Below are 265,050 nucleotides of genomic sequence, written 5' to 3' on the forward strand. Positions count from 1 at the left end.
GCTACCATTTAAAACAGAAGCTAATGGGGATGTTTTTAATTTACAGCATGTCTGTATTAACCACAAAGTTCTGATATGTTGGTCTCACTGAAAGTTCTCACTGATTTACTGAGCTTTTGTTAGATTTTCAGTGTGTGTACATCCACATTTAATACATCATTTGGGAACACACATTTCTATGTGTTGATGGTGCAGAAAAATCCAAGAAATACTTGATTTAATCATGTCTTAAGGACAAAAGAGCAGATTGTACAGTGGACGATTTATTGACTTGTGATGGGTTAGTGATTACATTTATTACATAAAGATCTGTGTTAAAGAACCAAAAAGATGGACAAGATTTCTGTTTAAAATTTGCTTTAGGAGATGTGTAGGATTAAACCCTTACTTGCAATGGATGGTCATTTATAAACAGCTGTCATACACACCTTGTTCAATTATTCTGCATATAGTGAGAACAAGAAACCAGAAAGGAAATAAAATACATTCAAAGACATCAACTTCAACATACTGTACATTGCATAGGGACAAATTCATTATCTGTTGCACAATGGCTCAAGGAGAGAAATGGAAAAAGTTAAGTGCAATGTTGCCACCTAGTGGCTGAATCTCCACATAACAGCATCCAAGCAGGACCTCTTCTTTTTCTTTTCCTTTGAATCCCTTTCAAAAGGAAAACTCCTAAAACAGGCTACATTCTCTCATTCGGCACACGAAGGCTTCTGTCAAATATATAACAAATGAATATTTGTTTATGTTTGTTGACCTGCAGGTGTAGTGCAATCAGGTTAGCAGATCAACAGATGGCTCTATTTAGATGGCAGTCTTTGCCATGGCTTTTAATAAAAACTCCACATTTTCTAAGGCACTTAACTGTAATTTACTGTAAAAGCACAGCATAAAAACATCCAATTTATATACCGGCAAGCTTCACAGTTTATTGCATTTTAACAGAATACTAAACCACAAAATGACCATGTGTGTATTAAATACTCTCTGCATTTTGCCTTGAATTTTTCTCGCATACCTCCATGGAGAACGGAGAATCCAAAAAGGCAAAGATTCTTCATAAATTGATGTCATTGGAGAACCATGTTAAAAACAGCAAAACTATATAAAGACATCTGTCAAAAACTCTCACAAAACTTGTGCAGTATAATCCAGTTCTCATTTATGCTGTTATTTATTTAGCACGTCCCAAACACATGCGCACACGTTACCATATAAAACACTTCTGCCTATGAGCTCTGCTTGAGACTGTTTGTTCATGCTTTAAGTCATAATTTTTTAGCAAACTTGCATGTGTTTTTGGAAGTACCGAGCATATGACTGGATAAATTAGGCTTTGATTATACTGCATGAGTTGCGTGAAAGATTGTAAATAGATGTTTTGATATAGTTTTGCTGTTGTTAAAAGCAGACCCCACTTAGTTTCTTTCCTCAGTTTTTGGTTTGGACATCGTTTTCTTTGTGGGATAAGCATACAAAGGTCAGATTGCAGGTAAATTATTCCTTCAAGTCCGGTTTTACTTTTTGCATCAGATTTTTTTTTTGCTGCGGGAAAAAAAACAGGTGGTTTTGCTATCTAAAGTGACAACTTTATCTTCCAATTAATCTAATGAATTGAATAGTTGAGATTTGTTTCATAATTTGCTTTCTAATGAAATGGTTTCCCTAAGTCATCTCACAACAAGCATCATGTCATTCCCACTTAATAATCTCTTTATCTCTCATTTTTTGGCTTTAATTGTTCAACTTAAACAGTAAAATGTGCAATAGTCAGGTGTCACACCTGTTACCCTGTTCTCATTTCAACATTAGTTTTCTTTTTGCAGTTTAGTTTAGGACAAAGTGACTCACAAACACTACCTGCTCACAGAGCTCACACATGTCAAGCTCACGTGGTCCACACACACGTCTCAGTGTCTCACTGAGTTCATCCTCTATAGTTATGTGTCAAGCTTCAATGCCGGAGTTTGCATATTCAGCCTGTGCTCACATTCTGATCACTCAGTAATAACACTCCTCCTTGTGTCTTCCTAAACTGATCTTTCTGTTCCTTCTGTTGGTTCTGAAGGTCCAGGGTCCCTCCTCTCCCCCTTGTCAGCTACTTTTGTGTGTCTATACAGCTAGGTCATCCTGGCGAGCCCGGCTGCTGCTCCCACTGGTCTTGCTAAGGCGGCGTTTATCCTTCATGTAGCCGGCATGCAGCAGAGGCGATGGGGCGCAGCTGTTAGGCAGCTCTGTGGGCACCTGGTCGTATCTCATCCTCAGGAAGTCTTCCTCCTCTTCCAGGTTGTCACAGCTGTGATGCCGCTCAGTGGCCAAGTTGACTGAGTTCTGCTGCAGCGCCATCCTGTTGTTGAAGGGATGAGAGGCCATAGAGGTCATGGCGTTCATGGAGCTTGGGGCTGCCAGGCACTGGCTGAAGTCAGGAGGCGGGGTGCAGGAGTCAGAGGGTCGAGGTGGGCTGTTGGGCTCCAGATCCGTGGACAAGGACACTGTCACAGCTTTGTGGTTGCTCTTCTGCATCATCTTGTGGCGATAACACTTTCTGGCGCTCTTCCAGCTAAGGTGGTAGAGCTCCAAAACCGAAAGGAGCAGAGACACACCGGCCACCACCAGCATGAAGATGATGAAGACGTTCTTCTCGGTGGGTCGGGACATGTAGCAGTTGACGGGGTTGGGGCAGGGCCAGGCCTTGCACAGGTACAATGCCCTGAGGAACACCCCATAGATCATGTACTGCACCACAATAAACGTCACCTCCATGACTGTGCGGATCATGATGCTCAGGATGTAAGTCTGCAGCAGTGCTCCTTTCAGGCGAACACGGCCAGTCCCATCAGACGCCGTCATTCTTCCACTCTCTTTCTGCTGGAGGTACTCTTTCTCCCCTTCCAGGTCTCCTCCACCTTCCCCTCTCTCCTCCCTCTCCTCCTGCTCCTTCTTCCGCAGCTTCTCCTCCCTTCGAACAATGTGCATGGCATGGCCCATGTAAATGAGGGACGGCGTTGAGACGAAAACAATCTGCAGCACCCAGTAGCGGATGTGGGCGATGGGGAAGGCGCTGTCATAACACACATTGGTGCAACCGGGCTGCTGAGTGTCGCACAGAAAATCGCTCTGCTCGTCACCCCAGGAGGACTCAGCTGCTGTGCCCAGCACCAGGATACGAAAGATGAAGAGGACGGTAAGCCAGACCTTCCCAACCGAGGTGGAGTGTTCCTGGACCTCTTCTAGGAAATTTCCCAGGAGACTCCAATCCCCCATCACTGCTCACAGGTTGAACACACACCTGAGACAAGAAGAGTGGAGAGGGAGTGGAGGAAGGACGACAGGAGGGTGTACTAGAGGTGAAAAGGTGAAGTCACTGAGGGGAAGAATGAACAGAGCAAAGGGGAGAGGAGAAAGGAGAAATACAGACAATCAGTCATAGATAGTTGCAATTCATTGGACCCAGAGGGGAAAAAGCTTTAATATATATTTACATATTTTTTTTTACATAATTTAAGTATCTTTTGGGGATTGCATATATACTTCAAAAATCAAAAAAGTTAGATTTGGTTAGAGGTGTTCCCTATGAGAAGCGCCTAGAATATAAACCAAATTCTAGAAGGTCTTTTCTATCTGTACAGACATTTTTTTTGGTTTTTTATTTCTCACTTGTATCGGCCATTTAAACATCCGTTTTTCCACATGAATAAAACCCTAAGAAGTGAATTGGATTAAACTCACTTTAAAAAGGTAGTGTGCTTACATACCACAAGACAGTGTTCAATGTACATCTGCTTTTGTTTAAATGAAGGTTAGCCCTGGACTTAAATCTGCTGCATGTATGTTGTTTGAAATAAAGGCCTCAGTGTCAGTGTCACAGAGGACAAATATGAATTGCTCGGTCTCAGGAGGTTATCCCTGCAGATGAAATGACCTGGGCATGTGTGTGGCATCATGTGCATAAAAATAGCTTCTCCGCCTGTGAATTGCTTGAGGACTGGACACTGTGGCATGAGAACAACCACTTTCCCATGAGAGAGGGAGAGGAAGTTCGGGAGTCATATAAAAGTAAATAACGAGGTTGTTTTAAGAAAAATTATTCAATATTATGCTATGTGTGTTTACATTCCTCACGTCACATACAGCTCCAAATTATGCATGACAGACAGCCAGAGTGGGTAACAGGCCACCACAGGGCAAGTCAAAGCTAGGAGACTTTGTCCTTTTAGTGCTGTGACCTGGCCTGAGCTGCACGGTCTCTGTGTTGCCTGTGGGCCGTGACCAGCAGACTTTACCCACGGCAACATAACAGCATGTCTACCATCCTCTCTGCAATAATGAAAACCTCCTACACATTGCTCCAACAATCTAGATCTATCTGAGAGCATCAGTCAGATCTCCCAAGCTATCCACTGTGTGTGCTTTCACCTGCAGCATTAGTGAGAGTTTGGGCAAGACCCAAACATGGCAGCGACAGGCTGGCGAGACTCAGCCGAGAATTACCCTATAAGGCAGCTCACCAGACAGCTTTATGGTTGCAATAACTGACCCCCATCATTGAGAGGTTAAGAAAACCCATCAAACTCCATCGAGGGGCGACCTTCGACATCTAAATGCACTATGTACCTTTGCCTGCTGGCAGCGTTTACTATGCAATTAGAGATCAGAGACAGATGAGCTATAACATACAGTAAGAAAGTAACAGTTTGACAGGTTTTTCCAACATGCCACACATGTAAAGTCACTGCCCTACTTGGCAAGCTCATAGAAAACACAGTATACCTTCCTCATAAAGCTGTGTAATAAGTCAAACTGTTATTTTAACAGTGAGCCAGGTAGGATTTAAAGTCTAATCACTACAATCACAGAGTGTGAAAAAAGCCAAACAGGGAAATAATATTCTCTTACCACCTCTCATCTCCCTCCAAGTGTAATCCATGAGCAGTTGCTTCCATAATAAGTTACTCCCAGTGTGTAGTGGAAGGCTTTGACTTGCCTGGCTGACACTGACACTAGTTATGTGTGAGAGAGAGATGGTCTAAGTGACCCTCAGCTTGTCTATCCCCCTCCCTCAGTGCCTCCATGAAGTATATATATGGCAATAAAATGGAAAATCAGAGCGTTGTGTTCCTCATCTGTGAAGCATGGAGAGGCGGGAAGCAACACACCCCAATGAGAACATGTGGGAGAGGAAATGTTTGACCTGTATCCACGCACAAGGATACGCCAATCCACTACACAGGAAAGTTTGGTGTGACACTTGCTTTCCAGCATGCACCTAATACCCACTAACGTCAGACCGGTCGCATTTGGAGACCAGTTGGATCATGACTTAGTGGGTCCTCATCCTACTCAGGGAACTGGCTCCAAGCCCTCCTCGGATGAAGCTGATGATCTTTACTGGAAGTAAATCACAAACAGGCAGAGCGCTGGAGGAGGAAGGGAGTGAGAGTCAAGCGAGCACAATAGCAGGAGGTACACGTTACTGAGCAGCCGTGTTCTTATCAGCCCACACTGACAACAGACTTTCCTCACCTGTGCGGACCCTGCCAACAATACATCTCCCCCCGGACTAATACACAGCAAACCTTTTGTGATAGTCTGTCATAATTTTAAATCATGACATGCTTCTAAATGATCTGAAATAAATACAGAATACGGCCATTGTTCACTGTTCACTGGTGTGGAACAATGATATTCAGATCCTTTAGGACTTTTACTTGTAGCAACATATTTTTTATTTGTGTTGCTATATTCAAAAATGTCAAAAATTCAAGTTAAAGTATGACTGTATTCAGGCCGACCCATGTAAAGTCCAGTGCATTTTTTCTCGCTATGGTTTGTGTAGAAAAAAGAAAAAAAAAAGAAGAAAAAAGTCACACCAGTTTCAGGAGAGGGTTTTTATCATGAAACAGGCTACATTTTAGTAAAGCAACAATAAATACAATTTTTTTTCTCTTGTTTTAATAAGTATAATTTTTTATGTTCTTATTATGGTACGGTGAATATTTTTGCTAAAAATAAAGTTAAGTGTGTGAGAATGCAGTGTTCACAAAAGTAGTCCAGATGAGGTTTATTGGAGTGAATTGGAATTGTTTTTGTAGGTATTTAGATAGATAGACATCCAGATAGATAGACTGATAGAAAGATTGATAGATCGATAGATAATAAATATATATATAATATATAAAATAATAACAATAATGATAAAATATTATCCCAAGCAGAACATGACTGCAAATTTGTTATTTGTTATATTGGGCTTTTGACATATAATTGACTTGACTTCACTTGAATGTCTGCCCCAAATTTCATGGTCCATTCATCAAATTTAGAGGATTAAAAGTACAAAGTAAAACAAGATGTTTAAATACACTACTCAAGTTAATTTACTTACTTGCCACTGTATTTATGTGGTTTGTCAGTTTAGGTAGTTTAGAAAAATTATATGCACATCACATAGGTGCAATGCCATCAAAAAACAGCACACATGAGGAAAAAGGTAACACCTGCACACTGACTCCAAGCCAAGTTTAATGAGAGCAACGTTCTGATCCTACTTGGACCTTTCGTCAGGTCCAAAAAAATAAAAAAATTAAAAATTGACCCGACAAATACCTTAGAAGGATCAAAACGTTGTCTTCATAAAATTTGTTCGGAAGGAAGCCAGTGCGCAGGCGATAACTTTTTCCTCGTGTGCAGCTGTCAATTTAGGAACATTTTTAACACAATGCATAAAATACATGCAAAAGTGTTCATATGTACTTGTGGGAATGGCAGCTTTAGACAAAAGACAAAGTGGACTTTAGATCAGCTGGGGAAAGGCAGCAGTTTCAGTCTCTATCTCCTTCCCTTTACTGCCTCTTCCTGTTCTAAGAGGAAGCAATCTCAAACAATATGATTTCCGAAGGACAAAAGGAACAAGGTATTAAAGGGAGTGGGAGGCAGGGGTTACAGCTGAGCTATTCAAGCAAACGTCTCTGCTGTAAAAGCAGCTTCTGCTGTTGGCTGTCGATCATACCTGTGCTCCTGTTGGCCCTCTGGTAATAACCGTCTGGCATTTACTGGGACACATTGTGCCCTTTGCTGAGCGGTCTGGTTTGCCTGTAGACCATCATGGCTGTCATATTTGTTTATAATCTCTGTGGCAAAGTAATGGACAATCTGGTTATAAGGTGTTCCAAATGGTGGACTGCGCAAATGGGGTATTATGCACCTCTGAGTTATTTCTCTTTGACGTTATATCTGAGTCTCTCTGTTAGTGTGAGTGTGTGAGTGTGTGTGTGTGTGTGTGTGTGTGTGTGTGTGTGTGTGTGTGTGTGTGTGTGTGTGTGCGTGTCCTGCACAGAGGAGGAGTGTTGGTGAGACTTCCATGGAAACAAAGTGTTAAGTGTTGAAGAGATATTATGATAAACTGAAAGGGAAAGTAGACTGTATGAACTGCAGCCAATAACCACAGTCATTTCAACACTACAAGGTCAACTTAAAGTTAAAGGAATACCTCTAACAAAATGTTTATTTGTATCATTTGTATCTGTGTTACCTTCACTTCAGGAAAAATTTTTTTTTTTCCTTTTTCTTCTTGCACGCCTCCACAGTGAACTAAAAATACAACACAGAAATTTTTTTTGATGAATTGGAGTCGAAGGGGGCCGGGTTTAACAACAGCAAATCTAGGTTAAACAAATTCCGACTTACAAACTGTCACACAAGTCATGCATCATAATCAAGCCTCATTTATCTAGTTGGATGCTCAGTTCTTTGCAAACACATCTTTTCACTAAAACCTTCAGCACAAATAGTCAGGCTAGTGTGTTTGAACTCTACTCATGCATCCCTGACACAAAGATCCAATTTGTCAAATACTGCTACTTTGTCAGTGGACTTTATGCCTAAATGTGACACACTAGGTACGCCTCTGCGTCTGTAGTTGACACTCGGAGACAGCATGTCCATTTATGCTTGTGATATACATTGTGTCTTTTCAAAATACACTTCTGTACTCGCAGGATGTGCATAGTTTCTACTTGATAGATGCATACAGTCTTTTTCAAACCACCGACCGAGTTAAAGCGCCTTGGATTACACTGCATGAGTTGTGTGAGAGTTCTAAACAGATGTTTTGATTTAGTGTTGCATGTTGTTAAACATGGACCCCAATAACTCCAGTTCATTAAGAATTTCCTCAGTTTTTCGAGTTTTCATTCAGTGTGAAGGCATGAGAGAAAACCAAAAAGAAATTCATAAATTCAAGGTAACAGAGTGTAAGTAACCGACATACAAATAATTACTCCTTTAAACTGGACTAACTGAATGTGGTTGTATTAAAATTTTCAGTGCATGCACTGACACTGAGTCGGTCTGGACAGCAGCCAGGCAGCTCAGAGGTAAAGAGAGAAATAAACAGCTACTAAACTGCATCACTGTGAAGTGACAGCTGCTGCTGTGACTCGCTGCAGAGCAACAGGAATAAACACTGTGTTTTCTCTTCCCTGCAACTCAACAATAAATCCTCTGGTGTGTTGGACCAGCCTCAGCGTCGGCTTAGAAGGCAGTGACTCGAAGTCGGGACTGCGGTAATGCCTCGAGTTTCAGAAACCCAACGATGGAGTTTAATAAGATCATTAAATTCTATTTTTATTGTTGACACGTGGAGTAATGCTGTCAGATTTATGTCTCTCACAGAATCATTGAGCATAATTATCAATTCAATCACAAGGATGCAGAGATAGACTTTTGGTCCTTAGTTTTAAAGTCGCAGAATAGAAAAACTGATTTTCAGACCAAATAAAAAGCTGATGATGATTAAATTTCTTTTTTCTAGTTGAGTTGATGAGTTTAAACACTAGCTGGTTCCCCTCAGCCTGCACTGTATCCACCAGATGGGAACAACAGGGGGCAGGGTTGATTTAAACATTCCTTCAGTGATCTGCACCTTTCAGCACTAAGCCCTGTTTGACAGGCTGAATCCTCATCGAGGACAGGGATACACCGCCTGCTCTGCGCTGTCCCCATAAACACAAAGATAATTAGATGGTGGGCTATACATTTATACATTTTCTTGTCCTGTTTTCCTTTAATGGGTCATGTTTAGACTAATGGAGGAAAAATCATCTTAGTACAATAATGTTATTATGTGTGTCCCAGACAATTTACTGGAGACAGAGTAAATGTTTTCAGCAATCTCACAAATGATCTCAACACACTGGCTTAAAACCACATCGCTTGACAAACTAATTCATTATTTTCATAAGAAAGTTAAACATAGTAAGTAAAGTCCTTTATTTCCAAGAAAACATATTTGACATATTCTAGAGGGACACACTGGTCATGCAGGCTCACACTGGAGGGGCCAGAAGTTAGACTCTAATAAAACTTGTGGAGAGCCAAATTTGCTCAGCTGGCCTCGGGAGATTCTGCTGTAGGATATCTTTGTAACTGCATGGTCTACCATTTGTTCCGGACCAGAAAAAAATGTCATAAATTTGGACTTAATGGCTGCATTATCTCTGCTGTGATTGCAACAATAAATGCATAGTCTTGAGAACTGTATGAAATGCTGTCTATTTTAGACCAACTTTTTATAAACTTCTTTTATAGTATATATATATATATATATATATAACCCCTCTCTCTATATATATAGATTTTCATCATATACTGTAAACTTGTACATTAGATTATTTTATAATGTGCCTTTAAGCCACTGTAATGTGCATTTTTGTATATGATATTTTCTCAGTATTTATATTGTTGACATAGGGTGCCAAACCCAATGAGTGACATAATTCTAATTTGTGGCCTACCACACAATATTGGTTTATCAAGCAAATTTATTTTACATATTTTCCATACACCTTATGATTGCATGACTATGATACAGTCATTCACCATGGAGAAACTGCCAAGGCTGAACTAATGTCTTTTCATAAACTGACAGTAAACAAGCAAACAAACGTATAGCTAGCAGCAGATATCTCCTGCTTGTCAGCATACATGGCCAAAGCAAAAAACATAAAGTCGACAAAGCTCAGTTTCAGTTGTTAAAAATAACCAATATGGTTATTAAAAATATGTTTTTCTTTGGGGGTTGGGAGTGGGGTTGAATTATCTAATCTGGCTCCCCATTTAAAAAAGTTTGGACATCCTTGCCTTAGGTATTTCATATATTCCATACTGAATGTATAATCTTGGAAGAAATAATTTTAGGTATTATGAACCCTTTAAATAAAATGAACTGCAAATTTCCCTAAAGCAAGAATCAGTCATTTCCCTTACTAAATAAAAAATATACTAAAATATAAAAAATATACTAATACTAAAAAAATATTGCTAGAAGTTTTGTATGACAATTATAGTTGGTTTTTTTTTGGTGCTCAATTTCTCATTTAATATCTGACTTGGTAATCTGAATATATATAAATGTTTTTGCTCTTAGTTTTCTCCTGTTAAAGAGACGCTCTGAGTCACAAAGGGAAGATGTACACAGCATCACAGCTCATATTAATTGACCCCAAACAAAAAGCCCCTGCCAGTAGCTCTGTAACTAAACTATCTTTGCTGGTAGCAGTTCACTTTGCAGTGTTGTGACAGCTCAGCAATGTTTCAGTGAAACAGCCACAGCGGAACACGGGGAAAATGTCAGACCAACCACACAACTGCACTGTGCCAACACATTTATACACACAGGTTGCATCAGTCTCAGCTGACATCAACAGACCTGCACACAGGATGCCAAACATACCCAGGCTGCAGTTATTCAGCTCACTGATTGTTATTTTTACTCTCTGGGTGATTGAGGGTGTTTCATGAGGTTATTTAGGGTATAATGGAGTGAAAAATGGAAATGAAGTAGGCGTATTTATTTCCACTACTCGCACGTAGGTGTCAAAGCTTAAAAGGCAGGCATTATAAATGAAGGATGGCTTTAAAACTGGACCTTTAACTCGTGTGGTCAATCCCAGCATGCACTGCAGCTGTTTAGCTACAGGACTGCAGCAGTGGAGTGCGCATTTCTCCCAAGTGTGTTGGGATTACGATCAAACATGAGCGTGTTTAAGTTTAGCGGTGTTGGCTTGTGGTGAAGGGGTGAGTTAGTGTGACCTACAAAGTGGATCTGATGCGGGATGAGGGGGAGAGTTTCCCACTTATGTGAGTCACCTGTTGCCACTGCTTTATCGCCAGCATGGATCCAGGCTGCCATATATCAGTCACACCAGCAGAAGCCTGCGGGCCGATGCGCTGCCTGCTACCTTACATGGCTGTCTGGCTCTTCATCTGCCCACTATTGTACACAGACCCACAGCCCTGTTATGATCTATTGTTTAGCTGCATATGGCATTACACTGGAACCCTCAGCCAGACAGCTGCAAGGTGTTTCATGGAGGAAAATTCTCACTAACACTCACGAGTGATATTTCTGGATCACTATTTCTAAAGCGGGTGACAGATTAAATGTGTGGCTTATTTTTATATATTTTTATTTTATTATTTATCTTTATTGTTAGTGATGTAAATTCATCCTAGGCATGAATAGTGAGCTTGTAAATCTTTAACATTTTATATGGCACGTCTTTACACAAATCTCACCTGTGGTTTAGCTTGTTATATTTTATTATGCTGATTTAAAGTATTTTTTATGACTGCGCTGGGAGCTGGGATTCTCTAAAATGTCACGGTGTTGGTAAATTTTCCGTGTGGATGTGACTGACACAGACTCGAAAAACTTCTAAAATCTTACGCTTTTTCTAATCTAGAATTATATACATATATATATGTCTCATCTGTTTCCTCAGAAGGCTGAGGGTGGAAAGTAAGTAGGTAAAGCACTGTACTTAAATTCAGTTCTGAGTAATTTGTGCTTAAGTGTTTTTAATTTTTTTGCTACTTTTACTTTTACATCAAATATTATATAAACAAGAGACATATAATTAACATTAAGATATCCTTTTTTTTTTTTTTTTTTTAAAGAGACGCCAGTAAAATTAATTGGAATCTGCACCAAAGTAGAAGGTAGAAATCCTCTCAAGACACCCCGTCTTGGTGACACAGTGGTCTTCTAAGCTATATATGTACATATATATATACACACCACAATTATTGGCTGTAGTAGTTACTGATTATAATTCAGATTGAGATTTAAAAAACCTAAAGATACATTGTTACATAAGCACAGTAAATTACATTACCCAGTAGAATAATATGGATAGGATCAGCTCCACCACTGCCAGCTACAACACTCAAATGCATTTTACATGTGTAATAGGAAATAATAATCCAATGGTGGCTGTACATAATATATAAAAATGTAACACAGACTACAGCCATATTGCATAGTAAGGAATTTTGTTTTTATACTTGAAGATGCCTATTATTGTGGATACCTCCTCTTCTAAGTTGTCAGTATTTTGGATGCAAGACTTTGACACCGACACTCTTCATAGATTATTTTTAGATAAGTTAAATGTTCTCGTATTTCCTTCCGTTATCTTTCAGTGTAAAGCACTGAGTGTAATGAAATGTGCTATATTAACAAAAAATGCCATTGCCATCTCTATATTGATACTTTTACTTAAATAAATTCTCCCACCACTTGTGAGACATTGGTTTATAGAATTTAAAATTAAAAAGATTAATGGTTAATGCATTTTTGCTAACACATTTTGTCAATTCAGATTAATGAGCAGCTATATCAACAGCTTCTTCCCTTGAGACACTACGACAACTCTTCTAAGTGTTCGTACAGTACATTGCTGGTGGCTCTATGTTTTTAAGATCTCCAGTGCTTCACTTTGTTTAATATATTTGTCTCTTATGAGTGTTATGAACAGAGAGGAGGGAGAGAGAGACTGGTCAAGATGAAAGGAGTGAGAGCGAGCAGCTGTACCTGCCAGGAAGGACGGGGACTCTAACACACGCCAGGCTTCCCATTACATCGTCCAAACTCCTCAAGATATCATCTCTTTCTCACACTTCATCGCTAAGACTCTGTTGCTGTAGTTTTGTAGTAGGATGCTCACAGTGTTTACCTAAACGTCTGCATCCTTCTAGTCTTTCACTTGCATAATAGTTGTTTGAGGGCTTACCTGCTCTTCCGCTGTAGGACAGGATGTCTGGAAGGTCTCTGATCAAGTTGCAGCTCTTTGTCTGTCCCTTGATGAGACAAGTCTTGCTTGAACTCGTGGAAAAATGGCAGGTGATGATGCAGAGATGACCACAGTCTCAGTGCGATGGTGGGACTCCCTACTGTGAACATCAACAGGAGCTGTTTTTGAAGGACGGCATCTGAGCTCAGTGTCGTCCCAACATCACACTGTTAGTCCACACAGGGGGCACAAGAAGAAAAAGCAGGGGCATCACAAGAGTGTTTCCCCCCACGGCCCTCCCATCTGTCTCTCCTCCTCCATCTCCTCCTCTTCCTCCCCCAGCTCCCCCCTTTCTTCTTACATCCCTGGTGCTCTATTTTTTGCTGGGAAGCATTCTTCGGCTTCGGAGGGGAAGTGGAATTGTTTTCTGGGATCAATGGCAATTCCGCTCAGAGTAAACTTCCAGAGGGCTCTTATTTACTGTGTGGTCCTGCAGGTCTACAGCCCTGTTGTCTGTGCTGTCTTCATTTCCATGTTGCAACAGTGAAATTCCTATAATTTAGAAAAAAAGTTTATAAAACATTAAGTTATATCATCTATATCCATATTTTGATTTATTTATTTTAAAAAGGGAATGGAATAAAACTATTAAAAATTGTGATTTTTAGCTTTATTTTTGAGACCAACTAATCACAGAAACAGTCATGAAGTAAAGGCTTTCATGGAAATACTGTACCTGCTTTGTTCATCTGTTCATCTCTCTGGCCTCATGCACGAGGTCTGAAACCACACACTGAAGTCTGAGATGCAAACAAAGACTCATAGATGAAACTCAAAGAGCTCATCTTCCTCCTCTTTCCTTCCTTCCTCTTCTTTTTCTTGTCTGCCAAGTGAGGTGCAAGTTTTAACCCAGGACAATCTCTCTGCTCTGCAGCCAGCCTGCAGATACATACTGCATTATATAATGGGAAACTTTTAGGTTTGATTTCTCCTTGCTGGAGGGCCAACGTGCATTCAAATGGCTGTAATTATGTGTTAAGGGCATGTGGAACATATGAGACCAGAAGCTCATTAACTTAGCTTAGCACTGAAACTGCAAACAGTCACAATTTGGAATCCAAATAACACAGTTTCCCTAATTTTGAAGAAGTAGTATTTTTGAGCCATAAACAAGCTGTTTTTGTGTCCAAAGCTACCCTAAGCGTCACCGTCAACCTAATCGTCAGAAAAATAGTTGTTAATGTATGTACATTACATTATATATTACGGTGTGACATGTAAGACATGTTACAAACTAATCAGTTACTGTGAACGACTGTCTGATAAATGATTTGAGGATCTCCTCTACATACAGTGTATACGTGATACATAACTTTGAGTAACGACCCCAACACTGATCCCCAGTGGAAAACCAGTTACAGGTCACTAAAAAGCACCCACGTTTGGTGTCTAAAGGCCATGTAACACCAAGCTGACATCAGAGAACAAGCAGCGATGAAAGCCCCCTGCTGTGTCACCTAACGTTGCCGTCTCTTGGCCAAAAAGTTGCAAGGGAACACACCAAACGGACAGCCAAGAACGTACGTTCTCCACCTGCGTAAGAGGAGATAACGACATACCAGCAGACGGCAGTTGTCTGTAAGAGTCATTCAAAATTCTTACAGGAAAGGAAACTGGAACACCACCATGATGCTAGTTAGCGAGTTATCATGTTAAAAACACAACCCAATATTGAAAGAACAGAACATAATTTACTGTACGCCAATGACCAACTCTGGTGATAGAGAAATATACAAAGGGTAAGAAATTCTGGAAAAGGTTAATGACCAACAACACCACCATAGGGTTTTCACACCAGGAAATATTAAATATGATAGTACCAAAATTACTAAGGTTTATGACAAAACTTTCTTTAAAAATATTAAAAAATACTGCATTAAGGAAGGGGGGAACTTAACAGTGGTGGTCCACAGTTAAACAACATCTGGAAAGGTTGGAAGTGGTACTGGGGCAGCTGCAGCAGGGAGGTCTAAAAGCGAAACCTGCCAAGTGTGCCTTCTTCCAACAAAAAGTGCATTACTTGGGGCATGTGATTTTTGATAGAAGTGTATCCACTGCAAGGTAGAGGTGGTAGCCATTACCGTCTCGGAACTGCGACCATTTCTCGGTTTTGTCAATTACTACCACTGGTTCAGGGAGGGTTTCGCCAAGTTGGCTGCCCCTCTGCACAAGCTGGTTGTGGAGCTTGGGGGGAACCAAGTCAAAGAAGAGGTCAAAGCACGGTGTAACTGGACACTGGACTGAGGAGGGTCACCGGAGCTTTGAAGCGCTTAAGCTCACCACAGCACCAGTGCTAGCCTATACCAACTTTCCCTCCCTTTCATTTTTGATGCAAGCCAACCTGTGCTGTCGCAGGAGCAGGGTGGTAGGGTGCAATCTATTGCTTATGTCAGTAGAGGCCTGAGGCTCACTGAGCCCAATAAGACCGATTAAAGCTCCATGGAGTTGGAGTTTTTGGCACTTAAGTGGGCCATGACTGCTAGGAGTACTTGCAGGGAGAACCTGCTTGGCCAAAAGTGTGCCATCTACACGGACAACAATCCACTCAGCCACCTTTCATACACTAAGTTTGGGGCAACTAAACAATGCTGGGCAGCCAAGCTTGCCTCTTTTGACTTTGAGATCAAGTACCATTCAGGGAAGAGCAATATAAACGCTGATTCTTTATCCCCCCAGCATACAGCTGGAGCACCGGACACTGAAGCTATGCTCCCTGGCACATCACTCCCAAAACCCTTACAGTAAGCCTTGCAGGTGCAAGAGGTTGAAGCAACCCATGACGCCATCATAGGCCTGCCTCAGCAGACCCCTTCTGACCTAAGCACTCTCCAGCAAGCCGAGCCTGTCATTCATGAGATTTTGATGTTCTGGCAGCAGAAGCATCGTCCCAACCCGGAGGAATGCAAGTGGCTGTCTCAGCCGGCATTGGCATTGCTCCGTCAGTAGGAGCGCTTGGTGGAAAAGAGTGGGGTTCTATATCGCCAGGTCATTTGCCCTGACGGTGCTGAGTCAGTGTTTCAGTTGCTTCTACTCACTGCTTTAAGGGAAGATGTGCTCACTGAGGGCCACAAGAACCTTGGAGCTATTTAGGCAGCGGTGTTATGGCCTCTGATGGGAAGCACTGGTATCAGGCCTGTGACAGGTGCCAGGTTGTTAAGGGCAACCATCCCATTACTCGTAGCTTCATGGGGTATCTGCTGGCTTTGCAGCCAAATGAGATCCTTTCCATGGACTACAAATAAATACACATTGGCTGTTCCCACCTGTGACCAACGAGCCGCCACTGAGGCTCGGGTATTACTGACAGAATGGTTCTCAAAGTTCGGTGTCTCAGCCTGCATACTTCAAACCAGGGCCGAAACTTTGAGAGATCCCTAAACCAGCAGCTGTGCGCCTTAATGGGGTTGAGAAATCTTGCACCATGCGGCACCATCCAGCTGGTAACGGCCAGTGTGAAGGGTTTAACCGAACCCTTCACAACTTGCTGCGCACCCTGCCTGTTTCTCAGAAGCGGGACTGGAGGTCCTGCTTGCCACAACTCCTGCACTCATACAACACCACTCCCCATCAGGCAACTGGTGGCGACTCGATCCGCAGTCTGAGCAACTACAACAAGTGAACATGTAGTAAAACACAGCCTTAGATAATCTTTTTTTTCAGTAAAACAATGCAGCTACTGCTACATTACCTGCGGGAAGGAGAAAGCAAGGGGACCAGGAATTACAGCAACCTGGAAGTGGGCCTCTGAGCGAAAGAGAGAGTGGGGATTACACCGCACCCTTATATAGACTGCCCTCAAGTGGTGATAGGCTAACAAGCTAAGAGACACACAAGGCAGCACACTCACATGTGAGCAGAGGTTAAGGCATCTCAATCTGCTACACAACAACACAAACCATCAAGAAATGTTTGTTTAAAGCTCAATGATTAAAGAGAAAGAATCCTACATATAACAAGTTTGTTTCGACATGTTTCCCTTTTAAGTTTAGCTGTTTGTTTACATTCCTCCTTTCCGCTTCACTTCATCTTCAATATGCTTAATCAGCAAAAAAAAACTGATGAGTGTCGATGAGGGCTAACTGTGTGGGACAAATTGCAGCGACGAGGGCCACAGATGCTCGCCCTTGACCCAGCGTAGGCGGATAGTCAACCATTGGCTTGGTGTGTCACAGCCTTAAAAAGCTAAAGAATGGTTTTGTTGTTTGTCAGTCACAAACATTGGTCTGTAGCTTTGCAGCTTTGTTTGGAACGACCATGTTGGCTTGTCAATAGTGGCATCAGATCAAAAAATCTTGCCATTCCAGAGGGCATGGACCAATTTCATCGTTTGAGTTGAAGGCTCTTTAGGATTTCATTACCTTGGGACAGAGCCATGTGTTTCATCCTGTTCCAGTCGTTATGCTAAGCTAAGATAATCAGCTTCTGGCCATAAATTCATCAGCATAAATGAGAAAGTGCTAGTGGATGGGTGTTGTTCAACTCAGAAGGATAATAAGTGTATTTCCCCACATGAACACCAAAACTATTCATCTAAGGATGATTTTGTGTCAGAGAACAGTAAACGTTTTACTTTAGTGAAATCAAAGATAGCCCTCATTGATCTTTACTCAATTTTCTTCTCCTTGCCGATGTCATGGCCTAATGTGTGATCTGAAAGGCTAAATTCTCCTCTCCAACAAGTGCGCCTTTGACCATGGAGCAGAGAAAATGTTTACGCATGTATAAATAGCATGAAAGACCAAACCAATCAGTAACTCATGACAAACCTTGCCTGAGCTGTGACTCTGCCACCTCATCTCCTCTGTATCACTCCAAAAACATTAATCTGGTTATCTTCTAGTGTTTCTTACTCTGACAAGACAAGGCCTCTTTATAAAGAGTGTGTCAGGGTGCTTCCTCAACATCGGCAAATGCTAAAAAAACTTTTTTTTCCTCAAGCATCCTAAAAAGGTTACCACTCATCGGTAAGAATTTCCTGTGATTTTCAAGTTTCCTTAAACAAAAGCCCATGCAGCACCTAACATCCCCTCAGGCTTCAGTCAGCGACACTGTTTAATGGAGTGTTTGAAAGGATGGAAAAGCTGTTGCTAATTCCTAATTACGTAGCCTTCCTCAGTTTAAAGTCTACTCTGACGTTTCCATTGTGCTGCTCATCAGGGTGGATTTAGAAGTGGAACATCATTCACAGAGAATAACAGCGTGAAGTGATTCGTAACAAAAAAAGTGATGTTCCACAACTTCACGTAATCTCATCACTTAAAGCTTTTCAGTGGTGCCAGGATGAGGTCTGAATGTGTGTGCGTGTGTATGTTATGGGGAGATCAAGAGCAAGAGCAGTGAAGTGTTTATGTGTGCAACTGTGTGTGTGTGTGTGTGACTGTAGTGTATGTGTACTTGAGTGATGGAAAAAGCCCACACTGCCAGTATGCATTAGCGTAACCCACCCCACACGCCCACCAGCCTGACCCCTGCCTGCTATTTGGCTCATGACTGACACAAACCCATTTCAGCCCTGCCTCGCCCGCGTCCAAAGGAAGACAGGCTTGATGAACACGTGCTCCTGAATGGCCATCACGACTAATGCACACCCTCCAACTCATCTCTGTAATCCACTGGTGGCTGCTAATATGAAAATAAAACATAGCATGAAACTCCAGAGTGGGAAGAGGAACTCAAGGTTGTTTAAGCTGAGGCAAACATACTAACTGGTACTTGTCAACAAAAACTATGCTTAAGTAGGTGACAGAATTTATCCGCCCTTCTGGCATGTCGTTGAGGCAGACTTCCTGTCAATGAGATACGTTTACTGTACTTTGTGTTGATGGTCGATACAACCTGGTCTCTCTTCCACATCATCAAATAACAATGCTTTGTAAAGCCCACTCAGGGTCTGATACTGATGTGCATAGCGCCCTTAGCATCTAACTACTGTTATGGTCTTGTTTGTCTACGTAGGTCATAGGGAGGCATCAGTAATAAATTGAGACCATTTCATAACCAGTTAATAACTCTTTTGTAGCTGCTTCAAATGCATTTCATGTATATATCCATAACGCATGAATAATTGATTCAACAATTAATAAATCCATTTGCTACCATTCATAAATCCTTTATGAAGAATGAAAAATAATAATGAACTGGGAGACTGCTTTCTACTTTCTCTCAGGTCAGGGCAGGACAAGTGACTGTATTGGTTTTCATTTGGTCTCAGTGTGAAAGAACATATAACACCATCACTCCTCACTCTCATGTCATCATCATATTTTAAAGTTCAAACCAGGATAATAATAAAGCAGTGTTGCTCCGTTGACAAGCTGACCTAGAGAAGAGTGCGTGTGGTGACAAAATAATTATTGGCGCTGTTTGCTCATTATAGGATGGCAAAGCTCTGAGGCAACAGGTGAGGGAGCTCATGATCATTCTTTGTGTATTTTAGACTTCAGTCACTTAAGACTCTGTTCCCAACACTGTCTACAGTTTTAGATTGGAGCTATTCTTAACAGCTGACCTTTAACCCTGCCCCTGACTGAAATGCTGTTTCCAAATGGGAGCATTGAAGATGAAGAGCTCGTGAAGGCAGATATGGGTCACACATGCATTATTATGTGTGTCAAGGAAGGCCCCCATAAGCTACAGTACTGGTCATACCAGACTGAGTAGCAGGCTATATTTTAGTTACTGATATAGACCTTTTCCACAGAAGACATTTGGACATGTGTATATAATAAAATTGATGATGGCTGCATTCTTTTTATGCCTCCACGCCAGTGATAGCTGTGGCCGAGGGCAATATGTTTTTTCAGTTGTCCGTCCCTCTCATTCTCATGAATACGATATCTCAAAAACGCCTTGAGCGAAACTCCTCAAATTTGGCACTGACCTCCACTTGGATACGAAGATGAACTGATAAGATTTTGACGGTCAAAGGTCAAAGTCACCGTAACCTTGCGTCAGTCTTATTCTGGAAAACGTGTTATAACAAGAACACCTTGAGGGAATTTCTTCAAATTTGGCAGAAATGTCCACTTGGACTCAACAATTAACTGAGTGGAATTTTATGGTCAAAGGTCTAGGTCACAGTGACCTTGTGTCCATCTCATTTTATGAATGCAATATCTCAAGGCTTTGTGGGGGTTTTTTAAATTTGGCATGACTGTCCACATGGACTGAATGAACTGATTTAAATGTTGTGGTCAAAGGTCATGGTGACCTTGCATTCATGGAATTCTTGTGAAAGCAATAATGTAATAATAACAATAAACAATACTATGATGATATTATATCCAAAAGGTCAAAGGTCAACTTTACTGTGACATTCTAATTAAAAAAAACTATTTTAAAGGTTGGCAGTGCTGTTGTACTGAATATTACAGGTGCGCCTAATCAAGAGACCACTGAGTGTACATCGAGGCTAAGTACATCAAGGCTTATCACGGTGATATGCGTCGCCAGCGATGGCTGAATTCCATTTAGCTGCTTTAGTGTCAGAGCCCTGGTATTGTGCATGCTCTCTCACTTTCTTCCAGTATTGTTCACTGTAGTTAAAAGCTCCTATCAACATTTTTATTCAAAAAGTTTTTATAAGATTACTGTGTTTCTTTTTGCAGAGTCAGTAACTGATGGTTTAACAAAATGAAAGCAAACAATTCCTTGTCAGTTCCTCCTCCGCCCTACTAAGAACAAGGTTATCAAGATATGGAGAGAGTCGGAGGAAACATGGACTCTTAGCACCATACCCCCCCACATGTCACCACTGCAGAGTTACAGCATCCCAGCGTGCAGCCGCAGAGAAGGAGCGGCCTAAACAAATGCAGGAAGAGGGATATTGACAAGACTCACCCAAGACAACCAACTAACTCAGACATGAGGACAGACGGGCGCTGTGTGAGTGCGCGCATGCGTGTGTGTGAACAGATTGACTTTGTCCAGCGTATATGCTTTACGTGTATGATTAAAGACAGACAAGGGTTGTATGTATGTTTATGCGGCTACCATACATCCCTGAAAACAAACAGTGAATGAAAGGACGGTATTGTTCTTTATAGGTCCAGCAGACATGCGACACACAGTCACCAGCCAAGGCCAACGAAAAGGCTATTCAGGCTTCCAATACAGCCGCCTCCTCCCTGCTGAACCTTTGACTCAAATTATTCTAAATCAAACAAATAAAAGTCAGGGGCGATTTTACAGCCGATTTGACAAATTAAATAAAATAGTGAATGGTCGTTTTGTATTTTATGACTTCCTGTTGGTCCTGGTCATTGTGAAAGTGACTCTGCTTCAGTAGAGGAAACAACATTAATGTATAAATCATTTTTCTCATCCACTGAACGTGTGTGAGAAACTCTTGGGTGGATGGTTGACCGTGTGTGCCGGCACTCCTATCCGTTGATAACATTGTGTTGGGCGGCTGGCTGACTTTGGGGACCTGGAGGCATGAAATCATCCTGTGTCGGGCCATGTGTTCCCCTGATACAGACAATGAGGGTGTAACCCTCCTCTGAAATCTACCTCCAGCCCTTCAGACAGCTCTTCCTGTCCTGAGCGATATGTACACCCACAGTGTTCCCTCTTACACTAAATTTCTCATTAACCTTAGTCAGCCTTCGTGGAGTTTTATCAGAAAATCTAATTTCTTTTATCCTCCTTTTGTTTTGTTTCCTCACAGGTTTATAAGTCCATTTACACACCTGACTGCTTCCCAGGGCCAGTGTACTGAGCACCAGTGAGTAATTAAGTTTAAAGCACTTTGAAAACCTGCTCGAAATCTTGAAGCTGTTCTAATTAATATTCCTTTATAAAAACAACTTTTTTAGTGTGTAAAGGGTTGCTTGTAGTGGCAAACTGAGTGAGTTCCTCTCAGTGCTGTCAAAAATATTAGCCGGGACTGATTCTTTTAACGGTCTCAGTTCCTTTGATTCAAACTGTTTGAGTTTTCTGCCTGCCTCACAAGTTTCCACATTACATCTACACCTTATGAACACACTGAAGCCAGCAGAACGACCATCTGAGGGGCACGTGACTGCACCATTGGTCTTGCCTAATGGAAGTCTTGACCCGAGTCTGTTTTAATTGCTTCTTGCTCGTTTATTCGGTGCCATTGCTTCAACAACATGAGAAGAAGGGTCAGGAGTGAAATTTGGAACTAGTCTAAATCAGTGTTAATCCATAAAAGCAAAATGCAACATTTACAAAAAACTATTTTCTGTTGTGGCAGATTTATCTCAAACATTAAAAGGCATTTAACAAACAACATACTATGTAAATTTTTGTAGAAAAAGACAACACTTCAGTCACCTTACAAACCAGTACAATACCCTGTTTAATTAATTTTGCACTGAACTGAACTATAATGGTTAATAGCCCAGGATTGCATCTGCATCTGGCATAAACCCCTAAAAAAGGCAGGTGAAGTCAAGGATTATGCTCTTTGTTTGTTTGTGTCAGAGACAACATGATATCATGGCAGGCTGTGGCAAGCTCACCGCTCTAATGCTATATGTGGAATGTAATGTTTTAAAATGTTTGGTTTTTTTTAAAGTAAAAAACACATGAAATCAGATTTCCATGCAGTCTAACAAACATCACCTACAAAAAAACTCACCATATTTAACTGTAACTCTATTTCTAGTCTTGATATATATATTTTTTATATCCTTATTATCATTATTTGATCTTATCAAACTAATTACATTCTAACTTAATTGATTTTTATTTTGTTATTTATTCCATATCTTTTCTAAATATCACTCATATACTTTTCTTCATCTTTGTAAAGCACTTTGAATTACCTCCGTGTTTGAAATGTGCCATATAAATAAAACTGCCTACCTCACCTTTTAGTAGATGTCCATCGATCAACCAATTGACCTTTTCCACCGCAGACATTTTGGCACGCTTCAGCAGGAAGAGCACAAGTGTTACTGATAACATTAAAAAAACAACTGCATTACATTGAGGCAAACTTCTTCCTGGCCTATTGTATATGTTGGCTCTCTGGCCTCAATTATACTGGCCCACTTATAGAAGCTGAGTCAGCATAAACAAAATTTGTCTCACCTGAGTTTTTCCTGCAATGACAAGTTTAAATGTCTAAAATGAAAAAGGCTCATCCTCCCTCTCATTAACCCTTTCTGTGCCACAACAATCAATGTTAAACTGGGTAAAAAAAAGCATCTTTGGAAAATAAGCAAATAACGCAAAAACAATGTCTTTGCCAAAACTACCCTCATAATAATATATGTCCTTAAGGCTTAACTGCTAACACTTCACAAGTCTCTGACATGACTAATTTACCAACAAGTAACTAGAAACTGAAAACTGGCAATGAGGCTCTAAAAACACCAAACTATTTATGTAGCAGTTAACTGAATCACTTTTGCTCTGCACACAAGCGGTACATTTTACTTGATGTGGTACTCACACAACCACAGACAGATAAGCCTGCCTTCTGTGGAACAGGGGATTTCATCAGCCCGCTGGGGCTGCCGTTGCTATGGTGATTAATTGCCTAAAATAAGAGCCCTTTCTACTGTGGCCAGCAAGGCATTAGCAAAACCTTGCCAATTGAAATAAAATATGAAAATCCAAAACAAATAAAGCAGGAACATATTGCTAATAAAAATGTGCTGAAGAAAACCAGAACAAAAACACTGACAGCATATACACACACATTCAAAAATAAATGGAAAAATGCTGCGTATCCAAACAACACGAGAGGTCCTCCAGGCCTCTAGACGGAGCCGTAAGTGGAGCCGTTCTTTTATAATACTGTAAAAGACTAGGGTCAAATGTAAACAAAGGAATACATACCTTTTTATGTTGCCTTACGTCACTTTTCTTCCCACCGCAAAAACACTCTCCCCTGTCTGGTCTTTCTCTTGCTGTTGGGTAGAAAGATCAAGTCAAGTTTTTCTATATTTTCGTGTGTTTTTATGCCTCTGTGCCGGCAATAGCCAATCTGAAGGTATTACATTTGTGAATTGTAAATACAGCTGTCCATTCATCTGTCCTTCCATCCATTCATACCAGTCTTGTGAATGTGATAATCATGAGCACCTTGGGAAAGTTGTCAAAATTTGCAACATCCACGCAAACTCAACAATGACCTGATTAAATTCTAGTGTTCAAAGGCCAAAGTCGCTGTGACCTCTTATAGCATTTGCCATGTTTTCACAGAAATTGATGTAAAAATTGTAACTTGTGAATTGAGGTATACCATCCGAGGCCACAATTCCCGTTTCTAGTTTTTTTCTTCTATTAATTTAACAGGGAGAAATAAGTCAAATTCAAGAGCCTGGAGGGTATACAGCTGAAGTTGTTTGGCATTCGAAGAAAGGGCATGGGTCACAATGCAATGGGAAACATTAAGGAAATAACTTAGTTGATGAGTCAAGCTGTGGGAAAGTGGGAACGATAAATAACACAAAGAAACATAACACAATGCTGATGCACAGGAGTCCAAGAGAGGTGGCCCTTAAACTTCCTGTCTGTCTCCAAACATCAGCTCCTCAGCACTCACCCTAAACGTCACTCTTTCTCATCCAGCCTCTCCAGGCAGCACTTACATCCTCCCTCCTTAACGCCTCCTGTCTGCCCTCCACCCAGCCCTTCTCCATTGTGTGCACGTCGATTCTCCTCTCCGTCCCATGGTGCCCGGTGTTACACAGAGAGGAAGCTGGCCTTCCACTTCCTTCTTCACTGGTGAGAACAATCCATGTCTGGTCTCTCACCCCGTCTCTCTCTCTTAAACAGACTGCACGACACAGGCTCCGGTCCTGTAAAATAGCAGCTTTCTAGTGTTATAATGTGTTAAACAAGCATGTTTGAACAGCTGTTGTTGGCCCTTATTTATTCTGTACAGCTTCCACTGGGCATACACATATTAATGAAAAAACTAATAAAAAGCACTTTTATGAAAGAGTCAAAGAGAATTAAGTTGCTTTACAACATATAAAGCAGATCGGAAATGTTAAACTATCGTAACAGAGGCTCAAAATTACTGTAATTTGAGAAGAATTAACATTCACCAGTCACAATCACAAGAACGAATAGGTTAAATTTATAACTTCAGTAAACAAGTATTTAAATTTTTATTGAATTTTTTGAAACATCTTCAAATTTACCAAAACCCACTGCCTTAGAGAGAAGCTATTTCTCAGTCTACCCAGCTCAGCCCACAGCTGATGTCAGTATTTTTTTTTTTCAGCAGTCGGCCAAGTGTTTACGAACACAAACGATGTGTGTGCTTGATGAACTTGATCCGAACGTGGATTCCACCAAACGTGATTTGCTGTAAGGAGAAAATGTGAGAAGTGATGCGTAATCACGGATGCAGGAGCCAGGAAATTAGTTAAACTAAACTAAACTAAACTAAACTAAACTAAACTAAACTAAACTAAACTAAACTAAACTAAACTAAACTAAACTAAACTAAATGCTTATTGCAAATGTCACAATGGTCAAATTATCGTACATTACAGCAATTTTGGAATTATTAATTGTACATCGTACAGAGGGCAAAATTATCGTACAAATATGATAATTATCATACATCTAGAAACAGTGACACACTGGCAATAAGAGTTTAATGAAATACAGAATTAAAGCATGACAATCTTCAAAATAAAAGTAGTTAGGAATGACATGCTGATAGGAAAATTACCTAAAATAAGGTTAAATTATACAATCAAAGTGTGGGAATTGTTGCAACTATTGCATGTTCTCAAGCAAATTTTTCCAAATTTAGTATTTTGGTCAGTCACGCCTAGTTTTCAGCCTCGACTGCAACTTGGGAACAGTTGGCAATGTAGTCAGGTACTAGTCCATGCACTGGTTAGTTAGCGATAAAATTTGAAAATTAATTATAAAATGAAAAGTCAGTGTACAGCATGAAAAACTGGTGCTATTTGAGCAGTTTCTAAGGCTTTATTCCCGAAGAGGCCCCCAAAACTAATCTTAAATGTGAACTCTCTTTACTTTTGTGTGGTCACAGGTAAGTATTTGAAGACACTCTCAGTACAGGTGTTTGAAAGAACATCCAAGTCCCAAATGTCCTCCAATAGTGAGCCAGGCACTGTGACATTTTAAGTGAAAGGAGCACTATTATAAATGTTGGGACTGTAAAAAAAAAGCATGTGTGAAGAACACACTCAACTCTTTTCTTCCTCTTCTCTGAGTGTTATGCACTGTCGCTAAAGCCTCATAACTGATACACAAGGAAACTCTTCTTCACAATAATATTTCCTTTGTCTCACCAGAAATAGATCTGCTTCTTGTTTGGAGATATCTAAACTCTAAACTCTTTCTCCTCTCTAAGATGTTGTTCGCAAAACTAATTCTTGCCTGGTTAGCCACTGTCAGCAATACCAGCTGATAACAATGCTTCATGCAGTATTTGCACATACAAACACATCAGCAACATGTCCACAGAGAGTAGCTAAACAGTGTTGTACATACAACTGTTATCAAGGGACACAAATTAGACAGAAGTGCAGCTTTCAATATTTGTAAATGCACAGAGCAGTCAATTTGGATTTTGAGGTTAGGGTTGGCGAGCTCCTTTGACTTTCCGAGTTGGAAATCAACTTTAGGAGGCATTCCAGTTGAAATTTCTGACTGAGAACTCAGACATCCCAATGCAAATAAAATGCACCATTTGTATCCCCATACTTCCAGCGGCCTTGCTTGGACAATATAAACAACAATAAAGTTTTGTAACTACATCTTGCACTATTGTGTTGCATTGACAAAAATCTATCCTCACATGATACATGTAAACATCTGGCAAAATACTCAAAACTGCTGTACAATTGGTGTCACCAGGACCACGTTTTGCTATGATGACTATGCTGACAATGCTATTACAAAATTTGGCACATTAATGTACCCATTTCCTCATAATAATGGGTAAACAGGTACCAACAAGGTACTGTTTAAACTCTACTGGGTTTTTGTGATCATTTAAAGTTACTGTTTGGTGACCACATTTGATGGGGTATCAAATCTTGTATTAAGGCTTTTAGACTAAATAACCATGCACCAAATCAGAACAAATGCCACAAGTGTTTGAAATCCAAACACCAGAATCACACATCCAAATGTATGCACAAGACAATAGCAGTCCCCTTTTAACAACCGAGTCCCCTCACAGACGGGGTTGGTGTGCGCTGGTGTTGCAACAGGACATGGAAGGGGAAATCTTAAGCACAAATGCAGGTAGGGAGTCCAAACAGACCAATCTTCTCACCATTTAAATAACTGCTCTCTTTGGTAATCTTATCAACAATCAATCTGTATTCAACTCTCCAACAAACTGTCGTACAATAGCCAGTGAAAAATATTTACGGAGGAACAAACTTTAGATTACGAACACCGCATTTTCTCTGTAATGACGCATTTTACTTTCTTAGCTCTAAAACATTTTATGTGTGTGTTTTTGTGCAGCAGTTCCTGTAGTAAAGCGTGTTTAACAGGCCTGGTTATGCACATCCAAGCTCCTAACGACCCTGTCCCCTGAGACTATCGTCTGCGTGAGCGGTTTTGCACAGGACGGACAGTGAGCTGGTCCAAATTCAACAAATCTGACCTCCTGAACACAATGGTCAAACCTAAGTCCAGCTAGGCAGCAATAACTCTGCCCTCAAAAACACAATGCCGTGGCCTGGGATCAAATATGGCACATGGTGAAGGGCCTGTGTGTGCATGCATTCATATGTCTGTGCGTAAATGTGAGTACAAATAAGTATTTAAACTCATTTCCGCATTTATCAATCTTTTCCCCAGTTTCCGTTGACTAATACTGAAGCGAGCGGCCATAGTGTCGCTGTTGTTTATTCAGGGAATTTTTGATGCCTTTGTCAACAGTTTCAAACTTTCTCACCGTAGCAGGAAACAAACGACTGCTCGGTTCTCAGAGGAAATGAGAAATTGCCGGAGGAGAATTTTCACACTTGTGAAAGTGAGAAAGGTTCGTGCAAAAGTTATCGTCAAACAAAGAAAGCTGTCTGGTTAATTGCCGGACATCTAATAGCTCAATTCAAAACAAAAGAAGGTGCTCTAAACAGATGACGCATGAAAAAAAAGCCCCACAAAGAGGAAAACATGAAGGCTTTGTCACTGAGGCAGTAGGTCACTCAAACACAAAGAGAAACGATGGCACACACATGGGCACAAATATCTATGGTCTCATGCTTGCACACTGAACAAACAAGTGTTTAGAAACAAGTGGATCTCTGTCTTTAAGCGTAAGCCTTACGCCATTGAGGTCTTAGTGTTGTGCTATGTCATGGGACTCAGAGCTGCCCCCAGGTCACGTTGTATCTGTGAAGGGCATCGCTGATACCATCTCTTTAAACCCGCTGTGAATGCCTCCTTTCTGTGTATGATACTATGTATGAAACTGACAATTAAAATAGTGACAGAAAAGAGCCAGACACATAAAATGTAAGATTTTTCCTCGAACCGCCGCATTCACGTCAATTTTAAACACTATATTTGCATAAAATCACTGATATTTTTTTTGCACAGTTACCACTTTTCAGATTATAATTCTTTAATACTGTTCGTGTCCAGTGAAAACCATGCAACCCCAAATTTGGTGATTTTGACTTTGTATGTTTCTGATAAACTGAAGGATGAATTGTTCCTTCATAGCTTGAGAAAATCTTCCAGTTCTTAAAGATATACCTCACCAACAAAATGGTCATTTGTATATCAGTTGCTCACCCTGTGTGATGCTGCATTCAGGAAGAAAACATGTTTTTCTTGCATGCCTCAGCAGTGAATGAAGAATTCATAAACTGCAAACACTTTTGATGAGTTGAAGCCAAAGGGGTCCATGTTTAACAACACCAAAACTAAATCAGAACATCCATTTACAAACTCATGCGATATAACCCAAGACTCATTTATCCAGTCGTATGCTCAGTACTGCCCAAACATATTCATTTTCACTAAAACATTACAATATAAAACACCTCTGCAATATGAGTGCTGCAGATGTACAAAGGATACCTTTGTTGGTGAAGTATTCCTTTAAGCTAAAAAAATATTTAAAAATCACTTTGGATCAGCTGAAAAATGCATCATTACAGTGCTGAAAAGGGCTGTTTTTTCCTGACACCATGAAAATTTTACTCTTTATGAATACATGGCTATCACAGGACAGCAATGCTACAGATACTCAGTGATCTTAAAGAATATGATGCAATGTTGTTGATTAAACAACTCAACAGTATACAAATGAGTCAAAATACACATTAATGTATTTTCTGAAGAAAAAGTAATTCTACTTTTGAAATTAAGCTTATAATACTTGAACACTTTTAGGCTGATGAAGATTCTCAGTCATTGTATTTCTCAGTGCTATATCATTGGACTTGCTTGCGTTTATCTCATACAAGAGGCTTCTGAGAGGCGAAACATCTTCAAGAAACTCAAGCAAGTCTATTTGCCTATGATACAGTAATAAAAAATCAAACATGTTTACTCAAGCAAGGTTTTGAATGCATGACTTGTAGCGTATTTTTACAGTGAGATTTTAGTAAAGAATAAAACTATTTTGTGACCTGCTTTTAAGATTTGCAGAACTAATGCTACAGACATGACAGTAAAGTAAGAAGGAGGACAAAGGTATTTGAAGTTTTGGTCTTTCGATGGGTTTGTTAGCAAAACGAAAATATGTAGAGTCTTATTCTTTAAGGAAAGTACCACATCTGCAACTGCACAATCTGTACTTTTTTGAGGATGTGCTGTGAGCTCAAAATGCTGAGGTCATAAGATACAGCAGTCTTCCTGCATGACACACTTTAAACTTGATTTGAATAATCTATTGAAGCTGATAGGGGGCATCCTTTACTCACCAGAGGACTTATAACCAGCAGATTTGAGCCTGGCTATTGATGCAAAGGAGGCTTAGATATTGCAAGCAATTATTTTGAGCTGACTCAAAATGAGAGTTAATATTGGTTGATTGTAAGCATCAGCTGAAAAGAAGAAGTCAGAGTGATTCCTCGCCTTTCATTTAAGTTATTTAAGTTTGCATTTACCCTCATCCTCAGAGCAGAGCTGAGAGAAAGAGCTCACAGTTCACACTATCAGCTGCAACTGAATGAATGCCAGCACAGCAGTGCAATATATCAAAACTTCTCTCTTAAAAGGCACTGTATGAATGAAGATTGCACGTTTGCTTACAAGGACGTAGGTTTTGTTTCAACACTGGGAGGGACAAACGCATCCCCATCCAAACTCATCAAATACAACAACTTTATCAGTGTGCCTTCACATTTAAATATGATGTGCTAGGTACCCCCCTGCTTCAGTTTTGGACTCTCAAAGATGGCGTGTCAATTTCAGCTTGCTACATGCATTGTGTCTTTGCAAACAGGAAAAATACAGTTTCTGCTCGTTAGATGCATAGATTCTTTTTCACAATAAACTTTTTTGTTCTGGGGTTTTTGTCCCTACATTTAAAGAACAAAAGCACATGGTTAGGTTTAGAAAAAACAACATGGCTTGGCTTAAAATAAGTACGGTTGTTTATAACATTATGCAACATGACATGCGTAACTAGGGTAGCATGTCACACATACTAGCACACTACATTGTTATTAAAATAACTCGTTGACTTTTGGGTTCACACTGTAAACCTAAGTCCGGAGTTTGTTTGACCAATCCACTTCGACTCCCGCCCACCTTATATGGACTTTTTTGGTCTTTATTCTACACCACCGCCAGCTGGTGTGTTTTATACCACTGCAAAGGATGCCTTTAAGCGGTATATTTGACAAGTTAGGTTGTTGCCCAGTGCATGAAAAACTTATTATTATTATTATACTGCCACATGGTGCCTCTGTGCATCAGTGTCGGACACCGAGATCATTGACAAAGTAGGATGGCAGCATTTGACAATTTGGGAGTAAAAAAGGCCAGGTGAATGCATGAGGCAGTGGGTTTAGGGGTCCTAATTTACTGCATTTTAATGAAGTTGTATGCACCAATTTGCACCTTCTACGCATCAATTTCTGTTAGAAATTTTCACCAAAATAAAAAGTCCTCTTCTATGTTTATGTTTTTATTAAGTGGGAGCGACAAATGCACACGTTCTAAATATTAAGGGGGCATGTGTCTCCTGCATCCCCCCTGAAATCTACACATCTGTGCTTGCTAGTTTGGAATGGCCAGTTTGCCCTGTGCTGCAGTCCATATTGTTGATAACTCCCTGAGAGGGGTGCAGATGAAGGGAAACAGACCAACCACATGCTGCAACAAGGACATGATCTCTTGTTGTGGCCTGACCAGAAGCACCACTGCTATGAGAGAACTGCCTTGTGCCTTCACTATAGATCAAAAGTATCCATCAGAAGAGGACATCAATAAGAGCTTATAGTGTTTACGAGTTGGAAAAAGAAAAAAAGAGTCAGGAAAAGGGTATCTATTCACTGTGAGAGGTTACCAGGAGGCCAAAACAAACCATGTGCCAGAATCACATATTGCATACTGTTTGATGAAATACGTGTCTTATATCGCATCACGTCGATAAGGTCGTTACAACAGTAAGATTTCAGTTACTTCCTGTCTTTCAAAGGCCCTGCAAGCAGGAAGCGCGTGGCACCATCGCGTAGGCAGATCGCCGTACGATATGTTTGTTAGCGTGTTAGCATTCTGATTAACGGCCAGTTGGTGCCCTGCTACGGAGGTCTAATCTGGCCTCACGCCTCACTGCACGTGCTCAATAGAGTCCGCACCCTGCATCATGACATCATGTCTTTGTGTAAAATCCCGGTGCCATTCACGGGCCCACCGTGGGGCTTAGCATGCAAGCGTCCACTATACCAACACACAGCTCTTTAAAGGGAGTCCCCTGGTCCCCCAGCTCACTGGATACACCCTGATGCCTCCACAGAGCTCTGAACATGGCTTCTATCCCCTGACCCAACCGGGCTAAGCCCATGTGCCATCCAGGGCCCGGAGGAGAGCGAGTATTTGGGCTTTTTGTTGGGGACATTTTTTATAAGAGAAGACGCTCCTGGATGTATAGAGTCTAGTTCTAGCTATGTAACATACACACTGATGTTCCTGGATGTCATTAAGAGAGAAACAAATGATTTGGGGACATTTAACAAACTAGTGCCTCTCATTTTTTTTTTTGTTTTGCTCTAAGATTACATCATTCATTTGTGAAAAGCTGTGGGATCAGTGAAGCTCAGTGTGGAGGCCAAATCTGCCACTAACCAACACATCAGACACGAAGAGGTCGGCTTTCTATAGTTCAGCAGCCCAGTGATGTCACCTAGGAGAGAGAAGACGATTGGTCGACAGACAGTGAGGGTTGGCTGTAATAATATGGGCAGAGTGGAGATATTTCCATAAAAGGAGTGATGACTTATATTTATTAATGATTCTTGATTTTGACCTCTGATATAACTACATGTGGCCTGTAGAATGAGGTCATAAGAAATTGATAAAACAATTTGAATAATTAAAATATACTGTATTTCTTCCTTTGTCTGTTTTATTTTTCAATTGAAATGTGTCACTGTTTCTTGATAATTTATCCATTTAAAGTAGACATTAATAAATCCAACATATGTATTAAAACTGATTGAGTGTAGTGGGTCATGCTGCCTTAAAAAGCAGCATTTAATGTATGCAAGTTCACAAGTTATCCATTCAAACAAATCAAATATTCTACATAAAGAGCATAAAATACATAAAATTATTATTGATTTGTAATAAAATTTCAAATCTAAATGTTTAATATAAGTGTTGTATATATATGAGTTTTTAAAGTATCAGTAGAATGAATGCAAACCAGACTTCAAAGAAAACTGCATTGTTCAAACTTCATTGGGTCCTGGGAATATGAAACAATTGTGGAACCTGGAAATTAGATTGTGCAAGGGGAAATGAGTTGTGTGACCGTAAACAAACTGTCTGTTTCAGACTGCCATGTAATTGTTTTGTTCCTTCCTTTTAATTTGGTGCATCGGCGGTTTACCGGGAGAACAAGTTTTCAACAGTTTGGATAACAGGCAAACAAAAGCTTTATCCAAATAAACTTTTCCAGCGTCTGAGTGAGGTTTATAATGAAAGTATTAAACACTGGCACAAAGAAATCAAATCTGCGTAAGGTTCTGCATTTCAACACAATGTGCAGTCATCTAACGTATGTAACAATAACATCCTGCTCCCCATTTGCAGATAAACTTGTATAAAACATATAGACATTTAGGAAAACTTGTCTATTGTCAATAAAGCCGTATTTTTCATGTTAAAACAACCTGTAATAAAATTAATGTGGCACCTGCAAACCGTCAGTTCTCAAACACCTTTTAAGTTTTTTTCAGAGATGATCAGTTTGTTTTCACTGATGCTGGTTCATGCACATGTTAGATACTACAAGAGCAGTGAGCTCGAATTTGTATCATTATTCTATTTTGGCTGGGGGAAATACCTTAATCAGAGAAATATTTTATAGGGCAAACTGTATTATAAGTATCAGATGAAAAAATATGAATGTTTAATTTCTGTCATCTTTTAAGTTTGGTACAATTTACAGCTTACACGTGTATTTCGATAATGCTTTTTCTAAACACATTTTTTCATAGGCTATTATTAAGCCAAATAGTTTTAACAGCAGACATAAGAACAAATATTTATAATTATAATAATTAAAATTTTAAAAAATAATGAAGTCATGAGGTAAACATAAAACAGCTTAACAGCAACCTAATTAGAGCCTTTTATCGTACTGAAATACCTTATAAAAATAAGAATGTTATGGTTTGAATATATATATATATATATACATATATATATACATATACATATATATATATATATATATATATATATATATATATATATATATATATATATATATATATATATATTTATTCTTGTTGATTTTGATCATATTACAATTATTCTAATTAGCTGAATCCATTGTAAACCCCACCCCCAAAACTGACCGTTCCATAAAACAATTGAGTTGCATATAGAATAATTTACACACATAATACTACATATATATATATATATATATATATATATATATATATATATATATATATATATATATATATACACTGGTATATACTTATAGTAAAATATATTTGTCAGGTCAAAAATGCCAGGGCAACCCATTAAAAAACAAGATCTGCAGAATCCAAGTAGTCATGTTTGTCATTATCTCTTTGATTCCTAATATTATTAATAAGGAGAGGCTTATGAGGTCGGTATTGCATTTGTGCAAACCTGGAGGTGATTTTTAATGAGAAGTCAATATATTCGGTTAGCCATCTTTAGGCTACGCAGCAGCTCTTCCTCTGTTCAAACATGTGTGGATGATTCAGAGATCAAAGACTGCTGCTGAATGTTTTTCTTCTTTGAGCCGGGAAAGTTTGACTAACCTGCATAATAGAGATATTTCAGCGAGTGCATTCGCTCAATGGGTCACATTCTTCACATACCAGCTAAGTGACAGATATAATGATACGGGCACACACACACACACAGAGCTGAACTCCGTAATCAACTATGGTAAATCTCACGCATGATGACACTATAGATGGTCACCTGAGACTTTACTGAGAGCCTATCGAGATGCAAAAAACTGTTCTGCTTAGAAAGCACAGCTACAAAAAAGCGTATGTTTATGTCAGCAAAAGATAACTATGTTAAATGACAAAATAAGCACACACTAACAAAATGGGTAAATGTAATTTTCATATTATTATTATTTTTAACAGGGACAAATATAAGGTTCTATATAACCATTAAACAAAAGCTTAGCCCTAAATCATAAATGACACTGAATTTTAGTTTCACAGTTAAGAACAGGTTTTGGTTTTTTTGACTCTTGAAGTTTGCAGATTCTAAATTAATCAAAAGGAAAACAGAATATGTGAGGGGTTTTGGAAAAATTTTGAGTGAGTCCAATTTTTTTTGTACTACATCAGGAATGAAAATTTTGCATGGAATTGTTCAATAAAAAAAAAATCCGCTTTAAAGATAAAAAAAAAAGGTTATTGTTGTTTAATTTTGATGTGCTGATTCTGTCTCAAAAGCCACAAAAAGGTAATAAGATGGACTTTATTCAACTTTATTCAAATTTACACTGATCTCTGCAATATTAGATCAGTACATGTTTTTGTCTGGGATTTGTGAATTTCGTTGCAATTTATTTTAATTTAACTTATTTGTTTTTCTTTATTTTTGGACTCCTTTAGTATCATTGTGGCATGTATGCCATTCTGGATTTGGCTCATATATTTGTGATGCATTGTAAAGCCCATACAGAATGGGAGAAATATAATAAATTAAAATAAATGACAAAGAATTGACCACCACCTTCTCTAAAAACAATTAGAAAAAAATCTATACGACTCAATATTAGAGTGTTTATCCTATTTAAACTCACCGCTGAAATAACCTCCTGCTGCCTGCACTGAATTGCTGTTTGAACAACAATGTCCAGTGTTAATGCGCGAGGGCAAAAACTCTCCTTCGTCCCTGCCTGAGCTGATAGTTTGTCACTGATCTGCCTCTCTAATGCTGGGCATGGCAGTGCAGCTGGAGGCACATCAGCTGCTGCTCTTGTTTCATCAACTGTATCTCTGCTTCTGCATACATATGTGTGAGGAAATTGCATGCATGGAGCCGGCCCGCTCTGCTGCCGTGGACCCAGTGCCCTGGCCGTACAGTGTCCATGTTGGTGTGGGAGCCTGAGGCCTGCTCCCATACATCCCTGCTCTGGCTCTGTTGATCCTATTGTCTCCTGCGTCACCACACGTCGCCCGGCAAATAAAGGCCGTCTGGCTCCAAGCTTAAATATTGCAGCAAACTAAAAACCAACCATCAGAGCCGATTCATTCACATCTGCTCAGTGGGGCGACAAGGACGGGGCTTTAGGTGGGAAAGAGGGCAGAAAAAAGTTCACTTTTCCCTGCCGGGTGCCAAGAGAACGGGACAGGACTCAACTTCGCCGGAGCCGCAGCTGTGGCAAGTTGCCCATTTGATTACATTTAACCTATATCGTACCTTACAGAAGAGGGAACTATTTGTTACTTATTGATTTCGCTTTACTATTTTTTTATTTTATCAGGAGTTGTGTTGAATTTTTTGTTGAAGAGCTAGAGCGAATTACTTTTTGGTTTGCACCTCTGTTAATGTTCGCGTTTACACTGAGAACAAACTGTCTTCTAAACAGCACGATCAATACCTTGCTAAAATTTTAATTTAAAATACAACTTAGTATGTCGACTGTTGTTTATCTAACAATAATTCATGGAAACAGAATGGACTCGAACGCCACTTTTCCGAAGTTTCAAATTCCTCCTAATTTCTACTAGAATCACGTGTGATGACTGAAATTACGGAATAGAAACGTTTTTTGACAAGTTTGAGTTTTCTTACCTTTGTCACTCTCTATTCCCCTCCCCCTGTCTGTCCTGCCTACCCCACCCTCCCTGTTTGTCTGCACCCTCTGTGTCCCTGCCTACCCCACCCTTCATTCTGCAGTGCTACGGACCGATCATGGGTGACTGGAGCTTTCTGGGTAATATTTTAGAGGAAGTTAACGAGCACTCTACGGTGATCGGCCGGGTGTGGCTCACGGTGCTCTTCATCTTCCGCATCCTCATCCTGGGCACGGCAGCGGAGTTCGTGTGGGGCGATGAGCAGTCCGACTACGTGTGCAACACCCAGCAGCCCGGATGTGAGAACGTGTGCTACGACGAGGCCTTCCCCATCTCCCACATACGACTTTGGGTGCTGCAGATCATCTTTGTGTCCACGCCGTCTCTGGTGTACGTGGGTCACGCTGTGCACCATGTCCACATGGAGGAGAAACGCAAGGAGCGCGAGGAGGCAGAACTTAGCCGGCAGCAGGAGCTGAGCGAGGAGCGACTCCCTCTGGCGCCTGACCAGGGAAGCGTCCGCACCACTAAGGAGACCAGCACAAAGGGAAGCAAGAAGTTCAGGCTGGAGGGCACCCTGCTGAGGACCTACATCTGCCACATCATCTTCAAGACGCTCTTCGAGGTTGGCTTCGTGGTGGGCCAGTACTTCCTGTATGGCTTCCGCATCCTGCCGCTGTACAAATGCAGCCGCTGGCCCTGCCCCAACACGGTGGACTGCTTTGTGTCTCGCCCAACGGAGAAGACCGTCTTTATCATCTTCATGTTGGCCGTGGCCTGTGTCTCACTCTTCCTCAACTTCGTGGAGATCAGCCACCTGGGCCTGAAGAAGATTCGCTTTGTCTTTCGCAAGCCGGCCCCGGCCCCAGCACAAGGCGAGGGCTCGGCCCCCCTGCCGCTACAAGGGAAGAGCCTGCCCCCCCTGGCTGTGCCCTCTCTGCAGAGAGCGAAAGGTTACAGGCTGCTAGAGGAGGAGAAAGCTCCCGTTACTCACCTCTACCCGCTGGCTGAGGTGGGCATGGAGGCTGGCAGAGGCGCCCCACCCTTCCCGGGGCTGGAGGAGAAGGCGGAGGAGGTGCTGCCCATGGAGGACATCTCTAAAGTGTATGACGAGACTCTGCCCTCCTACGCCCAGACCACTGAGACAGCGGGGGTGACATTACACGAGGAGGCGCCTGAGGAGGTGCAGCCGGCTGAGGTGGATGTGGAGGTAGAGGAGGCGGTGAACGGGGAGGGGGTAACTCCGGCAGAGGCAGGGATGGAGGCGGCGGATACGATAGAAGACACCAGACCGCTGAGCCGACTGAGCAAAGCCAGCAGCAGGGCCAGGTCAGACGATCTCACTGTATGAACCTGTGAGAGCGAGCACATGTACACCTGCACACACCAACAAAAGAGAGAGAGAGAGCACACACACACCTAACTCAAGACAACGCACACTCTTGAACAGGCAGGTCAAAAAACAAAGGATGGAAAATCAACAGGGATAGATTAAAACCTTTAGACACGGGCAACAATTCTACAAAAAAAAAATCTGCGTGTTTGTGATAAAAAATGAAATATAAAAAGTAGAGGTAAAGAGGGGAGAAGTAGGTTTTTTATTAAGCGTGTTCTTATATTTAAAAAATGTGGACACATGCAGGGGGGAAATGTTTTTACTTGATGAAAATCCATGTTCAATTTTTAGAAACATCTTTTTCTATTGAAAGAGTTTTAATCATTTACAATGGAGGATTAGACATTTTTACAAGGGGTTTGAGTAGATAGGGGGGAAGAGAGTTATAATATACTTGTGTGTCTGCAAATCAGTAATTTCGCTGTAGTTAGGCACTGACTTTCATTCCCATTCAGACAGCGACACGCTGCACATGCAGTATGTGGCCGCTGCACACGGCGCGTGTGAGAGGGCTCTCGCATGTACACACATCACACGACTAAGTGCCGGTACATTTACAGGTACACAGCTCTTTGAGAAGACGAAGAAAAGTCCATTTTCAGGTTGAGGAAGAGCGTACCTTGTTTTTTCTTTCTTTTTTTTTCTTTTTTTTTTTGCACATTCAGAGGTTTAGACTCTGTGCAAGGCCTTTAACCCTCATAACACCTCATCTATGCATCCATTTACACAGGATTCTTTCAAGTGAAGAGAGATGTGCATGAATTTCAGAGCATTTCTCTCCTTTTCATGTTTATATACCAGGTAGCACAGCCAGAGCTGAGTTAGTGAGGAAAAACAAAAAAAAAAAACAACAAAAAAACAGACCACATGTTGAATGTCTTTTTCAATGTGATTCTCTTCATTTTAGATTTGCTCATGTTTTGTAGCCTTTACTGTGATATCAGTTGTCCACGGCAGAGAGCAGGGCTCATTTTGCCCCTATCAGAGAATGAACTATAGTAGCGACCTCAGGCCAAATCCTCTCTTTTCGTGCTGTACAAACAGGCGTCCGGGCGATAAAGATCATGCACCATCAGCACAAAGTATTGTTGGAGGCGAGACAATAAAAGAAACGGCGCTCATCAATGAAAACAAGCATCCTTGACCTGGCTGTGAAAAAATCTTTCGACTTTGACATTACGTGACCAAAAGCAAGTTCATACCCCCGCAAGAAAACAACAATACTCGGGACAAGCTTTTAAATACAAAGAAACAAACAACTAGGGGGCAATTCCCGCTGTACATAATGCCCTATCTCATGTCTGATAATGTACATAATGTACAGAGCGGCTGTATTTCACTGTCTGGAATCACACAAGTTATAAATGTGATAATAATATTGATTGTCGACAATAATACTGATCTCAAAATCCCGAGAAGATTCCCCCCAGACAAAAGGAAAATTTTTTTTAAAAATATATATATACATATATATATATTGGTCCAGCCTTTTTCTTCTAGATATAACTGATAAATATAACATCAATATGAGTTTTTGAACATTTTCTCATACTTCTTAAATTCAGGTCCCATAAAATAGCCCTACTCTTGTCTCAGCCCTAATTGAGGATTTTAAAATGCTATTTTTCCTCTCACACTGCAATAATCTTTATTTTTCGGAAATAATCCCTTCTTGAGATAACGTAAGATCCAAAAGAAAACTTGTTTGGCTTATAAATAAGCCTGCACAATTTCAGAAATGTGTCTCAGTGATCAAATTCAAGACTAAACTCTGCGTATTTTATCTGTTCTCAGAGTTGAGGAACCTCTGAGAAGCCTACAAGAACAGCAAAAGAACTCCTGCTGATTTATTCTTTGCGCCTTTTTTCTCCTACAGTGGTTCTGGGAGAAACAGTTCACAATTAATTCATCTCCAAATAAGAAGCTGATTTATTATTTTGAGTAGCAAAATGTTCCTCTGCGGTATCGTCAAGCATCTGAGTAAAGATTAATTTCTTTGCAAATCGTTACCAAGTATTATAAGACAAAGCATGTTAAGCCTTAAAATATACCTTAGGGTTTATCACAAATCCTCCTCTCACATTCTCTGGCTTTGTTTACTCAAACAGCTGCCACTGTATGATTTCCTGTGCCTTATCTGTAAATGTAAATTCTCAAATGTTGTAAGATTGTAGCAAGTGCTTATATTGCTCTGGGACCTATGTGAATTCGATGTTTTATTTGCTTTTTTTTTTATCTGACTTTTTGTATGCAACCCCTCAGCACATACATGAATTCAAACACACATCACACATGAACCCACACAACCACATACATGAAAACATGTCTCTATTATGCAGCACAGATGGCTTAATGACATGATAATTCATCTATCTTAAGAAGACATTAGGGCATAAAGTTGCATGTTTGGACACACTCACACACTCCAGGCTTATATGCTGATACATGTGCCTTTGGGTGCACAGACACCTCACAGTGTAGGTTTTGGGGGTATGATCAAACGGCTCAAGAGAAACTCAGAGAGAAGGCAGCTGTGACCCCTTTGTGACCCCCAGCCATCCCTTCGCCTCCCATAATCCAATGCTGTGGAATCTGAATCCAAAAAGAGCCTTCAAAGAATCACCAAATTGCTTAAAGATTTAACAGTGTTACAATTAAAACACGATGCTGGTCCTTCTTGTGTACTTCGATATGACTGGTAATGTATGATTTTTTGTATTTTAAGACTGTTGCATTGCCTGTATGTTTGTAAGAAGACATGATTAATCTTTGGAAAGAACAAAAAAAAAAATCCTTTTTACTAACTTGTAGTCTTCTTTGCTGATAGATGTGTGGCAGTATCTTCTTTTGGAATGTGAACCAACGCAATAAAAAGTCACACGTGGTCAAGAAGTGTTGTGTCAGTGTTTCTCTGCAAAGTACGCACACACAAGCACACACGCACACACGCACACACGCACGTGCACATGCACGCACGCACGCACACACACACAGAAGAAGTAAAATTGTAGATTTGGCCTTTGTTAAAACTTTACATTAGAATCAAAATCAAATAATTTAGGTTCACAATGCAGTATGTTCAGTTATCTGACCTATAGATATGTTTTATATTAAACATTAAAATAATACAATTGTTAAAGGGGATACACATAGTCAAGTAGTAGGAAGAAAACATCTATTTAGACGTGCATATACATACATGTGACATACTTGATGTAATGCAGGTTTTTTGGTTGTTTACAGATACATGCAACACCAGGTATTAATCCAAATCTGAATAATGGAGTTTTTCTTGAGTTTTTCAGTCTTATGCTCCTTTATACTTCTACAACAGACTAAAAATACTCTGTTACAGGAAAAAGTCTGGCATTTAAATTTTAACTAAATTAAAAAAAGAAAAGTACTGCCATTAAAATGTACTTTAAGTACCAAAAGCAAAAGCACTCATTATGCAGAATAAGTCATTATGAATAATGTATGTTGTTAATACAGGGTTATGATAAACGATGCATTTCCGTCTTTCTTAATTTAATGTTGCAGGGGGTAAATGTGAAGTTAATTTTAACTACTTTTTTATACTTTTGGTTACATTGTGATTCCTATATTCCTTATGTTGACTTATCATTACAGTGAATCATAATTTATTTATTGATTATATTTGGATTAATTTAAATCTGCAAAGTGACAAGTAACCAAAGCCATTAGATAAATGTAATGGAGTGAAAAAATGCTAAAATAAACAGGTGTAAAAGCAGAACGTAAAAAAAAGAAAAGGGGGGAGAAAGAAGGGGGATGACAAGCAGGAAAGGGCCACAGGTTGGAATCGAACTGCAAGGACTACATGGGGCACACACTCCACCAGTTACGCTAGAGGTTGCCCCTGAAATTTAATGTTGAAATATGCAAATGACACACAGATGAAGGCTGATTACTTTTATAACGCTAAGACTTTTTACAATGACAATTAGCAGGCTTTGCAGAAGCTCGCAGACAATTAAAAACAAAACCCTCTGTTAGTGTAAAATAAATGATAAATTAACAGACAAGCTGGCTAATTCGAATCTGAGGGGAGTAAATTTACAATTTGCCTAATCTGCATGTCTTTGGACTGTGGGAGGAAACCAATGTGAGCACAGGGAGACAATGCAAACTCCACCTTGAAACTATTACAGTCATAATGCATGCTCCAGCTATAAGTCTGTACTATAAGTCGGGTTTACTTGTTTGACAAAGGATAAGATACAGAGGAGAGTGTGTATTAAAATAGTCCTATGATTGAGCCTTGAGGATTGATGAAAGGTTGGGATGATTACCACTGAATCACCACTAAGGGGCAGTATTGTAAAAGGTATTTTTAGTCCCAAATCCAGCCTTTCTCTCTCTTCCATCACAGTCTGGTTTAAACAAGGTAAAAAAAAGTCAGGTAAAAAAGGTAAAAAAAAGACAAAAACTCAGCTTATATGTATTCAAAAGTTGGATCGGTTTGGTATTATTTCACAACTAGTCATGTGAAAATTGATTCAACATTCCTAAATATTTCTACACTCATTTTCCACATGATGCACCATCTTGATCTTGGTACGTCCTTTTGTGGTTTCACATGATAGTTACACAAGCGCTCTGCATGTTGTTCCTTCATTTGTTCTGTATTTTGAAACTGCATTACTTGATTTTTGGCCACTACTGGGCACTGCCAAACAAGCTGACATGCAGCTCTGATATTTGACCAGTTTTGCCTTTTCACTATTTCAGTTTCATCTCAACAAATCTCTTGAGTAAATGGAACTTCGAAGAGGGCCAACATACCAGTGACTTGTAAGTTAACAAAAAATAGCCAAAACTCACAGCATTAAACACAGCTGGAGTGCCATGTATGGTCAGTTATGCGAGAAGCCTTTCAAGAGCTTTCAATAGTTTCCGAACACTACTACAATAACTGTACTGAATGGCATGTTTGAATAAGGACCTAATAATAATATCTTGTTATTCTTGTACATTTCCTACAAAGTGCTCTGAGCTTAAGCATGTTTTAAAGGATTATTTCGGTGCGCGCCGGGTAGAAATTGAAGGCAACTCAGATGAGCATGTTTATATTTCATTTTAACTTCCATGATATCTCCACAGGTAGACTGGATTTGGAAAGGAGAAAAACATGCCCTTGCTCATCATCATTAGTGGCTCAAAAACGTAATCACAGAGCTTTAAATGCAGTGAAGCGGTTCTCTAAAGAGAAGCACTTGAACCACCCTGAGATCCATGATCCTAGCATACAAACTCATTCTGCAACGACAGAAAGACAAACAAAAATATTTATGCAACACTAGTGGGAAACAGTTTGTTCACTGACCGTTTTACTGCTGAATGTGATTGTGTGAAAGCCCCATTCGTGGCAAATGAAGCAGAAACTCACAAACTCACAAACATGATAACATACAGGTATGGGTCAGATTACTTTGAAACATAGTCAGTTACTGAATTAAAATTTCATGACCATTTTTTTGTAATTAGTAACACAATTGATCACATTACAAACTAAATTAACATAACCTGAATAGTTTTGGGTTCGTTTTCGATAACTTTGAAATAAAGCATTAAAAATATTGCTATTTATTTTTTGTAATCTGATTATGTCATCCCAATTACATGTAATCCATGACTACCCAACCCTAAAGAGTGAAACAGGTTTTGGAGGGCTACCATGATATCAAACAGTCTTTATTGATATCGCAGCACATGGCTTATCTGAAAGAGATGCTATGATTTTCCACAACAAAAGACAATCAAGACTTTTGGGAAACAGGGAATGCCCGCTGAGTCTAGTAAACACACCTTATGGAAACCACTCTGCAATTATGTGCCGTCATTACGTCTGCTGTGTGTGGGCCTGTTGTGATGTGGCTCTTGAGAAAATTGAATCTGTTTGGGTTGTGTCTGACTAAGAGACCACCCCTTAAACTAAACCAACCAAACTCCCAGACAACCCTGAGAAACCCAAAAAATAGTAGCCACTAGCTGGTAAAGTTTTGTTGCATTTCCTGCCCTCAACCAGTCACGGGGAACACCATAAAACAAGCCTGAGAGAAAGCTGCCATTGTCTATAATGAAAACGCTGCCTGCTGTTTCTCATTTTCATTTTACATGAGCTGACATCTCAAATTCAATAGCAAACGATCCATTTTGCTTTTTTAAGGTGTACTCTGTCTGCCGAAATGAGGTTGCAAGGTCTGTTTCATATTAAATTTCAGAATAATACTTGTTGACATAACTATAGCCTGGGAACCAGACAAGACCAGACGTTTGCATTATGCATCCACTAATCAGAAGATCAGCGATTCAATCCCTTTCTCATCCAGTCTCAAGAAACATCATGAAACCAAAATTATTTTGGGTGTTTGCTGTGGTTGCTGTGTCAACGGTGTGTGATGTCAATCGTTAACCAATGAGCAGGTAAACCCTTGATGGTAGCCTCACCACTGTATGAATGTGTGTGTGAGTGAGTGAAGATGGCTTGTAGTGTAAAACCGCTTTGTGTGGTCGGGAGACCAGAGAGGGGCTATAAAAGTGCAAGTCCATTTTACCATATTTGCTGGCTGATGCATCTGGTTTCTGCCCTTCATACAGGATTTGCAGACAACCTCGACTTGTGTTACTATTAAAATCAATTCACATAATAATCTCGATTCTCGTTTTTAACGATTCAGAATCGATTCAAAAACCCTAATCGTCGATTATAGACGATATTTACTAATTCGAGTCTATTCTTAACCCTGTATTTTTTTATTATTTGGAAAAGTCTTAATAATTTGGAGACCGTTTGTCGGGTCGTTTTACCTTTTTCGCCGGTGAAAGCTGCCGGCTGCGCCGTTCAGAGGGATGTGTCCGATGCATTGTAGCTCTTCTCTCTCTCGTTGAATCCTCAGTATCCAGCCCTGGAATACAAGTGTTTTACAGGACCTTGTTCAATAAATACATAATGATAGATCCGATATAGGGTTTCTTCCGCCCATAGTTTATCCATATTTCGATGATAAAAGTACATTAGCATCGATGCTAAACGCCATATTGGTTTCCCATGGTTCCTTTGCAGAGGTCAGAGGTTTGTTTCGGTCTTGTCCACCAATCGGAAGACGAGCCGACGCTTTGTATCCGCTTACGTATCCCATACGTCATCTCGAGCAAACTGCACTGTGATTGGTCTAATCCTACTGTTTCTATCGCTCTGTGTTATTGGTAGCGCCTCCTGCATTAGAATAAACTCTGGTAGCCCCTATAATAACAATAATGAGACAAGGGTAAACCAGGAGACAGTCTAACAAGCAGCAGGGCCTCATATGGGTGTAAACTCTGTGTTCACTGCAGGCAGAGCAGGCAGGAGAATCAGGCCCCTCTCTGAAGTGTCAGGAGTGTGATGTGGCCCCTTGCATCATCACAGATAGGAGCTCCTTTGCAGAATGGCACAGACAATGGGATACACAAACAACTGCAAAAAAACCATGGGACTCTTTTTTGGAAAAGTGTGTCCATTTTTTGAACTATACTATACTATAATTACAATGTTTTTTTTTCACTTTCTGATTCCCAACACTTGGGAGAAAGGTTTTCTACAACAAAAAAACTTGTACATAATAAAACCTCCATAATTTCACGCATACTTTGCTTTCATATCATAATATGCCACTGGCAAAACAGACTGGTGTATATCCTGAAATTACACCTCCAATATTTTTAAATCAAATCGAATCGAATCATGAGGTACTGAAAGATTCACACTCCTATTAAGTACTATTTTCAAATTCTGATGAGAAAAAATGGCAACATTTGTTCGCAGACATATTAAGGCTACACTGTTAAAGCTCATCTCTGCATGCTGTAGTGTGTTTACATTTGTCTGTCGCTCAGTGTTACATATTTTATTTCTCTGACTGGTTGTACGGCTTTCCAATTGCGTGCAGAAGGCTTTTGCTTTATGGTTGTTGATAGCGCCCATTGAAAACTGAAAATGAATTGAGAGGTTCCCGACTAATTCACTTTAGCAAGTTGGTTTGCTGATTCTGTAGCCTGAACAATTGTCCGCCTCTATCTCATACTAATCATTTGTCAGTGGATTTTTTTGTGCATTTTCAAACACAAAAAAGAAAACATGCAGTGTGAACTAAGGACTCTCAAGCTCAGGAGGTCAAATGGGTAGAGTAGTAAAATATAGCTAAATTTCTGCAATATGTTGTCTTCAACAAAATGTCTGAGAAAAGGTTCACAAAATGCAACATCAAAGACAGTCACCAGACCACCAGAGTCATCACAACACTCACTTCCTGTATTGCACCCTTTTGTGTGGGAGGCCTGGCCAGGTTTAATCTTGACACACTTGACAAGTGTCACTTGCAGTAATTTCAGTTTCATTTATTCTCATATACATACACAGTATACAGTTCATTCCTTTTTTGTTGCCTTAGTAAAATTAAATTAAAGCTGTATTTTAGAGTTAAGGAACCTAGAAGGTGACAAACAGCAGATGCAGATACTCACTGTCGGTAAGTGGAGTCACTATTTTTATCAGACTGGATCTGGTTTGACAGGATGTGACTTCTTTTACATGTTTGCTTAATTCTGAGCTTTTGCCGCATTTTGTGTTTGTACTTTCATTTTATTAGTCTGTGATTCATTGTTATTGCTGCCTATTTTGGCCAGGAGACATGGGAGAATTTTGAACCTTGTTTTTGGAATTGACCAAATTAGAAGCCTACGTAAACGTGGTGTGTATAATTCAACTGTCTGTGTTTCAAGGTCGAATGGAGAATTTTTGTAAATATTTGGGCTTCAACGGGACCTTTTCTCTGATATGTTGCATATTGTGGATTTTCTCACCAGCAGGTAAAATTAATTTACAACACTGTTAATCTGACAATTTGTATGAAATAGTTTGACGGTTTGGGAAATATGTTCATTCACTCTCTTCCTGAGAGTTAGATGAGAATATCAATACCACTCTCATATCTTTACAGTAAATGTGAGTCTGAATATGAACAGCTAAATGATGTTCTTGCATTTTAGTTTTTGTACAGATTAAAGAAACAAGATATAAGGTGTTAAGGGGGTTTAAGAAGTGCTTGTAGGTGGATTTCATTCACCTTTAGCCTGAGGCCATAGATGAGTCAACAGACCGCAACCAAATCTGCCAGGGATCTGCTTACCCCATACGACAAGAAAAAAATGTCTCTATTAGGATCCCACGTTCTTTAATTGAAATGCCTTTTGTCCCTGTCACACTTTTTAAATTTTTTATCAGAAGCATCCAGAAGGTCGAATCAACCCTTATGAGGGCCCTACATGGGCCCCACTTTGGGGAACCCTTGTGTACATAACTTACATATGATGCAAAAACATAAAAAAGCTTGACTTCACTGAAAGTATCCGTTTCCACTCAATGCAATTACTGACATTTATCAGAATGTTATTTAGTGACATACTGATTTTAAATTTACCTCCCCATGCAAGTCCTGTCTGAAGTGAAATGTTATTATTGGTAAAGTGTTACAATGATACCTTTCCCATCAACAACTGATGGGAACATTAATGAATCTTAACTGTATGCGCAGATAGGAAGTGAAATATACTCAGAATGCATTAGCTTTGTCCAGCAATCATTCTGCTATGGTACAGTAACACCACTAAGACAAATCACACCATAACACTAGAATTGGCAGCAATATTAAAGGCACTTTGTAGATTATTTGTGGTAATGATTACATTTGCTCATGATAATGTTGGATGTGTGGCTGCTGGTAAGGGCATAGAAAATTATTTTTCAGTGCCTGCTGAAACAGAGACAGACAACCGCATTCACACCTATGATTCGAGAGTCACCAGATGAAAGGCTGACTATAACAACAGTGCGAACCATAGTACCATCGTGCCACCAACGAATCAGCATATTTCCCTTTATTCCCTGAATCAACTAACGTTAACTATTTTATTGATATGATATGACCATACAGCATCCCATTAATAAAAGCTGAGAATTACTATCAGCTTCACTTGTCCAAGCCGCATCGCCTTATAACTAAATATAGGTTAATCAACCAACTGAAACCCACAAAGACCTCCACAAACTTAATGCATTACAGTAGAACAATTATCAGGACTGCGGACAGAAACACAGACAGAGCAAAATGATTTCATCTGACGCTGAGATCCACTGCCAAAAGGCCAGTATTAGAGGAGTTGGGAGTAAGAACAGGCTGGACAGAGACACAAACTCAGCGCTGCAGCATGTGTGTATTTGTAGGTGTGTGAGAGAGAGAGGGGAGGAGATGATGAACTAATTCACTAATGTTTCTGTTAGTTATTCAGGATGTTGCATGGTCACTTTTTGACATTTGATATTTTTCTAGTATAAGCTCACCCAAACCCGCCACATCACTACCGCTAATGATAAGCAGATAGATACATCTATAGCCTCTTGAGATACCCGCTGGTCAAAGGCACATATTTGGGATGCTAAAATCTTAATTAATAGAACTATTTACATTTCAAATGTTTTGGCGGTTGCTCCATTATAGGAAGAAAAAATACTCAATATCCTAAATATACAATGCTTTTTCTCTCTCCGTATATGGGATGTGCCGGATGTGGCCCACAGACCGCCAGTTGACAATCTGTGCTTTACGACATCACAAATTTGAGACTTACTTCTTTGGTTTCTGGCTTTGAGAGATGTTCATAAATATTGATTGAACTTTCCTCGAATATCACATCCAACCACCATCCAACCATGCTGTTAAAATGGCATTAAATTTGGTGAACAGCACATTACAACTTGGACTCAATCACAGCTTAATAGCACACTACTATGATAAGACTTAGTCCTACTATAATGTATGCCTTGCTACAGACAGAGCAGCAGTTTCCCCTCTTTCCAGTCTTTAGAATTGGTGCTACATGACCAGAGAAAACAGTGAAAAGAACATGGCACTGGCTTTTGATTAAAAGGTAGAAAACCTACAACCAGAATGCATCAGACCAATAAATGCTTTGGCTGGTGGGTGATGTAATGCAGCCTCATCTGTTCAGCACAATAGCAGCTGGCCGGATCTCATATTACAGTCAAACGGTAAGCTAAAATGTGTTTCTGAAATCATAGAAATATGCAACTAAGTGACAGAATCTCAGTTTATATTTGATCAGTGATGCTTGGTTTTGCCATTTGAGCTCTGTTTCCAGGACGCTGTTTTTATTGTGCAGGAAGCAATACAGTGCCCGCTGTCTGTTCACAAATCTTGCCATTAAGGGGCATTAAAAAAGTGTCTGAAAACATTTTGAAAGACAGAGAAAGAGGAGCAGGTGTGTCTCTTGTTCAGCTGAATACTCTTAGTGTCCATGGTGACACCAGCATAGGTGGTGGGCAGTACAAAAATACAAAAGTACAGCCTGTAGTTTGAGCAACAGCCCCAAGAGCCAGCGAAACGCCACCAAATGACGTAGTTTCACTGAGTTTCACTGTGGGAGGATGAGGAATAATTAGGCACTGTTTATATGAAGGGAATCTACTATACACATCTGCACATAAAGCCACACTGCTCTGATACAAAGCTAGTTGAAAATCAGTGAAGTATCCCTTCAGTATTGAGCATGCAGCTATAAGAGTGGTATCAATCCTCTTATCTAACTCTGGGAAAGAAAGCATATATCCAATATATATGCAAACTTTTATTTTAACTCCAGTGTAATAACAACATGCTTACATTTAAAATTAAATCTATTGTCTCAAATTAATGTTTCCCTCACAGAAGGAAAAACTATCTCAAGGGTGGTTGGCAGCAGAGTGATCCTGCACTGCAAGAACGAGACAAAAAGCACGCTCAGTCAGCTGACATGGAAAATGGACAAGGATATCTTATTCACTTTCAACCCAAGTTTACCCCTATATGAGAGTTCAAAAGCTCACAACCTGACAATAAATATGTCTCTGTTGGAGAGTAAACAGTACGCGCTGGTCATAGACAGAGCCCATCTGTCTCATACAGGAAACTACACCTGTGAGATCAATACAAAAGAACTACTCGAAGAACAGAAGTGGGAGCTGATAATTACAGGTGAGCTAATCTGTCCTCACAGGTGTGTTTTCTCAAACATAATTCTGTAGGACAAACAGCTTCTCAAGCATAGAGCTTGGATATGTTTACTAAAACTACATCATGGCACAAAATGTTAGTTCTTGGCTATTTTGACAAGCCAGAGGACATGCAAGCACCACCAAACTTCCTTTATGAAACTAAAATCTCACTTCCACAAATATCACACTGCCTTCACAGGAAGTTGAGCTAAAATCAACCTCATATTAACCTTGTAGTGCATTTAATAATAATATTTTCCCCCCAGAGCCGGTGGAAAATGGAAATTCTGACAAGCTAATGATCGCCATGGCAGCTACTGTTCCTTGTGCGTGTTGCCTGATCTTTATAATTACTTTGGTCATTCTGCTAAAAGTCCACAAACGTGCACAGTAAGTTGCATTTAGCATGTGATTGTACACTCAAGATTATTACTATTGGCATTATACTGCTAGAATATAATTAAAATGTCACTCTCTTTCAGGGCTCATTCACAGACTGCAGAAATGGTAAATATAAAAGTAAGCACCTTGTCATTTGAGAAGTTACAACTTTTATACAATCTGTAGATTTAGAAGTACCAGAGCTTCACATTGAGTGAAGTTAAGACAACTCATATTACAGAGGGTTTTGCTGAGATACTGAGATCAAACTGAGCTGTAGTATTTTTAAGTCAAGTCGTCAATTTTTTATTTTTGTTCTATTCCTCTATTTTTTTTTTTTTTAATAGCAGGAGCGAGAAGAAGACATATATGAAAACTGCTTGGAAACTAATCAACGACGTGGCTATAATCAGCGTCAGCATTACAAACCCAGGACTCACTGATATGAAGCACAGTCCAAAAATCCAAAAGGGAAGTGAGCACCTGTGTTTGAAAGAGTTCATTTCAATGGAAAAACCATCTTTTCCGGAATACAAAAACATTTTTTTAACATCCTCTGTCTGAATTATTCTCACTCTGAATAACTTCTTTAATCTTTTTTAAATTTATAGTTTAACATACAATTTTTAAAAGCTTTCTCAATGAATGTACTGTGTATGATGAGGGGGGGGCAGCAAAACAAGCTGAACACTTGACATATTATCACCTTGAGAGGTTATAATAAAATGTGTTTGCTGACAGTTGCCTATTTATGTATTTATACATTTTTTCCTCCTAATATCTGACTTTTTAGCTGCTAAATGCTACACTTTGGCCCAATTCGATTTCTTTTTTCTTTTTTTTTAAACTCTACCCCTCATTTTTGAATGCAACCTTGCTCATTTGAACAGAGTTATAAGGGGTAGTGCTTAAAACACATCAGTGTGCTGGCGTTTACATATACACAGATGCTATAAGTGTTGCAGGACATTGCAAATATGCCATCTTCTGCAGTGGACAGAAGACAGAAAAATAAAATAATTGGTAAAAAGAGACTAAAAGGCTCTGTATAGCTGGTAACTGAAATAGACTGATAATTCTCTATAGGAATTTCTATATGAGCTACCTCTTTCACATCACACAATTATCTCATCCATGTGTGTGTGTGTGTGTGTGTGTGTGTGTGTGTGTGTGTGTGTGTGTATTGCTTAGTGCAGCTTTTAGTTGTTGTAAAGGTCTTTGTTGACAGATGATGATTATGTTACAGAGGAGTTACAACTGGACAATCACACTAGCAGTATCTTCTTAAAAGATACTGCATGGGTTAACAGAACTTGAAGCTGCTGCATTCATCATTCATGGTAACACATTTGTCATAGATGCCCAAGATTGTGGACTTAGTATAACCCTAGCCCACATAAGGATGTTTAGTCATTTCCTGTGTACTTTACCTTAAAATAAATTGCAGTGATGCAGTCGGCGATGATGGGGTTGGCAGTATGTTTGTCATCCTGAGACTTAGTTAAAATTTGATTATAGGCCAACCGGTTTTGAGTATAATCGTCAATGAAATTGCATTTTTATGTTCAAAACCAATGAGCATTTGAAATGAAATTCAACTATGAATTACCAAACAATAAACTGCAGCTGTGAGTAAAAGAACAAATAAATGATAAGGAGGCAACAAAGAATGAAAGAACTGAGGATCAGCAAAGGTTCAACAGTTCAAGAGTATAATATATATATATTAATATCTGGTAATAGTGGTTAACCTCATATTCAATAAAGGTATGGAATCTTTTTTCTTTCTTCTTTGTATTTTTTGTTTGTTCGTATTTTTGTTTGCTCATGCTTGTTTTGTAAATATGGAGTTATCTGGTTTTGGAGATGTACCCACATGGAGTTATATGGGTTCATCTCCAAAACAGTGAGTCCTGCACTTAACAAAATACAGTTTAAAAGCATGTTTTTTTTCCACTCCTAAATAAACTTTTCTTTCCAACACCACATTTCCAGGCTTTCTTTTAAAGATATAACAGGTAGTTTTTGTGTCATCATTTTCTTCAGTTAAACAGAGGAAAAACTGAGTATAGTAATAATATTCCGTGAACACCTCAAAACCTATAATAACACTGTCAAACAGGCAAGAATTTCTCACTTTCAAAAATTAATCAACGGCCATAAAACCAACCCAAAATTCCTCTTCTCCACAATCGACCTTTTAACAAACGCAAAATCTAATAGACCCTCCAAGATACCAAGTGACGCCCTTTGTGAGGATTTTGCAGACCACTTCAGAAGTAAAATCAATGACATCAGATCGAGTCTTTTACCGCATCAGATTTTAAGTGTTCACTCACCCGAATCATTGATTTTACCGAGGAAACACTGGAGAGTTTTGCCCTGGTAGATGCGAGGACACTTGGTCGAAGCTTTTCCCAAGTAAAGCCCACAACCTGCCTCTTAGACCCAATTCCCACTCCATTTTTTAAAACGTTTCATGCATTCTTTGAGGAACAATTGATATACATGGTGAATTGCTCTCTTCAGACGGGTGTCTTCCCCACCTCCTTTAAAACGGCGGTGGTGAAACCCCTTCTGAAGAAGAGCAATTTAGATCCCAACATTTTTAATAATTATCGGCCTGTATCGAACTTACCATTCTTAAGTAAAATCTTGGAAAAACTTGTGTTTAACCAAGTAAATGACTTTTTAACCACAAATAACATTTTAGAGAGGTGTCAGTCTGGTTTTAGGATGAATCACAGTACCGAGACGGCCCTTGTAAAGATTTTAAATGACATCAGGCTCAACTTAGATAACCATAAAATCACTGTCTTGGTACTACTGGATCTAACCGCCGCCTTCGATACAGTAGACCATCACATTTTATTAAATAGACTGAGGAACCTGGTCGGCCTCTCTGGTACTGTTCTGAACTGGTTTCACTCCTACCTCACAGATCGACACTTCTTTGTAAGTATGGATACATGTTCCTCAGGAATCCATGAGATAAAAGTGTGGGTTCCCCAAGGGTCAATTTTAGGCCCAACTCTTTTTAATCTGTACATGCCTTCCCCTTGGGGACGCCATCAGGAGTCACGGCATCAGCTTTCATAGTTATGCTGACGATACTCAACTGTACATCGCTGTGTCTCCTGATGACACAGGGCCTATTGATGCCTTTTTTAACTGCATTTCCAGACATAAATTCATGGATGGCAGCAAATTTCCTACAGCTCAACCAGGACAAAACAGAGGTTTTAGTCATCGGTCCTGAAGGCCAGAAAGAGAGACTTTTACCAAAGTTACAGGCTTTTAGAACATCACAATCTGTAACAAATCTGGGTGTGATTTTTGACTCTGAGCTTACTTTTATCCCACACATCAAAAACACAACAGGCCAGCACGGAGGTACTGATGCATGCTTTTATCTCTTGTCGTCTAGATTATTGTAATGCCCTGCTCTCTGGTCTTCCCAAAAAGAGCATTTCCAATTTACATAACTATTGCAGAACTCGGCCGCACGAGTGCTGGCGAGCGACCAGAGGGCGGGAGCATATTACACGGTTTTGAAATCGCTTCATTGGCTCCCGGTGCGTTTCAGGATTGATTTTAAGGTTCTTTTACTTGTTTTTAAGTGTCTCAAAGGTCTTGGGCCTTCTTACCTAACTGAGCTGCTTTTACCTTATCAACCCTCACGGACCCTGAGGTCCTCCGGCACTGGCCTTTTAACCATACCACAAGTTAGCTCTAAAAGAAATGGGGAGGCGGCTTTCAGTTACTATGGCCCCCGTCTGTGGAACAGCCTCCCGGAGAACCTCAGGATCACAGACAGTGTTGAGGTTTTTAAAAAGAGGCTCAAGACCCATCTTTTCAATCAGGCTTTTAACTAACTAACTAACTATTTATTTATTTATTCTACTTTTTTATTTTATCTTATCCCACTGTTTTAGTCTCCCATTTATTTATCTATCTAATTATTAGCGGTTATAACCTTTAAACTATTTTACTGTGCACTTGTATTCTTTGTCTTATTTTACTGTTTTAGTCCCTTACGTTCTTAGCTTTTATGTTCTTTACCTTATTTTATTGTGTTAGTTTTTAGCTCCAGTGTTTCCTCATCGGGGCCTACCGGACTGGGAGTGGTCTCTGGTCCACCATTGGGGGTGCTGTACCGTGGACTGTTTCGGCCCGGGTGGCTAGAGGGCTCGGCATCTTGGTGCGGGCACTCCTGTCCGCCCGGATTGGGATGGTCTCTGTGGCGGCGCCCCGGCGGTGCTGGACCGTGACCTCTCTCAGTGAGGTTGGCCCCCAAAGGTAGCTTCTCCCTCACCTCAGGTCTCAGTGCCTAGCCATGTCTCTCTAGCCATGTCTCTTTAGTAACAATTGGTGTGTGTTGGTGTATGTGTGCGTGTGTGTGGGTGGTAAGGGTGGATGTTCAAGTGCCTCATGTAATATGTGTGGGAATATCTACATGATTGTGTGTGTGTTGTTGCGTACGTTTAGGTGGGGGTGGGAGGGTCAGTATGTCTGTATTTTTCTTGATTTTCATTGATGTTTTTAATTTCTGTTATTGTTTTTAATCTCTGTGAGGCACTTTGTGTTACTCTTTGTATGAAAAGTGCCATACAAATAAAGATTTGATTTGATTTGATTTGATTTGAGGTAGTTGTTTTTGGTACCAAGGAGGAACGTCTTAAAATCAGCATGCAGCTCCAGTCACTTCAGTTAAAAACCTCAGACCAGGCCAGGAATCTGGGTGTTGTCATGGATTCAGACCTGAATTTTAAAAAAACAGATACAAACAATTACAAAGCCAGCTTACTATCACCTTAAGAATATTTCTAGGATTAAAGGTCTGATGTCGCAGCAGGACCTTGAAAAACTTGTCCATGCATTTATCTTTAGTCGAGTTGACTACTGTAACAGTATCTTCTCTGGTCTGCCTAAAAAGTCGATCAGACCATTGCAGCTGATCCAGAACGCTGCTGCTCGAGTCCTTACTAAGACCAAGAGAGTGGACCACATCACTCCAGTTCTGAGGTCTCTACACTGGCTCCCTGTCTCTCAGAGAATAGACTTTAAAATTCTCTTGCTAGCATATAAAGCACTGAATGGTTTAGGCCCAAAGTACATCAAAGACCTTCTAGTCCAGTATGAACCATCAAGACCACTCAGGTCATCTGGTGCAGGTCTGCTCTGTGTTCCAAAAGTCAGAACTAAACATGGAGAATCAGCATTCAGTTTCTATGCTCCGTATATCTGGAACAAACTACCAGAAAAGAGTCTGAGTTCTTTTAAGTCAAGGTTAAAGACTCACCTGTTCACTGCTGCCTTTCACTAAAAGGCTTTTTACTTTTTTAATTTAATATTTTACTTCGTGTTTTTATATTTTTGGGTTTTATCTGTTGTTTTCCTACTTGCTGTTTTTAATCACCTTTTACATACTTCTTTTATAATGTTTTAAATGTGTTTCCTTTCCCCCTGTTGTTGTATTTCAATGTTCTGTGTGAAGCACCTTGAATTGCCTTGGTGCTGAAATGTGCTATACAAATAAAGTTGCCTTGCCTTGCCTTTTTGACATCTAGCAGAGTTTTTACACCCACATGGACACATCCACACATGCCAGATCAAGAGTTGTACAAGTCACATCCTGATGTTTCATGTTTCCTGCTAATTCACAGTTATTACTCTGCCTAACAATACACATGGTATTTTTGTTTTCGGTGTTGAGAAAGCTGCTTCTTCAGTCCACCCAACTAAGTCATGAGTCTTGTCTGTTTGTCTTTGCTCTGGCTCTGTATTTTGTTCAACTGATAAAAAGTATGATATAACACAGCAAAAAACATTCCTGAATACCTGAATCAGTGTGCAATACTGGTTCAGGTACTGATACTGATACTGATTACGTATTAGGGATGAAATGAGTAGAGTGTATACAGTGAGTGGGGAAATATATGAGGCATTTGTAATGTTTATGCTTTAATGAGTACAAGGGCAAGGTAAATGGCAAAGATAATTAAATAGCAAACAATAAAAACAACATAAGATATCAGTGTGAGAACTAGTACACTGAACTATGCCTCTTAAAAAAAATCCAAACAATTTGGCACAGAAAAGCAAACAAAAACAACGTGCACACTACAAAAATACAGCACACAATGTAAATCAAAGATGTAATGCTTGAAAATAAAAAAAAAAAGAAAGAAAACGGGCTGCCTCTCTGAAAGAAAAAAAAAACACACACTGACTGCGTCCATGTGTTTCCAGTTTTTGAAAATATTGTGTAGAGTAGCCTCAGCCTGCAGACTGTCTTGCTCAGCAGAATTTCTTTAACTGTGCACACATATTGGATATCATTAATTGCACATTTACAAACTACAATTATGTGATGGTGACTTTAACCGTTCATGTGAGATGAAATAAGTACTCTAATGATTTAGCACTGCACTCTTTTAACACTGACAATGCAGCAGAATCAGAGACATAAGTTGTGTTCAGAATAATAAATAAGATGTTATTTATACTAACTAGCTTGCTCAACAGCAACAGCAACAGCAACAACGGCACAATGTGTCAGTGTTCCCGCATACCTGTTTTTTTAGGACACAATGGCTGCACCCTGAGATAAACAGAGTTTAACTTTCAGAAGGCTTCAGTGCTCACTGCATGTCATGTGAAAGAAACAACCAATCATACCCAACAGATATCTTTCTCTTTTTCTGTTAATATCAGTCTGTGTTAAGAATGGACAAGATGTCGATTATTTTAGTGCAGGGCTACCAGAGCTATGAACCTGTCACACAGACAATATTTTAAACCTAATATACACTCAAAAAACAGCAGCTGGAGGAAGATCACCTCTGCACTCTGGACTCCTAGTAAGTGGGCAATGACACGGTGCTGGTTATGGTCACTCGGCAAACTCAGCAGCCTCTGTGCTTTTTAAAGTTTGCAGAGAGTAGGCGCAATAGTCGCACTAACCCCACCTTTTCTGGGCAACTGTCAACATAGCATGACTATTAGATCAAAACTTTCTGCTCAACTGCTCCACAATGCATTGACTCTCTGCAGACTTTGCATGAGAGCAATGGCTCGCAGCAGCAGATATTTTAAGCCATGCTAAAATCTGTTAATATGTCATTTCATTAAGTTTTTTTTTTTCCAGTTGATAAAGTAACCCTTTAGATTCCCAATTTGTGGCCAGTTTATCAAAGTAACATCTCTTTGGAAAGTTCCTGCAACATTTTCAGAGATGTGAGCACTGCTGGCTGGGTTAGATAGGTAGATAGTCAGTCATATTATATGTGAGTAAACTCCAGTGTACTTAGCAGGCAGCATGCAGTACATATACATATTGTGTATGTAGAAGGCAGTACATTAGTATGCAATTCCAATCACAGCCATCATCTTTTCATATCACACATTCTTCTTCCTTGACGTACTTGTAGCTGGTGCCTACATTATCCACAATGCAACCCAACTATCGACATTTTGGTTGGAGACATGGATGTGTTATGCTAGAAGCGGCTGATGTAACCCCAAGCCACTGACGTCAAACAGAGAAGGGAAGCTGTCTACAGACATCTGGTAATCTCATTTCTTTCTGACTCCACACCAACAGATTTTTTTTCCATTTTCAAGTTTTCAAGGGACACTGACTTCAAGCAATAAACAAGACTTCACTGAGCTCCTTTAGTAGCCACAAAAACTTTTATAAAACTGTATTGACATACAGTATGAACTAACACTCCTCAATACCTGAAAACAAGGTTTTCTGTGTAAAATCAGTGGAGCTACCTTTATAAAATATTACATTATTGTCAAAATTGTACCCAATTAAATGAGGGTTTTTTTGCACATTTTAGTGCACAATACATATTGTGTCCTTATACACTTCCTTCCTTATAGAGTTTGGCCTAATTTGGCATGCCATTAAATGTTTCTTTACTTCGTTTTTTACAATATAAAGCATTTTGATTTGCTTTTAGTTATGAAATTTGTAAGTAAATTGTCCTTTGATTAGGTGAACACCCAAATGTACAATGTTAGCAGAAATAAGCATGTATTGCGTTTTTTGGTTCATTCATCAAAATAAATATTTTCTATGTTTATATGGACGACATGGAGATTGGAAGAATTTGAAAGGATTTGGAAACCTGTGATTTCATATTTAGAAAGGGCGGATGGTTAAGATGCACTGTCTATACATAGCTTCTATCAGACGTGAGTAGCACTACATCAGGTTTGGGGTTGAGAGGGAGGCTTTATGTTATATGGTACTTGTAGTGCTTTTTTATGTTTGTTTTGTTTTATTTTTCTATAACTGGATTTCAAAATGAGGCAATATGTTCATTATATTGAAACATGTATTTATGCTGTATGGACGCTTCACAATAAAGATATTTGAAACGAAAAAAAAAAAATAAAAAAAAATATATGAATAACATGGAAAATCAGCTATGTGACACCATTTTAATGCATGGTTGTAATATTGCTACAGTGGTTGTGTGTGTCTCAGAGAAAGATAAAGATAAGGCACATTTAAGTTAAAATTTTAAAGATTCACTAATGAGTTTTTCACCATAAGTAGCATTATGGCGGAGTGAGATTTTTTTCAGAAAAATTGTCAAAGAGAATAATGTGTCTTCAGTTGTGAGTATAAAAGTAACAAGTCAAACAAAGGAGTGTGATTTGACTCCTGGGAGATTTAGGTTAGCTTCTTGGTTTAAGGCTTGTGCTTACAGTCTTGCCATGTTGTCTTGATTAAAGAAGATTATTCTAGGAGGATTACTAATCTACTTATAACCCTTACCCAAGGATGACAAGAGGGCACTAAACATAAAGATTGAATAGAACATAATAGATTGAAATAAAAATACACATCTTTAGATAAGTGTAACTAAGGCTAAGAAGTATGACTGACTAAATATGACTCAAACTTGTCCGTTTTTAATCACAGAACTACATCATTTGAACTATATAATTTGATATCTTACAAATAAGCGACCAATGAATAAGCACCCCTACTGATAAGGTTAGGTTAGATTTAAGATAAGAGTCATGGTTGGGCGTTATCATGTTACGTAGGCTACGTAATGTTAAATTCAGTAATGTTAAGGCACCCAACCATGATTGTTTTCCTAAACCTAACTTACCTTATGTAATGTCATCTTCTTAAACCGCATCTATGTAACTGTACTTTTCTTCACTTACGTTTTTTGTAACTTTACTTTTATAAACCTAACCTTCATAACTTTATGTTAACTACATAACATGACGACACCTTACCATGACTGTTTCCCTAAACCTAACCAAACATGACTGTCAGAAACCTACCATAAGTAACTTTATGATGACTGCCTTACATTACGTCCAGTCATTTAAGGAAACAAAAGTTATGTTGGTTAGGTTTAGGAAAAGAAATGTGGTGACCTTTAAACAACAAAAAAACAGCAGTTCACTTGGTCTCACATGAGGCACAAACACTGATGTCCCGGAGGAAATTAGTGCATTTGTTTGACCTATCCACCACCTTGCTTGCCAGGACTTTTGCTTGTTATATCATCATGACTGTGGATAATAAACACATTCTGAAGGATTACTTTTCGCAGGTATACATACAAACAAGGATCAAAACTTATTACCTATCAAAAATTAACATTTATAGCTTTGCGTGAAATGTCACAACAGCCATTTGGTCCAACCATTAAGCATCTCAAGTGGTCTCATTTAGGTCTCAAGTTTAAATAGTGCAGTGAAATGTCCCTTTATATGCTCCATGGATCCACACATGGTGTAGACATTAATGGTCCCAGGATGATGCATCCCAATCACGTTAGAGGTCCCCAAACCTTTTTTTCAATGCTATTAGCAGATGTTTCTATTTTTGGCCATTGTTAACCCCATGGTTTTTAGGGTTGCAATTACGACCAGTCAAACACTGTATACATTGTGTTCACTGGCAATTCGAAATGTTAGTATTATAATAAGCCAAAGTAAGTTGGTGAATATACTAAGTATTACATCAACAAAACAAAAACATTTTAAGTGTTTAGCAAAGAACAACACGGCAGACCTAACAGCAGGGTGTGGTGCATTTTGAAGATGGACATGCAACTTTTTGCACTACAAAACAATCTGAAACTTCACTTTTGACCTTGAACGTGACACAAAATTGTTGACTTTGAGTTCAGTCTGTCTTCAGCGTGTTTCCCAAAACTGAGTAACACTGATGTCAGGAAAAGATAAAAGCCAGCTTAGCAGACATTTGTTATTATAAAAAATAACAACCAAAACAAAGAGAGCACATGGAAGGTAAGTGGTAACGGACGAACACTGTAGTATTGTTAATGTTAGAATACAGAAACTAATGGTAGTAGAATATTCCATTAAATGCTTTACGGTGTCAGAGGTTCAGCATCTTAAAGTATTGATAGTTTATGTTTGGTTAATTGTTCCTTCATAGTGTTGGTCAAGAGATGCAATAAATAAAATCACATGGGGACAAAGTAACACATGTTCTCCTGTAGCTGCTCAAAAGTATTTTCTCACATACATGATATCAATTCAATAATATAAAGGGGGGAGGGAAACTTGTTTGAAATAACGATTTCCATCAAACTGTCCCTTTCAGTAAAGTAAACAAATAAAACACATCCACTCCTTAAGGAGCACTGAAAGAAAGAAGACAGCAAAGAAAAAAGGAGAAATGTGTTGCAGAATATGTTTCTTAAACTGTCTGCTTTTGCCTATTTGGGTGTGTTCTCTTTACCTGCTCTCGAATTTCTCATGAATCATTTCTTAGCCGGTGTTTCCAGTGTGCATTACATACAAACTTCATAATCTTTTGTTATTATCAGCTGCTAATGCTGCTGGTGGAAAAACATATCAGCAACAGACCTGCGGTATTGTGACCATTAGGAGCAGTTAATCCCACATCCTGGACGGATGACATTAAATTTATGTCAGTTAAGCAGACTTCTCCTTCAGTTGTAATTTTCTTGTTGCTTCCATTTTTACTGAAAGCTCTAAACACTCTAAAAACACTCTGCAATATGCATTATTGATTCTCAGTTGAAAGGTTTGTAGACGAAAGAACCACATATAATTGTGCAGCAGACATAACGGCTCTCATGAAACTTAACTTCAGTGAAACAGAGTCTCCTACATGGGAATCCATGGAAACTAATAACAAATATCTGGCGCCTGATTACACCTGTTCACTAACCAGCTGAGTCCGGATGTCACATGTGAGCGATGAAGCTTGTACACTGGCTGCAGTTCAGTTGTCTGCCATCTTCTCTCTTACATGGATGTCACAGAGGCAGATCCTTAAGGCAGACAATTCAAAACATTTGATTAAAATCAAGCGCTTAATTTCAGGGTATCTGCTGACAAAACATTTAAAGACACTTAAAACATTTAAAGACATTAAAATGGAAAAAAACAGCTGTAACTGTAAGAAAAAAAGAGCTGTTACACTCCATGTTAAGTCATTATGAAAAAACATGAATAAGATGACATAAGATTAGCTGTTATTGTCTCTCTAAGGAGAAATGTGCCTTTGTCTCTGGTACTAAAAAGAGCAAGAATTCATTTTAACAAATACATATAACACACTCTACCTCCTCCTGTGTCCCCTAGAGGCTCTACTTCGATTGCAGCTCTTTCAGGTGTGCTGTTAGTTGTTGGGACCCTCTGCCTCTCCCCATGCATGTCATTTTCATTCCTGGATAATAAACCAGGCATTAAAACCCAACAGTGAATTCTCACAGAATCTATTATGTTGATATACTGTATATGAGTGAGTGGAGTGCTGCTGTACTCTGTACCATAGCATAATATAATAAATATAGACCACCGTACCATTGAAGTCTCCCGGCTTTATAAAGGTACCACGCCGCAACGACACCAAAGACCAGTGCGAAAAGCAAAATAACAAAAAAGACCCAACAAGCAACACAGTTTCCTGTAGGGAGACAGAAAAACACAGTAACACGAAATACTGATATACTCTGCCAGTTTCTTAGGTACCGCAGTCCTGCAATGAATCCCACCTTCAAGCTTAACCTGTTCTGGGTTTCAGCAAACTGGTGGAAGAAATACCCGACCTGAAGTTACAACAGCTCAGTCGCTGGGCAGGTTACTTTCTGACTGATGATGGATCGCACATCCAGTTTTGAATGTAGTGCGCAAGTTGGTTGTACTTAAAGAATGATAATGTACTTATACATTGTGACACATTCTTTAAATGCTTACAAATATTTTAGTATTCATTACGAAGCAAAATTGGAAATAAACAGATCTTCAACAATTACTCCTTTCTGTTTTCCTTCCACCAACACAGGACACACCACATTTTGTTATCCATAGTTAATTCTGCTGCTCCACCGTCTGCCGTTTGTTGTGCTAAAATGTACAAGTGTTGACTGGACTTTACACTGCGTGTATTTTCTCTATTTCATCACATTTCCTCCAGTGTACCTTTTGTACATATGTTTTGTTCTTTCTCTTCTATTTTTCATTTTATATTGCTTTCATATGTTTATGTTATATCTTATTCTATTTACAGTTATTATTTTTATTCTTCCTATAGGTTAATTGTTTTGATACAAAAAAACTCAAAATTCCTTGTATGTGTATATGTACTTGGCAATAACAAACAACTCTGATTCTGATTTAGTTTCATAATGCGCTCTTCATTTAGTTGCGGTGTCGTTTTTTGACAAGTTTTCTTGTCCTTGCAGGTTCTGAGTAAAAAAAGCAACTGATACATGCAATGACCATGACCAGGACTCAGAACACTCAAACAAAACATGCTTTTACAAGTATTACTCATAGACTTGAGTCATTTTCCATGAAGCATAGAGAGTTGGCAGTTACGTGCACTTTGGATTGTGATGACAGCAGGCTGAAACAGCCGTGTCTTTCAATTTCAGGGCGGACATCACAGAATTCTGCAACCAAATGGTGCCCATTATTTCCCCTCTGTGGGCGTGTTGCCCTGACTGCCGGACATGGCTGGAATACCTCAGAGGGAGGCGCCCAGGAGGGATGAAATTAAAAATTAAAATCATGCTGCAGTACAATTCCATACCCGGATGTCCGAGCCTCTCCACTGAAGCCCCTGGCTTTCACATGCTACAGAAATTCATTTGGCTATTTCTCTTCTTTTTTTTTTTTTAAATTAAGGGACACAAAAAAACAGATCAAACAATATCCACATCACACCCAAATACAAAACAGAAAAAGATGCAAAAAACTGCCACATTTGACAAAATCCACAACTAAATTAAACCTGGCCTTACCTGAATTCACATGCACATAGAGGTGACCATGACTTTTTCCATAAGGGTTTGATGCACTGCACTGGTAGAGGCCGTTCAGGTCGGAGGTAATGCCAAGAAACTGTAGTGTTGGACCTTTTACTCTGACAGCAGACTGAGGTATCGACTGGCTGATTCTGAAAACAAACAAGGCTCAACATGAAAGGGACCACTAAAAAAGACAACCTGTAGAGAGTTGTGCCAAAAGATGTTTTTGGAGTTTTGGTTTGTTAATTTTCTGACTCAGACCTTGTTGTGTTGCTTCACTAAGACACAATGCACAGCATTTTAAAATCTGCCTACCAGCACCTCTAACGCTTTACACTTAGCAGGTTGTATCTTGTTTGTTTAATCTGAACAATAACTGAAGAGTAAAAATGACATTTTGCTATTTTATGAGGTTATGAGCTGGCCTATTTCTTGGCTGGGAGCAGCACCAGGCTGATAGTTTCTCCCAGTTTCCAGTCTTTAACAGTGTTTTCTCTGATAATTTTACAGGTCTGGTGGACTTCCAGGCCAAAGGGATTCCCCAAAAATCAAACATCTTTCTTCTGCAAAAAGATCCACGTCAGTGTTTCCCTAACATTCATGCAGTGGCACACCCCTCTGAGTTTACGAACAAGGCAAGAGCCTATGGTTCGTTCACGTTTGTAATAACAGCAGGACGGTCGAGTGTCTGGTAACTAAACTGAAAAAGTCATTTGAACAAGAGCAGAAAACATTGTCGGTAGACTACCAGCTACAAATAGGCACTGTAATGAGCAACACCCCGACATACTGACGGACTCGGTGCGTTTGTGTTTTTAGCTGAGCTAGACCAGAGGGCTGCACCACGAGGCAAGATTAGTGGGTTAATGAGGTATGTTGAGTCAAAAGCCCCTTTTACACTGCCTCTTCAGGAATATTACGCCATTATGCTGCCTCGGCACTCTGTGTATAATGTATGATCACAGAATAGAGGGGGCAGAGATGTAAACCTAAAACCCCCTGTGGGAGGTACTTACAGCACCAGTGTGGTGTCTGTATAAACAGGACAGCTGGTAGGACAGGACCATGGGCGGCATGGGTGCATGTTATGCGTGCCATCTATTCTGAGATATTTAGTACTTAGTAGCTAACTCAAAGGAGGAGAACAACAGCCGTTAACGACTGACTTGTGCAAACTCCAATAAGCATAATTATTCAGCATGATAAGTGTTCTCTAGTAATTCTCAGCTTTGCAAACAAATCAGACCACAGACCTCAGTTCCCCCTGAAGAATATTCAGTCACACATCTCTCTGCTGCAGCTTTCTGCTTTCACGGATCAGAAAGCTTACAGGACAATAAGATGTGTCTAAATGTTTGAATATATAATAAAGTATTTAGCCCATACTTCCTGTTTTGGTTTATGTACATTGTTTGTATTAGCAATGACCATACTGTAAATCAATAAAAACTCATAAATGCAGGAGTAATTCGTTTTTTAATTGGTAACATATGGTGCCTGTTAGATTAGACTGTGAGCTCTCCTGTTTTGGAAATGCAAGGCAAGGCAGCTTTATTTGTATAGCACATTTCATACACAGGGCAATTAAAAGTGCTTTACAGAGTAATAAAATATAAAAAAAACATAATAAAAGATAAAGATTCACAATAAAAGCGACAATTATTTTGGAAAAGGCTTTGGTTGAAAAGCAGCAAACTGAAAATTTAAATGCAGAGAAATTACACTTTAAGTTTGGTTTGCTGACTAGTTTTCTGTGATCAGTGTCAGTAAACGTGAATAAATCACCTATTCTCAATAGTGCCATATTTTGTACAGCTTTGTTATTTGGTGACCAAAATACGATGGAGAAGTAAAAAATTCTGACATTTTTTTGCTGTTAAATGCAACCTCGAAATGTTAGTGTGTAAGTTTGTCGAGGCTGTGGTTACTTCCTCTTTCTACTTCCTGTGGCTGATTAGGAGGTTCTCAAATTTAAATGAACACTGTGCTCTGAAGTTGTTGGTTTAAAAAATCCACTTTTGATGCAATTGAAAAGATTTTTTTCAAGAATTTAGAGAAATTCATAAGCCATTTTTACAAAGGCTTTTCATCTGAGAAACATCAGAGCAATAATAAATGATGGTTCACTGCACGTACATGCAAAATCCAAATTCAAAATTGAATTCAAAAGACACTTTTCAAATTATTCTAATTAATTTGGCTAACAGCACAACTCTTTCACCACTGTGCAAAACCAATGCATGAAGGTAAAACATGAACATAATATTGTTGAATTAATAATGTTTCAACTGAGATTACTGTACCTCGTCCATGTGAAGTTTGCATGTGGGTTGGCGTCTGCCACACATTCGAATAAATCCTCAGATTTCTTACTAATGTTCACTTCCATCGGGGGGACTGCAAGAAATGGAAAGAGAGAACGTGATGTGTTATTGCTGAGAAAATACTAATTTGAGTTTATCAAAACACGAAACACTAATTTTTAGATCCAATCTGCACTGGTAGAGTGTTATCCTGCTTTCACAGAAAGCTGATTTAAGGACTTTTCAATTTGTTTAAACGTCATTTACAACTAAAAAAAAATGTAAAAACATCTTATTTGTTACTTGTGATTAGGCTTGGGCAGTATCACGGTATCATGAAACAGGGTATTTAGAAATCCTGATGGTATGATTTTCGGTATAAAAAAATGCAGGTGCTTCTTAGTCAGTTAGTCATTGTCTATAACCGCGTATCCTCGTAAGAGTCGTGGGTGAGCTGGAGCCAATCCCAGCTGCGGAAGGCGGGGTGCACCCTGCCGCCAGACTATCGCAGGGCCACACATGTAGAGATACAACCATACACACTCACAGTGGTAATTTAGAGTCACCAATCGTGAGCTGCATGTCTTTGGACTATGGGAGGACCCGGAGGGAACCCACGCAGACACGAGGGGAACATGCAAACTCCGCACAGACCGAAGCGGTTCACGGACCGAACCCCGTTCCAACCGGGTTTTGCTGTGAGGCAACAGCGCTAACCACAACGCCACCGTGCAGCCCTTACAGATGCTTCTCTTTCTATTACATTCATTGTATGTAGTGCACACCGCACACCACTAGAGGGGAATCTCTGCTCCATACTGATGAAACAGGCAGCAGAGGAAATGAGCTCTGTAAACAGAAACGGAAAAATGTTACATTTTCACATCCAACTCTGTGAACTGAGGAACTGTTTCAGCCAGACCAGAGTTGATGAATCTTGAAACAGTGGACTAACTAACTAACTAGATGACTAACAAAACTAACCAAGATGGTTTTGGTAGATTTTAATTTTATTTAATTTTTATTTCATTAAATTTTATTGTGCAACTAACAAACAAACTAACAGAAGTCTTACTTTAGTAAGAGAGATACAGTTCAAGCCAAAATGTGTTCTTTGGTTTTTCTCTGTTAATAATAATCTCAAGTTAATTAGTTAATGAGTTAACTTTTATGTCTACTATGCGTCCTTTGTGTTACTGTGCCTTAGACCCTGGTAAAATTTCAGGACAGTATGAAGATATGGAAAACAGATACTGCCAAGGCAAATTCGCGATCTTATTGAGTAATGATACATCCACCACTGACTGATGCAGGGGTAGTGTAGGGTACCTGCACATGTACACACTCACAGCATATATATATATATATATATATATATATATATATATATATATATATATATATATATATATATATATATATATATTTGCTAGACTTCTGTTGTATGACTCACAGAGAGTAAATCCAGGATCCAGGTCAAGGTGACACATCAGAAAGCAATGTTTCAATGACTTGATAATACACCGGTGAAACTATCCAAACAACCTGCAGACAGTGTGTCTCTGGCAGCTTTGAGACAGTATAATGGAAACAGAAGGAACAAAAGCAGACTTCAGAGCATACTGAAGGTGGGTGGGGAAATTCCATCAGCAGCAGATCTCAGTCACTGTAGACTGACTGTATGACAAAAGAGGCTCCTTTTGTGCTAAACAAGGCAGCATCTTTCTACGTTTGCAATGAAAACTGTTGTTGCCTAGTACTGCTAGAAAGCTGTTAGTGCACATTCATTTTGTCATATCATCTCTGTTATTGTTTTCCTTTTTTATTCTTTTCCTTCAGCAACCACACCACACACACCACGTTGAAAAACATGTTGCATACATGTTATTTTTATCCTTGTTCTGTCACTGTCTTTCTTACTTGTCTGAATTGTTATTCTTGCTCTTATGTAACAAATTAGCTTAAACTCAAGGGCGCCAACAGATACCATAAAGTACCAACATGTCCAGAAACAACACTGGGCCTTTTCTTCTTTTTCCAGAGATCAACTGATTCCTAACTGGTGACTTCCCACTTGATAATGAGGCCGGTCACTCGATATCATGTAAGTCAAGTTCCATTCAATTATGTAATGACTCAGCTCAGCTGATGAAGCTCATGTGATGCACTTAAAAGACTAATGGACTTCTGAGCATACTGAGGATTGTGGGGCATCTATGGGCAGATATTATACATAATATTCAAAACAATGTTTTCCAGGGTTCCCACATGAAAGACAATATATATATATATATATATATATTAGATTCAACCTCTTTTAAAACATAACTTCCGGTAGCTGGCATAAACGTAGGAGGAGATAGAACATTGGGAGAAATTAGAAAAAACATATGAGATGGTAGATAAAACGGTGTCATACATCAGCGCATATTAGAGCTACGTTACGTCATCGGCTACAGAAAATAAATTTGCTGTTATGTTACATTGCGTGGATGATTATCCATGGAAGATTGCTGTTACAATTTCATTAAAAATAACCTTAGCTTCCTGAGTTCCTTAGCTGTGTTTGAAAACGTTTTGGGTGTGGACCAGCTAAATGATTTCAAAGCAACTCCAAACAGCAATTAGTGGTTCCCTCCGAGTGAGCTCTGGTGTCTACAGTTCCCAGCAGTCTGAGTCACATCTGAAATCTAACCAACAGAAAAAATGCAGCTGACTAATTTGATAATTTTAACACATTATCAGCCATTATACAGTCTGTGCATGTACATGCTTGATAAGGCCATTTAAAAACAGCAGGGAGAGTCAGAATCAAATTTAACATCACTTTAACAAACTAAGTATGTGTCACTTTTCCATTATAAAAACACACTTCAGCAGAAGTGATAACTACAAGGCACTATAGTGACTTTTTCAAACGAGCCGTTGCTTGCTTTTCTAAAAGCAGATGTGTTGTAAATGTGAGCAGCTGTGCAAACATTATTACAAGTCGAGAGGTTAGAACAGCAAGAAAACCACTACTACAGCTGTTTAGTAGTCTTAAGAGTAGCCAACAAATAAATAAATAAAAACAGTTCACATTGTGAGCACCAATGGATCTTTTTGTCAAAGAAAAATCTGTTATTTGTTATCTGTTACACCCCCACACTGTAGGAAGCACTACAACAGGTCATTTTTTTCAGCAGCAAGACACAAAACATACTGTAACACTGTCGCTGTCTCTGTCTCCAAACCCATTATTTTCAACATTTTGCACTATTTCCCCCTTTGGTTTTATATATTGTATTTATCCATAATCATGATCAATATTCACTTATGTACATATTAATATATTTTATATTTATAATGTGTAACATTCCTGTGAAATTCCCTACAGTGCAATATTCTACCACTTGCTGTCTAATAATATTAATAGGCTATATTTCTACATATTTACAGTGAATGCACCACACACCATGTATATACTTCAGTTATCCTGTCAAATTATGAACATACAGTATCTGTATAAGAAAATGTGTGTATGTACTGTAATTTATTTTATTTTTTCCAATTTGTATTTTGTTTTTTGAAGGATTTTGCACTCAAATGACTTGTTTTGCATTTTTCTCTGCTTGAGAGAACTCTGCTTCCTGTCACACAGCAGGTGCCAGGTGCACAAGCCCTGTAGCTCTCTGTTTATGTCCTGACGTGCACCTTACTCTGGCCCTACTCTCCTGTCAGCCTTGTTGCACTAACACATATAAACTTTTATCATTGTAATTATTAAATGGAGTCCTATTAAAGTTAACCCACTGCACAGGTTTGAACATCTCCAACCAACACAACTTAGAACACCTTTGGGGTGTTTATGCAAACAACGTCTTTCAAAACCACTGTTTTGACAATCCAACTCCCCAACAAAATGTTGGCATTTTACTGCAAACCACAGATGCATTACATCTGTAAACATTATTATGTAGCCAAACTTTGTTCCAACAAAGCTGTCGTCTATAGAAAAATTATCATGTCTTGGCTAAAACTACTCAGTTTTGGTGGCAAAATCCCAGACAAAAACACAGCAATGTCTTATGGCACTATCCCAGCAGGAAAATGCAGTGATGTCTCAGTGGTAAACAACAGCTTTTCATTGCAAAAACAGCAACGGATTGCTAAAAGAAACCTACATTAAGTTGCTAACAAGCTGCTGGAAACACAGGGATGACTTGCTAAAACATGACCACTTTTGTTGTTTGTTGGCCCCAGGCAAGTGTTTCGCCTTGGGGTAAAACAATCAAACACCTCCATCTCCTCCATATAACTATGTCTGCTCATATATTACATCACTGCAGGGACACTTATATGATATATATTAAATGTATAAATGCAACTTTGTGGTTTTCAGAAATGTACAATGACAACATTTTCTTCTGACGCGGGCCTGGTTTTCAAATAATTAATGAAATCAATTCAATAATTGAGAAATTCTTAAGTCAACAAGAGTAAAATGAACTACAATGATCAACTACATGTGAAACTGGAAAGTGTTTGGATACCCACACAAGACCTGTATGGTGATGCTGAGGGTTTCTTCTTTCGAGCTGGCTGCACTGGTGACGACACACTGGACCGAACGGCTGTTGATTTCTCTGGTGGGTACTCCAAACAGCGAGCTGACGGTGGTAGTGGTATCATTGTCATGCATGTAGGAGTTGAATGTTGGCTTCACGTTTTCTGCCAGGGTACCAGTGAGCCACCTCACCGTTGCGGGAGGCTTGGAACCAGCAGCCGTGCAGGTAGCGAGGACAACCTCATTGTCACCCAAAGTAGGATGATGGCCCTTCAGGCTTGTGACAGGAGGCACTAAAAGAGTATAAATACAAGAAATAGTCAACATGCAAGCAAGAAGGTAAATGTAATTGTTATCCTCTCATTCATTTTTGATACAACATATCATACCGAGCAAGTTTAGAGGTATCTCTGTCATGCGATTACCAATGGGAAACAAGGTGAAGATGCACGTGTAGATGCCTTCGTCCATCAACGTAGCGTTAGATAACTGCATAGATGCATGTTTTTCGTTAAAATTCCCAACAAATTTAAATCTTTCATCGCGTCCGTTGACAAACTGTGGTCCAGTTTTGTCCAAGACTATGAAGAAATTCTCATTCTGAGGATTTCCTTTGGTCATCCTCTGCCACGAAATCTGGGTGAGGTGCTCTGTGGAGTCGATGAGTTTGCAGGGTAAGACTGTAGTCTCTCCTTGCACCACGGTTATGTTCCCTCCGATTACTTGGAGACCTAAGGTGCATAAAATTTCATCAGGTAATCAGATCCAAAGTCAGAGGGCACAAGCATAAAGACATTGATGGATGGAAGCAGTCACACTTGGCCTCAGCTGAGAATCTGACCTGTCTTAGCTGTACAACCACAGCATCTTTTTCTGTCAGTCTCAACCTCTTGTCCAAACTTTCTTTTAATCGCTGAAATACTATGCTTTTAAAAAAAACAATCCCCAAAATGGATTCAATCCAAAAGGTTGGCTTGGCGTGAAGTGTAGACAACGAAATTGAAGCTTTTGCAAAATCATGATGGTGTTGAAACTTAGGCTTTGTTTAGGCGTAGTCTTGGCATTTTAAGCAAACATTAGTAAAACAATTTGTTACATGAATTGTGTAGTTGCACTCTTGATCTAAAGATGAAAAACTGAAATGACCGTCAGCATAATAACCCCCTGAAGAAGCCTATTTCAGTTAAAAAAAAAAAAAAAAAAAGCCCTGATTGGCCCTGAATACCGTGCTTTAAGATTCGGATTTGGACATCCCTAATTTTTTTAAATTAGAGATAGGCCTACGTCATTATTTTTAAGAGATTCTTATTATTTTGAGATGCTAACTTATTATTTTGAGAATTAATTTTTTTATTATTTTTAGATGCTGATGCATTATTTAAGAAGTTCTTTTTTTTATTATTTTGAGATACTGAGTCATTATTTAAGAAGTTCTTTTTATTATTTTGAGATTCTGAGTCATTATTTAAGAAGTTCTTTTTATTATTTTGAGATACTGAGTCATTATTTAAGAAGTTCTTTTTATTATTTTGAGATGCTCTTTTATTTTATTTTTTTCTGAAAATGTCCTATTATAATGACTTAGAGGAACTGTTTGGTCTCTTTTTGTTTGTTCGTTTTTCATTTCCCTCATATTGGCAGAAATGGAGAAATGGGCTTCCATCCCCTCAGTGGTTGGGTCAAAAAAGATAGTGCTGAGTTCTGGCGTCTTATAAACTCATGCAGGTGTTTCACCAAGATAAGTTTGCTATGCAACTCAGATGCTTTTCAAACATTTCGTTTTGCGGGGCAACTTTCAGAGTTAGGGATCATTTGTATTCTGCTAGCCATAGTAAGGAAAACAAAGAGAAGCGTGAGGCTGGATCTTTGTATGAACACGTGCCTTCAGGAAGCAAGATCACTCATTCATACTAATCCACAAATTACACAGCCCAACTGTATCCTACTCTGCTTCGCGTTTTTTATCATATATCTTCAGTAATTTGTGCAGCTCATTTACGTTTTGGTGTCTGACTCTGTGTGGCCTTTGTTCCAGCCATGAACCAGGCGTTAGCACCTGACAAATCATCGGCTATTGTCACGTAAAGGATGAAAAGTAGACTCATTTCTTCCATATCTGCCCCAGCACAGACGCAAATAACTCAACTACATTTAAACTAGGGCAACATTGCTGTGTCTGCGACGAGGACGCGAAAAAAAATCGTATTTATTAGCAACTTTGCAAACCATTTCTGTCTTCACCTGTCTGATTTGTGTTCATCACTTGCATCGTAAAGTGATCCCAACACCATTTTCTGCGTAATACCTCGAGATAAGTGTATCATAAGCTAAATATAGCCGAGATGTTAAAAAACTAACAGCGAGGGGCAAGGAAAAGGCTATATAGCCGACATACCTCCTACAACAGTGCTCGAGATCAATATCGACATCAATAAAAGCATGATGCAGCTCCTGGAAAGACACGGTGTCCATCGTTTACAGCAAAAATAAGATAAACGGTGTCCCTCCATCCATAGGTGCGAGCTAAACGCAGTTACCCTCGCCAACTGTGTCTCACAGACTCCGCCCATGGTGCGTCAGAGAGATGACGGTTGTTATAACCAAAACAACCTATAAAACTATCAAAATATATCTATATTTATATTTCTATATATATTTCTTATGGAAGAGTTTGACTTCTTGCTCAGCGCGCATTTGATAATTGACATGCATTCACTCCGGACCCAGTGATCATTATTGTATAAATAATAAAAATTATTTTCTCCCCAATACCTTCATGTAAAAATTAAAATAAAAAAAAAACAACCACTAAATTTTGTCATGTTAATTCACTCAATATTAATGAGTAAATCATTTATTTTTCACAAACATTTTTATAAAAAGTTTTTTTTTCAGTAGTGTCCATGCAGGACACACCTCATTGTTTGGAATTTTAGTGCTTTTTCTATTTTATATTTTGAGATAAAATTGAAGTATCTCAGTCACACTACACGAAATGTATTGAAGGAAACCCTACATGTTTTGTATCAAAAACTTATGAAAATATAAATTAGAAAAAGTAGTTAAATCATATTTGAGGTGTGTGGAGTGTTATGATATATTTTTAAAGGGAGCGTTCACCCCGCCCCCAACTATAAAAACAAAGTTTTCCTCGCCAAAAGGACACATTTTAAAACTCGACAGCAATGTCCCTTTTCAGAAACCTTGACACGGTTACACAAGATAATACACATCCAGTCTCTCCAATACAATACCCTAAAAGGTATTTCTTTATTCAGTTATCTCCTCTGTACTATGTCATCGTAATAATAGAATATTAAGTTTGTGTGATTATGAGCTATTTACATCAGCTTGTGTTCATTATGTATCTTGTATTACTGTGTTCAATAAAGAGCATTTTAAAAAAGTGGGGGAAAGGACCCTTGAAAGTGATAAAAAAAAAAAAGAGAAAAAACTTTAAAAAACAAAAACAAAATGTTACTGCGTACTTGAAGATTTCATTTTCAAATATTTTCTTTGTAGAAGGGAAGCGGAAACCAAGGTCTAAATTTATGTTATGCTAAATAGTTTGGGTGGCAACAAAAAGTCCCTAAAAATAATCTTCAGTGGCAGTTTCAACCCAGCTGTCAGAAAGCAGAAAGCAGAAAGCATAGGCATTTAATGCAATCAAAAGACACAAAAAAATATACAAATTTGCTAATGTGGCTTGAATCATGAATATCAATACAATATTAAGACTATTCTTCTCTGATAGTAATGTGTATGGCCCACAGTTAAATCCAAATTTTGTGTTTTTAGTTAAACACCTAAATGAAAATGCACAAACTCCATTTCGTCCACAAGATAATGACCAGTGCTGTTCGCAAAACTGAATGTCTCCTTTTATATTATTAATAATAGTCAAAAATGCCATCAGAATGAATGAATGAAATATCGGCTTTCCTTGAGATAAAGTGGCTCATCCCTCCTTCAACAAAGCTTAGCTGTTGCTGACGGTTTACTGCAAGCGTGTTCACACCCATAGGCGTAATTTATGGGGGGATGGGTGGGTTGCAACCCACCCAATAATTTAAACCAGCCACCACAAAAAAGGGAGGGATCCAAAACTATACCACACCCGTGACACAGCAAACCAAAAAGTGAAAAAGGAACCACCACCAAGGGAACCGCTGTGCTCTAGGCCCTCAGCACCTGTCAAAGGAAAGAACACCATTAAAAACATGAAATCAAGGCAACTCTCACACACACCATAACCAAAATGTCAGCCACCCCAAACTCAAAAGAAACTACTCCAAATCACAAATTATCAAGATAAAAGCAAAAAGGTTTCTAAACCATAAAGCAAATATAACCCAGAGACCCAATCAACAATAATTCAAAGAAAGAACTGACAAATGGAAAAGGAATAAACTCAGGTAATCAATTAGATGTCTGCCACTCTAAATTAATTAAAATCAGGCTCTAGAGGGGACGGCTCTATGTCAAAGGGAGGGTCCAGACGCCCTCCCCTGGCGCACGTTGGCATCTTTTTTGTTGGTCCAGGCTGCACGGCCACAGCTTTGGGCCGCAGTTAATGGGGACAGATTAAGGTGCCAGATATGAGCCGAATCAGAGCGCCAAATTAAAACAATTGGAGTCCCAAGAGAGCCAAACCAAGGGGAGTAGGTACATAGAGGGGAAGAGCCAAACCAAGGGGAGTAGATACACAGAGGGGAAGAGCCAAACCCAGGGCAGTAAATGCACGGAGGGCAAGAGCGCAGCCCCGGCCTCCACCAGCGATGGCCACAGAAAGCGCACACACAGGCCCGAGGGAGACAGCCCGGCTCCCGGTAACACCACACTGCTTTGTTCTGAAACCCAATCTTCTACCCCGCTACCACACACAGCTGCCAGCTCCGGGAAGGAGGAAAGAGGAAGCGAAAAGCCCGACTGGGTCTATTTATAGGGGATTGCTTGCCAGTTGTTTGCCACACTGCCCCTCACGGTGGGGAGCGTAGCGCTGTCCTGCCACAATATCATAATTATTTAAAATGAATATTAGGTATTATAAACACGACAATGTGGTAGATTTTCTCAATGGCAGTAAAAGAAAAAAAAAAGTGACTGGTCTGCGTCATTTGACTCGTGGTCAAATGTTGAATGAATGAAAGTTAGTCCTGCTCTCTGCTGTGCTGTGTCTCTGAGCTGTTATTTAATACAGCCTGCTGCTGCTGCTGCTGCTGCTGCTGCTGCTGCTGCGGGGCAGATGATGATGCTGCTGCTGCGGGGCAGATGATGCTGCTGCTGCTGCTGCTGCTGCGGGGCAGATGATGCTGCTGCTGCTGCTGCGGGGCAGATTATGATGCTGCTGCTGCTGCTGCGGGGCAGATGATGCTGCTGCTGCTGCTGCGGGGCAGATGATGCTGCTGCTGCTGCGGGGCAGATGATGCTGCTGCGGGGCAGATGATGCTGCTGCTGCTGCTGCGGGGCAGATGGGGCAGATGCTGCTGCGGGGCAGATGCTGCTGCTGCTGCTGCTGCTGCTGCTGCTGCTGCTGCTGCTGCTGCTGCTGCTGCGGGGCAGATGCTGCTGCTGGTGCTGCTGCTGCTGTGGGGCAGATGCTGCTCGGACCGGACGGTGTTTACGGCGGCTCGCTCAACTTCGTCGGTCGCTTTGACAAGAAAGTTTAAATAAAAAAGTCTCCAGACAGTCGTATAGCACTCATATAGTGGTCTGGAAATCTCACGATCTACTGTGTTTGAGGCAAGCCGACGGCGGCGTGTTCTTCATAATTCGTCCGGGTTCGGAGTGCGGGGTGCGGACCCAATTGGATGTTACACCTGCATAACACGCCTGGGTGTGTGTGTGTACGTGTGTGTGTGAGTGTAGCCTATACTACATGCTGAAAAGAGGGTCACAAGAAGAAAGATCAGAGTCCAACATGGCCGTGTTTCTGCTAAAAACCTGCTGGACCGAACCAAAACCAGCCCAGTGTTTGTCCGCACACAAACACACACAGTGATCCACACGTTATAGCCTAAACACACACACGTGTAAACACACACACGTGTAAACACACGCACACAGGAAAAAAAAATATAAACAAAAAAGACAAAACAATGCCTGTGTCACTCAACCCCCCCAATGTTCAACTCAAAGTTACGCCCTTGTTCACCCCCCATCTGAGAACGGAGCAATCCAGCCAAATTATTTCACAAGAAAAAGTCACTCGTGCAAAAATTTGATGCAATACTGTCTGGGCCCAAAAATTACTGCACTCTGTGGTAATTCCTCTGACCTCTGATGTTAAATACAGAAATACACTCCAAAAGCAGAAACTCGCAGCTGGACCACTGAAACAGACAGGTGCAGCAAGATAAATAGCTGCTGAACAAAGAGCGACTTTGAATGCCAATGTTGCGGAAGAAGTGCCAAAGAACACAGAGAACACAGTTTCCCGTCTTGAAACAGTTTCTCATTGTTCACATGTGAGCCACAGATTGTCTAGAAAGAAAATCAATGAAAACAATGAAAGGTGTGTTCATGGACGACAGTTGAGGACGACGAAAACGGATTGAACTTTAATCAGTCCTTCGATCTCTTTCTCAATTTTCTTTTTTGCTGTATTTCTACGATAAACATATCCCTCTTTTAAAACATATCTCACTTTCACTTTCACGCCAATTAAAGGATTTCTAAGGGCCATGAAGCGGAGTGATACATGCAGAGTCCCAGTTATATCAGCACTCATGTAATGTCTCTGGACCAATCAAATTGCTTGGTCAGAACTAACTGTTCCATTTATATTTTTGCTTATTGTGGCGAGAGACGGGGGTGAGAGTATAAGAGTTTTTGTCAACAACGCCACCTGGGGAGCTTTGTCCCAGGAATTAGTTTTAAACCAATTTCACCTTTAAGGCACACACACAAGGACAAATCAGCGGGGGGAGCTAAATTAAAGCTGAGGCTTACCGGGGTGCGTGGGCTACAGACTGATGCGGAGAATCCCCCAACCAAAAATATAAACACCCAAACACACGTGACAGTCACACACAGCACACACTTGGTGAGGAAACCCAGAACCCAGGGGAGCACAGCACACAAGAAGGGGGGGTCACCACCACCACCACCACCACCACCGGACCTCAGCAACTAAAGAGGAAAACAAAAGAAAATTAGTGGGGTCGCAACAAAATTCAACTAACAGAAATATCCAAAACTTCTATACAAATCAGAAACTAAACAATACAAACTACCAACCACAAATGAAAGAAATAAAGACAAATACTGAAAGAAGAACCCTCTGCCCAACCAAAATATCAAAACCAAAGAAATTAGATAACAAATTAGGCAAACAGGCAGAGAAACTAAATAAGTAACTAATGAGAACAAAAACAAAAGAAATAAATGTGGGGAGGGATCTAACCCCACTATTCAATCACTACATTAAAATTGGTGAATTAATGGTGATTAAAACCTTGGTGCAGAAGCAAAGATAAACAGGAAACGCAAAAACAGAAAGCATTGCACCAAAAGCAGCATCTAAAACAAGGACAAAGCAGCAGCGATAAAACAAAGCAAAGCAAAGCTGCAAACAAATCAGCGGTAAGACAAGCAGCAGCGGCCCCCTGCAGCTGTGGCGATGTGTCGCTTTAAACCCCCGCACCCGATCAGCTGATGCCGACGTCACTTGCGCACTGCTGAGCAGCTGACGCTCACACACTCTTGGGCGGCTGGGATCTGATCATACACTCTTGGGCGGCTGGGATCGGTTAGCAGGGTCGGCTGGGTATGATGCACCAGAGGAAGAGGGAGAGAATCGCGCAGCTATTGGCGTTCACCTACAATCATGCAAGTGTTAGCCGCGGTCATGAGCAGCAGTTTACAGGGAGGGAGAGAAACTCACCGCAGCAGGCCATCCAGGTGACACACACACACACACACACACAGGAGTCTCTGGAAGCCCCAAGTCAGCCGCTCTGCATGACAAACAAACATTAGCTCCCGGCCACATGAGCCGAAAGCAGGTGAGCAGACAAACCGCGTTACCTGTGCAAGCGCAAAGGTCCGACCCGGATGTGACGTCACCGTCAGGAGCAGCGAGAGAGGGGTCGGCCCCTTTTATAGGAGGGTGCGCCTCTGGTGGTTGGCTGTGGTGTTGCTAATTAGGCAGGCTCACCCACAGGTCTCTATACTGCCACATTTTGGTTTTTTTTCAAAAAAGTTTAATAATTTGAAAGCCCAAGTGTAAACACACACACACGTGTAAACACACACACAGGAAAAAAAAAATGTAAACAAAAAAGACAAAACAATGCCTGTGTCACTCAACCCCCCCAATGTTCAACTCAAAGTTACGCCCTTGTTCACCCCCCATGTGAGAACAGAGCAATCTAGCCAAATTATTTCACAAGAAAAAGTCACTTGTGCAAAAATTTGATGCAATACTGTCTGGGCCCAAAAATTACTGCACTTTTCTTTGACTTTACATGGTTAAACATTTACATAATAACCACACAAGTGATGTTTCTCACAAGGGAGGGACTAAAGGAATGCATGACCTCAGTGTTTTTAAATCAGAAAATCAGAAAAGATTTATTGCCGGGTATAGTTAACACAATACGAGGAATTTGTTCTGGTGGGTTGGTGCAACATAAATATAGAAAAAAAAAGAAAACAATAAAATAGAAGATACAAATATAAAATATAAAATATAAAATATAAAAGGTACGAGTCTAGTATTGATATTTACAAAATGTAGGGGTTTTTTAAGCATTATGTTGCAATGCATGACCTCAGTGTTTTAAAATGTAGGGGTTTTTTAAGCATTATGTTGCAATGCATCCATTTCTCTGGGTGTTTGTTGTGATTTGTGGCCTTTGTTATATTTTTTTTCTATGAAGTTTTGTTTCTTTTTTTTAAAAAATGTATTTATTTTTTGTATTTATATATACAAAAAAAATATTATTAAGATACTTCAAAAACATTTGCCCACATAAACATATACAAATAGAACTGGGCTTGTGATTTGTTATTTGCATGCTGAGGGAAGCTGACTCCACCTTTATTTTCTTAAACTTTGACGCAACAAGCTTCTCTCACAGCTTTTACATCGTCCCCAGCTTTAAACGCCTGCGGATACACAACAACTTCATCTGGCACACCTACACAGGCAGCTTAATAATGAAGACCCACCAACAGCTGCACTACCTGAGGAGGCTCGAGTGGGCTGGCTTGGGTACCACAGTCCTCACATCCTTTTAAAGGAGCGTAGTGAAGAGCATGCTCATGTCATGTCTCACTGTGTGGTTTGGAGACCGCTCTGCAGCAGACAGGAAGGCTCTGCAGCCAGTAGTGAAAGTTTCCCAACAACTGGGGGCATTTACATCGGCAGACGCAAGAACAAGGCTTCCAGTATTGTGAGCTCTATCCACTCTGCTCATGAACTGTTGACCCCCTTCCCCTCAGGAAAAAGGCTGCATGACCTCAGGGCAAAAACAAACAGGATGAGAAACTGACTCTTCTGACTCATAGACTCTGCCACACACAACAGACTCAATAATGAGCAAAACTACTTGAATATTTCTACTTAGATTTATTAATGGTCATTTGCAAACCATGTTTAATCTTAGACTGTTGTTTTATTTCATTGTTATTATTTTGTTGCTCCTGCTGGTTTTAGATTCTTGTGTCCTATGTTATTGTTGCTTTACCAGGACGGATGTTAGTCTTAGTTTAGTTCCCTCTTTTGAAAGACAATAAACCTCCTTGAATCTTGATGAATCACGATGTAAATAAATTCCAACAAGTTTACACTAATTTAGCATTGGCCTGATTTAAAACAGTACATGGCTTGTTAAACTTTTTTCAACCCATGAAATGCCGATTTTTGTGTTGAGAAACGTCAGTAACAACCACGCTGATGTAGTTCGTCTCAGTAAACTCATACATTTGTTTCTAGCTTAAAAAACACATTTGAGTGTGCTGCACCTCTCACCTCAAGCATTGTTCAAATTTTCCTCTTTTCAGTGACAGCCATAAACATTTAATAGACAAATCATAAACGCATACCCATCTCAAACATATAAGGACTGGTCACAATTTTAATGAATTATGGCTTTACAAGTGAATATATATACAATGAACATGTATATAAGCTAAATATGATAATCAGAAACAGAAACGCAGGTTTGACCTTTACTGCTTATGTTCTTAAGAACAGCTCCATCAAGATAATTTCTGTCTGTTTCCTTTCAACAACAGCTAAATGCTACCTCTCCATGTTTAGCTTTGACATGCTATCAATTTTGGGGTTTTTGTCATTTTATTTTTTAGACATCATCCCTGGATTCCAATACCCATACTACCATACTATTTAGTATGCCAGGAAAAGATTTAGTATGTCCCAATAGGAAGTCTGGCTGCATTTTGCAGCATGCCAACCACATGCTTCTCTGGCTATTCTTACCCACAATCCTCTGCGCAGCTGCAGCTACCTCACATCTTGACAGCTGGTTGACAGCTGACAGAAACCACAATGATGAATGACAGTGCAATCAAGTGAATGATGACCAGTCACATGGTAATAATAGCAATATATATTGTTTAAGTGAAAAAAAAAATCATAACAGATAACCACCAGCAAAATAAATGAAAATAACAATGATAGAGAAATGCATATGTAGGCTGATAAAATGAATATGTAATGTTAGAATCCACAATGTATGCAGTTATAACTTAAAAGTTATATGTTGTTTTATAACTATAGCAGAGCACTCTGGGTTAACCTCTGTCTCTGTTAAGTTTGGCGAATGGTGATTTGTTTTATCTCCATGGTAAAAGTTATGAGAAAGCGGGTCAAGGTTCAGGGTGCAGTATTATGAAGAAGTAGTATGTCCGGATTGTGTGCATGCTGCATGCAACTGTACATACTTTGCAAGGGCAGCCATAGTATCTACAATCCCCTGTGCAGCGAATGTTACGTCACATACGCTACGGTGTGATGTGTGAATAGAAACAAAGTTGAGAGAGCACAAACATTTGACAGCTCACTGACAGATGACAGTTGTTTTGACAAAATGACAGACACCACAATGACAGATGACAGTGCATTCAAGTGTAAGTACTAATAATTTTTTGCGATTTGTGTGTACAATTAATATCTTAATATACTACTGCTGCATAAAGCTAAAAGGATAAATGAGTAAAAAAAATGTCAACCAATATTTGACCAAATGTTACCTTAAAATGGCTTAGTATGTCCCAATTGTATGCATACTTCATGCAACAGTATGTACTTTGTAAGGACAGCTGCAGTACGTACTAAAAGTAAAAAGAAAAATAATGCGATTCGGAACGCAACGCATTTGTCGTCTCTCATTTATGTTTTGTCTGACATGTCTCTTGTATTTTATTCAGCTTTATAATGAACCTCTTGAATCATCGGTGCCCTCTGCATGTCATTCACCTTGTATTCTGCACAGCTGTGTGGCTGAGGTGGAGACACCTGTAGGGACTGAAAATGGAAATAAAGTCACTATAAATCATAGAAACACAAGAGAAGACAGGCTGGAAAGAAAAGGAGACTTGCTGAGAAATGCTTTTTGAGACAAGAGAAAAGAATATTTTGAGCAATGATTGTCATCCTTCTGACCTCTCTTCCCAGCTGAGCATGAAACAGGACATAACTTAGGGTCCTGCTGTCCTCGTCCTGGTTTGGGGTCTTGGTCCAGATCTTTCTGCAGAGAATTGTGGCCAATAATAAGAGCTTACAGCAGTTTCCAGTCAGATTTGATCTCAACACTCCTCTGCATATTTTGCTCATTTGTTATTATAATGACTCACACAAAAAATACACAAACAGCACAAACACTGCAACCTATGTTGTTATTAGTTAGTCTCAAAATTTGCTCTCCAGGGTCACAGCCTGGTTTAAGGGCCACTTAAGCACCTAAATGGCATATTTTGACACCCAGGGGAGTAACACCAGGCTGTTCCAGTTGTGTCAGACACATTAGAGATGGAAATGACACTTCGATTGGTACTTATATAATTATAAGTATAATTAGGTCAAGGATCTGATCCTACACAGTTATGAATACCACAGTGTAAAAATGCTCCATTTTAAGTTAAAATCCTGTATTATCTTACAAATTACATAAGTATTAGCAGCTACAGGTACACATCAAGTTTTACAAGTTAAAAAAAAAGTTGTTCTGCTGAAAATCTGTGTGTGTTATGTGCAGTATTAGCAGGGCAAATTAATACTTTCATTATTGATTGTATCTGCCAATTATTTTCCTGCGTAACAGATCATTCATTCGGGCTACAATCAGAATCAGAAACTGTAATACACATCTATCAAGATTTCCTTATTGACTAATCTTTCAATGTCTTGGTTTGTCCATCTCAGTCACTGCCACATAAAACATGAAAAAGCAGAAAATCCTGTCAAATGACAAGTTGGAACTAACAAAGTTTAACATTTTGACTTTTTTGCTAATGAATAACTTTAGTGGCACCCAGTGGTGAGGTTGCAGAGCTGCTTTTCTCCTGTGTGCAGTGTATGTAGGAGATCTATGCTGTACAATACCAAATGTGAAAATGCAAATGGCCTTATCTAGAGCTGGAGTTTGACCATTTTGGGCTAGTGTAGAAATAAAATGGTGGACTTTGTGCAACATGACCTACTCTGTATGTAACTATCAATTTACTAATTTCCGCTCTAATTATCAGTTCATTCTGATGCATCATAATACAATTTGACACTGGAGCTAATTTTAAGTACTTTAAATACAGTTACATTATTTACTCAGTTGATTCCCAACTGCCACCTGCACTTTTCTGTCTGTTTTCTATCAGAAGTCCTAACCAACTGCACTGACCTTCAGTTTAACAAACTCTTGGCTTTCTACAGTCTGTGCTGATATGACTAAAATGTTCCTGTTTTGGCAGTCAAGGATGCAGCCTTTCTGAGTACAGACTCATGTACTCAGATAAACAGATGAAGGAAGGCCACTTTGAAATAAACTAATTTGCCAAATAATGATCCCTCAAGAGCAACACTGTCTAAACACTTCTGATTCAAACATAAGATTTTTTTGAACACTCAGGAAACTCGAACCTCTTTAGTATCAAATGGACAATTTCTTTCTCATCTCAACAGCGCATGTTTTTGTTCATAGCACATCTACTTGTTTTTTAATGAGAAAAAAAAATCATTTTTAATGAGCTAAATCTGTTTTTCTTAAAAGAAAGAAATGTCCCTTGTTCAAACGAGATATTTTAGTTTTCAGTTATAAGATAAAACGAGACAAAGTGACATGTTTTAACAACAAAAGTTGGACATGGAATAAGCTGACATGTAATGATAAAATGTGTCATTATAACAATATATATCTTATTAAAAATAGAAAATTAGAAATAAGATATACTTTTGATCATGGGGGCAACAACTGGCCTTTTTCACAGCAGACATTTTGACTTGTCAAGCAGGAAAAGCACAGGTGGAATTAATAATATTAATGATGGCTGCGTTCCAGTTGGGTGAACCAGTTCCAGAGCTCCGGGGTGTTGTGCATGCTCAGCGACTGACATCGCTTTAGGGGATCTTAATAAAATAGAGTCATCATTGATGCTATTTATACTTTTCCTGCTTTGTCGGTTCAAAATGTGTGCTGTGAAATGGGTTGCTATACTTCATCGACAACATTAAAATTGTCCATCATGCAATGAAAAACGTTTTTACTGACAAAAAGGATGAACAAAATTATTAAATGGATTAAGTCAATGTGAAAACACAGAAATGTAACAATGCAACTTTTGTCACACAACGACAGCAAATGGGGGAAGGGTGGTGGCAAAGCGAAGATAAGAAAAAAGGCTTATTCATTTGTTTGAACTGTTTCAAAACCAAGCACATTTAAGAAATAATGCTTTTGATGACAACAGACTACATTTTTTCATACAATACTCAGTTAAAACTATTACTCACCTGTAGAAGCAGACAGCTGAAGTGAAGACACACAGAAGCAATCCAATTACAGCTGGAAGTATGTATAGAAAAAGCCACGATGGACTGGTTTCTGCACAGAATCAGATGTATATACATTTGAGTAGTCTGCAGTTTGAGTTTTGAGATGTACAGTCCCTGTTGTGCTGCACATATCTTCATTACCTTCATGTTTCTCAGACACTGTTAAATTCCATTCAGTGGTCCAGAGGCCTTTTATAGTGTATAAACAACATCTGTAGAGTCCTGCATCTTCATGCTGAACATTAGAAATATTCAGCGTAGAAGGTAAGTTTACGTCTATTACAGTGAGAGGGGTAAAATTTGAAAAAGTCAGATTCGATGTGAGTGAATAAGTAAAAAGCGATGTGCCTTTGGTCCAGTTGATTTGTGTAACATTTGCCTTGGATGTGTTGCAGGTGAGGGTGACGGACTCTCCTCTGGGCACAGACATAATCCTGCTGTCAAATCGCAGAATATCTGGAAGAATCTCTGACATTAAAGGAAACAATCGATTAATATAAATATATCTGCATTTTTTTAAAAAAGAAAAGTACAACTCACAACAAACACAAATCTCTACTGTACCTGCAAAGACTTGACATATAATCAATAGTTGAATTGAGAACAGAGCTGCTTGGTTTAGGCTAAACATGATTTCCATCAGATAAAGACAGATGGGAAGTTCACCATGGGTTTTGAAATGTTCTTGTGAAGGAGGTGTCAACCAAAGGAAGTGGGTTGCTGCTGTTTGGCTGCTCTAAACTGAGGTGTGTTTCACATCTTTAGTGGAAAGTTAAATCAAGTGAGTCCAACATACAAATATATTCAATAAAATAGAATTCATCCTTGGTCCTTCTTGAAAATAAACTGTAAAAAGGTATTTAATTGGTTATCATTAAATGCATGTAACAAACGTGTTCAGCTGCAAGAAAACCACCACTGCCTAGTGTTGAGCCCACTTAAGCCACATAATGTGACCTTCCTGCTGAGTGCACTCTCAGAGCATACTGAATACATTGTAATTCTTATAAGATGCATAATAACCAGGCCCTGCAGCTTGGGATCAATATGCATTTCCCCAGATAAGTCAGCAGCTTCTACTTTTGCAGGATTTGATCTTAAGACACTTTGACAAAGAACCACTTTTGCTTTCTCACATTTATAAAAAATCCAATCACATGCTCTGCATGAATCTTGTCTATAAGTAAAACAGCAGAGCAACACACTTGCAAATTTTCTCCATTGGAATAATTAAAAATAACACTGTAGGCCACTTGACTGTAGTCTTTGAAATGTCCTTTATTTTTGACTGAAATGAGCCCCTGGAATTCCCTCTCAGAACACTGGAGGGCACAGACTCCCTGAAGCCTGCAATAACAGCAGACGGCAGGAGCTTTACTTTCTAAGCGAGTGCAGGACAGACATGGACATTTCAAGTACAGTGCATTAATATCAAAACTATAATATACACAAGAACATATCAAAATGTACAGAGTAGCAAAAATACAGAAATAAAAACAAAATCCCTTAAAGTGGCACACTGGTTTTAATGTGTTGTAAGAAAAGCAAAAGGCGTCAGTGACCCAGCTACCCTCCCTCTGATGGTTCGTCCAAGTCTCTCATCATCTCATTAGAGACCATAGATTGAATTGAGCCTTTCAATGTACTGACTCCTGTGCTTATTTGTCCAACTGCCTCTGCCACCCTGCCGTTGACGGAGGACCACCTGAAGACAGAAAGTGAAAATTAAAGTTTAACACCGTTTCAGAGAAAGAAATGATAAGAAATGTTTGTACAGTTCCTCTCACCTCTTCCTCTGACTGAAGATGAAACTGCTCCTGAACTTGGCTCTGGTCTGGTGTCCTGGCCTTGAGTCTTCTGCAGAGATAAAACCGTGACCAATAATGACACCCCACTTCACACATGCAGCACTTTTTAGGTGTTTCAGGTACTTTAAATAAGTGTAAGAGACTGAGTTCTCACATCTGACAGTGGAGAATAAATATATTTTTAAAAACCTGAAGTCATGAAAGATTCACCGTAATTATTAAAATGACAATACGTTACAGTTCATTCACAAGCTGTTGTGAAAGGAGTACTTAGAGTCTTTACTTAAGTACAAGTAACACCACAACGTCTAAATACTCCACTGCACTACTCCACTACTCCACTGGAAATACACAAGTAAAACTACAGAAGTATTATCATCAAATGCACATAAAGTGTCAAAAGTAACGGCTGGCCTCAAACCCAATGGACAAACAAATGTTGCCATTGTACACAGGTACATTGATTTCCATGCCTAAACCTAATCACGCATTACCCACAGTGTTGTTGAAATGCAAAGAAATATGACTTTGTTATAGTTAGGAAAAGATTGTGTTTGGCCTTAAAATACCAAGTTTTTAGAGGTGCAAAACCACCTTGGAAAGTACTGACTTGATAAAAAAAACAACCACTTTTGTGACATAGTCCCGGCTGGAAACACAGCAATGTGTCGTTATAACCACAATTGCTTTTTGTTGCACTATCCCAGCAGCAAAAACAGCAATATTTAGTAAAAACAACCACTTTTCATGGGACATTCCTCATTGGAAATGCAGTGATTTCTCAGTAAAAAACAATAACTTTTCATGGCACTATCCTTGATAGAAGCACAGTGATTTCTCTGTAAATACAACCACTTTCATGATTCTATCTCTGGTAGAAATGCAGTGATAGCTTGGCAAAAACAAATGCTTTTCATGGCACTATCCTTGTAAGAAACACAGTAATTTCTCTGTTTAAAAAATAAAATCAAACAAACAAAAAAACACCTTTTGTGGCACAATCCCGAGTGGAAAAACAGCAAAGGACTGCTCAAAAACATTATTGGTGGGAAAAAAAGGAAACACAGCTGACTCACTAAAAAAAAACCAACCACTTTAGTTGGTCTCGAACACTGGTCTGTAGTGGCATGCTGTGCAAGCCTGACAAATGTCTCTTTCTTAAAAAATAGCCACAGCAAGTGACATATAAGTATACACAAGACAGGGCAAGGCTGCTTTCTAGAAAGTCAGTGTGCTTTACATGTAAATAAAGGCATCAAATCAGCAAGTAAATGCCATGCAATGTTGAAAAAATGAAAATAATAAAAACAACATATATTTATACATGCCCATAATACTTCCACACACACACACTGACAATTTATATAGTAGGCCAAAGAAAACAGGAATGTTTTGTGTCGAGCTTTACATGGGCAGACTAGCTTATATAAGTTTAGTTCCTGATTTCTCTCTAGGTGCAACCAAAAAACCACTGAGTGAAGACAGCGTATTGATAGTGGTAAACTCAGGGTATGCAGATCAGTAATATACTCAGAAGCTGAACCACACAGTGCCTGAATTCTGTTTGAGTTGAAGTCTTGTTATTGAATGATTTGATAATTCACTGCAAAGAGCATTGCAATAATCTAATCTGTTAAGAGTAAATACAATATGACATATTATATTGCACAAAACACAAAGAGATATATAACATACTGTGCTCTCAAATAGAATAGCACAGTATGTTATTCTGTCAGTCACACTGCAACACAAAGATCCACAGAAATATTGTAATGTTCCTAAGTCTTTTTTTTTTACTGTAGTGATAAGAATTATAGGGTTACATTTACTAACATTTATGCGTACTTATGATTTGTTGGAAAAACATATAGTTAAGCAATATTTTGTTGAATCCCATTGCCTCAAGTGTCAGTTCTTTAAATATATGCTGTTTTCAATTTTCATTCGCATTTCAATTCGACCTCTGGCTCACCATATAGAGTGTGCATGTGCCCCATATAGGCTAAGGACTTAAGTTCGACTTCAACTTCTGTTGCCCCAAATACAAAGGACATGAGCTTAGTGTCCTCAATGACAGCTGACTGCATTTGCATGTCTTCCCCTTGACCACTTCCGCACATCTTTACACCTTCCACTGTGCACAAAAATACATCAACGGAAGGTGCCATGCAAAGGAAATGTCAAATTCAGTAAAACAATCGTGGCTGTTTGTATAAGTTTATGCCACCAAATTACACATTTTAAGTCTGCATGATCCTTTTAGATTTTATTTTAATCCATGCAGAGTTTCAAGGGCCCCTTTTCTTGTTTTTAATGTTATTTTTAATTTAAAAAAAAAAACAACCTAACTTCAAGGTCCATTTAATAACTGTTCTCAAGCTGGACTGCTTAAAGTAGAGCTGTATAAAGGCTACTGGCTCAACCTTGTGGGAAAAGTGTTAACTGCTGTATCCAGGGTCAGGAGGGGACTAATGCAATGAGCACTACAAAGAAAATCCCATTTCTCTTTGCTTTAACTTAAATACGGGACTTTAAAACCAACCTAACGGCATGAGGAGTGGTGGAGTCACAAATTATAATGTGATTGTAATTTAGGTGAACTGGCACTTTAAATGAGAATAGACACCATATCTGAGACACTTTATACTCAGATAAACCTTAGTTCCCAACGGACAGCTGCTCTACACCAGATTAAACTAATTTGTACTTAGAAATCTGTAAGCTTAAAACTATTACTCACCCGTTGAGGCAGACAGCTGAAGTGAAGACACACAGAAGCAATCCAATTACACCCATGAGTATGTATAGAAAAAGCCACAATGGACTGGTTTCTGCACAAAATCAGATGTATATACATTTGAGTAGTCTGCAGTTTGAGTTTTGAAATGTACAGTTCCTGTTGTGCTGCACATACCTTCATGTTTCTCAGACACTGTTAAATTCCATTCAGTGGTCCAGAGGCCTTTTATAGTGTATAAACAACATCTGTAGAGTCCTGCATCTTCATGCTGAACATTAGAAATATTCAGCGTAGAAGGTAAGTTTACGTCTATTACAGTGAGAGGGGTAAAATTTGAAAAAGTCAGAATCGATGTGAATGAATAAGAAAAAAGCGATGTGCCTTTGGTCCAGTTGATTTGTGTAACATTTGCCTTGGATGTGTTGCAGGTGAGGGTGACGGACTCTCCTCTGGGCACAGACATAATCCTGCTGTCAAATCGCAGAATATCTGGAAGAATTTCTGACAAAACAACAACAATCAATATTAAGTGAAATTTGCAATTACATCTGGAGAAAAAAACATGCAGTGCAAACACAAATCTCAGTTGTACCTGCAAACACTTGGCACATCACTAAAAGCTGAATGGAGAGCAGAGCTGCTCGGTCTCGGGTGAACATGTTGACCAACAGACAGAAAACGACAGACTGAAACTTCAACACCGGCTCAGCAATGTATTTGTGGAGGAGGTGCTGAGAAAAGGAAGTGGTTAGTTTTGCTTGTTAGTTGGTTGGTTTGGCTGCTGGAAACTGGGTTGTTTCTTATCCTTCACAAAACACGAAATTAGGTCACGTGGGGATCATTGAACTTGGAAGACTGAGAAGTGAAACTTGCACCTTGATAATAAATTGTAAAATATCATACATTAGTAATCATCTCCCGTTTAATTTTTCTCAGTGATTTTAAAAACTGAAATATAAATGTACATACATGTGCAATGTTCAGCTGCAAGACAACCACTTCTGCATAAAATGCAGAACACACTTTAGCAACAGAGTGACTCTACAATCACATATATAATTAACTGAGTTGACAAAGTTGAGAAATTAATGTTGCTTAAGAAACCATAATAACCTAGTGTTAGTAATGAGACTTTCATGTTGCTCAGTATTGCACATGCTCAACATCATGGGTGTGAAAACCACAAATTTTAACCATCAATCGAATTCCACACACAGACTCTAATGTTGACTAAAATGTTGACATTTCACAATAGGAAACACACATAACAGTGAATGATGGCTTCCATTCAGGTGCCTCCATTACAGGGTTCTGCTATTGCACATGTTGGCTCACTGTTGCGCTGTCATCACTTACAGTGGTGAATTCAAACATTTTGACTGATTTGAACCGACTGTGTGGATAGGAACAGACTTTATTCAACTGACAGCTCCCTGACTCTCTGCGTTTCACCTATGATTGTCAACTGAAAACACTGTGTGGGTGACCATGGCCTTTAAAATCATAATAATCAACCTTTTTCACTCCTGCATAAGAAAAAGAAGCACCCTATGTGATCACAATATTGCAAATGCCATATGAAAAATAGCTCAGTGGTAAAACCAGCCATCTTTAGGCAAATATTTGTGCCTTTATGCAATAATAAATTACAGTATTGAAACTACTGTATCTTGCTTAAAGGTCCGGTGTGTGGGACTCAGAGGTTTATATTGAAATGGGATTTAAAATTAAAGTAAAGTAAATTTACTTACCTGAAAATAAGAATGGTGTTTTTGTTACCCTAGAATGAGACGTTTATATCTGCATAGGGAGCAGGTGTTGGTCTGTGGAGTCTGCTATGTTGCACTGGCATGTTTTTACAGTATCCCAGAACAGACCAAAAAAAAGCAAACTTTGGCTGTAGATAAGGTCATTTGTATTTTCATATTGGCCACCATAGTTAACAGCCCCTCCCAAACGAGCTGAACGGCATTGAGAAAAACATTGAAGATGAACTGCTTTGGTCTTTTTTTTTAATAGGATTACATTACTGGGTCCATTTGTTTTGGAGAGGACATGACCTCTGAAGACAATTCAACCCCTGGCAAAAAAACAAACAAAAAAAACCCCAAAAAAAACCCAAACTCCTGAACGTCTGGATCTGAAATTATCAGAGGAAAAAAGGTGAGCATATATTAGCAGGTGCTAGGCAAGCTGCCTGACCACATCAAGCCAGCAGTGTTTCTCCAACAGCGTTGTTGGAGAAACACTGATTTGTAAAGTAATATTTCTTTATTTAGTGATTGTCAATTCTAATCTGAAGGTTAAATGACGTGCAGGAGTGTGTTGAAGACATGGGACATGGGAGGAGCAAAAGTTCAAGAGCTCAAAAGCTGAGCTTTTTTTTTTATCTTATTTTCATTTCTGGTTGTAATCACATGTGGTTTTGGTTTTATGTATGGTTTTTGCTCTGCAAGATAAACGAAGTATTAACATAACATCAAATAATCTCAAGAGAAATAGTGATGAACAAAGTCAAACACATCAAAATCCATTTTACAGGACACACAAAGCATGGCTGGGGTGGCAAAGACTGAACAATTGGAGGAAGGCAGTATTTAATGCCCCTAATTAGGCTGAAGGGTGTTGTTTTTAGGCAGGAGCACTTGATCTGTTTTCCCCTTCTCAGATGAAGCCTTGTGATCCTTGGATGGGGACCCTTGACCATGTCTATAAAGGTTTTAATCACTTGGTCCATTTGTTTTAGAGAGGAAGAGACCTCCGTGGATAATTTGGCTCCAGATAAAAACCTATTGAGCAATGAACACTGGGGGAATTCTAACCAGGAGAAGTTTCAGCTGGTTGCAATTTGCAGCTGTAACCCCCATGAATTTAGGGTTACTAAACATATATCTCAGTTAGAGGTGTAATCCCACACCAGAACAGAAGGTGGCGCAACTATCCGGTGTCTCTATGTCTGAGCACGTTTTCAGTGTCTCTTCCTTTTCTGGTGCAGACGTCGTCCTGAAAGGCTGCTCCTAACGACCTTAAGATCTTCCGGAACTGATTTTTGTGTGTGAGCGTGAGCGTGAGGAGCGCATTTGTCTTGTTGGTCCTCGCGTTGAGCTCCGATTGGTTTATTCTGGACTAGGATTGGATCATTCAGAAATCTGAATCCTGTCGGGTTCAGTGGCGAGCCAACCCCAAGAGACCATAGACTGCGGACGGACAGGAAACCACGGTGTGGCCAGCTGTGGGTCCGCCCTCAGAGGACATCAGGACCATCAACTCATTTCATTCGTTCAGGAACCAGATAAGAACTAACACATTAAAACTACCCGGGTAGTGTTAGAACAGTGTGCACACAACAACAAGTTAAAGGAAAATTGCATCTCCTGTCACTTTAAGGAGAACTTTGTCAGAGGGAAACAAACTTGGACCTTTCATTTATTAAAGGACAAATTCACCAAGAAAGGACACTTTTATTTGAACTTTATTTATTTTGTTTTTTGGGTTTTTGGCAGTTGAAAGAACTCTATTCTGTATGCTTCTATATTTTATTTTATTTTTTCCAATTACTTGCAGTATTATATGATTGTGCTGAGGTAATAAATGTTGTCACTGTTAACTTCACGTCTACTTCCCTCGTGAGTCAGCAAAATAATTCCAGGTATCCATTCCTGAACCTAGGTGAATGCTAGCGCTCTTGATCGTAGTCTTTATCAGTTCGGTAAGGCTAGGGGCGCTACATAATTCTTGGCGAGCCAGCCAGGAGCTTGGTTTAAATCCTTGGTAACGTGAAGGTTGAACAGTCTGACATCTTTATTGCACTCTGTGACCACTGATATAATCCAAACATGGATACGGTTACATCTGAGAATGTTAAAGTGCCTAATTCTCTTCTAGTAAGTGGCATAGGTAACGGTGAAGCAGATGCTGAAGTCCTTGAGCATTTGAAACAGTATGGTAAAATACAAAGAGTAATTGAGGTTTCTAGCACTGAGGCTCAGTTCAAAGACACAGCCATAGTGGAATATGAATCAGGTGAAGCTATTGAGTATATTCAGGATAGCTTACCTTGCGACAGGCCTACCAGTAACCCAGATGTTACTCACCACATTCAGCTTCTGTCTGGACTGTACACTGCTGACAGAGGTTCTACCTTAACTCAGACCTACTTAAGTGAACTGAAGGATGTTGCTAGATTAAGTGGGGCTGATTTTGAGGAGGTGTTGCTAAACGAACTAGCTAGAATTCAAGCATCTACCCAACATAAGCGAACCGAACCAGACACATCAAAAAGTCAGGTATCTCAGCATGGCAGTTCCCCACCCGCAGTTGACTCAGCAGTTAATGCAAGACCCTTGAAAATAGCTACCGACTCAACCCACTCCCATGAACATGGCTCACTTCTACTTGATGCAGGTGCAGAAGCATCATCTTTGCAAAAGAAACAAATCCTACACTTACCCTCTGAACATCTCACCACTCCAGAAGTGCAGAAAGTTGTGGTTGAGCATGTAATTAAGAATAACGACCTGCCCTCTCACTATCATGGACATACCAGACTCAGACCCTTCTCAGGAAAAATCCCATGTCCACCTTCAGAGTCTGATTATGACACGTGGCGAAACAATGTTGAGTTCTACCTTGCAGACCCTGCCATGTCTGACAAACATACAACTAGGAAAATGGTTGAGGGCCTTCTCCCACCTGCTGCCACCATGGTTAAGAATCTTGGGCCCAACTCTTCCCCCCATGAATATCTTGTTCTTCTTGACTCCGCGTATGGTACCATTGAAGATGGGGATGAGCTTTTTGCAAAATTCCTCAACATGAACCAAGACTCTGGTGAAAAGCCTTCTGGCTACTTGCAACGCTTGCAGACAACCCTGAGTAAAGTTGTTAAACGAGGCGGCCTAGTTGCTCATGATTCAGATCGCCAGCTACTGAAGCAATTCTGCAGAGGCTGCTGGAACAATGGATTAATTACCAGTCTCCAGTTTGAGCAGAAGAAAAATGATCCACCCCCCTTTTCTGAGCTACTACTCTTGGTACGTTCTGAGGAGGACAGGCAAGCTGCTAAATCCTGCCGAATGAAACAACACTTTGGGATCACCAAGACAAAAGCCCAATCAAATTCACTCTCAGTGGAAGAATATGGCCCCAACTTGGACACAGCAATACCTGCCTCCTATGACACACAAAAGCTAGAAAAGCAAATGGCACAGCTACAAGCCCAAATAGCTTCCCTTAAGGCCTCCTTAAGTTCAAACCAGGTGTCTGCTAAATCAAGCAAGAAAACAAACGCTAAACCCAAAAATCCCACTGTAGAGGAAACCTCGTTCCCCACAGAGCCGAAACTCTCAAAGAAACCCCGCCCATGGTACTGTTTCAAGTGTGGGGAGGATGGTCACATTGCGCCTTCCTGCAGCAACGAGGCAAACCCTGAGCTAGTTGAAAGGAAGCGCAAAGAGTTGAAACAAAAACAAGCAGCCTGGGAGGAAAGTTTAAACTGAAAGCAGTTCCTGCTGAGGGACTACCAGGAACTGAAATTGAAAATGAGGGTCCCAAATCAAGCACTAAGAAAAAAGCAAAAGCTAAGACAAAAGCATCAATTCAAAACCACAATGCAGAACACCAAATTCAGCTACCTAAAAAACTTGTGGGACAGACATGTACAGCTAATGTGGGTGTGTCAGGAGTCAACACTACATGTCTCCTTGACTCTGGGTCCCAAGTGACCACAGTAACTCACTCTTTCTACAAAAGCCATCTGTCAGAGCATCCCATACAACCACTTGATACCCTGGAGGTTGAAGGTGCCAATGGTCAGAATGTTCCATACTTAGGCTATGTCCCCATCAATCTCACGTTTCCAAAAGAATTTGTCGAAGCTGAGCCTGAAGTTTCCACCTTAGCCTTAGTAGTTCCAGACCGGCGCGGTAATTGTAACTTACCTGTGCTAATTGGGACAAATGCACTCGATCCCTTGTATGAGGAGTACTGTACTGACAAAAACCCAGACGAGCTGTCCTCTGTGTACGGCTACAGGCAGATCATCCGTGTACTCAAACTCAGGAACACAATGAATTCTACAGGAAAAGTAGGTTTGGCGACTCTCAAAGGCAAAGTGCAGCAAATAATACCTGCCCAAGAGAGAGTCTGCCTTGAAAGCTACGTCAGAGCTGACACCAGCAGCGAATGTGCAATCGTTGAACAGCCTGAATCCTCTGCCTTACCTGGTGGAGTATTTGTGGAGTGCTGCCTTGTCACCCTGCCCAAGCAGCGTCCTCACAAATTATCTGTGTGGGTGAGAAATGAAAATGACCATGATGTCACACTTCCCTCAAATTGTGTCATTGCTGAGCTCCATACTCCTGATGAGATCTATGACCACTCACTAGGTCCAAACCAAAACGCTGACACAGTGAAATGTTGTTCTGCCACCCCTCAACCAGTCCATGAACCTGCCATGTCTCATCTCAAATTTGACTTTGGCAATTCCCCTCTCCCAAATGAGTGGAAGGACAGAATGAGGCAAAGTTTAAATGAGTATGGTGATGTATTCGCCCAAAATGATCTAGATTTTGGATATGCAACTAAAGTAAAGCATCACATCAATCTAAAAGACGAAACTCCATTCAAACAAAGGTCCCGACCAATCCACCCAAACGACTATGAGGCTGTGAGAAAACATCTGCAAACACTCCTTGATGCTGGAGTAATTCGGGAGTCAGAATCCCCTTACGCCTCACCAATTGTGGTGGTTCGTAAAAAGAACGGAGAGGTCCGTCTTTGTATAGACTACCGCAAATTAAATGCACTGACAATCCGAGACGCCTATGCACTCCCCAACCTTGAAGAGGCTTTCTCAGCTCTTGCTGGATCCAGATGGTTCTCTGTCATGGATCTAAAATCTGGGTATTACCAGATTGAGATGGAGGAGTGTGACAAGCCTAAAACTGCCTTCGTATGCCCCTTGGGGTTTTACGAGTTCAACCGAATGCCCCAGGGCATTACAAATGCCCCCAGTACTTTCCAACGATTGATGGAGAGAGTCATGGGCAGCATCAATTTAAAGGAAGTACTGGTGTTCTTAGATGACATCATCGTGTTTTCACACTCACTTGAAGAACACGAAACCAGGCTTAAGCATGTCCTCCAGCAACTGAGAGAACATGGCCTGAAACTTTCCCCAAAAAAATGCCACTTCTTCCAAAGCTCAGTGCGGTATTTGGGCCACATTGTCTCAAGCAATGGTGTAGAGACCGATCCTGACAAGGTCAGTGCTCTCCGCACTTGGCCCAGACCCCAAACCCTTAGCGAGCTCAAGTCTTTCTTAGGCTTTGCAGGGTATTACCGCCGCTTTGTCAGGGACTATTCAAAAATAGTCAGGCCCCTGAATGATCTCACCGGCGGCTACCCCCCTTACCGGAAAGACCAAAAAACGTCTAGGCTCGGAGGGTACTTCAACCCCAAAGAACCCTTTAATGAACGGTGGACACATGAATGTCAAAAAGCCTTTGACACAATCATAGAAAACCTTACCTCTGCACCTGTCCTTGGTTTTGCTGACCCAAAATTACCGTACGTCCTCCACACCGATGCAAGCACCTCGGGTCTAGGGGCTGCCCTGTACCAGGAACAAGACGGTGAAATGCGTGTTATTGCCTATGCTAGCAGAGGGCTTTCGCCCAGTGAAAAGCGATATCCAGCCCACAAGCTAGAGTTCCTGGCCTTGAAGTGGTCCATTGTAGATAAGTTTCAGGACTATCTTTATGGAAACACATTCACTGTCATAACGGATAACAATCCATTGACATATGTTCTGAAGTCAGCTAAACTTGACGCCGCCAGTTATCGGTGGCTGGCTGCTCTCTCCACCTTCGACTTTGACATCAAGTACCGTGCTGGTAAAAGCAACCAAGATGCAGATGGTCTGTCCCGACGGCCTCATGACACTCTGGCCGACAACCAAGCTTCTCTTGAGGAGAGAGAGCGAATTAAACAGTTCACTTCGCATCATCTCTCTTCATTCCCTAACCAACACGACTTACCAGCTGACGCAATTACTGCCTTGTGTCAACGCCATTTGTTAGATGACAATCACCCACCTTCCATCACCATAGTGGAATCCCTTGCTGTTCATCCTGAGGCAGTACCAGACACCTATGGAGATGAAGGAGTCCTAGGGTTCCCCACCATACCAACCTGCAGTCCAGCAGAACTCCAACAACATCAGAGGTCTGACCCCGTCATTGGACAGGTTGTCAAGGTCTTGGAGGCTGGAGGTGAAGTCAAACCCAGCCTTTCTTCTGACTCTGATGAACTCAGGCTGATGTTCAAAGAGTGGAAAAGATTGGAGATGAAGGATGGCATCCTCTACAGAACTCGTGGGTCAGGAGAAGATGTAACCTACCAGTTCGTTGCCCCCACGTCTCTCAGACCCACCATTCTCACGTGCCTCCATGAAGATATGGGGCATATGGGTTTGGAAAGAACACTAGACTTGGTCAGAGCAAGGTTTTACTGGCCAAAAATGGCTGGGGATGTGGAGAAAAAGGTCAAGTCATGCGGACGTTGTGTCAGAAGGAAAACACAGCCAGAAAAATCAGCACCCCTCATGAATGTCCAAACGACTCGTCCCATGGAACTGGTGTGCATGGATTACTTATCCCTAGAGCCGGATAGTCACAATACCAAAGACATCTTGGTGATAACCGATCACTTTACCAAGTACGCTGTTGCCATACCAACAAAAGATCAGAAGGCTATGACAGTTGCAAAGACTCTTTGGGAACAGTTCTTGGTGCATTACGGGTTTCCAGAACGGTTGCTAAGTGATCAGGGCAGGGATTTTGAGTCTCAACTCATCAAAGAACTCTGCGCCCTAGCAGGTATCACTAAGGTGCGCACAAGTCCCTATCACCCAAGAGGAAACCCTGTAGAGCGGTTTAACCGGACACTTTTAGGCATGTTGGGAACCTTAAAAGACAAAGAAAAAGGTCACTGGCGAGACTATGTAAAACCGTTAACCCATGCCTATAATTGCACTAAGAACGACGTCACTGGGTTCAGCCCATATGAACTGATGTTCGGGCGCCAGCCTCGGTTGCCAGTGGACATTGCGTTCTGCCTACCTGTAAAAGATGGCTCTCTTAAATCTCACAGTCAGTATGTAAAGAACCTGAAAGCACGCCTAGAGGAGAGTTATCAGATTGCCACCAGAAATTCGCAAAAGGTTGCTGATCGGAACAAACGCCGTTTTGACAAAACAGTAAGAGAGTCAACACTAGAACAAGGTGACCAAGTTTTAGTGAGGAACCTGCGTCTGCGGAACAAACATAAACTTGCGGATAAGTGGGAGTCAACTGTGTACAAAGTTCTGGGAAGGATGGGAGATCTACCTGTGTATAAAGTACAACCTACCAGTGGAGACGGACCCACCCGAACTCTACATAGAGATCTCCTACTCCCTTGTGGTGACCTGTCCGAGGCAGAGGAAACTGAACCTGCCAGACCCAAGGTCCGCAGGCCAAGAACCAGACAAAGTCACCCACAACTCTCCGAGGAACACTCAGAGTCTGAGGACGATTCACCTATCTATCCTATCCAATCATCTGTTATTCCTGAGGGAAGATTCATCCAAGTGTGTGAAATTCCAAGGAGACACCAAACCACCGTAAATCAAGCAGCAACAGAGAATAGATGCTTACCATCCATGTCAACAAATCCTTCAGGCTCCTATCCTCAGGATGAGCCTAGTGATGGCAGCCTTCCTGCTGAACCTGTAGGAACACCTCCTGAGATGGTTGAGGCTGCGGAGCCGGAAGTCATGGGTGAGCAGCCCACTACTGGCAAAGACATCACTCAAAAGGATATGACAAATGAGAATGAAATGGATAAGTCAAATGAAAATCAACCGGACATGACAGATGAAATTCCAGCTCTTGCTGATGAAAGGAGCGATGAATCTACTGGTGATCTGGAGAACCCTGCAGATAGGGAAACAAATCACTCCACACGGAGGTCAGAAAGGTCACGACAACCCCCTGACCGCTTTCACTTCATTCAGTTGGGGAAACCCTTAATGTCCTTTGCTCAGAATCTCTTACAAAGCTTTAACCAAGCTCTTGACACAATTTGTAACCATGATGATTCCCTTATGAACTATATAACAGCATGAAGGGGCTCATGCAGAGTCAAGAGGGGAGGGTGTAACCCCCATGAATTTAGGGTTACTAAACATATATCTCAGTTAGAGGTGTAATCCCACACCAGAACAGAAGGTGGCGCAACTATCCGGTGTCTCTATGTCTGAGCACGTTTTCAGTGTCTCTTCCTTTTCTGGTGCAGACGTCGTCCTGAAAGGCTGCTCCTAACGACCTTAAGATCTTCCGGAACTGATTTTTGTGTGTGAACGTGAACGTGAGGAGCCGCATTTGTCTTGTTGGTCCTCTCGTTGTGAGCTCCGATTGGTTTTATTCTGGACTAGGATTGGATCATTCAGAAATCTGAATCCTGTCGGGTTCAGTGGCGAGCCAACCCCAAGAGACCATAGACTGCGGACAGGAAAACCACGGTGTGGCCAGCTGTGGGTCCGCCCTCAGGGACATCAGGACCATCAACTCATTTCATTCGTTCAGGAACCAGATAAGAACTCCAACACATTAAAAACTACCGGGTAGTGTTAGAACAGTGTGCACACAACAACAAGTTAAAGGAAAATTGCATCTCCTGTCACTTTAAGGAGAACTTTGTCAGAGGGAAACAAACTTGGACCTTTCATTTATTAAAGGACAAATTCACCAAGAAAGGACACTTTTATTTGAACTTTATTTATTTTGTTTTTTGGGTTTTTGGCAGTTGAAAGAACTCTATTCTGTATGCTTCTATATTTTATTTTATTTTTTCCAATTACTTGCAGTATTATATGATTGTGCTGAGGTAATAAATGTTGTCACTGTTAACTTCACGTCTACTTCCCTCGTGAGTCAGCAAAATAATTCCAGGTATCCATTCCTGAACCTAGGTGAATGCTAGCGCTCTTGATCGTAGTCTTTATCAGTTCGGTAAGGCTAGGGGCGCTACACAGCCATCACCATTTGATGCCACTAAATTATGCTTCTTTAAATATAGTATTTATACAGAATAAAACTGACAATTATGTATTTTTGTTATATAATTTTGGGCTCCTCTATGATAATGGAGTGCCCACGGGACAACATCTTTTGTAAGCCAACATGGAAGTTAGCCCTGGTTCCCTGATTGAAACAGCCTATGGGATTTCTCCATTTGATTTTGGATCATTGAAGAAAATAAGCTCTGTGGCAAACAAACATTTACAATACTTACATGTTCTGATTAGCAAGATAATGATCACAAATGAACACCATATTGAGATTTTTTTAAGCCTAAATGCAATCGCGGAGGTAAAAAAAAACCAAAAAAAACAGTAGGCTATAAACTTACTATGTTTCAGTCACATGGCTGCAAGCTCCATGTCATCGATGTACATTTAAGGCTCAATTGGGAAAAATGTCTGATATTAAGTGGCTCTGCTGAAATATAAAACACAGTGAGATCTTTTTATTAAGGGGCTATGTAACCACATGCCACGCATCCTAATCAAGACTATTTACACAAAACCTTCTGGCAATGCACCCGGTGCTGCAGCTAGTAAAGAGATGGTACCCAAGAATAAGACAAATTGAGACGATGATGACGAGCATCATGTAAGTATTATATCATTCAGTACAGTCTTTGTTGTAGCTTCTTTGTCTGTATGACCTGTATGACCTTACTGTGGAACATGACACTGAGGAGGTGTACTCCGCTCCACTTCACCTTGAAGGCAACAAAGAGAAAAGGTTGCAGGAAAATTCATAACAGTACTGCTATATTAGATAGTACGACATATCTTATTCAAGCACAGTTTTAGTCTAACCACAACAAATCGCTTAATTCAGTTGAAATGTCTGTAAGCCCGCAGATGCCATTAGAATTTGAGACGAGCCATTTGGGAACATATCTAGATGATGTCGATGCAGTATGTTGGTGGATGACAAACAGTACCCATGCCTATGCATATATCCACCACCCACACACACAAACACACAGGCACCACCAATAAACAAGATGACTCTCATTTCCTTTATCTGAGCCCACACACACACACACACACACACACACACACACACACACACACACACACACACACTCAACTGTCAGAAAAGAACAGGAAGAGGAAAGTCACACTTTTAAAGGTGTCAGAGGCAGACAGGTGAGGCTTGATTAAAAATGCCCTTCAGATTTAATCAGTTCAGTCTGTGATCTCTAACATGTCACAAGCGTGTCACTCTGCTCTCTTGCTTTTATCAGCTTTGGCCCTCTGTTTGGATTTTCACTTTGATTGCCAGGAATTGCTACATATATAGCATAATAAAGACCGAGCTGTGCGTTTCCCAGGCTTTTCAAAGCAGAGTTGATTATGTATGGGGAGCGGGAAGCAGTGGTGGAGGGGAATTAAGAGTAAAAAGCTGAGAAAAGCAGCTGCTTTAAAGCAAATGCTGAGGAAGTTATTTAGTTGTACTGAGCACCAGCAGGGGCTGCTGTTATCGCCGGTTTCCTGCTTCCTACTCATCCTCACATCAGCAAAGCAGTAGGTCAGTATATGTATGAAAATTGTGTGTGTGTGTGTGTGTGTGTGTGTGTGTGTGTGTGTGTGTGTGTGTGTGTGTGTGTGTGTGTGTGTGTGTGTATCTGTCTGTCTGTCTGTCTGCGGGGAACAAAAAGTTGTGTCATTTTTTTTCTCCTTTTCCCTAAAATGCTCAGTTGTTCCCCATATTCTTGTTTTCTTCCACAGTGAAAACCCAGTAACGCTCTGAAAGCATAGCAAATTTGCTTGATTTCTTTCAAAAATTGGAAAGCAGGCAATGATAACTTAAGTAGAAATTACCAAAAAAAAAACAATTAATAAAAATACAAGAAAATTACCTGAAAATTAGCAAAAGCAATCAAAAACAAAAAAAGCAAACAAATAACAACAAAAAACATTTGGAATGGTTTTTTTTTCTAAATTAACAGAAAGACCTTTAAAAGTGCTTAAAAATTGAATAATTCTGTAGAATAATTTTAAACATTGCAAAATATTCCAAAAGATGTCTGAATGCAGCGCAAGAAAAATGGTGTCGATCTAGGTTTTAAAGGGTTAAAGCAGAGATACTCAATTTGCTTTACCCAAGAGCCACTTTCGCAAAAATAACAAGAGGCAAGGGGCCAATTAATAGATAAACACTTCTAATATTTATCAGATAAAAGGAATAAATAAGGCAAATCCTATCACAACAGCCCTGTTTAGTTAAGGTGTGTGCAGGCGTATTTTTAGGGACCTCTGTTGGATGTTTTGAAAAACAAGCAATATTTTAATTCTTTTTTTATGCATTATGCATTCTAGTGCCCTGGTTACATTTAAAGTTCTTTTTTTTTTTTTTTTTAAATGTGAGTCAATTAATTTTTATTGTGAACTGGAAAATGGTCGGCGGGCCACACAGCACCCGGTTGAGGGCAAGATTTGGCCTCCAGGCAGTAAGTTGAGTATAACTACATAAAAAGGATTCATTTTTTTAAAGGTCAGTTTTTGAAGCTGGGTTGTATGGGATACAAATCAAAAGCTAACAGAGTATAAATGCAAAAATACACAACATACAATACACAATATACATATTTTTGCATTCATACTCTGATAGCTATTTGATTTGCTTAATTGTTTACAGAGTTTCACAGTGGTCTGCAGTTGTCACCAGTTGTCTCCTTCTGCCTGAGCCTGCTCCGCCTCCAGCTGGGGTTCATCTGTCCAATTACAACATAGGTTAGATAGAGATGCTGCACTGCTTTCTTGTTTTTGCCCTGATTAAGGCCCGGCATTGGCTTTTTATCCTGTTTCTTCATGAACTAGCCTTTACAATGAAGCTTTTTATCATGAGAAAAGTGCTTTGGTTTAGTCTGTTTTTCTACTATCTCTTTTTTATAACCAAACCCTGACCCCCACCCACAGCAGTACATTGTTTGGCTTCTGTGTCGGACTCCAGTCTGCTTCTCCAAACCGGGGCATATTGATATCATTTACTGCATGTACCACACCCCACTTCAAAAAAAAACTGAACTATCAATAGAAGTATTTTTCTGGCACCTGAAATTACATTGTAAATCTCAGGATGCATTACAAAGTGTTACCATACAAACTTCTTAAATGTCGCAGGTCTGCTCTATCTCTCTCTTTTAATGCAGCGTTGATGGAACAGAATTTGATTATAGGCTGAAGATCTATTTAAAGGGCACAGGTTGACAAAAGGTCTGCAGAGGGCCAGGACTGCCTGAAGTTAAAAAAACAAGAAATCTTCTTCAATTTCTTTGATGGCTGAGAGACGCCTTTGTGTGTGTGTGTGTGTGTGTGTGTGTGTGTGTGTGTGTGTGTGTGTGTGTGTGTGTGTGTGTGTGTGTGTAAAAAGGGGTATCAGCGCTTTTCCATGATGCACATCTGACACCTATGCTGTCTTGCATCAACTGTGCTAGTCTCGCACATCCCACTCTGCACGCCTTGGTCACATTCACATGTTTGTTGTTACGATATGTGTCTGTGTGTGTGTGCTTGCACAAAAGGGTTTTCTTTTGTCCAAATGCCAGGTTAATGAATGAGGTCTTCAGTAATGGCAGTCGGCAGGCGCCCTTGGCCACAATCACTGGGGACTGAGTGAGAAGCAGCCAGGCTAACAAGCAAGAAAGGAGCACATTGCTTTTTAACAACAACATGTGAATCCCTTCAGCATCATCTCATTTATTTCCATTAGCATAGAAAAAAAGCCTTTCAAAAGCGTCTGTCTTAGCACAACCATGATTAGCACTGATTAGCTGCCTTGATTGCATTCGTTATCCTCGCTTCCTGCTCTTCCGTATTTGCAACTGGGAAATCATGAGGGTAGAGCAATATTGTGCAGCACTACAGAATGAAACAAGAGTCCTTAAGCATGGTTATATTATCAGATTCTGCAGGGCTCTCCCACACACAAATGCACCTACTACAGGAAGCCTCAACTCTCATGCTGTCAAACACATATACGGTATGTTTCTGTCTCACACAGAATCAAGTATACATTCCTTGTTAAGACCAAGAGCCCTTGAGGTGCACATACGTATGCACACACACACATACACATACACACACACGCACACAGTTGCACACACGCTGCCTTTGAATCACACTTCATCTGCAGGCCTCAGAGAAAGAGATGAATAGAAAAAAACATGATTAAAGAAACTCCAGGAGCAAAAAAGAAACTAATTGAATGTGTATGCTGCACGCATTTGTGTGTGTGCATGCCTGCAAGAGTGTGTGTGTGTGATTCTGTGTGACCGTGGCTAGTCTCTGACCCTTTCAGGCGTTGATGGATGTTTGTGAATATTTGAGATGCCTCTTGGAAAGCCCCTGGCAGAACACAGAGAGACATCAGAAGAGCTAATACCTCTGTTCTCCATCCTGAATACTGTATGATTTGCTCACATGTACTACGTGCACAGTGCATGAATTTAAATCAGTAGTAGCAGAGATCGGTTTTTGCTCTGACGGCTCAGAGAGGGAATGTGCATTGTTTGTCGGACGTGGCAGCAAGAAGAGAGATTAAACAGTTTGTCCGATTAAGTATTCATCTTCTCCCAGCTGCTTGCAGAACATGGTGAAGGCAAATCTGCTGTAAATGTGTGTCCTTTTCAGAGTCAGTGTTTAATATTTCACACATATCTCTATGTGCACCAGTGTGTGTGTGTGCGTATGTGCATATGATGGGCAAAGAATAATATAGGAGGAAAGCTCAGCAGATGGCAAAAACTGAAAGAGCGGATGACAGGATGGACTGTGCGCTTTTGCATAACATATCAATCAACGTGCTCTTACAAACATTTTGTGTGAATTTTATAATTACTCTTTTGGTCATTTTTTATAGAAGGTGGACCTGAACAGGAAAAAAAATGTATTTGAGCATGCGTCAGGTAGGTAGGAACAGATAAACCTACTGTTAATTTCAATCGATCAATTACTCTTTCATGATGTAAAAAACCTTACTGTGGTGCTATTTTCAACGGTGCCTTGCATACCTTGTTTATTTCTTCTTACAAATACGCTTAAATAGACACGTACAAAGCGCGTGTGGTTAAGTTAAGGAGACATTGTGGTTTTCATTAAATGTCAATGAAACCAGTTTCTCACTCTGCAAGTCACTGTTGACTCTGTCTAAATGTAACCAAGATGGCAATCTGTGTGCCACTGCACTATACATTGTTGAACTCATGGATGATAACTTAAAAGAAAAAAAAAACAAATCAAGATCAGTCTTGATGCAGCAAAGCCAGAGGTATCTTCTTTTCCCTTGTCTGTCTTTCTTGTAAAAATGCAGTCCTTACTTTGCCTACATTGCAACTTGAATGCTGACAGTTTGGTCAGATGCTGTCAATAAAGATCGCCATGTCAAGCCGCCATCTAGCTACAGTAGCCCAGAATGGACAAACCAATTACTGGCTCTAGAAAAGGCCATTCGCAATGTCAAATTTTGCAAAAAGAGGATAATAAAAGCATAGATGTTTAAATTTGAAACTGCTTCGTTTGGTGTTTTATGGGTTGGTCAAATCTGCTGGTTGCTGTCTGTAATCCTCAACACAATATACTGGAAAGTAACGTGGAAACAAAATAAACTCTACAAAGAAGATAATTCATGATTGCAAAGTGATTTTGCCCAAGACTTATTGCTGCGCCAGTACATCCCCTAAAACTACTAAAACATTGACATTGATTAACAGTGCTGAGAATAACTTTTCTAACGAATTTAGGTCGCTCCAAGTGGACAGCAACTAGGGGCTACACCCTAATGCCATATTACAAAATACAGGTGAGCAAAAAAAAAAAAAACTGACATGTGATAAGTACATTTTTAAAAGTGTTTCTTATTTTTTTTTAATCATTAGCTTTACTTTCATCAGTCGGGTTCTGGAATATGATTTAAAAAAAAACAGGTGTGCGCACAACTCTGATAACATCTTTGATAATGTAAAAAAGGTGCATGGTTGAGGCCAAGACAAGATAAGACTTCAATTATTTATTTTGGGCAAAAGTGGACACAAATGTTTTTCAGCTAAGATGCCATCATCAGCATTGATGCTGATGATGGTGCCCAGAATAAATAAGTTAAGTCTTAGGAGTGCCGCTGTCCTATGTCTTAAGACAAGACAAGACAAGACAAGACAAGACAAGACAAGACAAGACAAGACAAGACAAGACAAGATAAGACAAGATAAGATAAGATAGAACTGTATTTATCCCAAAGGAAATTCTTGTGCCAGATTGCTCCAGAAATATGGTAGCAAAAAAAAATACAACAGAGCATCAAATAAGTGAAAATAAAATAAAATTAAATACAAAGTGTCTGAAATTAAATAAAGTACAAATTGTCTGAAATAAAATCAAAAGTGTATAGTAATAATAATGTTTAAAAGTAAATATTAAATGTTTAAAAGTAAAAGTAAAAAAAAAATGCAGATGGAGTTTAAAATTGTACGATACTATTGCACAAAATATACTTCAGTTTTCCTTCCTGCAGAAGGTGCAGGAGTTATACAGTTTGAAGGCCGCAGGTCTTTTGTCATATATGACGTCAACTCGGCAGCTCATGTAGTTTTTCTGATTGTTCCCACACCACATGAATAAAGGGACAGATTTGGGTGTGCTATGCTAGAGGCAGCTAATGTAGCCTCAAGATGCTACTCTCAAGCAGAGATAAGAGGCGGGCTACAGCGCATTTCTTTCTAACTCCATTTACAGACAAACTGTAGTCTCATCTAATGCTGACTCAAATGACATCACCTGGAGCTATTTATCAGACTTGACACAGCTCTCTCTGGAGACACAAGAGACTTGACACAACACTTATGCAGTAGTACTCCTTGAGACCTGTAAACAGACTTTGATGTCTAACATCTGCAGAGTTTTAATAAAGTATTATTATTTTGTGCCTGGGTAATATTTAACCTGGAAACTATGGGCCATCGGTTAGGTAATCTCACCAGCTGACTAAATGAAGTGACTCACTGTCGAATTGTTGCTTCACAGTTGACGTTTTGTTTTGCAACTCTCAATGGGACGCAGAAACATAACTAGATAAATACAAAAGATTCCTCACACAACTTCCTGCTTGCCAGCAAAACAGGAAGGCAAACAAAGGGCAAAAGATAAATGAAACGATATGGGAAAACAGACAAAATAGCTGACAACAATTGCATGCATGCAGCCATCTTAAGAACAGAGAAATTAATTCAGCGTGCTTTTCACTGCTTGTTATTCAAAATCAATGCAGGTAGAATAAAAAAATACACACTCTCATATACACACAACCTCATACAAAAAGCCCCAGGGTGTCAAATAATCACAGCATCTATTTAAACAGGTAGATTCCCTCAGAGGGGATGAAGTTATATATAATTAATGGCTTGCAGTGGAGAAAAAAATTCATTCATCTTCTCCTTTCTATTCAAAATTCAGTGTGCCGAGTGGCTCAATGCCTCTCACTGCCCTATTTAATCACTCTTAAATTACTCCTCGCTGGAGCATGCAAACAATGGTGGTTTGTATTTCTGAAATACTTAATATTCTACCTACTTGTACTCACAAGAACATTTGAACATTAATCTTTCAGTGGGGTGGGGGGGCTTCTACACAGGACCTCTATGGGTGCAGGATCTGACTGAAGGACACAGTTAAGAGACGTGAGCATGTAGATCAATGATGTAACGGCTTATATACGGTTGCAATACCATATTAAAGACATATTTAGAGACACATAGTGCCTTCAAAGAAAACGTAAAAGCAAACTTGATCCTCTTGACCATTTATATGATTTACATTTTCTCTCACTTTACATGATGCCATCCAATTGCATTTATTTTGGACAGAATAACAGTGCCGCAGCAGAAATATTACATTCAGGCTATGATTTACTTCTTGAGTTTTGTTTTGATGCGTCAGCAATACAAATACTTTCCACTTTGTAAACTCAATTAAACACTCCCATTGAAGATTATTTTCGTTTGTGCTGCAAGTCATGACAACTCTGCTATTATCATCTCATATCTCATATCATTAACATCATCATCAAGCCATTTTTTGTCTTGAAATTAAATCTGATCCTATCTTTCAAGGATTTTAATGCATTGTCCGTGTGGTTGAAGGGATTTCAAAATGTCTAATAACCACTTAAAATGTACTAAATATTATTTAAAAAAAAAAAACCCTTAAAAAGTTTCACAATTAAAAATGTCATAAAACATACATGACTCAGTCTGATTTCTGATCAAATGACACAGACAGTCTTTTCACAAAAACTTCAGGAGAGATTTAATCCCCCATCCTTGAGACAATACAGCATTTTGTCTCTCAGAGGACTCCATGATCTCTGCTGAGTCTCTCTCAGAACAAACAGATCTTCTCAGTTTGCCATTGTAAGTTAATGGGAGAGAACCACCTAAAAGAACCAATAGAACATCTTAAAGAACACCAGAACAGCCTTCAGTGTGCAGGAGACGTTGTTGCCAATACAAAAAGCAACGCAATTGCGAGTTGGAGCCCCATCTGAGGTATGCCACACGGAAGTGAATGTGTGAGTCAAATTTCAAACCTTACGTCTGTTGTGCGTATTTCCCAACTTCAACTGTGGACCAACGAGGAAGAAGCACAGACCAGTAAATACCTGAGAGCCCTGGGGGTCGAGCTAGCTAAGTTAGCTAGCAGGACAGATAGGTGTTTTTTTCCTGTTACTGAAAAAGAAAAAAATGTGCTAAAGGAAGAGCGTGCACAGCGTGAGAGGTCGGAAGCGCCGACAGCTCCCCACGTGTCAAGTAAAACGTAAAACGTCATCATTAAATCCCATATATCAGCTAAATCCCAAAGTGGGTATAAACCACAGCATACTGGGCGAAAACAAACTTGAGCAACTGTGTAGTGGATGAATACTTGGATTCATATTAAACTCTCAGGTAAACGGATTTGCTGAGTTTGAGATTATACTACAGCACGCCGCATTGATCGCCTGGAAAATCGCCAGTCAAAACAAATTTGAGACTCCTAAACGCACCAGAGAGAAGAAAATGACTTGCCAATGAGAAGTTTTATGGTTAAAATCTTTGAAGAAAAGCCTAATGCTTAAGCAGGAGGAATTTAAAAAAGGGCGCACCGTGGCGGGCCAATTAAGGGCAACGCAAAACACCCCCGGGCTGTAGTATTTAGGCTGCATCTCTACCAGAAGAAAACTGCAGATTGTGAAACTGTCCAGAGGGGACACATGGGGGACATGTCTGTGCAGCTTCGCACAAGGAGGACTTACTTTTGGTCGTTAAGAGAACATTTACATCGGCTGAACATTAAACTTAAACATCCGTGATGGATGGAGGAAAAGTGATGAACTCCCGATACCCAAAGGAGGCCAGAGAAAGAGTTTTAAAGAAAATACGCATTCATTAACTAATAATGTGGTTTCAAGGCTGGAGGCGAGATATGGTAAAGAGTATATCCTATTAGATCGGATAACGTTACAAGGTACGGCTCCGTTAAAGTAGGAATGGATGGTATATGTATCTTGGTCAGTATATCCACTAATTTAAAATTCCTTTAAAATAATGTGGAAAAAAATAACTTGCAATAACATAATTTTATGAGGAATGAACTGTATTCATAACTATGGCAATTGAGCATATAATTATAATAATTTTATTTGTTATTATTATTGTTTTTTAATCCAGGCTAGTTAGTTTCTCTTCCCCTTTCTTCTTTTTATCTCAATTATCATACTTTAAACTTTCATTAAATGTTTAAACATTTGTTGGACCAGTTACATTTTTTTTAATTAGAAATCAACTTAAAAATGTGTGTTCATAAATATGGTAATCATATACTTAATTGCCATAACTGTATGGTACCAAGTATTTAACCAAGTTTATGTAAGGATGTGTATTGGGTTTGGAGTTGTTATGCCCTCTGGTGACCAAACTTCAGTGAATGCACCTTAAACTAACTGGCGAAACCAACCTGACCACTTGAGACTTCAATAACTTCAAATAAACTTTAACAATCACCTGATGAATTGATGACTGCTGTTTTCTTTAAAAAAATAAAATAAAATAATAATAATAATAATAATAATACTAGACGACTGGAATCATGTCCATGATCAGAAATTATTTTCATGAAACATCAGGGTGGATAATTATGTGGTAATGATGGGTCTATTCACACTCAGCAGCAATCACGACCATTTAGAAGTAAAAGGTGATTTTTGAAAACAAGATTTTAAGGAGATTATGAATGCGCTCTCTCTCTCTCTCCCCCTTTCCCTCTCTCTCTCCACGGTTCCTCCGCCTCCTCCACTCTTGTGTAAACGTCCTCGAAGGACTTCAGACGTTTTCATTGGCTGCAGTGGAGAAAGAGGAGGAGGAGAGACTGACGGACAGACACGAATTCCTCAGCGCTCCTCAAATTTCTTGAAACCACGGACCTCCTGCTCGCCTCCGTCCCGACAAACATCCAGACCAGCTCCCCTCTTCCCCAGACATAGCACATACCCGAGCAGCCGAGCAGCTTTTTTAACATAATGGTAACGTATTGAAAGTAACGTTTTCCTCAAGTTTCCTGCAGAGAAAACTGGCGTGGAAACGGACGCAGATGTTTAACTCTTACTTTTTCTTTTCTCGTGTCCAGATGTTGCGAAGTGTCGCTGTGCTCCTTCTGCTGGCTGTGGCTGTCTCTAACGCGGAGGTAAGTTTTGCGGAAACGGCTTTATTTTTTCCACTCTTTAACTATGATTTTTCTTTGTTGTGTTACCAAATGATGCCTTTCATCTGTATTCAGCGTTTTTTCTTCGCACGAACCTGTCCGTGTGTAGTGACACTAACAGAGCAGCTTTGTTCAGACGAGCTAGAAAACATCTGGAAAAAGGTCTGAGTCAGTGTGTTATCCGACACAGCAATGCTATGTTAAAAATCAGGCGTTCACAGCTGACTGTGCTGTGCTATAGCTTGTTATAGTATAATCTTCTTAAGGAGAACCAATTATGCCATTATTGTTGGCACTCATGCGCAATTATGAGCTCCATTGTGGAGACTATCAGGCTCGCAGTTTAACTAAATTGCCACTGGGGCCGTTTCTTTCAATAGGGACATCATTCTTAATCCTGAAAATGAGTGTGCTTGTATTGCGGTTTGATAGGCATGTGTATTAGTTTTGGCCATAACCTGAAACAAGCATTTTGCATCCTGCTGGACCACACACACACACACACACACACACACATTGCTCCTAATCTCAGTTTCTTTTTGGAGTTCTGAAGTTAACAGCAAAGTGACAGGAGAGTAACAGACAGCTGTGAAAAGAAAACAAGGCAGGACTCATGTTTGTGGATACCCCGCAATCCAGCCCAGCTCGCCCTGTGGTTTGATGGCCTCATCATCAATATTGTAGGATGCGTCTGTGCAAAATGCTCCACCGACTGGCAGCTGCTCTAATGGCATACAAACAGTGTGTTTGGGTGGTCACTCACAGAGCATGTGTGTTTGTCTGTGTACTCTCTGGGGTGGTGAGCGTGCTCGAAGGTTGTGAGGTTTGTCACCTTATGGGTCTCGCACTGCAGCGCTAAGTAGTCCAACCTCTGAGTAAACACAGAGATAATGTGCTGGCCTAAAAGCACAGAGGGGCGACCACTTCGATTCAGACACACCAAACTGTCATCAAAGAATTAGTTGCAATAAAGGGCACCTGTTGCGTTGCCTCATGTCACCTGTGTCTTGGCTAAAAAGTTTCACCTGATCACATCGCAAAAACTACAGCCAACGGCCAACTAGCATATGTGCTCTGCACCTGCATGAGAGGAAATAACTCGCCATCATAGCAAAACTAGAAGACCAACAGGACTGATTCAAGATGTGAGTCAGCCAGTTAGCACATTAACAACACAAAAGCCCTTTTTACACAGAAGTTGCACTATACTGAGTCCCTTCTTTGTAACTCATTTGCATTTTTACACAGAACCAAACAATGGCAGCACCAAGCTATTTTAGTGTATGATTTTAGATAGCGTGCTGGCACCATTGAACCTTACAAACAGAACGGCAAGATATTTCCGCCTTGAACAGGCCGTGTAAAAGTAGCTAACCTGATGTTGAAAGACAAAAGGATATTAACAGTGAGGTAGCAGACAATAACACAAACAATTACAAATCATTTCTGCTGAAGAGCTCAATGGTTACAAACAATCTTACCTAATAAAGCAAGTTTGGTTTAATCTTGTGACTTGAGCTGTTTGTTTGCTTTCCTCACTTACATTTCTCTTCTTGTTAACTGATCTGAACTGCCAGTCAGAGTGATTTCATTCACCAACAAGCTCCACCGTCTCTAACACTGCATTCAACAAGCTTAATTAGTCCAAAAAAAGATGTCCACAGCCAACTAGAGCTAAAACTAGGGCGACATATCTCACCGATGGCCCGACGTTGACCTATGGCCACAGCGTGGAGTGTCAGGACTTTAATAGTCTGTGAGAATAAGCATGTTTCCCAAAGTGGCAAACTATTCTGTCAAAAAAATAGAAACACACCAGGTGGTTGTTGTTGGTCTTAACCTCAACGGACACAGCTGTTGAACACCTGGCTTTGTGTTGACTCCTCTGTTGACCTGCACAACAATTGCGTGCTAAGGAAACAAACAGGCGGAATAGCTGTAATTAGAGGATGGATTTTTCTAACAGCTCCGCCAAATGTGAAACACAACATAAACCAATTGTCTGCTGCCCTAGTCTATCTTTACAGCGTCACGCAGATGGCCATTAGTGTCTCTAGAGCCATCACTCATAGTCTGACATGTAGGCCCCTCCCCACTGACCTTCTAATGCTTTCTCTACCTTTGCTTGCTGGCTAGAAAATGTGCCATTGTGTGCGCCTTTATTGGATTCATGGTCATGATCTGTGAGGTATGGCATAGCTAAGACAGAGCACACAGTGGAGTCTGCTGAGAGTACCCACCAAGTTAATGGGGAGGCATTAGAAAGGCATCTATTCTCCAAAAGGTAATTACCCTGATAATATATGGCCTGTTGACTGGCCGTGGGAAGGGCCTGAACTGGCATTCCAGTGTGCCGTCTATAGGAGGTCAACAAGTCAGAGCAAAGCTGGATCTGATGAGGCTGCGGGGTGTGTATTTAGGTTATGTACAGTTGAGGGGATGTGTGTTAGATTTACAGCATAAAAGAGCTGGAGGATCTTATGAAAACAGCATTCGTTGTGTGTGAACTGATGTGTTTATTTCCTGGTGTGAGTGTAGGGTATTAAAATCTGGAAGCTAACTCCTGATTTATTATGAAGGAGAATGCCCGTGTGCTTCCTGAGGTGAGAAATTGCAGCGTTTGATGACAAGCCGCCCAGAGATGTATGGGCGGCCAGCCGAGGTCATGACTCTATGTGGGGAAAACCTGCATGCGTGTGTGTGTGCAGGCAAGATACTCATCTTGTGAATAAAATGTTGATGTTTTACTCAAACACACCGGGAGCTTGATATGCAAAGGAGGTTGAGATACAGGCGTAGCGAAAGTCATAAGAGTTTGCAGCCCCGGGGGACATGTGTGCACACACTTGCATATAAACAGAGAGGGAGAGGAGTGTTTATATTTCTGTTTTTATGGCATGCAGTGTTATTATTTTATCCCCCGTCATCCTGTGACAGGGGGGAATGACACAGTGGTTAATTTAGTTATCTGCAGCAGCTCTGGATCTGAAAAACATAGATGTCAAGAGGATGTCAGCCCAACAAGGCAGTCTGAAACGCCCTTATCTCCTCTGCAGTCCAGGAGTTGAGAGGATAAAGACGACAGGTTGAGGAGGAGAAGCTGGTTGCTGAGGCCTGTGGATGTGCAGCCGGCTCTGATTGAGCCTCTCGCACCTCGCCATGTTGCCATGTTGATGCCTGTTCTCCCTCATTCAAGGTGGGCTAAAAATATCTGCCCAGGTGGAGGGAACATGAGCATGAGGGGACGCTGTGTCCTCTGTCTGTATCAGCCTGCTCTAATTACTGTAGCCCAACATCCAGTCATGGATCCTGCGCAGAGATTGTTGAGGGCGGAAAGACAGAGTGATGTAAAACAGAGAAGAGATGGAGCCACAGTCATGCAATTATAGCAGGGGAGATTGGGGGTGAGGTAAGACTTGTGTAGTGAGACAGAAAGAAAGAGGGGGGTGTACTGTGTTTCATGTCCCTGCAGTGTGTTCTCTTCACTCTTGGCTTGGCTTTAAAGGAGTCCTCATTTGGCTTACCAGCTGTACTGGTGTCTTATCATTACCGGCACTCTGCACTCAAAGGCGCTACACACATAAATTAACACACGCACAAATGACAAAGAGCAGCATGAAAAGTCCTCCCAAGGGGTTTGTGAGTAAGAGATAATGAATATGTAACATGCTAACTTACTCATTCACTGTAAAAGTCAAACGCACGTGACACTCCGTTCAGTGTGTAGGATTTAGGGGGATATATCGGCAGATTGGAATATGATATAAGTATGTTTTCTTCAGAGTATAATCGCCTGAAAATAAGAATCGTTGGTATTTCACATTACCTTAGAGTGAGCTGTTTATATCAATATTTGGAGCACGCCCTTGTCCACAGAGTCCCCCTTGATGCACCACCTTGGCTCCAGATAGGGACATTCTCGTTTTTGTGTCAGCCGCCGTTGTTTGCAGACCCTCTGCTATAAGCCAAACAACATCGGAAAAGCACAGTTTTAATGTGAAATGGCTTTATTCAGTGTTTTTACCGGTTTAAATAACCAAGTCTGTTTGTTTTGGAGATAGAGAAACCTCTGGATAATTCGGCTCCCGGTAAAAAGCTCCTGAACGTCTGGATCTTAAGTTATCAGAGAAAAAAGATGAGCACACATTAGCAGGTCCTGGTCTAACAGCCCATTTGGGATAAGCCAAACAGTGCTGGAGAAAAACTGATTTTTAATGGGGAAACTGCTTTATTCAGTGTTTTTACTAGTTTTGATCACTGTTGTTTGTTTTGGAGAGTAGGAGACTTCTTTTTGAGCTCTCCATTTATAGCGGTTTTATCAAAAAAAAGAAAACAACAGGACGAATCATAATTCGTATGATTAATGTTAAATACTTAAATCAAGTAGACGAAGACAGTATCTAAAAAGAAAAGACAGAAAATAAATTTTAAAAAGCCATTGTAATATTACTAACATTAACCCATCCTACCCTCTCCCTCCAAAAAAACCCCAAACAAACAAAAAAACGTAAGGTAACATTTGCATTACTTTTCAAACACCTTCACTGCTGTCTTTTAGAGAGGTACAGTGAGACCTGGAGGGTAGGTCGATTGGTACATATGCTGTTGCACTGGGTTCCATGTGCTGGAGAGGACAGTAGATCTCTGCGGATAATTGAGCTCCCAGTAAAAACTTTCTGAACAATAAACAATGAAGGAATTCTAACTGGGAGAGGTTTCAGCTGGTTGCAATCTACAATCCTCACTGCCATGTTCCACTAAATTCTACACACTGCTCCTTTAAACCGTAGTCTGATTCAATAAATTTTCAACCAACCCCATCATACCGCCCATTTGCTTTCACCAGAGGTCGTCCTGTATCCAGCAGCCTGTGAAGAGGACGTACCTTGAGATCAGGCCCTGCATCTGAAATGCAGTTTTCTTGGTGGAAACGGGTCACTGTGGGATGAGTGATTAGCTGGCGGGCATTGTTCTCTCCAAATGTCACTGTTAAATTTTTCTATCAGTAACCAGTAACATTTGACAACTGCTGCAGCTTAAATGTGGCTCAGTTACACAGTTTTACTTTTAAGGTGGTTTATTTAACAAGTTTAACTTACTTGGTATGTGCCGGGAACTGAGATGTGTGCTTTAATACAGCAGACATGCTAGAAAAATATACGTTTTCTCACCATTTGTGTACTAATGTCAGATACAGAAGAGAGTTTTATATCGACAAAGCAACAAGGCTGCACCTCATAAAATGTTTCAGTTTGTGAGCAATTTAAAGGAACATCTCTTTCCCCAAATAACCATTTGTATATCATGTACCCATGCCGTGTTATATTAAATTAGTGAAGAGAACTTTATTTCTTCACATGCCTCCAATGAATGAAGAATCTAAAAATTTCAGATTAATTAAAGTCATGGGGCCCTGTTTAACTACAGCAAAATCATATCAAAACATCACTCTACAAACTGTCACACAACTCATGCAGTGTTATCAAAATCTTCTTTATCTGGTGGTAAGCTCACTACTTCCAAAACAGACAGCTCTTTATGACTCCATTGAACCCAGTAATTTTAGCTCACTGAGCATGCAAGCCGCTGATCCACTGCCTCAACTGGTGGCTTTTTTGTGTTATTGAGTAACTTTGGTGTATCTAAATTACCCCCCTAAAAACACCAAAGTCACACAATAACACAAACTAATTGAGGCGGTGCTAGACCAGCATTTAACTTGCTCAGCAAGGTGAAATTACTGTTTTTGTCAGTGAAGTCTGGCTTTGAAGAGAGCAGCAATAATCTTCGCTTTTAATTGAGCTCCCTGTTATAAAAGACTGTCTGTTTGGGAAGTATTGAGCATACCATCAGATATTTGAGAATTAGATTATGCTGCATGAGTTGTGTGGGAGTTTGTAGATGCATGTTTTGATATATATATGTTATATGTAACATATATATGATATATGTTTTTGTTGTTTTTAAATGCTTTTGGCTTCGTCTTTCAGTTTATTAAGAATTCTCTCAATTTTTGGGTTCTTCATTCACTGGTGGCATGCATGTTCTTCATGCATTCAATGCAACAAGAGGTGATTGATTGAAACAAATGGCCATTTAATAAAGTTGGTTAACATTTCAGTAGGCGATTGAGTCTATTTTGATTATTTTCATTAACATTTGCTTGTTCAGCCTCCAAATTGTGAAGAATTTGTACTTTTCTTTGTCCTGTTTGGTAGTGATGGAAGAAGTAATTTTCTTCTTTCAACCTTTACTTACAGTACTATAATTACTTCAGTAAAATTCACTACACCACACTGTGAAAACACCCCATTACAAGTGAAAGTCTTTTCTATATATTCAGAACAATAAATGTCCCCTGTAAGGTCAACAGAGGTCAGACTCATGTTAAACACAGGTCCTCTGGGAAATATAAATCCATTCAACACATTGAGTTAACAATCTCCATGGAGGTCTATTCATGACCTTTGGCCACAGTACATGCAATACAATAATCTTTAACTCAAAGGTCCACTCACTGTCTTTTTTAAGCTTTCAACCGCACCTCACAGTCTTTATTTAGTGAATAGATCTGGCTCAAATGTCAGTAATAGAGCTGTGATTATTTTGTTACATATTTTATTGTTTAAAAATGCATTTTCAGGAGCCCAAGGTGGCATCTTCAGTCCAAAACCCAAATATACTAAGTTTGCTGTTATGCATAACAAAGAAAATCAGAAAACCCTCGTGCTTCGGAAGCTGCTTTTAGGAAATGTTTGGTTTTGTTGAAAAACAATAGTTGCTGATTAACATGCTGTCATTTGACTAATTGTTTAATTTACTTAGAATTTTAACTCCTAATTGAATCCCAACTTATTTATAATTTTTCTATCTTGTGTTTATTTTTCAAGGTTGAGGCACACAAGGCTTCTCATCGCTTTTATATGAGCTATGAGGAAAAATAAGACACAAACATGCCTAATTAGAGCTCATGAGACCTGGTCCGTGTCCCAGATTAAGTTGTATCATCATGGTCCCGCTGACCCTCGGACATGATAAAGTTGAGGTCTCTGGCTACACACACTAAACACGTCCTGCAGTCTGTAAATGAGCCTTTTCCTTCTACAAACATGTTCCAGCCTTTAGCCCCAATAGTGGCCTCAAAGAGGGAGCAAAGAAGAGGGCAGGGAATCTACTCATTCCCTCGGTCTGAGCCGGCCCTCCCTCCCTGTCTCCCTCCCTGTCTCCCTCCCTTCCTCCCGCCTTTCCTGGCCGTGGAAAAATGCCCAGAACAGAGCAGGGGTGGGAGAGAGGGAAGGGAAAGGTGGCACAGTGGATAGAGAGAAAAGAGAGCAAAAGGATTTGGGGGAAATTAGGTGAAATGATTGGGCCAAAAATAAGAAAAAGACAGACATCTAGGTTGAAAGAGATCTGTGCTTTGTAGAGCAAAGGATGACAAGAGAGAAATGAAGTGGAGTGGATAAAGGCGGAATATGGGATTGACATGGGTAAGGTGGTGGAGACAGGGGACACTTTTGTCCCGGCAGTGTGACAACAGGGTGTGCAGGGGAGGGGGTGGTGCTGCGTTCATAGCATTTTATGTTCTCCGCTGACGTTTTAACTGCTAGCAGATGTGGCTCTGCCCAGACCGTGACTTATTTCCTGCCTTTCTTTAGTCTCTCTCTCACTTTCTCCTTTTCTCTCTTTTCCTCTCTTTCTTTGTTTTCTCACATATTTCTTATTTTCAGTTCTCCTCCTGGTTTCTTTCGGGGTGTAGTTGTTACATCTCAGCTCTCGAACATCGGGCCCTGTGGGTGTAAAATAAGAGGCTGCAGACTGGGGTGACATCATCCTGTCCGTTGGTGCATTCCTTTCACACTGAATAAGAAACAGGGAGGAGAATAACAGGCCGATCCGTGTAAACTGGTCCTTACCAAGAGTCTCTTTGTTTCCGCAGGTTTTAATCTCAGACCTGTCCCCTCCCTCCACTGGAGAGTGTTTGAGACCACCCGTAGAGCTTTTACAAAGAGCTCATATCTTTATTACACACTCAAATTAGTCTTACTTTGGCCTCATTATTCCAAGGACACATCTCGGCAGTTCCACTATCGGCTCATTGTCGTTTAAATCCATAAAATACTAAGCAGGCATCTCAGCTCAAGAGAAGCACGTCAGTAGATTTGGGGGGTTGAGTGAGAATTTCCGTATGTCTGATCTCAAGAGGCAGAAGAAATGAGGCTGAACCTGATTTGACATGTACGAAGATACAGTTGAATGGATCCAAAAGGGAGAAAATGATTTGAGAACGGAGAACACTTTAATTATTGAGGGCAAATGCTATAGCTCTCTGTAATGCTTCAAAACCGGAGCTGATCAGAGTGTGTCATGTTTCTCCCCCTGCGCGATGGATTTAGCCACAAGCTTGTTTAAATTCCTTAAAGGAGGAAACTGGTTCATAGTTAGCGTATGGTGTAAGAGAAAACATGGTTCTTATTCTTCTTTGGCTGTGCTCCACTTCTGTTCTGCTAAGGCCTGGTTACAGGGACGGAGAAGTAAGAGGGAGGTCTTCACGGGCAGACGGAGACGAGCTGCTCGGTTTGAACCCTCCCTGTCCTTGCCTTCGCTCCTGGCATGAGCCCACGTCTCATGAAGCTGACGAGTGTTGGACAATCTCGAGCTGGAGAGACAACACAGGGGGAGAGCGGGAAATATGGGGTGGGGTGGGGGGGGCACCTCTTTCTGACCTAGATACTAAGGAGATTTTGGCTCAAGACGAACTCTGTCGGACCCCAGCTGAGGCCAAACAAAGCTCAGGAATGTGCTCCCCCTACCTCCTGATTCTGTCTCCTGTCCACAGCCTTCACCTTACTTCGTCTTTTTCCACCTCCATTCTTTCACCTCCCTGTAATTGAAAACATGCTTGTAAAACAGCAGGTTGAATTCTGAGGCTGTGAGGGAGAAGTCGCCTTGCTGTGCGTGCATTTGTCTGTCCATCTGTCAGTCTGAAACTCTGTTTTGGTCGTGAAGTACACGATATAGAGAACGGAGTCAGTGTAGGTAAGAAACAAACAATATAGGTGTTCGTCACATTAACCTCTGCCTCTCCATCCCTCCCTTCCATTTTTGGATATTTTTAGGAGAATCGGGATCTTTAGCATTACATGGTTGGTAGCAATGGATTCCTTAGTGCGTCTAGTTTCATATGATACCTGTATCTTAACTCAAACTTTAAAAGCCCACTACAAACTCTGAAAGAACGTCATGTCAGCAGAGGACGCCGACATCCTAGTGGAGCAACCCAGTCACCACAAAATATGATGGTATCATTACTATCTGCAAATTAATACCTTACATTTGTACATTATTTTGTAGCAGATACATAGAAAGTTTACATTTCTCAACAATGCTGTGGTGAAAGTGTAGTTAGGCTGGCACTAAAGGCACTAAAACCACTTGGTTATGGCTAGGAAGACCATGTTTTGGCTTAAAACACTAACATTTGGTGGCTCAAAAGTCCCTTGGAAATGTTGCAATGTGTTAGTGAAAAACACCCAAGTTTTGCGGCTCAAAGGCTGCTGGGAATAGCTGGGATATGGCGCCAAAACCACCCAGATCTGTTGCACAAATAACAGCAGAAATGGCTCACTAAACATTTTTTGGTCTTGAACAGTGGTCTACATCTTGGCAGCTGTCTCGTTAAGCTGACGTGCCATCCACTAGAGCTGTATGATATCATGACATGTATCGTCTGATGAAAAAAAATTCTATCGTTGCCAAGGGGGCACTCACAAAATGCACGAAACCAAAACATACAAACATGGAGGAGCTGGAAAGCGATACTAAAGGTGGGGAAGAGATGAGTCAGGTCCTTCAAAATAAAAGCACCATGTGTTCCACTTTGATTTATTTAATTAAGACAATTGCTTTATTTAACTTTATTGTAATAGTACTTTATTTAACTTTATACTTAACGTTATTTATCATTATAAAAGTATTTTATTAAGCTTTATTATAACAGTAGTTTATGTAACTTAATTTAATTGCAGTAGCTACTTAATTTGTAACTATTTCATTTAATAATTTAGTATTTTAGTAGTTTACAGTAGTTTAGAGATTTCAAACTATTGAGATATTAAGTTGTGTATCGTGATACAGCCTAAAAATATTGTGATATTATTTTAAAACCATTTCGCCCAGCCCTACCATCCACCATGCCCACCACCTCCTGATGACAATGTCAACTTAAATATTACATCACTTAAGAAGCATTATTATGATACATATGGCACATGCAAATGTAGCATGTTTGTGATTTGTAGAAATTTAAAATGCAAATGATTTCTTCGAGCAACTGGGCTGAGTAGAGTGGATGAGGTTCACTTTGCCAGACAGTGGGTTTATACATTTACATATGATGAACAAATTACATAAAACTTAAAAAAATAATTTGTTAAAAACTACAACTTACTACAACTAACTCACTATTTGGTTTTTGTCATCTCCTGTGTACGGTCAGGGCACAAGCTTGCTGCTGTCTGGAGCTTCATGTGCGCTACGTGAGAGTGGCTTCTCTTCACTCTTGGCAAGAAAGTGAATAAGTGTATCTTCTAAATTCAAATTATTATTATTGTTAAATTATTCCTTTCATGCCTTCATATTTACATAATATCCCAATAGCTGTAAATACAACTATTTCAAATTAAGTATTCCGTATAATAATTCAGTTTTAAGCATCAAGTTTATATCTTTCTGATTTAAAACTCCTCCCAAAAAACATCTCTAAATTGAGACAGATTGATGCCTCCAGGAATACCTAACGCCTGCCTTGACTTCACTGCCTCATCTACTCATGTCAGCATCATTGTTTTAACTCCCTAATGCGTTCTGAAATACACTTTCTTTGATGAATATCTGTGAGTTTTAGAGGGGTACGTTTTCACATCAACATCCGAGCAGTTTTTAAATCTTGTAATCATTATTTTATTTTGGCAGTATTTTTCCAGTTGCATAAAATTAAAACACGATTAACTGCTTCCATTCAGATCGTTGTTTATTCAGATTTGTCACAGTTACAAATCTGAGGGAGAAGCAGCTCTGAGAATAAAAACTGAGAGGATTTTTTTTTTTTTTTTTTACTAGACTTGAGATCTTTACTTGTGACCAGAATGAGTAGAAACTGCATCACTCGTCCATATTATTGCATCCTTCTGGGACAATTTTATTTTAATATTTCAAGCTGTCAAGTAGCATTATATTTTATTCATAAAAACACTCACCAGACTCGCTGTACCTCAGGGGAAGAGAAAAATGTTTTGTCAAATGCTTGTATCTTTTACACTGAGGTGCCAGCTTACCAGATACATCCAGCAAATCTAATGCAGCAAATCTTATCTTTATGAAGTTGTTGGTGAAATTGTGTCGTAGGGAAGCTGATGAAATTCAAACTGAACCACCTTTCACCTTTTCGTACAATTCAACAGCACCGGAAAGTACAACCTCCTCAATGAGCATAGTGCTGAATCAACATCTCTCTCAAGAAAGGCTCAATATGAAAAAGATTTACTGCTGGGGTGCATTTAGTCGTTTGCCCCAATAAACCGATGGCACTGATTAAAATGATCTTGATAGCAGCAGAAATTGTTGTATAATTCATAAACAGGAAGGTTAAATGCAATATTTATCGCATTTCTTTGTTAATGTCCATTATGCTGTTTGTCACTGGAGGCATATCCATGGCAGGGTGTTTACAATCCGTAAATCAATGTTTTCCATGCTAATGAGGGGCAGGGTGCATTGTGGGAATGGATTCACGGTGGCTCTAAAGTGACACCCACTAGAGAGAGGCATTGATTGGCCTGCAAGATCAATGGAGCATCACCCAGACACACACACACACACACACACACACACACACACACACACACACACGTATGCACAAAACATGCTGTTAAGATTGGCTCCATTACACATACAGCTGTGTGCATGCAGGAAGCGATGCAGACAGATGCTCTAATGTGTTTTTCAAGTGTTAGTTGCAGATTTAGAGATGCTGCTGTTGTGCTGCCTGCATTCTTATCAGAAGCGGGAAATGAAATTTAATTTTTTAACTGAAGTGAGAATGCATTGCCCTTTAACTCCAGTCTGCCTCAGCATGGATCCATTCAACACGTGGCAGGAGGGAAATTGACTTCAGAGCATGCACAAACCCCCGTCTCTCCTCTTGCGTCTTCACCATCTACCTTTTTCTTAATAGTCAGACTCTGCACGTCCTCCTCATCTTCTTCTCCTTCTTCCCCTCTCGGCTCACTTATTTTCCTCCTCTGACTTCCACCTCGCTCTGCAGAGCCAGTCTCGGATCACTGACACGTCTCTTGCAGCCGTAAAAGGGCATGGCACTGAGAGTAAGATGACAGGCCAGAGAGAGTTACAGCAGAGGAGAAATAAAAGTACACTAGACTTGAATTGAGACACCTCACGTGGAGCTGTGAAGATTAAATTATGTACTGAGGGTTTTGAGAAATATCACTTAAATCTTTTAATCTCCTTTAAATAATTTCAACCTCCCGACAAAAGGATCGAAACCGAAAAGAAATGGAAGAGAAAGGGGCAGCAGTCGAGGAAAATGAGCTGTGAAATGTCTATATATGCAATCAGTTTTATGCTTGAGGCTGCTTCCTGTATGAAAGCCTCTGTTTAATCTGTTATGATTCACTAGTCACTTATCAGAGCTCCGGCGATTGGTTTTAAATGGGAAAGAAGGAAAATGTGGCATCGTTTGTTGGCAGCAATGAAAAATTGATGTCATTTAAGTAGGACACCCACAGCGGGTGTGTTTGTTTTTTGTTTGTGCTGAGTTTGTACATTTTTTTCTAATGTCTGCTGTGATGGTGATTGGGTTAATGAGTTTGTTTACATGCGCTCGAGCATCCAAGTCATGGTGGGGTTTGTGAAGAATCCTGCTATTTGTTTGTGCATGTAAACATCATCATCATTAACTTTCTCGAAGCTGAATAACTCCATATATTGGTTTTTGAGACACCTGAAAATTCTAGCTGAAAAAAACTAGGATACTGTGGTTTTTAAACACCTCATCCAGAGTGCTCTCAGCTCTCAGCTCCCATTTCTGAAACTGCTAATCTTAAAAGGAAGACCCTGACATTTTGGTAAATGCTTTTTCGTTCTCTGTTGCCAAGAGTTAGATGTGAAGATTGATTCCACTCATGGCTGCACACTAAATATGAAACTACTACCAGTGGCTGGTTAGCTTATCTCAGCATAGCATTGCATAAAGACTAGAAACAAGGGAGAAACAGCGGGTCTGGGTGTGTACAAAGGTGAGAAAATCTGCCTACCAGCATATCCATAACTCATCAATTAACACTTTAGGTCACCAGGCAGCCAGCAGATTCTAGGAAGTCACTCCTCACGCCAAGAAATAGTAAACATATGCTGCGTTTGGGACAACTCCAAAGTCGAGATATTCCGACCTCCTACTAGAAAACGTACAATGGAATTCCACTCCAATTCGGAGTTCCTACTTGTGAACTCAAATCCGTGTACCCCAACTTCAGCGGTCTGATGTCACCCAATAATAGCAGCATCCATAGAGGTAGTGAATATACACAATATATACAGAGCAACACAGTATACTGAAGTACTAAAATACATTAGGCTACTTATTAGCACATAGACTAGTGAATACTAGTGATACATTTCCAAGTATAAAAATGTCATAAAATAAAATGTATAACAGTGTGTTACCTCATGCATAGTTTTTCCTCTGTTTCACTCATATGTTCAAGGAGGCGGCCTCGTTGACGGTGCAGTTGTCTATGGACTAGCCACAGAAACACCAGTTTGTCACTGTCTGTCTTGTTTTTTATTTTTGTTTGGTGTTGTGCACCTGGAACACTTGGAAGTTGAAAATTTCAACGGGGAAATTCTGACCCCTGTCAAAAAAACTCAAGTTTAAGGAATACTTCACCCCCGAAATGACAGTTTGCATCAGTTACCTACCTGTTGTTATTAGAATTTGTGAAGAAAACTGTTTTTTCTTGCATGCCTCTAAATTGATCCAAAAAACAGAGAAAATTCTAAATGAACTGGAATCATAGTTGGCCATGTTTAACACCAGCAAAACTACTGTATATGAAAACGGGCGCCCCATGTGCAGAGATTGTGTCCTCTCTGCAGCAGCCGCAGGTTCAAGTCTGGCCCTTTGCTGCATGTTGTCCCCTCCCCCTTTCACACTGTCTGTCCTATTTAATAAAGGCACAAAAAGCCCTTACAAAATACCGTTAACAAAAAATATATATAAATATCAAAACATCCATTGACAAACTCATGCAATATAATCCAGGTCCTCAAGTTCCTTTGAGGTTGCCATTTGCTCAAATCCAGGATAATAATGTACATGTAACTGCACTCGATGATGCATGTCTGCACTCTCCTGTGCATGGCAACAATGAAAGCTCCGTGATTTATGACCACATAAAGCAGTCTCCATTCGCTGGCTTGCTGAAGGTTGGTTGTGTGACATTACAGTCGCTGTGTCCATTGTTTTTGTACAGTCTGTGTCAATCACGAATTCTGAACAACACGCTCTGCTGTGATCTCATTACGGGGCTTGGTTCCATTTGCCTCTTTTGATTGACACCTCTGTGATCTTGCCACAACAGGAGCCTGTACATGCTCTCACCATAGCAACAATCCACTTGAATCAGCTGAAAAAAAAGAGCCCAGTGCCTCTGTATTCATCAGCTAAATGTCAGGGATCCTCTGCTGGTTTCTACTCGGAGAGTGAGATGGACAAACAGAACTCTGCGTTTAGATTCATCTAAGCAGCCCATCCATTATTCATGTTCTCATCGGAGGTTTCTACAGGTTTCAACAGGCTTCCAGCCCATCTGTGTCTAACAAACTGAATTGTCCAACATGCTCAAAGCCACAGGGATTGCTTTGAAGATTTTCCATGACCTCAGCTTTGGAGTGTGTGCGTGTCTTTAAAGTATGCATAGAATTGAACCAAAACCTTACAATCCCTCTCCTCTCACCACTTCGGGGGTTAAAGCTCCTCCACTGCGATGCTCGCATGTGACTGTCTCCCCCATCTTGTTTTATTCTCTCATTAGTGAGCTTATGAAAAAAGTTCGGTCACAAGAATCCGGCTTCAGTTTAACCTACATACCAGACCTTGGACTCACAAACACGCGCAGCAGCTTGGAAGCCAGGTCACGTGCACTCAAACACAGAGGGCCAACTTTCTGTCTCGCTCTTAGCAGGAAACAGCGGCTTAAGGAGGAGAAGGAGGAGGAGGGGAGTCTAGAAAAAAAGGGAGGAGAAAAGATTTCACAGTGCATGGGAATGGGCCCAAAGGAAAACACAGCTCAGACTCCAGATGTGGAAACACCCTGTATACACACACACACACACACACACACACACACACACACACACACACACACACACACACACACAGATTCAGGGATACTGTAGGGAAAGGGGGAGGTAATGAGGGTCATAAAGCTGCTCTCGGAGCTCCGCTTGGCGTCTTGTGATTGGTTGGTTTGTGGATCCAGTGAACTCATTTTTTGGCAAGTCCTCGGGCGACGTTTTTCAACAAACAAACAAGAAAAAAGTGTCAACAAGAGAAAATGAGACTAAATGTGGTAGAGAATAAAAGTTAACTGACATCGAAACACTGAAAGCATGATTTTTGAGAGAGGATTTGGGGTTTGTTTGTAGTCCTGCAGGGCCTTATCCTGCTTTCCTGTTTGGTTTTCATTCTGTCTTAAGTCTTTGTTTCTTACACCACTCACTCACACACACACACACACACACACACACACACACACACACACACAGATAATACCATTGTCAATGCCCCAGCTGTTTTAATTTGCAGCATTGCCTTGTGTAATTTACACCAAGGACATCAGCTTTTCTAAGTGGAGTACGGTCAGTCTGGCCGTCGTTGACATGGCAACTACTGGCAAACATAAGTGGATCTCCAGAGAACTCAATAAAAGGACAGACACTAGAAACATTAACAGGGATGAGGCAGGAGGCATAATAATATAAATATGTCATTTTAACAGCAGAACCATTTAGAGTTTTAAAATCTGTATCTTATGATATCTTGCTAAAGAATGTAGAGACTTTGCACAAGGATAAAATGTGTTTCTAGTGAGTCACCACAAAGTTATGGTTACTTGAATTCATCATGTCGATGATGTAGCGCCACCTAGAGGGGGAATGCCATCAAACTTTGCAGGATGACTCAGAGTTCATATGTGCATAAGTCTTTCAGATCTGGCTGAAATTAACTGATGTGCCCTTAGAGCAGTTTATGTTAAATCGGCCCCACCTAAAGTTAAATTTCGGGTCATTTTGAAACAAAAGTTTTTTGTATCCATTTTAGAGAGCCATCATATGATTGAGGATCACACAATAGAAGTGCATGCACTATTACTTTTTATGATATATAGTGTTACTTTTTTCCCCCTCTTTTATGATGATTTTCTGTGACATACTAACAAAAATGAGAAGAGCTGTCAATGATATAGCCACATGCAGAGCCGCAGCTCACTGTAATAGAAGCATTAGTAATAAAAATGGCATTTTTTTAAAGTTTATATACATTATGATTACATAACAATTCTTTTCGTTTGAGAATACCAAATTCAGTGAAAATAAAATAAAGTTTGTAGGAGTGGCAGAAGAATTGTCATGCAAAAAAACACAACTAAACAGAGGAAATATATTTAGGCAAAACATCTATGGATAGGTATTTGCTGGCTAGAGGAATTCGGGGGACAAATGTATAAAAAAAACACACGTATATATTCCACAGTTTAGGAGTTATAGGAGAACAGTATAAATGGCAACAAAAAGTAGGTTAACCATTTTTCTTTTCAGGTAAGATAAGATACTTTATTGTCCCTGCACTGAGGGAGAGAGTTTGCTTGGACAACAATGCTACACCCCACTACAATGAACTTGAAGTAGTGCCAGAGCTGCAATTATTATTTTTTTCTATTGATTAGTCAGTTGAACGAAAATGAATTGCCAACTGCTGTGTTAACTGATTATCCTTTAAAATCTCTTTTTAAGCAGAAATGTCAAACATTTGCTGGTTATTGCTTCATAATGTGAGAATTTGTGGCTTTCTTTCTCATTTATGATTGTAAATGGACCAAAAAGCCTATTTGTAGACGTCCCCTTCAGCTTTAGGAAAATGTGATGAGCATCTGCCATTTTTTAATTGTATATTTTATGGACTACACAATCAATGGATGAAATGTGAAAATAATTGTCAGATTGATAATGAAAAATAATAACTAGTTAAAGCCCTGAGCAATACAAACACAAAAAGGACAGCACAGTGGTACACCATTGACACATAGTACATATTATTAAAATAAAAATGTAGGAATATAAAGTATTGCACAAGCTATGAGAAAAGAAATGAATACAAAGGCACTGTATAAATGAGAAGGAAGTCATAAAAACCATAACACATAATCTATAAAACAAAGTGCAATAGTGTCTCCCCGCTTACCAAATGCATTAGAAATGAGTAGCCTGCTTTCTTGTAGAGCAGTGTTATAGATATTGGTAAAAAGGAAAGCTTGAAGCGGTTGCTTTTACATTTACTGGCTTTTTTAACATCTACCTGAGGGGAACAGTTCATATTCATTATACAGAATGTTTTTTTTTCCTTTGCCTAACTTTCCACTAAATTTCTTTGAAGTCTGTTTAGTAATTTAAGAGATGTCTTGCTGACAGGGGGGAAAATAACAGGGGAAAAAAGCATGCTGCAACAGCACTAAGTTCATTTTGGACGTCGTCATGGGAGAGATTCTGTACTGTTAATGCACTGAAGAGAAAATGATCCGTCTTGGTTTGAGACAGTGAAGCAAGTTTGATAAAATATAATTACACATGAAAGTATAACCCTTAAGATTTGCATCCCATTGCAAATTCATGATTTATACTTGTAATAAAATTTGGTCAGTGCCTTCTTTATGCCTTTGAATAGACCTGCTACTGAAGCAACAGCGCCGCCCTGTGTGTGAAACCTTGCAGAAAACAGTTCTTAAGTGCCACCAATTGTGATACTTTTCTTTCAGGAGCTGCAGAGCAAGAGCAAAGTGTGCGCCAATGTGTTCTGTGGGGCCGGCAGAGAGTGTGCTGTTACAGAGAAAGGGGAGCCCAGCTGTCTGTGTATAGAGGTGAGTCTGCAGGGACATTACTTCCACACAAGAAAGGAATAAAAAAAGACCTGTGAGGTTAAACTTTGTCCTAGTTTTCACTTTTCTCTCCCTCTCTCTTTTCAGAGCTGTAAGCCCCACAAGAGGTCAGTGTGTGGCAGCAACGGTAAGACCTACAGGAATCACTGTGAGCTCCACAGGGACGCTTGTCTGACCGGCTTGAAGATCCAGGTAGCCCACGACGGACACTGCCATGGTACGAGCAGCAGCACACAAGACGTCAAAATCTCATTACAGAGTCCACGAGGAGCTCTTATGGAGTTTGCCCAGTGGCTGTGGAATTATAGATTTCAAAATGTCCTTTTTTTAGCTTTAACGACTACTCGACCATGTCGGCTACAAAGTTACGATTGAAAGTTCCCTCTTTATCAGTATTGATATATACTGATATATATTTATCAGTATCACCTGCTGTTTCCAATATCACATTTACAATCCCAGTAAATTACACCCTCAAGTGGGGTTGAGACTGTAATAATGTAATCATTAATAATTTAATAAGATGTTCTTATCAAGGGCGAAGTGCTCTTGTAGTCAAGGGTACTTTTGCTTGTTAAGGTACCAAATCTGAGCAGGATCAAAGACTAGAAAAATGTATATTTTAACGATGTTTTACACTGTGATGCTAACTATGCTGAAGACTGTGCAATAGTTACAATATGTTTTGTTATAAATAACTACCCAATAGGTAATACAAGTAAGCTGAAAAGATTAGTCAGTTAATCAGTCAGACAGAAAACTAATTGGTAAATGTATTTTTTTCTAATAATTATAACTTTTTACTGACCCAGTTTCCATCACACCACTTAATAATAAGAATAATAACTTTGTATATATTGTACTTTTAAAAACAGAGTTTACAAAGTGCTTTCACAAACAAAGCAAAAAGCAGAAATGGTAAACACAAAAGGCAACACAACAACAGAAAGCCAAACAGTTCTACAGAACACAAGCGAGATGAAATTAGGGTGGTGTTAGGATAACATTAAAACAAGTTTAATGTAATGCAAGTTGCAGGATGCAAAATGTCAATATAAATGAATACAAACAGAGCAAAAACAACCCAAATAAACAAAAATAAATAAACAAATAACCCTAACCCTAACCCTAACCCTAACCCTAACATAAATAAAAAGACAATGTCGCATAAAAGCAAGTCTATAAGAATTGGTTTTAAAAAGTGATTTAAAGGAAGTCATTCATTCTGCGAGCCTTATCTCCTTAGAAAGGTCTTCTATAGCCAAGGGGCCTGTATGGCAAAGACACGGTCACCTTAAGCTTTAAACCTCGTCTTCAGAATGACCAGAGGGCTCCCTCCTGAGCATCTAAGGCTGCAAACTGGCTCATATGGGATCAACATTTCTGTTATGTAGCTTGGGGCCAGAACCAGAAGAGCTTTAAAAGTGATCGATATAATCTGTAAATCAATTTTAAAACGAACAGGGAGCCATTGGAGAGAAGCCAGGATTGTGGTGATGTAATGTCCTCTGTTAAAACCAGTGTGAAGCCACTTAGATTCTGTCTAAACTTTGATTTGTGTAAGGTAGCGAGGCAAAAAGCCAGTTTTGCACCCTTCAGATGGGATGGAACTGAGTTCCCGTGTCAAATGGCACAAGTGCTGATAATACTGCACACAGTTAGTTGAGCTGATTAGTGTGTTATCTCTGAACAAGCCCATATCCATGAAACTATACGTGAGGTGACCAGGTTGATAGTCAACCATATCAGGCCATCCACATGTCATCACACACTCCCGGCCTTGACTTATCTATCAATAATAATAATAATAATGCATTTGATATTGGTGTCTTATCTTGAATGAACTTTCACTGCTCACACCTGTCCATGTCGCACTCCCTGCATCCCGCTGAGCTGAACATTGATCAGCGCTGTGGCACCAAAGATATTCAGGGAAGAAAAGTTACGTCACCCTCTCCTGTTTGCAGACCTTTGATCAAGGGCTCAGAAATGTCCATAAATCTAAAGTCAACACTGTTAAATTGATTTTAATTTTAATTACAAATGTGATATTTTTTCTCTCGTTTAAATCACCTTTAGAAAAGAAACAAGAGCAGGCTGCTGCCAGCCCAGGTGAGTTTGAGTGTGTGTGTGTGTGTGTGTCTGTGTCTGTATGTGCACACTTGGTGATATTTCATATACCAGTGGTTCCCAGCTGGTCTAGTCACAGGGTCCAGATTCCTGTTAGTCATTAGTTCAAGGTCAAAACATGATAAATTACCACATATTCAGTTTTATATCACAAAATGTGAACAACACTTTGGCTTAGAACAGAAAGACATAAAATATACTGCAAAAAACCCCAGAAACTTTTCAAAATAAAAAGCTCTGTGCCAGAAATTCAAAATAAAATGTAATGTATTAGGAACTGCTGGCTTCTAATGTGTGTGTGTGTGTGTGTGTGTGTGTGTGTTTGTGTGTGTGTGTAGATATATGTGTGTATTTATATATCTGTTTATACATATTTATGTTTTTTTTTCATGTTCTGTACAATTAAAGCTGTAGTTGATCACATTTTATAAAAAATAGCTTTTGTCATATTTGCCAAAACTGTCACTAAATTCACACAGCATTCACCTGTGGAAAGAAAAGTCATCTGCCTAGTTTGACTGTACTTTGCAGAGTGATTTACATTATTGACAGCTGTGTTAGAAACTCCTCAGCTCTAAATGGTTGTTTTTAGTGCACAGTGGTTTTAGGATTGGATTCTAGTGAATGCCATAAAAACAGTAAGAAGAGGTGTGGCATTTTTTTCTGTATTTTATCTGTCTCATGTGCTCAAGTTAGTTTCATAAAAGCCGTCAACTGTAGCTTTAAAGTGTTCTCAATTTTATTGATATCAACCATGGATTGAGGCCATAGTTCACAGGTGAGTTATAGGTAGGTTTGTGGTAAGATGTGGCTATTATATATCTGTGTAATAACTAAATTTTATGGTCTAATGGAAAGGATTTAATGAACATGGAAAATACTGACGTATGCACAAAAGGACAGGGGTCAATCATGATATAGCTTGCAAGATAAATTTCACCCTTTGGATTGTTTATTAATGCTGCTGACTTATGGAAACCTTGTCACCTCTGCAGTGGTTTGCTACGCTGCTGACCGCAATGAGCTGAGGAGCCGTGTGATCCAGTGGCTGCAGACTGAGGTTGTCCCAGACGGCTGGTTTGTGAAGGGCTCCAACTTCTCTGACATCCTGCTCAAATACTTCAAGGTGGGCTTCTTTTCTCTGGACAGAACAGGACCAACTCTGGCCTCAATTAGTGCACACAATAGCTCCCACATCATTCGTTTTAAAGAATAGCCCCAGTTCATTTATCCATGTGGGCCTCCTCCCCCATCCTGATCCTTAAAGCCGCCTCAGACTGTGTCTAATTATTCATGCAACAGACCTTTGAAGCGTGTCAGCCGATGGTTACAATTCAGTTTAATGAGGATCTCAGTCCTACAGAAGAGGACGACCCCTGTCACTCTATGGACTGACATGAATGACTGAACAGATGGTTCTTTGAACACTTTGTGTAAAACTAGTATTTATTTACCTTGTTTTTCTTCTAACCATAAACATATGCAGTACAATTTGAGAGTACAGTTACAACTAACTCTATATAGCATCTCATCATGGTCTCAAGGTCCACCACTGTTAGTGCCAAACTATTTCAATAGCCTTTGTTCAGTTGCGCGACAGAGCCAGTATTACAGGGCCTTTAGGTTAATAAGCAGCTCTGATGCTGATTCAATGTGAGCAATGAATACACATAAAGATGGATGCCAAAAATGACCACATGAAGAGAATATTTTCTGCTCCAACACACATTTAAAATATCACAAAAGAAGTACAGACTGTAAAAAAATAGGCAGTATTTGTGCCAAACTGATTGCACTCAGCATCTTTACAGGGTGACTGTCATCTCTTGGTGTTTTTGTTCCAGCGAGTTTATTGGTATTCTAGTCTGACCTAATAGGAAACAGTATTCATTTCTTTCAGAGTTCAGCACACACATATTCAAGAGACAAAGTGATCATAATATTATGTGAGCTATGCATACACCTGATTCTTTTTTTTAACCACAGCCATTGTGTAGCTGTGCACACATGCACAAATCTCATTTCCACATCACAGTTTGCCATAAATAAATATAAAAATGCCCTTAAAAATGACCTGTGAATGAGAAATGTTGTAAAGAAAGTGCAATTTCAAAGACTGTGTCACATTTGTGAGGTTCTTCAAGGGTGCTAGAGCAACTGTCATTAGGCACAACTGTGGATATTTGTAGCATCCATACCAATAATTCCCCACGTTTCCGCAAGCCATTATCAGGGTAAAATTTCAATCATCATTATTAATTAACATCAAAAGAATGACCAATTCTTCGTTTATCGCAGTTGCGTTTAACTGACTTCAAAAAGTGTTTAACTGAACAATCATTAACGGTGTGATAAATAAAAATAATGATGAAATTCAGCACTTAAAAATAATTTAAAATTAAATGTGCCTTTGGTGTTTTTTTTCTGAGTGCTTTGTAGCCTGCAAAAATAATAACAAAATCCATGAAATTGGCAAAAATACCTAAAAAAAAAACCAACGTATCCATCTCTTGACTCATATTTAATCTTGTGTAAATGGTTGTAAAAGATAACCGTAAAACTTTTATCATACAACACTGTGTCTCTCCCATGTCTGTCCATGTTTGTGCAGTCGTACGACAACGGTGATTCTCAGCTGGACTCCTCAGAGCTGCTCAAATTCATCCAGCAAAATGACTCGGTTGTGGAGTTACAGTCATACGCAGACCAGGAGAGCAACAAGCTGCTCAGGTCAGTGTGTGTGTTTGTCAGTTTACATGCTTACATGACCGTGAATGATGGCAGCATGGAGAAAAAACAGATCTGTTTGTATTCTTATTTTAAAAAAACTGTGCACATTTTCTTCTGTGGTAAAGCTTGTACATGCTGATCCATATCTGTATGCTTTGGTGCTATTTTAAGCTACGCAGCACAAGCCATTGAACTCTTATCTAGCCAATGCAAACTTTACTGAAGCCTCCTGTGGGAGCCTGTGCTGGCATAAACACCTGTGCTCTATGGGATATAACACTCCAAACCAATTATTCTCTCCTTTGTATGCTTATTTTCTCTGCAATGTTCTGTTGCTACTGTATGAAGCAGCTTATATTTATTCAATGTTTGCGTGCATATCTGTTCTTCCCAGGAGCCTGTGTGTTGATGCCCTCATTGAGCTCTCTGATGAGAACGCCGACTGGAAGCTGAGTTTTGATGAGTTCCTCAACTGCCTGAAGCCTGGCTTCAATCCACCAGAGAAGAGTGAGCTTAAATTGACAGTTTGTGTACTGGGATATAATGCAACATAAAGTAACACACCAGTAGATATGGTATGGATTCACTGACATAAGCTCAGTCAGGCAGTTGTAACATCCACATCTGTAGAAATCAGATTGCTTTTCTTAATAGTTTGAGACACAGCGTTTTAATTTCAGTCTGCTCAGTCATGTGATGCAGATTTATCTGGGATAAAGTTCACAGGAAGCAGAGGCAGAGCTTTGTACTAGAAAAAAAAACCATTAGAGCACTGAACTCCGGAGAGGACACGCGCGCGCGCACACACACACACACACACACACACACATTTGATTGTGTAATTGTGTTTAGAAATTCCAGGTTTACCACAGATTCAGGGCCCCTTTGGTCATGAAAATATGACTTTAAAGCCTGCAAAAGAATTATACACATCTTAAATGTTTTGGAAATGTCTTGAATTTATTTATTTCTCAGACACAAGTCCATAAGTTTTGCTTAGCGTGGGTGTTAGTGGATTTGCTGACTTTTGATTAGTAAGCTCAAAACTCGCCAAAGGCATGTGAGTTTAAAATGAAGCCACTGGATGGATGATGTGGCATTTTGAAATGCTGACGAGTCTTGGTCATGGAAATTGATTACAGTGTGCAATGCTGTTTCTATTATCATTCTGCTACAGTCTATTATCTGTGGTCTGGGGTGAATAGTTTGGCATGTGTCTTTTCTGCAGAATGTGCCTTGGAGGATGAGACATATGAGGACGGAGCAGAGACCCAGGTAGAGTGTAACCGCTGTGTTTGTGCATGCGGCAACTGGGTCTGCACAGCAATGACCTGCACTGGTGAGTTGAACTACTGGAGATGGTCTTTATGCTACTTTAATGATCATTGTATTCACATAGACATTATAGACAGTATATTATATATAGTTGGTAGCGATCGGCACACACACAGTTTGGAAAAGCATACAGAAGACGACATGAATGCTAAGCAATGTATTGCTGTGGATGAGGGTCAGCAATAATGTATTTTAGCTACCCAATAAAAGTCCCACCTAAAATAATAAATATCAGTCTAAGCTGTATTGAGTATATTTTGGCTGCTTTACCTTTCTGTCAGATAGCCTGTTTCAACAGAAAAGAAATAATGTGTTACTTGCTCTCTTCAAAGCCAGACCAGATCAAGAAAAACTGTGATTTAACATTTCTAAACACTTATGCTGCTTGTCTGTCGCTTCCTTGAACAGTTACTTTGCTGTTGACTTTTGTTTTTAAAAGACTTATATGGATTCACCAGAGTCACACAATAACGCAGTGATAGACCAGCAGTGTTCAGTGAGCTAAAATTACTGTTTTTGTCAATGGAGTCTGGTGGCTTTGGTATGAGCTGTCTGACAGGGGTTTAGGTGGCGAAAATACTCTACATTTAGTGTACACTTGAACTAATGTTGATTTTTTTAGATAGCTGAAACACATTTTGTTGTTGACCCTCATCCACAGGAATACATTGCTTTAACTCCCAGACTCCGGTCTGCTTCTCCAAACTGGGGGCGTGCCAACATACATCTACTGTAGATAAAACACTGAGTATGGATAAGTAATCCATACAACTCCATGTCAAAAAATTCAAACTGTCCCTTTAAGACCATTTTTAACCATTTTTTCTTCTGTCCAGACAAAACAGCAGCTGTGGATGAGTCAGCAGATGCTGGAGCAGAGATGACTGAGGAGGAGTGGAATCTCCGTGTGGCTGAGCTCAACAAGCACCAGGTCTGATTTTCCACTCTAAAAACACCTGTAAACAATCATAAATGCAATGTACTCGTCATTAATAATGTCAGCATATGTCAGAATCAGAAGTACAGTACATCCAACTGTTTCACAACAGGACATATCACCTGTCACAGTTTTTATAGTGCATTTCAAAGCCCCATCCCTGCCCACTGTTCATACGATTCCACTTGGTTATAAGGTCCATGAAATATCACTGACATGAGCCACAGCCCAGGTGTCTGCTTTCAGCATCCTTTAGCATATAACCTTGATTACGTGCAATGTGTTTCTGGACAAAGAGCATTTGAAACAAACTGCTCAGCCAGCACAAAGCAGTTCACAGAGGAATTGGTAGGTGTAAATTTTTATGTGACTGTGTACCAACTTAACATAGCTCAGTGCACCAGGGTGTCAGCAGCTTTATGACTGCTGGCTTGAAAAGAGAATCAATATCAAAAGCTGGGGAATAAAGAAATGTTTTCTAAATTAGGTCAATAAAACTTTGAAATGGCTGTGGATAAGAAATAGAAGGCAGATGGCAGAAAAAAATGATCACCAACATTTCCGTTTGGTTTTCATTATAGACTGTAGAAGGATAGGAATGTCCTCTATTAAGATTTTGTGTGGCTGATTGAGAGTCATCAAGTTTATAGTCTGTAATTTGTAAATTATAGGTTGCTTCAATTAGAAAGGCCAACATTCTCTAGCAGCCTTAAAGGGAAACTTAATCAACTTTGAGCATCACAATCTTTGTACAGGTGGTGGTATTTTTAAAAAAGTGGAATTAAGCCTTTTGTAGCTCAAGAAAGAGCTTTGAGAAGTCTGTTAAATACCTGAAATTATGTCACTTGAGTAAGTGTTAGTTTTTGCTGAAGACTACAAGTCTAAACATTAACAAAAAGCTGTGTGTCCGTGTGTGTGTGTGTGTGTGCGTGCGTGCGTGCGTGTGTGTGGAGTTATAGAAAGTGTGGACAGCTGCAGTGGTTGCTCCGGGCTGTGGCTGTTTGATTCTGTTGCGAAATGCAGCCAATCAAAAAGCTGGGGACATTTTAACTTTAAGCGACAAATTGAAGCCAGAAAATACCCACAGCCATGCAGTGAACAGAGTCCTGTGAATCCTTTCACAGCTTGACGACACTTATGTGTCCAACAAATCTTAGTAGAAGTAGTGACGGTGTAACACAGGCAACCTATGTGGTATCTTAGTTCATGACAGTGGCTCACAGCAGATGTCCTGAACCTGTGCGGCCCTCAGTCATATGCTGGCTCTCGAAATTTGCACTCAGGCCTCAAAACTTTGAGAACCCCATAAGACTGCTTAGTGAGGTACTCTTTCAATTATATAGTCTAGTATGAGGAAGAGCAATGATAGGAACACTAGGCAACAAAAATGCGGAAAAGGGCTTGGTATCACTAAGAACATGTTGTTCAAGGCAGCAAAAACAGAAAAAACACACACAAAAAGAAGTTCTGGAGCCTTCCCACACAACAAATTAAGATGGTATTCATTATGGTGCTGCATTGAGCTCATAAGTTCAAGTACGTGCACTTGTGAACATGAAGCTGCCAGGAAATTTCCACTTACGAGGTTGTAAATACCACAACAGGACTCCTATTGTGAATATGGTAAACACGACCTCATTTGACTGCAGCATAGCACCTCCGCAGACAAAGAATAATCATCTAGAACTAAGTACTAAAGTCTGTCCTGACATCCTCTGGAACTTCCACATTCATAAAATATTTCTGTAGCATTTCTGCTCGCTTGCTTATTTGTGTAAATGAGGGCATGAGGTTCACAAGGTAGGACGAGGGCTCTGGCTTGAGGCCATGGCTGAGTCAGCGAGGTCATGTACTCTGTACTCCAGAAGGGCAGCTTGTAATGCCAGTGTAAACAAATGTGGCTCTGTGGGTACAAGTTTGGTGTCACCAGGTGTATGCTAAATTCAGTCACAAGAACAAGGACCTTGCTTCAGAATACATTATGCTTTTAATCAATAAAGCAAGTGATATGGATTCTTTAAAAAAATCCTTAAAGGGATAGTTTTTGAAGTGGGGTTGCATGGGGTACTTAATCATAGACAGTATATTGCATACAGTAGATGTCGGTCGGTACACCTCCAGTTTGAAGAAGCAGACAGGATTCTGACATTGAAGCTAAGCAATGTGCTGCTCTCAGCCATCTAAAAAAGTACCACTTAAAAAAATCAATATCAGTTTAAGTGTGCGCTTTATTGAGAGTATTTTCACTGCTTCAGCTTAATGTCAAAAAGTGATTTCCAACTGGAAAATGACTGTACACTGCTCTCGTCAAAGCCAGACTCCATTGAGAAAAACAGTAATTTAACATCGCTGAACACAGTAGCTGCTGGTCAGTGTCGACGAGTAACTAGTTACATGTGACTAGTTACAGTAATTAAATTATAAAATAAATGAAATTGCTATCAGTTACAGTTACTGAGAAAAAAAAACATATTACAGTTACTAATCAAAATGTTGATGATTACAAAGGGATTATAAAAAATATTCTTTTCATTAAAAAGTTAAATAAAACATTTATTCTGTTGCTTTACATCTTTTCACCATGCAGGAATGCCTTCTTTTGGCATATTTTTGGACAATGCAAGTCAGTAAAAGCTGTTGTGACAAATTTGAAGACAACATTTATGCACTCTGTTTTTAGGTTATTTCAGCTTTATTATCCTGTATAAAAAATGTCGGAAACGTAATGTAAAAGTAATGAAATTTAATACATTACATTACTTTGATGAAGTAAATGATAGTTACATAAATTATTACATTTTTAACAGAGTAGTAATCCATAACAAAAGTAACCTTCCCAACACTGCTGCTGGTCTTCTGATGCCTCAGTCTGTTTGTTTGTTTGTGTTATTGTGTGACTTTGGCATTTTAAAGGGCTGGTTCGGATTCACCAAAGTCACGCAATTACACAAACTTACTAACTGATCAAAGCAGCAGTAGACCAGCAGATTCCCTATTCAGCTTAAATGACTGTTTTTTCTCAATGGAGTCTGGTGGCTTTGACGAGATCATAGATGGGAACATGAAGCTTTCTGACAGAAAGGTAAAGCAGAGAAAATAGTCCCAATATAGCATACAGTTGAACTGATCTCTTTAGTTTTTTTTAGTTTCTTAAAAGATTTTTTGTTGTTGACCCTTGACCCAGCAGTAATTTGCTTAGTTTCCATGTCAGACTCTAGCCTCCTTCTCTATAGGGCCGTATTGACTGACATCTACAGTATGTAATAAACTGACTATGGATAAGTACCCAATACAGTCCCAGTTAAAAAAATCTCAAGAATAGATTTTTTTAAATGCTTATGCAAATATGTACTCACATCATCATAAGTTCAGCATGTTTAATTATGCACTATATCTCACTCAAATCTTTACATTGTTTGAAATACAGGAAACAGTGGAGAAGATGAAGGCCAGCACAAAGGAGGCCTAAATAAGGACGCAACGAAGGAGAGGATGCACGTCATCACCCTTCCTCCATACTTGATTTACCTTGCGGCCATGTGTTGTTATTAGACTGACTTTTTCATGTTTCTCTGCTATGTTAATTATTATACTTTTTATTTTTTACAATGTTTAAGTGTTTGTGTTGATGTCTGTTAGATTCAGGGGCCATCAAAGAGTATTATAGGATTCCCTTGTGTTCAGTACTGTCATATTTGATTGTATTACTGCGCCTCTACACTAGCCCCGGGGCTATTTTTACTACAATTCTTATATTTTTTACAGTTATTATGAAAAAACAAGTCAAGTTGTCACTGTCTAGGATTTAGGAAGTCATTGTTTGAGAAGGTGGTGAAGTAAGGGGCGTGGAGAATCCACCTGTTGAAATGAGGGAGCTGTCAGCGTACAGAGAATGCTGGCTTCTTGACACCTGATGCAGCATTTTTCTTTACACTCTCATAAGTTTTACGGTCAGCAGCTTGGCTGAAGAAGCTGGGATAATAAGAGGGTCGTGATTTTGTTGCTATTCAGAACTGCCACAGTAGGCCACTACTTGACCAATGCACTTCTCTTTCTTGCTTTCTTAGGCTTTAGTTTATCACAAGCCTGAATTTTGTTTGTATCTTACTGCTAAAGTGATCATTTTGCTGCAAAATAGTTTGCTTCTATGTACAGTTGTTATTGGCTTGAGTTGGAACACATCTTGTTCCCATGTTATGCTCAGGCAAGTCTCTCTGGTGCTTTTTTTTTCTCGGTTTAAACATTTCTCTGTCTGTGTCAAAGAGACAAAGACAAAGTGGTCCAGCTTTCAGTCTGCACCCAGGTGAGACCTGATCTTTGAATATAGCATGATGAAAAACTGAAACCAAAGTCTTGATGAAGTGTTTGAATGATGTACAAAAATTCTCCAGGTAAAACATTACTCTGGACCCAGCAACAACACTATACCTGTGCTTTCAATATCACTCTAACAGAAGGACTAGCCTCACTGTCAGCTAAAGTAGCATAGACGCATCAATAACTGGGTGCATATAAATTGTGTGTGTGTGTGTGTGTGTGAGAGATTGTGTGTATGGATGTGTGTGCGAGTAAAATGTGATGCTGAGAGTAGTTTGTTAAATGTGTTTAATTGTTAAAATCCTGCATCTAAATTGGGAGGATTGACAATAAAAATCAGTGCCTTAGACCTGCAAAAAGTATAGGTCTCTACTTTGCCTGCACGTTGGCTGCGACGCCACGTGGCATAGAGAGAGTGAGTGTGCTTTGCTGAAGTTTAGCGGTAAACTAGTGCTTTGCCACTCTATCCATGATAAATGTCCGTGTGAAAGTTGCATTACTAGGCTAAATCTTTGTATTCCACTAAAAGTGCAGAGACTGTAAGGAATATGTATGTATGCCAATAAAGCCCATACACCACAACGCAGTTTTGTTACTTTGTACATGTGCTTGTATCTGTCAAGTTTTAAATTTGATATACTGTGGGCAAAAGAGAGAAGCTTCCCTTTGAGATTAATAAATAACTTCTGACTTAAAAAAAATAATTAAAAGAAGCCTGAAATCACATCAAGCTATTCCTTCTAATATATATTGATGGGAACACATCAACAAATATTCAAATATGCTAAAAATGTCCCTTCAATATATTGTTAAAAAAAATATAAAGAAAAAAATGTTTTATTTTACAACAGGCAATCATGCACTGCTGTCTGAAATCACTGGTACTAATAATATATTATTACTAACGTTTCTGATATTACAGTGTACTGCAGTTCTGCATGTGGCTTCCTCATTTTCAAATGTGTTAAACAGAGAAACTAGGAAGTTATATGAGTGTTGCAAAGGCTGTATCACTGATGAATGTAATAGTGTTTGTAAAATGTTAGTATGTCATAAAAGAGGTCATAAAAAAAGTTTTATCATATGTCTTAAAGAAGTTACAGTGTGTGCACTTTCCCTGTGCGGTCCTCAATCATAAATGCCAACTCTCGACTATTGGACACTCTCCTTTGACTGCCAGTGTAGTTTAAAATTCAATATTCCTGTTATTACCTATCAGGCATTGCATGGTAAAGCCCCTAGGTACATTTCTGAATTGTTGTGCCCATAAAATGGCTTTAAGTCTCTCTGGTCAGCTAATCACTGTGTACAGGATGTTTCCAATCCCAGATTAAAAGGACAGCTAATTTGTTGTCTTTCCTCTAAATTTTAAAAACTGCTTCTGTGTGGTGGCGGTTTAGAGATTAATTCAAAACGTGAGAACTTGTCTTAAAGAGATGCCTTTTATCGCAATATCCATGTTCACATAGAGGAAAGAAGTTAAGTTACCAGTACTTGGACAGACAGACATGCGTCACAACATCCCTAGTTCTCACTGTTACCATTTGCCTTTTACACACAGTATTTTGTCCGGTCCTCCAGACCTTTGTCTGGTCTGTTTCTGTTTACTGTGAACTGAAAGCACAAGTGAGAAACTCACAACTCAGCTTCTGTAATAACTTGCTTTTGTGTCTCTGTTTCTGTGTAACACAAATATAGACACACATGGTCCCTTTGGCCTCCTGAGTTGATAAGGCCACAGACCTGCCAGTACATTCTCACATTAATATTCACATTAACTGACATTTTTAAAAACAAAAACATATAAAAACTAATTCTCTTGCTTTACTTACCCATTTTGTTATTCTTTTGGTGTGTTTTTTTTGTATTGAGAAAACTGCAAAAGACTTGCAATGTACGTACATTTGATTTTGGTTTGACTGTTAAATAACATGTAGGTGATATCACAAAAACAGTATTTTATCATTTGTTGTCTCTCTCTCTGATCGACATGGAGAGACTAATGCATGCTTTTAAAACTAGCAGGCTAGACTACTGTAACGCTCTCCTTTCTGGTCTATCAAAGAATACAATTAATCAGCTTCAACTAATTCAGAATTCTGCAGCACAAGTTCTTAATAGGACCAGAAGGAGACCACATATTAAGCCTGTTTTAAAAACTTTAGCTGGCTGCCTGAAAGTTTATTTTAAATTTATTTTATTAGTTTATAAGGCACTGCATGGCACTGCACCAGACTAAATTTCAGTGATGCTTTTAGCTTATGAGCCATGAAGGCCCCTCAGATCCTCGGACTCTTTATTGATACTTTTAAACATATACTAAAAACCAATCCTTTGAGCATGGCTTTTATTTAAAAGCCTGTGTTCTTGTTTTTGTTTCCTCTGTCAAACAGGTTGAATTGCATTCAGTTTGCTTGAAATGTGCGATATAAAAAAATTTGATCGACTGATTGATATGCTGTAGGTTTAAGTAAGGGCCAGTGTCATAATGCAATATCGGGTTTATCACAGAAACAATAGAGTTTCAGCTGGTCTAGTTGGCACAAAGCCTATTTCCACATACTGTTTAGTCATTTGACAGTCACACTTTATCATATCTTATGAGTATGTGTCATGCTTTGATAACAAAATCTTAACTAGTAACTAAAGCAGTTGCAAACAGTGCCTCAAAGCTGCACGTCTTAAGTAAATCTCACTATCTATGTCGAGAATTTGCCCTTTTCTTCCCTCTTACAGTGACATGAACAGAATAATGTCAGTCATATGGACAGATCTGAATTCAGTGGGAGGAACCAGTCTGTTCTGTACCTTTTTCTCATGCTATGCACATCCATGTCAGCAGAGAATTGCATAATGTAACAGAGGAGGGGCGTTGCATAATGGAAGACCGCTCTGTTGGCACTTGGCATCATGGATCGTCGACCTCGATTCTACCTTTGTTGCAAAACTGGAAAAACAGCGCAATGACAAACAACAACGTAAGAGTGTGTCGATATAAAATGCAAATAAACTGCAGTAACGCTGCTACAATCGCCTTAATTAATACCATTGTAGGATGACAGACTGGGAGATGAACCAATCAGCTAAGGTGTGGGCGGGGCCAGTGCAAGAATCAGCCAATCGCTAAACTTGGAAGTAAATGTTCCTGTCAAAGAACAGCTGCATTGTAGGCGAGCAGCGACACGGGACTCAATGTTGCCTCATTTAGCCACAGTAGCAAATCCTCAGTACTAAATTTGTGACCTAGATTTTCACTAGAGATGTGGTTAAGTGTTACAGGCGGGCGTGTAGACGTATTTCTTTTCTTCGTGTCCAAAAAGGACAAGTCCTGGAGCTAACTCGCGGCGTATTGGGGCGTTCAGCCTACAGCAAAACTTCTGCAAAGACTTTATTCACACTTTAAATTCACGCAAAAATCGCCAAAATGGAGCTTCACGAAGGTGCAGCTGCAACCGGAGACAGCGTGCTGGACTTCTCCCGTTTGAATCTGAACACTTTTAGCGTTGAAGGCATGAGCGAAGAGAGGAAAAGGGACACCAAACAGCTCTACCTGAACTACAACCGACTACCCTCGCTACCCGCGGCGGTCAGCCTTTTCTGCAACCTCGAGTTTTTGGACATCAGCAACAACGGACTGTCGGCCATCTGTGAGAGCGTTACGCGGCTGACCAGGCTGAAAACACTCATAGCCAAGAACAACCGCCTGGACGAGTTTTCGCTGCCGAAAGAGTTTGGCTCTCTGCAGCTGGAGGTGTTGAACTTTAGTGGGAACCGATTTGAGGAGATCCCGCTTCAGTGTATGAAACTGCTGCGTCTGCAGTCGCTGTCGCTCGGCGGAAACAGACTGAAAAGTATACCTGCAGAGATAGAAAATTTAACCAGGTAAGCCATGGAGGGACAACGGTTTGCAGGGTTAATGATTAGTTGACTTGACACAGTTGCTAAAAGTCCGAATGAGTCGGGTCCATTACAACGTTACTCACATACGGTCTCTTTATAGCTAAACGTTGGCATATCGACAGTACTCTATATATAGATACAAATAAATCACCGTAATGGATTGAGTGGAGACAAATAAGGCAACCGAGCTTCATTATTATTTTTGGTAACGTTATTAGGATTAAATTATCGAGTTTATAGTAATGAAATTGACCGGTGTCGATGTAATTTCTAACCGGTGTTTTTTTCAGTTGACTGGCACATACCATGGAACCCGAGTGCTGTTGCTGTGGTTACCGAGGCATTCTGGAACTTTTAACTGACAACCAGACCACCAGCTAATCAGAAATGAATATTTAAATTAGAGCTGAAAAGATTTGTTGATTATTGGAGTCATCAACTGACAAAAAATGAGTTTTGATAAGTAATTAATCTGCTCAAGTCAATTTCGAAGCAAAATGATGTCCGGCTTCTCTTTGTCGTATTTGACAAACTGTTCAGCTGAGATGATAAGTCGAATAATGATAACCGAGCAAAGGGATTTTTGGTTCTATAAACGTTCTTAGAATGTTATAATGCAACGTTCCAGTTACGTTTTCAGCTGCACGTTTTCTTTTAGTTCCCAGAACGTTCTTTCTAAAGGCAGTGTAACGTTTTTATTTTTTATTTTTTATTCTTAAAACGTTCTTTGAATAGTATAATGCAACCAGTGCAATGTTTAAGTAACATTTTCAGCCTCAAGTTTTCTTTTAGTTCCCAGAACGTTCTTTCTAAAGGCAGTGTAACGTTCTCTAAAAACATCCTAAACATGTTTGGTTATAACCTTCTAAAATGTTTTTAATAATATGGTTAGAACAAACCCAACTAGCAATTTTCTATTCTTAAAACGCTCTGTGAATAGGATAATGCAATCAATGTTTAAGTAACATTTTCAGCCACAAGTTTTCGTTTAGTTCCCAGAACGTTCTTAAAGTTCGGCTAACATTAAAAAGAAAAAAAAAATGTTTTTTTTTTCTTTTATTGTTTACATATCACATTATATTACATTTTCATAAAAAATGGTCTGTAATATCAGTCGTCAATAACATGTTCTGAATGTTTCTCTGAAAATGTTCACCCTTTGTTCCGATGTAACATTGTGGGAACGTTATATTAAACAAACATCTTATGATCTGTCACCTCTCAACATCACCAAAACATCCTAGGAATTTTGCAGTTATAACGTTACAGCTTAGTCAGCATTTAACCTTATAGGAACATTATTTAAAAAGATTAAACATCCTTAAACATTTGAACATTTGATTAAAATGTTTTCTTTACAACATTATTGCAACTTGAAGGTAACGTTAGCCTATGCTGTGGGAACACTCCCTGCTAGCTGGGATAGCAGATCAGCAAAAGGTTAATGTCAACTATTTTGTTAGTTAATTAATCATTTTATGGTGTTATTTGTTCTGGACTGAACAAAATAAGCAATTTGGACACTAAAATTGGCAACCTTCACACATTTGTGACAGTTTATAGACCAAATGATAAGCTGCAACAATAAAACCATCCAGTAGTAGAAAATTAATTGCCAACTATTTTGATAATTGGGATTTTTATTTTTTTTCTAATATTGCATTGCAGAAACTTAAAATAATGGGTAACTAAAAAAACAGAATGCCTCTTGCATTGACATCACCAAAAAGTTAAGTTTTATCTTACAATAAATATTTGAAAAATAAAATCCCCCCTTACCTTAAGTAATTTTTGTCCTTCAGTATTTGAAACTGTAAAATTAGTGCTTAATTTCATTCAAAGCCCACTTGCCTGCAGCTGTTTGGGAGACTGTTTAAGTTTTGGAGTCTTTGTTGGATAAAAGAAGCAATCTGAAGATGTCCCTTTGGTCTCTGGGAAATTGTGTTGAGAATTTTTCACAATTTCTTGACATATGACTTGACATTTTTTAAAATAAATAAATGAAATATTTAGAGTTAAATTACTTATCGTGAAAATAATCAACAGATTAATCTTTAATCATCAGTCACAGTCCTACGATTGATTAATCAAACAATTGTGAAAATAATCAGCAAATTAATTGACAGTGAAAGTAATTATTAGTGGCAGTGTTCCATTAACTAGTACAGTGTAGTGAAAGAAGTAATAGGTCAGTGTCATTATGATAGACAAAATGCCTATAGTCCAGATTTCACTTATTCAGCGTTATCTCTCCAACCGTGTTGGCCTGAAACCAAACAGGCCCTACAGTTGTTTACTTTGTAGAAGTTTATCCTGACATTTAAAACATGTGCTGCTTTCTTGGTTTGCATGTCAGACTCATTTTTTTGGTGCATTTGTGCCATATGGAACGCTTTTAATCCCTTTTAATTAGTTGTGCCATATAAAGTGCCGTAAAACCACTTTAATCACACTTCACCTACTATTCTGCATGAGTCAGAAGAGTTGACCCACTTTTTTAACCTGGCAACAACATTTCTAAACCGGTTTGCAGCAATTTGCAGTCACATCCAGGTGGCAACCTGGATGATTTTTGAAAATGTCATTTCTCTATGATCAGTTTTCTCTCCTTTTTTAAATGTTGTTAATTTGATGGGTTCAGTGGTATTTACCAGTTAACTGCTGCTTTTATGCCTGTGAGAATGTGTCATGTTTATTTCCTGGCAGTTTTTCCTGTAAACATCATGATTCATGGAGTTCACTGCAAATTTGGCTGCTCTGTTCCAGTAACTAGCTTGGCCTGGTTTTGGTGACGTGCAAACAAGAAAATTAGTAATGTTGTGGAATATTTTTTAAACACATTGATGATTATAATGAAATGCATCAAGAGATTAAAGAAAAATGAAGCAAACAAAGGTGGAGACACTGCTATATTTGTGTCGCTATATGTGGCGCCACAAAAAAAAAAAAATTAACACAAAGTGCACTGTGTCAAAACAGCAACAGTTGGTGTGTGCAGCAGTCATTTCATAGCATTCAGAAGATGTACGTTCTCTGTAAGACTGGAACAAACTGATAGAAAAGGAGGCCAGTCAAGGGGTCATTTCTATCTTATCACATCCCCGAGTTTAACAGTAGCAAGTTGCACAGTGACCCACTGCAAGGCCAAAGAGCAAACATGCACACTAACTAGTATGGTACTTTCAGTAGTTAGGTTAGTAGCAGACAGGACGTAAAAGGCCACTAAATATATCAATGCATGTGTCCAGCTCTTATACTTTTGATGATATCTTGATTCTCTATGTAGCCATTTAGCTCAAAAATGTTCCTTAAAGTGATCTTGGATGCTTTTTTACACTGACATTTTAATTACATTACAGTGAGACCAAGTGTTATGTTTTTTGTCACCATAAGGTGATGGGTCAGATCATTTAGTAGCTTCATTTAAGTTAAAATTACCTTTTTTTTTCTTCTGGTGTATTTGGAGGCACAAGTGCAGTCTGTGTCAGATTTGCCTTTTTAATAATAATTTTTAAAAAATTTAAAAAAAAAAAAGTTAAAAAAATGCATCCTTGAAAATGTGTGGGAACACTGCACACTGTTATGGCTTACTGGGACACTTGAATACAATACAGCCATCATCAAAGTTGAATTCTTTTCCAATACAAAAGCCCAATTTGCTTGGGATTTCGATACATTTCTAGAAATTGATCTCACTTTAAAATTCAATAGTACAAAACACTATTTCATACAATCTAAGCATGCATTGGTAAATTCTGTATATCTGTAAAACTTAGGAATAATATATGACGTCTCGATGTGTTAAAAAGGAAACCTCAGTGCCGTGTATCTTGGGTGGAATGGCCCAGAAAAAAGGCTTCAGTTTTGCTAACTTGTAAAAATTGTGAGCTTTTTATATTGTCCCTGGCACACACCATGGCCAACCATTCTCAGTCTCTGGTGGCTGATTTGTGTCACTGTCTGTGAGGACGTTGAGCGGACCCTGAATGTCTCAGTCCCCGTCACAGAGGGGGTTTGCTCAGTGCTCAGCCACCAAGGACAGTATAATGGTTTCCTGTCTCGCAGTCGCTGTGTCATCAGTTCCAGCAGGCAGATGGCCTGACAGCTTACTTTCGCTGACCAGCCATCCATTTCTCTCTACCCGTCTGTCTTTTTTACTCCCAATTACCCCCCTGTGTACTCCATATATCCATTAACCTACCAGGGTCCTTTGTTATCTTAATACAACAAACATGTACACATCAATGTTGTCGTTAACTAAACTTAGATGCAGTCATTTTCAGATCATTGCACATGTTTATTTTTGTTAAGAAGTAAATGTGTTCTACGTATAATCTTTGCACACTTAAACTTGTCTGAATTGATGATGCATAGATGTGTGCACTCTACAAACAATGATAATTTTGGACTTCTTTTTGAACTTCTGTCATTTGTCTTTTTGATCATTTGTAAGCGTGGTGGTGGCATTAACAAATTCAGACACAGAAATACAAGCACCTGCACACAACTGTAGCTCCTCAACATATAACCATACATCTTTAGCACCCCCCTGTGGAATATATTATGTCTTTTTTTATTTTTTTTATTTTTTTTTGCTCTTGCAAAACTAGACACTAACCACAAAAGCTTCCACCAAACCAGCAAAACACTTTACATCCGTGGCAAAGGCAAACACTTCTTGCAAAACTGTTCTCAAAAAAAGAGTTTTTGCTGCAATACAGTTAACACAATGCATCATTTAAGTAAGCTCATGAAGTATCAGCTACTCATTTGTGGTTAATGCCTTTTATGCACACATTTGTAGAAGAAAAAAAGTAAATCTTGCTAAATCATGCCTTCTTCATGGGTCTGGCTATAAATATTCATCCACATCTCTCTGTCCAAATTTGGCTTTCATTGTTATCAAATCCTGTTTACCTGTGGCCGATTTTAAGTGCTCAAGCTCTGATTTGTGGGTGAACTCATTACCTAAAAGTGTTTTCACATGTGCCAATATGGAAATTAAATTGGTATAATAGTGTAACAATATAGAGATGAATGTTCACAGTTTTGTTAGAAGTGTGTTATTAAATTGTGAACTGAGAGTAAAGAAGAGTTTTCAGAGATTTCAGAGATAGTGCTTAAACTGTTGGTCTATAAGCATTCAGAAAAAAACTGTAACTTTGATGTTTTGAAACTTTGATGACCAGAGAAATTTCCTTTTATTACGTCTGTGCTCCTCATATATAAACATGGCTACTTTGACAAAACAGTAACTTTTATTACAAATGTTGAAGCTGATCTTCTAAAAACCAGGCATAGATAAAGTTAGTCAAAAAAAAGCAATGTTGTCTTCTTTTATCTAATTTATGGTGAAACGGAAGGCAAATTTTCAAATTTGTGGACAAAGTTCTTGTAAATTTGTAAATATAGAACAAAAATAACTAAAATATTATCTAAATCATTCTTACGCTGTACTGTGTACGCTTTGGTATTATGTGGGAATTGAGCTCAACATAGCAAACTCTTAATTAACTCCTTTTCTTCTCTTTTTTTCCTGTTAGTTTGGAGCTGTTGTATCTGGGTGGAAATCACATCACAGCCATTCCTCCCGAAGTGGCTAACCTGCCCTACCTCAGCTACCTGGTCCTCTGTGACAACCGCATCCAAAGTGTCCCCCCGCAGCTCACCAGGTACCTGCACATACACTACCACAGTGTAACCTTTAGTAAACAATATCCACATTACACGGAGGCCAGATGTGTGATTGCCCTGCATGTATCTGATAACTGCGTGCACCTGCAGTCATGGTTTGTTTTGGTGAAAACATTTCAGGCTCCACTCGCTGCGATCTTTAAGTCTCCACAACAACCTGCTCACTTACCTGCCGCGGGAGATCCTCAGCCTGGTGCATCTGCAAGAGCTCAGTCTCCGTGGCAACCCGCTGGTGGTGCGTTTTGTCAAGGAGATGACCTATGACCCCCCTTCACTGCTAGAGCTGGCAGGACGTACTGTCAAGAGCCGAAATATTCCCTACTCCCCTTGCGACCTCCCGTCAAACCTGCTGCGTTACCTAGACCTGGCCAGCAAGTGCCCCAATCCCAAGTGTGCCGGTAAGAGGCTGTGTTAGCATAATTTGAAGAAGACGCACAGAAAAAAAGTCAAGTTTTTTTTAATTTGATGAAATGTTAGGATTTCCCTTTTTGTCCAACCTTTTTGGCTTGTAACCCCTTAAATTGAGGAGTAAAATAGGCAGATTTTAAAAGGCAGTTAAAGTTACAGGCTTTTAGAACATCACAATCTGTAACAAATCTGGGTGTGATTTTTGACTCTGAGCTTACTTTTATCCCACACATCAAAAACACAACAAAAATTGGTTTTATCATCAAACAAACATAGCCAGAGTCCGCCCGTTTCTCTCTCAGGCCAGCACGGAGGTACTGATGCATGCTTTTATCTCTTGTCGTCTAGATTATTGTAATGCCCTGCTCTCTGGTCTTCCCAAAAAGAGCATTTCCAATTTACAACTATTGCAGAACTCGGCCGCACGAGTGCTGACGAGGACCAGAGGGCGGGAGCATATTACACCGGTTTTAAAATCGCTTCATTGGCTCCCGGTGCGTTTCAGGATTGATTTTAAGGTTCTTTTACTTGTTTTTAAGTGTCTCAAAGGTCTTGGGCCTTCTTACCTAACTGAGCTGCTTTTACCTTATCAACCCTCGCGGACCCTGAGGTCCTCCGGCACTGGCCTTTTAACCATACCACAAGTTAGCTCTAAAAGAAATGGGGAGGCGGCTTTCAGTTACTATGGCCCCCGTCTGTGGAACAGCCTCCCGGAGAACCTCAGGATCACAGACAGTGTTGAGGTTTTTAAAAAGAGGCTCAAGACCCATCTTTTCAATCAGGCTTTTAACTAACTAACTAACTATTTATTTATTTATTCTCCTTTTTTATTTTATCTTATCCCACTGTTTTAGTCTCCCATTTATTTATCTATCTAATTATTAGCGGTTATAACCTTTAATCTATTTTACTGTGCACTTGTATTCTTTGTCTTATTTTACTGTTTCAGTCCCTTACGTTCTTAGGTTTTATGTTCTTTACCTTATTTTATTGTGTTAGTTTTTAGCTCCAGTGTTTCCTCATCGGGGCCTACCGGACTGGGAGTGGTCTCTGGTCCACCATTGGGGGTGCTGTACCGTGGACTGTTTCGGCCCGGGTGGCTAGAGGGCTCGGCATCTTGGTGCGGGCACTCCTGTCCGCCCGGGTTGGGATGGTCTCTGTGGCGGCGCCCCGGCGGTGCTGGACCGTGACCTCTCTCAGTGAGGTTGGCCCCCAAAGGTAGCTTCTCCCTCGCCTCAGGTCTCAGTGCCTAGCCATGTCTCTTTAGTAACAATTGGTGTGTGTTGGTGTATGTGTGCGTGTGTGTGGGTGGTAAGGGTGGATGTTCGGGTGCCTTTGCGAATATGTGTGGGAATATCTACATGATTGTGTGTGTGTTGTTGCACGTCCTAGGTGGGGTGGGAGGTCAGGCTGTCTGTATTTTCTTGATTTTCATTAATGTTTTTCATTTCTGTTATTGTTTTTAATCTCTGTGAGGCACTTTGTGTTACTCTTTGTATGAAAAGTGCCATACAAATAAAGATTTGATTGATTGATTGATTGAACTAAATGAATAAACTTTAAGAAAATATCAGAATAAAGGCAATAAAAGACAATTAGAAAATAAGACATAATATAGGAAGACGACATCACATCAGTGGGGATAAAACAAAGATAAGAAGATAAAAACAGATACAGAAGTAAATACATTTAAAACATGAAAGTAAGGTAAGAACAGGACATTAGAAGGATATGGTACGAGTAAATAAGTTATAATCTCTAATCAAAATGATTTTTGATGCAACTGAAGAAATAATGTCCATGTAAACGGAGCTGCTGGTGTAATATCTGTCTCTTGTTGCACGGTGTTGAAGTGTCCATCATCTGCATGGAATAATTCAAGTCACTGACCTGCCACTTGAACCCTGCTTTGTTTTTCCTGTCTCTCTCTTTATTCTCCAGGCGTCTACTTTGATTCATGTGTGCGCCAGATCAAATTTGTGGACTTCTGTGGAAAGTACCGGCTGCCCCTTATGCACTACCTGTGCTCTCCAGAGTGCACCTCTCCCTGCAGCTCCAACCCCCAGAGCGACGCAGAGTCAGAGGACGAGAGCAGCGTGCCCGCTTACCGCCTGCAGAGGGTGCTTCTGGGATAGTACAACAGGGAGGAGCCTCTGACCCTCTGGACAAGACCGGCCTTGTCAGTCTGTCACTGTGTTCAACTTTTTTACAGAGAGGAACTTGGCTGTCACACTTAAACTCACATACTCGCATCCATATCTCACACACAAACACACACACATGCACGCACACAAACAGTAATACTGTTGACATTCAGCTTCCTCCCGTGGTCCTGAAAACACATTCACTGCATTTAATGGAACTTTTCGCAGAGGAATCCATTGCCTCTCGCACCCCACATTACACTGCATAATATGAGTCAAGGACACCTCACATTTCCCATGTAGCCATGCAAATTCTGCAGTCTGTCATTCATTACTCCATCAAAGTGCAGGTCTCATGGTGGAGCATGTGAGGGCAGTAAAACTCAGTGAAGACTGAAAGAGCAGCAGGTTACTTTTCCTGTTTCAGGGCAGCAGACTTTACCTTTTATACAACACTTGGTGCTTTTTAGTAGCAGCAGAATATTATTCTACATTTTCTTAAAGATTGGATTTGAACAATATGTTTTTTTTGTCCAGCTACTGCTGACGCACAACCAGCTTTTGTTTAAAATTTCTCATACTAGATGAGCATCAAAGCTGCTATGCCAACCAGAAAAAAGGGGATTTAGTTTGTTTTACGCTAAAGTAGTCTAAATTGACTGAGTACAATGTGTGAGATGGCCTTATTTACACTGTGTGTGTTTCTGCTCGGGTAAGGTTTCGTGCAGGTACGCTGTCACACACAATATTAAAAGATCTACGTTATCTGGTTTTGTAAGAAGGGTGTAGCTGCAGAGCTCTAGGTTCAAGACCCTCAAGCTTGGAGATCAAAGTCTGACATTGTGTACGCACGTCAGAGACAATCTTGAGGATACAATAGCATGCAAGGAAGATAAACTAGGAAAAAATGAATATTAAATAACCAAATAAATAAGCAATAACCCCTGTAAACACCTGGTGACTGTCACACCCCCCTTTCATCCCTGCACCTTGTGAAAATCATGTTTTTACAAATTTTTTGGACATTAAACTATACTGAGTAGAATTACCAGTTGGAAATCGCTGCAACAACACCTATTTTTCCACCTTAATAAACACAAAAACTCACGTGATCTTCCACCATGGGCTCGAGGCTGGGGCTCTGCAGTGTGACCCTCACTGGTTTTTGTCAGCACCACAGTCATTACACACCAGCCTTAAACATGTTTGTCAAGATGGCATGGTTGTTTTAAATCGATTCAGACTATGAGTTACGTGAGTATGTGGAAGAAAGTTTGTTTAGGCTTACTTACAGGAAGCTGACGTGGGGCGGACCAGGGAAAAACATTCACTGTGTTCACACAGAAACAATAGCTATTCAGCGAAAAACAGTGGCGGCCTTCATGTTTATGTTCAGGGCTGTTGGTTTTCTCGGGGCACAAGAGTTTATTTTGTGTGAATGGAGCCTGCAGTCAGATATTTCTTTCAGAATTGTTTTTTTTTTTAGACAGAAACTGTCATTTCTAACAGGAAATGGCTGTTTCTGTTCCTGGTTACATCTCTGCTTCGTCTTCCTTCTCGTGTGGAAAGCTGTGAGATTTTAAAGCCTCTCTGACAGGTTGTATCCATTAGTGAGGAGGAAAAACTCCCCCCCGGCTTCACATTAGACCTTAATGTTTAGAAAACAGAAGACCGCTTCTCTATGTTACAGTAATCTCTACTAGAGCATTTAAGTGCCTTACTAATGGTGACTTCTAACGCAGTGAAACTGAGTTTGAAGAAATGTGATATATGTACCCTGAAATGTGACAAGATTAACATTATGAATTATAAAGTCATTTTTTGAGTGATTTTTGTACTCATCAGCTAACAGCAGTAAAAATAACCTTTTTATAACAAAATGAGATGCTTTTATAGAAATCCTTTTTCAAATGTTAAACACTAGGGTATGTATTTAAATGACATACAGAATAGATGGCACTTAAACAGAAAATATATTGAGAGATATTAATTGTATTTACTTGTACCCAATTCAGATAATGTAAGTAAACTGTACAGGATATAATAACAAAAATAAAGACAGATTGTAATATCTTTCAAATGTGTTTATATTGTCACCTTTTGTGATACAATTAAAGCTGTGAGTGTTGAAGGTGAATGAATGTGGAAAACTTTTTCATGTTACAATTTAAGCTTTTTATGCCTCTGTGCCGCTGACAGCCATGGCTGGAGGCATTATGTTTTGGGGTTGTCCGTCCATACGTTCAGCCATCCCATTCTCGTGAATGTAGTATCTCATGAACACCATGAGAAAATGTCTTCAAAGTTGGCGCAAATGTCCTCTTGGACTCAAGGACTGATTAGATTTTGGTGGTCAAAGGTCAAGTTCACTGTGAATCTGTCTTATTCTTGGGAATGCATTATTTTTATTTATAAAGCCCATTATCCCAAAACACAGTTTGCCTCAGAGGGCTTTACAGCATACAACATTGCTCTGTCTTTAGACCCTCACATGGCAAAACTCCCCCAAAAAAACCCTGTAACAGGGGAAAAAATAGAAGAAACCTCATGAAGAGTGGCTGAGGAGGATCCCTCTTCCAGGACGGAAAGATGTGCAATAGATGTCGTAGATAACTGTTAAATTACGATAATTACAAAAAAAAGGAAGGGAAAGAGAGAGGGGGACAGATGCACAGCAATAACGATAAAAATAACATGTCATATAACAATAGTGATAGGTGTAAAATTACTAAATGCACTATCATAGCATGTGATGTCAGGTGCAAATATTGTGTGTGTTGGTAAGAGTCCCATGAGTATATTGATAGTGGAGGCATGACGCATGATGGCAGCAGAAGGTCGCGTCAAGCAGGATCATGGCATCGGCGCAACCAGGACTTGAGAGAATTTCCTCAATTTTGGCACAAACATCCAAACTGTTCAGATTTTGGTGGTCAAAGGTCACTGTGGCCTTGTCTGTCTCATTCTTGTAAGTGCAATATCTTAAGAACACCTTCAAGGAATATTTTCAAATTTGGCACAAACATCCACTTGGATTTAACAATGAACTGATTAGAGTTTGATGGTCATAGATCAAAGGTCAAGGTCACCATGACCTCCTCTTGATCATTCTTGTGAAAGTGATATCTCAAAAATACTTTGAAGGATTTTTTTGGTGCAAATTTTGCACAAACATTCATTTGGACTTAATGATTAACTGATTTGATTTTTGTTGTCAAATCTGTGTCGTTCTTGTGAATGCATTATCTCAAGAACAATTTCTAGTTTTTAAGTTTCAGTAGCATTAGAAGTTTTTATTACCAGTTGCTAAAAGACAACATATTTAAAAAGAGAGTGTTTTTTTTTCTTCTGCACAACAGCTGTTTGAGTGAAGTGTGCATGCTCACACGAACCACTCCAACCATTTAGTAGTTTGAATGTCTCCAGGTTTCATTTGCATATGAAGGTGAGTTCATTCTGGAGGCTGAATGCTTAAAGACCCTTTCTGTAACCCAGAACCAAGAGATGCCAGGGCGAATGCATTCTGCCTCGCACAATCTGCTAATCCTTTAACATCACCTGCCAAGAGCCACTAACTACTTTGTTTCCACTTTTCTCGCCTCTTTTCACGCTTTCTGTTCCTATCTCAGCATCTCATTTAATTTCTTTTTTTCCACATTTTCTTTCAGCCTGGCTGGCAGGAGCAACGCTTTGAGTTTCACATATTTTGTTTGTTTTGAATGGTCTTTGACCAAGTCACAGCTGGGCTCCAGTGTTTTTGCAGTGTTTCTTTTTCCCCTTTTTTTCACTGTGTTTCAAAGACGTGTGTGTGCAGGACTTGTCCACCAACAGCAGGCACATATGATGCTTTCTAGCATATTGTCTGGAGTTATGTTACACCCAAAGCTTGTGTGCACATGCGCTCACACTCTGCATGCTTTGTATGTTTGACAGGAGGATGCTGTCACAAATGCAACCTGAGATGCAACCATGATGAACTGGAAGCAATGAGTTGTGACTGGTAGATGAAGTCTGAAAGAAGGAAGATGTTGTCTCTGTGTTAGCTGTCTGCACTCTGCAAGGTAAATGTGTGTCTCTCTAGCCATATTTCTCATACACATCATTGGTATCTGTTGTACTTGAGGATTTTTTGCACCTAATTTTTTTTTTTTTTTTTGGTTGCTAAATTTCACAGGGGCACCTGACTCTTGACCTTCACAGTGACAGTGAACAATACATTCAGTATTTTCAGGTGATCAGCAGATCAAAGAGCGACATGCTTTAACATAAGGGGTGTTTGATACTCTAAGCCTCTTATTGCCCTCAGTAAGTGGCATACCAGCTCATATCAGCTCTTAGTATAGCCGGTGTACGTTAACATGCATGCCAGACCTCACACATGACGAGTTTCAGCTTTACACTTCGCTGAGCCTTTACACACGACAGCCACACACTGCAGACACACTCAAAACAATCAAACGTTGTCTCTGGAGTTACAGTGCTAATCCCACAAGGAGAAAATCTTATTGGAGCCAAGGAGGAGGTGGAGGAGGTGGTTTAGGGGCCAGAAAAGAAGGGGTGGTCGACTAACCATCCACTGGTGTGTTAACAATGTTTGACTGCCATGGTGAATAACTTGAAATTTTGATTTATGCTCTCACAGTCACTTTTGACCCTTCATCATTCCCTAATTATTCATCCCTGTAGACTCTTCATAACAAATGATAGCATCACAATATGTAATTATCTGAAAGCTCTTCAGTGGATCCTGAATATAGATATTTTTGTCATACTACTGTTGAGAGTTCTGGAAAAAAGATAAGTTGACTTTGAGATAAGATTTTCATTTTTTTCCAACCTAAATGAACTTTCGTGCTCAAGTCATTGTTAAACATTTGACAAACTAAGGGATGCATTGGCTCATTGTCACATTATTAGTAGATGTTGTTTTTACACCTTCAGTTTAAATACTGTAAAGCTGCCTCAGTCAATATTTCTTTGATATAGAATGGATCGAATTGTCTAAAAACCCACTAGATAATGTTTTTATGGCTTTACCTTTCTGTCAGACAGCCCTTTCCAAGAGAGAAATTAAACTGTTACGTCCATCACCTAATTCAAAGCCACATTTTTAAAGTCAAAATGTCAACGCTGTGTTTACAGCATAAACTGTATATAAAGATGGACAACATGACAGAAGCTTTTCAATCAAGACAGCGCCCTGGTGTCTGGCTGCAGTATAGGTCATAAAACCCAGTCATAAAGGGGATCATCTGCCATGATTAACAGCTGTGACAGCCAATCCATGTGCTCGCATTCAATGGAGCTGTTCATGATTGGTCAGATGGATGTTTTGGAGGGAACTCCTTCACTGCGAATATTGCCAACTCCGGCTCCAAGTGATGTCACCAAAGCAAGATGGCAATGGCTGTATTTGGGATATTTTAGCTTCACCTAAGCATAGCAAGGGGAAGTGGGGACACGTTGCCTATGGTTTACAGCTTGTACTGCCTCCAAGTGGCCAAAAAAATAAATAATGCAGATTTAAGAAAATTTTTATTTAATATTTTTCATTCTGGTATAACATGCTGAGCTTTGAATTCATTCACAGGGTCACCTATGACAATATTTGGCTGTTATTGCATCATCAGTTGCTGTGCTGCTTTTTTTTACCACCTTAAACTATGGTTTAGGAATTTTGAAAATAGAACAAGAAGATTGATACTTTTCCCCTACATTCATTGTAACCACTGACCTCAATTGAAACACCATGACTGGAGCCTGCAGGGGAGTTTTGATCCAACGCTGCTAATCCAGGTCCATAGCAACACTGCAGGAGGAGCCGCAGCGTTCCAGAGAGGGATTTGTATTTGGGTGTTAGTGGGCAAACCTGGGCATGTCACAGGGGAGCGTCCAGGCTCTGGCAAGGACAGCAAAGAGCTGGAAGGGAGTTGGTGATGCTTCACACACACTGAACAATGCATTTACACCCACACGGTCTCAAACACTACAGAATGGTGGGACCGGTCAGATGTTGAATCACAGCTGCAGATGCTTCCACATCAGGAAACAGTGGTGCTGGCTGTCAGGAGTGGTTCAACAGGAAAAGGTGTGTCATTGCCTTAAAAGCTTTGCATGTTGTTTATTATCTTTGGTGGACTTCCAGCTGATCTATGTGCACAAAATGGTTGTCCAAAAAAAGATGGCGACTCTAACACCTGTATTTGTTAATTAGAATATCTTAATATTAAAAGTGATCCCAGGTAACCTCAGTAGAACGACACGTGTCCTATTTCATCTGTATTGCCCTGTCTGCCAGCCTCTCCTCTTTGACTCCTGCTTTTTGAGCAACAGCCCCGTGTCCTCACATGAAATATTTAAGCTCTGTAATCTGAGCATAAATGCAGTCCACCTGCTGCTGGTGCAGTCTATCTTGAACCTGATCTTGAAGGAAACCTGAGAGTGATTGCCACGCTTTGGGTGTAACAGAGCTGGCAATAGTCTTTCTATGGGGGTGCTAACATGGTGTCATTTGATCCCAAAACACTAAATGAAAATGTTGAGTTTAGGGGCTGTTGCCGTCTTTTCCTGTGGAGTTTTTCATCTTTGACGTGTTGACAGCTGATTAGGTCAGTGTTTGTTTATGTTTTTGGCAGTTTATGACTTCATAACATAATTGCAGAAGTCAGAGTCCACTTTAGCAGAGGATCCCTGCTTTGTTTTGTTTTTTCAGCTACAACAGCAGCATGAGGCCTGCCAACATACAACAGTCTCCAGACATACAGTGTAGTGTATCAGTGTGTGTAGTATGAGACAATGGGCCCCTAGGCATAGATATGTGAAAAGACCCACCACCTCTCCTCCATAGGCACAAGACAGATTTTGTGGGAGTTTTGTCTATTGATAGTCATTTTGTGTGTCTTTAAAGTCATTTTGCATCTCTTTGAAGTCATTTTGTGTCTCTTTTAGTCATCTTGTGTCACTTTACAATCATTTTGTACCTCTTTGTACTCATTTTGTGGCTATTTGGGGTCATTTTGTGTTTCTTTTTAGTCAGTTGGTGGTTCTTCAAGCTCATTTTGTGGCTCTTATTAGTCATTTTATGTTACTTTATTGTCATTTTATGTCACTTTACAGTCATTTTATATCTCTTTGTAGTCATTTTGTGGCTCTTTTTAGTCATTTTGCATCTCCTTCTGGCAGTTTTGTGTCTTTTGGATTTATTATGTGTCTCTTTGTGGTTGTTTTATGGGTCTTTAAGATAATTATGTGTGTTCTTGAGATTTTTTTTTTTTCGTATCTCATTTCGTATCTCTTTGTGGTTCCTGTGCATCTTCTTGTGGTCATTTTAAGTCTCCTTTAGGCATGTATTTGTCTCTTCAAGTAGTATTTGCAGGTGAAGACCAGGGGGCACGCTTTTTGCATTATGCAGGACATTTTCACTGTGCTCAAACATTACTAAATGGGGCCACGATTTAGAACTTCAAACATATTAATAAATCTCCTTACAGAGAACAGGGAGCTCACAGGTTTGTCAGACATATTTTTCTTTCGATGTTGAAAAGATGTTTGCTTTTGTTGCCAAAAAACTGGAATTTGTGCAAAAGACCATCCTGACAGGAAGCATGTTTGGTGACTCTTCATAAGTGAAACGTATGGTTGGATATAATGTGAACCTTTCTTGTTTCTGACAGTAAGATTTAGTGTTTAAATGCCTAAAGGATTTTTGGCTTAAGCCCAGGGAAGTTTTTTCAAAACCTAACATTTAAAAGAAAGCTTTTTTTTTAGCACAGTATGAACTGAAGTAAAGTCCACCGAGGAGAAAGACACTGTGTTTGACTGAATGAGTTGATGACTGGATGAATGAATATCCACATACTCTCCTCTTCTTTGATAGTCTGTCTTTGTGTCTCTGTTCCCCACTTAAAGCTGTCAGTGGTGGTGACACTCCCTCATCAGGAATGACCCTGTGTGTAGACTCACTATAAATCTCTGTGACGTCTTAATAACAGCTTTTTGCCTCTTATAGCTGGCGGAACAAATGCAGAAATATTTCTGCTAGCTCACTGCACTCAGACAGAAGCTCCCTTTTTTTGTCTTTAGATGTGATTTACCAGCCAACCAGCTATTTTGCCAATCCCTAATGGAGGCTTTTGCAAAACAAAACAGAGATGATATGTGTTTCTCTTTCCATTAAAACAAGTGCTGTTATTCAGCATATTTATTTGCACTGTGGACACAGCCCTGTCCCATATGCCACCCAGTCCCCCGGGGGCTCCTGCAACATGCTCACACTGTCACAACCCTCCTGCACCGCATGGGTCACATCACACTCTGAAACCCATTTTGGTGGGCAGCTGAAGCTGAAAAGCCTACGAGAGAAAGAGACAGAGAGAGAGAGAGAGAGAGAGAGAGAGAGAGAGAGAGAGAGAGAGAGAGAGAGAGCACAAACACACCTCCTGTCCCTGACACACACACCTCCCTCCCTCACCGCTCAAATGAAAACTCTGGCAGTCTGGTGAACTTTTCCTGAGTGACAGGATCGTCCCGAAATGTGGACTGACAGTTTGACGCACTGATTAAGTCGTCGGATTCATTACAAATCTGCAGATATGGGATCGTTTTAGCTATGTTAGATAGTACATTACTCAGTCATTTATTTCCAATTTTTCTTGCGCGATGGAGTCTGGAGCAGGGCGAGACGATGGGATTCACCGCGCGCTTTGGAGACCGAGGTTTGCTCTTTTAAACGTTTCTTTTGTGCTTGTTTTTCTGTCTTCCATCACCACTCTACATCTTGATTTCCCCTTAAACTGTTTGATCGACAAGTTTGATATTTCACCGAGCAGCTGCCGCGATGCTGCCGTGCGTGAGCACATGTTTTTACGCATCTTTGACCAAACAGGATCGCTTAGATAAACAGTTAATTAATCAGCTGTTAATGGAGATCACATGTGTTGCATAATTATACGTAGCATTGTAAGTTCTACAATATGACATCGCGATTTTTTCTTTATGATAACTGGAATTATTCGTATTTTCCATATAAAGTGTTCCTTCCATTTAGTGAGCTATAATGTTTGATGCACACCCAAAATTACAGCTGCACTGACGCATTGAATCAGTTTTCCTTGGTCTCAGACTCCCCAGTTGAGGTCATAAATGACATCTGATTAAATTTTGACAAATTTGACTGACTAATGTCGAACCAGGCTGTAAAACGCACCCTGAGTGCCCAAAATGACGGGACTTCAGTGCCAGTAATTGCATTCTAACTCAGCTTAAAGAATAAACTTATAAACGGATTACTGACTAAGGAGGAATGTTTCAATATTGGCCCCTGAACTGGGCTTTACATCTGGCAGCGCCTGTGGTTACACCACTCTAATCTTAAAAGAGAAACAGAGAGACTGACAGGATGATGAATAGGCTTTACTCCATTTCATTACTAAAAGTTTAAGCATAAAGGCCATTCATAACTTGATTTTGTATCTCTGAGCCCAGAGGTTTGTCAGAGAGGGGTGAATTATTTTAAATATTTGCATAAATTAAAGAAAAAATAACTAAAAGAGAGACCCAAGGGCAAGAGAACAAGAGAAAGCCAAACTGCACGCAGCTTGGGCTCCGTGCATTAAGCGAGACTAAGGCCACAGGTAGCTCAGGTATTACTTGCGGTTCAGCCTTCAAGACTTCAAAAGACACTCCTCATGACTATTCTGAACTGTCAAAACATGTCCATAAAACCTAACTCAGCCAGGGGAATGGCCCTGTTCTCGCTGCTTACACGGTGACCCCCACGGCTGGATGTTGGCCGACCTTTGTTGACCTCTGCAGGGTGGCGGGTTTTTCTTCCAAACTGAAAGCAATGGAGGCAGGATTTTGGAAAAAAAAAAAGGAGGAAATGCCTCTCTCTGCCGGCTTTTCCTGCGGGAAACAGCAGAACTGTGATCTATACTTGGAAAGTGACGACAGGACATGAACAGGAACTCCAGACATTTCCCAGATATGCTGCCCAGTGGGCTTCATTGTTCTGTTGACTCTATTAATTTCAAGAAATGGGTCACTGTTGGCTTGATTTAAAGTAGAGGGTGAGAAGTCTACAACTCCACCCACCTGCATTTCCAAGTTGTATTAATGTTGGTGCTGCTGTAACAAAGACAACCGGATAGTTTTATGCTTTTCAGAGAGCCTAGCAACTGCTGTCACCACCGGACATACCACAAACCTGGTTGTTCAGCTCCTATCCTCTGATCCCAACCACTGGAGGTCAATAAAGTCCACCACCTTCAAACATGCATAACACAAATTCAGTACGGTACGGATTAAGCAGCGAAAACTACCAACAACAGATTTTGCATTTTGTTTTTCATACTTTCTTCTGTTGTTCCATCATCCGCCACCTCCACTACCTGAGATAGTAACTGCAAAGACCTTAAGGCCCAGACACATAAAACCGACGTCAAAGAACTAGTGGCGATAAAGGCGACCGTTACATCACCTTACCTCACCTGTGTCTCTGGCAAAAATTTTGCGCTTGAACATACTGCAAAGACTACAGCCAACCACCAACTAGCATGTATGTTCTGTGCCTGCATAAGAGGAAATTATTCTCCATACCTGCAGGTGTTGGTAGCCTATAATTGTCATTAAAAAAAGACACTAGTTAGCCAGTTAGTACATTAACAACACAACACGATGCAGACAATGCACAAAAGCTATTTACCTTACCTAATATAACAAGTTTATTTTGATCTGACGCCCCCTTGACTTTGACAGTTCAGATCAGTGCATAAGAAGAGAAACTACAGTGCGGAAAGCAAACAGATAGTCACAGTGATTTCTCTCACTGACGACCTCAGCTGGGTCTGACACTGATTCTGCATGCTGAATTGGCTGGGGAAAAGAATCCGTCAAGGGCTGATTAGTGCCAACAGTGTAGGTCAAACCACAAAAAACTAAGGTGACAGTTGCTCTCCAACGGTCCAACACTGACTGACAGCTGTCTGTCTGCTTGTTGTATCAGGGTCCTTAGATTCATACTCTTTGTTAAATGTGGAGCTATTGGAGAAAACAAAAGTGCTATCCTTCTATTTTGGTTGTGCAATGGTTGAAACAATTCATTTGTGCTGTAAATCGAGGCCTCATTTTACCGTGAGATTGTGCCCGATGGCAAACAGAATTGCATAGTGAAAGCTCAGGAACCAATCTAAACAGTGATGGTACTTTATACTATAGCCATTACATTGTGCATTAGCATTTACTTTTTAATGATAGGTTAAGGCAAAAAAAATGTGGCCTGGCCGATATTTGGCATTTAGACAATAATCTGTATCAGCCTTTTATTTCAATGATTGCCAATTAAATGAATTTATTAAAAAGATTTAAATGAGCTATTTTTATTCATTTATGTTTATATTTAAATTTTCACTTAATAAAAAAAGTTGTATTTGACAAAGTCATTTAAACAAAGTTTTATGTTGGAGTTTTATATTCCAAATTCTAATCGTTGACAAAAAGATTTTCATTTTTATTGTAAATGCATATCGGTTCCAAATACTGGTTATCAGTTTCATTAACTACTAATAATTGGTATTGGTATCGGCCTTGAAAAACCAATATTGGTCAACCCCTAATTTAATAACTTACACCTAGAAAATCTTCCAAAACGAATATCTTCATCTAATTTTGATGGGATTACTGTTTCCATCAGATAATCAAATCCGGTTAACCTAGTAAATACAGATTTCCCGCACTGCTCTGTTTCCATTGAATCCCACAATCCAAATTTCCCAGAGCACTTTTGGTCTTAGTCATTCTACAGACAATGATGAGACGTGTGTTGACTAATAACAAGGTACTCATGTAAACACTCACCTGTCTGCCAATTGCTATCGATACAAGTGGTCTAACATGGTCTCGACAACATGTGGCTGAGTCACTGCAGCGTTTTCCAGCAATCAGACTCTCTAGTTACAGCTCAGAGTATCTGGTGATACCATGCCGCATAATTAAATCCACAGCATGTCAGTACAGCGCGGGAAGCCTCATAAAAATGCCTGTGGCAAGAGTGACAAACAGTTGTTTGGTGATTCTCTCCGCAGTTTACCTCTTCAGGCTCAGATGCCTCATATAACCTGCTGATTGCACATTATGTGGCCTTCACTGAAACTGCAAATGATAGCTTTGGAATATTGCGATTGTTACATTTTATTTAGTTTCACCCTGCCTTTCGGGGTTCTGCACAGATGTGTGTTGCAGCAGAGTGTGTTGCTGTGTTGACTGGTTCACCTCAGTAATGGTGTAATGCTAATGGAAACTGAGGATAAGCAGAAACACACAGGCTTCCTGTCACACAGGCCAGGTCCTGGCTTCTCAGTTTGTTCTGTGGTGGTAAATAATGGACATTTCATTAAGGCATTTTTGTTCTAACCTTATTTTCACCTTAAAATTTGCATCTGTGGGTTTATTTGTGGTGATCTAAAGCTTTTTCGCTGGTGTGCAAAATCACATCCATGCTCCCATCATTCCTCCTCTCAGCCTGTCACAGCACCACGCTGTGGTGGCTACAAGTCTTACAACTATTTTGTGAGACCTGGAAATAGATGCAGGACTTCACATAAGGTGTTTCCCTGGTCCGTAATGCCTTTTGTTTTGGAGCTCAGTGAGTGCTCTCATTTTAAAATGGTGTTGTAAATCTCATGACAAAAGAATGGATGTGTTTGCCCTCTGAATGGTTGTAGGTCAGTGTTGCCAAGATTCATTTATTTAACCCCTTAAAACCTGGAGTGATGTTACTTTTCTTGTGCTGCTGTCAGACACCTTTCACAAGTATTTTAACATTTGAACCCTGAGCAAATTGGGGCTATTTCTTTTAAAAACACAAGAAAAAGGCAATGAGGAACTTGTTGCACAAATTGCAAGAAGTTAATCAATTTAGAAAATTATTTTCAAAAAGCTAGTGAAAAATGTCTAGATTCAAAGAAAAAAGCTTGATAAAAATTACATTTATCATAATTACTAATTTCAAATTATGTTACAGAATTATTATGATTTTTAAGCACTTTTTCCTGGTCATGTCCTTGTTTTTTTTGTTTGTTTTAAACTAGTTTTCAGGTCATTTTCTTGTATTTTTCTCTAATTTCTCGCTCATTTTTGGGTAATTTCTTTAAGTCAAAATCAGAGAAAATCATATTTCATCATATTCTGCATATCTTCTATTTGTTCCTCAGGCTGTGTGTGTGAAAGTGGACAGACAGGGGTCAGTCATGGAGCCTGAGCTGAACTGCAGCTCTCAGTGTGATTTGCCGCTCTGCTTCATCCACTCAGGAGTCAACAGGCAGGAGGGCCTTGACATTCTGCAGAGACTATGCAGCCTCAGCACGGTAATCACACACATGTCCCACAATAGCAGGCACAGAAATACAGTACACATGCATGTATCTTAAGCATGCAAATGGCATGTAATCTGACATACATGGACTCATGCTTGCGCGCACACGCACGCACACACACACACACACACACACATATATATATATATATATATATATTCATATACACAGACACACGTGTTGGCAGACATGGCTTTATGAAATCCAGCAAGGATGACCAGCAGAATATTTTTGGCGCTCCAAAAGGTTAAAGGGTAAAACACACCCTATATAGCAAGGTTTATGCTTGTATGTTTTTCAGGCCAAGAACCTTTTGGCTGAAAGAGAAAGGTGGCAGGGACTCCCTACCACATATACTGTAAAAAAAAAAAAAATGAGTTGCATTAGGATTATTCTCAGAATATTTTCCGGTCCTCTCTTGTTTGTGCTTGTCTGGAACTGTTTAGTCATCAGCAGCTATATTAGGCTATGGCTCGGTGTGTTAGCCTTTCTCTCTGCATTTTCGCCGGTGGTTTTTAGGTGGTAGGTGTGTCAGAGTTGCCTGCTAGAAAAGTTACAACACGATCTATTGTGGCCCACAAGAATGTGCATACACTTAAAATAATAATATACCTAAAAGGCTTGCATGTTTCAATAGCACATACCTGTTAGCTTATGTTATGGATAGGTGTCGCTTAGTGATTTAGCACTTACTAGTTCACATGATTGCACAAGGACTGATGGGTAACAGTTAGCCTATTACCAATATTGTGTGCTGTAAATTAGATGTGTGTTGTTTTTTTTGTGTGTTTGTTTGTTTTTTATGAATAGGCTGCTTTATCTGCTAAATTGTTGGATTGGTATTTTAAATTTTCTAACAAACAAACAGAAACCCCCAAACAAACAAATGAACAAATGAAAACCTTAATTTGGTGGTCTCCCTGAGAACCCCTTAGGGTTTGCAGGGCTCCTGTTGAAGACCTAGTCTATATAATCTACATATATATATGCTTAACTTTAATATGTAGTCTATTATTTTGACAGTGCTTGTAACAAACCGACCACACTAATGGCACAAATCTAAATCCCATATATACAATCTGCATTTTGAAATGAATTCAGTTGCATTTTGTCAACACATCTACTGCTGTTGATAAAGTTTAAGAGAGGAAAATCTGGGGAATTTATGTCTTACTCACAGGAAATGTCCATCCAAAACATCAAATGTAAACATACTAGAAATATTATTTACAACTTGAGAAGATAGATCTTGAAATGTAAAGCTGTTGGACTGGTGAAACTTTGTTTAGTATGGTCTCAGTCGTGGGTGCCTTTAAGAGCAGAGTGAGCGGAGCTCAGCAACATGAGGCGGGCACAAGACAGTCTAATGTGACTTTCCAAATAGAAACTAAAGTAGTAGAGCCACAGTGTCAGGGAACACAAACACTCTCCTTTAGACTTCTTCCCTCTCTGGTCTATACCACATAAAAGCAAGGTAAGTTATCTCTTTGATTTCTTTCATGCTTTATCATGTTAATTTATGCATTTGTTAGTGTCAAAGTGAGGATATCATCTCTACCTACGGGGAAGGGAACACTGAGCTGCACTGTTTTTGCTTTACTATTGTAATTAATGGTTTATAGGACAAGGCAGTATTTTCATGTTGTTTTATCTGAACGTCTTCACAATTCTGTTTTATTATTGTATGTTGAACTCAGTCAACATAAAAACTGTTGGGCTAAAATGAGATATCCATTGAAATGTAACACCGTGCATTTGTTGCTATTCCTGGATGTAGACTGCTCACCAGGCACAACTGTTTCTTAACCTAATAGTGTAGTGTAAAGACATAAATATCAGGACCAGAGCCAACTTCTTCCATAAATTCCCACCTGCTTCTTTCTCTGGATGTGTTCCCAGATATGGCTACTGCTGGCAGTGTGCTGACTGAGGAGCAGCTTCTCTGCCCCATCTGTCTGGACTTATTCAACCAACCAGTTTCCACTCCTTGCGGGCACAACTTCTGCAGGGACTGTATACTAGGATACTGGCAGTGTGCGAATGTGTCACAGTGCCCCATGTGTAAGCAGAAGTTTTACAGGAGGCCTGAGCTCAAAGTTAACACCTTTATATCTGAGGTGGCTTCTCAGTTTAAAAAGTCATCGGAAAAAAAAGATGAAAATACAGCCAGCACTATGGGTGAATATTCAGGTCATAAAGGAGAAGTTTCATGTGATGTGTGTGTTGGAAAAGGAGTCAAGGCTCTTAAATCATGCCTGGACTGTCTGGCTTCCTTCTGTGAGACTCATCTGGAGCCCCATCACGTGTTAGGCACCTTCAAGAAACACCACCTGATTGACCCCATGATCAACATGCAAGACAGAGTGTGTAAGAAGCATGAGAAACTCCTGGACCTCTTTTGTTACACTGATCAGGCTTATGTGTGCAAGATCTGCATGAAGAAAGACCACAATGCTCATCACACGGTACCAATAGAGGACGAGAGCAGAGACAGGAGAGCTCAGATTGGAAGGATAAGTGCAGAGATGGAAGAAATGATTCATGGCCGACTTGAGAAAATCAGTGAAATCAATCAGGCCGTTCAACTCAGCAGAGGAAACATGGAACGAGAGATTGAGGAGAGTTTGCAAGTTTTCAACAATCTGCTCCACTCTATCCAGAGAGGCCAAGCTGAGCTGGTGGAGGTGATTGGTGCAAAGCAGAGGCAAGTGGAGGGCAGGGCCAGAGGACTCATCATGGAGCTGGAGCAGGAGATCGAGGAACTGAGGCGGAGAAACACTGAGCTGGGGCAGCTCTCACGCACTGAAGACAACCTCTACCTCATCAAGAGCTTTCCAGCTTTCTCCACACCGCCAGCCACTAAAGTCTGGTCCGACACCTGTGTGGAGAGTGCGGTATATGTGGGCACAGTGAGGAGAGCAGTTAGGAGAGTGGCAGGTCAGCTGGAGGAGACTGTAAAAGCTGAAGTGAAGAGGCTGTGCGAGACCGAATTTCAGAGGGCTCAGCAATGGGCTGTGGATGTGACTCTGGACCCCGATACAGCTCATCCTAAACTGGTGCTGTCTGAAAACAGGAAGCAGGTCCATCATGGTGATATAGCGCTGAGCCTCCTGGACAACCCGGAGCGGTTCTACCCTTGTGTCAGCGTCTTGGGAAAGGAGGGTTTCTCCTCTGGTCGGTTGTACTATGAGGTTCAGGTGAAAGGGAAGACAGAGTGGGATATTGGAGTTGGGCTACAATCTGCCAACAGAAAAGGAGGAAATATGCTAAACCCAGAAACGGGCTACTGGGCTCTGGGGATGAGAAGGGACAACAGCTACTGGGCCCTCAGCAGCACGCCTATCCGTGTACCGCTGGTCGGGAAGCCCCAGAGAGTCGGGGTGTATGTGGATATGGATTGCGGGCAGGTTTCGTTTTATGACGCGGACTCTGCTTCTCATATCTACTCATTCACCGGATACTCATTCAATGAAAGAGTGTTTCCCTACTTTAACCCCAGACGCAATCATGGAGGGGTCAACTCTGCTCCTCTGATCATCTCACCTGTCATCGTCTAAAACATGACACTTCATGTCTTTCCGTTGCTTGAATGCTTTCTACCATATTTTATCATTTCTTTTTTTTTTAAGAAAGTTAGCACATGTCTAGTATGATGTTTGCTGCTCTGTTTGCCTTAATAAAGTTTGTTTACTCATCTGAATTCTTTTTTGTTGCTTCAGTGTTTGATCATTTACAAAACAAACATTAAATCAATGCACATGTATATGAGCTACACCTGTAATATTTTAGACGATTTTAAGGGGTTTGCATGTGTGTGTGCAGGTGGCAGTGGAGCTCCCACGGCGCTCTCTCTCTCCAGTGTTAAGTGCTGTGGTGTGGACGCTGCTGTCTTGTGGCATCCTGCTGGCTTTCTGCTTCCTCCTCTTCACCCTGCGCTTCAAAAACAACAGGTAGACTACAGTAACTTTGTGTAATATTTGCTGAAACTGTAACTTTACTAAACTGTTCTATACAAAGAAGTTGTACTTAAGACAGGTAGTCTGTATAGATTTTTCTTCCTACTCTTTCTAATTGGTGTAATTTATATTATAGCGATTAAGCATTCTGTTTTTTTTATTTTTTATTTTTTATTTTTAATCACCACAGTTTACCATGGTGCACCAAAAACAACCAATCAGAGCCGATGAGTCTCAGATGCAGTTGTGTCAGTCACTGCTCGTGAACTTTGATCAAACGAGGCAACGCTGATCAAATATGAATCAAGATGTTGTTACCGCTTTGCCTCTTCCTTGTCTCAAATGTTTTTAGGTATGTAGTTTAGTGTATTGTTAAGGCGTAAAATTAGTTTGTGACCTGGCTTGTGGGCAGTATTTGGTACTTCAGTCGCTTTTTTTAACATGTTCGATGGGCCAAAACGTTTTCATTTTATCGCTAAACAGCTTTTAAATGACAATAAAAGAAAATAATTAATCAGTTGTGTGTATGTTTGCACATGTTGTGTATCATCAGGATAGTGAAGATGTCCAGTCCCAACCTGAATGTCCTGACCCTCTTTGGAAGTGTCCTCACCTACAGCAGCGGCTTCCTGTTTGCCGTTGATCAACAGTCACACTCACAAGGTGGAGCATTCACAGCTGTGCTGCAGGTAAGCCCCCCAGACTCCCTCAGTCCTCCAAAATATTGTTGGGTAAATCATTTTAGGATAATTAATCAGTTCTCTCCCTACAGGCACGGATGTGGACTCTTTGTGTCGGCAGCACCCTGGTGTTTGGCCCAATTTTGGGGAAGACGTGGAGACTGTACAGAGTGTTCACCCAGCGAGTGCCGGACAAGAGAGTGGTAGGCATGCTCCCGAGGCAATATTTACATTTTAAATGTTTCTCAGAAGCTAGTTTTTTTATGATGAACAGTCTCATTTTGAGAGGGCTGAGAACTGGATAAAAGCAGCAGGGCTGATCACATATCTTTTCTACTGCTGATTTTCATAGATTCCTAATTCAGCGTTTACTCTTGAAGCTATAATTCAAGTTATTGCAAAATGTGCCCAACTGTTCACAGGTAATACATAAACCAAGAAAAAAACCCTACACTACTGCCAGGTAACTTTTAAAATAACATGCAACAACTCTCTGAACATCTGTAAATATATAGCAATAATCAGTACTAATGACTAATTTTGGTCAAAGGGGCGTCCTTTGCAGTTCAGCAGCAATGGTAAAATGAAAAAGAAAAAAACGAAAACATTCCCTTCCTTTTATAGCCCCAAATTTTTGTAGTTTCTAACTATGGATCACTAAACTTTGGTACAATATCAAGATTTTATTGTATTGCTTTTATTTTATTTTGTTTTACAATTTTTAACTTTTTGTGATATCCTTACTGCTGTCATCTACTCTAGATAAGCAAATTTTGTGTCCCTTTCTGTGTTTTTTATGCAAAATTGAATCCACATGCAGAGTGATTTTTGAGGAATTACAAATTTTAGAGGATTGTTGACCCTTTTTACCAGCTCTCTTGTTCATTCTATAATTTTCTTTTATATATCACCTCCAAAAAATGCATTACTGACAGTTTCTAACGGGAGTTTTCCAGAGTGATATGTATAAAAATACTGTATAATGACCACATTTGTTTTGTGTCAGATCATCCGAGACATCCAGCTGATGGGCATGGTGGCTCTGCTGATATTGGTGGACATGTTCGTCCTCACCGTCTGGAACCTCACGGACCCCATCAGGTGTTCACGGTCTGTCGGAGCTACAGTCAAGGTAGAACTGAATGGTGATTTTGTTGGGCTGAAGGGCAAGATATAAGACAAGTTAAGTGTGTTTTGTTTGATAAAAGAAGAGTTTTAGGATTACAACACATATTTTGCTAATGTCAAATTACAATTGTTTGATATGTATCAAATTAAAACTAAGCTTTATTTGGTACAAATAACAAAAGTACCTCATTCTTCTACCTCACTGTAATTAATAAGAGACATGTTTTTGACATAAAAAAACTATTCACATTTTAGCTTACATACTTTTTCCTAATCTAGGTTGTGGACAAAGACATTTCCTACTCTTTGTCTCAGCTGGACACCTGCTCCTCTGCATACTCTGATCTGTGGGTTATCATCATTGCTGTTCAGAAGGTAAGTACTCTCTGTTCTATTGAAATGCAATTACAAGATAAATGACCGAGTCCCTTCAATGTTATGGTAATATAATTTATTGATTTACATTTCCTGTGTCCTTTGTGCTTGCTTTGTCCCCGTGTTTACCCTTTAGGGTTGTCTTCTCCTCTATGGGACTTATCTAGCTGGGCTGACCAGCAACGTCAGCCACCCACCAGTCAACCAGTCTCCCACCATCATTACAGCCGTCACCCTGGTCACCCTCTGCTCGGCTGTGGCCGTTCCTGTGTCCATCTTCCTACAGGCCTGGCCCAACCTGGTCTACAGCACTGTGGCTGGAGCCATTTTTATCTGCACACTGGCTACCAACTGCATGCTGTTTGTGCCTCAGGTAAGAAAAAATAGCTTAAGATAGACTTGCATGATGCATGACAGAAACAACAAAAAAGTTTGAAATTGCAAGCTTTGGAGAAAGTGCAGGGTTTCTTGTTTATACTTGGAAAAACTCCACTGACATCTCCTTGCTTCTGGTGATGACACTTGCACTTTTAAGCTTCTCTAAAGCAGAAACCACAAGGGAGGATGTTTTATTATTTAGGGAAGAACTGTCATCTAATCATTTGATACTTTGTCTGGAAACCAGTATCAAAAACAGTCAATCAGACAGGCAGAACTCTAGATAGACAGATCAATGACAGATGTATGACTTTCTTCTTCTTTTTTTTTTTTTGGTTTTGACAAAAGTAGTAAAATCTATGAGTAGCTGCGGTGCCCACACCTCTGCTCTCCATGAGCGTGTCGGGTTGCCATGTCTGTCAGTTGAGTGTGACTCACACAGAAGGTGTGAATGAGTCAAAACTACGTAGGATGTTGCAAACAGGTTTATGACTCTCTAAGTGTCTGGCAGTGGGTGTATGTCACAATATAGGAATGCATCTGCAGCGGAAAGGAAGGAAATATTTGAACTCTGAGCAATACGCTCAAATGCACCTGGTCAAAAGGTCCCATGATAAAATGGTCTCTTAATAATGGTGTGTGGTATGTATTTATAGCTAAACATTAGTGTGATCTCACCATCATGCAGCTGACCCAGTGGCGGCAGTTTGAGGAGGACCAGAACAACCCGAGTCAGATGGCAAAGTATTTCAGCAGCCCCAGTAAGAGCCAGCCCTCGGTGTACAGCCAGGACGAGATGTTTTACCTGCTGGGGGAGAACAACTCCATGAAAAAACTCCTTAACGAGGTACTTAAAAAAAATCCATTCAATGAGAAAATCTTGTATAATATTAAATTGAATTATTTATGTGCCTGTCATAATGTGATGATACAGATTTGATTTGATGTCAGTCATGGCGGTTACACTTACCTCAGCTACACCTACAGTTCTTAGGCCTATTATAATTTCTGAAATCATAGTTAAAAAATAACAGAGCATTTTTCATTAAATATATAACACAAATTTTATGACTTTATGTCTTTGTTGTAAGTTGGAGGATCACAGTAGAAATATGATAAGAAACAAGTCTCTTTAAACAACTCTTTATTTTTTGGTATGTATGGGGTCAGCCTGTCAAACATCCAAGAGATCATGAATCTCTGACTTTTCCCACTTGCCCACTTGCTGTTACAGTAGCCTACTGCTCACCCTGTTTTCTACGGTGAGTAAATAAGAAGCAGTTTAATTTGACTTGAGTCGAGATGCCAGCCAGCTGAGGCCAGTGGTGGATCATGTGCTCGTCAGATGGTCGTTCTCCCGACTTTGGTGTGGTCATGAGCATTCAGTTGTAATGTGAAAACATTACAGAGAAGATGTGCAGTACTTTTTTTTGGTCAAAACATTTAAACAGCATGTTTATTCATAAAGAGCATCATTGACACACAGCCTGCCTACAAACTAGTGGGATGCTGAATTAATTAATTAAAGTGGAAGTGTTCACTTTATTGCTGTAAACATGATAACTCATAATGTATTGAAGAGAACATACATGTTCTATAACAGTGTCACAGAAAAAGGCTGCAGTTTTTGCAAAAAGTGTCAAAACTCAAACGCTTTGATACATTTACATGCATCAACTTAAATGAACTGATACCTTTCAGGATGTGCCCCCCCATTACTCATGGAAATAAGTCTTTTAGGCTTTATTGTGTTTTAATTCTTAAATGTTGTAACTACTGTATTCAGTATTTTTAGCAATCAGATCAATTTAGTCCTGAATACATTTTCCAGACATAGGCTAGTTATTTATTATATTTATGATGGCAACAATCCCTCAGAAACATGTTGCCAGGCAGATTTTACTTAAATTTTGCTGACAAAATTGTTTTTAAAAGAGCCAAAAATTACTATCGCTGTTCAACAATATGTTAACATTTTTTTGAAGCATCTATAGGTAACAGATATGTGCCAGCTTTCTTTAATGCTATTTCTCTCTTTGTGTCATTGGTGTTTAAACTTGTTTTCTGCTGCAATTTCCAGAAGAACGCTGTCATTGACAGTCTGCAAGAGCAGGTGAACAACGCCAAGGATAAACTCCTGCGACTCATGTCAGCCAGCCAGCAATCTGAGGACCGGGACATGGACTCTTCTAACACCAACCTCAACTCCTCCTCCACTCAGACCACAGAGCTTCAGTCTGAAGGCCCCTCATCTTCCTCTTCTTCTCTACCTCAGAGAGACACTAAATCCCAACTCTCGCAGCCACATCTCTCCCCGCCCTCTGAGCCTCCCTCTGCTGCTTTCTCTCCTCTTCCCGATATTTATAACAGTGAAAACAAGAGACGTGTCTTTACTGCTGGCTCTTCAGGTAGAGACACAGCTGAGAATGGAGCAGGGGAGGCTCTCAAACAGCCCGTCTCCCTCCAGTCCCCCGGCTTACTCAGGACAGCAGAAGAAACAGTAGATTTTGTCACTTCCATACAATCCCATAGCGGGATAAACCCCTCTCAGGTTGAAACTTTCAACACTCAGAGTGGCCAGCTGGGACCAAATGCCAGACCGACTGGTTTTGTTAGCAGTGAGCAGTTGCAGGAGATCCTCCAGGAGCTGAGCGTGGATGCAGTCATGGAAATCGCACTTCGATCACCCGGCCAGATGTCCAGAAGGCGCTCTGCACTTTCCCCTCTCTCCCTGCAGACACCACACTCCCCTCATCCACCTGTTCTCTTCCGCTACCCCAGCATCTCCCCCTACGCCATGAGGAAACGTCGGCCGCCCTTCCACCCCTCCAGAAGAGGTACCTGCTTTTACACAGGGTCCGAGGCTGCTGGTTGTGGGAAAATAAGGGAGAACTGTGAACACCAAAATCCAAGCCAGCATCCTGATGGGGTCATTTTGGATGGCACCCTCCTCCAGGCTCATGACGTCGAGCTGGAGGAGGAGGAGGAGGAGGAGGATGCAGAAGGGAATGAAGCGATAAGAAGACATCGTAGGCGTGTTTCAAGGTCCCACAGATGTTCAGTCCGGCCCTGTGCCCATCACACAGCTCCACCTGATGTGGAAGCAGGTGGTGATACTGAGCATAGACACATTAGAGACTCCTGTGGGTACTGGGACTCTGACTCTAGCAGCTCAACAGACTACTGTTACTACCATCGTCCTTACTGTGACTCGTGCCTGCAGCGAGGCTCCCTCCTTTCCTCAGACAGCTCCTCAGACTCCTCCGACAGCGAGTACGAAGGCTACACCAGCCTGTACCGCTCCCCACACCCTGTGGTGTTCAAAGAAGACCTCAAACCCACCTTTGTATGAGCACAGGGTTACTGCACTTTACATGTTCATCCATTTCCACCACTTGAATTCATGTCCCAAGACACGTTGTAGAAAATTAGATTGCACAAAGCTAATGTGCATCTATGATGGGGGATAATTTCACTGTAGCTTTCAGAAGGAATGTTTTCTTCATTCTGTATGAAAACAGCGTTGGTATTCTTGAACCGTGCATCATGGGACTTCCTTTATTAGATTTATGAAAAGTCTTGTAGCGCACCAGCACACAGTATTGTTTACTTTATAATATTACTTATGGCATTATTTGTATGTTTCTGCTGTCAGATGAAAACCCCTTACATTCCAATAATGTCGAAGTTTGACATTTAAAAAAAACAGGAAAAAAATTAAAGGTTTTCACAGAGCAGTTGAAATGTGCATCATATTAGCTATTGTGCAAGTGCTGTATTTATTATAATATTTATAATAAGATGTTTTGGTGCAGATAATTACCTTCTGTCTCCTTTTTACTGTCACACACATTCATTAACCTTTAAACCTGAGCAAGGCTTGATTTGATTTCTAGAAAATAGGAAGAAGGGAAAGAGCAACAAAAAAAGAAATGGATCCAAAATTGCCAAGAAACTGGTATAAAGTACAAGAAGACTACCTAACAATGAATTTTTTAAAAAATTGAAAAGGATAGTTTAAAAAAACAAGAACATCACCAGGAAAAGTGTTTAAATAAAAGTTGAAACGTAATTTTAAATATGTAATCATGGTAATTATTGGTATAATTTTTCCTTAGCTTTTTTTTCACAAGGCAGTTTTCCCTAGCTACTAATTTGTGGAACATTTCTTATCAAGTTGCTCATTGCACCCCCCCCGATTTTAAATGAAATTGCACCAGTGCAAACAGGGTTCAAAGGTTTAATTACTTTTATAATGCATTTGAAAGCAGCACACAAAAAATTGATATCGTTTCACATTTCAAAGTGTTAAAGGTTCCATATTGCAAAAAGTCAGATTTCTATGTAGTTTTCATACTGTGAAAGTACCAAAAAGCTCAATCCACACAAAACTGCACACACTATATATACATATATACATTATAATGTATAGTAGTGCAATGTGGCTTATCTAAAAATGTATACAATAGCATCCCTAAAAATATCAAATGTACCCATAAAAATATAGAAATATATGTACACACACATCTGTCCAGTAAACAATATTATGCTGAACATACGGTATCACAACAGTTCAACTGTCTTAAAAGTATGCCATCTTATTGTATGGTCTGCATTTTGTTGTTTGTATTATAACGTTATATTATGAAACACCATGCCCACACTGTCAGAACAACCAGAGAAAACAGGTCAATACTAGCATTTTTACACACTTAATTATTTTCTCAATATTATTGCCCTGACTCACGGCGAGTATTTGATGTGCAAAGGTCACAGTTATCTTGAGTGATGTGTCTCATGTGTGAGAAAGAGTGCCCTGCTGCCCTTTAATTGTCAAGTCTTCACCTTTTCTCTCCAGGAAATACTCCACTCCACTTCATGTTACTATGCATTTTCTCCTGCTTTATACAGCGAAGAACAAGGAGCCACTGCAGCATGAAGAGCAAAACAGGAAGTATGTAGACCACTGGCTTGATGTAGGCCCAGATTAACCTGCTAGGGGGGGCACAGGGCAAAAAATGAGCTGCCACATTCACAGTTCCCCAACCATGTTGCCCAGAGTCCCATAAACCAGCCTGTATTTCTATGCTGTTACACTACCCTGCCCCAGGTTTGCTGTGTGTCAGTTAGTGTGCAACACAGACAAAAACATGACATTACTCCCCCTCTTTTTTTTTTTTATTTTTCTCCCTCACTCCCACTATCTCCTCTCTGTCTCTCTGTGTTTTTTTCTCCCCCTAATAGGAAAGTGTGTGTTTGCCGGAGGAGGTGTTGCTATATGAAGGGAAAACATCGTCTCTCGTGTTACTTCTGCTCTGCTGCCTGTTTTGGAGACTTCTCTATTCTGCATATGAGCCATTGAAGGGCAGCCTGGGAGAAATTCCCTTTGATATAGAGCACAACAGAGTATAAATAAACCGCACAAAGAAAAGACAGACTGCCGGCATCACGGTGCAGGAGGAAAGACTTCCCTGCCAAGTGACCTGCATTCTGTTCAAGATGAGGAATACTGACATGTTGAGGAATTGTGAATAAAAATAGATGTCAATGAATCATACACATTCTCTTCTCAAAATAACAGTCCACGGCCATCCACTACATCAGGGATACACAACTTTTGCAAAATGACAGGAGGCCAGGGGCCAGTCAAAGCAGCCCCATGTTTCTAGGATTTTCTGATATTTCTAGGATTTTAGAACCTTTCTAGAATTCAGGACATTTCTAGGATATGAGGACATTTCTAGCATTATGAATAATTTTAGGATATCAGGATAATTCTAGGATTTTAGGGAGTTCCTAGGTTTTTGGAACATTTCTTTTATTTTAGAACATTTCCAGACGTTTTGATCATTTCTAGGATTTAAGGATGTTTCTAAGATTTTAGGACAGTTTTAGGATATTAGGACATTTCTAGGATTTTAGGACATTTCTGGGGTTTTAGAATGTCTGTAGGGATTTAAGGAAATGTCCAGGGTTTTAGCACATTTCTACAAACTACACGCAGAACTGCAAAATACTATGATACTAGAGCTGGAAGTAATAATATTGGCGATTATTGTGTTTTTTTTTTATAATTTTTTATAATTATGACTACATTTGCTAATCATTATTTGGGACAGTGTTATGTGGTTGCCTATTGTAAAAAAAATAACAACCTTTTTTAAAAACCATTATAAAAAACCTTTATAGGCTATATATATATATATAATCTTTATCAGTATATTTGAGGGGCCATTTATAGCGTATTTGAAAACTTCATTAAATTTACTGCCTTGCTAATTATAGGATTTTCAGAAGGCACAACCTATTATAAAGTAGTTACCCAAAGATGCAGAGGTGAAATTAACCTGTGGGCCCATAAAGTGTAGTAGTGACAAGGCAGCCATGCACACACATTATTAAAATTACTGAGCATTATGACACTAATTAAATGGATGTGCCACAGGGCTGCGTGTGTAAAAAGCGTGGCAGAGAGATAGTGGACGGGCCTGTGTTACTAACATAGCAACAGTGCTGCATGCATGACCACCGGTGCTCTGTGACAGCTGGGCCCATTTGAACTGACAGTCTGGTTTTGGAGCCCCATTGGCCGACGGAGTCATCAATCCTGGGCGCAAATCCGCCCATTGTCCTCGCCGCGGCATGGGAAAAATCCTTTGAAGTCTCGAGGGCGGTGCTAAGCACATTATGCCATGTGGTGCTCCGGAGCTGTGTTCTGATTGGACGACAGGAACCCGGTTAACGCCCATTTCTGAAGGATACCCTCTGTGATTGGCTAAATCGGCCACCCCAGATTCGCCGTGTGCGCGTTCACAGTTTTTCTATTCTCCGTCGTGGGTTGCGTCAACAGCGTGAACCTCCTCTCGTCACGGCGGAGCGTTCCCTCTAACCTTTTACGGAAGCGGCGTAGCTAACGTGCGCAGCGACAAAGACAGCGAGCCCGAAACCTATGGGGAAGGAATAAAAAAAGAAATTCAGTATCGTCGCACTCTGTACTTAAAGACCATCATTTTTGTGACGAGGTCGCTGCCCCGGACCCTCGGTGAAGACACCGAAATTTGACGCGAACTAGGGCGGATTTTGAATCAACGCGGAGCCGCCGAAACCGTTGAGGACTGTGGCAACTGGCAGATTTTCCGTTGGACGGTCTGTAGGCTACAGGGTATAGCGAGGGAGCCGCCATGGCAGTCGGATCATTGAGCCTCCACATCGGGATATGAAGAGGAACTGCATGTGTCCCGAATCGACAAGAAAACGCCGCATTTCCTTGTGATCCGTTTCCGATCACCTTTCTCCATCTTTGTGAGATTGACTCAGCGCCCAGAAAGAATTGGTTTTAATCGAGGGGGCCACAGGGAGAGGCCAGATTCATGACTATTTTAGTCGGTGTCTTCAGAGGCCCGCTGAGAGAAAACCTGGAATATAAGGAAGAAATGCTGCTCTGATTGACCGTCGGTGGACAAGAAAGGGTAGTTTATTAGGTGATACGAGCCACAGAGAAAGGATAAAGGGATCTCTTTCTGCCTCTGTGAATTATATTCATTTACTGTCATCCTTTTTGGATGTTCGGCGAATCGATCAAAGCCGTTTAGCAAGTCACAGTCTCCGAGTCGAGAGAGAATCAAAGGGATTGGATCATGTCGGGTCGGCCCAGGACCACATCCTTCGCGGAGAGCTGCAAACCAGTGCCGCAGCCCTCTGCTTTCGGCAGCATGAAAGTCAGCAGTAAGTACAGCCCTGTAATTCTAGAGTACCTTTTTCTGCATGCACCAGGCCCAGTGTATAAATGTCTCCTCACTACCCTGGCTGAAAATGTGTCAAGCGAGCAGCATGACGTTAGCTTAGCCCTGTCATATAAGTGTGTCACAGACTGGCCGGTGCTGAGTGGCACACCGCTGCGCTCTGACGCGCCGCCCCGGGGCCGGTCAGCCTGACCAGGCCGCGCCGGGCAGGGCCGGGCCAGGGGAAGGCAGGGCTGGCACCCACCCAGGTTAGAAATCTTTCTCTTTGCACCTTAGATCCAGCCTGATTAGGATCCATTTAAGTGTAGATTATATCTCATAGCTGCGTTACTACATAGCACCAACCGTATGCGTAATTGAGTTAAAGCGATAGGGCCGGTCTATTACGCAACTGTCAGAGCGGAAGGTGCGCCCATAGTTGACTCGGGCGACGTGATCCCGGAGAGGGCTGGTTCACTGATCCTGGGCTGTGCCGAAACCAGACGTCGCGACGACTGGAGGGACTGTGACACCCAGTATCCTGCTCATGAAGCCACAGTGGCACCGTGCCCGAGGCTGGTTATAGACTGGCTGCAGAGATGGAGCTGCTCCATACACATACAGTGCTGTGCAGAAGTCTTGGGTCACCACAGATTTGTTGTTTTAGCAAAGTTGCAATGAAGATATACATATATTTGTTTCTCAGTCTTTTTGTTACGATACAAAGAATACAGAGAACACATGCATTAAAACACATGCATTAAAACTGTAATAAAGTCAGAACAAAATGGCCTCTACAGATTGAAGTCAATATTTAGGGTGAAACATGGAATCCCAAAACCTTCAAACAATCAATACTGAGCTTTGGACATGTCTTGATTGCAACCTGGTGTGAGTACACTAAGAGATTAGTTTTGTAAATCTCATCTGGCCAAGAGAGTTCAAGACATGCTAAGTGGAAATGGAGTTCACACTAAACACTTGCAACTTTAACTAGTTGAAGGTGTTTTATTCTGAAATATTTGTTTTTTTAAACACTGTATACATTTCCCCTGTGTTCTGATTGTATTTTATTAAAGGGACTACTGAGTTATCAATTTGTATGATCATTATAACCTTGCTAAAATGGCAAAGTTTAAGGTGGCCTGAGACTTTTGCACAGTATTGTATCTCTTTTAATGTATGCTTTTTTTAAAAACAAAATGTTTATTCAAATGTAAATTATACATTGGTACTTTTATAGAAAAAAACCCTCACCATAGTTCTACAGACATACAATTTATAAATCATGGCAATGTATGCACAGAGAGAAGTCAACAAATAAAACATTAAATTAAAAATGCATTAACAGAAATTGTTATTAGTTTGAGCCAAATTCACAATAAAATAGGTGCAGCACCTCATCACTAATCAAAATAGGTAATTACAGGAGCCCATAGAATCAAAAACCTGTCTGTCCTTACATGGGGTGTTGCTGTAACTTCTGCCACCAGTACAATCATATTAAGCAAATGATAGCTTCATCAGGAATTGCTTCTAAAATAAAATACAATGACTGTAATGGTAACTCAGTATTCAAGATGGCCACTATCTCTGTATGATCCCTTTATAAATGCATGCTTTATATGATCTCTGCCACTATTTCAAGGCACCTTTCCACTGCCTGGTTTATGTCTAATTTCCTCCTCACAAACTGGTATCTTGAAGCATTTCACACCCTGCATTTGTGCCACAGTTTGCAGATACTGCCAGTCCAACTGTCCCCATTAGAACTGGACAACATGACACTAGATGTTGGAGTTTATTGTGAAATAATACATCTTCAATTAATGGTATAGTTGTGTAACAAAAATGTGAGTTTATTAGACTGTTCTGGCTCACTGAAATGAATTATTGATGGTAATATCCACATTATTAATGACTCAGTGTCCTGTCTGGAGACTTATCTTATGTGCCTGCCCTTTCTTATCTTGCATGCAGACACACAATTGGGGTGTGTGATGAAAAAAAATGAAGCTGTTGAGGAATGTTGGTTGTTCTTCAGGGCTGTGACATGATGTGTGTTAGTGGGATGAGGCCTGAGGCTGAGGCTCTCCTCTGGGCCTTGGCACTGGAAACCACTCAGTGGAGTAGGACACGCACACACAGAGAGATGCACATCCATCCCAAATTGTTATCTTGCCCCAGATATGGGTGCTGAAGCATTTGTGTGTTCCTGTCCGTGCGTTATGTTCATTTTGCGGTGAAAAGGCTCTGCAGTTGCTAGTCAATAAGTCAGCTAAATACTGGAGTGACTGAGTCTGTGGCCTAATTGTTGTTCAGACATAAGCTACTGAATTAGCACCAAATACGAGGCTGACCTTGTGGACTTAACATAACATGAGCTTTAACACCAGTGTTTCACTGCGGTTTCTCAGCCTGAAAATGTTTTTCTCCAAGGGACTCATCTGGTAAGTCTGTACATCATTATCAGTCATTAATGGCTGAAGCTGGAGTCACCTAATTAATTTGGCTTTATTTTATTTATACTAGCAGGTGGTGTTCAGGACTTGATTGCACAGATTCCCTGTGATAATCAGTCGATACATGAAGCAGCAGTGATCTTGCAAACTTGTATTTTGATTGAAAATTATATGATAATTGGACATTTTAAGGGACAAATCTGCTGACATTCAACTGCGGCTTTCTGTTCTACTTTTTGGCATCATGATGTTCGATTGTGATCAAAAAGTCAATATCTTGAGCTTATTACATTGGTGGTGTCCCTGCTGTTTTTACCGTGTATCAAATGAAAAAGAGCTACACTGGTTTATTATCTTTGTGTCTGCGAAGTTAGCAAGATGTCAACCAGTCCAACCAGGGAAGGCACTCTTGTAGTGTTTTCCAACTGGCATTTTTGACCATCAAGTCAAAAGCTTTGCATTTCGGTTACTACTTTAAAGTAGTTGTTGCGACGTCAGATGGGTGTTGTCATCATTCAGTGACGACTCATCTACATGTCCTCTTCTAGATGGATTTATCATCCCTTCTCAGTTTCTCAAGTAGGAAGTGGTTGCCAAGCAAAATCGTAACAGCCGGAAAATCCATGATGATAATTAGCCGGTTACTAACAAACATTGCACAGAGCAGGGTTGGAAATTAACTTCTCTGTCTACCTGCCTCTGTGGCTTGTGGATTTAAAATAGGGTTTGACAGCTCATTGGCCTGGCCGATTATTAGGGCTGATATTTGGCATTTTGCTGATTATCTGTATCAACATTTTATTTAAATGATCGCAGATAAAACTGATTAATTAAAAAGTGCAAAGGAAGTGTCAGCACGGGAGGAACTTTTACTTTGTAAAACCCCAGGGAGCTATTTTTATTTATTCATTTTTTTATTTCAGTTTTCACTTGACTTAATAAAAGAAAAAAGAAGTTGCTGGGAACTTTATAATGTATAGGATGTTGAACATTTCAGTTATGATTAAACATTTGCTAAAGGAATTTAAACAGTGTTTTGTATTGGAGTTTATTATATTCCAAATTCTAAACGTTGACAGAAAGATTTTGATTTTTAGTTTAAATTCATATCGCTTCCAAATACTGGCTATTGGTCTCATTAACTACTAATAATCGGTCTTGGTATCAGCCCTGAAAAACTATTATCAGTTGACCCTTATTCAAAAATCTGCCATTCTTTTTTTGGCAAGTAAATAAAGCATCTCTAGCAACCACTTGCATATTTTACAAGCATCTGGCTGGTGAATGGTGCTAATTTACAGTTCTGGTACAGTAGTAAACAGCCCTAAAACCAAACCAAATAAAACCAAGCCAGCACATGTGTATTGAAAAGGGCCCAAAACAGCGACCTGGTGAGCACCTTGCATTGGACTGATTAATGCAGCATCATCATGTTTTTCAGTTCTCTTAACACAGGTGGTCAAGTAACATGTTATCGTGGTAAGAATTGGGTAAAAGGTACTTGGTGAAATAATTGGACTTTTTCCTTTTATTTTGTGACCAGCAGAGAAAAAGGTGTCAGGAGTTGGCTTCGTGTTATCGTGCTGGCTGACACGGGTTGTCTGGGTTTGAAGATAGATAAAGAGGAGAGAAGCAATTGTATTTGCTGGCAGAATCCAAATCTTTAATGTTTGACTCGGAGAGGCAACCCCTTAATACAACCCGAACAATGAAATATGACTACATAACAGATTTGGCTATAGTACTATTTTGATGTACTGTACTTTAAAAGTTTTTCTTTTCTGATCTTAAATGATGAATTATACAGCCCATATTGGCTATCCTGAGTGAAATGACAGTGACTGCCCTTCACTTCTTGGCAATTGTATCAATAGAACGACAGATAATATCTACCAGCTACCCTTATACAGCATAAAAGCACCGATAGTCACACCCTCAAACTGTTGTCTTATTTTAACTGTGTAAGGACTCATTTCATTTTGTAGGAAGAATGTTAGTCTGCCTGTGCTGCAAGAGGCTTTTTAAAAAAAATCAGTTAAGCTGCTATTTATTTTTGTTGCTTAATCAGTTGTCATTTGATGTATAACATTGTAAAAAGAAAAAGTGAAAAATGCCAAGTATAAACTTCTTAAGCTCAAGGTGATGATGAAATGCAGCAAATCTTCACATCTGATAAGCTTGAAAAGCTTTCCTAATGTAAATCAATGGGAAAAAGTCTTTCTGGGCCAAATGGCATCGCACGACAGACCCAAATGGTGTTATTCCACTTTTAGCTGCTACTCTGGTACCCTTCCTGGGGGCTTGGATGTAGCAAGAAATGAAGAGTGAGCTGCACCCAGCATGCTGCTTGGTGGTATAACAGTTAATAGAGGTCCCCTCTTACTATGCTACACAGTTTGTACTCTGCTGTTAAATACAGTATGTCCCATAGATCTCAAGAGCTTGCGCTAGACACTACACTTGATCTTTGAATCTCTGAACTCAACAGGCTTATATTTGGGATAGGTATATATATGGGAAAGGGTTTTAATTCCAGTCGCTCAAAACTGTTTTTCAGCAAAGATGGAATACAGTCAAACTATTTATTTAACCCTTTGAAACCTAGGCAAATTGGCTCTTTTTTTGAAAACATTGGAAGAAGTTTGCTAGAAATCTATGAAAAGTACAAAAAATGACCTGAAAATTTGCACAAAAAAAAACTAATAAAAAAACAAACCAACAACTAAAAAAGTAAAACGGATGAACAGACAAAAAATACAACACAAGAAATGACCTGGATAAAAAGAAAAGCTTGAAAATTATAATAATTCTGTAAAATAATTTTTAATATATATATGAATTTAGTTTACTGGACATATTTTTCCAAAAATTCTACTAATTTGTCTTTTTGCGTCTCTCTTATTACTGTCCTCTTTGGTGCTTATGGTGCTAACATTGTGAGTAGTATGTCCATACTGACAAAAGTTTAAACACATTTACATATTGTATGTTTTATCTAAGTAGCCAACTACTGTTTTCTCCAGTGGGAAGCCAACAGACTGGTTTTATACATCCAAATAACTTGTATAAAAATGAATTGGATGGCAACCAAGCCTCTCGTTGAGACAGGCCTTTTTTTTTTTTTTTTTTTAAAATGTGTAGCCACACCCAACTTGTAAAAGGACGTCTAATTGGGACTAGGTTTATATTTGAAGTTTTCCGGTACAAACAGACAGACTCCTTCCACTTTAGTCAAATAATAGTTTCCCATTCAACAAGTGACTACAGAAACGTACATAGACTTTTTTCTTTTACTTTTTTACTTACTTTTTTACTTTTATCTAAAATCAGATTTGCCATTCAGAGAAACCCGATTTTGTCATTTCAGCTGCGTCATGATTGTACTTTGGACTGGATTTATATAACGCCATGTCAACGTGTTATTATCTACCTAGACCTGTTTTCTCTTCTAGTATGTCATCCACCATTAGCCTAACCTCCACCATCCCAACACGCACACACACAACTCCACTCACATGTGTGTGAATAACTCGGCTGATTATCCCCAGCAGCTGTAGCCAGTGTGTGTGTGTGTGTGTGTGTATGATCCTGGAGAGAATGCTCTTACCCCTCCTACACAGGCAAGACGAGAACACACACATGCATATAGTCCTATACATACATACGTTCACACACCCACATGGGGGCTCTTTCGTTTTTGTTTTTTGGGGTGAGGCAGCTGGCCAAGAACAATGAGCGGCCTGTTTAGCATTTCAAAGCTGCAGCTCTCTCTCTCTCTTTTTCCCTCTTTTTTCCCCTTTCCTTTCAGTCCCTCTCTCACGTTTTGCAAGTGATGATGGGAACAAAATGAACTAATTACACTCTTTGATTCCAAATAAAACAGAAAGGGACTTGCAGACAAGAACCAGCAGAATCACTCACAGGGTTTAAAAGAAAGCTGAGTTTTGAGGGATGGAGACATGAGAAGATGATCAATCTCTGGGCCATCCGTTGGGTGTAGTCAGTGTGGCGGCAGGCTGCACACCACTGTGATATCTAAAGTCTACGCACCCCCATCGGGTCTGGTCAAAAAACCCACCGATACCTTTATGTCTTGATCAAAGCATTGCTCAGATAAATTTCTCAGTGTCAGCGGTGACATTCCTGTGACTGGATGTTCCAGTCATGTAGCAGATTATCTCATCAGCCTTGCAACAGTGGTGGAACAAATGCACGAGAATGAGCACCTGCATACATATACACAGTGCGTCCTTCGCTCCTCCCTTTTCTTGTCCAGGAATTTAGCTCTTCATACATTCCCCACAAAAGTCACTTTACCCTGCACTTCACTCAGTACTTACACTCTTACACACTTACACTGTTTTGACCCAAATGACGCCTTTTGACAGTCTGAAATGGTTAATAGCGATATGACAGTAATCAGCCTCAGTGTGTGCGTAATATTATCTTTTACTGTGACAGCCAAACAGTTATTACATGCTGTATACACGATTTCATGCGTTTGCCAAATTTCAGAGAGGAATAAACACATCGACAGTTTGGCAGGTGCACGTTCTGTGACATTCACTCGTAGTGATTCGACATGAATGGTGTGAAAACGATCGTTTTTCTTGCAGTAAATACATGAATAATGTTGCCACTACAACCTGATAGTGTCTCATAGATTAACACTGCAAATTATTAGCCCAATAATAACTCAAAAGTGGGTGGCTCATTTCAGAGGACTTAAGTATTAAATCGTTGCAATTGATTTCTCTGTTTGGACTCCTGTGACGGGGGAAAATAGCACCCAGACAATTAATGGTCACTGATGACACAGTATCTGACTTTGAGTTTCTGCAAACTGTTTGGTCTCAGTCTCAAAGCAGCCTTTATAATATACAATAGTTTGTTTGATTACCAAATCAAACTTCCCAATAATGTTGGAATAATTGCACGTATATTTTGATCAGTGGGCACAAGGCTTGGGCCGTACCACGGTATCAGGTGCACCTGTACCAGGGTGCCTCGGTGAGTAAGCGGTTTCATTTTGACGTTTAGTAGTGTGAACTATAATGACACCACTATCTGTGCCGACACAGCTAGCGGCACCAACAGCGCTAATGATGATAAATGAACGAAACGAACACCCAAAAAAAGCGCCATTTTCCATTTGGCGCATAAATCTCAGAAGGTTACCACACTGGTGGTTAATGTTTGTGCCAAAATAGTCATGTCTTAAACTATGCTGAGAGTCTCTGCTGTCTCTGCAGCACTGTTTACCGTAGGAGACATCAGCTGATTCACTAGACTATCACACGCTGGTGGTAGCTAACGTTGCTTGCATACGTATGAAGGTTATGAAATATTAAGACGGAGGCCCCGTAGTTTGAAAGACACAGCAAACTGTTTTTGCCTCTCACATTGACAGCGACAGCGACAGTGCAGTGGCTCCACTTCTTCCGTCTTTACCTTTCACAATAAAAGCCGTAGACGGATACACAGCATCGCAGCTTATCAGAGGGAACTTATTCACACACTAAAAATGTGGTGATGAGCTGTTCAACATAAAACTATATTATCTCAATTGCATATCCTGGAAAAAAATGCATATGTAAAACAAAAAAGGCAATTTATTATTTTGGCTGGTGAAAAAAAATATATGTTTGTCTGGTAGATTTTTTTCATCAACCAGCCAAATTGTCCATTGAGTGAAAAAGTTAATTTTGGACACTGTAACATAGTAAATAATCCAGTTTTATAGCGTACTCACCTTGGTGTCCAGTGGGGAGACTGGAGGGTGAGCACAATGTTTCCACATCAACGCTTTTGGGTTGGGAAGGCATTATTAGTGATAATTGCCAAATGAGTGTCATTAGATATCTACCTCCTACCAGACCAGCAGTAAACTGAACAACAGCAACATTAACCAATAGACCCACATGTGCAAGCTGTCAAAAAATATTTGCGACAGTTAACTGTTGACATAACTGATTTCTGCCTATTATGTGGTCAAACCCCATCCAACTGCAATCTTATCACTCAAAATGCATTTTAATGCAAGGTGTGAAGGGGGTTAGTGTGCAACTTGTAGTTAACGTTTAGTAACCAAAGATTAATGGGCTCAGATAAGGCATAATAAAATGTTGATCTTGCAGGAGTAATTTCTAAGCTTGTGATTAGATATGACCCCTGCAAACTTGTAAAAAAAAATGTTGCACATAAAATTAAAGTCTGTACATTTGAAGTTGCTGTTGGTTGTGTATCAAATACATTTTGTGGCAAATACACCCACTCTTGACTACCAATATTGTGTCTATAATTGTGTTGACAATTTGGCCGTGAATATTTGGTCTTATACTTGGATTGTGTTGCTTGATTTAAGGCATTATTTTATACGTTTTGTTTTCGGCTGTCAGTATTCAGGCCAAGATTTTGATACATTTTGCTCATTGTTAAAGCTTTCGCAGGAAAACATGTTGCTCACACATTTTGGTGTCGGTGACAAACTGGTAACTTGGAATGATACTCAGTCCCACGTGCGTCCTGCTACTCACCAGTGGTGTTTTTCTGGCCCCATTGTGCACACACATTGTGGCCTGAGCTAGTCTGGTGACCTGAATTGACTATTGACGCCTTTGGTTAAAAGTTACAGCCGCTGTCTCTCCTGTGTCACTCTGAGAGATGCAGCACATGGATGTGAAATTATGTGCTGTCATTTATCACACTAATTATTCTCTCGTGGAAGGCTAACTGACAAAGTTATAATGGCAGTGATGCAAGCACATGCTGCAAGGCGTTTGTGCTGTAGAGGTTGTGTTTTATTATTTTTTTTCCGTTACATTTGGCGCCAAGGGGCATTTTTAACACTTTGTTTCACCGATGGTTCACTTGGGGACGATTCGTTTTAATGAAAAGGTGTATCCAGCTTTAAACAATAAAATTTTGTCTCAGATATTAAATAAAAAAGCTTCTTCACTGGTTGTGACTTTTAACTATTGGTATATAATGGAGGGAGTCTGTGTGAAGATTACAGTTAAAGGCTGCTTAGTGTGTGAAAGGTCATGCTTCAGATAGGCCTCTCATCACTCACTTACAATACCAAAAATTCAATTGCAGTCTGATTACTTGGTCATTTTTTATTTGCACCAGAGTGAGATGTCACTGTGAGCTGTGTGTGTGTGTGTGTGTGTGTGTGTGTGTGTGTGTGTGTGTGTGTGTGTGTGTGTGTGTGTGTGTGTGTGTGTGTGTGTGTGTGTGTGTGTGTGTGTGTGTGTGTGAGTGTGCACAGACGTTTCTCACGGTTTGAGGAAGTGCAGAGGCGTCATAGAAATGGCCCTGCTGGAATATGTAGGCAGAGTCATATTCCTCTCTCTTTCTCGCTCACACACACTGTCTTGGAAAGTCTATTTTGGTCATTACAGAGTCGATCTTCAGTTTGTCTTTCTAGCTTTGGTCCTGTAAAGTGAAGGCCTGCTGGTTTCACAGACCCCTCACCTTCCCTCCTGATCCCTAGTCTTTGATCATAATCACTTTTTCAGTAACTGGACCACTCACTGGCAAAACAGAGACCACAGTGGCAGAGGGAACTGTGCAAACACACACATGAAAATGTTATTATTTTATGCCCGGGTTGGACCATTTTCTTTTTGCTTGTGTGAGAGTGTGTGTCTACGTTGGCACTGTTTGTGTCTAAATCTCATTACCAGGAGGGGTTAATAATACACTACAAGTACTGCTCATGAGTACGAAAAGTAGTTTTTTTTTTTGAAACAACCACTTTCAGGGTTCCCATGGTCATGGAAAACCTGGAAAAGTAATGGAATTTCACAATCACACTTTCTAGGCCTGGAAAAGTAATGAAATTAATAAAATCATTGAAAGTTTTGGAAAAGTTATTGAACTCTTATGAAATGACATTGTTTAAGTAATTTTATGTGGATAAACTTCCACATAATGTAAAGTAACGTCAAATTTATCCTCTGCAGCTGCTGATATAATGCCACTCTAATATGTGTCATTGTATAACAACGTTTTGTTTACCATCATGTACGTTTCATTTTCACACTGTTCTCTCTCTCTCTTCATGTATGCCCGTCAGCTGAAGCTATGTCTGAATAGTCCGTTTAGAGTCTGTGTTTTTCTAATAAGATATTTCTACTCTTTACTTAAGTATATTTTTGAGCAAGTAATCTCCTCTTTACTTCACTTCATCTAACATTTATCTCTTTCTTGCTACTAGTCTGCTCTAAACGTCGAGATTAAGAGTAGAGTGTGTGAGGAGCACTTCTGCTGTAGATGCCAAGTTTCCAGCTGACTGGCAGAAAAAGTAGCACCACCTGTCTTTTGGCAACATTGTAGTGATGACAGAGCAAAACCCAAAACATGAGGCAGCATCCAGTGAAAATCCCTGGCCAAACTTTTTATACCAAAATCTAAAAAAGACAAGTTATATGAGAAAATGCTTGCTGTGCCACCAGTAAAAACTCCTTTTCTTACCTGCGCATGCACATTGAAATAAGTCGCTTATCTTCATGAAAGGTTATCCAGTGATTGTATTTTGGTGGTCATAGCTCAGAGGTCAAGTTCACTGTGACCCTACATCCCTCTCATTCTCATGAAAGTGACATCTCAAAAACATCTAAATTTCCTTCAATATGGCACAAATGTGCGCTTGGACTCCAGGAAGAACTGATTAGATGTTGGTGGTCAAAAGTCAAGGTGACAGTGACCTCACAAAATGTGGTTTTTGGCCATAGATCAAGACTTGATATGCAAATCATGACAAAATTTCAAATGTGAAATAGGATAAAATGATGAAGTTATGACATTATATGAATAATATTCTGGTAACTTGTACTTTGAGTGATCTTTTAAGGCAATTTTTAATTTTTATTTGAGTCATTTTTATAGGAGTAATTGCACTAGTGTATACATTTTCAGTACTTAACCACCATTGTCAATAATCCTGACAGAAAATGAGTCCATTTAGCCATTGAAAAATGGATAAGCCCTGTCTCAGTCAAAACTTCCTGTTGTTAAAATAATTCGAGCCGTGCTGGGTTAATTAACCTAATCACAGTGAAAACACACACAGACTTGCTGGTAGTTTGCCAGAAATCAGCAGTAGATGGTCACTTCCTCCTCATACGGACAGGATGTTGTGGCCTGCCGAGGTCCTCCACGTGGAGGTGGTCTGCTACCACAGCGTGCTGCACAAAGTTTCTATTGAATAACACCATGATCTGGAACAGGCACGGTTATTAAGCAGCACTAATCCACCCGCCAACAACATGATTTTGTACCCACTGCGAGCAGTTGACAAATGTGTTTGACTGTCTCAACAACTCAGAAATCTAAATTTATACACATTTCACAAAGGTACTCAATTATTTTAGGTGTGTGGGCTCATACACAACCTTTTTTTTGCTGTAGTTTGTGTGAACAAGGAATATGCCAACAAAGCTAGATTTAGAGGGGTGAGCAGGCGTAGGAGTTGGGTGAATAGGTATTGTAGAAGTTTTGCTGTTGATTTTAGAGCATGTCAAGAGATTGGAAATAAGGAGCCGGCACACATTTGTCATACACTCTTGCCTGGTTGTCCTTTAACTGGCAGCTAATGTGAATTTTGCTCCTTGACACTTCTGTGGGGAGGAGGGGGAGGCAGAGGGAGAGGGCCCACTTAAACAGGAAAAAGCCTCAGCGTCGTGATCTCAGGGGAGCAGAGCCAACTCCTGACTGACTAGAGAGGAAGGCATAAAGGGGGAGGAGGGGCATGTGAAAGCAGATTCCAATCTATGGTGCTTAGTGCAATACCGAGGCGTATTGTCTTATAACTTTTCCTTGATAATAAGCCTGGGAATCCAATTGGTCTGTCTGTATGGTTGGTGAGTTTGAGCAAAGTAATGAGTCTTACTCAGTGGGGATAGTCTCAGAAAGCTTGGTCCACTGTGTGCTAATCTCTGTTTGATGCATTGATTTGGATAAACGCACCTATGTTTGCTGATATAAAAAATAATGATCCACAGCATTCAAACAGGCAATGCAGAATTCAAGAGTCTGTAGCTGCTAAGGTAGCAGTTGCATACATGATATTGTCTCCTCTAGATATTTGATCCTTAATGTCCTACTGCTTTAAGTGGACCCAAAAACCACAAACAAATACCACCTTCGTTTATAGAGATGATTTTGTGAGATGTTTGAGTTACGCCATGGTTCAGTCAGTCAGCTGCGAGCTGGTCAGTGCAACCGCAGCTGTTAACCACAAGGAAGTACAGCTGCAACAAAAGGAGGTTAAACTGGCTGTGGTTGGAGAAGGAGGCTCTATTGTTGTGTTTGCCTCAGCCAAGAAATTTGTTCGAGCAGTCATTCGAACCTGCAACCTGTCAAAAACAAACTGGCTTTTCTAACAAGAAGGCTTTGAGCCCAGTCTGACTGTGTGACTATGATAACAAGCACGCTAATAATCCACTATTACTACGAATATGACAATATTCTGAATCAGATATGGGTCAAATTCTGAAGTAGGCCTTTTCCTGATGTAGTGTATTCCAAATTATGAGGTGGGATAGGCTGCTGTTATTTACTGTAGGCTTTCTGTACCAAAGACTGTAAAAACAGTGGTTGTAACCACCATGATGTCACTCAATGGTTTGTGGACTTACTGTTTTGAAGCCTCAAGTTTGGCCACTCGGGCTTCCTCATCTTTTTTTCTTTTAGCCAAAAATGACCAAATTAGTCACTCAAAGAGGTCCATCCTTAATTATGTGTAACTTTAAGCCTTAATAAAATCTAAATGGGTGAGTTATATAAAAACTTGTTGTGAATGATGACAGTAGCGCCAGAGACCAAAGCCATTTTTTGTTTATGTTTATTTCTTCTGTAAAGTTGGGCATTTTAACATGGGGGTCTCTGGAGATCAAGTGGCTTTTCAAAGAAATGAAATGAGAAATGAATATATAAGATTTTTTTTTTGCACTTCTCCTGACTTGATTATTTAACCAGCAGGTTGCAGCTTGGTCTCAGCTGGGGTTTTTATTGCAGTTTGCAACACACCACCTATTGTATGTTTACAGTCAGCTCTGTGCATTGTACACAAACCAACCAGCCAACTGTTATTAAAGGGATCATTTGAGACGTTTGAAGTGGGCTGTATGAGATACTTGCGTATAGTCAGTGTATTACATACAGTAGCTGGCGGTCAGCGCGTTCCCGGTTTGCAGAAACAGATGGGGTGCACACCCCACAGAGGTTAATATCAAAAAGTATTTTAGCCATTTTACAAAGGCCTACCACAAAAAAAATCACTGCTTTACCTCACCATCATACACACACACACACACACACACACACACACACACACACACACACACACACACACACACACACACATACACATACAGAGCCTTTTCTTTTGGCACTACATGTCTCATCTGGTCAGCTGTTTGGGTCAGAAAGTGCTGTTAGCGTCTGTTAGGCGATCTGACTGGAATGAGATTTTACATCGAAAAACACTCAACTTAGATAGATTTCGTACTTTTTAGGTAGGCCCTTTTTTAAAGTGGCTAACACATGTTTTGACATCAACCCTTTTATGCAGCATGGTAATGCTGAACTGTGGAGTATATACCTCATCTGTTTCTGCAAACTGGGAGCTACTGTATGTAACACTGACTCCACATAAGAATCTTATAGAGCCACACTTCAAATATCCTGAACTGTCACTTTAAGGCTGAGCAGAGATGCATGCTGAAAACAAAAGCTGACATTTCTGGTCAGACGAACAAAACCCTGCTTTGAAACATTATACAAGGTTTGGATATCAGTAGGTTTTTGGATATGTCAAATTATTGCAATGCCAAAAGTGGTTGAAGGAATGAAAGAGAGAGGCTGTGTTCGAACAGCCTAACAAGTCAGCTATCAGTGGAAAACTTCGAAAAAATTCTATTTTGATGCAAAATTGCACAAACAGCTCCAGCTGTTCCTTTATTCTATATCTCGGCGTGAAAAACGACATGTTAAGGCATGTTAATCAGAGTATGTGTGGCTGCACGTAAACAGGAGTATTGGTTTAATATTCATTTTCATTAGCCGTGTAAACAGCTTAGCAGAAATATTGGCTTTTTTTGGAATAAGGGGAAAAAAAAAAAAAAATTTGTACAAATCAAAGTAGTCCGTGAGATAGATGAATATATTTTGTCACTGTAAAGGATATTTGGGGTTTGGACTGTTGTTTGAACTCTACAAGCAATTTGAAAATGTCACCTTTAAGATTGTGAATGGGCATTTTTTAAATATTATTTGACCTTATGACCTTATCTGTTATGTCTTTAATGTCAGTTTGCTCTCTCTCCCACACTGTAAAGCACTACTCCTTTAGTGTACAGTGCTGGATTTTCACATATTACTACTTTGTTTTAGTCATTTGCATTTCTCCATCTCTCCGTTTCTCTTTAGGGGATAAAGATGGCGGCAAGGTAACAACAGTCGTGGCCACCCCAGGCCAAGGCCCCGACCGGCCACAGGAAGTGAGCTACACAGACACTAAGGTCATCGGCAACGGCTCGTTCGGTGTTGTCTACCAGGCTAAACTCTGCGACTCCGGAGAAATGGTGGCCATCAAAAAAGTTCTGCAAGACAAGAGGTTTAAGGTAAAACATGCACACAAACACAATGTATGTTTTATCTCTGTCAGCTCTTTTGTCAGCTAAAAGCGAGACACAAAACACGAAGAAAGCAGCATGTATAAATGATCAGGCTCTCTCTTTTCATCGTTTTTTTTTTTAACAATGTAACCAGAGATTTGTTTCATTAATGAATGTGACTGAGTAACCGTGAACGAGACATGAATGGAGTGATCTTTCACAAGAACAGCGAGATCAGTGAAGCTGCGAACAAAGACAAAACAAAGGCAGAACTTCCTCGCCTTCTCATGTTGACACATCCTTGCTTAAAGTGTGTCTTTTCTAGCAGGAAGTGTGTGTGTGTGGTAGTGGTGGCAGGATCTTTTCTTGCACAAACAAACTTGAACCCATTAAGGCTCAGTCATCTGTCAGGTTTAGTTCAGTTGGCACCGTGGAAATGCCATATTTCCTTCCATGCAAAGCTCCGCAGGAATCCTCCTTCTGTGCTTTGAATAGATTTGACTGATGGCTTGTTCCTCGGCTTGGGCGACATTGTCTGTGCTCCCTTTGCTGCACTCTTGGTTGGGGGGGCCCTCAGCGTCCCTGCTGCTAGCTCACAGCTCACAGATAAAAGACCTGAGACTGCCAGGCCTGCAGGACAGCTGTTTAGATTCTCATTAAGTTTATAGTCTCCAGAGTGGAGGGTTATGGCTGCACAGTGTAGCAGTCATATTATTTTCCCGGGGTAATAAAGTGCTCAACACATTATCAAACGAAGACCGGAGTCAAAATTATGTCTGATATTTTGGACATTTACAACATTTATTGGAGCACTTAGTTTAAACTAATTAAACAGTCTTAATACAACAGCGCTGCAATAAATCCTACATTCATTAAGACTATATTCATGAAAGTGACCTACTGTCATTTATACAGATGGGGTGGACAAATTATTATTAACACCTCTCAGTGTAATGAAATATAATTCAACAGCACTACAAACTGCAGCCTCTAGAATTATGAGCAGGTGCAAAAAACCCACATATTATCTGTCCAAGCCATAGACTGTGTATAAACATGGATGATGCGTCTCTACTTACCACCACTGTACAAAAATGAAGCCAAAATGTCACGCATACAGCCACCGCCATCTGGCTGTCAGGCCAGTCATGAGGTAAAACCCCTGCTTTATAGCATCGAGTAACGCATTGGAACCACACTTATTTGGAAAAGGAGCACTTGAACATACAGTAATGTGATAAGACCAAGATTTTCTGACCTATTCTACAGCCAGCCACCGCGGGGGATTGAGATGTTTTGGCTTCACTTTTGGGAGCTGTTATGTCATCCATCTTTGTATGCAGTCTAAGGTCCAAGCAGTTTTGGGCTGGAGCTCAGTTTAAAAACCTGGATTTCCACTGTAATTTGTTTTAAATGTATTAAAATATGTAAGTCTTTTTGGTGCACTTACAGACATATATTGTCCTTGTGGGTTAGGCCCAATTGCATTCAGGCAGAAAATCAAAGCTCTAGCAGCTTCCAAAAAGTGTTTAAGTTTAATGGACACCTCTCTAAAATATTTTTAACAGTAAACCTATGTATAACTTTGATAAAGGTACATTTTATTGCAGGGTTATTTTGCTGTATTTGTTTTAAGACAGCTGTAACTATTACACTGCCGATTTTTTAAATTTTGTGTTTTTTGTTATATCTCATTTTCTATACATTTCTAAAAACCTTTGTAGAAGCAGAAGCAGGTTTCACAATTTCTGATGAAAAAAAAGTCTGTAGTTGAGTCATTTGTCCGGAGAATTTTTCACAGAAACACCTGACGCAGGAAAAAAGCAAAATGAAAGATGTTGTTGAATGTTACGCTCAGGGTCATATTTATCGTTTCTATACAGGCAACTCTTTAGCTTTTTGTGTCTATATTACAGAGTCTACAGAGAACATCATAAACAGCCAAAGTGCACAGATAAGATGATGCAATACAATGTGTGACTGTAATGGTTTCCATATGTGGGCTCAAAAGCCTACACACTGTGACTCACAGGATTTCAGACTATTTAAACATGTTGTAATTACAACAGAGGAGATAAGAAATAAGAGTATCCTTAAAGGAGAAGAAAAGGAAAGGAAAGCTTGACAGTTTGCGAAGTACGCGATGAGGGACTCTATACCGCTCTCATGTCTGAACAGTAACTATGAAGCTATACAGCCAATAACCTAGCCTCGCACACAAAAAGTGGGAACAATGTTTCCATCCCCGTGCTGTTTGTGGGATGGCGTTATTAGCAGTAATAACCTTATAAACAGCTCCACTACCTCGCTATAGCACACCAGACTCCACTGCCACGCAGGACAGTAAACTGAAGAGAAGCAAAATTAACCTGTAGACGGATGTTTGTAATCGGTCAGAAATATTCTTGGCAGTTAACCGATTAATGGTTGACTGTTTATAACCTCATCAGCAACTCACACCAAAACAATCTAGATTGAGAAATCGCACTACAGGTAATGGAAAAAAATATGTGTTTTTGATTTTGGGGATTGAACTGTCACACACATCGAACTCTAAGCAAGAAAGAGGATGGTACTACAAAATGTCAAATTGTTCCTGCAAAAGACCTCCTGGTTCAGGGTTTGGGTCAGTATGCTGATGTCCGACTCTTGAAGTTGTCCCACATGTACAGGTGAACGTGATTTGCTCTCTGACTTTCTGATTATGAAGCACAGAGTTTACTTACTGACGAACCAGCCTGTATTATGCCGTGCGATGGCATGTCCCTCATCAGTGACGTCTCCAAGTCTGTCAATGAGTTATCTTGATTTTAACAGCTAAGACAGAGCTAGTCTCTTGATTCACTCGTCCTCCACTGTGATGCTCATTATTTGATGTCTGTTTTGTCCCTCTCAGGAGAGTCAGTGTGAGTTAGCAGGAGAGGACGAGAAGAGTGAAGGCAGCAGACAAGCGTAGGTGTCCCCGGTTATCTCCTGGACTGCCATCCTCAGATTCCATCTCCCATGACAGTCGCTGAAGTTTAGTCAAAGTTGAGTCAGGCATGTTTCGCCCCTGGGACTGTTGTGCCGAGCCAACCGGTTCAGCAGCTCAGTGCCCCAGCTTTAACCTTTCTGGAGGATCAGCGCAGGTTTTTTTTCAGCAGGTGAAAGTCCTTTGCTATCCAAAACCAGACAAGACAAATGATGTCACTAAATGTTGCGGGGGTCGACCATCTGCCACAAAATGCACACACACACTCTTTGCGACTCTGTGTGCTGGCCACGATGAGGTCATATCCTGCTCTTCCTGTTAGCCTGTGGGTAGCATGACACAGTAACAGGTTGCATCTTTAAAGAGTGAACATGACACTCATTGTTTTCTTCTTTGGGTTTTCAGTTTATCAGATCATCCACCTCAGCTGTCTTTTTCTCCGTCGGTCTCCTCTATTGCCCTGCCTGTTCTTTCCTTGTGAACAGCTTGTTACAAGCAAATGAAGCAAATGAGGGCTAAGACTCCTCACATGACTGCCAGGCATGCACAAATACCCCCCCGCCCCACACACACACACACACACACACACACACACTCACAAACATTCACAAACACCTGCGTTCTATTTTCTTCTTATCTCTTCCTCCTCAAACGTCGGAGCAGAATCGTGCTGGTCTGACATGTGTGAATGCTTTATTTTCTGTCGCTAGCAGACACACACACACACACACACACACACACACACACACACACACACACACACACACACACACAGACTCAACCAGGGTAGACGTGTGAATAAGCTCTGTGTTAGGATGTAGATGATGAATGTGTCAGACAATCTTGGTGAGCTTACAGTCTGCTCCCGGTGCATTATGGGATAGGTCCTCCTCCACTCCCATCAGAGGGATCACATATCATCTTATTGGAAAATGGATGCTCACATTAGAACTATAACTCACACACACACACACACACACACACACACACACACACACACACTGACTGAGAGCATGTCTGATTGAAGTGGCTCCAACACAACATTGTTTAAGTAGAAGTCTGGTGATTTTTTAAAATTGTCAACAAATACAATAAAAAAAACCCAAAACCATCTATGGTGTCTTTGCATGTGACGACATACATCGTCCAGTTGGAGCGCGGGCAGTTAGGGGCCTAACATTTGCGCTGTTTACGGCTTTTCCAGTTTATCAAATTGGTTAAAAACAAGTGCCTCTGTGAGTCCTGAAAATATTAGGATGTAAAGATGAGACGTGAAAAAAAAAGTCACTGAGAAAGAGCGTAAGATGTGGATCAAACATCTGTATCTTTATTCTGGAGGGCCGGCATCAACTAATGTCAAATGTAAACCTTAAAGCGTTTCGTTAAACATGCCTCGAGTTGGATGCAGTAACAATATGATGTGACAACTTCTCTGTGTTTTTAGCTGCAACCAGATTTGTGATGACGTTACAGCAGACGTCTGGTAACAGTTGACCTAGTAAGTAGAAAATAGTAGCTACATTAGTAGTTAGTAGTTAAGTTAGCTGACATTAACAAGTAACATTAGTCTGACAGCAGTGCATCCATGTACAGAGTTAATATGTAAGACAGAGATACTCAAATCACATTTACTCACCCAGCCGACATCAGGACGGCAGTCATTTTAATCGCGGACCCAAAATAGTTGCAGTCCACTCGACTCTTGTACGCTCCATCGTCTCGATGTGTAACATCAAGATGTGTCGGGGTCGAGGGAATCTCTAACAACGATCGTGTCCACACAAAGCAAATCGGTCAAGTTATTTTAAGAATCACTCTTCTCTGTGAGTTTCAATTTTCTGTCGGTATGTCATTCCTGCAGGTTAATAATTGAAATAATGCACAATCTGAGGACAAAAATCTAGAGTTGAGTAAACAACCAACACAGAAAAAAAAGAAAGAAGCAAACTGTGACTGAACAGGGCTAGTGTGTTAGCCATAAGCTCGCCAGATACAAGCGTTCGCCGGTTATCACTGTAAGCATTACCAAGCCTTTTGGAATCACATGTTCTCTTTGTCTGCTGTTAACGGGGCTTTACACTTGGTTTGGGGTTTATTCAGGGATTTATTGACAGTAAGAAAAAAATTAAATATGGGGGCCTTAACCTTAAAGGTTTATCCAGTGGTTTTTTTTTTGAGAAATGACATAATATCCATCAAAGACTTTATAGTTACACATACATTTTTCTGTTTTTTAACATAAAAAAAATCACTGATAGATACTTCCCATCAACCCCTTACACTTACATATCTATGTCTGTCACAAATTCATCATTCCAAATGAAAAAAGAGAAACAAAATACTTAAAAAAAAAATGAGATAATAATTTAAAATAAACTAATAAGATAAGAGGAAGAAAAAGAAAACATAGATAAAATGTTCTCTATTCTCTGTCCTTTTTTTCCCTACATGCACTTGACTTGCAGAAAACAAGTTATAGAACATTAAAAAAAATCTGTAGTGGTGAACAAAGTGATTCTGATATGCTTGATGATATGTACTCAATACAGTTTTCCCCAAATCTGTTAAAATGTATCCAGCTCCAATCTGAAAGAAAAAGTCAACTCCTCCATCACATATATATCATGTGTTACATCCACCCAATCCTCGTTCATCCACTTTCTACAATCATTATCATCCACAAGCTGTCACCAAAGTAGAACAGCAAAACTGTGTGTGTGTGTGTGTGTGTGAGAGAGAGAGCGCGCGCATTTTTGTGTGGGTGGTATACAATTTCTGTACGCTCTTGATCTTTTTGGAAACTGGATGTGGTTTTGTGTGACAGTACATATCAGCAGCAGGAAGGTGTAGCACTTCTAGCAGCCTGCATTTGAGGTGTCCTCTCTCTGTCTGTCTCTCTCTGTCTCTCTCCATCTGTCTCTGTGTGTCTCTGCTGGCTGGGCTGCTGACACACTGGAGGATGACAGGTCAGCAGGAATGACTGCAGTATAAGTGGAGCTGGGCAGGGCTTTACTGAACAGCCTGTCTGCTCCTCCTCCATATGGTACCATCTTTCTCACACATAACAACACACACACAGGCACACACACACACGCACACAGGCACACCCTTAAACACTCCCGCTAAGCTACTGCAAGAAGACGAGGGCGTTGCCTGCAGTGCGCTCTGCCTTCGATGGCTGGCCTGTGACCCACACGCCATGATGTCACTTTATGATGAGGGGGTTGTTGTGTGTGTGTGTGTGTGTGTGTGTGTGTGTGTGTGTGTGTGTGTGTGTGTGTGTTGGTAGTAGTTGTGTAAAGACGGGGTGGGGGGGGACTGTGGGAACCATTTGCGTCTGCCTGTAAATGAATTAGCTGGGGTGATGGTCCATATCAGGCTATTGAGCTACAAGAGGCTGCCGCTGCTGAGATGATGAGGTCTTGCTTAGCTTAGTGGACAGACAGCTCACTCTGCTCTGTTAAAACATGAATGAGAGGGGATTAAATCCTCATAAAGTGGCAGAAAAGTGTGGAAGGACAGCGACATATCTGCCTGCGCCAGCCAGTATGGTACTGACCCACATAACTGAGGATCTCATTAGTCACCCAATCAGTCAGCTTGCACAGTTTTTCACTATTTTTTTTCAGCCAGTCGCCTCAGTGTGCTGTATGTCTCAAAGCTGGGAGAAGAAAGAGCAGAAACATTTTGCCAGTTAATTGATTTTTATGATAGTATTATTTATAATCAATTAATTATTATTGGATTATTTTTTTTTTGAATGAAAATATAAAAAAACGTACTTCTCAAATGTGAATATTTGCTGTTTTTTTTTAATATGCTCTGATACTAAACTGATTATCTTTGGGTTTAAAGGCCCAGGCACACCAAACTGACATCAAAGAACCAGGGGTCGACCAATTTGGTTTTTCAAGGCAAAGGCCAACACCGATTGATATCAGTTGATGAGACAGATAATTGATATTTGGAACCGATATCCATTGATAATAAAACAATAATATTTAGAATTTGGAATTTATCAAACTCTAACATAAAACGTTGTTAATAACCCTTTAGCAAATGTTTAATCAAAATTAAAACTTTCATCATATACTGCAAGGACCCAGCAACTTCTATTTATAAAGTCAAGTGAAAATTGGAATAAAAAACAAATGAATAAAAACAGTTCCCTGAGGTTTTACAAAGTAAAAGTTGCTCCCATGCTGACACTTTCTTTGCACTTTTTAATTAATGAATTTTATTGGCCATCAGTAAAATAAAATTCAGATACATATAATCGACAAAATGCCAGATATCGGCCCCAATGATTGGCCAGGCCAATGATCTTGAAAAATCCCTACAAATAACTAGTGGTGATGAAGGCAGACTGTTGCGTCACCTGTGTCTCAGCCAAAAAGTTGCACTTGACGCTTCTTGGCAGTTAGCAGATTAACAACACAACCAGATTTTGAAACGGACGATAGACGGACAAAACTAGGACGATAGATCAGACGGCCTGACATTGACTAACAGCTGACCCACGATCAGATAGAACAAGCAACTAAAAAACGTTACCTTGGATTCTGGGAACTTGTAATGGACATTTTTCTCTATTTTCTGACATTTGACTAACAATATCTTTATCTATTAATATGCCAATGACTTTTTTGGATTTAATTTTTGCATTTAATAAATGCCAGATAATGGTGAAACAAGCACAAATTCGCAATAGCTGGGACCATGTACACTCATGCATCCACGCATGGCCCCTTTTGCTGAGTGGCATGAACTGTCGTCCGTTGGCTTGTGACCGTCTTTCCACCAAATCTTTGGCAGGTCTGTGAATCAGTTAGGAAATTATGCATCTTTTTGCAATGGGTCACTCCCATTGTCCCTGCTCCCTCTTTTAGTCAACAGGCAGAAATACAAACACCAAACAAATTTCAGCCTATTACGCTTAAAACTGGGGAACATTTTTGTGGGTGGACCGATCGACCGAGCAGTTGTTGCCTTCTTTCTTGTCTTCCAACCGCTCAAAGTGATCTTGCACTATGTGTCTTATTCAACCATAAATTCATACACTATATAGGGTGCCACCTGCTACTGGGTTGTTAACATTCACCCACGCAGTTTTTTGGTTCAGTATCTAGCCCAATGTAGACTGATGGAGTTGGGATCAAACCCCTGATCTGGGATCAATCCCTCGACCTGCTCTACCTCCTTAGCCATAGCTGCACCTGTCTTATGTTTGCTGAAATATATGACAAAGAAAATTCACACACTTTAGAAGCTGGAAGAAGGCAATGCTTGGCTTTTTTCTCCTGTGAAGAAGACTATAACAATGAATCAGTTATCAAAAAAGTCAATCATTTCAGCTCCAAATTAATCAGTTAACAAGATAATCATCAAATGAATTATTTCTGAAAATAATTGTTGATCGCAGCACCACATAGCAGATTCTCAAACAGTTTTCCTCTTTGACTCAAAGCTAAAAAATTGTGTTCCAGATGAGCTGCTCACTTTCCGTTTCCTCCAGTATCTGATCAAATACAATAGACTGGAATTAAGTATAATTACTGTTCAAGCAGGAGATATCCCCAGATAAAAGCACAAAGAATATGCTCCTTCAGAGGCTTCTTTTTTACATTTCACAAATGCTGTCACTCGTAGAGGTCATTGGGTTCATTGGTCAGTCACCTCATTGTCTTCTCATTCAGTTTTGTGTTTTCAGTCAGTTGAAGCAGCTCACGAGCTGATCACCTCTTACACCAAGGTCCAATGCTGAACTCGCATCAGCCAGTACAGGGCAGACCTCTGTGCCATTCTTTTGCACCAAACATGACGCCTGTGTTTGCACAAAAAGCAGGTCAGACGGTGTATCAGGTCATTGCCTGCTGTGTGGTCAGCCAGTGAATCACACTTCCCGTAAAAGCCCCATTGACCCTTTTCCACCAAAAAACCCACACAGTGTTCTAGGCTGAGTTTTTGGTGTAGAAGAGCAAATACAGTTGGTTTGTAAGATTATTACTCAACTGCTTGTTTTTTGTATCATTTTGCCAATTACCTTGGATTCAGTCTGTCAACGACTTAGTAAGCTTGTTTGCTGGTTAGTCACTCTATCAGTTGAAATGTACCACTCAAGTTTCTCAATAAACGTAGGCTGTAAGCTGATTATGTATTTTCATTATTTAAATTCTGCACTCCATTGAGTTCCTACATGTAAACACCTTGATTTAGAAAGAAATGGAAATGGAATCTAGAAAACCAAATGTAAAAAAAACCCCTAAAAATGTTCACTTGCATATTATGCAGATTTCCTTTTATGCAAATATGAGGGGAAAAACAAGTGATCATTTTATGTAAATCCCATCCTGACATTCTTGCTGTACCAAATCTCATATTCAGGATATTAGTATGCATGAAATTGCAGTCAGTGTGAGCGCTCTATGTTGTTATTGTACAGAAATCAATTGCACAAAACCCTCATTCTCCAGTTCAAGCTGCTCATGACGTCAAAAAAAACAAAAGCCAGAATATTATGGAGTGACTCCACTACTCTGCCACCGTCTGAATTGAACTGCTAACTTTCTTTTTGCTGTCTGGGTTCATTCACTTTCTGTACCTTTCAAATGTTACACAAGCACTTTACACCAAGTCAACACAAAGCGCTGTGATAAAGAGGAAGAGGGAGCGAAGGACGTGTAGAAGGGGAGAAAACATGAACAATAATAAAGCTGTTAAAGCTTTATGTAATGCTTGAATATCTTCCCTCCCCCTTGAAGTCCATATGCACAACCATTTTCTGCATGGACACATTGTATATGAGTATACAGTAGATGGAGCACTCTACCAGGGTTCAGTGCTTACATCTTGTTCTAGGGCGCAGTGAGAGCCTGTAGCTCGTCACGCTACAGACCCAGAGGCCGTTTTTACTTTCAACACATTTATTTTTACATCTTTTTCTCAGAAGTGTGTCTGCTCTTTCTCTGTGTCATGAAATCTTGTTGCTTTCCAGTTGTTTTGTTTTTTTGTAATTATTGCTGCGTTTCTGTGAGAATATGCGCGATATGTAATTGTGTTGTAATGTTTTCGCCCATGGGAATTACCCTTTCGTAAATGAATGTCCATTTTTTCGATTTGTCAGCATTCTCTTGCTGCTCCCACATCCAGATTTTCCAAATCTTGATTGCTGACAAACTGTGAGCTTGTGACAGTGACGTGGCTCACAATGAGATGGTTGTGTAGTGAGACGATAAATGGCATTTGTGTTTTTGGTCATAAGACACAGTGAAATTATGTTTTTTAAGCACTATTCTTTATGGCAATAATGCAACCGTTATTGTTGAACAATGCAAGTGACAAGCTGCAGTGATTTATCGTTAGTTTTCAGCTGTTAAACTAATTGGCAACTGATTTGATAATCAATTAATGAGTTTGAGTAATTTCTGATTTTTTTTTTTTTTTAAGTCAAAATCATCTGATTCCAGCTTCTTAAATATGAATGTTTCCTGTTTTCTTTACTCCTTCATGACCGTAAACAAAATATCTTTGCGTTGTGGACAAAACAAGACATTTGAGGAACACATCTTAGGCATTGGGAAAAACATTTTTCACAGTTTTCTGACATTTTATAGCATACTCGATAGTTGCGGAAATAGTTAACAGATTAATCAACAATGAAATACAGTGACATGTGACATGCCTAATAACACTTTGGTTAAACAGCACTTTATTGTGCTTTCACCACCTGGGTGAGATTATTAGACTCGAGCCGAAGCATTGTGCATAAAACTTGGATGTAATGTGAAACATTAATGTTTCATTTGTGTTTTTGTTTTGTGCAGAACCGTGAGCTGCAGATCATGAGGAAGTTGGACCACTGCAACATAGTCCGTCTGCGCTACTTCTTCTACTCCAGTGGAGACAAGGTCAGTATGCTGAGTGTGTCTGGGGTTTGTTTTGGGGCTACGTGATTTATTTTGTTTAATGCTGCAAGGTAGTAAACAGTTAAAGCGTTTCCATGTAGAGTTTTGACTTCAACTTAAGGTCTTTATACTAAAGGTCTTTATATAAATGTGCATGTACATTTTTTAAGCACAGACCTGCTCTGAGTTCATAGGTTCTTCGTCAGAGTGAGGATAGACATATTTATTATATCTGGTACATTATACTGGAAGTAAACAGCATTTTATCATGTTATGTAATACCACAGACCAAAAGGAGGCTTTTAAACAACTGATGTATAATTTAAAGACAAACTCCTGCACACTGTCAAAATAGATACGTTTATGGGGATGTTTCAGTAGCTACACCTTCAACGGGCAAAGTTTTGCGTTGTTACCAAAATGTCATAATAAATGCATTTTGCAAGTTAGACAGTGTGCAGGAGTTTCTTTTCATAAGACTAGCATATAAAAGCAGTGTATAACTGAGTCTGCAGGTCCTTAAAGTCTTAAAATGTCTTCAATTCATCTTTTTATAAATTGCCTTTCAAGTCATTAAATAGTCTTAAATGTTAATTTGTGAGGTCTTAATTGCCGCAAACTCAGTTTAAATTATCCATCTGTTAGTTTTTATCAAACTGAGCAAAGTTCAGATGCATTAAAGTCGACATTCCTGATGTTAATGTTTTAACCTACCAGTGAACCAAATACTGTGTTTTTGCTTTGTACTTGCACTTTCTGTTTGCAAAATTTACTCATTTAATACCAAATTCTGAATAAAAAAAACACATGTACACTATTTGCCTTTATACTTACTTGCAGTGTTTGAATAAGGAATGCATTTGTCCCAAAATCTGTCTTAAATTTGGTCAAAAAATATCTTAAATCATTAAATTAAGTGTCTGATTCCAATAGAAGCCCTGTATGCGAGCTCAGTGGATCATGATATCAAATTAAATAGTTGCATTAAGTCAAATCAAGTAAAAAGTGAGGTGGTGATCATTGTCCCTTCTCTGTGTAATGGTACACAGTGAACAGTGAATCCATTCTTTCAAAATATTCCAGTTTCTACTGTTTTAATAGCTCTTAAATTAAAGTCCCTTTTTGATTTCTGAAAAGAGGCAGTGAAGGTATACCTATCTTTGCTCTGCCTCAGAATGCTTCTTTCTAGTACTAGCTTTTTATCTTCAAGAGAACATTAAAGTTCCCGGTGTGTTCAAATGATCGAGCACTTGGCTTCAATCAGAGTAGTAAAATATTTTAGCTTTCTCTCATGTTCAAGACTTTAGGTCATGACAGCTGCACCAGTACACACAGTACAATGTGAAAGGGAAGTCCCTCTCTCTGCCTGTCTCTGGAGGTCCCCTGGAGACTACAAGGCTGGACTATGTCATTCAGCTAGCTGACAAACAGGCAGCAGTGCATGTGTCAAATATAGACATGGACCTGGCAGACGCGCTGTTGGGACTATACCCATGACTCGGCAGTTAGGAATGCTTCCATGTTGCACACCTACAGAGGCTAAGGAAAGCTGCGGGGATTATGGAGGGGAGGTGATGATGAGGGTGGGTGGGAGGAGAGAAGGCTGAGAGATGGGCAGACACCATGTATTTGCCGACCAGAGGGTGTTGGTTAATTATAGACTCACCCGAGCCCTCCCTCTGTGCTGTAAGCTCCACCCAGCTCCCACCCATTGACTCATGCCATGTGCTCACTGACCTCTGGGAATCCTAACTAATTCTTGGTATACACACTGACAGCCTTGACTCGTCACGGGACCGACCCTACTATTCCCCAACTTGACCTTTGAAATCACAATTTTTTTATTATGGTAATCCATGACTTTTTTTTCTTCATAACCGTTACACCTTTCAATTCCCCTTCCTCTGTATCCCCTCCTTTCATGTATTCATTTCTTCTCCCTCCTCCTCTTCTTCTTTCCCCTCACCATATCACTGCGGGCTAATTATGGAGACTGGCACCGTGTTGTTGGTGTGGGGATTTACCACCCATAAAGCCTCATCTTAAGCCCCTTTCACACATCCAGACTATGCCCAAAACATTTAGGAACATTTTGTGCATGGGGTCGTGTGATTGGCAGCAGGCATCGATATTCAGGGTAAAATGTACCGCCAATTTCCCTCCCCCTGAGCCGTGCCAGCATTTTCAGTATGAAAGCAGGAACATTGCAAACATAAGCACGTAAAGGGTTACGTCTGCCTGACGAAAGATGCTTTCACGTGGAGTGAGCGAAGAAATCTCAAGACAGGAGATTGATGGTGAAGTGCTGACAGCAGATTAGTGAGCAGGTGAAGCAGAGTTTTAGTGGTGTATTGTCAAGTAGAAGGTTTGAGTACAATCAATCAGTCTGAACACCCAGTGGATAACCTGGTAGAGTTGGTGCCCTATCTACAGAGGCTGTGTCCGCGTCGCTGCAGCTGTGGTATCCGATATGCCAAGATACAACAACAACAGCTCATTTGGCCAATAAAAAATATTGATATATCCACTTTTTTTACCCACTTAATTAAAACAATCATTAAGTCTGTTCTGTATTGGAATTAAAATCACATTATACATACTCTTATTGTCATGACACACCAGCAAATGGAGACATAAAATACAGTGATTTTCAGTGTAAGTAGTACTCATTCATTGTGCAAAAAAGGAAAAACACTTCAACTTAATTAAAAAAAATATTAGTATTTGTATCGGCAGAAATCAGCATGTTTGTCTATAATGATAACGATATCCGCTCATACCGATGACGTGCCAATATTATCATGCATCCATACAAAAAAAAAACCCCACTAACATCTGGCTTTTAACTTTATTGTGAAAGGTTACAATCAACATTCATTCCCAGAAGACATTACTCTACAGTAGTTTTGGGTATTTATGAGCTTCAGACACAAACATTTTCGCCCCTTTACACACCACCACAAATTCTGTCCGCCTCCATCCAAGCAGCACTCAAAAAATCATCGGGAAAAAAAGTAATAGAAAAAACAAGAAGTAACCACTGTAACATTTTCACTGGAATCCCTTGTGCTTTCTAATGTTCACTCCCCCTGCCTCTCGGTGTGTCTGTGATGTCAAATGTGACAAACCAGTAAGGGCATACTCATACAGAGCCCTGTACACGGCTCTGGATTACTGGCAATGGAAAAGGAGTCTGTCGCCTATTTTTCGCGGGTTTTTCTGCATTTAAAAACCCACATGAAAGGAATAGCTGGTGAAGTAGGCCAAAGGTAATATCCCCTGATTATGGAGGTCATTGGAGAGTTGCAGGCAAGTTGATGGGTAGATGACAGATGTGTAAAGTAGCAGAGGGTGAAGCATAGGTAAGATGAGGTCAGGTGTGTGTAGACGCTGTCCTAATGGGAGGGTTCATGCTGGGTGCAGCTGTGAGCCACGCCACGACTGCTGCTACTGTAGCCGGCAGCATGTGCACACAGGTAGTCTTATGTAACTGCTGGCATGTGGCGTGCTCAACACACACAGTGTGCTTTTTCTTTTACCCTTTAACCACTTGTATAATACTGTTCAAACAGGAGGCCGCAGGTCCAAACAGCGTAGGCAGGTAGGCAAATAGCAGTTTGACTTTTACCTCTTTAAAATATGTGGTGGCAGAGATAGCGGATGGAAGACGTTCAGCAGACACACTGTTGCCCTCTGCTGTGGTTGCATCTCAAAATCACATCTTCAGGGTTCAAACATGGTGACTGAGGTGCTTGTAATATTTGAATTTGACACTCAGAAATGTAACCACTGGAATAGCTTAAAACTCACACATTTTTAACATCATCCTTGAAAAATTTCTTGAATATAACAGAAGAGAACAAAATGATATATTATGAAATATTTTAGATAAATGTTTTAAACTCAAAAGCGAAGAATGGCGGTGCTTGCCATAATTTTCTAATGCTGTATGAGCTCTAAGCACCAGGGGTTTGTTAAATATCAGTAAATATTCTGCATGTAACTGTTGTCAGTGGAGCTGATGAATAGATTTCTTTTGTTGGTTGCAAGGAGTGCTTTGACTGCTTTTTTGTCCTTTGCCAACCACATGCTTGAATAATTCAACCAGCTAATTAAGGATAAGTTAATTTTAGGTCCTGCTAGCATGCATTTGCTCCATTTACAAATTTGCATAACTCTCTTGAAACAGATGGTTGTGGAGAAAACAAATCCATCCTTAAAAATAAAAATGAGCGCTTGAAAAAGTACTTGAAAGTCCTTTAATTCGACTTGCCCGTGTCTCTATGAACCCTGCATCTGTGTACATACACAAAAAAACATGTAATTGCTTCTGTGACTTCACTTGATTCTCTGACATACAAACAAAAAAAATATCATTCTTGCCAGCATGTCATGAAGCTTTAGTTGTAACAACAAAGAAACAAAAACTCAGTTAATTCTCAACAAAATTCATAAACCACTGGAGCCTTGGCTGAGATAACCCACTAGAGGGCCTCAGAATAACGCATTATTGGGCCCAGATTAACCCCCACCTGTCTTTAAATTCTCATTAAGTCCAGTGCACACAGCAGACCACAACTGTAAGCTCAATTATTAGACCCGGGTTTCCTGTGTGCGAGTTGCTGTTTGATTAAACACATCTTTATTTAGGAACATACAACAATATAAAGTAAAAGCTCTGTAGACCTAGAAATTGACATAAAGGCACCAAGATTAGGTAATAATGCCAAACTCGCTAATGCTGATACGGTACCTCACTCCTGCATGATGCAGTTTTACTAAATGAGTTAAAGGAGTATCTGTCAGCCTTTGAGCAAATTTGATATGTCTTTGTATTTTATGTTTGATCCACTGAGTTCATATTTAGTCCAGGGCAGCACACCCTTAGTTTGATAATTGCTCTTTTGTTTGACAATATGGACAACAAAAGCAGAGCATAAACCAAAGTTATAAGAGACGTAGGGACACAATTCTGAGTTAAAATCTAGTCTTTATATTTTGTGCGCATGGTGTGGACTTTAAAATGAATGCACGTTCACTCAATGTACCCCACACTGTATTGTGCCCGGGGCAAAAACGTATTACGTAATAGTTGTACTGGTTGGTTTTGGGGCTTCAGGCAAAAATACCGAAGCTGTCATGTGTAGTCTGCATGTTGTACTTTACATGACGATCACAGAAGTGCATAAACACAGTCTGTGGGGAGAAAGTGGATGGGTGTGCCCACACAGTTTATATTTGGAATCCACTAGCGGGTTAATATGCGCCTCATCATCCCAGTGTGATTCTATAGTGGCAAAACACACACACGCACACACATGCAGATGTTAATATATAGCAGACTGGTTGAACAGCATTGCTTCTGGGTGATGAGTTTTGGGCTTTTCTGTGGTATCTGTAAAATGTTGCTGGTTCTTCTAAACCTCCATTCTTATCTATTTTTTTTATTTTAATGGTTTTACAGGGGGCTTTTAATTACAGGAATTGGGTTTTTAATAAGGAACTTTCTTTTTTTTTTAACACTCACAGTCCCCCTGCACCTGTGATTTCTTCCTGATTTCTTTCAAAAACATGGGAAGAAGACAATGAGCAATAAGACAAAAAACTACCCGTAAAAGGTGCTTAAAGAGTTTTTAATAATTTTGAAACATCATGTTAGATTTGGAATTATGTAAATTATAAATGTAGTTTCCCCCCTGCTATTTTCTTTTTCCGCTGGATATTTTTCCTGAGCTTTTTAAAGACAATTTACGATTTTCTTGCCATTTTTGAATCATCTGTTACTAAGTTGCCCTAACGTCGTGTTTTTTTTTAAAGAAATCACGACGCTTTGGTGGAGTTAAAGGTTTAAATACTTAAAGCAGCACAAAAACAGTGATGGTGCTCCAGGTTTCAAAGGGTTAAATGGATTCATGCATTATGTCAAATGCTGACTTATGTAGTGTGGCCTATGGCAATCATCCTCAGGCACATGACCAAGAAGCACGAACCCAACATGCTGATATAAGCTGCACTTATGGAAGCTGACTTGCATGCTGCTCACTGCTGCACAGACTCCATCAATCCCCTTCTCTTACACAACGTAGCACGGTGATTGTTGTTGAACGGTGAAACCGGTGTTCAGGTGGAAGCAGTTTTTCTCAGCAAATTAGAAGCTGAATTATTTAGCCGGCACCAAACAAGGAGCCAATCAGATCCCTGCCTGGCTAACCATCTGGGAACAAGCCAAGGAAGTGGCTTTGTAGTGAGGCAGGAAGTGAGTCATCGCTGTTGCTACGCTAAATATAGCTTTGATGGCGCTAGCAGAAGGCGGAGCGAGCCCTCTAGTCGTCACAAATGTTATCAATGGGAGTTTTGCACGCACACACACACACACACACACATACACATGGCTAGAGGAGAGATACACAGAGAATGAGTTTGGGGGGTGTTGGTGATGCCAGTGAGAGATGAGTGTATAAACGAAGGTGTCATCACTGATATCTGCACCCGTTTGCCTGTTTGCCCAGTCCTCCCGGCCCTGTATTTCATTCAGTCACCATATATGTGTCTAATTGTCTGAGTGTGAGCGGGCGAGAGCAGTCAGTACAAAGCAGGGCATTGAGCTGACAGAAGTGTACCACACCGTCTGTCTGGGAGCGCTTCACGAGACAGGCTCGCTCATCGTGCTTTGCAGACCTGCAGGAAGCCAGATCTGCCAACCGCCTGTGCTGCATGTTGGGCAGACTGTTCACACTGCTAACAGATGGGGGAAAAGGAAAACGGACAACCTGTCCCAGACTAAAAAGGAGGGAGAGAATAATTTAATTAATTTAAGCAGGAAGTCCTACTATTGTATCCCAAGGCAGCATGTTTATGTTGAATGGTTGAACACCGTTTAACAGTCACAGGAGGCACACATCCAGCTCTGTAGTGCTGCCCTCTTGAACACTGACCACTTCACACATTTTGTCACAGATATTTTTTTATGTGCCAATATGACTCAAAACAAATGACCACTCCTGGCTATAGTGTGGAGATACAAAAGGGTGTGTTCAAATAAGTATTAATCCACCACTGAAAATAGTCCCCAACAAATGCAACTATTAAATAAAAAAGGACAGTGCCCACTGCCCAGCCGTTTTAGAAAGCATTGAGCATGTTTTAACAATCAAAGACAATATATTTGTGAGCCTTTTATTTAAAAAGCTGCCATCGGCAGGAACCAGTGGGCTCGCCGCTGAGTGTTACAGAACTCACTGGAGTTTAGAAAGTATTAAAAGTTGGATTAAACTGTTGTTGACTTTTGTATTTTAATGATTTTTGTGGACAGAAGGTGAAGTCTGTAATAATGCCATTCTCATCATTTAAATACTGTTGAGGTAAACATGTTGAGGCACGTATTTTAGGAATCAAATGATGATTAAATCTGCCCTAAAAACTCATAGATTCAGCCTAATGCTACTAGCTTGTTTATTCAGCTTTTCAAAGTCCCACACTGTAAAGTCAGATTTCCACGTCTTTTTTATTGTAAAGCAGGTATGGGTGCTATATAAATACTGTGAAAATATCAAAACGCTCACTCCAAGGAGAAATGCATACAGTCCATATTAATTCCCTATTAAGAAACATTTGCCAAACATTTGGGCTGTCAGGACTTCTGTTAATTTGTAATGTTACAACTACAGTATCTAAAGGTAGAAACTGCTGTTACAGTCATTTGCTGGCTGTTGTGACGGTGCAGAGAGGCAGAGAGCACAGATGTGGAAGACCCAGAGACAACTGACCAATCAGAGCAGACTGGGCTTTTCAGGAAGACAGTACGAGAAAAGTACATATATGTATATATTTTACATTAAAGCATGTAAACATGTTCTTATAGAAACCCGAAATAAACGCATGAACCTGAAAATTAGCACAATTTTGGCCCTTGAAGCCAACCAAAGTGTGTTTTCTGAAGGCTTTGCTGTTCGCGGTTAACTGCGGATAGCTGTGAAGGCATCGATGTGAGCGAAGTCCTTTATGAATCTATGAGGTGCTTTTAATCTGCAAATATTTACACACTGTTTCATTTCAGTCTGAGCTATGAGTGTGACATGACTTCTGGGTCTCAAACAATGGACTCACAAGAAACACCCGATGACTCAGTGCTGGCTAACTCTGGTCAAAATCAAAGGAAAAAGGAAGTGTTAGAATAACTGGGTGGAGAAGCCTCTGATACAGCAACCTTTCAGGGGTCAGTGTGCTCACGAGAAGAACGTGTGCTACCCCGCCCTCCAACCAGGAAATGAGAAAATGATATCATTGTCTGCGGCCACTGTTGGAGTGAAGGCCTTTATGACGCATAGTTGTGTGTTTCCTGCCCTCGGGGGACAAATCCTTAACAATGGGTCCCCAGTTAGACTGCAAAAAGAATAAATGTGACATCAGCTCATAAACAGCTTGTTTCAGCTGGGAAAGACATACCATAACTGCAGACACAGTGAGGAAGGGACTGGAAGGAAACGTTCTCCAAAATAAGATGACATATTGTGCGTCTGGCATTTACATGGATGTGCACATTTGTAGGTCATGAATGCTTTTATTCTCATTGCTCCCAATCGTACTCAGTGTCTTGGGAGAAAACTATTTTTCTAGAAATTGAAAACCATGCTAGATTTTTAAAATATTGTTTTAGACTAACCTCCTGGGGCTGTGTGTTTATCTCTTTGTTTCTCTCCAACAGAAAGATGAAGTGTATCTGAATCTGGTTCTGGATTATGTCCCTGAGACTGTCTACAGAGTGGCCAGACACTACAGCCGAGCCAAACAGACTCTGCCCATGGTTTATGTCAAGGTATGTAACTGTATGGCAAGACGTGGTGCACTTTTTGAGTATTTTTCGAGTATTTCTGTTTGTTTTTTTAAATATTCATTTTAGCAGATAACAAGTACAAAACAACACAAATACCCACCCAAACCACAACCAACCAACCCCCGACCCCTCAAATCCCCGACATACTCTTATGGTTACATAAGAAATTAATAAACAATGAAATATATGGCCAAACATTACAACATACACCTGCAGTAACATTCCCATCACAAAAAAGGCTAATACATAGACAAGCAGGTGTGGACGCCTTCCATTTTTTCGCTATTTCGCTAGTTGGGACAGATAAGTGAGACACGTATGAGAAAAATTTGCAAAGGCAGGAAAGTCTTCACATTGCCTGTCTCTAAATGATTTTCCTATCTCAGGGAAATAATTGAAAAAACACCTACAGTTAATTAGTCCCACAGAGTGGAGGAAGCACTCACAGTTACCTTTTAAACTCCACTAATATAAATATTTATCTGTACAGGAAATTGTGGGATGAGAAGACCTCACATGCACATGAACACATTGTAGCAATTTAAATTTTGTGTTAGTTTAAAAGAGGTGAAATGATAGCTTCATAAATTTGGCATGCAGGATATGAGAATTAGGTTTGTGTACTTGTATCCCCAATCAAAATCATCCGTTTCTGATTAAATATGAGGGGAGAAAGACACGTTTCATTTTAACTCTACAAGTTAACAACATTCAGGACTGTTGAAGAGGCAATGTGAGACACGGTCGTCCAAACGTTTGCTGATAAAAATGTTCTGCACTTGACCCGGCTGAAATTGATTCTTGAGTGGTTGTTTCCAGATTTGAATCCTGTTATGAAAATTGGGCTTGCCGTTTGTGTAGGCGTAACCTGTGTTTGTTTTTCCATGTGTAGTTGTACATGTACCAGCTGTTCAGGAGCCTGGCCTACATCCACTCGTTTGGAATCTGTCATCGGGACATCAAGCCCCAGAATCTGCTGCTGGATCCAGAGACCGCTGTGCTCAAGCTCTGTGACTTTGGCAGGTGAGACTCGGCAACCTCAGGCATGTTCAGTCCATGATAAATAATAGACCATGTAAGGCGCATTTAAGCTCCTTTTATGTCAAAATATATATACTTTCACTTTAAACATTGTGACCATCACTTCCGACGTACTTTCGTGTGTAGATGGCATTAGAGGACAGAGTCAAAAGTTTCTGACAACAACAGAAACAGTCTTAATAATGTACTTTTTAACAGAGGCAGTGTTGTAGACAGTGGCGGTCTGTGAAGGACATTGCCCGACAGCTCGCTGCGAGCAGCACTGGTGTGTTTTTAGCTTAATGTTTAAGGTGTTTGTGAAATGCTAACCAGCAAAAATGATAGTAAACGCTAACCCCACATTCACTCTCAGTTTGACAGACAATAGAGTTCTTCAGGGATGAAGTTTTTATGTAGGCAGATGGGGAAGTTAGTGTTGCCCTGGTTCCCGTATCAAAAAGCCTATGGGATTTTTCCATCGGCTTTTTGATTATTGCAGAAAGTAAGCTCTGTGGTAAACAAACATACAGTATATGATACTTCAACATCTTGTTCAGCAAGATAGTCTTCACAAATGAACACCACTTTCTGGGTTTTGGAAGCCTAAATTTAGTCACCAGAAGTAAAAAGCTATTGCTAGGCTATAAACGAACGACACCACGGTTGTGTCGCCACTGCTACGAGGCTGTAAAGCTGTGTTCAGCGCGGACTGGGGTATTTACTTACGTATTTTGTGTCGTAGAGCAAAACATGAAAGTCTCTTCAGCTTGTGTTGATGAAAGACCTTATTTCAGGCTTCTAAGCAAAAACCCATTCAAAAAACCTATTGACTTTTAGATGAGGGAGCAAGAGGTGCTAAAATGCAAACTGATTTCTGGGTTTTAGGACTCATTCTTGGGGGTTTTTTATACGCTCCTGTGCTCTGGCGGTAAACTGAGATATATGTGCATGTTTATGTAGGGAGTTTGAATGTTGCAAAATGTTCCCCCACATTTTCAGCGATTAACTGAAAAGGTTTCCCAGAGAAATTTATAAAAAGCAAATGGATAGTAGTTTGGTATTTTACTGTCACACACTCGTCTTAATCTCAAGACTTTTTTTAGGTTCATATTACTTGTCTTTTTGCCTAAAAGCAGCAGAATTTGATGAAGGTGATGATGATGATGTGCTTTGACTTTGTGTGCAGTGCTAAGCAGCTGGTCCGCGGGGAGCCTAATGTGTCCTACATCTGCTCTCGCTACTATCGAGCCCCTGAGCTCATCTTTGGTGCCACTGACTACACCTCCAGCATAGGTAAGCTCACTCCAGCTGTTACAACATTTAACCCTCAAGCCACTCAAAAGTCTTAATAATAAAATATCATCAGATGTTCTGTATGAATGCTTCTCATTTTGACTCACTGTGGCTGTCTCTGGCTTTTTTTTTTTTTTTTTGCTACAACTGACTCCTTTGCCTTTTGGTGACCTGCCTTTTCCTCTTTAGATGTGTGGTCAGCCGGCTGCGTGCTGGCAGAGCTGTTGCTAGGACAACCAATCTTTCCTGGTGACAGTGGGGTGGATCAGTTGGTTGAAATTATCAAGGTAATGACCGGGGTGACCCACAGGATGTTAAAGTCTTTATATATGATCTGCTTCCTTTTCACAAGTGATGAGGGATTCAGGTTAAAGACATATTTTGTCCTGTTCTTCTCTCTCCTGTTCTTTCCAGGTTCTCGGCACCCCGACCCGAGAGCAGATCCGAGAGATGAACCCCAACTACACTGAGTTCAAATTCCCCCAGATTAAGGCACATCCTTGGACTAAGGTGAGTCAACAGGTACAGGAGCCCTTTTACTTCTCTAAGATCAACCGCTGCTGCATCTTTTGTCTCCATGCTTGTGTTGTTTCTGCATGCTGCTCCACAGCCATCCAACATCATTACATCCAAGCAACAGAGCTGCAAGAGGCTGTAATCAGCCCACACCTGCACTTAGTTCTTTAGACCATGACTGATAAAACATAATCTAAACACTCAGCCTTACACAGCGTTGTCACAAATCTCTTTTTTAGTAGTTTTTAAGTTGCACGTGTCACATTCTGAGATTGCTATGAAACAATTTGAAGAGTCCCTTTGTTCCTTTGTGAATATTCATGAGAGAGGCAGCAGCTGTCCCATTTGCATTGTTGATACGGCATGAAGATTTCATTAGTTGTCTGTGGATTCATTAAATGATTTAACATTCTTTATCTATCAAGATAAAAAAAAAAAAATACACTCACGGGCTACTTTATGAGGTACATCTTGACTTTTCTGCTTAGGACCCCCTTTTTTGCCTTTAGAACTGCCTTAAGTCTTTGAAGAATGTTTTCAGCACCTCGGTGAATCCATGCCACAGAGATTTTGCTCCAAATTGGCATGATGGCATCATAGAGTTGCTGCAGATAAGTTGGCTGCACATCCATGATGTCAGTCTTTGTTCCATAACTCCCCAAAGGTGCTCTGCTGGATATAGATGTGGTGATTTAAGTACAGCTCAATGCTGTGTTCAAGGAACCGTGATGATTTGAGCTTTGTGACATTGGCGTGTTATCCTGCTGGAAGTAGCTGTGAGAAAATGGGTACACTGTGTTCATAAAGGGATGAACACGGTCAGCAACAATACCGGGCTAGAGCTGTGGTATTTTAAAGGTGCTTGAAGTGGCCCAAATTGTGCCCAAGAAAATATCCTCCTCAGTGTAACACCACCGCCAGCCTCAACCGTTGATACAGTGCATGATGGATCTATGCTTTCATGTTATTTACGCCAAATTCTGACCCCAACCAACCAAAAGTCTCATCAGAAATGGACTTCTCAAACCAGACAATGATTTTCCAATCTTCTATTGTCCAATTTTGGAGAACCTGTGCGAATTGTAGCCTCTGTTTCCTGTTCTTAGCTGACAGCAGTGGCACCTGCTGTGGTCTTCTGCTGCTGTAGCCCATCTGCTTCAAGGTTTGATGCGTTGTGCGTTCAGAGATGCTCCTCGGCGTACCTCAGTTGTAATGAGCTGGAACCAGTCTGGCCATTTTCCTCTGACCTCTGCCATCAACAAGGCAGACAAATGCCCCTTACTGGATATTTTCTCTTTTTCAGACTTTTCTCTCTAAACGTGAGAGAAGGTTGTGTGTGAAAATATAGCGCAGCAGTTTCTGAGACGTGCAAACCAGCTCGTCCGGCAACATCAATCATGCCACTTTCAATGTCACTTAAAAGGCCTTTCTTCTCTTTTTGGAAGCTTTGTTGGGACCTCAGTAGATCGTCTTCACCATGTCTTAATGCTTAACTGCACTGAGCTTGCTGTCATGTGATTAGCTGATTAGATATCTGCGTTATCATGAACAGCCGCACAGGTGTACCTGATGAAGCGGTCAGTGAGTTTGAGTTTCTTTATCGTTCTTGACTATTTGTTGCTTTTGGTTTTTGCTCTTAAAGAGCAGCTGCATCCTGCTCAGTCAGTCCTTACTCCGTTCTGCTTTATCCGTCAGTTTATTAGAGACAGGTTGATCTGTCAAAATCAGACAGTCACATAAGTTCTCCACACCATGCGCTCGTCTGAGTGCATGTTTTAAGTCAATGTGAAAATAAATAGGTGGGAAACAGCAGAGGAACATTCTCTCTTCCTGGCTCTCCCTCAGCAGTCCCACCCACAGCTCTTGCATTGGATCACAGATTCATCCAATCAGCAGGCAGCAGCAGCGGGTCTTCCCGTTGGCCTCTTGGGCGCCATGCTGTGGTCACTCTGTGCAACTGTGTTCAGTCAGCACTACTGTGCTGCTGCAGCAACCAAAGCTATTCATTCAGACATACCCCTTCAAGATAACTAAAACATCTAACTGATAACAGCAGGTTTCATAAAACACACTAAAGATATTGTTCTCATTTTCTGACACAAGCTCATTTTGTGTGTGTGTGGGTGTGTGTGTGTGTGTGTGTAACAACACTGGAATTTCCACTTTTGTTTTACAGCACTTGACAGCAGACTTCATATGATCTCTACTGACGTCCATATTTGTGTCTAACTGTTGTTCAGGTGTTCCGGCCGCGTACGCCTCCGGAGGCCATCGCCCTGTGCTCTCGCCTGCTGGAGTACACACCCACGGCCCGCCTCACCCCTCTAGAGGCCTGCGCACACTCCTTCTTTGACGAGCTGCGCGACCCCAACGTCAAACTGCCCAACGGGAGAGAGAAGCCCTCCCTCTTCAATTTCACCACCCAGGGTATGCACATATACAGACATTGCATTTATTAGTAGAGAGGTAAACTTTCATTTGGAACTGAGACTAAAGCTGTTGCCAGAATATTTGCTTAAAAAATTGAATTACAATTGTGTATTTCAACAAATTGTGTAGCTGCCTTTTTCTATGAGTAAGTGTCCTCATTCAGGAGTTGCAGGAAACTGTATACAAACATGACCTTGTAGCTTGTTCTCTCTCTTCCAGAGTTATCCAGTAATCCCTCTTTGGCCTCCATACTCATCCCTGCTCACGCCCGCAGCCAGGCCGCCGCCTCTACCCCAACCAACACCTCTGCCACCACAGGTTAGACCCACACTTCCTCCAACAAGCACTCTTTTCTGCAGCTCGAAGGCTATATTTATCTGTTGGTAGAACTGGTTGTGACTTTTGTTGCTTGTAGCATCCAAAAGTGTTAAGCTTTAGTGGTCATTATATATCATTTCAAGTTTGGTAGATTTTAACTTGTGCTTAAAGTTGGTGCATAAAAAGCTCTGTGGGAACGAAACGCTGCTTTGTAAATTGTTGCTTTGACCAGAAGGTTGACTGTTTACTATTTCCACATCATTGCAAAATGCATTCACACATTTACACCTGGGAGCTGCCTAAACGGTCTTGTAAATGGTAGTCACTATGCTGCTCCAGTTGGATATTAAGGGTCTTGCTCATGAGCTTTGACTCATAGCAGTAGCTGACATGTGAGTGAATTGGAGCGGTGAGAATTTCCTCTGCTCCACGCTCAACTCAGATTACGCCTCACTTCACTCAAATCAGTCAGTCGCTCGCTCAGTTTTCTTCGTGAACTCCATTGTCAAGCTTGCAGCAGCCAGTTTTTTGGAAGAAGAAAAAGTGTGTGTGAGAGAGAGAGCAATACATTAATGCATTTCAATGTAGGGCATGCCTTGGCTGCAAATGGCAAACTTACAGGGTGCGTTCTGAATCGCATAATAAATCTTTTTACTTTAAGTCAAGTTAAATAAGATAAAGTTCAGTGAACTTTGACACTCTTACTTATGTATACATTACCATGGAGATCAAAGAAAACACCATTCGTGGAGCTCGTCAGATGCGGAGATCAATCTGTAGAGCTCTGCTGTGGTTACTTGGGAATGTATGTAGTTTAATCCTCAAGCTATAACTGCATACATTGTGGACTCAAACATTTTATCCTACTAAAATTAGCCTACAAATGCATTTCTCTATTACTGTTTTGTTATTTTTTGTCTTTGTTGGTAATATTTATGATTACTTTGTTAACTTAAACAGTTAATATATAATACAGTTATATTACTTTTCAACTCCACACCATCAGTCACTTGTATGCACTGTCATTCGTCACTGCAGCTTTTATCAGCTGTCAATGAGCTTTCATCTGTTAGCGGTTCAGTCAATGTGACGTATCCTGGGTCAGAATACCCAGAAAAGTTTGCTGGCTTGCATACTGCAAAATCTGACTGGATGTAACAAAACATCCTGGTATCTTTGGTATGTTGCAGCAGATATATTATGTACTGGGACATACTAAGTCTTTTTCTGGCATACTATATAGTATGATAGTATAGGAATTGGAATGCACAGACAGTGTGAGAGTTACCAGTGCAGAATAGGATTGAGATGGTAATATAAGGCATAAGGCAGTGCTCAAACTTTTTAGAAAATCTACTCTGTGCTCCATTCAAAATGCTTAGGCTCATGCTTTGCTCCGTTCACATGCTCCTAATAGCTGAGGAATGGAATGAGCTTTTTAAGACGGATTTATACCCAGAAGTAGAGCCTGCGTACTAACTCTAAACCAGCCTTTCTCATTCACTTTCCCTGCCTATATTTCTCCAATAAACTCTTTAAACGCTTTAAAGGTAGTTTATTGCAGGACATGTTCTACCCATCCCTCTCTCTATGTCTTTGTCACATTTAACCACCCTTATCCACCAATCTAAGTAATTCTTTGACTGTAAATGGTAAATGGACTTGCACTTTTTTAGTGCTTTTCCAGTCTTCCGACCACTCAGAGTGCTTTTTACACAACATGTCACATTCACCCATTCACACACTGGTGGACGAGGCTGTCATACGTGCTGCCCCCTGCTACTCATGCTGCGTTCCATTGCAAGTCGGAAGTCCATAATCCCGCGGCGGTTTTTCTGACTTCAGATCTAAATGTGTTCCAGTTCATCTGCTCGGGAAAACATGGATGCCCGCAGAAAACTCATGTTTGATTGGCTAGCCTCTGAACATCAGAAGCATGTACTGAGGACCTACATGAGCTACTCAAGCACCGTCAGGGAGGGGAAAAAGCATATGCTGTAAATGTAGCTGGCTACATGCAGGTTCATCGACGTAGGTAGCTAAGAGAGACGGGAGGAGTAGAGATCTAGGCTACTGCGTGCTCGCAAAGACTTCTGTCAAACAGAAATCTACTGAGTGGAACGCAGCTGCCACTAAAGAGTTGTTATAGCATGTTTCACTACACAGCTAATAACATAAAAGTCAAAACTGACAAACGTGCACCGCCATATTGACGTCAATTCAAGTGACTCAGTCTACATGGATCTTGCCTCAAGTTTCCTATTTGGAATCCCGACTCCAATGACCGTTCCACTGCATTTTCCAAGTCGGACATCGATGTACAATGGAACGCAGCATCTGTAACCAGTCGCACGAAATCACACACCAGTGGAACAATCATCAAGAGCAATTTGGAGTTCAGGATCTTGCCTAAGGATACTCAAGTATGTTGACTAGAAGAGATGGGAATCAAACTGCCAACCTTGTGATTAGAGGATGACCCGCTCTACCTTTGAGGCGCAGCTGCCCCTAAGTGTCACTGATCATCACCTCTTGTTGTCCACAGATGGCAGCAGCACAGAGCGAGGTCCCAGCACCACCACCGCCTCTGCCTCGGCCTCCAACTCCACCTCCTGAGCCCACAGACGACCCGCCCCGCCCCGGTCTCAGCCCCAGCCCACGGCCTCTCCATTGCCCCGGCCAGGGGGTGAGCTCCACTCAGCTCTGCTCTGCCCTGCTCTCCTCCCTGACAGCAGCGGAGCGATGCTGACGCAGTCTGGGTTCAACAGCTAGCCAACAGCCCCATGACACGACCACAAATCAAGCATCCCTAAATCTTCCTCTTTTCTCCTTGACTGGCCCCTCATCCAGCTGTTTGAACTCTACTCCATCCTCCGTCAAAGACGTCTCTCCGTGCCCTTTCAACAGGGAAGGAAAGCGCAGGGCCAGAGGTGTTGTCGACTGTACTATTGATAAAAGTACACTGTACATGTATACACAATGCTAGCCTGCTAATGTTTGTAAGAGGACAATCTGTAGAAAAAGTCCTAAGCTGTTCCCCTCGGCCCTCTCCCGATCTGGCCTTCCTCCTCCATTTTTCTGCATCCTTTGACCTCTGGCCCCATGTGTCCCCTGGCCGATCCCCCCCTTCGGTTCCTCCTGTAGTGCATGGCCTGAGTATGGATAGGATCACCCGGGGGTCACCCCGCCCTCTCACTTCTCACCCCCACTTCCGCAGACAAGGCATGAGGCTCACGCACGGGTATACACACAAACACACTCATAAACACACATCCTCACACACATGGGTGCATGAAGATCCTGATGTATGTGGAAAGGAGCAGTCCACTTGCGGGGTTTGGACTTTTTTTTTTTTTTTCTTTGCCTGGGGTTTTTAAATGGTTAGAAAAGCTGTTTTACTCGACCTTGTTTTTAATTTTTGTTTTGTACCCCCCCGGGCAGATGTTTTTTGGATTGCGATGGAAGTGACATGTATCTGGTCCTGTGTGCTTGTATAATATATACATACAATACAAAACATGCATACATACACAGTTTATATATTACTTTTCCTTATGTATAAAAAGTATATATAGATATATGTATATTAACTACAATGGTTCAGAAATCATTTATGGTGAGCTCATATCTGGCAGAGCAGTGGCAATATTTGCTGCTGCCTAAAGACAATAGATTTAGGTAAGGTGGTGTTTCTGTTTTCTTTGCTGGAGTGTGGTTAGATTCCAGCACTCACTTCCCTGTTCTCCTGTGTTGTCTGTATTAAGGCTGTAGATGCATTTTAGGGCATTGCTCTATCCCCTCGTCTTTGTACCGACTCTGTCTGTAACAGTGTTCCTGTGACAGTGCAGTGTCTCGACAAACATCCTTCCCCTCTTTCTCGCTGTCTCTGTGAAGAATTCAAGATGTTTCTTATCACTTTTTCTTTCCTCGACTCCTTGAGAAGTCTCGGGGGTGGTCCCTCTCTCGGCTCACCTCCCGGCTGTCTCATGTGTTGTGACCACTGACTGAAGTGTTAGCCTAGCGTTCTTTCTCCTCCACCTGCCGCACATAGAGCCACTCGGTACAGTCTGTCGAAGCGTCTTATTTACAGAGAATACTCACTACATTCAAAAAAAAAAGAAAAAAAGAAAAAAGAAGAAAATAAAAAAAAGCAGAATTTGTATATACAGTATAAATGCTCCTCACCAAAATTCTGTATGACTTGTATGTTTTTTATGTTATGTTGATTCTTTTTTCCATGTTGTGTTCAAGGTATGTATATATGCAGACCCATGTACTGTTTATGAGCAAAAACAAAGAGGGTAGGGAAAGAAAAAAAAAAGATTAAAAAAACAAAACAATCAGGGCGAAACTGATGATGTTTATGGATATTGTAGATGATGATGATGATCAGCTTTATCCAGCCATATGTTCAATCTTACCTGTACAGTACAGTAGATGACAGCTGTATTATTGTAACAAGAACTAGTCATGTATAGTGTAACTATAGTTTGGAGTGCCTTTGCTTTCATACACCTTCGCCTTGTTTCCGCTCACCCAGCCCCCCCCGCCCTCACCCCCTCTTCCACCCCCACCCATCCGATTGTGACTCTCCCTTCGGTGCTGTTGAATGTCCTGCTATCCTGCGACACACTCTCCCACTCACACCCCTTCCCCTCTTTCATTGCACACTTAATGTAATATAAAGTACATTGTTAACTGTAAGGATTATTTTTTCCTTAAAGATACAAGTAGATGAGTGTTTATTTTAATAGATGTTTTATCTTGGACACACATGCACGCACAAACATGTATACCACAGTCCTGGCACGGGCTCCGGGGCATGAAGTGGGGGGTTGTGGATGGCAGCAGGGGTTTAAAAAAGGCCTCATATACTGTATATATACAATACAGTACAGTTTCTGTATTACTCAGTGTTGGTTCTGTTACCAAAGCCAAACTAAGATGTAGTTGTGATGAGCCATCCTCAGAGGCAGCCATGTATCCTGTCTCTCTCGTCTTCTTCTCTCTCTGGATATTTTGTTGTCCTCTTTGCTTGTTCTCCTTCCTGTCTGCGTACTTAGGAGGGGGAATTCAGTAGCACCTAAGGGGTCGAGTCATGTAGCCTCTCTCCTGTCTCCTGCTTGCTGTAATTTTGCATTCATGATCGTGTTGCTACTCTCCACCAGAAAGTTTGACCACAGCACCCTATCCCCTGACTCCAGTTCAATAAAAACACCACAAAGGTTACCAAAAAATAAGAAAAGTAAGTATATATGCTGGAGTAATTATATGATACCAGCATGTATACTAGTTTGATATGCTAACTGGGGCTAAAGAAAAGAAAAATCATAGAAAATACTACAAAAACATCCTGTATAACAGTACTACTACTTGAATGCCTCTGTTTGTGACTGAAATTTTTTTCTTTTTTTTTTTTCTTTTTTTTTCTTTTGTTCTGTGAAGGTATGCTAAATGTGCACCTCTGTAAATATTCCCTCTGCGTGCTCTGAGGAATAGTTCCCTGGTACTGTAATTTGCATTAAATAAAGAGTAGGATAGCCTGGAAATGATCAACCTCTTTGTCCGTTCCATTTTCATTTTTGTGAGCATAAATGTTATTAAGTTTAAAACCTTGATCTCAGATACCAAATTGCAGAGGCTACACACTTAACATATTTTGGAAAATTGGGTTTAAAGGTCCAGTGTCTAAGATTTAGAGGAATACATAAGCAGAATAGGAATAAAATGTAATAAAAGCTGCGAGCAGTGATGAATGGGCCATTGTAACTCGATGCATGTCGGGGCTACTGGCAGGACGTCGATTGATGCGACCGGGTCTGTCTGTGCAAGGGGAGCACTGCATGCAGTAGGGAATTAGTGTTTAGAGCTGCAGCTGTGAGAGGTGTCAAAAAGGGGAGGAGCCGGCATGTGTGATTCTGGCTGGGCTGCTTGTGATCTGTAAGATGTCTCATAGCACCTTCCAAATGAACAAGTGGATGTTGTCTTTTCCCTCCTCCCATATCAAATAATAGAGCTGGTTGTCTGATTTTAATAAATCGATATTGGGACCTGTATTGCAAGTTTGTTCCCTGATCAGAGTATGCTTCTTGGCTGTATGCATACTAAATCTGGTCTTATTTAATTTCAGGTCTGTTTCCTGTTGTCAGTTGGCGGAGCGATAAGTATAACTAAATATAGACAAGGTGATGTCTTCAGGCCTGGACACTCACATAGCATGTGAAGATTGGAACAGATATTACCATTCAAAGTGAAATGACAGCAGCTTCCTGTTGTTTTTGAATATTGAAATTTGCTACCTGCTACATCTACACTGTTCAACAAAACCAAAAACGCTTTGCATTTCACCAACTTCTTGATATACTACTGTTCAAATTTGACATCAATCTGATTAAATCTGTAGGAGGAGTTTGTTAAGGAACAGAGGCTAAAAATGGTAAAAATTTGCCTAAAAATGAAAATAAAATAAAAAAAATGGCAGACTTCCTGTTGGATTTAGGGCATGACTCCAAGAGGCTTTTTTGTTGGTCTTGTGGGGGCTCCGCAGGGGCTGCTTTGTTTAAATTTTCTACAGGGTGCTACAGAGCTATCTTGGCACATCAAAGTAAAGAAATCATATCAAATATCACATTTTAGGACTGATATGTGTGCCAAATTTCGTGAGTTTTGATGCATGCCTTGACCCTGAAACAGAGCTTCCTGTTTTTGGTGAATACTGTGTCACCACAGCAACAGTGTTTGTGCGCTCTCCCTATTTCTTAAAATTGTTAAATAGTTGTGTTCAGGGACGGACTCTCATCAGCTTGGGGGTAGATTGCATTATGTACAATAGAGTTTTAAACTATTTCCTGTTAGGTGGCGAAACATGTAAATTCTAGGCCCCGCCATGTCCACGCCCTTCGACCAAAACTCAAAAGCTCCGTAATTTAGAGTCGCCTAAATCTAAAAAGATAGGCTTGCTGTAGGAGAAGTTTGTTAAGGAATAAGGGCTGAAAATGGAAAAATGAAAATTCAAATCAAAATAGTGGACCCCCTGTTGGATTTAGAGACTTTCTGGTTTGTCTTATGAAGCTTCATACACCAAAATTTCTGTATGTCTAGGTAAAACGTAATGCGGGGGCTCCTTCGTTGAAGTTTGTAAGGGAACACTATCGACTTTTATCGATTTTTTTCACACCCAACCACAAAACCATTAAAATATCAAGTCATACATACATACAGTTAGGGCTCTCATACGCCTACCTAACCACACTCTTTTCCCATTAGCCCAGTACACCCTTATAGAATTATGAAAAGTCAATAATGCGAGGAACATTAATATTAATAATCGTTATAGTAATAATAAAAGTATAAGGTTCTGATTATACTATGCACACATATGTACACAATAATGATGATAATAATAATTTCTACAATGTTCAAATCTTGCTGTATGTATTTATTTATAGGTATACATGCAATCACAAACACTCATACATGTATGTATACTTAAATACATACGTACATATTTACACATCTTCATATGTACACAAAAGTATCAGACATAACAATAACTGTTATAACAATAACAGAAGCAATATAATATTCAAGGGGTAAGAAAGCATTTCCATCGGAAGCAGTGGCAAGGCATTTTGAGGAGTGAGGATAATGAGTTCTTAAAGGGCCATAATTAATTAGCTGTTCTTTTGTTAATAGGTAGACTGTTCCTGTCAGAGGGAGCTTTGAATTCAAAGGCACATCTGTCAATTTCTTTGCTGGTGAAAGGAACAAAAAAGAAAGGCTGCTGAATTTGTCTGAGAGGACATGGAGATGAAGGGTAATAGATATTGTTTTAGGCATGTGGGGCTCTTGAATTGGATGCACTTAAACATGGACTGGAGCCAATGGGAATTTCATCTTCTGTTTAGGGGTAACCAGTTCAAAGGGTCATACATGATGCAATGATGAATTTGATAAGGGCATTTTACGATACATTTATAACATCAAGGGTGTATTTTGAATGTGTTTCAATAAACCATATCAGTATAATCAAGTATGGGTAGAAGAAGCTGAGTGACAATATTTCTCATTTGAAAAATGAAGCAATTTATGGAGCAATACAGGATACCTAAGCTGCAACGTAGTTTGTTTTAAATGGACTCAATGTGTTTAGCAAAAGACATCACTGGATCGATCCAGAGGCCCAGATATTTAAAAGAACTCACTTGTTCCAATGAAGATCCATCATTAAAAGAAATATTTAGAGCTGATGAGTTACCAAGACCTGGTCTGGTACTAAACAAAATACTACAAGAATGTGCAACAGTTTATCAGTTGATAACCATTCGTGAATTGATGCTCAGATTGCAGCAATCTTTCAATTTCTGATCTATTTACGTTTCCAGCTTGTAAGTTGTAAATTGATTTATTGGCCTGTCTCATATATCAATCAAATTTTTGACAGATGTCACTGCTGATACTGGTGTAAAGGGGACATAAAAAACACAGTGTCTCAAGATTTGGTTCAGTGGTTAAGTCAGGTGGTTGGTGTACCAGAGATTGCTGGTTCAAGTCTTGCTGGGAACATGTGACATTTGAGTTTTATGGCGTAAATAAAATGAAACATTGGCTAATATCTGTCTGCTGACAAAAATCATGGATGGCATACCTTGCACCTGAATTTTCATATATTTAATTTTTCCCTGCCAAGAAGTTTATTTTAAGTGCCTTTAAGGGCTTAGGGTTTATTTATCAGCCGGACTCATGTATCAGTCACATTTTCGACAGATGTCACTGCCGATACTTGGCTCAAGGGAACGTCGAACACATGCAAAGTGTCTGAAGAGTTGGTTCAGTGGGTAAATCAGGTGGTTAGTATGCCAGAGGTTGCTGGTTCAAGTCTTACCTCGGACAGGTGACTTTGGACTTTTATGGCGTAAATAAAACAAAACATCAGCTAATATTAATCTGTCTGCTGATATAAGTCTTGGATGGCATACCTTGCAACGAACCCTTAAAACAGTTAAAAAACAAAAAAAATTATCTCCTGGATTTTCATATAGTGAATACTGAATTTTCCTGCAAAGTGTCTGAAGATTTGGTTTAGTGGGTAAGTCAGATGGTTAGTGTGCTAGAGGTTGTTGGTTCAAGTCTTACCTGTGGCAGGTGTTATTTGACTTTCAAAATAAAATATTGGCTTATAAATACATATATATATCCACCAGTTTTTTCACATTGCTGTTGGGTAACTTCATACCACTCTTTCTGCTAAAAATCAAACAGCTCAGCTTTGCTTGGTGGTTTATGACCATCCATCTTCCTCTTCATGTCATTCCAGAGGTTTTCAATAGGGTTCAAATCTGGAGATTGGGCTGACCATGACAGCCTCTTGATTTGGTGATCCTCCATCCAGACCTTGATTCCCCTGGCTGTGTGGCATGGAGCATTGTCTTGCTGGAAATACCAATCCTCTGAGTTGGGGAACATGGTCTTAGCAGAGGGAAGCAAATGTTCTTCTAGGATAACCTTGTATGTGGCTTGATTCATGCATCTTTCACAAAGACTGACATCCTTCACATCTGCCCGATTCCAGCCTTGCTGAAGCACTTCCAGATCATCACTGACCCTCCTCCATATTTTACAGTTGGTGCGAGACACTGTGGGTTGTAGGCCTCTCCAGGTCTCCGTCTAACCATAGGTGACCAGATGTTGTGGAGTTTTTCCTTGGGTGATGTGAGGGTCTAAGGGCAGAGGGATGTCATACACTGTAAAGCCCTCTGAGGCAAACCATGTTTTGTGACAATAGGCTCTATAAATAAAATTCACTTGACTTGAAAGCTGAAAATTGGACTCATCAGAGAAGATGACCTTACTCCAGTACTCCACAGTCCCATTCCTGTGGTCTTTTGTGAACCTCAGTCTGACTCTTTTTTGCTTTTCACTGATGAATGGCTTTTTTTCTGGCTGTGCATGACCTCAGCCCTGCTTGTAGGAGGAACCTGTTTCGAACTGTTCTTGCTGTGCACTAGTGGTCTCCCTTTTTCCCGAACTGTACGCACACACACACACACACACACACACACACACACACACACATATATATATATATATATATATATATATATATATATAGTTTTTGACATTTCTTTTAGCTCATTGATATCTGTTGAAAACTAGACTGATACATAATTCAGGCCAATTAATCAACTTACTTTTTGGCAGGAAAAAAATCAGTATTCAGTACATGAAAATTCAGGAGAATTGTTTTAAGAAATTTTAAGTGTTAGTTGCAAGGTACATCATCCATGACTTATATCAGAAGAGCAGACAGATGTACATAAGCTGATATTTTATTTTGTTTATGGCATAAAAGTCAAATTTCACCTGTCCTAGATAAGACTTGAACCAGCAACCTCTGGGACACCAACCACCTGACTTAACCACTAAACCAAATCTTGAGACACTTTGTGTGTTTTTGATGTTCCCTTTAGCACTGTGCTAAGACAATGGTCTTCAAAAGTCACCTGTCCCAGATAAGACTTGAACCAGCAACCTCTGGGACACCAACCACCTGACTTAACCACTAAACCAAATCTTGAGACACTTTGTGTGTTTTTGATGTTCCCTTTAGCACTGTGCTAAGACAATGGTCTTCAAAAGCCACCTGTCCCAGATAAGACTTGAACCAGCAACCTCTGGGACACCAACCACCTGACTTAACCACTGAACCAAATCTTGAGACATTTTGTGTGTTTTTGACGTTCCCTTTAGCACTGTGCTAAGACAATGGTCTTCAAAAGTCACCTGTCCCAGATAAGACTTGAACCAGCAACCTCTGGGACACCAACCACCTGACTTAACCACTGAACCAAATCTTCAGACACTTTGTGTGTTTTTGACGTTCCCTTTAGCACTGTGCTAAGACAATGGTCTTCAAAAGTCACCTGTCCCAGATAAGACTTGAACCAGCAACCTCTGGGACACCAACCACCTGACTTAACCACTGAACCAAATCTTCAGACACTTTGTGTGTTTTTGACGTTCCCTTTAGCACTGTGCTAAGACAATGGTCTTCAAAAGTCACCTGTCCCAGATAAGACTTGAACCAGCAACCTCTGGGACACCAACCACCTGACTTAACCACTGAACCAAACCTCCTGACACACTACAGCTTTTCGACATCCCCTTTACCTCAGTATCGGCAGTGACATCTGTCAGCTTGACTGATATATGAATCTGGCTGATAAATCAACAAACTTCTTGGCAGGGAAAATTCAGTTTTCAGTATATGAAAATTCAGAAGACAATTTTTTGTTTTTTTAACTATTTTAAGGGTTTGTTGCAAGGTATGCCATCCATGGCTTATAACTTGAACTTGCAATCTCATGGTTTATGAATAAGTGTTTTAAACAGATTGAACCGAGGTATTTGACACTTGTGGGTCAGATGTGTTTTACCTTGAATATAGCTCTTTGCTTTGGAAAACTAAAATCATCTGTCCTGGGTGATGTTTGAACTAATGATTTCATAGTCTAAAGGTAAGCCCTCTAACCAACTGAGCTAAACATTCAGACATTTCAGCCATAGTCTGAGTTGCTCTTCAGACTCTTCTCTGGGAGGCAGCCCATTAAACTTACCTGCCCTGGATAAGGTTCAAACTCAACATTCCAAATAGTTTTTTTGTTTTAATATTAATTGAATAATAATTAATTTACATCAAGTTTTCATGATTTGGTCTACATTTGATGTACACCAAGATGATGTGGAATTTATTTGCCCCTCAGTGCCATCTAGTGTGCGTACCATATCATGTGAAAATATCTCCAGGGTCCAAACTCTCTGCGTGCATTGTCCCACTTTCACAGAAATGAACAATTGCTTTAGCTGGAGTTCACCAGTACTCAGACATACGTGGGGGTGCGAGGGCCCTTTCATCGCTGCTTGCAGCTTTAATATCTTAATTTTCTAATTTTCCTTTGAATCCCTTTCAAAAGTAAGACTCCTAAGCCAGGCTACATTCTATCATTCTGCACACAAAGGCCTCGGTCATATATAGAACAAATTAATATTTGTTTAATATGTTGTTAGAAAAAGTTGTTAAAATAAACATAAAAAAGTTATAGTATAGTATGTTGTTCACAAGCATAAAAATGTCATTGTATAGTGGGTTTTCCAAGAAAATGTCATAGCAATGTTTTAACACTAAAAGAAAACATCATAGTATAGTATGTCATTCCCAAAACCATTACATCATAGTATAGTATGTCGTTTAAAATATCAATTAAACATCAGTTTAATATGTTGTTAAAAAATCATAAAAACGCTGCGTCGTATATTGTTCAAAAACCATAAAAATATCATTACACAGTAAGTCACTGAAAAAAATCACAGTATGATACCTCCTTCAGAAGTAATCAAAATGTCAGTGTATAGTGTGACGACATACTATGACATTTTTGATGATTTTTTGTCAATATACTATACTATGACATTTTTTATTATTTGACGACATTCTACATTATGACATTTTTGATGATGTTTGGACAACATACTATGCCATGATGTTTTTGATGATTTCTGGACGGCATGCTATACTATGACGTTTTTGATGGTTTTCCAATGACATACTGTATGTTTTCGATGATTTTGGGACTACATTCTATACTATGGCATTTTTGATGATTTTGGGACCACATACTATACCATGACGTTTTTGATGATTTTTCAATGACAGAGTATACTATGATGTTTTTGATAATTTTTCAGTGACAACTGACATTTTTGATGATTTTTGGACGAAATACTAAACTATTTTTTTTTTGGATGATTTTGGGACGACATACTTTACTATGACAGTTATAATGATTTTTGGACGACATACTATACTTTGACGTTTTTGATGATTTTGGAACCACATACTACTACTGTCAGATACATTTATATTCTGGAAATGTAAATAGATCAGAAATTGAAAGATTGCTGCAATTTGCCTCAATTCAGAAATGGTTATCAACTAATTAATTCTTGCTGAGCAAAAAGAATTCTTGTAGTATGATGTTTGGTACCAGACCAGGTCTTGGTAACTCATCAGCTCTAAATATTTCTTTTAATGATGGATCCTCATTGGAACAAGTGGGTTCTTTTAAATATCTGGGCCTCTGGATTGACCCAATGATGTCTTTCGCTAAATATATAGTCGATTACAAACAAACTATGTTGCAGCTTAGGTATCCTGTATCGCTCCATAAATTGCTTCACTTTTCAAATGAGAAATATTGTCACTCAGCTTCTTCTACCCATATGAGATTATGCTGATATGGTCTATCAAAACACATTTAAAACACACCTTCAACCACTGTTATTTACAATAGTCTCTAATTTTATCTTAAAATGCCCCTATCAAACTCATCATTGCATCATATGACACTTTGAACTGGTTGGCCCGCAATGGAAGACAACATTTCTATTGGCTCTCGTCCATCTTCAAATGCATCCGTTTGAAGAGCCCCATTTACCTAAAACAATATCTATTATCCTTCACATCTCCATATCCTCTCGTACAAATTCAGCAACCTTTCTTTTCTGTTCATTTTACCAGCAAAGAAATTGACAGACGTGCATTTAAATTCATAGCTCCCTCTGACTGCAACAATCTACCTATTAACATAAGAACAATTAACTCCTTTTTTTTTTTTTTACTTTAAGAACTCATTATTCTCATTCCTCAAATGCCACTGCCTCTGATGGAAAAGCTTTCTTACCTTTTTAATATTATATTACTTTATTAGCAATTTTGCTGATATTGATGTGTAAACATGAAGGTGTGCAAATATATATGTACGCATTTAATATACTTATATGTATATGTGTGTGTGGGTGCATGGATGCATATATACAAGTACATATAGCAAGATTTGGACATTGTAGATATTATTGTCAACATTGTTGTCTACATATGTGTGTACAGTATAATCAAAACATTATAGATACTTTTATTATTTCCATAACCATTATCACTACGATCCCGTGTTACCTACTTTTCCTAACTCTTTGTGGGTGTACTGGGCTAATAGGAATGATGCGTGGGTAGGTGGGTGAATAAGAGCCTCAACTGCAGTTATGTGTGATTGTTGTTTTGTATTGTGTGTTTTATGTTGGACCAGAATTTAAGTTTATTAAAGTTTATGTTATGTGGTTTGCAGCTGTTTTTTGGGCATGTCATTGTATGGAGACCAGCCAAGAATGGAAACTCACACCTAGAACCTAACCCAAGCTGTTCATTCCCCCAGGGGCATATGAACCCCTTCATGAACATGCAAACAGCCGCACCTTGGCTCATGAGCATGTTGAACATGTTCATGAATCAGCAGCAGCAGCCATCTGAGCAATCATTGACAGGAAACCTCATTCCAAGGGGTGGAAACTCCCCAGCAGCTGGAGGAAGCTTCTACCAAAATATGACACCCCAAGCAGCAGGAAGTTTCTACTCGAAGACACTCCAAGGCCAGGCAATGAGGAGAGGAAAAGAGTGGAGATAGTGATGAGGCGACGGATCTCCAGGTAAACAGGATCAACAGATAACTGTGTGTGGTTTTTGGGGCTTCTTGTGCTGTTGCCTTATCTTCATTAGACCTTGTGTTAGACAATAACTGTAGCTCCTGTAAAAGGGAGTGAGGTAACTGTTGCTTTTGATTTATGCTTTTGACATTTTTTCTCTTTGAATAAAGCCAACCAAGCAGTTTTAACCTATCTACCACTCTTCATCCTTCTCAGAATCTGGTGAGCGGCTAAAAAGACAAAATTTTAAGATTGCTGTTTGGCTTTAGTAGACCATGAGTGGAAAAAAAAAAGGGAGGGAAGTACCAGAGATACTTTTTTCCAATTTATGTACTATGATGCATCTTTACAAGCTATAATATGTCATTTTCAGAAATGTTTTTGACATTTCAAAATTTGACATTGCGTTTTTGGTTTTTTTTTTCAATTTGTGTACTATGATGAAATTTCCAAGCAAAAATATCTTGTTGAGGAATTTTTTTGACATGTCAAAATTTGTCATTTTTCGACATATGGTAGAATGTCATTTTTGCCATTTTTGGACATTCTAAATTATGTTTTATGACCTTTTTTGGACCCTTTTTTGCACATGCTATGCTACGGCGTTTCTCTGTGAGCTATAATAAGTCGTTTTTAGTCATTTTTATTAGATGTCAAAATTTGACATTTTTTGCCATACTATACTATGCGGTTTTTGGCCATTTTTTCAACGTGCTATATTTTCACTTTTTGGTACCCTTTTGACCCTTTTTTCAACATGCTATGCTATGGCGCATCTCTATGAGCAATAATATGTGGTTTTCAGCCATTTTTATGATATGTCAAGATTTGATATTTTTTGCCATACTATACTATGCGGTTTTTTGGTGATTTTTTCAGGGTGCTATATTTTCACTTTTTTGCACTTTTTGGACAGTTTTATTAACATGCTATGCTATGGAGCGTCTCTATGAGCTATAATAAGTGGTTTTCAGCCATTTTTAGGACATGTCAAAATTTGACATTTTCGCCATACTATACTATGCGGTTTTTTGGCAATTTTTTCAACGTGCTATATTTTCACTTTTTGACACCCTTTTGACTCTTTTTTCAACATGCTATGCTATGGCGCGTCTCTATGAGCTATAATAAGTGGTTTTCAGCCATTTTTAGGACATGTCAAAATTTGACATTTTCGCCATACTATACTATGCGTTTTTTTGGCGATTTTTTCAACGTGCTATATTTTCACTTTTTTGCACTTTTTGGACAGTTTTATTAACATGCTATGCTATGGCGCGTCTCTATGAGCTATAATAAGTGGTTTTCAGCCATTTTTTGGACATGTCAAAATTTGACATTTTCGCCATACTATACTATGCGGTTTTTTGGCAATTTTTTCAACGTGCAATATTTTCACTTTTTTGCACTTTTTGGACAGTTTTATTAACATGCTATGCTATGGCGCGTCTCTATGAGCTATAATAAGTGGTTTTCAGCCATTTTTAGGACATGTCAAAATTTGACATTTTCGCCATACTATACTATGCGGTTTTTTGGCAATTTTTTCAACGTGCTATATTTTCACTTTTTGACACCCTTTTGACTCTTTTTTCAACATGCTATGCTATGGCGCGTCTCTATGAGCTATAATAAGTGGTTTTCAGCCATTTTTAGGACATGTCAAAATTTGACATTTTCGCCATACTATACTATGCGTTTTTTTGGCGATTTTTTCAACGTGCAATATTTTCACTTTTTTGCACTTTTTGGACAGTTTTATTAACATGCTATGCTATGGCGCGTCTCTATGAGCTATAATAAGTGGTTTTCAGCCATTTTAGGACATGTCAAAATTTGACATTTTCGCCATACTATACTATGCGGTTTTTGGCAATTTTTTCAACGTGCTATATTTTCACTTTTTGCACTTTTGGACAGTTTTATTAACATGCTATGCTATGGCGGCGTCTCTATGAGCTATAATATGTGGTTTTCAGCCATTTTTAGGACATGTCAAAATTTGACATTTTCGCCATACTATACTATGCGGTTTTTTGGCGATTTTTTCAACGTGCAATATTTTCACTTTTTTGCACTTTTTGGACAGTTTTATTAACATGCTATGCTATGGCGCGTCTCTATGAGCTATAATAAGTGGTTTTCAGCCATTTTTAGGACATGTCAAAATTTGACATTTTCGCCATACTATACTATGCGGTTTTTTGGCAATTTTTTCAACGTGCAATATTTTCACTTTTTTGCACTTTTTGGACAGTTTTATTAACATGCTATGCTATGGCGCGTCTCTATGAGCTATAATAAGTGGTTTTCAGCCATTTTTAGGACATGTCAAAATTTGACATTTTCGCCATACTATACTATGCGGTTTTTTGGCGATTTTTTCAACGTGCTATATTTTCACTTTTTGACACCCTTTTGACTCTTTTTTCAACATGCTATGCTATGGCGCGTCTCTATGAGCTATAATAAGTGGTTTTCAGCCATTTTTAGGACATGTCAAAATTTCACATTTTCGCCATACTATACTATGAGTTTTTTTGGCGATTATTTCAACGTGCAATATTTTCACTTTTTTGCACTTTTTGGACAGTTTTATTAACATGCTATGCTATGGCGTCTCTATGAGCTATAATAAGTGGTTTTCAGCCATTTTTAGGACATGTCAAAATTTGACATTTTCGCCATACTATACTATGCGGTTTTTTGGCAATTTTTTCAACGTGCTATATTTTCACTTTTTGACACTTTTGACAGTTTTTTTTCAACATGCTATGCTATGGCGCGTCTCTATGAGCTATAATAAGTGGTTTTCAGCCATTTTTAGGACATGTCAAAATTTGACATTTTCGCCATACTATACTATGCGGTTTTTTGGCAATTTTTTCAACGTGCTATATTTTCACTTTTTTGCACTTTTTGGACAGTTTTATTAACATGCTATGCTATGGCGCGTCTCTATGAGCTATAATAAGTGGTTTTCAGCCATTTTTAGGACATGTCAAAATTTGACATTTTTTGCCATACTATACTATGCGGTTTTTTGGCAATTTTTTCAACGTGCTATATTTTCACTTTTTTGCACTTTTTGGACAGTTTTATTAACATGCTATGCTATGTATGTCTCTATGAGCTATAATAAGTGGTTTTCAGCCATTTTTAGGACATGTCAAAATTTGACATTTTCGCCATACTATACTATGCGGTTTTTGGCAATTTTTCAACGTGCTATATTTTCACTTTTTGACACTTTTGACAGTTTTTTCAACATGCTATGCTATGGCGTCTCTATGAGCTATAATAAGTGGTTTTCAGCCATTTTTAGGACATGTCAAAATTTGACATTTTCATATACTATACTATGCGGTTTTTTGGCAATTTTTTCAACGTGCAATATTTTCACTTTTTGACACCCTTTTGACTCTTTATTAACATGCTATGCTATGGCGTCTCTATGAGCTATAATAAGTGGTTTTCAGCCATTTTTAGGACATGTCAAAATTTGACATTTTCGCCATACTATACTATGCGGTTTTTGGCAATTTTTCAACGTGCAATATTTTCACTTTTTTGCACTTTTGACAGTTTTATTAACATGCTATGCTATGGCGTCTCTATGAGCTATAATAAGTGGTTTTCAGCCTTTTTTAGGACATGTAAAAATTTGACATTTTCGCCATACTATACTATGCGGTTTTTTGGCGATTTTTTCAACGTGCTATATTTTCACTTTTTTGCACTTTTTGGACAGTTTTATTAACATGCTATGCTATGGCGCGTCTCTATGAGCTATAATAAGTGGTTTTCAGCCATTTTTAGGACATGTCAAAATTTGACATTTTCGCCATACTATACTATGCGGTTTTTTTGCGATTTTTCAACGTGCTATATTTTCACTTTTTGACACCCTTTTGACTCTTTTTCAACATGCTATGCTATGGCGTCTCTATGAGCTATAATAAGTGGTTTTCAGCCATTTTTTGGACATGTCAAAATTTGACATTTTCGCCATACTATACTATGCGGTTTTTTGGCGATTTTTTCAACATGCTATATTTTCACTTTTTTGCACTTTTTGGACAGTTTTATTAACATGCTATGCTATGGCGGCGTCTCTATGAGCTATAATAAGTGGTTTTCAGCCATTTTTAGGACATGTCAAAATTTGACATTTTCGCCATACTATACTATGCGGTTTTTGGCAATTTTTTCAACGTGCAATATTTTCACTTTTTTGCACTTTTTGGACAGTTTTATTAACATGCTATGCTATGGCGCGTCTCTATGAGCTATAATAAGTGGTTTTCAGCCATTTTTAGGACATGTCAAAATTTGACATTTTTGCCATACTATACTATGCGGTTTTTTGGCGATTTTTTCAACGTGCAATATTTTCACTTTTTTGCACTTTTTGGACAGTTTTATTAACATGCTATGCTATGGCGCGTCTCTATGAGCTATAATAAGTGGTTTTCAGCCATTTTTAGGACATGTCAAAATTTGACATTTTCGCCATACTATACTATGCGGTTTTTTGGCAATTTTTCAAAGTGCTATATTTTCACTTTTTGACACCCTTTTGACAGTTTTTTTCAACATGCTATGCTATGGCGCGTCTCTATGAGCTATAATAAGTGGTTTTCAGCCATTTTTTGGACATGTCAAAATTTGACATTTTCGCCATACTATACTATGCGGTTTTTTGGCGATTTTTTCAACGTGCAATATTTTCACTTTTTTGCACTTTTTGGACAGTTTTATTAACATGCTATGCTATGGCGGCGTCTCTATGAGCTATAATAAGTGGTTTTCAGCCATTTTTATGACATGTCAAAATTTGACATTTTTCGCCATACTATACTATGCGGTTTTTTGGCAATTTTTTCAACGTGCAATATTTTCACTTTTTTGCACTTTTTGGACAGTTTTATTAACATGCTATGCTATGGCGCGTCTCTATGAGCTATAATAAGTGGTTTTCAGCCATTTTTAGGACATGTCAAAATTTGACATTTTCGCCATACTATACTATGCGGTTTTTTGGCAATTTTTTCAACGTGCAATATTTTCACTTTTTTGCACTTTTTGGACAGTTTTATTAACATGCTATGCTATGGCGCGTCTCTATGAGCTATAATAAGTGGTTTTCAGCCATTTTTAGGACATGTCAAAATTTGACATTTTCGCCATACTATACTATGCGGTTTTTGGCAATTTTTTCAACGTGCAATATTTTCACTTTTTGCACTTTTGGACAGTTTTATTAACATGCTATGCTATGGCGCGTCTCTATGAGCTATAATAAGTGGTTTTCAGCCATTTTTTGGACATGTCAAAATTTGACATTTTCGCCATACTATACTATGCGGTTTTTGGCAATTTTTCAACGTGCAATATTTTCACTTTTTGCACTTTTTGGACAGTTTTATTAACATGCTATGCTATGGCGTCTCTATGAGCTATAATAAGTGGTTTTCAGCCATTTTTAGGACATGTCAAAATTTGACATTTTCGCCATACTATACTATGCGGTTTTTTGGCAATTTTTTCAACGTGCTATATTTTCACTTTTTGACACTTTTGACAGTTTTATTAACATGCTATGCTATGGCGTCTCTATGCGCTATAATAAGTGGTTTTTAGCCATTTTTAGGACATGTCAAAATTTGACATTTTCGCCATACTATACTATGCGGTTTTTTGGCAATTTTTTCAACGTGCAATATTTTCACTTTTTGACACTTTTGACAGTTTTATTAACATGCTATGCTATGGCGGCGTCTCTATGAGCTATAATAAGTGGTTTTCAGCCATTTTTAGGACATGTCAAAATTTGACATTTTCGCCATACTATACTATGCGGTTTTTTGGCAATTTTTTCAACGTGCTATATTTTCACTTTTTTGCACTTTTTGGACAGTTTTATTAACATGCTATGCTATGGCGCGTCTCTATGAGCTATAATAAGTGGTTTTCAGCCATTTTTAGGACATGTCAAAATTTGACATTTTCGCCATACTATACTATGCGGTTTTTTGGCAATTTTTTCAACGTGCAATATTTTCACTTTTTGACACCCTTTTGACTCTTTTTTCAACATGCTATGCTATGGCGCGTCTCTATGAGCTATAATAAGTGGTTTTTAGCCATTTTTAGGACATGTCAAAATTTGACATTTTCGCCATACTATACTATGCGGTTTTTGGCAATTTTTCAACGTGCAATATTTTCACTTTTTTGCACTTTTTGGACAGTTTTATTAATATGCTATGCTATGGCGTGTCTCTATGAGCTATAATAAGTGGTTTTCAGCCATTTTTAGGACATGTCAAAATTTGACATTTTCGCCATACTATACTATGCGGTTTTTTGGCAATTTTTCAACGTGCTATATTTTCACTTTTTGACACCCTTTTGACTCTTTTTTCAACATGCTATGCTATGGCGGCGTCTCTATGAGCTATAATAAGTGGTTTTCAGCCATTTTAGGACATGTCAAAATTTGACATTTTCGCCATACTATACTATGCGGTTTTTTGGCAATTTTTTCAACGTGCTATATTTTCACTTTTTTGCACTTTTTGGACAGTTTTATTAACATGCTATGCTATGGCGCGTCTCTATGAGCTATAATAAGTGGTTTTCAGCCATTTTTAGGACATGTCAAAATTTGACATTTTCGCCATACTATACTATGCGGTTTTTTGGCGATTTTTTCAACGTGCAATATTTTCACTTTTTGACACCCTTTTGACTCTTTTTTCAACATGCTATGCTATGGCGCGTCTCTATGAGCTATAATAAGTGGTTTTCAGCCATTTTTAGGACATGTCAAAATTTGACATTTTTGCCATACTATACTATGCGGTTTTTTGGCAATTTTTCAACGTGCAATATTTTCACTTTTTTGCACTTTTTGGACAGTTTTATTAACATGCTATGCTATGGCGCGTCTCTATGAGCTATAATAAGTGGTTTTCAGCCATTTTTAGGACATGTCAAAATTTGACATTTTTCGCCAAACTATACTTTGCGGTTTTTAGCGATTTTTTCAAGGTGCTATATTTTCACTTTTTGGCACTTTTTGGACAGTTTTATTAACATGCTATGCTATGGCGCGTCTCTATGAGCTATAATAAGTGGTTTTCAGCCATTTTTAGGACATGTCAAAATTTGACATTTTCGCCATACTATACTCTGCCGTTTTTTGGCAATTTTTTCAACGTGCTATATTTTCACTTTTTTACACCTTTTTGACACTTTTATTAACATGCTATGCTATGGCGCGTCTCTATGAGCTATAATAAGTGGTTTTCAGCCATTTTTAGGACATGTCAAAATTTGACATTTTTGCCATACTATACTATGCGGTTTTTTGGCGATTTTTTCAACGTGCAATATTTTCACTTTTTTGCACTTTTTGGACAGTTTTATTAACATGCTATGCTATGGCGTGTCTCTATGAGCTATAATAAGTGGTTTTCAGCCATTTTTAGGACATGTCAAAATTTGACATTTTCGCCATACTATACTATGCGGTTTTTTGGCAATTTTTTCAACGTGCTATATTTTCACTTTTTGACACCCTTTTGACTCTTTTTTCAACATGCTATGCTATGGCGCGTCTCTATGAGCTATAATAAGTGGTTTTCAGCCATTTTTAGGACATGTCAAAATTTGACATTTTTCGCCATACTATACTATGCGGTTTTTTGGCGATTTTTTCAACGTGCAATATTTTCACTTTTTTGCACTTTTTGGACAGTTTTATTAACATGCTATGCTATGGCGCGTCTCTATGAGCTATAATAAGTGGTTTTCAGCCATTTTAGGACATGTCAAAATTTGACATTTTCGCCATACTATACTATGCGGTTTTTGGCAATTTTTCAACGTGCTATATTTTCACTTTTGACACTTTTTGACAGTTTTATTAACATGCTATGCTATGGCGCGTCTCTATGAGCTATAATAAGTGGTTTTCAGCCATTTTTAGGACATGTCAAAATTTGACATTTTTGCCATACTATACTATGCGGTTTTTTGGCGATTTTTTCAACGTGCAATATTTTCACTTTTTTGCACTTTTTGGACAGTTTTATTAACATGCTATGCTATGGCGTGTCTCTATGAGCTATAATAAGTGGTTTTCAGCCATTTTTAGGACATGTCAAAATTTGACATTTTCGCCATACTATACTATGCGGTTTTTTGGCGATTTTTTCAACGTGCTATATTTTCACTTTTTGACACTTTTTGACAGTTTTATTAACATGCTATGCTATGGCGTCTCTATGAGCTATAATAAGTGGTTTTCAGCCATTTTTAGGACATGTCAAAATTTGACATTTTTGCCATACTATACTATGCGCGGTTTTTTGGCGATTTTTCAACGTGCAATATTTTCACTTTTTGCACTTTTGGACAGTTTTATTAACATGCTATGCTATGGCGCTCTCTATGAGCTATAATAAGTGGTTTTCAGCCATTTTTAGGACATGTCAAAATTTGACATTTTCGCCATACTATACTATGCGGTTTTTTGGCAATTTTTTCAACGTGCTATATTTTCACTTTTTGACACCCTTTTGACTCTTTTTTCAACATGCTATGCTATGGCGCGTCTCTATGAGCTATAATAAGTGGTTTTCAGCCATTTTTAGGACATGTCAAAATTTGACATTTTCGCCATACTATACTATGCGGTTTTTTGGCAATTTTTTCAACGTGCAATATTTTCACTTTTTTGCACTTTTTGGACAGTTTTATTAACATGCTATGCTATGGCGCGTCTCTATGAGCTATAATAAGTGGTTTTCAGCCATTTTTAGGACATGTCAAAATTTGACATTTTCGCCATACTATACTATGCGGTTTTTTGGCAATTTTTTCAACGTGCTATATTTTCACTTTTTTGACACTTTTGGACAGTTTTATTAACATGCTATGCTATGGCGGCGTCTCTATGAGCTATAATAAGTGGTTTTCAGCCATTTTTAGGACATGTCAAAATTTGACATTTTGCCATACTATACTATGCGGTTTTTTGGCGATTTTTCAACGTGCAATATTTTCACTTTTTTGCACTTTTGGACAGTTTTATTAACATGCTATGCTATGGCGTGTCTCTATGAGCTATAATAAGTGGTTTTCAGCCATTTTTAGGACATGTCAAAATTTGACATTTTCGCCATACTATACTATGCGGTTTTTTGGCAATTTTTTCAACGTGCTATATTTTCACTTTTTGACACCCTTTTGACTCTTTTTTCAACATGCTATGCTATGGCGCGTCTCTATGAGCTATAATAAGTGGTTTTCAGCCATTTTTAGGACATGTCAAAATTTGACATTTTCGCCATACTATACTATGCGGTTTTTTGGCGATTTTTTCAACGTGCAATATTTTCACTTTTTTGCACCTTTTTGACTCTTTTTTTAACATGCTATGCTATGGCGCGTCTCTATGAGCTATAATAAGTGGTTTTCAGCCATTTTTAGGACATGTCAAAATTTGACATTTTCGCCATACTATACTATGCGGCTTTTTGGCAGTTTTTTCAACGTGCAATATTTTCACTTTTTTGCACTTTTGGACAGTTTTATTAACATGCTATGCTATGGCGTCTCTATGAGCTATAATAAGTGGTTTTCAGCCATTTTTAGGACATGTCAAAATTTGACATTTTCGCCATACTATACTATGCGGTTTTTGGCAATTTTTTCAACGTGCAATATTTTCACTTTTTGACACCCTTTTGACTCTTTTTCAACATGCTATGCTATGGCGGCGTCTCTATGAGCTATAATAAGTGGTTTTCAGCCATTTTTAGGACATGTCAAAATTTGACATTTTCGCCATACTATACTATGCGGTTTTTTGGCAATTTTTTCAACGTGCAATATTTTCACTTTTTTGCACTTTTTGGACAGTTTTATTAACATGCTATGCTATGGCGCGTCTCTATGAGCTATAATAAGTGGTTTTCAGCCATTTTTAGGACATGTCAAAATTTGACATTTTCGCCATACTATACTATGCGGTTTTTTGGCAATTTTTTCAACGTGCTATATTTTCACTTTTTTGCACTTTTTGGACAGTTTTATTAACATGCTATGCTATGGCGCGTCTCTATGAGCTATAATAAGTGGTTTTCAGCCATTTTTAGGACATGTCAAAATTTGACATTTTCGCCATACTATAATATGCGGTTTTTGGCAATTTTTTCAACGTGCTATATTTTCACTTTTTGACACCCTTTTGATTCTTTATTTTCAACATGCTATGCTATGGCGCGTCTCTATGCGCTATAATAAGTGGTTTTTAGCCATTTTTAGGACATGTCAAAATTTGACATTTTCGCCATACTATACTATGCGTTTTTTTGGCAATTTTTTCAACGTGGTATATTTTCACTTTGTGACACGCTTTTGGACAGTTTTATCAACATGCTATGCTATGGCGCGTCTCTATGAGCTATAATAAGTGGTTTTCAGCCATTTTTAGGACATGTCAAAATTTGACATTTTCGCCATACTATACTATGCGGTTTTTGGCAATTTTTTCAACGTGCTATATTTTCACTTTTTTGCACTTTTTGGACAGTTTTATTAACATGCTATGCTATGGCGCGTCTCTATGAGCTATAATAAGTGGTTTTCAGCCATTTTTAGGACATGTCAAAATTTGACATTTTCGCCATACTATACTATGCGGTTTTTGGCAATTTTTCAACGTGCAATATTTTCACTTTTTGCACTTTTTGTACAGTTTTATTACCATGCTATGCTATGGCGCGTCTCTATGAGCTATAATAAGTGGTTTTCAGCCATTTTTAGGACATGTCAAAATTTGACATTTTCGCCATACTATACTATGCGGTTTTTGGCAATTTTTTCAACGTGCAATATTTTCACTTTTTGACACCCTTTTGACTCTTTTTTCAACATGCTATGCTATGGCGCGTCTCTATGAGCTATAAATAAGTGGTTTCAGCCCATTTTAGGACATGTCAAAATTTGACATTTTCGCCATACTATACTATGCGGTTTTTTGGCAATTTTTTCAACGTGCTATATTTTCACTTTTTTGCACTTTTTGGACAGTTTTATTAACATGCTATGCTATGTGCGTCTCTATGAGCTATAATAAGTGGTTTTCAGCCATTTTTAGGACATGTCAAAATTTGACATTTTCGCCATACTATACTATGCGGTTTTTTGGCAATTTTTTCAACGTGCTATATTTTCACTTTTTGACACCCTTTTGACTCTTTTTTCAACATGCTATGCTATGGCGCGTCTCTATGAGCTATAATAAGTGGTTTTCAGCCATTTTTAGGACATGTCAAAATTTGACATTTTCGCCATACTATACTATGCGGTTTTTTGGCAATTTTTCAACGTGCAATATTTTCACTTTTTGCACTTTTTGGACAGTTTTATTAACATGCTATGCTATGGCGGCGTCTCTATGAGCTATAATAAGTGGTTTTCAGCCATTTTTAGGACATGTCAAAATTTGACATTTTCGCCATACTATACTATGCGGTTTTTTGGCAATTTTTTCAACGTGCAATATTTTCACTTTTTGACACCCTTTTGACTCTTTTTTCAACATGCTATGCTATGGCGCGTCTCTATGAGCTATAATAAGTGGTTTTCAGCCATTTTTAGGACATGTCAAAATTTGACATTTTCGCCATACTATACTATGCGGTTTTTTGGCAATTTTTTCAACGTGCTATATTTTCACTTTTTGACACCCTTTTGACTCTTTTTCAACATGCTATGCTATGGCGGCGTCTCTATGAGGTATAATAAGTGGTTTTCAGCCATTTGTAGGACATGTCAAAATTTGACATTTTCGCCATACTATACTATGCGGTTTTTTGGCAATTTTTTCAACGTGCAATATTTTCACTTTTTTGCACTTTTTGGACAGTTTTATTAACATGCTATGCTATGGCGCGTCTCTATGAGCTATAATAAGTGGTTTTCAGCCATTTTTAGGACATGTCAAAATTTGACATTTTTGCCATACTATACTATGCGGTTTTTGGCAATTTTTTCAACGTGCTATATTTTCACTTTTTGACACCCTTTTGACTCTTTTTTCAACATGCTATGCTATGGCGCGTCTCTATGCGCTATAATAAGTGGTTTTTAGCCATTTTTAGGACATGTCAAAATTTGACATTTTCGCCATACTATACTATGCGGTTTTTTGGCAATTTTTTCAACGTGCAATATTTTCACTTTTTTGCACTTTTTGGACAGTTTTATTAACATGCTATGCTATGGCGTCTCTATGAGCTATAATAAGTGGTTTTCAGCCATTTTAGGACATGTCAAAATTTGACATTTTCGCCATACTATACTATGCGGTTTTTTGGCAATTTTTCAACGTGCAATATTTTCACTTTTTTGCACTTTTTGGACAGTTTTATTAACATGCTATGCTATGGCGCGTCTCTATGAGCTATAATAAGTGGTTTTCAGCCATTTTTAGGACATGTCAAAATTTGACATTTTCGCCATACTATACTATGCGGTTTTTTGGCAATTTTTTCAACGTGCTATATTTTCACTTTGTGACACCCTTTTGACTCTTTTTTCAACATGCTATGCTATGGCGTCTCTATGAGCTATAATAAGTGGTTTTCAGCCATTTTTAGGACATGTCAAAATTTGACATTTTCGCCATACTATACTATGCGGTTTTTTGGCAATTTTTTCAACGTGCAATATTTTCACTTTTTTGCACTCTTTGGACAGTTTTATTAAGATGCTATGCTATGGCGTCTCTATGCGCTATAATAAGTGGTTTTTAGCCATTTTTAGGACATGTCAAAATTTGACATTTTCGCCATACTATACTATGCGGTTTTTTGGCAATTTTTTCAACGTGCAATATTTTCACTTTTTGACACCCTTTTGACTCTTTTTTCAACATGCTATGCTATGGCGCGTCTCTATGAGCTATAATAAGGGGTTTTCAGCCATTTTAGGACATGTCAAAATTTGACATTTTCGCCATACTATACTATGCGGTTTTTTGGCAATTTTTTCAACGTGCAATATTTTCACTTTTTTGCACTTTTTGGACAGTTTTATTAACATGCTATGCTATGGCGCGTCTCTATGAGCTATAATAAGTGGTTTTCAGCCATTTTTAGGACATGTCAAAATTTGACATTTTCGCCATACTATACTATGCGGTTTTTGGCAATTTTTTCAACGTGCAATATTTTCACTTTTTGTCACCTTTTTGACTCTTTTATTAACATGCTATGCTATGGCGCGTCTCTATGAGCTATAATAAGTGGTTTTCAGCCATTTTTAGGACATGTCAAAATTTGACATTTTCGCCATACTATACTATGCGGTTTTTTGGCAATTTTTTCAACGTGCAATATTTTCAATTTTTTGACACTTTTTGGACAGTTTTATTAACATGCTATGCTATGGCGTCTCTATGAGCTATAATAAGTGGTTTTCAGCCATTTTTAGGACATGTCAAAATTTGACATTTTCGCCATACTATACTATGCGGTTTTTTGGCGATTTTTTCAACGTGCAATATTTTCACTTTTTGACACCCTTTTGACTCTTTTTTTCAACATGCTATGCTATGGCGCGTCTCTATGAGCTATAATAAGTGGTTTTCAGCCATTTTTAGGACATGTCAAAATTTGACATTTTCGCCATACTATACTATGCGGTTTTTTGGCAATTTTTTCAACGTGCAATATTTTCACTTTTTGACACCCTTTTGACTCTTTTTTCAACATGCTATGCTATGGCGCGTCTCTATGAGCTATAATAAGTGGTTTTCAGCCATTTTTAGGACATGTCAAAATTTGACATTTTCGCCATACTATACTATGCGGTTTTTTGGCAATTTTTTCAACGTGCAATATTTTCACTTTTTTGCACTTTTTGGACAGTTTTATTAACATGCTATGCTATGGCGGCGTCTCTATGAGCTATAATAAGTGGTTTTCAGCCATTTTTAGGACATGTCAAAATTTGACATTTTCGCCATACTATACTATGCGGTTTTTTGGCAATTTTTTCAACGTGCAATATTTTCACTTTTTTGCACTTTTTGGACAGTTTTATTAACATGCTATGCTATGGCGTGTCTCTATGAGCTATAATAAGTGGTTTTCAGCCATTTTTAGGACATGTCAAAATTTGACATTTTCGCCATACTATACTATGCGGTTTTTTGGCAATTTTTTCAACGTGCTATATTTTCACTTTTTGACACCCTTTTGACTCTTTTTTTCAACATACTATGCTATGGCGCGTCTCTATGAGCTATAATAAGTGGTTTTCAGCCATTTTTAGGACATGTCAAAATTTGACATTTTCGCCATACTATACTATGCGGTTTTTTGGCAATTTTTTCAACGTGCAATATTTTCACTTTTTGACACCCTTTTGACTCTTTTTTTCAACATGCTATGCTATGGCGCGTCTCTATGAGCTATAATAAGTGGTTTTCAGCCATTTTTAGGACATGTCAAAATTTGACATTTTCGCCATACTATACTATGCGGTTTTTGGCAATTTTTCAACGTGCAATATTTTCACTTTTTTGCACTTTTTGGACAGTTTTATTAACATGCTATGCTATGGCGCGTCTCTATGAGCTATAATAAGTGGTTTTCAGCCATTTTTAGGACATGTCAAAATTTGACATTTTTGCCATACTATACTATGCGGTTTTTTGGCCATTTTTCAAGGTGCTATATTTTCACTTTTTGACACCCTTTTGACTCTTTTTTCAACATGCTATGCTATGGCGCGTCTCTATGAGCTATAATAAGTGGTTTTCAGCCATTTTTAGGACATGTCAAAATTTGACATTTTCGCCATACTATACTATGCGGTTTTTTGGCGATTTTTTCAACGTGCAATATTTTCACTTTTTGACACCCTTTTGACTCTTTTTTTCAACATGCTATGCTATGGCGCGTCTCTATGAGCTATAATAAGTGGTTTTCAGCCATTTTTAGGACATGTCAAAATTTGACATTTTCGCCATACTATACTATGCGGTTTTTTGGCAATTTTTCAACGTGCAATATTTTCACTTTTTGCACTTTTTGGACAGTTTTATTAACATGCTATGCTATGGCGGCGTCTCTATGAGCTATAATAAGTGGTTTTCAGCCATTTTTAGGACATGTCAAAATTTGACATTTTCGCCATACTATACTATGCGGTTTTTGGCAATTTTTTCAACGTGCAATATTTTCACTTTTTTGCACTTTTTGGACAGTTTTATTAACATGCTATGCTATGGCGCGTCTCTATGAGCTATAATAAGTGGTTTTCAGCCATTTTTAGGACATGTCAAAATTTGACATTTTCGCCATACTATACTATGCGGTTTTTTGGCAATTTTTTCAACGTGCTATATTTTCACTTTTTTGCACTTTTTGACAGTTTTATTAACATGCTATGCTATGGCGGCGTCTCTATGAGCTATAATAAGTGGTTTTCAGCCATTTTTAGGACATGTCAAAATTTGACATTTTCGCCATACTATACTATGCGGTTTTTGGCAATTTTTCAACGTGCAATATTTTCACTTTTTTGCACTTTTGGACAGTTTTATTAACATGCTATGCTATGGCGGCGTCTCTATGAGCTATAATAAGTGGTTTTCAGCCATTTTTAGGACATGTCAAAATTTGACATTTTCGCCATACTATACTATGCGGTTTTTTGGCAATTTTTTCAACGTGCAATATTTTCACTTTTTTGCACTTTTTGGACAGTTTTATTAACATGCTATGCTATGGCGTCTCTATGAGCTATAATAAGTGGTTTTCAGCCATTTTTAGGACATGTCAAAATTTGACATTTTCGCCATACTATACTATGCGGTTTTTTGGCAATTTTTCAACGTGCAATATTTTCACTTTTTGCACTTTTTGACAGTTTTATTAACATGCTATGCTATGGCGGCGTCTCTATGAGCTATAATAAGTGGTTTTCAGCCATTTTTAGGACATGTCAAAATTTGACATTTTCGCCATACTATACTATGCGGTTTTTGGCAATTTTTTCAACGTGCAATATTTTCACTTTTTGCACTTTTTGGACAGTTTTATTAACATGCTATGCTATGGCGTCTCTATGAGCTATAATAAGTGGTTTTCAGCCATTTTAGGACATGTCAAAATTTGACATTTTCGCCATACTATACTATGCGGTTTTTTGGCAATTTTTTCAACGTGCAATATTTTCACTTTTTGACACTTTTGGACAGTTTTATTAACATGCTATGCTATGGCGTCTCTATGAGCTATAATAAGTGGTTTTCAGCCATTTTTAGGACATGTCAAAATTTGACATTTTTGCCATACTATACTATGCGGTTTTTTGGCCATTTTTCAAGGTGCTATATTTTCACTTTTTGACACTTTTTGACAGTTTTATTAACATGCTATGCTATGGCGGCGTCTCTATGAGCTATAATAAGTGGTTTTTAGCCATTTTTAGGACATGTCAAAATTTGACATTTTCGCCATACTATACTATGCGGTTTTTTGGCAATTTTTTCAACGTGCAATATTTTCACTTTTTGACACCCTTTTTGACTCTTTTTTCAACATGCTATGCTATGGCGTCTCTATGAGCTATAATAAGTGGTTTTCAGCCATTTTTAGGACATGTCAAAATTTGACATTTTCGCCATACTATACTATGCGGTTTTTGGCAATTTTTTCAACGTGCAATATTTTCACTTTTTGCACTTTTTGGACAGTTTTATTAACATGCTATGCTATGGCGCGTCTCTATGAGCTATAATAAGTGGTTTTCAGCCATTTTTAGGACATGTCAAAATTTGACATTTTCGCCATACTATACTATGCGGTTTTTGGCAATTTTTTCAACGTGCTATATTTTCACTTTTTGCACTTTTGACAGTTTTATTAACATGCTATGCTATGGCGCATCTCTATGAGCTATAATAAGTGGTTTTCAGCCATTTTTAGGACATGTCAAAATTTGACATTTTTCGCCATACTATACTATGCGGTTTTTTGGCAATTTTTTCAACGTGCTATATTTTCACTTTTTTGCACTTTTTGGACAGTTTTATTAACATGCTATGCTATGGCGCGTCTCTATGAGCTATAATAAGTGGTTTTCAGCCATTTTTAGGACATGTCAAAATTTGACATTTTCGCCATACTATACTATGCGGTTTTTTGGCAATTTTTTCAACGTGCAATATTTTCACTTTTTTGCACTTTTTGGACAGTTTTATTAATATGCTATGCTATGGCGCGTCTCTATGAGCTATAATAAGTGGTTTTCAGCCATTTTAGGACATGTCAAAATTTGACATTTTCGCCATACTATACTATGCGGTTTTTTGGCAATTTTTTCAACGTGCTATATTTTCACTTTTTGCACTTTTGGACAGTTTTATTAACATGCTATGCTATGGCGTCTCTATGAGCTATAATAAGTGGTTTTCAGCCATTTTTAGGACATGTCAAAATTTGACATTTTCGCCATACTATACTATGCGGTTTTTTGGCAATTTTTTCAACGTGCAATATTTTCACTTTTTTGCACTTTTTGGACAGTTTTATTAATATGCTATGCTATGGCGCGTCTCTATGAGCTATAATAAGTGGTTTTCAGCCATTTTTAAGACCTTTCAAAATTTGACCTTTTTGCCCTACTATACTATGCGGTTTTTTGGCCAATTTTTCAACGTGCTATATTTTCACTTTTTGACACCCTTTTGACTCTTTTTTCAACATGCTATGCTATGGCGCGTCTCTATGCGCTATAATAAGTGGTTTTTAGCCATTTTTAGGACATGTCAAAATTTGACATTTTCGCCATACTATACTATGCGGTTTTTTGGCAATTTTTTCAACGTGGTATATTTTCACTTTGTGACACGCTTTTGACTCTTTTTTCAACATGCTATGCTATGGCGTCTCTATGAGCTATAATAAGTGCTTTTTAGCCATTTTTATGATATATGTCAAAATTTGACATTTTTCGCCATACTATACTATGCGGTTTTTTGGCGATTTTTTCAACGTGCAATATTTTCACTTTTTTGCACTTTTTGGACAGTTTTATTAACATGCTATGCTATGGCGCGTCTCTATGAGCTATAATAAGTGGTTTTCAGCCATTTTTAGGACATGTCAAAATTTGACATTTTCGCCATACTATACTATGCGGTTTTTTGGCAATTTTTTCAACGTGCAATATTTTCACTTTTTTGCACTTTTTGGACAGTTTTATTAACATGCTATGCTATGGCGCGTCTCTATGAGCTATAATAAGTGGTTTTCAGCCATTTTTAGGACATGTCAAAATTTGACATTTTCGCCATACTATACTATGCGGTTTTTTGGCAATTTTTTCAACGTGCAATATTTTCACTTTTTTGCACTTTTTGGACAGTTTTATTAATATGCTATGCTATGGCGTGTCTCTATGAGCTATAATAAGTGGTTTTTAGCCATTTTTATGATATGTCAAAATTTGACTTTTTTCGCCATACTATACTATGCGGTTTTTATGGCCATTTTTCAACGTGCTATATTTTCACTTTTTGGCACTTTTTTGACCCTATTTTCAACATGCTATGCTATGGCGCGTCTCTATGCGCTATAATAAGTGGTTTTTAGCCATTTTTAGGACATGTCAAAATTTGACATTTTCGCCATACTATACTATGCGGTTTTTTGGCAATTTTTTCAACGTGCAATATTTTCACTTTTTGACACCCTTTTGACTCTTTTTTCAACATGCTATGCTATGGCGCGTCTCTATGAGCTATAATAAGTGGTTTTCAGCCATTTTTAGGACATGTCAAAATTTGACATTTTCGCCATACTATACTATGCGGTTTTTTGGCGATTTTTTCAACGTGCAATATTTTTACTTTTTGACACCCTTTTGACTCTTTTTTCAACATGCTATGCTATGGCGCGTCTCTATGAGCTATAATAAGTGCTTTTTAGCCATTTTTATGATATATGTCAAAATTTGACATTTTTCGCCATACTATACTATGCGGTTTTTTGGCGATTTTTTCAACGTGCAATATTTTCACTTTTTTGCACTTTTTGGACAGTTTTATTAACATGCTATGCTATGGCGCGTCTCTATGAGCTATAATAAGTGGTTTTCAGCCATTTTTAGGACATGTCAAAATTTGACATTTTCGCCATACTATACTATGCGGTTTTTTGGCAATTTTTTCAACGTGCTATATTTTCACTTTTTTGCACTTTTTGGACAGTTTTATTAACATGCTATGCTATGGCGCGTCTCTATGAGCTATAATAAGTGCTTTTTAGCCATTTTTATGATATGTCAAAATTTGACATTTTTCGCCATACTATACTATGCGGTTTTTTTGGCGATTTTTTCAACGTGCAATATTTTCACTTTTTTGCACTTTTTGGACAGTTTTATTAATATGCTATGCTATGGCGTCCTCTATGAGCTATAATAAGTGGTTTTCAGCCATTTTTAGGACATGTCAAAATTTGACATTTTCGCCATACTATACTATGCGGTTTTTTGGCAATTTTTTCAACGTGCTATATTTTCACTTTTTTGCACTTTTTGGACAGTTTTATTAACATGCTATGTTATGGCACGTCTCTATGAGCTATAATAAGTGGTTTTCAGCCATTTTTAGGACATGTCAAAATTTGACATTTTCGCCATACTATACTATGCGGTTTTTTGGCAATTTTTTCAACGTGCTATATTTTCACTTTTTGACACCCTTTTGACTCTTTTTTCAACATGCTATGCTATGGCGCGTCTCTATGCGCTATAATAAGTGGTTTTTAGCCATTTTTAGGACATGTCAAAATTTGACATTTTCGCCATACTATACTATGCGGTTTTTTGGCAATTTTTTCAACGTGCAATATTTTCACTTTTTTGCACTTTTTGGACAGTTTTATTAACATGCTATGCTATGGCGCGTCTCTATGAGCTATAATAAGTGCTTTTTAGCCATTTTTATGATATGTCAAAATTTGACATTTTTCGCCATACTATACTATGCGGTTTTTTGGCGATTTTTTCAACGTGCAATATTTTCACTTTTTTGCACTTTTTGGACAGTTTTATTAACATGCTATGCTATGGCGCGTCTCTATGAGCTATAATAAGTGGTTTTCAGCCATTTTTAGGACATGTCAAAATTTGACATTTTCGCCATACTATACTATGCGGTTTTTTGGCAATTTTTTCAACGTGCAATATTTTCACTTTTTTGCACTTTTTGGACAGTTTTATTAATATGCTATGCTATGGCGCGTCTCTATGAGCTATAATAAGTGGTTTTCAGCCATTTTTAGGACATGTCAAAATTTGACATTTTCGCCATACTATACTATGCGGTTTTTTGGCAATTTTTTCAACGTGCTATATTTTCACTTTTTGACACCCTTTTGACTCTTTTTTCAACATGCTATGCTATGGCGCGTCTCTATGAGCTATAATAAGTGGTTTTCAGCCATTTTTAGGACATGTCAAAATTTGACATTTTCGCCATACTATACTATGCGGTTTTTTGGCAATTTTTTCAACGTGCAATATTTTCACTTTTTGACACCCTTTTGACTCTTTTTTCAACATGCTATGCTATGGCGCGTCTCTATGAGCTATAATAAGTGCTTTTTAGCCATTTTTATGATATATGTCAAAATTTGACATTTTTCGCCATACTATACTATGCGGTTTTTTGGCGATTTTTTCAACGTGCAATATTTTCACTTTTTTGCACTTTTTGGACAGTTTTATTAATATGCTATGCTATGGCGCGTCTCTATGAGCTATAATAAGTGGTTTTCAGCCATTTTTAGGACATGTCAAAATTTGACATTTTCGCCATACTATACTATGCGGTTTTTTGGCAATTTTTTCAACGTGCTATATTTTCACTTTTTTGCACTTTTTGGACAGTTTTATTAACATGCTATGCTATGGCGCGTCTCTATGAGCTATAATAAGTGCTTTTTAGCCATTTTTATGATATGTCAAAATTTGACATTTTTCGCCATACTATACTATGCGGTTTTTTGGCGATTTTTTCAACGTGCAATATTTTCACTTTTTTGCACTTTTTGGACAGTTTTATTAACATGCTATGCTATGGCGCGTCTCTATGAGCTATAATAAGTGGTTTTTAGCCATTTTTATGATATGTCAAAATTTGACATTTTTCGCCATACTATACTATGCGGTTTTTTGGCAATTTTTTCAACGTGCAATATTTTCACTTTTTTGCACTTTTTGGACAGTTTTATTAATATGCTATGCTATGGCGCGTCTCTATGAGCTATAATAAGTGGTTTTCAGCCATTTTTAGGACATGTCAAAATTTGACATTTTCGCCATACTATACTATGCGGTTTTTTGGCAATTTTTTCAACGTGCAATATTTTCACTTTTTGACACCCTTTTGACTCTTTTTTCAACATGCTATGCTATGGCGCGTCTCTATGAGCTATAATAAGTGCTTTTTAGCCATTTTTATGATATATGTCAAAATTTGACATTTTTCGCCATACTATACTATGCGGTTTTTTGGCGATTTTTTCAACGTGCAATATTTTCACTTTTTGACACCCTTTTGACTCTTTTTTCAACATGCTATGCTATGGCGCGTCTCTATGAGCTATAATAAGTGGTTTTCAGCCATTTTTAGGACATGTCAAAATTTGACATTTTCGCCATACTATACTATGCGGTTTTTTGGCAATTTTTTCAACGTGCTATATTTTCACTTTTTGACACCCTTTTGACTCTTTTTTCAACATGCTATGCTATGGCGCGTCTCTATGCGCTATAATAAGTGGTTTTTAGCCATTTTTAGGACATGTCAAAATTTGACATTTTCGCCATACTATACTATGCGGTTTTTGGCAATTTTTCTACGTGCAATATTTTCACTTTTTGACACCCTTTTGACTCTTTTTTTCAACATGCTATGCTATGGCGCGTCTCTATGAGCTATAATAAGTGGTTTTCAGCCATTTTTAGGACATGTCAAAATTTGACATTTTCGCCATACTATACTATGCGGTTTTTTGGCAATTTTTTCAACGTGCTATATTTTCACTTTTTTGCACTTTTTGGACAGTTTTATTAACATGCTATGCTATGGCGCGTCTCTATGAGCTATAATAAGTGGTTTTCAGCCATTTTTAGGACATGTCAAAATTTGACATTTTCGCCATACTATACTATGCGGTTTTTTGGCAATTTTTTCAACGTGCTATATTTTCACTTTTTTGCACTTTTTGGACAGTTTTATTAACATGCTATGCTATGGCGCGTCTCTATGAGCTATAATAAGTGGTTTTCAGCCATTTTTATTACATGTCAAAAATTGACATTTTCCCCATACTATACTATGCGGTTTTTTTGGCAATTTTTCAACGTGCAATATTTTCACTTTTTTCACTTTTTGGACAGTTTTATTAACATGCTATGCTATGGCACGTCTCTATGAGCTATAATAAGTGGTTTTCAGCCATTTTTAGGACATGTCAAAATTTGACATTTTCGCCATACTATACTATGCGGTTTTTTGGCAATTTTTTCAACGTGCTATATTTTCACTTTTTGACACCCTTTTGACTCTTTTTTTCAACATGCTATGCTATGGCGCGTCTCTATGAGCTATAATAAGTGGTTTTCAGCCATTTTTAGGACATGTCAAAATTTGACATTTTCGCCATACTATACTATGCGGTTTTTTGGCAATTTTTCAACGTGCAATATTTTCACTTTTTGCACTTTTTGGACAGTTTTATTAACATGCTATGCTATGGCGTCTCTATGAGCTATAATAAGTGCTTTTTAGCCATTTTTATGATATGTCAAAATTTGACATTTTTCGCCATACTATACTATGCGGTTTTTTGGCGATTTTTTCAACGTGCAATATTTTCACTTTTTTGCACTTTTTGGACAGTTTTATTAATATGCTATGCTATGGCGCGTCTCTATGAGCTATAATAAGTGGTTTTCAGCCATTTTTAGGACATGTCAAAATTTGACATTTTCATATACTATACTATGCGGTTTTTTGGCGATTTTTTCAACGTGCAATATTTTCACTTTTTTGCACTTTTTGGACAGTTTTATTAATATGCTATGCTATGGCGCATCTCTATGAGCTATAATAAGTGGTTTTCAGCCATTTTTAGGACATGTCAAAATTTGACATTTTCGCCATACTATACTATCACGGTTTTTTGGCAATTTTTTCAACGTGCTATATTTTCACTTTTTGACACCCTTTTGACTCTTTTTTCAACATGCTATGCTATGGCGCGTCTCTATGAGCTATAATAAGTGGTTTTCAGCCATTTTTAGGACATGTCAAAATTTGACATTTTCGCCATACTATACTATGCGGTTTTTGGCAATTTTTCAACGTGCAATATTTTCACTTTTTGACACCCTTTTGACTCTTTTTTCAACATGCTATGCTATGGCGGCGTCTCTATGAGCTATAATAAGTGGTTTTCAGCCATTTTTAGGACATGTCAAAATTTGACATTTTCGCCATACTATACTATGCGGTTTTTTGGCAATTTTTTCAACGTGCAATATTTTCACTTTTTGACACCCTTTTGACTCTTTTTTCAACATGCTATGCTATGGCGCGTCTCTATGAGCTATAATAAGTGCTTTTTAGCCATTTTTATGATATATGTCAAAATTTGACATTTTTCGCCATACTATACTATGCGGTTTTTGGCGATTTTTTCAACGTGCAATATTTTCACTTTTTGCACTTTTGGACAGTTTTATTAACATGCTATGCTATGGCGGCGTCTCTATGAGCTATAATAAGTGGTTTTCAGCCATTTTTAGGACATGTCAAAATTTGACATTTTCGCCATACTATACTATGCGGTTTTTTGGCAATTTTTTCAACGTGCTATATTTTCACTTTTTGCACTTTTGGACAGTTTTATTAACATGCTATGCTATGGCGCGTCTCTATGACCTATAATAAGTGGTTTTCAGCCATTTTTATGATATGTCAAAATTTGACATTTTTCGCCATACTATACTATGCGATTTTTGGCGATTTTTCAACGTGCAATATTTTCACTTTTTTGCACTTTTGGACAGTTTTATTAACATGCTATGCTATGGCGTCTCTATGAGCTATAATAAGTGGTTTTCATCCATTTTTAGGACATGTCAAGACATTTTCGCCATACTATACTATGCGGTTTTTTGGCAATTTTTCAACGTGCTATATTTTCACTTTTTGCACTTTTTGGACAGTTTTATTAACATGCTATGTTATGGCGTCTCTATGAGCTATAATAAGTGGTTTTCAGCCATTTTAGGACATGTCAAAATTTGACATTTTCGCCATACTATACTATGCGGTTTTTTGGCAATTTTTTCAACGTGCTATATTTTCACTTTTTGACACTTTTTGACTCTTTTTCAACATGCTATGCTATGGCGCGTCTCTATGAGCTATAATAAGTGGTTTTCAGCCATTTTTAGGACATGTCAAAATTTGACATTTTCGCCATACTATACTATGCGGTTTTTTGGCAATTTTTTCAACGTGCAATATTTTCACTTTTTGGCACCCTTTGGACAGTTTTATTAACATGCTATGCTATGGCGCGTCTCTATGAGCTATAATAAGTGCTTTTAGCCATTTTTATGATATGTCAAAATTTGACATTTTAAGCCATACTATACTATGCGGTTTTTGGCGATTTTTTCAACGTGCAATATTTTCACTTTTTGCACTTTTTGGACAGTTTTATTAACATGCTATGCTATGGCGGCGTCTCTATGAGCTATAATAAGTGGTTTTCAGCCATTTTTAGGACATATCAAAATTTGACATTTTCGCCATACTATACTATGCGGTTTTTTGGCAATTTTTTCAACGTGCAATATTTTCACTTTTTTGCACTTTTTGGACAGTTTTATTAATATGCTATGCTATGGCGCGTCTCTATGAGCTATAATAAGTGGTTTTCAGCCATTTTTAGGACATGTCAAAATTTGACATTTTCGCCATACTATACTATGCGGTTTTTTGGCAATTTTTTCAACGTGCTATATTTTCACTTTTTGACACCCTTTTGACTCTTTTTTCAACATGCTATGCTATGGCGCGTCTCTATGAGCTATAATAAGTGGTTTTCAGCCATTTTTAGGACATGTCAAAATTTGACATTTTCGCCATACTATACTATGCGGTTTTTGGCAATTTTTCAACGTGCAATATTTTCACTTTTTGCACTTTTTGGACAGTTTTATTAACATGCTATGCTATGGCTGGCGTCTCTATGAGGTATAATAAGTGGTTTTCAGCCATTTCATACAACATGTCAAAATTTGAGAATTTTCTTCATACTATACTATGCGGTTTTTGGCAAATTTTTCAACGTCCTATATTTTCACTTTTTTGCACTTTTTGGACAGTTTTATTAACATGCTATGCTATGGCGCGTCTCTATGAGCTATAATAAGTGCTTTTTAGCCATATTTATGACATCTCAAAATTTGACATTTTTCGCCATACTATACTATGCGGTTTTTTGGCAATTTTTTCAACGTGCAATATTTTCACTTTTTTGCACTTTTTGGACAGTTTTATTAACATGCTATGCTATGGCGTGTCTCTATGAGCTATAATAAGTGGTTTTCAGCCATTTTTAGGACATGTCAAAATTTGACATTTTCGCCATACTATACTATGCGTTTTTTTGGCGATTTTTTCAACGTGCAATATTTTCACTTTTTTGCACTTTTTGGACAGTTTTATTAACATGCTATGCTATGGCGCGTCTCTATGAGCTATAATAAGTGGTTTTCAGCCATTTTTAGGACATGTCAAAATTTGACATTTTCGCATACTATACTATGCGGTTTTTTGGCAATTTTTTCAACGTGCTATATTTTCACTTTTTGACACCCTTTTGACTCTTTTTTTCAACATGCTATGCTATGGCGCGTCTCTATGAGCTATCATAAGTGGTTTTCAGCCATTTTTAGGACATGTCAAAATTTGACATTTTCGCCATACTATACTATGCGGTTTTTTGGCAATTTTTTCAACGTGGTATATTTTCACTTTTTTGCACTTTTTGGACAGTTTTATTAACATGCTATGCTATGGCGCGTCTCTATGAGCTATAATAAGTGGTTTTTAGCCATTTTTAGGACATGTCAAAATTTGACATTTTCGCCATACTATACTATGCGGTTTTTTGGCGATTTTTTCAACATGCTATATTTTCACTTTTTTGCACTTTTTGGACAGTTTTATTAACATGCTATGCTATGGCGCGTCTCTATGAGCTATAATAAGTGGTTTTCAGCCATTTTTAGGACATGTCAAAATTTGACATTTTCGCCATACTATACTATGCGGTTTTTTGGCGATTTTTTCAACGTGCTATATTTTCACTTTTTGCACTTTTGGACAGTTTTATTAATATGCTATGCTATGGCGCGTCTCTATGAGCTATAATAAGTGGTTTTCAGCCATTTTTAGGACATGTCAAAATTTGACATTTTCGCCATACTATACTATGCGGTTTTTTGGCAATTTTTTCAACGTGCTATATTTTCACTTTTTGACACCCTTTTGACTCTTTTTTCAACATGCTATGCTATGGCGCGTCTCTATGAGCTATAATAAATGCTTTTAAGCCATTTTTATATGTCAAAATTTGACATTTTTCACCATACTATACTATGCGTTTTTTTGGCAATTTTTTCAACGTGGTATATTTTCACTTTGTGACACGCTTTTGACTCTTTTTTCAACATGCTATGCTATGGCGCGTCTCTATTAGGTATAATAAGTGGTTTTCAGCCATTTTTAGGACATGTCAAAATTTGACATTTTTCGCCATACTATACTATGCGTTTTTTTGGTGATTTTTTCAACATGCAATATTTTCACTTTTTTGCACTTTTTGGACAGTTTTATTAACATGCTATGCTATGGCGCGTCTCTATGAGCTATAATAAGTGGTTTTCAGCCATTTTTAGGACATGTCAAAATTTGACATTTTCGCCATACTATACTATGCGGTTTTTTGGCAATTTTTTCAACGTGCTATATTTTCACTTTTTGACACCCTTTTGACTCTTTTTTTCAACATGCTATGCTATGGCGCATCTCTATGAGCTATAATAAGTGGTTTTCAGCCATTTTTAGGACATGTCAAAATTTGACATTTTTCGCCATACTATACTATGCGGTTTTTTGGCCATTTTTTCAACGTGCAATATTTTCACTTTTTTGCACTTTTTGGACAGTTTTATTAACATGCTATGCTATGGCGCGTCTCTATGAGCTATAATAAGTGGTTTTAGGCCATTTTTAGGACATGTCAAAATTTGACATTTTTCGCCATACTATACTATGCGGTTTTTTGGCGATTTTTTCAAGGTGCTATATTCTCACTTTTTCGCGCTTTTTTGACCATATTTTCAACATGCTATGCTATGGCGCGTCTCTATGAGCTATAATAAGTGGTTTTCAGCCATTTTTAGGACATGTCAAAATTTGACTTTTTTCACCATACTATACTATGCGGTTTTTTGGCAATTTTTTCAACATGGTATATTTTCACTTTTTGACACCCTTTTGACTCTTTTTTCAACATGCTATGCTATGGCGCGTCTCTATGAGCTATAATAAGTGGTTTTCAACCATTTTTATGATATGTCAAAATTTGACATTTTTCGCCATACTATACTATGCGGTTTTTTGGACATTTTTTCAATGTGCAATATTTTCACTTTTTTTGCACTTTTTGGACAGTTTTATTAACATGCTATGCTATGGCACTTCTCTATGAGCCATAATAAGTGTTTTTCAGCCATTTTTAGGACATGTCAAAATTTGACTGTTTTCGCCATACTATACTATGCGGTTTTTAACGATTTTTTCAAGGTGCCATATTTTCACTTTTTGGCACTTTTTTGACCATGTTTTCAACATGCTATGCTATGGCGCGTCTATATGAGCTATAATATGTGGTTTTCAGCCATTTTTAGGACATGTCAAAATTTGAAATTTTTTGCCATACTATACTATGCGGTTTTTTGGCAGTTTTTTCAGCGTGGTATATTTTCACTTTTTGACACCCATTTGACTCTTTTTTCAACATGCTATGCTATGGCGCGTCTCTATGAGCTATAATAAGTGGTTTTCAGCCATTTTAGGACATGTCAAAATTTGACATTTTTCGCCATACTATACTATGCGGTTTTTTGGCAATTTTTTCAACGTGCTATATTTTCATTTTTTGGCACTTTTTGGACAGTTTTATTAACATGCTATGCTATGGCGCGTCTCTATGAGCTATAATAAGTGGTTTTCAGCCATTTTTAGGACATGTCAAAATTTGACTTTTTTCGCCATACTATACTATGCGGTTTTTTTGGCAATTTTTTCAACGTGCAATATTTTCACTTTTTTGCACTTTTTGGACAGTTTTATTAACATGCTATGCTATGGCACGTGTCTATGAGCTATAATAAGTGGTTTTTAGCCATTTTTATGATATGTCAAAATTTGACTTTTTTCGCCATACTATACTATGCGGTTTTTTGGCCATTTTTTCAGCATGCTATATTTTCACTTTAATGCACTTTTTGGACAGTTTTATTAACATGCTATGCTATGGCACGTCTCTATGAGCTATAATAAGTGGTTTTTAGCCATTTTTAGGACATGTCAAAATTTGACATTTTCGCCATACTATACTATGCGGTTTTTTGACAACTTTTTCAACGTGCTATATTTTCACTTCTTGACACTTTTTTGACCCTATTTTCAACATGCTATGCTATGGCGCGTCTCTATGAGCTATAATAAGTGGTTTTCAGCCATTTTTAGGACATGTCAAAATTTGACATTTTTCGCCATACTATACTATGCGGTTTTTTGGCAGTTTTTTCAACGTGCTACATTTTCACTTTTTGACACACTTTTGACTCTTTTTTCAACATGCTATGCTATGGCGCGTCTCTATGAGCTATAATAAGTGGTTTTCAGCCATTTTTAGGACATTTCAAAATTTGACATTTTTTGCCATACTATACTATGCGTTTTTTTGGCAATTTTTTCAACGTGCTATATTTTCACTTTTTGACACCCTTTTGACTCTTTTTTCAACATGCTATGCTATGGCGCGTCTCTATGAGCTATAATAAGTGGTTTTCAGCCATTTTTATGATATGTCAAAATTTGACTTTTTTCGCCATACTATACTATGCGGTTTTTTGGCCATTTTTTCAACGTGCTATATTTTCACTTTTTTGCACTTTTTGGACAGTTTTATTAACATGCTATGCTATGGCGCGTCTCTATGAGCTATAATAAGTGGTTTTTAGCCATTTTTATGATATGTCAAAATTTGACATTTTTCGCCATACTATACTATGCGGTTTTTTGGCGATTTTTTCAATGTGCTATATTTTCACTTTTTGGCACTTTTTTGACCCTTTTTTCAACATGCTACGCTGTGGCGCATCTCTATGAGCTATAATAAGTGGTTTTAAGTCATTTTTAGGACATGTCAAAATTTGACATTTTTCGCCATACTATACTATGCGGTTTTTTTTTTTGGCGATATTTTCATCGTGCTATATTTTCACTT

General features: G+C 39.4%; 11 protein-coding genes, 1 long non-coding RNA gene and 1 pseudogene across 23 annotated transcripts; 8 read left to right on the top strand and 5 right to left on the bottom strand.

The window, feature by feature from the left end:
* Positions 1–242: 242 nt before the first annotated feature.
* Positions 243–26,975, bottom strand: gja5a (gap junction protein, alpha 5a). 4 transcript variants are annotated; one of them, XM_088083321.1, is made up of 6 exons: positions 24,710–26,975; positions 23,955–24,025; positions 22,979–23,039; positions 13,819–13,965; positions 13,083–13,634; positions 243–3,373 (listed from the first exon to the last, which is right to left on the bottom strand). In XM_088083321.1, exon 6 carries the CDS (start codon positions 3,271–3,273, stop codon positions 2,122–2,124), a length of 1,152 nt encoding a protein of 383 aa, XP_087939447.1. In that variant the 5' UTR covers positions 3,274–3,373; positions 13,083–13,634; positions 13,819–13,965; positions 22,979–23,039; positions 23,955–24,025; positions 24,710–26,975; the 3' UTR covers positions 243–2,121. The 4 variants fall into 4 exon arrangements, with proteins under 4 accessions (XP_087939447.1, XP_087939446.1, XP_087939445.1 ...); XM_088083320.1 differs by having other exon boundaries at positions 13,819–14,021; XM_088083319.1 differs by having other exon boundaries at positions 13,819–14,034.
* A 9,033-nt stretch (positions 26,976–36,008) lies between these two features.
* Positions 36,009–37,913, top strand: LOC121948910 (gap junction alpha-8 protein-like). The gene is made up of 2 exons (XM_042494449.2): positions 36,009–36,146; positions 36,666–37,913. The coding sequence occupies exon 2, from the start codon at positions 36,681–36,683 to the stop codon at positions 37,911–37,913; it is 1,233 nt and encodes a 410-aa protein (XP_042350383.1). The 5' UTR covers positions 36,009–36,146; positions 36,666–36,680.
* An 8,394-nt stretch (positions 37,914–46,307) lies between these two features.
* LOC121948909 (uncharacterized) lies at positions 46,308–52,439 on the top strand. Of its 4 annotated transcripts, none has more exons than XM_042494443.2 (6): positions 46,308–46,489; positions 46,743–46,829; positions 49,745–50,050; positions 50,337–50,460; positions 50,553–50,589; positions 50,799–52,439. In XM_042494443.2, exons 1-6 carry the CDS (start codon positions 46,471–46,473, stop codon positions 50,892–50,894), a joined length of 669 nt encoding a protein of 222 aa, XP_042350377.1. In that variant the 5' UTR covers positions 46,308–46,470; the 3' UTR covers positions 50,895–52,439. The 4 variants fall into 4 exon arrangements, with proteins under 4 accessions (XP_042350377.1, XP_042350379.1, XP_042350380.1 ...); XM_042494445.2 differs by having other exon boundaries at positions 50,802–52,439; XM_042494446.2 differs by having other exon boundaries at positions 50,553–50,577.
* A 3,959-nt stretch (positions 52,440–56,398) lies between these two features.
* LOC121948911 (nectin-1) lies at positions 56,399–78,668 on the bottom strand. The gene is made up of 8 exons (XM_088083322.1): positions 78,627–78,668; positions 70,988–71,329; positions 70,589–70,891; positions 66,053–66,146; positions 63,744–63,898; positions 62,302–62,404; positions 62,061–62,164; positions 56,399–61,766 (listed from the first exon to the last, which is right to left on the bottom strand). The coding sequence occupies exons 2-8, from the start codon at positions 71,217–71,219 to the stop codon at positions 61,741–61,743; spliced, it is 1,017 nt and encodes a 338-aa protein (XP_087939448.1). The 5' UTR covers positions 71,220–71,329; positions 78,627–78,668; the 3' UTR covers positions 56,399–61,740.
* Positions 73,840–78,588, bottom strand: LOC148188519 (uncharacterized). The gene is made up of 2 exons (XR_015777646.1): positions 78,484–78,588; positions 73,840–74,789 (listed from the first exon to the last, which is right to left on the bottom strand). It is a non-coding gene; the product is annotated as an uncharacterized LOC148188519 (long non-coding RNA).
* Positions 78,669–80,660: 1,992 nt separating the features above from the next.
* Positions 80,661–85,723, bottom strand: LOC148188520 (uncharacterized; annotated as a pseudogene). The gene is made up of 5 exons (XR_015777645.1): positions 85,177–85,723; positions 84,754–85,080; positions 84,571–84,661; positions 82,231–82,315; positions 80,661–82,092 (listed from the first exon to the last, which is right to left on the bottom strand). The product of XR_015777645.1 is annotated as an uncharacterized LOC148188520 (transcript).
* A 149-nt stretch (positions 85,724–85,872) lies between these two features.
* On the bottom strand, positions 85,873–90,037 carry LOC148188521 (uncharacterized). The gene is made up of 5 exons (XM_088083323.1): positions 89,753–90,037; positions 89,335–89,661; positions 89,161–89,251; positions 86,400–86,469; positions 85,873–86,317 (listed from the first exon to the last, which is right to left on the bottom strand). Exons 1-5 carry the CDS (start codon positions 89,817–89,819, stop codon positions 86,222–86,224), a joined length of 651 nt encoding a protein of 216 aa, XP_087939449.1. The 5' UTR covers positions 89,820–90,037; the 3' UTR covers positions 85,873–86,221.
* Positions 90,038–93,830: 3,793 nt separating this feature from the next.
* Positions 93,831–94,658, top strand: LOC148188522 (paraneoplastic antigen Ma3 homolog). The gene has a single exon (XM_088082714.1). It carries the CDS (start codon positions 93,831–93,833, stop codon positions 94,656–94,658), a length of 828 nt encoding a protein of 275 aa, XP_087938840.1.
* Positions 94,659–110,667: 16,009 nt separating this feature from the next.
* Positions 110,668–141,268, top strand: fstl1b (follistatin-like 1b). Its single transcript, XM_042495011.2, has 11 exons — positions 110,668–110,828; positions 110,933–110,989; positions 129,118–129,219; positions 129,325–129,454; positions 131,317–131,349; positions 132,363–132,493; positions 133,979–134,097; positions 134,492–134,604; positions 135,326–135,436; positions 136,269–136,363; positions 139,797–141,268. Exons 1-11 carry the CDS (start codon positions 110,826–110,828, stop codon positions 139,836–139,838), a joined length of 936 nt encoding a protein of 311 aa, XP_042350945.1. The 5' UTR covers positions 110,668–110,825; the 3' UTR covers positions 139,839–141,268.
* A 2,558-nt stretch (positions 141,269–143,826) lies between these two features.
* Positions 143,827–154,969, top strand: lrrc58b (leucine rich repeat containing 58b). The gene is made up of 4 exons (XM_042495000.2): positions 143,827–144,568; positions 150,130–150,258; positions 150,401–150,678; positions 152,630–154,969. The coding sequence occupies exons 1-4, from the start codon at positions 144,111–144,113 to the stop codon at positions 152,821–152,823; spliced, it is 1,059 nt and encodes a 352-aa protein (XP_042350934.1). The 5' UTR covers positions 143,827–144,110; the 3' UTR covers positions 152,824–154,969.
* A 6,313-nt stretch (positions 154,970–161,282) lies between these two features.
* On the top strand, positions 161,283–176,908 carry gpr156 (G protein-coupled receptor 156). Of its 2 annotated transcripts, XM_042495032.2 has the most exons (10): positions 161,283–161,546; positions 166,041–166,193; positions 170,025–170,152; positions 170,712–170,847; positions 170,931–171,041; positions 171,845–171,970; positions 172,246–172,341; positions 172,478–172,714; positions 173,408–173,566; positions 174,800–176,908. In XM_042495032.2, the coding sequence occupies exons 2-10, from the start codon at positions 166,077–166,079 to the stop codon at positions 176,069–176,071; spliced, it is 2,382 nt and encodes a 793-aa protein (XP_042350966.2). In that variant the 5' UTR covers positions 161,283–161,546; positions 166,041–166,076; the 3' UTR covers positions 176,072–176,908. The 2 variants fall into 2 exon arrangements, with proteins under 2 accessions (XP_042350966.2, XP_087939451.1); XM_088083325.1 differs by lacking the exons at positions 161,283–161,546; positions 166,041–166,193 and adding an exon at positions 167,586–167,676.
* Positions 167,564–169,902, top strand: LOC121949366 (E3 ubiquitin-protein ligase TRIM39-like). The gene is made up of 2 exons (XM_042495033.2): positions 167,564–167,676; positions 168,102–169,902. Exon 2 carries the CDS (start codon positions 168,104–168,106, stop codon positions 169,757–169,759), a length of 1,656 nt encoding a protein of 551 aa, XP_042350967.2. The 5' UTR covers positions 167,564–167,676; positions 168,102–168,103; the 3' UTR covers positions 169,760–169,902.
* Positions 176,909–179,628: 2,720 nt separating the features above from the next.
* Positions 179,629–226,366, top strand: gsk3ba (glycogen synthase kinase 3 beta, genome duplicate a). Of its 4 annotated transcripts, none has more exons than XR_015777647.1 (11): positions 179,629–180,444; positions 195,338–195,531; positions 206,320–206,403; positions 215,105–215,215; positions 216,126–216,256; positions 217,440–217,546; positions 217,736–217,833; positions 217,961–218,068; positions 220,303–220,489; positions 220,712–220,896; positions 220,962–221,012. XR_015777647.1 is itself a non-coding variant. In XM_042494218.2 (11 exons), exons 1-11 carry the CDS (start codon positions 180,357–180,359, stop codon positions 223,424–223,426), a joined length of 1,278 nt encoding a protein of 425 aa, XP_042350152.1. In that variant the 5' UTR covers positions 179,629–180,356; the 3' UTR covers positions 223,427–226,366. The 4 variants fall into 4 exon arrangements, 2 of the variants coding, with proteins under 2 accessions (XP_042350152.1, XP_042350153.1); XR_015777648.1 differs by having other exon boundaries at positions 217,961–218,056; XM_042494218.2 differs by lacking the exon at positions 220,962–221,012 and adding an exon at positions 223,356–226,366 and having other exon boundaries at positions 220,712–220,810.
* Positions 226,367–265,050: the final 38,684 nt, after the last annotated feature.

This window comes from Plectropomus leopardus, chromosome 10, assembly GCF_026936395.1.
Source record: "Plectropomus leopardus strain MGB_pleo_1.0 chromosome 10, ASM2693639v1, whole genome shotgun sequence".
NCBI lineage: Eukaryota > Metazoa > Chordata > Actinopteri > Perciformes > Serranidae > Plectropomus > Plectropomus leopardus.

What these genes read in the sequence shown, in the direction of transcription:
- gja5a (XM_088083321.1), bottom strand. Translation starts at nt 3,273, where the DNA reads ATGGGGGATTGGAGTCTCCTGGGAAATTTCCTAGAAGAGGTCCAGGAA.
- LOC121948910 (XM_042494449.2), top strand. Translation starts at nt 36,681, where the DNA reads ATGGGTGACTGGAGCTTTCTGGGTAATATTTTAGAGGAAGTTAACGAG.
- LOC121948909 (XM_042494443.2), top strand. An exon ending in GTGGGAGCTGATAATTACAG is followed by an intron (nt 50,051 to 50,336) that starts GTGAGCTAATCT and finishes TTTTCCCCCCAG; the next exon opens with AGCCGGTGGAAAATGGAAAT. An exon ending in CAGAAATGGTAAATATAAAA is followed by an intron (nt 50,590 to 50,798) that starts GTAAGCACCTTG and finishes TTTTTTTAATAG; the next exon opens with CAGGAGCGAGAAGAAGACAT.
- LOC121948911 (XM_088083322.1), bottom strand. Translation starts at nt 71,219, where the DNA reads ATGACCAAAGGAAATCCTCAGAATGAGAATTTCTTCATAGTCTTGGAC. An exon ending in CTATGTGCATGTGAATTCAG is followed by an intron (nt 62,405 to 63,743) that starts GTAAGGCCAGGT and finishes GTCTCCCTACAG; the next exon opens with GAAACTGTGTTGCTTGTTGG. An exon ending in TCTAGGGGACACAGGAGGAG is followed by an intron (nt 61,767 to 62,060) that starts GTAGAGTGTGTT and finishes GTCTGCCTTAAG; the next exon opens with GATCTGCCTCTGTGACATCC.
- LOC148188521 (XM_088083323.1), bottom strand. Translation starts at nt 89,819, where the DNA reads ATGTTCACCCGAGACCGAGCAGCTCTGCTCTCCATTCAGCTTTTAGTG. An exon ending in GATGTGCCAAGTGTTTGCAG is followed by an intron (nt 89,662 to 89,752) that starts GTACAACTGAGA and finishes TTGTTTTGTCAG; the next exon opens with AAATTCTTCCAGATATTCTG. An exon ending in AGTGTCTGAGAAACATGAAG is followed by an intron (nt 89,252 to 89,334) that starts GTATGTGCAGCA and finishes GATTTTGTGCAG; the next exon opens with AAACCAGTCCATTGTGGCTT.
- LOC148188522 (XM_088082714.1), top strand. Translation starts at nt 93,831, where the DNA reads ATGGTTGAGGGCCTTCTCCCACCTGCTGCCACCATGGTTAAGAATCTT.
- fstl1b (XM_042495011.2), top strand. An exon ending in CCAGCTGTCTGTGTATAGAG is followed by an intron (nt 129,220 to 129,324) that starts GTGAGTCTGCAG and finishes CTCTCTTTTCAG; the next exon opens with AGCTGTAAGCCCCACAAGAG. An exon ending in CCACGACGGACACTGCCATG is followed by an intron (nt 129,455 to 131,316) that starts GTACGAGCAGCA and finishes AATCACCTTTAG; the next exon opens with AAAAGAAACAAGAGCAGGCT.
- lrrc58b (XM_042495000.2), top strand. Translation starts at nt 144,111, where the DNA reads ATGGAGCTTCACGAAGGTGCAGCTGCAACCGGAGACAGCGTGCTGGAC. An exon ending in GAGATAGAAAATTTAACCAG is followed by an intron (nt 144,569 to 150,129) that starts GTAAGCCATGGA and finishes TTTTCCTGTTAG; the next exon opens with TTTGGAGCTGTTGTATCTGG. An exon ending in CCCCAATCCCAAGTGTGCCG is followed by an intron (nt 150,679 to 152,629) that starts GTAAGAGGCTGT and finishes TTTATTCTCCAG; the next exon opens with GCGTCTACTTTGATTCATGT.
- gpr156 (XM_042495032.2), top strand. Translation starts at nt 166,077, where the DNA reads ATGGAGCCTGAGCTGAACTGCAGCTCTCAGTGTGATTTGCCGCTCTGC. An exon ending in GACTATGCAGCCTCAGCACG is followed by an intron (nt 166,194 to 170,024) that starts GTAATCACACAC and finishes GTGTGTGTGCAG; the next exon opens with GTGGCAGTGGAGCTCCCACG. An exon ending in TCATCATTGCTGTTCAGAAG is followed by an intron (nt 172,342 to 172,477) that starts GTAAGTACTCTC and finishes TTTACCCTTTAG; the next exon opens with GGTTGTCTTCTCCTCTATGG.
- LOC121949366 (XM_042495033.2), top strand. Translation starts at nt 168,104, where the DNA reads ATGGCTACTGCTGGCAGTGTGCTGACTGAGGAGCAGCTTCTCTGCCCC.
- gsk3ba (XM_042494218.2), top strand. Translation starts at nt 180,357, where the DNA reads ATGTCGGGTCGGCCCAGGACCACATCCTTCGCGGAGAGCTGCAAACCA. An exon ending in AGTTGGTTGAAATTATCAAG is followed by an intron (nt 217,834 to 217,960) that starts GTAATGACCGGG and finishes TGTTCTTTCCAG; the next exon opens with GTTCTCGGCACCCCGACCCG. An exon ending in CAACACCTCTGCCACCACAG is followed by an intron (nt 220,811 to 223,355) that starts GTTAGACCCACA and finishes TGTTGTCCACAG; the next exon opens with ATGGCAGCAGCACAGAGCGA.